The following is a 270,876-nucleotide window of genomic DNA, read 5'->3' as shown; positions in this document are numbered from 1 at the left end:
CCGGTATTACCTGGGGAGTCAGCTAGAGAGGTTTTGTCCAGGGGGATGCTAAACGTTAGGGAAGATTGGTCTTCTGGCTAAGGCAGTGGACTGGATCTCAATTTTCTGCCTCTATCACCGGCTCCTTGTGTAACTTTGGACAAGTCAGTTAAGGCCAGATTTTTGAAGGTATCTAGGTGCCTAAAGATGCAGATAAGTGCCTAGTGGGATCTTCAAAGGACCTCCCATGGGAATTAAGCATCTAGAAACTTTAGAATCCTGCTATGCATCTCTTTGCTTCATTAACCTCCTAAATACCTTTAAAAATGGGGCCTTTAGTGTCTCTGGCCCAGATCCACATAGGTATTTAGGCTCCTAACTCCTATTGATTACTGTGGAAGTTAGAATCCTAAATACCTTTACGGATCTGGGCCTCAGTTACTCATCTATCAAATACAGATAAAACCACTTCCTTCACCTGTCTTGTCTACTTAGATTATAAAGCTCTTCAGGGCAGGGGCTGTCTCATGCTATGTATGTGACAGCAGTTAGCATAGCAGGGCCCTGCTCACTAGGTTCTTCTGCAATAGAAATGACAACTAATAATAAATGCTCTTATCTTAACATAACACTGTTGTGGGAATTATCTGCACTCAAAGGCCCAGCCCTGAGTTTGAGCTCTTCAAGCTGCTTCTGAATTCACCTTGTGGGTTGTAGCTGACAATTGAATATGTTTGAATTAATAATTGCATTTAACTATTGTAACATATGCAGTTTTTGCGGGTTCACTCCTAAGGCACTACACAAAGGCACTCAAATACTACAGTATCAGGGGTAGCCGTGTTAGTCTGTATCCACAAAAACAACAAAGAGTCCAGTGGCACCTTAAAGACTAATGAATGTATTCGGGCATAAGATCAGTTTATTTATGCCTGTAATTTTCACTCTATGCATCTGAAGAAGTGAGTTTTTTTACCCACGAATGCTTATGCCCCAATAAATCTGTTAGTCTTTGAGGTGCCACCGAACTCCTTGTTGTTACTGTGGATATTACAATAATGAGTGTGGTAAAATAACCTATCCAGAACAGAATTCTCCAATTTGGTTCAGCCACTGCCCAAACCACACAGTTCCTGGGCTTTATCAGGAAACAGCTCTGTCCCTCTTCCCAAAGTGTACACTACCAGTTACGGGGTTTATTATCTGATGACATGCACAGGGGAGTTTAATGCCTTACAGCAGAGATATGAGGAGAAGGCCCCTGCCCTGTAGAACTTGTGTAACACCCACTACCTTGGCTGACTCCCCAAGGACTGATCAGAGTCCTCTAAAACTTAAAGCAGGAGTCTCCACACACTGAGCTAAAGAACCAGCAAATTACACTTGTAATCTAATCCAATCTGGTATCTGCCTGGTGAAAGCAGGAAAACCAGACTGAATCCTGAAGCCCAGCATGGCTGTTTTCTGCGGAGACCAATGTCCCAGTGGCTGGGTAGCACTCAGCTGCTTGCTCCTTCCTTGTCAGCAGTCACAGACTTTGTGTGTCTCTGGACATGCCACAGACTGATCCTTCTGTTTGTTTAGTCAGCGAATCTGTTTTTATTTCAGCGTTAACTCAGGCTTTGTTGCCTTATGGAAAAACAAAAAAAACTGGTTGAGAATCTGCTTCCATCAGCCTCTCTGGACAAACACTGGGGCTTTTGGTTTGAGTTCCACCAGAAAAACAGAAAGCCATTGAAAACATTGGCAGCTCCGGGAAGCATTTGGCTGTCACCCCGCGTTCCCTTTTTATCCTCTGTCTGCAGGAATAAAAGGGAGCCAGGGTTCCGGCACTCAAGCTTAGCAATGCGATTGTGCTATTTTGTGCTTAGGTAGCAAGAGTCCACAGATAATGATCAGCTGCTTCACACCAGTCAGTGTCAGCCTGATCTCCCAGTGTCAGCGCTCAGGGCAGTTGTTTTAGTGTGGTCTGAGACACTTGGAATGGAATCTGGCTTTGTAATCAGTAGTGAAATGGGCATTGGCGAGGGCTGCTGGCGCCCAGCAACAGAGAACTAAATCCTGCCTGTTAAAGCTAGGAGAGATTAAAAGAGAGCGAAGGAACAGAATTATCTATTATTATTGTTGTTGTATTTATTATTTGTACTACAGTAGCACCTTGGTGCCCCAGTCATTCTGCAGACACAGAACGATCTAGCATTGCGTGTACAAAAAACTAGCTCAGAACTGGTTCAGTAACTTTTCCTTTGGAAGGAGAATTGGTTCCATCTCCAGTGAAAATGCAGCCTAGCCCTGTTAGAGCAAAACCCCTTTTATCACAGAACTGCCTCACTCTGTGCAACCTGCACTTCATGCTGCATCAGAAACAATGTGGGGCTTTCATTCCGCTTCCCTGTCAATGGAGGTCACTAGATTCTCAGGTCACTACAAAGGCTTCCCCTTGCCATTCTGGTGGAATGGCATTGTTAGGTCTTGTTGCTTACCTGCCTTGCTTTCTTCACACACACAAGAATGGGGAGTTGCAAGGTTTCTTTTTCTAGGGTTGTAGAAAGTGAGTTTAAACTAAAAATGCAGAAGATACAATTATTTCTTTAATGGAGGAACTGTCAAATCTTGGGGGCTAGCCAGCAGCTAGCAAAGACTCCATTAATAGGGCTTCATGATATTTCTCTTTTAAACTGATGGGCGTGAAAGTATACAGTAAATTCCCTCTGCGCTGATCATGGTTTTTAATAAGCTCTTGTACATCTGGCTATCAGTCTTGGGTTTTATACAATGCTCATCACCATGGTATACGAGCATTTCATTCTGTACCCACCCCAATACATGTCTTTGCCATACCCAAATGCCCTGATGTGGGTATCTCCATTAAATGCAGGGGACCTTTACGTTTTGCCATTAGTACTGAAAATGCTGGATCTAAGCCAAGGAAAAGCCCCATTATGGCTAAAGGGCTCAGGTCAGATTCACCAGAAGGCTCCGCCATCTCAGCAGAAAAGAAATGAAAGAAAAAGGAGTTAGACACAGATTGTCCAGAGTTAATCTGAGTCCCCTGGAGTTCCCAGTCAACACAGGGGGGGCCATCAAACAGCTATGATCCTGTGAGCTGTTCCAGCAGGCTTTCCACCCATGCAGTTTCACCAGAGCATCCTGTCTATGTAAGCACGAATCCTTTTACAAACCTCTCCCTGGAGAGAAGTGAAAGGCGAGGGATCAAAGTTCTCTATATAGAGAACCGCACAAGAAGCAGCAGGGTGAGTTTCCCATACACTTCCTTGTCAACGCACATCATCCCTGCCCTGGAGAGAGCACCTCTAAAGGCAAGGTCCATGGTTCATTATTGATTCCGTGGCCTGTCTGCTGGGAGTGACAGCCAGATGGACAGTTTGTGCCAATGGTGCTGGTTGTTTTTTGGAATGGGAGGACAGCCTACCAGGAACTGGACTGAGACCCTCCCAAGCCAAACCATGTAGGTCATTCGGCAGACAGGAGCAACACTCAGCCACTGACAACCAGAGCTGCAGATCAGAACCAGTGAACAACCATCCAGCCCCCCCTGCACTGAGAATGGTTGTTCCTAAACCATAAAGACCAAAACTGATTCTCAGTGGCCCTCTCCCTGAACTTGGGGCAGGTATAGAGTAGCAAGCTATCACCTTTGCACTCCCTGTATTCTGAGGCTGGTGAGGACCCGTTGTAAGTTACAGCAGCCTCAAGGCCACTCCGAATTTCATTCCCATAGCTCACTATGACTCTAGGAAATGGTGCATTCCAGTCAGACTCTGGACTTGCTGGGCAGCCGGGAGCAGTCCTTATGCTGTGCTTGCAGTCCCTCTGCACAGAGGAATTAATAGAATGCCATTCCTGGCCCCTTTTATTTTTCCAGATCAGTGCACTGAGGCCTTAGTGTAACTGAGAATCAGGCCCTAAGAAGGAATGCAAAGGAGGGACTTACGAATCCTCCAGTTTCCTCAGTGGGTGTCTTGGAACCTTCACTCTCTGACACGCCAGGGGAGGACCCGTATCCCCACATCAGGATGTGCCAGAGACCCCATATTTAAATCGGCTCAGAGAAGGAATGAGTTTGCCATCTGCTGACTCCTCACAGCCAGCCCAAGCAGTAGCAGTAGCAGACTTTGTAACACACACAATCCCCCTTCTGACATCATCAGAGCAAGGGGACTTTCTCTTGGTGCCCTGTAGCTTCGGGTTGATGAAGCACTTGGTTACAGAAGGGGGACCTAGGGCCAGATTCATCCCCGATGTAATTCCACTGAAGCCAGCTGAACTGAGCTCTGTGTCTTCAACATTGTACAAGATCTTGCAACATTCACGGCTCACTTCCCCCAAAGGACGCAGGATGGGTCTCTACCTGAGTGGGCACAACTTCCCATGGACTGAAGTAGGTAGGGCAGAGGAGTGCATTGGCCAAGTTTCCTAGGTCAGCAGAACCCCTAAAGCCAGCCCTGGAGATAAGTGTGTATTTTTGACAATGATCCCCTGGCATCTTTCAGTCTGTTCCTATGTACCAGAAGCCATTACATCCCTGAAACTTCCTGCAAGGGCTATAGCAGGGGTGGCCAAACTGTAGGCTCGTGAGCCACAAGCCCCCTCACCCCATTCACCGCCTACCATACTGGGGGGAAGGCCTCGGGACCTTTGCCTTGCAATGGGGTGGTGGGGGCAGGGGCTTCTGTCCAGCAGGAAGGAGGGTTGTTATGGCTTCAGTCCTGTGGAATGCAACTGCTGGGGGCCTCATCTGGAGTGGGGCTGAAGCCCCAAGCCCAGGCTCCCAGCAGCTGTGCCCCAGCTCTCAAACTTCTGAAGATTGTCATATGTGGCTTGGGGGGCCACCCCTGGGCTATGGCATCAGAACTATTCTGGGAATCCAAAGGGGACTGGGACAATGGTTGCAAAGAGCACCCATCTGCCATAAGGGTGATCCCCTGCGGTTAGTCACTCTCAGGGTTGGCACTGATGTTGGTTTCACAGATGAACTCCGAATGAACTCTAAATAATCTAGTGCCATAAAATAGGCTGCCCAGAACAATTTCCTGGTTCACTGCATCAAGAGAGACTAAGGCATTGTCCAGATTCTTCAATGCAGAATAACTACGATGTGAGCAATTGAAATTCAAAGCAAATGCGAGGAGATTAGAGATAGATTTATTCCTCAGGCCTCTTCAGAATTATTGTTGTTTTTACATACTTACAGCCCCTTCCACTCCCAAAGCTCTCCACAAATGTTAGTGATGCATTGGATTACTCCACCCACCACTGAAATGCCACCCCCTCCAGGGTGGAACACAGCAGCTGGTTAACAGCCCACAGCAACACAGCACAGCAGTTTATGGCAGGAGGTGACCCCTGTTATTTTTGGATAACAGTAGTGAGGGCAGCATGTACTACTTTCCTCTGCATAGTGCTTGAACTGTGAAAAGGCTTCGGTTATGGTCCCCCCGCACTCTCTTTCTTCAACTCCACCACCTCTTTTCCAGCCAGTGGTCTTCCCCCAAAGCCAAGCACTGGTGGTGAGAAATAAGGTTCTGACACAATCACATATCCCCCCAATTGAAGCAGAGCCCCAGGGTGCTTTAGGGCTCAGTTTGTCTCTTCCCCTTATCCAGGTTTTCTCCCATCCCCTCTGGCTGATCTTGGTGAATTATTTTCACATCCTTGATTCTGGCCTTCACTTCCTCCCCAGTTCGGGGAGCCTCTACACTCAAGATGCCATCATGGGACAGTGTGGCTTTAACTCGCAGGGGATCAACATCCAGTGGAAGGATGTATGTCCTGGTGAATTCCCGGGAGATGAAGCCATGGCGGTCAGCTTTCTGGGAGTGCTGAGCTGTCACCTCCAGCAGGTTGTCCACTGTGCGGACGGAGATCTCGTCAGGCAGGAAGTGGCAGACATCCAGAAATACCTGGAATTTGTGCTCATTGAGGTTGATCTCGGAGATCCCCCGGTCCAGCTGCTTGTTGATCCGGGGTCTGATGTAGTACCCATGATACAAGGTGGGGGCTAAAATCTCTGCAGGGGACACACCTGAAACAGACAGAATGAGGAGCTTTGCATCCTGGGATGGAGGAGAGCAACAATGAGACTAAGAGAGGCAAAGGGAAATGTTAGTCTGGGACTTGGCAGGCAGCTTTGTGGGTCTGTGCAAACCCACCACTTCTGTTGTACAATAGGAACTGAGTCACCAGCTTGGCCCACTCATGTGTCACTGAAATGCTGCATGCAGCCCACTAAGTGCCACCCCATGCCACACACCAGCTGCACCCATCAGCTCTGCCAGAGGCTGACAACCATCTGGGGGTTTAAGCTAGGAGCGAGGGAGAGTAGGTGATGGGCGGCATGGGTGCTGTGAGGAGGGGAGCCCACAGCCAGAGCTGGATGTGGAAAACACTGAATGCAGAGAATCTGGCATGAAGAACTAAAGCCTTTTGGGTGACTGACATCAGGCTTTTCTTGGGGCTTTTGCCTTTTCACACTGTTGTGCTAGCACTTTGAGCCTGGTGAATGGTTCTGCTGCCTCCTGCATTCTTTCCCCTCTGGCTGCTGCGGCTCTGGCTTTGTCCAGAACCCACCAGCTCAGCTTTTCCCTGCGCTGACTGGGGATGCAAAATCTCCCACCACCAGCAGCTCTTTTCAAAAGCTCCTTAATCCAACTCCTGCCAGTCAGATTCCACCACAGCTTGTCCCGGGCAGTGGGCTAGGAGAGCTTCCCCTGCTGCTAAGGTCTGCAACACCCGCTGCACCAGGTGACGGGCAGAGAGCTTGCTGGCTAAACAGTCTTTCAGCTAATTAAGGAGAGAACCAGTTTTTCCTAACAATTTTCAGGCGACACTTTCCAATAAAAGAGCAGGACCCTTCTGTGGTATCTACACAGTGTCTTCATGACCTCTTTGGCATGGGCTGTGCCACGTGGATCGGCTGTTGATGGCAGCAGGGGCCCCACCTGCAGTCTGGATCAAAGGGCAGTATTTTGCTCCCCATGCGCTGTGTATGTATGAATAATGGAAAGGGAGGGAGGGGCAAGGAAAGCAGGAATGAAACATGCAGCCAGGGAGGGAAGGAACTAGAAGGAGAAAGATCAAGAGCATGATGGCTCCTAATCATTCTGGAGGCTTCTCCTGGGCCCCCCATCAGCTTTCTTGATGATTCCAATCCCCCCACTGCAGTTGCTTACGTGTCTGTGCAGGGGTGCTGGAACAAATTGTATAGTGGGGGTGCTGAGAGCCACTGAACCAAACTGTAAATCCTGTATATCAGGGGTCAGCAACCTTTCCGAAGTGCTCTGCCGAGTCTTCATTCATTCACTCTAATTTAAGGTTCCATGTGCCGGTCACACATTTTAACGTTTTTAGAAGGTCTCTTTCTATAAGTCTATAATATAGAACTAAACTATTGTTGTATGTAAAGTAAATAACTTTTTTAAAATGTTTAAGAAGCTTCATTTAAAATTGAATCAAAACGCAGAGCCCCCCGGACCGGTGGCCAGGACCCAGGCAGTGTGAGTGCCACTGAAAATCAGCTCACGTGCCGCCTTCCACACACGTGCCATAGGTTGCCTACCCCTACTGGATATAATGGAAACCACTTCAAGCCAGGGGGTGCAGCAACACCCCCAGCACCCATAGTTCCAGCATCTATGTGTCTGCAGGAGGTGATGTCCCAGGGGATGCACTCCAGACAGTCTCCTGCACTAGGAGAGAGCAAAAGTGAAGCCAGACGGGAGCCTGGCCTCTTTCTTACCTTCCCCAAAGTTCTGGTCATAGATCTTGCTGGGGTTGGCGAACTCGTACTCCGTGCTCATGGGATAGGCATGGGAGACCGTCCGCTCAGCCATGGTGTGTCGGGGAAGGGACCTTCAGCGTGCTCACTGCCTCTCAGAGTGAGAAGGCTGCAGATCGCAAAGTTTTAATCGGGTGAATTCCATAGGGAGGTGTGTGTGATAAAGATACAGACCAAAATAGACACACAGGCCCAGGGACGTTTAGCCAGGAGGATGAGGGAAAGCGCCTCATCGCATTCCTGCTAGGGATCTAGCCACAGTTTGCAGACAGGGAGGGGCTGCAGCTATTGGGTGGCTAAGTTTAAGGCTCCCGAAAACAAAACATGCTGTCATGATGGATGGCAAGCCAGAGGGCTAGGTTTCCCTGCTCCAGGGTACTGGGTGTGCTGGGGCAGTGAAGTGGAAAGGGAGAGGCTGCAGGACTAGAAGTGGGAGGCATAGGCTGAAGCAGGCTCAAGGGAAGGTGAAAGCATGGAGGCACAGCTAGGCAGAGTTACATGGGGTTTTCACTAAGGGGAGGGCATGTACAAGGTGCTGAATGCAGGGCTGGGTGCTAGCAGCTCCTGAGCTCTGATCCCATCTCTGACCAATGATGTGTTCTGTGGGCTTTCCCCTCATTGCGCTGTACCCTTCTGATCTGCAAAATGGGGTTAATTACACCCACTTGCCTACCCCTCCACCCTGTAAGGATTCATTAGCTAATGCTGGGAGAGGCTTTACATAATGTTACATTTTTGTCCAGTACCCTCACATACCACACATCTCTAGACTGGAATCCAAACAAGCTGCTGTGTTCTTACTGGCTAGAAGTTTAAATAAAAAGTGATATATTGTTGCAACAAATGTTCTAGCCTCCACCTGGGATTGATTAGCCTGGAGTTCAGAACTGTGCTGGGACACAGGGCATTCTGTGGGAAGTGCCAAGGCCATTTTGCAATTCACTTCCTCATGAATCATTCTCTGTTTAACAAAATCTAAGGGAGCCAGATTTCCAGAGCCACCAACCAGGATTGATTCTTCATCACTCAGCAGGTGTAAAGTTCTGTGTGCATGTGCTAAATAGTCTGAACACTTCCCCCAACTCCCCCACTCCCGCTCACTTGAAAATAAGCCTCTAAAAATGAATGGGCTAAAATGATCCCTGGCCTTACTTGACTGTCAGGGTTTCAGCAGCACCGCGATGGATGCACTGGAAATGTCTACAACAGATAGGCCTTAGTTATTTAGGGGCTGGATTTGTCCCAGGTCAGTTTTTAAAGTCCTGAATGGGTGGGTCCCCACATAAGATCCTTGTGCTCTGAAACCAGAGCTGCCTCGAAGGCTCCAGGTCTCCAAAGTGCAGAGCAGCAGGTGCACCAGTGTCAAGTCTTTCTTGTTTACATGATATGCAATCCAAGGAGACACCTCCAGCCTGGGTTGTTGCTGCCCCCTTTACCTGCTGTCCCTCTTGCCAAGAGCTGTAGGATTGACTGCAACCCGGCACAGTTGTAGCTAGACCCTGGAGCTGTGAGGGAAACTTCTCCCCCCTGTGGTTCAGCACCGAGCACAGGAAATAGCACTGGATGGGGGCATGGTCTCCACTCACTTATAAGAGAGCAAGTGTGAACTAGCTGTTACCTAAAGTAAATGGAATTTATGTCAGTTTCTGTATGTAAGCGCAGAATCGGAGTTCATAGGCAGGGCTGCCTGCTCCCTATTAATATGATTATCTAGGAGCCCCAGTCATTGGCCAAGACCCCACTGTGTCAGACACTGTACAAACACAGAACAAAACCACAGTCCCCACCCCAAAGAGTTGACAAGATACCTAGGGCTCAACCTGTCCATTCCTACATGCGATGTGTTAGAGAGCGTCCAGCTCACCCAGCAGAACCCTTTCAGTTGTAACAGAAGGACGCTCTTCCCTTGGGATTTACTGAGGGAGAGCCAAGTGTCTCTGTGGAGACGTCTGGTGGCCAACCCATCAGAGCACAAGTGTGCAGACCAGAGGCAGGGCACTGTCAGGAGGAAGTTCCCAGTAGTGCCTTGGGGGAAGTGCCAGCATGCATACATTAACCACGCCCATTGAAAGAAGGGAAAGAGGAAGGAACTAGTGTGGCACCCAAACAGAAACGATAGACACCAGAAATACAGCATTGATGTCACGCTCGGCAGCAGCTGGCGAGATGAAGGCGGCTGCACTCGTCCCATCACTGCATGTTCCTTGATTAGTCTTAACGATCAGACTCACTCAGTGTTAAATTTAACCCAGTGGCTTATATGAGTCACTTTTTATTCCTAGCAGCGCTATGAATACAAATGGGGCTCAGCTCAGGGGTGGGCAGGGGTAATGCACCAGGAAACTTGGATGCAAACCTGGGTGAGATACCAGCAGAAACACATGCTTAGGACAAGGTAACTGGTGATTTGCTCAGGACTGGCACATCAAGGGCTTCTGCCGGTCAGGATTGAGGGGCAGCAGCAGATCCATAGGGAGGCGGAGGCAGTGGCAGGGCTCGATTCTCACTCTTGTCGCTCGCTGTGATGTTCCCGCTCTGGAAAGTCCCCTTCCACCTTCTCTTCACTTGTGAACTAAGCAGGATCAGAGCACACCTCTGCGCAGGAGAAAGGCTCCTGCGTCAGCCCAGGCTCAGGCAGCATTTCTCCTTGTTCCTTTGGGACGCAGTGCTGAGCACAGTGGCTCTGCTGGCTGGATGGCACACAGCTGTGCCATAGCCGGGTCTCGCTGTGGGAGTTTCTTTAGGTGCTGCACATTAATTCCCAACATCCATCCCGAGGAGCTGCATGCACACCATGGAGTCACTAACACAAAGGAGGAAGAGAGGGAACAGCAGGGCCCTTGGATGTGGCATTGGTCTTCCCTCCACTGTGCTCTTGACAGCTGTTGCTGGCTAAAACTCATGAGATTCCATCTGCCCTGAGGAAGGAGAGAGATTGCTGGAGCCTGTCTGTGAAGATGGCTTGTCACTATTAGGAAGAATAACGTGCTCCCCTACAGCACCTTTCATCCAATAAGCGGCAGATTGTCAGCTCTTTGGAGCCGATAGATAGATCGATAGAAGCATAGCTTGTGTGTCTGGGGAGCATGGTGGTGCATTAATAGCATTTTAAAGTCTCTCACAATATAGGTGGTTCCATTTATCTATGTCAGTCTGAACTCACACCCAGACTGTGCTGAGCTCTCACCTTTCTCTAAATCTCCATTCATGTGGCTTTAGCACTGGGGAAAAGACAAAGGTGCTGGACTGACATACATGGAGGGGGCTGAGATGCTCTGTTCACCCTTAGAACAGGCACAGAGCAGCAGCTGTTGAAGTTTCACACATACACTTTGGGGCACACACACTGCCCCTCCACCCCATGGGTGTCTTGCCTGTGTCTCACAGGTGCCCCACCCCAGCCTATGGGGTGAGAGAGAGAAAGGAAGAGGCTGAGAGAATGATCAACGTTTTAGATTCAAACCTTACTTTTATTCCTGGTTTGCAAAATAGAGACAGAACTAAAAATTGGATAGCCATTAATACACGAGAGGTAACAAATTTGTGCTGGCTGGTGGGAGGGTCAGGTTGGGGCAGACAGACCCGCACCAATTGGGAGTGAGAGGGGTCAAGATGGACAGACCCACATCAGCTGGGAGGGAGGCGGGGTCAAGATGGACAGACCCACACCAGCTGGGAGGGAGGGGGGGCAAGATGGACAGACCCACACCAGCTGGGAGGGAGGAGGGGCAAGATGGACAGACCCACACCAGCTGGGAGGGAGAGAGGTTCAGGACAGACAGACATGCACCAGGTGGCATGGGAGGGGGTCAGGATGGGAAGACCTGTACAGTCTGGAGGAGTCAGGACAGACAGATCCACACCAGCTGTGTGGGAGGTTAGGACGGACAGAGTGACCTAGCAGCATTTTTCTGGCTGTAAGTCCTGTGACTAAAGCAGGCCTGCAGCTGCTCTTCTGTAAGGATCGGCAGAGCCATCTCTAGGCTCATATGTAGCTTCAGGAACCAGCTTCCAAACACGATGAAGACAACGGGCCCTTGTCACTTTCTGTGTGAGCCAAAGATAGGAGCTGCATTGATCCTCCTGGCATCTGAAGCAGCTGGGAACATCAGCCAAGCTTGGGGACTCAACAGATAAACAGTGCGTGGGGGTGCGGGGCTGGGCAGCTCTGATTCTTGCTGACCCACTAGACTTTTTTTTCCCCTCCTCCTTAGCAGAGCTTTCAAATCCCCTAGATAATTGACTGGCCGCTGCTGAATGGAGCAGACGGAGAGCTGGGATAATAAAACTCCTGACATCACCCTTCCAGAGAGTTCAGTGGTGGGGGGCGAGGCCTGGACGGCAGTGGGTATAAAAAGCCGTGGCACACCAGTCCTTGAAGAACTCTGCTGCACATAAATTCTTACTCTTCTCCCAGATAAACACAGATGGATATCGCCATTCACCATCCCTTGATCCGCAGACCCCTGTTTTCCTTATTGACACCAACACGAATCTTTGACCAGAGCTTCGGAGAGCATCTCTCAGAGTCTGAGCTGTTCCCTACTTCGGGCGCTCTCAACCCTTTCCTGATGAGATTCCCCTTCCTAAGGACACCCAGCTGGCTAGAGACGGGATTCTCAGAGGTAACTTTTCTCTCTTCAGATGCTTTGTTGTTTGCTGCGCATGCCTCTGGCTGGGTCTGGAGCCGAGAGCCCAGCCTGACTCCCCAGGGAACCCCTGGGAAGCTGCTCATAGATTGCTATTAGAAAAAAACTTTGGGGAGGAGCACCTGAAGGTGCCATCCTTGTGTCCCTGCTCGCTGCTCCCTATGTCAGGCAGGATTCAGTCCTGCAGGCGCTGTCTGGCATTATACCAGTGCAGAACCCTTTGTGAAATAATAATACTTATCATGCCACAGTTGCATCTGTGAATCAAGCACCTCAAAATGCTTCACTAATGTCAATTAATTAAGCATCACATTCCCCTTGTGAGGTAGGTAAGTGTTATGATAGCCATCAGACAAAGGGCAAAGTGATTTGCCTGAAATTTCACAGCAGTCAGCAGCAGTACAGAGAACAGAACACAGGAGCCCTGAACTCCCAATTCACTGACCTGTTACACCACACTCCCTCTGGGAGAAAGGAATAGAACCCCAGAGTTGTGACTCCCCATCCCCTTCTGTTCCATCTTGATCACACTTCCTCTTTCCTTCCACAGTTTTCAGCCATTGCTACACGGCACAATTCCTTAGGTGCAGCTCCTATTTCTCTGCTTGGGTTTCACTTCTGTTGAATCACACAGGAGAAGCAGAGATTTCTCTCTTACAGATATTGAGGGTCTCCAGGCATCCTCTTGATTCATGAATTTCCCTGGCCTGATTGCCAACCTGGACTAGATGCGCCTGCTTACCCCACTGCCTCATTCTTGGGCCCTGTTTCACTCTTGTGTTTTAATGCTGGCCAGGGCTGCCCGGGGAGGGAGAGAGGGGGAGTGGGGCAATTTGCCCCAGGCCCCACAGGGGCCCCCACAAGAATATAGTAATCGATAGCATTGCAACTTTTTTTTAAGGAAGGGGCCCCCAAAATTGCTTTGCCCCAGGCCCCCTTAATCATCTGGGTGGCCCTGATGCTGCCTAGGAAGATGAGATCTGCACCCGCTCTGTAACCAGACAAATGCTGCTCTGTGAAGTGCCCAGCAGGAGGTGCTAATGCGTCAATACTCCTTTTTTACGCCTGAATGCAGCACCTGAGTTTCACTGGCACAGGGAGTGCAGGTGCTGAGCTCACTTCCATACCTGTATCCCTCTCCCCTGAGAGTTTAGTGCCTGACTTTCAGGCTTAGGAGTGACATGATACCATATAGCAGTGCCTGTGATTTTACTTTCCTCACACAGGCTAGGAGACCTGTGGGTTGGCAGGCATTTGAGAAGCGTCTGAATTGTGAACAATCAGACTGGGAATGACATTGGCCAAGCCATAGAGTCTTCTGCTCTGCAAAGTGACTGTAAGCTGTCATGATGGGCTGGCTCCTTGTCCTTCATCTTTCAATATCTATGGAGAAAAATTGCCAAGTGTATAAGGAAAAATGTGTTCATTGTAACTGCTGGCCCAGCAAAGTCTGAGATCTGAGAGTCATGCTGGGCTCATGTATAATCCTCAGTCATAAAGATTCTGTGGGCCAAACTCTGCCTTGTGAAACGGAAGGCCTTGCAACTGAGACTTAGCTCAGATAATTCCAGTGATACTGCAGGAACCCTGTGTTTGTACAGCACCTAGGACACTAGAATCCTAGTTCATGACTGAGACTGCTACATGCTAGGGCACTAGAAATAAATAGTAACAGACTCTCTGGCTCCCTTTTCCAGGGGTGTGCTGACCTTGTAGTGCTAACAGGTGTTAAAGGCAGGATAGTCCTAAAAACTGTTCCTAAGACAATCAGCTCAGATGCGGATGCATGTGGGGCAGATGTGCTGGATAACAAGGGCCAAGTTGCACACTTTGCAGAGTAGAACTGCATTTTAAGAAAGGTGCAAAAGGAACCCCCCATATCTCCACTTTTTAAATAATTCCCTTGTGCCTGGAGGATCATCTTCCTCTCAGTCTCAAGGTTGAGCTAGAAAACAGTCCTCCCACGCTTCCCTGCTCCACTGCGTCTTTGGCTTGCGTGTTTCTAATGAGCCCGAATGTGAAGAATGCCTTCATCCAGGAACAGGTGCTGTAGGGAAAACCTTAGTAAAGAACAATTCTCCGTAGCCTCTTAGGAGATGAGTGTGGCTCCAGCACCCCAGAATATGTCACTGTTGGCCCAATCTGCTGCAAGAACAGTGTCAGTGGATGGCTGGTTGCACCTAGCACCACTCGGACAGTAGTAATGCAGAGATCCCAGTGGGACTTTAGAAACAAGTTTGCCCCATTTGTATAGAGTTCAGGCATCATATCCCCCTGGGGCAAATGCCCTCTTACTTGGCACCTGGTATCTTACACAGGCCAATAATTAGAGGGAAAGTTCTTGGAGGAATCAAACCAATGGGATTAATCGGCTTTGCCTTCATTGCAAACGACGGTGGCACAATCCCTGCCGTTGTCTGACTAGGACCTGGAGAGACTTCTGGGAAGTCTATTGAGAATGGGGTCTGGCTAGCTCCAGCAGCACAGTGGGCATATCTACTGCTGATTTCCCCTCTCTGACCATTTGCTTCCTGCCCCTGAGGTCAGATAAATCCCTGCACGGATACACACCAGGGGAGACAGTGTGTGCTTCCTTACTCAGGCGCTGCTGGCCACCGGTACAGGCTGGGGGAGCCCAAGTTGGACCCTTGCTTAAAAGCCCCATATGGGGAGGCTTAAAAGCCCCATATGGGGAGGCTCAAAATCCCTGGGTGGTCAGAACACGCCGACCTACACCTCTCCAACTCCAGAACCCCCCTGCACTGAAGGCTGCGGCAGAGCCTGGGCATAACAGCTCCTTTTGCCAGGGGTATTGTGTAGTAGAGGCAGCTTCTGCCTATCTTACATTACAACCCCTTTGCGGCAGCTTAGCTGATGCAAAGGAGCCACGAAGAATGATAAACCACCAGACCCTTAGTTCCCACCAGCACTTGGCATCTTCCTCTCTGATTGTCTTAGCTCAGAGAAGTGCTTGGAGTTCCTCCAGCAGAACACGGAGGAGAACTATGCATAGAATCTCAGTAGTTAATCTGTAAGAGAAGAGCCAGGGAAATTCTTCCCACAAAAGTGCCTATTCCCTGACCCTCAATATCCCCTCTACCCTTCCCCCCATTCCATCTTCTATGGGTTCCCCCTGTCATTTGTTAAGCACTAGTTCCCTTAGTTCTCAAGCCTTTGTCCAAGTCTCCTTCCTCCCAGGGAATTTCACAGACAAATCACTAAAGAAGCTGGCAGAGCCCCAAGTTCACATTGCCTGGGGCCCGCACAAACATCCCGCCTCCACATAGCAATTCCTCTGTAAACCTCCTTCAGCTCCAGCTCTGAATTGCTGCATGACAAGTGCCCATTCATCCCTCCAGGCCTTACAGTTAGGAGTGGGAGGCAAAAAAACAGCGGCTTTGATAGCAATGCCCTAGCTGAAACACACTGGAGAGTTAGTAAACAACAGGCCTGATTCTTCTCTCAGCCTGGTGTAAAGCAGGACTCCCACTGCTGAAGTTACATGGCTGTGAGTGGCAGAACAGGCCCTGGGTGTCTGAAGTTTTCAAGGGCATTGAGAGCAGTAGGCTGTGAGGGAAGAAAAATGTAGGGACAGTCTGAAGAACTAGTGACTAACAGAGTCTTAAAGGGACACTGCCCTCTTGAAAGTCCCATTGCTGTCTGGAAAGTTTGTGCCTATTGTGCCATTGAAGACATAGGTCATCTTCCGACTTAATTGGACTTTGCATCAGACCCAGGGGTACAACTAACATCTAGGATTACTCTAACTGAAAGATATTGGGGGAAATACTTTTTTTTCTCTTCATTTTCTTGACTTAGTGGCTCAGACCTAGTTACCTGTTGAACCAATTTCTCTGTGTTGCTTGGCACCAACGTGTAGAGAGCTCAGTGTAATTAGGTTCAGCACTCTGGATGGAACTAAATGTTAGGAAGGGAAATCCAAACAATTGAGGAAGCAAAGAGACCCCCAAGTCAAAAGTGAGGAAACTGAACTGCTTAGAGTCATCATGAAGGCTATTTAAGCATCTCATAACAGTCTCAGAAGGCAGGTACATCCCTCAGCAAAAGAAAAATGTATTAAGCAGGAAGGCAAGAAGGAAAACAGTTTCGCTAAATGGCATGGTCCAAGAGATTATTCAAGTCAAACAGGTACACTTCAGAAATGGGACATCAACCCTAGAGCCTCCAATAGAATGCAGCACTTATAATTAGTCAAGACTCTGACTATATAGGGAGAAATGTGAACTGATTATAGACAAGGTGGAGTCAAGTGCACAGTCATTTTCTCCAGTGCTGACAAGACCCCTGTGAATATCCATAAGGGGACAGAAAGCCCCAAATAAAAGAAATTACAAGCAAATAATAAGAAGAACTGGTCACATGCAATTAAAAAAACTAGGCAGAGAGAGACAATTTGGCATGAGTGGGATCCAAACCTGAAACAAAGGAGCAAGTTAGACAGACTGCTGCGGCCTTAGTCAGCCCTTGAGGGGCAGGGCATGTTGGCCTCCCAATTTAGGGCTTGGTCCTACATCATTAAAATTCATAGGTGCTTTTCTGTTGACCTGCTTGGATGCAGGGTGACACCCCCAGCCAGCAGGGGAGCTGCTCTTCTCTAACCAGCCCCTTGGTTTGCAGATGCGACTGGAGAAGGACAAGTTTTCCGTAAATGTTGATGTGAAGCATTTCTCTCCCGAGGAACTAAAAGTCAAGGTGTTGGGGGATGTGATCGAGGTCCATGGAAAACACGAGGAGCGCCAGGTATATCTACTCTGTGATAAAGTGTGAACTGCCCCTGCGCCTGTTAAACAAGGATCTAACGAGATGGCAAAACCATCTTGTTGCCTTCTACCCTGAAATAATTTCTGTTCATTTTCATTAATCATTTGACCCTGGGCAGTAGAGGGGCAGAGGTTATTGCTGTGGAAAAACGTTAATAAAATGAGCATTTTTGAGCCTCTCTCTTGTTGGGAAGGGGCCAGGAGCACAGCGATGGGAAAGCCCAAGTCTGGAGATTATTGAACTAATTAACATTGAGTCAGTTAACAATTAATAGAACTTTAATAATTAAACCACAGGATGTATCAGACTCTAACTGTACTGTTAATATTCACAGTATGTTACTCTGGCAAAGCCCCATAACAGCAGCTTGTACACTCAACTGAAAGAGTTGAATTTTGCTCTTGGTTACCCGAATGCAGGTCCTGGCCCTTAATACCCATGTGACAGCGGGGAGGAGGCTGAAGTCGAAACTTCCCAAGAGCAAAGGAGCAATAGAATGCTGTAGTGGAAATCAGACAGTTAGGAACCTGCACTGTAAAGTGCCAGTGTAGCCAAGCCCTGAGATCCTGGGGAATGGCTGAGGGGTGGTACTGACCACTGCTCTGCCTGGAATGTTTTAGGAGACTACAGTAGAACTCCGACTAATAAGGGCAATCTGATTAAATGAGAATAGGAAGCACAAGCCCCACCATGAAATGAAGCTTGTAGGGTTCTCCAGCCTGCTACCATCTGAAGCCTGGATAGCACAGTGCTGTGTCTGAATTCAGTTTAACTCTGCTGCTTTGCCAAGGTGTCTCCAGACAGGGATGCTCCAAACTTTCTGAAACATTTTCCTTTTGGGCGGGAGCTTCTCAAAATTGACCTCAGCTCAGGGGGAAGTTGTTAGTTGGAATCAAGCTGGCACATGAAACCAGGGCTGTTCTTTCCCTTCCCTTTCTATAAGGATGAGCATGGCTTCATTGCCAGGGAGTTCAACAGGAAATACAGGATCCCAGCAGATGTGGATCCTCTGTCCATCACCTCATCCCTGTCTTCGGATGGAGTCCTGACAGTGAATGGACCAAGAAAACAAACCGATGTTCCCGAGCGCACCATTCCCATCACCCGCGAGGAGAAATCTGCCATCGCAGGGGCCCAGAGGAAGTAGGAAGCTGTTTGAAACCGACTTTTCCATTAAGGAAAACCTTTCCATTGGATGCAAGCAGCGTAGGCTGTACTGACTGGCCATACTTATTTATTTATGCTAAGGAAAGAGAACAAGCTCATTTGCTAACAAATAAAACATAAATAAGCATCTTGTGGTTTTGTCTTTGAATATTAGGGTCTCAGATGTGGTGTCACTGCTAGTATAGAAAAGCTTGGTAAGATTGTGCCTCTGGGATATATGCATGTAATCACTTATTATTTGTACTGTGGTAATGTCTAGAACCCCCAGTCATGCACTAGAATCCCACTGTTCTAGATGTTGTACAGTCATAGAACCAAAAAGATGGTCCCTGCCCCAAACAGCTTACAATCTAAGATACTATTTGTGTCCAGTCCGTCGGAAGAAGCATACATAGTCTGATTTAGACAGACTGCCCCATAGCCCATGGTGTCCCCCATAACCAAGCCAGCACTAAATGTCTTCATATACCTCTGGTGCCAAATCCTGAAGATTTTATTTGATGTTTGCTCAGCCCTTACTTAGTGTTTGCCACACTCTTGACTTGAGTGGGAGTTTTGACTGAGTAAGGACTGCAGGATTTGATCCCTGCGTAATAAACCTGGAGAGCTGAAAATGGCAAGATGTTGTCTTAGATGCTCACAAATATGACTGGCACAGTGGTATTGGTTGGGGCACTGGACACAGATCTGCATTATACACAACTGCATCAGCTCCCTGCTCTAGGCCAGGCCCAAGGGATTGCTGTGCCTACTGAGACGAAAATGAATCCTCCTTCTATTGAGCATGGAGATCAGGAACCAGCCGCAAAAGCAAAGTCTCTCTCCGGGCTCCTCAGTAGCTTCTCTAGTTTGTGTTGGTCACAAGCTAGGAGATTGAACCTCTGCTGTTATCCCCAGGCTCCCATTCTCTCTCTCTCTGAGGCACATAGGTAGTGAGACGTTGAGAAGAGAGCTGCCTCCAGAGGACTTGGCAAGCCGCAAGTTTTAGAGAGGGCAGGAGTTTAGTTTGAAGTTAAATATACTCCATTAGCATTGACCCTTTCCTGCAGGCTGACAATGGAAGAATGGGAGGCTCAAGGAGCTGGTGGAGCATTTGGGGGCTCAGAGGACATCAGGCTTCATGACACCAAAGTCTCACCCAGCCTGAGGCACTAAGGAACACTTTGCAACGCTGGTTTCGCTTTATATGCAGACATTTTCTGCTAACCCCTGGCTGCATGATCCATTTTTCCTCAATATTTCTGTCTGGATCAAGACTCTACAAATCCCAGATTCCTGCTGAATGTGTCTCACAAGCATCAGAAAAGTTGCTCTGGGGGAAATTAATTTAATTGGTTCGAAAACTCCAGGATGGCCTAAACACACTCTAGTTACGGGCATTAGATGACACTTAAGGGAGGTTTTGGAGCATGAGCTTTCGTGGGTGAATATCCACTTTGTCAGATGCTTCTTAAGGGAGGAAAATTGTATCTGAAATCTCTAGAATAGCCCATGTTGTGAGGAAATGTCCAAAAGCTGCAACTAATTCAGAGCAGACACAGGTTATGGTTGCAAAGCTGCTGTAAACACAGTTACAGCAACAGCTCTCACAGTACAAATCACATCACGCTGAAACTATGCAGCCAGTGCCCTTCAAACAATAAATAGCAGCTGATGTATAAAATGCTCAGCTGATGGTAGAGTGATACAAAATGCTGCAGAGTTTTACTCAATTGTCACCAGCAGCTCAACCCTGAGGGATGCTGACAAAGGGAAAACAGTGGTAGCATTGATCTGGTTTAGTCTGTAACTCTAGCACAGAAAGGAGTGGAGAGAATTGCCATGTGCAGATCTGTCATGTGATGTATGAGTGGTGACATATCTATTACAGCCTAAACTTAATTTTCTCAGATAGTTCATTATCTTCATCTCACTAGACACACAAAACATTTCAGAGAGTGACAGATTTTTATGCCAAATGTGCCATTCCCTAGGGCCTTAAAATGACAGAAATAAAATTAAAATTAAATTAATCAGATTTTATGGAAAAATAACTGGTCACACTTAAGCAGCCACTTGCTGATGGAAACTTGGTTACATCTTTAAAACACTCTTGTGTCTATTTGTCTTGGTACATGCCACGTGAAGCCACACTCAGTCAGCAAAAGGAAATGTCAGAGTCCTCTGTACAAGGTAAAAGTTAAAATGTCAGAAGGCAGAAATAATATATGGAACAACAAACAATAGGGCATAAGCCTCAGGAAGCATTTACTTGTCACTCTGATGCCCTGTATTTTAATATAAGAAATGTTTTACGACTTGAAGGATGGCCTCTTAGCAGCAGACAGGTTGGAGTCATTCTAACCACATGGCTGATCTCTGGTTAACAGCCTCTCTCTGCTCCTATTGCTTCTGTGTTCCCTCCTGTTCTTTCCCCAGCATTTCACAAATGAGGGGAGTTCTGCCTTGAGGAGGTCCGTAATCTATCATGTAGCAGGACTGTGCAGTCGGTTTGAATGGAGGGGGTTTCAGCTCAGGTTGGTGTCCAGGAAACCAATGAGGTTCTCGTTTAAATCCTGAGAGCAGCAAAGAGAAAACTGATGAGCTAACGGCAAAGCAATGAGAAAGCTATTGTCAGGCAAATAGATGAGACAACGGGAAGAACAAACCCAGGGGTAGACCCAACCTCTACCAGCCTACAGGGAAGTTGAACATGGGTTGAAGAGATACTATGCACTCTCAGCCAGTTGGCATTGTCCAGGGTTTTATCATCAAGCCTGGACATGTTACTTTATTAGCAGAACACATTGGAAAGATCCTGTCTAAGGTGGTAGGGTCCCATAGCACAGGATTTTGAAAGCACCTAAGTGCTATCCCATCCTAGGTCAGGAAAGCCAAACAATCCACTCAACAGTTCTAGAAACATTGCCAGATTTACAGCTGCATTACGGAGCTTTTACATCTTACTCTGAAGAAACAGGTATTGGCTATGGACAAAGATGAGATACAAGACTAGACAGAGCTATGGTCTGGTTTGGTGGGGCAGGAGGTTAGGTACTGAAATGGAAAGGCCAGGTGTGCTTTGAGACAGATAGGAGTCAGAGATTCCAGACTAGATGGAGTAGTAGTTTGGCCCATAATGTCAGTGTTTTTATCCATGCTTTAAACTGATGATACTGTAAGCGTGTTCTGCTTTAAAATGTTATACCCATATGAATATTCATGTCCCTTCTACAATGTCACACGTAAGGTGAGAGATTAGCAAAATGAACCTAGCTGGAGTGAAATGTCTTCGTAGCCGTCAAACACAACCAGAAAATGAGATAGATTAGATAGAGGGATGAGCTGTTTTCTGCAAAGTAGATATTGGAAGGGTCTAAAACTGACGAGGCAGAGAGCCAGGAGCAACAAATACGGATTTTGTTAGCCTCTCAGTCTGAAAAATATAAACAGAACACCTGAAATACAAACACCATAGACCCTGTGGGACTGGAAATACGAGCTCCTATTTAGATCTAGGGGCATGACTCAGTAGGGAACGGACAAGCTGGAACTCTTTTTTCTTCTCTGAGCATATGATTGTCATGTTAAAAACTTCTTTTCAGCTACCGCACAGATCAAACTGACTACACTTCAGTTCCATGCACCTACTTCTTGAGCCGTGATGCTTTTCCTTGTTGTAATCTGACGAATAAACGGATTCAAAGTAGTGAGCATACTGAAAGGAAAAGCCCACGTTTAGTGCAGCAAAATATAAGTAAACAAACATATAATAAAAAAATACTGCGTACCTGTTAAAGGAATAGCCTGCTCACCAAAGCATCTGAAATCATAATCCCTCTTTACACTCTGGGTAAGGCCACTGCAGAACTGACATGCCTATAGTTTGTGTCACGTGAAACCTGATAACATTAATGGCAAGGAGCCCAGTGATACAGTGAGGGGAAGAACCATGAGTCCAAAGGAGAAACAGCTCTGGCTTGAGAAACACTGCTGAGTTACGAGTGGCTTGTACCATGGCACAAACTGACTTCAATGGCTTTGCTGGGGAGTAACTGAGGGTCAGAATTTGCACAATAACTTGTGGCTTATAGAGTCTGCCCTTGAGTCATTAGCAGGGGGCAGAATATTAACAGCAAAGGAAAGAACACCAGGAACCAGGTGAAAGTAAAGTGAATGGAGCTGAGAATGGCCAAAGGATTGAGGGCTGAGTGAGACTGGGCCTTTTTAGTGATGGATTAGAGGTTGGGTGTTGGAAAGCAAAAGGAAATTTCTCAAGTCCTTGCTCCTGCTAATAGGGTAAGGGTGGGGCATACAGTGAATGAAAGAGGCTGTAGGGCTGGGGCTTTTGACCATATCTGCTATTTCACTTTTAGAGGCCAATAGAAAGGACTGGAGGAACAGAAAGTTTGTACCTGGGAAGGAAGAGGTTTGGGCTGTGCAACTTTCCGGATATCATACCGCTCCTGGTTCCAATTCCCCATAAGGGTTTTGTTGGAGTAAGCATCCTCATTGGTGGTGCATCTCCAGCCATATTGGCTAAACTTGGAAGTGCTGTTCCAGTCCGTCCACACTTCTGCATGTCCGGTGGCATGTATCAAGGAACCATGGTGAGGGTTATAGAAACAAGATAGGGACATGACCTAGGAATAGAAACCCAAAAACACATTGGAGATGTCTCTGATCTCTGAAAAGACAAAATAGTGCTCTGGAAAGATATTTCCCACCACCCTGGCAGCTGGGCATGCAGCTCCCAATCCTTCACTTAGCAGAGTACCATTTAATTTTATCAATGCAAAAGTTTAGTTTAAATTTGTGTGTGTGTAATTTATCTTTCCTTACTTAGATAATAACACTTTTTTTTCCAACTTCAACAAGCTTCAAAAACTACACTAGACCCTTCAGAATAATATTATCCTCGTTTTCCCCAAGGCCACAGGGAGCTGTCTGAGCTGGGATTAGAATTTGTGAATTGCAAACTCCATGTCACCTGCTCAGACCATACCTCCTATTTGAAGTCTTTTACTGTTATTATTTGAGTGATTCTTAACAGAGTTTCCTTCCACTGGCTGGAAGGACAGCTAATGACTGGAGGATAGCTAATGTGATGCCAATTTTAAAAAAGGGCTCCAGAGTGACCCTGGCAATTACAGGCCGGTAAGCCTGACTTCAGTACTGGGCAAACTGGTTGAAACTATGGTAAAGAACAAAATTGTCAGACACATAGACGAACATAATTTGTTGGGGAATAGTCAACATGGTTTTTGTAAAAGGAAATCATGTCTCACCAATCTACTAGAATTATTTGAGGGGGTCAACAAGCATGTGAACAAGGGGGATCCAGGGGATATAGTGTATTTAGATTTTCAGAACGCCTTTGACAAGGTCCCTACCAAAGGCTCTTAAGCAAAGTAAGCAGTCATGGGATAAGAGGGAAGGTTCTCTCATGGATTGGTAGCTGGTTAAAAGATAGGAAACAAAGGGTAGGAATAAATGGTTAGTTTTCAGAATGGAGAGAGGTAAATAGTGGTGTCCCCTAGGGGCCTGTAGTGGGCCCAGTCCTATTTAACTTATTCATAAATGATCTGGAAAAAGGGGTAAACAGTGAGGTGGCAAAATTTGCAGATGATCCGAAACTACTCAAGATAGTTAAGTCTGAAGCAGACTGCGAAGAGCTACAAAAGGACTCTTAAAACTGGGTGACTGGGCAAGAAAATGGCAGATGACATTCAATGCTGATAAATGCAAAGTAATGCACATTGGAAAACATAATCCCAACTATACATATACAATGATGGGGTCTAAATTTGCTGTTACCACTCAAGAAAGAGAACTTGGAGTCGTTGTGGTTAGTTCTCTGAAAACATCCATTCAATGTGCAGCGCCAGTCAAAAAGCTAACAGAATGTTGGGAATCACTAAGAAAGAGATAAATAATAAGACAGAAAATATCATTTTGCCTCTATATAAATCCATGGTATGCCCACATCTTGAATACTGCGTGCAGATGTGGTCACCTCATCTCAACAAAGATATATTGGAATTGGAAAAGGTTCAGAAAAGGGCAACAAAAATGATTAGGGGTATGGAATTGGTGCTGTATGAGAAGAGATTAATAAGACTTGGAGTTTTCAGTTTGGAAAAGAGACGATTAAGAGGGGGATATGATAGAGGTCTATAAAATCATGACTGGTGTGGAGAAAATAAATAAGGAAGTGTTATTTACTCCTTCTCATAACACAAGAAATAGGGGCCACCAAATGAAATTCATAGGTAGCAGGTTTAAAACAAAACAAAAGGAAGTATTTCTCTACACAACACACAGTCAACTTGTGGAACTCATTGCCAGAGGATATTTTGAAGCCAAATCTATAGCAGGATTCAAAAAAGAACTAGATAAATTCATTGAGGATAGGTCCATCAATGGCTATTAGCCAGGATGGGCAGGGATGGTGTCTCTAGCCTCTGTTTGCCAGAAGCTGGGAATGGGCAATAGAAGATGGATCACTTGATGATTACCTGTTCTGTTCATTCCCTCTGGGGCACCTGGCATTGGCCACTGTCAGAAGACAGGATACTGGACAAGATGGATCTTTGGTCTGACCTAGTATGACCATACTTATGAATAGTAGCTGGAAGGCTACACAGAACAGAATGGCAGACAGTAACTGTGTTGCTGTCATAAAATCAATTATTGTTATACTGTGTAATCCACACAGAAAGCTTTAAGTACTATCATATATGGCTAGACCCTTTTCCCCCTGGATGGAATTATAGTTATAATTATAATTATTATAGGTACAGTCTGCTGGAATCTACCAAGGCTCTGCCCGTACAGTTCAGGAAGAGGTCTCCAGATATTTTATGATGATAGTGAATAAGAGTGGGGATTGAGAGTGGATCCTAACTCAGGAAGCTGAATTCCAACACTGGAGAATTCTAGTCTTTGTAATTAGTGAGTAACAGTGTCCTCAGAACTGCAAAATACACAGATGGTGTCCACATTGTTCTGAGCAGGAATGTTGGGACATGGCGGATGATTTCAAACATCCCAATGTTTGCATCTGGAGTTTTGGTTTGGGCCCTTTTGTAAAGAAAAGAGGTTTTGGAAATAGAAAATAAATCATTATTATTACAATTTATTTGTAAGATGTTGACAATGGACTCAGCTCCACACAAGATACAAAGGAAGACACAGTCCAATAGCTGGACAGTTCATGAACACAACAGGAGGCCCAAAGGGTGGTGCTAACCTTGGCCCTGATTCTGCAGTGATCTTCACCTGTGTGCTTAAGATCCCCCCTACCCCCCCACCACAGACACACACAGATTGGGGGCTGGACTTTTCAGAGATGGGTTAGTATTTGAGGTTCTTGGAAGAAGAAAGCTTTGAGAAGGAATTTGAAGAATGTGTGGATGGTGAATGGAAAACGGAAATGAATCTAGAAAAGTCTATGAACAGAATCAAGTAGCCTAATGTTTTCAAAAGAACAATATAAAGGATCAGGATCCAAGGGAGACATGGATACTAGCCGTGTACAAAAAATACCTCAGACTCCGTGGACTCTGATGGGCCCAGTGACATAAGACTCTGCTCCATGGCACACAACTGTTCTGGAATCATAAACCCTGTGTCCCACTCTTAACTGTGCAGTTCATCCAAGGGTCTCAGACAAAATCTCAGCACACTGATGTGGACATGAGTGCAGCAACCTTACTGGGCTGGTGTAGCTGATGTTAAACACTCCAAAGGCTGTGCCAATGGAGCAGGAGCAGGGACCAGGAGCTGCAGCAGGCAGACAGAAAAACTGATCTGATCTTGTTTATGAGCTCGTGTCCTTATCATCAGCTAGCGCTGATGTCACCAGTTACTGGGAATCTGTGAAGTGAGACACTTGTAACACTTTTTGTTTTCTGAAAAATTTTGTGAGCAGATGTTGCCAGAGCAATGCATCTGAACACTTAGCAATGACTAAAAATTAAACAGGTGCATAAAAGCTACCCACACGGGCAGCCAGATCAGCTATTATTGCTTAGCTCAGTAGCTACCTCCAAGTTCCAGAATACTACCCAATACTCATTACAAGGCCTCATGTATGGTGATTATCCTCAAAATGTATCACTTGAGTTAGATAACTAACTCCCCCTCAGCATGGACCTGATCCAAAGAGCAATGAAATCAGTTAAAAGACTTCCACTGATTTCAGAGGGCATTGGATTAGGCCCTATATGAAGAAAAACTCTATTAACCTAAGGCCAAACGGGCCTGTGATTTCTGTATTACAGAACAGCAAAGAGCCCTGTGGCACCTTACAGACTTATAAGGTGCCACAGGACTCTTTGCTGCTTTTACAGATCCAGACTAACACGGCTACCCCTCTGATACTGTATTACAGAATGATTATCACACTGAAAAGTTAGAGTCTGTACAGTGCTTTGAGGCTGAAATGTGCCACCTCAGGGCTAAGAACTATTGTTTAACCAAACCCAAAACACAAGTTAGTGTAACGTTCAGGTTACAACTTGAAATGTTGAACATTCTGGAAATGCAAACCATAAATTGCCATGCTTTATGGGATACGTTTAATGGCACTGTGATGAGGCGGACGGGTCCTGCATTGGGAATGAGAGGGCTAATCCTTCCCTCCTTGCAGAGAAAGCCCCACACCTGAGCCGCTGCTGGGCATGCTCAGGTATAAAAGCTGATAGAGCTGTTCACCCAGGGCTGATTGTGGACAAGGAAGGATGCTTGGCACAGGCTCCATCCCAGAAGTCATTGCAGCTTTTACCTGCAAGAACTCAAGAGCCCAAAACCAGGACCAGAGGCCAGCTGCTACCAGAACCCCAGAAGTGTGTGGTGCTGAGGAGCCTGGAGACCCTGATATTACATGGACTGCTGCAGCAGAAAAGCTGGTAGGAAGTGCCCTGGGGGTGGGTGAAAGAGTGGTACCTCCCACCCTAATGAGGGCTGTGTGTTTTGGTGAGATTCCCTGCTGACCTGTAGTGAGATGTGCTGCCTGCGGTTAGGGCCCTGGGTTGGGGCCTGATGGAGTTGGGTAAGCCTGGGCTGCCACCCTTGTGGGATGACCTCCAGGCCACCCTACCCTACTGTCCTGGGGGCCCACTGAAGTGCCTCTAGCTGGTAGGCCATGCTGTCTCACTAGGGAAGAGACTTGGGGGTACTCTGGACATTGGGCCACACTGCTCTAGGGGTACACTGAATAAACTCTGGCTGCTAGGCTGTGTGACCCCACCTGTGAAGAAGCAGTGGATGAGCCTGGATCATTGGGCCACACTGTATGGCCTACTGGAGAGGGTGCAGAAAATGGAGCGAAGCATAGATAGAGGGGTAGGTGGTAACCCCACCTGATGCAGGGGGTTGATAGGGTACAAACCCCACCAGAAACAGTAACACAGAGCTACACAACGAACCTGGGAAACAGGGCCAGGAAATATTTTCTATGTGCAACATAGCCAAATTAGCATTAAAATGGGAGAGGAACTATAGCACAACTGGATTTGTTTAGAGCTGTAATCTTAACAACATTACTTTAAGGGAGAGTTCTGTGCTGACTTTCCTTTTTGTTAAGAAAACAAATGAATGAAACAAAACAGAGTGTTTTCTTTCTTCTACTGCCCACTAAGTAGCCCCAAGCACCTGAGTCCCTGCGACCTGCAAGGTGAGCTCTGCCTGGGCAGGAACGACTGCTCTCCTGGCACAGAGCTCCTACCCAGCAAGCTGGGAAGCTCTGCAGGCATCAGGCATGTTGAGTTTAGCACCGAACTTCAATGCTGCCCGCATTAGCTACTGGGTCACGGCCGCGCACAAGGCCCCAGCCTGCCCATTGCACCCAAGATCCTTGCACTTGTGCTAAAGCCCCTCCCACATCTCGGACCAGTCCCCCCTGGCATGGGGGGGGCCGCTCCCATTTGCAACCTAGGCCACTGAGCTCGGTCTCCCCGCTTTGCAGCCAGGCCCCACCGCCTGTGCCCAACCCCACGACCTTGGGCTACAGGCCCCGCCCACGCGCAGCCAGGCCCCGCCTCCTACCCCAACCCCGCCCACCCGCACTCCAGGCCCCGCCTCTGAGCTCACCCTGACCCGCCCGTCAGTCAGACCACGCCCCTTACCCCCAGGCCCGCCCTGTCGCGGGGGCGATGAAGTCACTGGCGGGACGTTACGCGCCGCCCGGGAAGAGGAGCCTCCGGTTCGCTGCGCGGACTCGCCGGCTGGTCCCGACTTGCCGCTTAGCGAGGCGGAGCCGAACCTGTTCCCATGGCAGCCGGGAAACGCGTCTGACGTCACGAGCGGCGCGCCGGAAGTGAGGCAATCACACCGCGAGGTGACAGAGCAAGGGAGCGACGGCCTGGGCATTGGTGGGTAGGGGGGTGCGGTCCCCTTGAGAGGCCCCGGGACGAGGCCCTGGGCTGTGGTGGGCCGGGATCGTCTCCCCTCCCAGCGGGGGGCGGGTGGTGCTGTCTGCCGTCCCAGTGCTGCGGTGCAGATGGGGAGAGGTGTACGGTCTGTTTCCCACGCGGGAGGGTGGGGATGAAGCGGGGAGGCCCTTTTCCCCCAAAGAGGGAGGCAAGTGAACTGTTCACGTGGGTCCTCAACCCCCACACTTTGGCAGCCCCTTGTAATGCATGAGGCTACCAGGCCTCTTGTTAGAGGCTGAAACTGTGACAGCACAAGGGGGCCCTGACCTATCTTTATACTTTTTAGGATTTTGATACCATGAGACCCACCCGCCGACTCCTTCTAGTTGGGGAAGGAAACTTTTCCTTCTCTGCCTCCTTGTGTGATGCAAGCAATGGTGAGACTTGTATCATTGCTACTTGCTATGAGAGCGAAGAGAGAGTTTCCAGACAGGCACTTGCTAAAACAAACATACAGCATCTGAGAGGGAAAGGTAAAGAAATCCCAAAGGAAATCACTTTGCCATATTGTGCTGAATGCTAAGTATCCCCCACAGCTGTCTGGGTGAGTAACTGAGGGAGTGGATTAAAATTATAAGGGGAAAAATATAGTGAAATTCTTCCAGACAGTGAGATTTATCAGGCTGTGGAATTGTTTCACAGGAAATGCATTTTAACAGCTATTGAAACAAGATCCCTGTATTGAACAATATTATTGGTCATAACAATGATAAAGGGCCTTTGGGGAAAGAACAAAGTTAACTAAAATAGGAGATGGTTTTGTAGGAGCAATTAAGGCACTTCAAATATTCCTCCAAATATCAATTTCAGACCAGAGAACATTTCCCTAGAAGAAATGACGGAGATTCTAGAGAAATTCCCTCACAGGAGTGAAGAACCCTCCAAATACTCATACCTTCAAATCTAATCAGAATCACACTAAAGAAAACAAAAACCACCAGCAGCAGAAATAAAAGGGGGTTAACTTCCTAACATCACCTCCAGTAGGGGTAAGGAAAGAAGAAAGGAAATGCCATATGATATTTAAAACTGGATTGTGCAAAGCACTAGAAAATATGATGGGGGAACAATCTTGCATTGGCCTCCATGGGATGAACTAGATGGGACTATATATCTATATAATACCTATGATTTTGAAACGAGAACTTGCTTTTCCTTTTCACTTACCATCTTTATGACTAACAGTAGAAGCTGTTTGACAGATTGAAAGCTCCATTAAAATAACCCAGCTCTACTCTCTCCTTTCTACCTACTTATATATATATTCTAGGCTTTTCAATGAAGATTCTATCATGTTAAATCCCCTGCTCTCGTGCTTTCCTTTACTTTTGCAGGGGTTGAAGTTGGCTTTTGTGTGGACTGTACCAAACTGAAGGATTACTTTTTGCCAGCAAAGAGAAATTTTGATTGCATTTATTTCAATTTCCCTCACTATGGGAGGAAAGCTGGGGTGACAAAGAATAGAGAGCTTCTTATGAAGTTTTTCTGTAGGTGAGTAAAGTGAAACTAAGTAGCACAGACTTAACTCTTACCATGTGGTCTGCTGAGACACTTTCTAGAAGCTGCGTTTTGGTTCCTGAAACTACTGCCTTAAATTCAAAGCAATTTTCCGAGACTTTAAAAAACATTCTTTAGAAAGGGCCCTTTCCCTCCATGTACTTTACCGTCACTGTTCTGTTTCTGAGTGTCCTGCAAGAGTATTACTGGCTGGTTCTTGTTCTAGCTGTGCAGACGTGCTTACAGAGAAGGGAGAGGTCCATGTGGCTCTTTGCAAAGGGCAGGGAGGGACGCCTGCTGACCAGCCAATGAGAGAGTGGCACAACAGCTGGCAAGTTGTGGCTTTAGCAGCGGGCGCAGGATTTATCTTGAGTGACGTTCATCCCTTCAACTTAGAGGATGTTCATGGATATAAGTGCACTGGCTACAGGTAACCTATAGATGCTGCAAAAAGAAGTCACTGATATTCATGCTGCTCCTTAGGTATTTCCGTAGTGCCCAACACCATAGTCCAGAGCATTGTCTTGTGGAGGAAACCCATCTCTAATTTTCTTCTTTCTATAAAAATACAATATACTTCTCTTCCATCTCTTAGTAGGGTGGATAAGAAACAGTGAAATTCTTGCCTTTTGAGAGAGTATCTGCCAGAAAAAATGCTATCTTAAATCTCAGGATTAGCATTTCTGTTTCCAAATGAAATGAGTAATATTAAGGGGTTGGGGAGAGCCAAATCCTATGATTGGTCTATTTGCTTAGACAAAGGTTGCACGCTAGATCTTCTGCAATTTAGACAACATTATGCTGACTCAGTCTTATCAGTTTACTAGTTATTCAATGTCACTTTACATTTGTGTGTTTAATATTGGTCAAATATCAGTTACTTTACCAGATGGTGCATTTGTGTGTGTGCCTTGCCAGGAGTCAGGATAAATCCTTCTCTGTAGAAGGTGCATTAAACCACATCTTCACTCGGGGCTTGCCATTTCCACATCCCAGGCCTGTGATCTGCCAAACTGAACTGGAGGGCAAGAGACTTTCCTTCCAGGTTCCAGAAATATTTGTGGATAAAATTAACAGGTAAGTGTTCAAGTCCAATATCTGGTTTGATTGTAGATTTGTTCACCAGGCTGCATTTGGGCTATTCTGAACAAAACCAGACCGTGCTTGAGTCTATTGCTAACTTAATCCACAATCTTGCATGAATGATCAGTTTGCGTCTCTGAGACAGGTAATCATTAAATGTTCCAAATTCCATTTCCTTTGAGAGAGAGAGAGCAAATTTGACACCAACATAAAAATGATCATATTTATGGTCCACTTAGCATAAGGCTTCAGAAGAGAGAAGATGTTACTGTTCATATTTACAGCAGTAGAAGAGGGAAGCTATAATTTATACATTGTGCAGTGATTTGGGAGCAGTCCTGTGTAGGTGGCTTAGTCTGTACTAATATTGCTAAGGCTAATTAGGAATAAAAACTTAGTTTTTAATCTGTCTCTAAACTGGTTCATATTCTGGAATATATCCAGAGCTAACATACTTTTGATTGGCTTTCTTAAATAAGCTTGTAATTCTAATAGTGAATGGAAGTCAGCTGATAATTGCTAGGAAAGTCCTCCCCTTTCCACCAGCTGAAGTGCAGCTAATCCTCAATTGCAACTCTTAACACACATCCTTATGTCCTGCAGATGTCTTGGTAATAAGTATGCCACCATGACTAAAGATTTTTCCCTGTCCACGTGGCTATTGAAAACAAACTTAACACTAAGATCACTTTGGAGAAGTCATTATATTTGTCTTTAATTATAAACAGAGGAAAATGTGTTTACAAGCCTAAGTACAATGATTTTTATAATCTGTTTTTGTTTTTAATAGGCGTTTCCTAGATACCAATTCAGATCATCCTGTAAGAACTATAAATGAAAAGCTCATTGCTCAACTCAGCCAAACCTTCCCATTACAAAGGGTTGACCACTCCCTGTCTCTCCTGCACCAAGGCTGCCTAAGTGCTGTTCCTCAGTCAAACGCCTTTTGGATCATTCCCAACACAGAGGAAAACCCAAACTCTGATCCTATAGGTAAGGGAACAGCAAGAGGTTTCTTATTTCCTGGCGTTAATTTCTGCAGGGACATAGACCAAGATGACAGAATGAAGGCTCAGGAAGGAGACCAGCTTTCAGAACATTATCGTAGATCTTCCCTTCTGGTTCATGTTCAGGATGTGATACGAAGGCTGAACTTTCTCCCTGGGACTCTGCACGTTCTCAGTGGGCCTGTCTTCAGGAAGTGTCTGATCTCTCCGCGCACACTGCCTGTTTTTCATGAGACTCTTTTTATGTGTGCAGTTGATAAGGGTACAGAGGGCAGATGTATCCAGATGCTTATGGATAATATTAAATACACTTTAAGTTCTCTGCTCCCATCTCTTTCATGTTTTACATTGAACTCCACAGTAGAAGAACCAAAAAGCTCTGAAACAGTTGAGCTAAATGATTCAGTCAGGCCTGACCCTCAGCTGGATAAAACTCAATATTTCATCTGTGTGAAAACTGACACTTCAGACTCCAAAGCCAGTGTCTCTTGCATAGGAGCCATATCAGCAGCTCCCTGTGGGCCAATAAATCGTGAACTGGGCATTGTGTGTGCATCAGTGAATCTTGACCTGGTAGCCATGCAAATTTGTGGAATTTCTGACTGGCGAATGCTATGGACCGTAGATGAGCGTTTTCTGAATCAGTTTATTGGAGGAGAGTTAGGACCTTTCAAGAGCTTTTCACTCTATCCACCTTCCTATGTGCATGATGTCAGCTTCTGGGTTCCTGAGTGTGAACAGTTTGATGAAGTTGCATTTCACACTATTGCCAGGTGTGTGTCACAGGAAACTGTTGTGTCCATTCAACTCCTTGACAGCTTTCAGCATCCACAAACTGGACAAATCAGCCTCTGCTACAGACTAACCTTCCAGTCCTGTGACAAGGCTCTTACTCGCCAGCAGGTGGCAGAGATGCAGTTGCAGTTTAGAAAGGAGATACAGCAATGTTTGCACATAACTCTTAGGTAAATTATTGTATGCTATTTCTGGACCTTCATCAACAGCACCACTTTGCTGTGAGAAGCCTGGACTTCATGTTGTGTGGTCCCTAACACTGTGTGTTACTATTCTGTTTAGCTAAATTCTGCCTCTTATAAAGGGTGTGCAGATTAATTAAAAATGTTACATACCTGCCTTTAATTCTGCTCTTAAAAATAAATTCCAGCTGCCTTCCCCTTGTCTGACTGCATATGACTGTTGAAATGCCAGTTCTCCATGGGTGTTTTTCTTTATCAGGTTTCTAGAAAAAGGTGGCGTTAGAAGTGATTCTGCTCATTTGTGCCAGAGGTAGGTTTATGGTAATGTTCTGGACAAGTCTGCCAAATGTTGCTTGATTACATTCGGCCAGAAGCACTTATTGATGGCCACTCTGATTAGGTATGCTTGAAATAGGAAAACTTCAACAGTTGCCCATTACTTGTTTAAAATGTCTGAGCATTTTTGGGTCCAGCTATGGAGGCTTAAGTGGTCTTACTACAAAAAGTCAACACATGTCTGAACTCAAGAATTCCTCAGAATTGTGGCATCTCTTTCTCTGGCATGGATAGAGCAGAAGTTGATTAATCTATGGCAGTGGTAGGTACATAAAGGTTTGAAGTTGGCTCTTTTGAGTCTCTAATAGGTGCAGCTGTTGCAGGGAGGAGCTGGAACTATGATAAGTGGTGTGATCCTACTTTTTTTGACAGTTTTGTTTACAGTTTAGGAATTGATAATGGGTTGAAGGCAAGACTGGGAGTGCTCAGGAGAATAACAAACCATGCTGTGTATGGATGGTATAGGTAGCACTCATAACATCATACTGTGGTGCATAGCATAATCATAATAAAGGACAGTGTTCTTATTAAACAACTGTAACTGGTTTTGGATTGTCCTAGAATTTTTCAATTTCATAAGAGGGGGTGGCCTACTTAAGAGGCATTCTACCTACACCCCTAAGCTGGGGGAGACTTAGTTCCATGCTTAATGGGATGCACTTCTTTGCACCCAATCCCTGGCAGACTGTTGTTCACTTAGGAGCACATGCTGCTGTGCACCCCTCTGCACCATTAGACTCATTGCAGACAAGTGGTCTTTTTACACCCCCTTACACTGTTAGACTTGCACACACTCCATTGCACAGTGCGGCATCTTTTATACCCTACTTGCATGATGAGAATTGCACAGTGGGGTGCTCTCCTATGCAATCCTCTCCCATTGCAAGGAGAGACTTGCACAACAGCTTGCTCTCCTATGTACCTCCTTGAAGGGTGAGACTTGCATGCTTAATGCACAGTGGAGTGCTCTCCTATGCACCCCCTTGCACCTAGGCAATGGTGCACATTTCACACAGCTGTGCATTCTCCTGTGCACTCCCCTTGCACGGAGAGAAATGGTGCACATTGCACACAGCTGTGTGCTCGCCTGTGCACCCCCCTTGCACGGAGAGAAATGGTGCACATTGCACACAGCTGTGCACTCTCCCCTGCACTCCCGCTTGCACAATGAGACTTGCATGCTCGGTGCCTAGGGGGGCGCTCTCCTATGCACCCCCCTTGCACGGTGAGAATTGCACGTTCAGTGTACAGCGGGGCGCTCTCCCCTGCAGGGAGCGGACCGGAGCCCGGCCCAGGTGAGCACGGAGCGTCTCGGGGCCCGGCTGGGAGCAGCTGCCGGTGCCCGCACTAAGTATGGCGGCCGCCGGCCTCAGCCCGTGCGCCTCCCGCGAGCAGCAGGAGGAGCCCGGCGCGCTGCTGCCCGAGCTCGGCATGGCGGCCAAAGGGACCCGGCAGCGGCCGAGGGGAGGCGGCGGGGACCCGGGCCGGCAGCGAGAGGAGGGCCCGGGGCCGGGGCCGGAGGAGGCCAAGGCGGAGTAGGTGGCAGGCGGGCGGCGCGCTGGTGGGCTTGTCCCCGCGGGTGCAAGGGGGCAGGCGCCGGGCCGGGAGCCCAGCCGCCCTCCCTGGGCAGGGGAACCCGGCCCGGGAATCCAGCACCTGAGGCTGGTGCAGAGTGGACACCTTACCACCTGGCGAGTGAGCTGCTTGTAGACGGCACGCGCCAGCCTGATAAAGAAATCATGAAGGGATCCCTGCAATGGTGGTGTAGCCCTGCTGGTCGCAGGATATGAGGGAGACAGGTTGGGGGAGGTAATAAATTCTGTTGGATCCAAATATTACCACACCCGCCTTGTCTCCCTATGAATGGACCTGTCAGTTTCCAAAGCCTTGTGGGGTGGCCCAGGGTAGCCTGGGACTGTTAGACATTAGCAAGGGCTTTGCTCGGTGAATGCACCAGGGCTCAGTTTCTGCAAGCAGAGCCTGGCATCAAGCTAGACTTGTTGAACATTGCAGGATGGTTCCACCAGAATCTAGCTCTAGCCACCTCTTATACCAGAGGGACCCAATGGGTAGAAGTTGATCTGGCATGCATTTGTTTGGACTATCTTTTACATAAAGGTGCTGAGATGCCACAATGGTGGGTGCGGTACAAGGACCCCAATAGCAGAGATTTGCTGACATCAAAACTAGGTTTGATCTGTAGTAAATATAACAGTAATAAAAACAAACAAACAAAAAACAGCAGAGCCTTTGGCCATGTACATTTCCTCAGTATAGTTAGAAATGTAGCTGTATCACTTGGTGCCAAGGTGCCATCCAACCTCACAGCCTAAGCAGGGCTGGGTCTGGTAAGTGCTAGGATGGGAATTCGAGGGTTGGAAGGACTGTCCAGTGATTAGGGCACTAGCCGGGGACTTTGGAGCCCTGGGTGCAAGTCCCTGCTCTGCCACAGACTTCCTTGGGTAAGTTGCTTTGTTCCTTTGTGCCTCACCTTCATGTCTGTAAAATGGTGGTGAGACCACTCTCCTGTTGTGAGGATAAATGTATTAAAGATTGTGAGTTGTTCAGATATAACAGTGGTGGGACCACGTAAATACATTAAAGACATTTTCCTCACTCTATTTTAAGGGTCACTGGTTGTGTGAGGGTCAGTTAAATCAAGTAACTGCCTAAGAAGTGGCATTGATTAGATGTGTAAATGGATAAACCAACTTGAATTTAAATGTAATGAACAGGATGCCTGTCATGCCCTGAGCAGAAGAATCTGAATGGAGGATGCAAAGAGCTGTAGCCTTTTTTGATTCAGAGTGTGTTTTAAGGATACTGAAGAGGGAGTACAGACATATTCATTGCTTCCTTGAATGTCTTAACTCTTTCTGTGTGGATTTCCCAGTCTCTTGAGTTCTTTGCCCTGTGTCATCTTGCTGCTCTTTATTCTGTTACCTTATATCATCCACTCCAGTAAATCCTTGTGACACTAGTTCTTTGCTCTTGATTAGGCCATCCGGGAACAAGGCAGGTCAGGTCTGGGCACCTGAAGGATCCACAGCTTTCAAGTGTCTAATCTCAGCTCGGTTCTGCGCTGCCCTCTTGAGTAACATCTCAGATTGTGATGAGACTTTTAACTACTGGGAACCGGTGAGTGGCTTCTCCTGCTTAGTAGAGTAATTTGAGGCTTTGTAATTGGTCTGCTCAGATTCTTGATACGGATTTGCCTAGAGCTGTCTCATGCTGATCTGTGCCCTCAACATATCAATCTTCTTATGCTATTGTTTGCTAATGGCTAAAGCAAAAACGTGTCCTCTTTTTAACCTGTATTTTTTTTTAAATGGGATTTGTAGATGCACTACCTCATCTATGGGAAAGGGTTCCAGACATGGGAATACTCTCCAGTCTATGCCATTCGCTCCTATGCTTACCTGTGGCTTCATGCCTTGCCAGCCTTATTCCATGTTAGAGTTCTACGGACAAATAAGGTAAATCATTTGTGTGGAAGTTTTGCTTATGAGAAACCATCTGGCTTTTTGTCTGTATCAAAGAAAGCAACTGTTTGACACAAAGGACATTGGGATTCTTATTTAACGTGCTTGTGCATGCACATGGGTGTCTAAGTGAGTGCAGAAGGAATATGGTTAGTAGGGTTTGTGAACCAAAGGCAGGCTAGAAACTGTTTGAAAGGTGCCTCTTGAAAGTAGCCATGTATTCAGGCCAGGACACAGACTTTGACATAATGACTGAGCTTTTCAAAGCAGTCTGAAGCAGGGGTTCTCAAACTGGGGGTTGAGACCCCTGAAGGGGATGTGAGGTTATTGCATGGGGAGTTGTGAGTTGTCAGCCTCCCCCCCCCGCAAACCCCGCTTTCCCTCCAGCATTTATAATGGTGTTAAATATATTAAAAAGTGTTTTTAATTTATGGGGGAGGGGGTCGCACTCAGAGACTTGCTATGTGAAATGGGTCACCAGTACAAAATTTTGAGATCCCACTGGTCTAAGAGAATAATGGTCTCAAACCTGCTGTTAAGCTTCTTAGAAGATATATAGCTGATTTCACTTGTATGCTCTGGAAATTTCATCCGGTATTGCCTTTGCAATGTTTTTTTAATGGTTTCATTTTTAAGATCAAAATGTAAATGTCAGTTTACTGCACTTCCTGCATAACACATTATAAGCTGCAGAGACGAGAAAGTGAAAAAGAAGCATTTTAAAAAAAACATGTTGCTTGGGTACATATTTGCCACACTATGTATAGTGCCACCCCTTAGTACCGAGATGCTCCTGTGTGCATGTGTGATTGCTGGCTAGGTAGAGCAGATGGATATTTGGGATAATTTCCCTTTGTAATGTTGCAGTTAACGCTTTGGTCCTCAAGACTTGAAAGAGGAAAGGGCAGGCTAGCTCAGGGTCCTGTTCCATGGAGTCATTTCTTTCTCACCGTTTTGCCATAAAGGACTTAGTGTCAAAGGGCCAGATCCTGTGCCTTTCAAATCAGTGGAACTTTGCCATTGATATCAGTGGGTGTGGGATCGGGCACCACATTGAGTGGACTTTGGCTCCGTCATTTAACAAGTAGATCTTGTGACGTTTTCACCATGGCAGTAGTTATTCCATCTTGTATTAGCCTTTCACATTTTTGCTCCACAGTTTACCAGCAGGCACTTCAATTCCATTTATAAATTCCATTTCTGACTCTGAATGTTTCTCCTAGGTTCTCGTCTTTTATTTCCTGCGATGTCTCTTGGCCTTCTTGAGTTGCATTTGTGAGCTTTACTTTTATAAGTGAGTAGACAAAGCTATTTGCTCAGTGAATAGCCTAATGTGAACAACAAGGTTGGTTATTGCCACTGACAATGAGGGCTGAAAATATACCCACAAACCCATATAAAAATGTCTTACGTGAATATAGTGCATCACATTGAAATCTGTCAAAATACGTATCCAGCAAAGATTCCTAGGGAAACATTGGTTAGAATCCTGCCACTGTGGCCAAATTCTGCTCTGAAGTCCACTGAGTAAGTCTTAACTCTGGCGTTTGGCACAGCTTTCCCACTGACATCAGCAGAGTTGTCAGAGCTGAGTTGTACTGGGTGTGTCAAAGAGGGGAAACAGCAGACTTCATTTTATGTAGGTGATTTCAGCTGTGATGCACTGGAAAGCTTCAAAATTCAGTATCACTCCCAAGTTCTTTGGCTCTGTTTATCCCAGCTGAGGGGTAACTCCAGTGGAGTTTACAGCTCCATAAAGCAGTAGCCTGATCATGCAATTAGCTGGTCCAAGTGGGAAGTCTTAGCCTGCCACTTCTTTTCGAGCCATCGTTGTCCCACTTTGCATCTCCAATGGCAGCAGCCATGAGATGGCATTGATCCTGATTCTGGGAAGCAGTCTGCAGCGTTTGGTATGGTGCTACTGGTGACCAGCTACTGTGACTGGTAAAACAGAGGTCTGGTGTACTATGGAATAGCAATTACTGGCGTATCTGCTCCAATGCAAACTCTTAGTGCAGATACTATGTACGCTGGTGAAGCACACGTGGAGACAGAATACTGAACTCAGTGGGCCACAGGTCTGACCAAGTCTGGCAATTCCTGTCTTTCTATGATTCCCCCAAGTGCAAACCATCTCTACAGTAGGGGTTTGCACTGGCGTAGCTATGCAGAGGGCTGAAATCCAAGTGTAGATGGGTTCAGAGTATCCATTCTTCTTCCATCCATTTGTCTCCAGGGGCTGAGGAGTGAGAGCCCGCCAGCTTGGGGTTCCCAAGAGGCGCGAGAGCTGCTTTCAGCTCTGCATGCAGTAGCTATTGATTGGTGCAGTGTTTTTTCTTTTGTGCCCTGATGTTTCCATGGCGCTATGTCTGATTTTCTCTCTGCTTCCCTAGGGCCGTGTGTAAGAGGTTTGGGCTGCATGTGAGCCGGCTGATGTTGGCCTTCTTAGTTCTCAGCACTGGGATGTTTTGCTCCGCTGCAGGTAGGCTTGCTCAGCAGCAGTTGTTAGAGTGACCCACTCTCAGGAATGCCTTGGTGGGTTCGGAGGGGAAAAGCTCCAGTGCGTTTTTTTAAAGCATTACCTTAAAATGTTCCCATAACTACTCAGTGCCCAGTGCTTGACATGGATAATCCATCGCTCTCCTGCTTCAGACATTTCTAAAGGAAAATCTGGCCAGAGACCAACTGTTATGCCAGATGTGTCTCACTTCTTTCCTTTATCTTCCTTCTCCCTGGCGGTATTTGTTTCTGCTGCAGTCCCCCGTCTCAGAGAGCCATATCTTTCAAACCTCTTTGCTCTCAAACTGAATCTAGTCATTCTGAGACTACTTTCTTTAAGTGTTTTTGACATTTCCACACAGGCCTGTGGCCCAGTTTTAACCAGGGGGAGAAAAGGTGTTATCTTGCGGTAGGCTGGCATTATAATGTGCCTTAATGTACCCCTGCCATTTAAATGGTCTCTGCCAAGGCAGCCATTGCAACCCAGGTTTGTAAAACACTTGGAGTGGGTATTGTGTGCAGGTGAAGGGACATTTTCTGCAAAGGTGGCAGTTGGAAGTAATTTCGAGCCATGACTGCTTGCACTTGGTGCTGACATGACCTAAGAAGGAGGGGAGGTGTCATAGCCAGATGATGTCTGAGATCTATTCTGCACTGCCTTTGTTTACAATGACAGCTGGAAAGCTCTTTCCAGCACTATTCATGTTTTGTTCCCTGTTTATTTCCCCGTAATCCCACTTGGTTTCTCGAGGACCGTGCCCAGTCCATCCCAATCTCCGTTTGCCCTGTGAGCAAGTTCATATCGTCTTTCCGATTAAAAAAGGACACAGATACTAGAGCAAGTGTTATGGGTAATCATATATCTGCAAATACTGGCCGTTTGGGTGGGCTGCCACTGTGGAATGTGGCAGGTTATGAGCAAATGGACCTTTAGTACTTGGATATTTCTGGTCTTAATCTTGGCAGAATACAGTGAGAAGGCTCTTAACTGGAGGAAATGGTGTGAAATCCTGGCTTTGTTGAAATCTGTGGGAATTTTGCCATTGGCTTCAGTGTGGCCAGGATTTAATTCCCAGTGTTTATAGCAGACTATGCTCTGCCTGTTACAGAGCCTTAAATAGACCCTATGCAGTATTTTACCTATGTGAAAGTTTAGCTGACCTCTTCCTTTCTTTGCTTTGTAGCCTTCCTCCCCAGCAGTTTCTGTATGTACACCACAGTGGTTGCCATGACGGGCTGGTATATGGATAAGACCTCAATAGCCGTGCTGGGCGTGGCAGCTGGAGCCATCGTGGGCTGGCCTTTCAGTGCAGCTCTTGGGTAAGGAGAGGAAAGCTCAGAGACCTGACAGAGGTTCTGTGCTTTTCAAGGCCGAGTGCTCAACTGTCTGGCTGGGAGGCTGTGGCACCATTAGGAAAACCCTGCCTCCGTTTGGTACATATTACCCAGAGTCTAGATGGTGTTTGTATAACCTGCATGCTCTCAGTGTAGTGCTGGGCTGGTAACTGGGCAAATACAGAGGTTAATGTGCTTGCTATGGACTGGGCTTATGCTGCTGGGGTTTTTAGCTTAGGCAATCAAGGATTGTGCTTTAATATCCAGAGATCGCAGATTTGATCCCTGCTGCTGACAATCCATGCCGAGATGTCTTGTTAGATTTGCTGAAATATTTCCCTTGGAAAAAGGAACAGTTTGATGAAGGACTGGCAGGGAGTCGGTTCCTGGCTTGAGACTAATGAGAGAGAGTCCGTTGTTCCCTCTCTCCCCCCCATTAACTGTCTTCCTGAACCTGGGGGGAGAAGGCAACAAGGATTCTCAAGGTGATTGATAGATTGAAAAAGGTTCTTGATGCAGATGTTGTCTTTTGCAGGCTACCTATTGCCGTTGACTTGCTGATAATAAAGCGGAGGTGGAAGAGCTTCGTGAACTGGTGTCTGGTGGCCCTGATCCTATTTTTGGTAAGTTCCTGTAATAAAGCCCAATGGAAGAGCTAGGCTGGGCTTGTAACAGAGTCAGGGGTCATTTTCAGGGAGAGCCCTTTCAGAGGACTTGCCCATTGTCTGCTGAGATTCTTATTAACAAGAATCTCCCTGCGCTCAATAGCCGCCCCCTCTGCTCCTAAGAACATCTCTGTTCCTGGCTCACTCCCCTCATTCTTACAGGTGATTTCAAAGGCTGAGAAGTTATGTAGCTTCCATGCAATGATCCCCTCACCCTGCCTCTCCTGCAAAGGACTGACTTCCATTTTCTGCTCCCAGAGGGCTTTTAGTCTCTGCTTGTTGTTCCTCCAGGCTCTAGCTGAATCAGTCTTAATCAGAACTTGAAATCAGTCTCTAGTATCTGTACAGAGGGTGCAGAGCAGGGGTATCCTGCCAGGTATGGTACTTGTTACCTGATTCCCAGAGGGATGGACAAAACACGTATCCCACTGCCCAAAGCAGCACATGCCAGTGCTGGCTGCTGCTGCTGAGTGCTCTGCCCCAGAGGCTGATTTGGTTAATGAGACGCTGCTCAAAGCCTTTGCGGTTCACTGTCCAGTCTCAGAGGGGCAAGAGACTAGCAGGGGCATAGGAACCAAACTCCCCTTTTGCACTCAGCATCTCCAATTCATTGCTGCATGTTGAATGAATTATGGTGTGGACTCAAAACCCTTTATACTCCTGGAAGAAGCTGCATCACCGAATAGCTGCACCTATCTTGCAGGGGCCCTGTCAGTTAGAGCCAGGCATCATGTACCTATCATTTATGCAGCATGGGGGCTGGAAGTCTGTTTATACCCTGGCACAAATATGGAAATTTGGCAGTGACACTACACACTGGACAGCCCCTCACTGATTTGGAATTTCTGGTCAAAGCTGCCAGCGCTACATGAATTTTAAATGCTTTGTTCCAGGTTCCCCTTGTGATTGTTGACAGCTATTACTATGGGAAGCTGGTAATCACTCCTCTCAACATTGTTTTATACAATGTCTTCACACCTCACGGACCCGATCTTTACGGTGAGTGTGTTATACCAAAATATCGGGGTGTGCTGTGAGGGCTCATTTGATGCTGTTAAGCAAGCTCCCCAGTGAGGCAGTTCCTGTCTGTTGCCACTGGATGTCTCTCTTTAGTCAGGAATACCACCCGCATTTTTACATTTCCTGTTTGTTTTGCTCAATTCTAAGCTAAGTTGCTTTGAATGAGTTTCTAGCTTTGAAGTTCTGGTGCACCGCAAAAACATCACGGGATGTCTCAGCAGCCTACGCTTCACAGCTGAGAACTCTTAGCAGCAAACCTGTTTGAGATCCAATGTGACTACATTGCATTTCATTTGTGCCCAATTTTGCAAATTTCAGATTCTCCCCAAGGTACAGTTATGTTTTCCTCCGCATGTTTTATGAGCGTTATTGAAAGTGGTTGTTTGTACCAAACAGCTACATGACTCATCATCTGTCTGAGTAATGTTGGTTACACTCTTAAACCAAAGCAAGAGAGTCTGTTTGTCAGCTTTAATCCTGTTTGAGGCTGTTCCGGTCTCACCCAGACAGGGTGCGGAGTCAGGCATGTAACTGAGAGCACAGAGTCCTTTCACTTCTCATCAGTTCTTCACAGACTCTGCTTCCACATTGTGTCTTGGGGATCTCCTTGCTTCTATGACAATATATGATCTGAGCTTTGCTGGCATGCAGCAGAAGAGAGGTTACCAGAGGGCATTTGCAGGAATCTGGAGAAAGACAAAAGTTAGTTAATTCTGCATGCTGCTGTTCATTATGACAATCTTTCTGGAGTTAGGATGGGCTTTGGCTTTATATGAGTTACTCATTGGTACTTTAAGAATCCAGATCAGAAAGCTGAGGCACAGAATAGGGAAAGCAGTTTGCCCAAGATCGCAAAGGAAGTCAGTGGCAGAGACAGGATTAGAATTTGGTTCAGGTGATAAAAATTCACAAGGTATCAAAGCAAATTTTTTCACACCAGGTGCGATTAGTCTGTGGAACTGAATGACCCAGGAGGTTCTTAAGGCCTGTATCTTAGCACAATTCAAAAAGGTGTTGGACATCAAGAACATCCCAAGTTGTCATAATTAATGATAACACAAAAATTGGAAGAGTAATAAAACTTTCTGCTTCAGATTTTAGGCCGATCTCTGTTTGAGACCTGACTGGGGCCTGGGGCAGAGTACCCCACACTTGCCTACCAGGAGGTTCTTACACCTTCCTCTGAAGCATCTAGTGCTAATCACTGTCAGAGACAAGATACTAGGCTAGATGGATGTGGGATTTGATCCAGTCTGGCTCCCAGCTGACCTCGTGCTATTAGAAATGAATGGAGAGCTTTTTGTGATGAAGTTAAGATCAGTTCAAATGAGGGATCATTAAAGAGACTGCTTACAGGGCTGCAGTTAAATAACCTGACTAGGGGAGACTGTGAAGTGTCTGAGGAAGCAGCGAGATCTCTTTGTTGCTCTTGTCATACAGATCCCACTGCACATCTGATATTACTTGGGTCAGACTGCGGCAGTGAATTGTTTCTAATGCCATATTTGCCTCTGGCAACTTCTGACGATTCCCGGGAGTATCACTCAGATAGAAGGGCATTTCTGGGTGTGGCAGCACGGTGATTGGTTTCTTGTGGTACAACAGGGCGAGTGTTGCCCTTGCCAGGGACCTTGGTCTCTGCAATAACGATCTGAAATGTATTGCAGTGACTCCTGTGTAATGGAAACTTCAGACACTTTTTCTGATGGGGTTTGGTTTGGCCTGGGCTCATCCCGACCTTTCTATGCTGGTGTGAGCTATTTCTGGTGTTCTCTGGGAACCAATCCATTCTAAAGTATTTGTGCACAGTGACACTCATATAACATCTTCATATAAATAAAAGAACCTCAGTGAAATGTCTGCTTAATGCTGTGTGTTTAGAAAGCTTTATAATGTTTATTTATAAGGAAAAGTCACACCACACCGGTAGATGAAAAGGCAGGCAAGTTCTGTTGGCTTTGGAATGCTGTCCCAGCTTTCATGGAAACGGGATAAAAATATACTGCGAGCTGATGAAGCACCAGGTTGCACCATCTTTAGTGCCGGGATTAAAGCACTGTTCTTGGCCTATCATTCCCTGCACTCCCTTTGCTGACATCATTGGAGTCTGTCCTGAGGTGGCTGGGCCTTTAAAGGCATATCTACACTGCAATTAAACATCCATGGCTGGCCTGTATCAGCTGCTTTGGGCTCACAGGGCTTGGGCTGTAAAATAACAGTGTAGATGTTTGGGCTTGGGCTGGAGCCTGGGTTCTGGTAATCTTCCTCCTTGCAGGGTCCCAGAGCTTGGCCTCTAGCTGGAGCCTAGTGTCTATGCTGCAATTGTATACCCCCTTCAGCCTGAGTCAGCTGACATGGGCCAGCCACTGGTGTTTAATTGCAGTGGAGACATACCCTATGAGGGGTCTAGGTTCAGTTTTCTCAGACTCTGGTTTCCTCCCAGATTGTGTGATCACAGGCTACATCCCTTTAGTACATAGTACCCGAGGGAGGGGCTGTTACTCTTTGGGTGGGGACAGATGACAAGGAACAGTGGCATCACCATTCTCGTCCCCTTAACCCGACTTCTGTTCTACTTGAATTCTCATGCCGCATCCATAAATGTGGTATCTGGACATGGTGGTGTCTCTTTCTTGCTTACAAGCTGGGATCCTGCAGGCAAGAAGAGCATTTTCTTTCCTTTTTCTAGATATTACTTTCCCCCGATGTAGGCACTCACTGTAGTGAATATTCCACTGTCAGTTATCAGATTCCTGTGTCCGTGGGGAAAGTGGCTCATATGCAGATATCATGGATCCATATTTTTAAGTCTCTAAAAAGATGAGCAGTTGGAGAAAATCGTTAAAATAGCTGAGCAATAATGAGAACAATGAGAGTTATTCCTTCGTGAACCTGGCCCTGTGGATTGGTCTGCTGAGCCCATCCCATTTATGTGTGGAGTGTTGGTTGTAACTTGTAATACGGTTACCTTTGGAAGCATTTGGGGCCTTCACTGGAGTTACATCTGTTTGTACAGCACCTAGCACAATGGGATTGTGGTCCTTGGCTAGGACTCCTCGGTGCTACTGGAGTACAAATAAATAAGAAGAAGAACCACCTATTTTATCTGGCTTGTTGAGTTTAAAGTTTGTAATGGCCCCTGAAGTAGAACAGAAGGCTGAATATTTTCTGGCTCTGGGATGCTTAGTAATCACTTGTGGAGTTCTCCTTATATGCAGCCTGCTACATCAGTGGGCCCTACTGTAAATACTGCATTGTTCTCTTTCCACTCGTTGCAGTTGCTTTGCTCTCTTAATCCACCACTGATAAACTGGACGTGGCACAATGAGTCCATATGATTTGCATGGTTCTGTTTTGCTTGAATGACTTGGGAGATCCCTTCCAGTCCTTTGTCTTATGAATGTCACACTGGGGAAGCTTATTCCCATTGTTCTGTGAAAGTATAGTTCCCCCATCCCTGAAAAACACCAACAGAGGGAGGATTTCTCCTTGTGCGTGGTGGTCTTTTCATTGCTGTCGTGTCTCAAGTCACCTTGTGCCTTTGTGAATGACAAAAATAAAGGCATGTTGCACTGGGAGGCAGAGAGACTCAATGTCTCTGAAGCATGAGTCAACACAGCGACCATGCCTCAAGCTTGTATTTTCTACATAAAATCTTGCGTCAGCGGGTCACTTAACTAGCCCGTGTGATGCATTATTCCTGCCTGATTTGGCTTTTTTTCCTGAGCCACAGCAGTAAATGTGCCCTTGGACAAGGAGAAAAGGCTCCAGCTCTTAGTCTTTAAGAAGCAGTTCAGTCATGCTGCAGCAAACTTAGGGAAAGGGCCTCTGCATCAAAGCACTGCTTCAGGCCATTTGTCTTCTGCGTTGTCATTGGAGTCTGTCATGAGGTGGCTGTGCCTTTCTGAGAGGAGTCTATGCTCAGCTCTCATCTGACCCTGGTTTTCCCCCAGATCCTGTGACTGTGGGGCAAGGCCTGGTGGGAAGGGAAAAACAGGATGTAATAGGCAGGTCCTGTCCTCCTCAGGGAGAGACCTGAGTAAACCGAGCATCTCTCATTTGGAAATAGTTGCAGGTGGCTGTTAAGTTTTTTCAGGCAATGGCCCAGGGAAGGCTAACAACTGCCTGAACCCCTGTGACCTCGAGGAAGAAATTGTGAACCCTGAGTGTGAGGTCTAACATTGCCCTGGCCCTGGCTGTGAACACCTAAAAGATGGTTCATAGGTTCTGGTACAGATGGATAAATTAAGCTAGAGGGGAAGGCATCGACAGGTGGATTGGGTTTCCTCAGAGATAGCATGTGTGCTAAAGAGGGTTATTAAAGCAGATCCCAGGAGGGGAGACTGCCGCAATGTTGGCCAATGATATGCTAGGCCACTGGAGAGGCACACAACTCCGTTGCAGAGAAGAGGTGTGTTTCGAGAGGGGCTTTCCTCCCACCCTGCTTGCCCATGCCCCTGGCGCTCCATCCAGCGCTGAAGTAACAGCCTGTCACAACTCCTTCCACATCAGCATTGCTACTGCAGTACAGAATTCAGTAGCCGACGGACTGGGAAGAAACCGAACCCTTGTTTACATACGGAGTTCTCCCCCAGGGAGTCCATTCACCACTCTGAGTATACTGAATATTTCTTCTTCCCACGTTTTCTAAATTTCCTCCTGAAATCTGAGAGTTTCCTTTTAAGATTCCCTCTCACAAGGTGTAATCATTTCAGTTAATAATTAATACCTAGCTCCTATATATCTCTCTTCATCAGTAGATCGTAAAGAGCTTTACAAAGAAAGTAAGTTGTTATCCCCATTTTACCTCTGGGGAAACTGAGGCACATTGCAGTGTGTTATCTGAATGTTAACTAACATGCTTCAGCTATAATCACAGTTCAGAGCAGTAGGACATAAGCAACACAGCTGAAGTCATGTTCTTATACTGAGATTGGAAGCTCTTTGTAGCAGGGATTGTCTTTTTGTTCTGTGTCTGTAAAGCTCCTAGCACAATGAGATCCTGGCCTTATGACTGGGGCTCCTAGAAGCTACAGTAATACAAATAATATTGTTTAAATTTAATTCCCCTCCGTGTTATAGGCTTTTCTCTTACGTACATACCTCTCAAATGTCCCTGATTTCCAAGGGGAGAGGGGGCACTCATTTTAGTCTGAAAGTTACCTACATTCTGCACACATTTGGTTTCCCTTTCACTTTGGTTATTCAAAATTATAGACATCAGAAATAAAGAATCATAAAATAAAGATCATGGAAAGGGTTATTTACACTGGAGGAAGAAATCCCACAGCCATTGCAAATTTGCTGCATGGATAAGTATTGTTCGTTCATCCTTTTGGGTCTTGGTCACATTCTGTGTCCCATGTTTGGGCTTTGGCAGCAGGCTGAGAATTATACTCACCTGAGACTTTGAAGGTGGTGATGTGAGTGGGTGGGGACTGAAGGTGAACTTCTTATAAACTTTCCCATTTAAAAAAAACAACAACAGAACGTTAATTTCATTTTGCTTCCAGTGCTGCCGTGCTAATGGATGCAGGATTCCCAAATAAACGTGAGTTGCTTGGGCTTTGCCTTGGTAACTCCTGCTCCTTGTTTCTGACATTATGAGTTCAGCTTCTAATCGTATTTACTTGTACAAGCTGCAGAGGTGTCAGGTTTTCCTTGCTGCTTTTCAGTTGTCTGATTAATTTCAACACAGACCCTTTTTAAGTGGCTCTGATTGCAGGAAATTGCTACGGCATGTGACACATGTCACAACAGTGCATTGATTAAAGCCCCCGCGTGTCATTTACTGACTGATTGCACTAATCATACCAAGAAGGTGGCAAACGTGCAGAGAGGAACTGGCATGCCCCACTGTTCAGGATTTTTAACATCTTGAATTAAGAGTACAAACGAATGACAGTCGGACTGGAATTTCTGTCAATTTGCATCCTTCGAAGCTTGCAACAACCAGTAGGAGGGGTTGAACTGTTTACTGAACAAATGTTTTTGTGTCCTATTCTTAAAGCTAAACTGTAGGAGAAACACACTGGGAAACTTTAGAGACTGAAGATGTATGTAGCTAGCAGATAGACTCACTTTACAGCAGGTGTCCCGGGTGGATAAAGTGTGAATGCAAGCTCTTTTCTCTTGTTTGTTTGAAATAAGTTTTATAGCTCTGTCAGCCTGTGAGACAGCATTGTTCCAGACAGTAACAGTCTCTTAACATCCAGGGCATATGTGGCTGCTTCTCACTTGAGAAGCTTTTCTGCTGCAATGGGTGCAGGTTTGGAGAAGCAGAATCTCTTGACCTCAGTTTTAGTTGCCATTATCAAATAGGTTTTCAGAATGGGATGGTGGCTGTCCTGCATCATGGCTGCACTGCTGTTCATTTGCAATTTGAGAGGCGCCCATTCTTTCAGGGCTGATCGTTAGAATGTCCCATAGATTCATAAACAGCAGGCAGTGGGTATAACATTGAGGCTTAACCATTAATAAGGGGAGAGGAAGAGACAATATGTGGTGTATGTGCTTTTGGTTAATCCCTAAAGGTAAAAGCAATGAAGTTACTTGCATGGAGACAGTGATGTAATAGTTGGCACTCAAGTACCTTCAAATCACTATTGACTAATCCCCTGGCATCATTAACCCATTTTATAGCTGTGGAAAGAAAGATGGAGGTGACTTAGAAAGTCACACAGTAAATCAGTGGCAAAGCCAGGATTAGAACCCAGGAGCTGCTCAAATCGGATTCGTGCTCATTCCTCTAGGCCACACTGCTTCTCTTACTGTAAGATGCTCTTCACTGCATTCTTTGGTTTCAGCTCCATGGGGTATGGAGAGAATCGATGTTTGAAGCTGCTGATCCCCAATCATGGTCAGGCAGAGAGAGAATGGGGCTGCCATACATCTAGTCCTTTTAATCATTCATGCTAATTATCTTTTGTTTCTCTCCCCTCCTCCCCCACAGGTACTGAGCCCTGGTCCTTCTATTTTATTAATGGTTTCCTGAACTTCAATGTGGCGTTTGCTTTGGCCCTGCTTGCCCTGCCGCTGACCTCCCTCATGGAATGTCTGCTACAGAAATTTCATGGTGAGTGCTGTGGTCTTTGAGAGCTGAGCTCCAACAGCCTGTGTCTCCCTGATCCTTGAAAATTAGGAGAGAGCTTATTTGCTGTCTATGCAGCTTTTCTTTCGTGGAAGCAAAATCAGGGTCAGGGAACTTTTTACAAAAACACAGCCTGGTTCCAGGAGCTCATTATTTGCACTGCACTATTTATCCTACAATGGATGCAGGCTGGAGACAGAGATAGCAGATTACACCTGAGCTCACATTAGCATCTGGCAAGGGACGGAACACCATCGACTCTTTAAGGATAATTCTTTCATTCCCCGCCCCTCCCTCTCCTCTGAAGAGAATTGTGCTGTCAAGGCTGAAGTACGCCGAGTAAGTATGACAAATTGTACAACCGCACGCTCTTCAGCCTCAGATGCTATAGAAATAACCCTGACAGAAATTTTAGGGGGGAAAAAATACTCGTCGTTATCTCCATCTTATCTTCAACTGAAAGTGTCAGCCCTCAGTTCTCTACACTTTTTTACTGTTATTTTAAATGCAACTGCCAGGACATTTCAGAAGAGAGCTTTGAGACAACAGGATTGGTTTTTTTTTTTTATCTAGTTTGGATTTTTCGGGTTGTTATTTCTTAATAAACTATTCTAATCACCCCTTTCCCTTGGTGCTGCCCACATGGAGCGTGATCTTGCAAGAAGTTGAGTAGTGAGCACTTGTATCAATTGTTGAAGACACTTGACACTTTGCAGGATTGAGCCCACGTTGGGCAGATTTCTGAAAAGCTACTTCCTGAATTAGGAAGTCTCTTGCACTTTAATGTACTATTTCACAGCTGTGCCATTGAAATGGATAGTTTTTCCTTGAAATACTTGAATATTTACCTTCATAAGGAAACAAATGAGGCTTAAATTCTCAGTCCTATTACATAACTCTGCTCTAAGGGCTAGTAGGGGGGGGCATAAATTTTATTGTAGCCCAAAATATGGCATGTCAAGTGCTGCTGCTAGAAAATTATACAATTAAATATCATTTTGGTAGATTTTAGATTCATAAATGTTAAGACCAGAAAGGGACCATTATGGTAATTTAGTCTGACATCTGACTTCCAAAGTGATCACTTAGTCCTTCATAAATTACACTGTGAAAAAAACAAAACATTGTCCAGTTCATACTGAGTTTCTCTTAAATCAAAGGATGTCAGTTTAATTCATGCAGTTTGGCAAGATGCTCTTCTTAAATACCAGGGCAGTGGGGGAATGGAAGAAGAAAAAACCCAATGGTTGTGTCTTCCCCTGGCCGCTGCTAACACATTTTCCCCAAAGATGGACACATGGTAAATTTTAGGGGCAGATGGCAGCATCGTAATCAGCATCTCCTGTTAGGATTCTGATTATGTATGGAATTGTGTTAAGAAATGGCATTGTAATATATCTTCCTGAAAGCGTACACTAGAGGGTGCTGCTTGTGCCTGTTCCTTGAATGTGGCTGACAGACTGTCAGAAACCAGTGAAAGCTCAGTTGGAGATCCTATAAATGCAGGTTTCCTGCTGCTCACCTAACACTTGTGTACCTAACAGCAGAAGCCATTCTTCTGAGTGCTTTGTTCTTATTGTCTGTGAAATGCCTCTATGCTTATTTGTTTAACACTACAGCTTTTGGAGGGGTGGGGTGAGAGGATTTCAAGTTGCACTGAGCACCCTCGTCAGACTAAAATTCAGGGTAATTATTGTTATTTTTGAATTTCTTCCTGCTTTACACACACACAAGTTGCTTGAGAGATCTTACATGCACTGTTATTTTTATAATGAAGCAACAAGGGTTTTGGAAATACCAGTACGTAAGCAACCACTTCAATTAGGAATATAAGCTTCATAGGACTCTCTCTCTGATTCCTTGATGTGCTAGCATAGTACAACAAAACAAATATCAGGAATTTTTGATTTCCTGTTCAAAAGCTTCAGGTCATGATGGATTTATCTTTTTCTCCTGGGATTAGTTATAGGCTTGTTATCCAGATCCTGCTTCTCCTTCTTTTGGGCTCTGGCTTCCCTGCGTTCTGGGACCTTTAGGGCATCTGAAGCCTACAGAAATCCACTAAGTAAGCTTTACTCCTGACTGATTCCTTGCTATTTTGTCTGTAGTATGGAGAGTGGAAGTGCTGCTTGGGACTGAACAGTGAAACATTCCATTTGAGAGAGAGAGAGAGAGAGAACTGAGGGAAAGCCCTTGTCTTTATTTCACTAGTCTTATGAGCCTTGATTGACTGGTTTATGTTTCTTTCAGTCCAGAATCTGGGTCGCCCATATTGGCTTACGCTAGCTCCTATGTACATCTGGATCCTGATTTTCTTCAGCCAACCCCACAAAGAGGAGAGGTTTCTGTTTCCCATATATCCTCTCATCTGTCTCTGTGGAGCTGTGGCTCTCTCTTCCCTACAGGTGGGTTTCAGTGGGAAGTGCTGCTTTTTATAACCTGGTACCTAAAGGGGATTTAATTACCAGTTTACTTCTATATCATTGCTCCCGAAGGCTTGGGAACATCTGCAGAACATCTGCTGCTGCAACATAATCTGCAGTAATCTGCATAGTTCTGCAGTGTCCGTTGTGTAACTCCAAGAGTGTGATGTGCAGTCAGCTGTTTCTGATTGTTAGCTAGCGGGGTTTGAGTTTTCAGAATGTGGCACATAGATTGATCATAAAGCCCTGGGATTGAAAAAACACAACTGTTCTAAAGTTAAAATGTGTATGGGTTTGCTGCTTTTACAAAGTAGCTGGCTAAACATAATCCTCCAGTTTTGGTTGATTGAGAACATGTGCAGAATCATTCGATCCCCATAAAGCAGTGATGCAGGAGCAAAATTGGGGAGATTTCCCTCCCCAAATGGCATAAATATATGAATAGAATGTGCTAATGATGTAAAAATCTTGGATTAGCCTGAGCAGTAGGCTAAGGATGTCAAGTGCTACCACCAAATATTAATATGCATGACGTTTCCTGGGTGTTTTGCGTTAGCACTGAAACATCTCAACTGCCCTTCATTAGAAATTCTCTCATATGGTGTGAGAACAACCCTGGCCCAATCTGGAATAGTCAGTGGCCCAAATATTTGGAAAGATTCATCATTTGATGCAATCCCAGACAAGCGGCTTGCTGTTCAGGCAGGTGCCCAAGTATTGTGTGCCCAAGTATTCCAGAAACCTGGAAATGGAACTTCTTTAAAGAAGGAGCCAGTCCAGATAGAGAAAGGAGAAACCCAGGGTCTGGGAGAAGGCCTGGTGACAGGCACCCACAGAGAGCAGTAGTAGAAATATCAGCTGGTACTGGTTTTGGGGAATTGCCAGGCAGGAGGCCTGGTTTGGAGAGGGCTGTGATGCCCAGTAAGGAAGAACTCCTGGGAAAGAGGGTTGAAAAGTGTTTGTGATGAGTTCAATTGAACAGTTCTTTAAATAAATCAGATTCCCAAGAAGGGGATGTGGTTGAAGCAAGTGAATCTCTAGGCATTTTTCTGAGGAGCCAAGTTTGAGAAACTGAGACAGCAGACACATTCACTGACTGTGGAAGCTACATCTGTTACAGAGGATTTATTAGACTTTTTTTTTTAAATTTAGTTTCCAAAGAATTTAAGTTGTTAGTGTCCCTTTAAATTAATCACATCTTGCATTCTGTTCTCCCCATTGCAGGTGGCTCTCTCCCCATGGGCATTGGGCTGGATCTCTGTTCAGCTGCGTCATAGGTTTAATGATGTTAATACTTTTTTGTCCCCTCAGAAATGTTACCACTTCGCATTCCAGCGTTACCGCTTGGAGCACTACACAGTCTCCTCCAACTGGCTGGCTCTGGGGACAGTTTTTCTCTTTGGACTCTTGTCACTCTCGCGCTCCGTGGCTTTATTCAAAGGTTGGTGTTGTAGGATGGTCCTCTTCTTAAACCCAGGCAGTTGCAAGACAGTCCAGAGGGGACTTCACAAAGAATTAGGGCTTATTTTGCACATAAAAGTTGTTCTACTTTAACCATACAATATAGTAATAGAGGTGCAATAACCCTCCACCTCAGGGGATAAGCTGTACTAGTATAAGGCACCGTTATTCCAGTGTAACAATTTCCTCACTAGGGCTTGTATGGGTATATCAGAAAAAAAGAATCACACCCTAACCAACATAGTTATACCAGTATCCTATCTGTGTGTAGACCAGCTTACACATCTGGGGCCGTACTCTGGAGAGCACTTCAGCATGTAAAGCTTGTACTTAGGTATGTGATTAAGTGCTTTCATGCATGGAGATGGATTTAAGCATGTACTTAATGTTAAGTATGCATGTATCTGCTTTCTGGAACTGGGGCCAGGAGTGGTCCTATTAACTTCACTGGAGCTTCTCACCTAAATAAAGTAAAGCCTGGGCATATGTATTTGCAGGATTGAAGCCATATACAGTAGTGAGAAGAGAGTAGTGATAAAAGTGCTGTGTTATAGCAAGGTACTTAAATGGATTTGGATCCTAACTACATTTTAGTGTAGATTAGATTATTTAGTTATGAAGCTATCAATTAAGAAGGCCCTGAAAGCATTTGAGGCTTTGTATGAATATTTATCTATAGTGTTATTTTTATATTTCTTTATTTTACTACATGCCCATCCTTTGCTCTGGGTGCACATGCAATATTTCAGTTAGTCATCCAGCAATCACTTGATGTTCATTAAGCCAAGGTTAGCAAACCTTGGCTTGTGATTGATATGAACTTTTATACTTTAGCAAAGCCCTTGTAGAATCTCCCTTTTTGTGTTCTCAGTTAAGCTAAACTCCTTGAACAGTGGAAACGTATGCCATGGGGAGAGGCCTAAAATAAAATCAACGTGTTATTGAACAACAAGGGCAGGAATGTTCATGATTTTGACAGCTTTTTGTGGACAATATGGCAGAAATTGAAGCTGGCCTTGCTGTAATATCGCAAGTGGGTTGGCATTAGTCTTAATGGAATATGATACCATTGGGACGGATGCTCTCTAGATACCAGAGTTAGGTAGCTGGGTATGTACTCCAAACCCTCCCAGCATTTTGATGAGAGGCTTAAATATAAACAAGTCAAGCCATGAGAATACCACCCGCCTTTTCACTCTTTGTTCGCAATCTTCCTCCTTTGTAGGCTACCATGGGCCTCTGGACCTGTATCCAGAATTTCGTAGGATTGCCACTGATCCGACTATTCACACAGTGCCAGAGGGGAGGCCAGTTAATGTCTGTGTGGGGAAGGAGTGGTACCGATTTCCGAGCAGCTTTCTCCTGCCAGATAAGTAAGTTGCTCATCATAAAGGACCTGATTCAGCAAGATACTTGAGCAGCTGCCCGGCTTGACGCTAGTGCCACTGATGTCAACTCGTGTGCCTGAAGTTAGGCCCCTTGCTGAACTGGGACCATAGTGAGAGCAAGATGTGCATATCATGGCGATAATTTCAGAAACAAAGCCTGCCCTTCCGAGTGACGTTTCGTGACAGACAGATTTATCAGCCCTACCCGACTGATGGCTCTTCTCTCCAGGTCTTTTAGCCACTGAATCCACTCTATGCAAATTCTCCATCTCGGCTTGTTTGTCTGCTTGGTTATGTTTAGGGGCGAGGCTGTTGGTGACTCACCTGTTGTTGTGTTCAAGGTTCCCTAGAAACATAGGAACTCAGGTTAGACTGCAGACGGCATTCCTTTAAACTTTATGGAGACCCAATGGCAACAATTATCATAGTGAAATAAAATTTCAAGTCCACAGGGTACATCTACAGTCTCAATTTGTTATCCAAAGCATCAGATGTAGTTAATGCACAAGTTCAGGGCTGCGTGGAAATATCATAAAACCATTAGTTTTAAGAATATGCTTCTCAAGATGCAGTTTGTAGGATAGTTTTGACAAGAATTCATCTCACAAGCTGTCCATAATGCCGAGCCCTCAGACTTATGCCACGTGTACCAGCAATCTGACTCATCTGTTTACTTTTCAGATGTTCAAAATATTTTAATTTAATTAATTCGTTGAGCCATGTGCACGGATTTTGACAATTCAGATTCTTACAGTGGTCCTGTCAAGGTGGTTTTCTTCATTCTGAAATGATGTACTTTCAGTTACTCTAGTTCACAGCCATTCTGTTTGGGAGCTTGAAACTGAATTATATTTTACTTTTTAAAGTGGTGTTTCAGCCCCCAGGCACACGGGTTTGTTGTTGTAGGGTTGCTGATGAGCAATGGGCAGCTGTTGCTTCCTTAAGAAGCAAAGCTTTTGCTTTGGAAAAAATCTTTGGACATCTGTAAAGGTAGAAGGGGATTTTTTCCCATTATGATGAGCCTCTGACTAAGAAATGGGCAGGATTATATATGCTACTTAAAAGGATGTCAGGCAGAGCCAACTGATTTCATTTCCTGACACTGGCAGTTGGCTTTCTGCATCCATCTTAGGGGTATATCTTCAAAACAGCATAGGACAGGGGTCGGCAATCTTTCCGAAGTGGTGTGCCAAGTCTTCATTCAGTCACTCTAATTTAAGGTTTTGCGTGCCAGTAATACATTTTAACATTCTTGGAAGGTCTCTTTCTATAAGTCTATAATATATAACTAAACTATTGTTGTATGTAAAGTAAATTAGGTTTTTAAAATGTTTAAGAAGCTTCATTTAAAATTAAATAAAATGCAGAGTCCTCCGGACCAGTGGCCAGGACCCAGACAGTGTGAGTGCCAGTGAAAATCAGCTTGCGTGCTGCCTTCGGCACCCGTGCCATAGGTTGCCTACCCCTGACATAGGGTGTTAGCCACCAGAACCCTGTGTACTTGTTTGGGAATGTGTCCCAAAAATCCCCTCTACTCTTGCCAAACAGTTTTAGATGATGTCCTTTAATTTTAGGTGGAAAGGGTAAAAAACAAAAACAAAACAGCCCTCCCTCCGTCCAACCTGCAGAACTGCAAGATAGTACAGTCTGTTTGAAAAGATCGTGTTCATGGGCAAACGTCTCACTACTTTGCCGGTCTTGCAGACAGCAGTTGATGATTTCCCAGTGAAGCAGTTGCAATGGATGAGTACTGGGATTAGTCCTTGAAGGCCTGAAATACAAGCTATTAGGGGACAAGTGGCTGCAGAATCCTGCATTCCTTAAAACTGCTGGAGTGTTTATTCAATTTATTCAAGAGTGTGCTGAACAAAGCTGTTCCTTTCACCAACTGAAGTGCCTTACTCCTGGCTGGCATGGGTTCTCGTCTAGCAGATGTGGCCAAAGTTATTTGACTTGCAAATATTAAATTACGTTCAAAAGTTAAATGTGGATGGAAAAGGCCTGATGCCAATTTCAGTCCATTGTTTCTGAACGTAGTTTAGCTCCTGGACAGTAGTCCTCCAGGACTCCTTGAGTGGTCACCACAATCAAAATGCATTTCACTGACAGTGTTCTGGCCCATGCCTGCCATGTCTTTTAACTGTTTTTATCATTAATGAAGTTTGCCAGGATTAATGGGGAACAGAAGGCTGGACATAGGACGTGGGTGGGTTTGTGTTCCCCTTTGTGTGTTGTGTATCTTTCATGAGCCACAGTAATTTATGGGAGTTCCGCTTGTGTTTCCACTGATGGCTCAGTTATGGTTCACTTGTTTAAGTTTATGAGTGCATCTTGTAAGTGAAATTTACAAGAGTGAGGGTATATTCTCTTTGTATTCCCATTGACCTCAGTAGTTCTTACCCATGTGCTTAAGTCTTTCTGCGAACAGGGTCATCTTGCCTAGGTGCAACTGAATTTGGTGGGTGGGGCGCTGGCTCTGTGTATACGTCTAACCCATTGCTGCTTTTCTAGCAGGACTGTTTGCGCTGTAGACTGGAAAGCCTCTAGTTACGCTTTTTGCTTTCTCGTTACAGAATTCTGGTGTTTCCCAGAGTTTCATTTCAGATTTTCCTCTCTCTGTGTTTCCTGCAGTTGGCAGCTCCAGTTCATCCCATCAGAGTTCAGGGGCCAGTTACCGAAACCATTTGCCAAGGGACCAATGGCCACACGGAGCATTCCTGCAGACATGAATGACCAAAACAGGGAAGAGCCATCCAGATATGTAAGGGCTACAAATGTCGTCTTTTTCTTTCAGCATTGTTAGCAGCAGTAGTAGTGCTGTAGTCGCCCAGGAATCCTAATCGTGGGCCAGGACCCCATTGTGCTGGGGCTGTATAAACCCACAACAAAAACGTGTTTGCATGGCTGTGTCCCAAAACAAAATCTGTTTGTTTAGATGTCTGAATTCTACTTGTAAATCATCTCTATTTTGTTTTCATTTGAAGTGATTATTTAAAAAACAAACAAACAGAAAATTCCCAGTAGTTATAATTTCTATTGAACTGTTACACTCTCTGATCCCAGATAACAGTTCAGATTAATCCAGTACTTTCAAATTCTTCTTCCCCCTCCCCACCCGACCAATGAAATGTATTATTCATTGAGCAGTGATTAGGTGACATTTTCCTTTGCACTTTGGGACCTTTCTGTTAAAACAAAGTAAATAAAATCGTCCAAGAGGTTTGTAACAGAAGAAATAGGAGTTTAGTCCAGAGCGTCACCTGAAACAGTTGGGATCCTGTCACCACTGATTTTAAAAGGAATTTGTTAAGATAACCTGCATCAGTATGGTGTGTTTGTTCCTTTTCCAGGTTGTCTCGTGTTACTTAACCAAAAATACCACTTGCCAGCTGGCCTGTTGTAGAATTCTTTAGCAGGTTAAGTCAAAGTACAGAAGCAATTTTCTGAGGACCCAGCCTTTTCCCCATTTTTTCCCTCTCATGGCTTCTTTGGAGGCACAGCTTAGAGTGTTTAAGTGACATAGATACAGGTACTAGCTGTCTCTGTCTTAGGGTTCCATAGTATCTGAAGGATAATCTGCATGTTTTATTTGCAGTTATGTTTTGCTTTGGGCTGGAGATTTTAGTTTGTGTGTTTGCAAGCAGCTGGCTGTAGTGACCATATATATTGGTGCAGTTGGGAGGCTGCTCAGATGACCTTTTAATCTCCTTTTAGTTGAAATGTTATCTAGAAAGGAGTGCCAAGCTAAATATGTTTTTTATTCCTTTTTTCGGAGATCAGAATAATTCTGAGTGTAGATAAATACAGTTCTGTCTCACCTGACCATTATGAGTGGGAATGCCTAGAGTATTGCATTATGAATGTTTGCCCATCCATCTTATCCCTCATTACTGAAGTATCTGAGTGACTTGTGATTGTTAATGTATTTATCCTCGCAACACCTCTGCGAGGTAGGGAAATGCTACTTGCCTGATTTTAGAAACAAGGAACTGAAGCACAGAGAGGCTAAATGACTTGTCAAGTTTGTGACAGAGTCAAGAATTGAACCTGGGTCCCAGGTGACTGCTCTAACCATGGAACCATCCTTCCTCTTGTCGAAAGGGGTGAATAAGATGAAGCAGATGATGCCTTTCGTCTGCCATTCTCAGCACTTTGAAGGGTGCCCACTGTGCGATCCGTGACTCTGTGGGAAGCACTCAGACTAGCAGACCGGATGTAAACCACATACCTCCGTTTAAGTCAATGCACACATGCTCATTTACAGCAGCAGAGGATCTTGGCTCACTATGGCAGCCTGGTAGAGTCTGCAGATTGGATCTGATAGGACAACATTAGAGGAAATTGTATAGGTAACAAAGCAAGAATCAATCTGCAGGATTCAGGCTCTGTTATTTTAAGGTCTATTACGTGGTTACTGGAAATGGGAAGGAGGTGGATTCCCACCTGAGAGGAACTGTCTACTGCAATGCATTTAATTTACAAAATCTTTAACTCTGGCATATTTTTAGCGCAGACAGCTGGCTGGTGCACAGCCTGTGACTAATGAAACAAAACACATTTTTGTTTCGTGGTTGTCTCTTAATGTCACCCTACAATTTTGTTATTTCTGATGCAAGGAAGAAGGACTGGGATATGTTTATTCAATGCAGCCACTTTGAGAAATACAGAAATTAGCTACTTGATGTAAATTTTAAGTGGGGTTTTAAAACTAACCTTTGATTCTGAACTGCTAATAATACCAGGAGAACTGGGATGTCTGTAGAACTGAATGAGCTGCCTGTAGATGTGGCATGCCCAGATTCTAAAGACAGTCAGCAAGCAAACATTGGAAAGAGCAGCCAGAATTGTGCATGGCAAGTAAATCTAAGAGATATGAGCCTATTGATAAATTGTAGGAGAGAGCGCATGTCTCATGAAGAGCTTATCCAAGCTATGGACAAGAAAGAATTTAGTGCAGTTAGAGTGATTAGATTATTCATTCTCCAGTGGAAGTTCCTGCTGCTGAATTGCATGGAAATCACAAGGCATGTCATAGGTTTCTGTTAAGGTGACTGGGAGAAGAGGGATTTAACCATCTTGTTTTTCAAAATACCCAGGCATTGAGGATCTGATTCTGCTTCCTTTACTCTTGTTGTGTAGCACTTACTCATGCAAGTTGTCCTGTGGGATCCTAAATGCATTTCTTTCTGAAACTGTGTTAAGGTGAAGCTGATTGATACCATCTTTTACAAGGAGGCGTTGGCAGGTACCATAGACAGGGTCTAAAAGTTGAACTTCTGTTTGAAGTTCCTGACCTTGGAGAAGACTTCTTTATATTTTGTTTTTGCTTTCCCCACTGAGTGCCTGGCCATCTTTAGAAAAGGATCAAGGACCCAAAGGCTAAGCTCGCCTCATGTTAGAGCTGTTGACTTGAGCTGTTTGGATAAGGTGTCTCTGCGTTCTGCAGGACGGATTTTAACTCAGCTCTGCCTATGGTAGAGCAAGAGAGCTCCTGCGTTGTGCTGTGTGGTCAGACCATCGTCCGCTCTGTTTCATCCGTTAGCCAGTGAGGACTGTGCAATTGGAGCATTATTACAAAAGTTTGGTGTCTTCCACCTGTTTAGCAGGAAGTGGTAAAACCCAGTTCTTTTGTATCTCTTTACAGAGCAGCTGTACCTGATTAAAAAAGACTCAGGGGAATGGGCAAGGTCGTATGGTTAAAATTGCTTCCGCTCTTTTCACTGAGAGTGAAATTCTTCTCTGTGGAAAGGGCCTGTTTAAAGCCTATGCACCACTTAAATTCCATTTAAGCCCCCAAAATAGGGTGCATAGACCTTGTGCTGTCCCTCTGCCCACAGGTGAATTTTACCCTTAGCTTTCGCTTAACCTATCAGAATAAAGTAAAAGCCACTCGAGATTGTAGAGGGGAAATATGTTGTGTGTCTCTGAGAAATCTTTTGAACTGGAAGCATCAGTCCTATTGAGGGAGCATTCAGGAAAAGAAGGAAGTATTATATCTTGATGTTTTCGGATTGTTTTATGCAGCAGTTTGTTTCTCTCAAAGGGACTCTGTATAGCTCTAAAAACAAAATATCTAACAAGCAAAAATCTCTATGGGCCTAGAATTCTCCCCTCTGACAATGCAAGAAGTTGATTCAATATTCTTCTTAGCTGAGTTTCTTGCAGTGTAATTTCAGTTAGTGTGCAAGAGCAATGCCACTGAGCCATCTGGTCTCCTCTTAATTATATTATTTTCAACATAAATTTAACGCAAACCGCAGTGTTTCTCCAGAAAAGTGACTCTAAAACGTTCAAGAAAGTTTGCAAGAGACACTTGTGATGCAGCACACTGCAGAAAGCCCAAAAAGAGGTTCGAGGACTAAAACTGAAAAAGAAACCCAGCCTTCCAAGGCAATGTATACCTGTTCTCTGCTGCCTCTAATGAAGTTTATTCAGGAAGGTTAATTAATGGGTAGCTGCTGTTGGAAACACAGCCTAGCGCATTTTGCCTTTGATTTGATTAATGAAAAATTAACCTCCTTAATAAGACAAACTCCCATAGTGACTGGTGGTATTTGCTCCATTCCTAAAACAGCTGATGATTCTTATGTCAGTTTTGTCCTTTTTGTGTTTCCCTGAGCTGACAAGACTCCTGCACTCTGTTAGTTTGGTTGGTTATTGAGCAGTGATAGTTCAGATTGTGTTCAGCTGCTTTTAATTGGAAGAGAAATTGTTGCTAAAGAGATGTCACTCAGCAACACCCTTAGTACCACATACAGACCTCCATCTGTAAGGTGGCAGGAACTGAGATTGAAAGGGGCCCAGATCTACCAGAATTTTGCTGCTATTGCCCCCTGACTCCTATTAAGGCCCGTGCTCAGCAAAGAACGTCCTTTAAACATTGATCTTCCTGAGTCTCTCCGGGCTGTTCTTCTCCAACTCATTCTTTCCTTCCCCAACTCTTTCAAATAGATTCAGCCTCCCTCAGAGAAATGCCTTCTTCTGCTGACTAACTCCTTGATCTGTCCCTTCCAGGCCACCCCTCCGTGGTGTCTCAGGCAGGTTGCTGTAATAAGCCCCTCTCAGATCACTGTGTCAGGATCCCCAGGGGGCCATCATCCCACAGGTATCTGTGCTTAGGGAATCCTGCCATCGAGTCCTCTTCATGTTCCGTGGGACAGACGTGAGGTTACAGGGTAGAATCTAGGCAGAGCTGCTGGGAGTTAAACAGGGAGCTGGATCTTATGCCACCAATTGGGCAGTGTTTTCCCTCAGTTGCCAGTAATAGGTGCCTGGCGCCTTTCTGCACTGGATAATAAATCAGAACGGTTGTGGCTTGGATACTGTGTTTTGTAAAGGTCTTTATCGAATTGTACAGAAAGATAAACACGATAGGACTTTGACCTAGCACAAAATGCCCCGAGAAGTCACTTTGTACTCCATAGTGCATTCTTTACATTTCGGTGGTAGGTGCCCTTATTTGTCGTGGTAGGGACAGGGAGCGAGAGGGACTGCTTTATTCTCCTGTTCATCTAGCTGTGGGATTTTGCGCACAGGCTTAGACATTAGCGAGGCGTTCAGGAGGAATCAGCTGCCATTTTCAATTGCTCATCAATTTCATTGTTCTGTGCTGATGTAATCGTGCCCAGATTAAATGGAGCGACATAGCAGCCTTTTAATATTTTTATCCCATCAGGTGCATGGATGAAAGCAGTAAATCACAACGGAGCTGTTGCTGTCATTGTTTGAAAGTTCACATTTTTACCCGAGTACCTTTCTTGTCTCTTTCCCCTTCCCCTCATGCTTCACCGCAGTAAAAATGCCCAGCTGTCTAGTGAGAAGGGTACTATGCACTGCAAATTTTTTATTGAGCAGAACAGCATTCTGATTCTGATTCTGCTCAGTTTGAGGAAGTCTCTGGCAATTTACATATTTAGATATAAACTATATTTAAGCCCCCTGCTGTCTCCTTTCCAATCAAAGCAGCCAAACTATTGCAGAATACTACTACTGATTTTATGTCTATAGCATCTTTTATCAAGAATCTCAAAGCACTCGATACATTTTAATTAATGAAGTCTGACAGCCCTTCCAAGAGATAGTTGGGTATTGCTAACTCCATTTGACAGAGGGGGAGAACAGGGAGGTTGGATGACATGCCAGAGGTCACAGAACCAGGAACAGAACCCAGGAGTCCTGATTTTCAGTGCTCTGTATTCAATACTAGGAGTAGAATTTTAAAAATTGCCTAAGTTCCATTTTCAAAAGTGATTTGAGCAATTGCAAACTTGAGTCCCATTGCCTTTCAATGACATTCAGGCTCCTAAGTCACTTTTGAGAATGTGACTTACATTTTTGATCCTTTAGGCACTTTTGAAAATTCTAGCCTAGATCAGCTTCCCTCTCAGAGTTGGAAATGGAACCCATCGGTTCTTATTAGTGGTCCCTCGCACTAACTGCTTGACCGCTCCCCGTCCCTTTGCTTAGTTTTTTACACAGCATAAGTAATCTTTGAACTACCTCCTATAGAACATATCTCGTGAGTTAGGGTTATTTATTAAATAAAGTTTGTCATAGTGCTAAAGAACTTTCATAGCTGATAGCTCATCTTTGCATTAGCCAGCCTTTCTCTGCCTGCAGCCTCTAGAGTGTGCCTGTAGGAGATGCCGCAAGAGGGAATAGCAGCATGGAAAAGACTCAGTGGTGTAATGAACAGCACAGCCTGTCCGTATCAGGGAGTGATCTTCCCAGCAGGAAGGGGATCTTTATATAACCAACGCCCCCTGAGGACACTGTTGCAGTTCATTTACTGGGAGGTCACAAATGTAATTCAGTTTTGTTGTGTTGCTTCCTTGTATACAATTTCATAATTCATCTGAGTGTTGCCAAACTTTTCTGTAAGGGCAAAGCAGCTGCTTGCATCATTGACTGCTGATAAAGGCATGAATGCAACACTATTGTGTCCATGTGATCCTGGAAGTGCAGTGTGATGTCCACTCCAAGCAATGTGGTGAAGAGGATCAGCAGCGAGGCAGGGTGGTGTTAATAATACATTAACCCCATCAGGTTGTAGCACAGTCATGCCAGGCTGTGAGCATCTTTCCAGAGATACTTCTTATTTCCTGTGAATTCACTTAAGCTCCAGCCAAATGTACCAGTAGATTAGCGCCGATGTCTGGCTGTTTGAAACGGTTAACGGATTACTGTGTACATGTGAGATGGATTGGGCAGCCGTGGTCTTATTGCATAAAATCAGATATGTTGCAGATATGATAGTAACTGCAACATACATACTTATGGGAGGCCAGACGAGAGAGCATGAAATGGAGATGTCAGCCTGACATTTTGTGCTAGTAAAGAGCCACAGCAAATGGAAGCATAAAAAACCCATGAGTCTCTCTCTTAAAAATGTGATTTCAAAAAACAGTAGATATTGGATTCTTTTTATTTACTTTACACATTTTGAGCCTTTAGAGTACACTCAGGTCATTTCCAAGCTTCTCTTTGTAACCGTGAGACCTAGAAACATTTTTTTTTTAAATGAAGGCCGAGATTCTCACAATCATCTGACTCCAGCATCTGGAACTTGAATATTGTACCAAATACAGCAGTTCTCATGGTAAAATCATGAGAATTAGTGAGACTGGAAACCCCAAGAATCTGAGAGCTGGTGCCAAGTTAGAACAGTGAGTGGAACTGAATATCAAATAACTCCCAAAATCGAGCCCAGAAAATGCACAAATATTAAAGTTGAGAAATCAGAAGTTAGGAAATTCCCAGAGTTGAGGTTGCTCCCACTGTGCTAGCTAAGCTACATAGCACATCCTGCATATTGCATGGTAAACAATGAACAGTAACATAGTGATTTTTGTGATTAGTGAATTATATTGACTGTGCAATATAGCTGAGTTAGTGTTGTGCGAGCATTTGAACTCTAGAATTCCGTTTCTTATACATTGCGGAAGGGGGCAATACACCTTTAAATCACTAAGCAGTGAGGAGTTGGGTTGCGATGCCAGCCCATGACGTGCTTCCTTCTGCAGGAGGAGCATCCCGTTTGCACAGATAGATTTGAGGCTCTCGCCCTGTTTGTAGGCAAGCAGGGAAGAGTGGCTGCTCAGTTGCATTTCATCTTGTTTGAGGACTATATTACCCTGAGGAGACACAGCGACCATCCCCACTGACTGTCACAGCTGGGAGGTGGAGTGTGCGATGACGGCGAAATGGCTTTGGAAGAGCTGCCTCAGTGACAGATCCTCCTGATCTGCCGAAGGTGGGGGTCAGACTCTGGCTTGCTCGGGCAATTACCTGCTGGTGAACCTCAGCCTCCCCTAACTGCTAGCCATGGTAGGATCTGAGCACTTCACAGCCACGAATAGATTGTATCCTCGTGTGCGGTAGGGAGGTGCTGTCCCCATTTTACAGAGGGGAAACGGAGGCTTAGAGAGAGGCAGTGATTTGTGTAGGGTTACATGGGGAGTCTATAACTGAGCTGGCAAATGAACTGCAGTCCCCAGAGTCTCTGAGCCTTAGTCACTAGATGCTCTGTCTCCCTTGACTGTTCCATGACCACTTCAGCTTCCCTGGGCCTTCCTGCAAACAGTGGAGCTGCCAAGAGCCTCATTCTGCCTCCTTCCGAACCAGCCTGGTCTGCTCCATCACGGCCCATGGACCCCACAGTAATTTCTTAGGTAACTCACCTTTGCCAGTTCAGCAACACCTGCTTAGCCACCCAGAATGGAGTATTTCCAGTTCCCTCGCTCACTGGTCAGGCTGAGCTTGCCAGAGGGGAGAGGCCTAAAGGGCTGGTCTTTGCAGTCGCAGTGCAGAGTTCAGTCCCTGCCTGTTTTAACATTTACACAGCTCCACTGGCTTTGGAGCTGGCTCCAGTCAATGATGAGATGTGGTGTTTAACAGCCCCCAGAGAAATTAAGGAAGAGGCTTTGTTCAGATACTTTGTGATGGAATCCCTCTCCCGTCAGCCCAAGAACAGACTGTGTTTAGTTTGGCTACAGTTGTTGCTGCCTTTAGTTTCTCTCTCTCTCCCATTGCCTTTCCCCTCGCTTTCCCTTGCGTCATTATGACTCCACTACTAATCTGAAAAGGCGATGTATGTTGAGGTGGGGTTTTAGACCCTGAATAATCACATCGCTTGACCTAGGGCAAGCCCTGTGTGTGCCCAGAGACAGCGAGGCTTTCCTAACACCTTGGCTTTGTGTTGAAGTCCTTGTTCCCTTCTGGCTCGTTCTTTGTGTGCGTTCACCGGTTGAGAGTAGGTTTGAGGGCGAGAATCTTGTTTCTTGAGAGCAGGCACAAGTGATGTTTTCTGGATGAAGATGAGTTGTCGTACATGTGGCACTGTGATGAGTGTTGTGCTCACATGCAAACTGATCCAAAGCCCATTGAAGCCATTGGAAAGATTTTCATTGGGTGTTGAATCAAGACTTTGTTGGCTTCACTTAGATTGTAAGTTCTTCACGCATTGATTGTTTCTCTGGTCTCCTGAAAAACACTTCTCTCCCTGTGCGCTCATGTGAGCTGTATTTCTGATTGCTCCGTGCACTTGTTTGAGCTGTATTGCTGAATGCTTGCTTCACTCTGCGTTATGGTACTAAGTGAGCTGAGGGAGGTCATCCTTGAAATTGCTCACACAGGGTATGTGAGAAGCAGCCCCCGGCAACAGCAGTAGTAGTAATATCTTACATTTCTATAGAACAGGGGTAGGCAACCTATGGCACACGTGCCGAAGGCGGCACGCGAGCTGATTTTCAATGGCACTCACACTGCCTGGGTCCTGGCCACCACTCTGGGGGGCTCTGCATTTTAATTAATTTTTAAATGAAACTTCTTAAACATTTAAAAAACCTTATTTACTTTACATACAACAATAGTTAAGTTATATATTAAAGATTTATAAAAAGAGACCTTCTAAAAATGTTAATGTATTACTGGCACGCAAAACCTTTAATTAGAGTGAATAAATGAAGACTCAGCACACCACTTCTGAAAGGTTGCCGACCCCTGCTATAGAACCTTTCACTTCAATAGATCCAAAACACTTCACCAAGTTTTCTAACTGTGTTTGAAAGAGCATTTACCCCACCACTGACATGCAGCCAGCTCTGGGGTTAAACATGGTAGTGATTCAGCAGTGCATGAGAATGTGTACACACTGGTTTAGGATAGGAAGTGAAGAATGCACCTCACTACATAAAAAACAAGACTTCCTTTCTCCCTGCAGATTGACATTTCCAAATGCCATTACCTGGTGGATTTAGATAGAGTGATTGAAACATCAAGAGAGCCGAGATACTCCGCCAACAAAGAAGAATGGGTCAGCATTGCCTACAAACCATTCCTGGATACTTCCAGGTAAGTGTTTTCACAAGTTTGGGAAGGAAGAACAGGGGTAGAAAGGTGCATGAGCTAATTCTGTTTGAATTTCTGCATATGAAAGAAGCGATCCATGTACTGGTAGGAGAAATGCAATGGTAGGAGTTACCTTTCCCAAGAAGATCATTTCAAGTTATCTTTCCACGCATGGGGACAGGCATTTACATGGGGATATCTGCGTGGTATTAATGCAGCTTTGGTGCTCGTGGCCAATATTGCTTTATAGGGTGAAATACCTCAATAGTTTAAAATTATTTAAAAAATGAAAGCTCAGCGTCCACCTTTGGCTGAAATGTATTTTTCTTTTTTATTTGAACAAGAATTGTTAGAAAGCTGTTGGGAGGAGAAGAAATGAAAGTGAAATCAGCATCCTCCAGGCTACTCTGGGGTGGGAAGTGTTTGGTTATATTAGGTTGAAAGTCAACGTGCTGTCCCTGTGGGGCAGCAGCTCCCTGTTCTAAATGATTCTTGAATGCTTATTTATAAAGGTATTGTAAGGCAGCTGTCATGCGATGGGAAGAGGGATTTGCTGGAAAGATTCATTCAAAAGCAGCAACACAGAATCCAGTGCCGCCTTATTTTCACATGCTGGCCCATGGTTCTCTACTAAGGACAGGTTTGGTGCACAAGACAAATGATCAGCTAAAGTTTTCCAAACTAACACAGTCGGGTGATGGGAAGCTGCAATAAAGCGCTTTTCCCAATGGATCTAGTGTTTTTAAATTAAATTAACAAGGTAACAAAAAAAAAATCTTCCACTCGGCCTTAGGTTAGGCATAGTCCCTCTTCCCTGAGGTACCGTCCCTTCCTCTGGGACCATTGCAGGAGACCCTCTCTTCCTGCAGCTTCGCTCTGCAGTGCCACTTCTAGTGCCGACCTCATTGGACTTCCCTGCACCCTGTATAGCCCAGGTGCAGCCCCACTACCTTAGCTGGGAGCTCCTGCTTTGGCATAGGGGATCTGGGCCTATGTTAATCCTGAGAGCCAGCCACCATGTGACACCAGGGGACAAGTAGCAAACAGACATATGGCATGGCAGCCCAGAAGCTAGGTATCACATCAGTCAGCTGTTCAGGGTTTTAAACTAGATGGGATGACTGAGAGTTCACCTTGCCCTAGTAGGCTCACTTGGACAGTTTCAACATCAGTCACTGTTGATTGGCAAATGATGGCTTTCATCCAGCTTGCAGTGAGAGGCCATGCTATGCTGTTTCCATTGGGAGAGGTGGCATAGTACAGGAACGGCAGCATCGCAGCAGCAGACAGAGACTTCTTGTGACATAGCCAGAAGAAGGGGGGGACTCATGAAAGCTGTGGAGCACGGTAACCGCGGTGTCACGGTCTCTTTAGCAATCAATCAGGTAAAACTGCAGAATAATAAAGAATAGACAGACCCCTCTTGAGGCAGGTAAAACAATAGTGTCTCTTTTCTCTTTGGCACTTCGACACCTGCTTCAGCCTGGACCCTACGCTCTCTGGTTGAGAAGTTACTGAGCATTTAGAACAAAGGCCAGATTGTCAATGGCTTCCTTCACCCCATAACAAAGGACCCCATTGCTCTTTGTTGAGCTCTTTTCACCTGGGAGGGGACTGCAGTGGTGCCAGGGATTCGTGCAGCACATACTGACAGGGTATCAGAAATAATCAGCCAGTGGGAGTCTTGGCCCCATGTGTGTCTCTGGACAGCCTCCCTTCTCTTGCTTGCACTTCTGCTGCATTGAAATTCTCTGTGCTGTTCCCTATCAGTGTCTCACAGCTTGAGCAGAAAGAAGGTGCGGTGCCTTTGTGTGTGCAGAAGGCCAGGTTGCCATAGCAGCAGGTCTGATTTGCATGCCTGCTGTGCACCTTGATGGCTCACATGGTTCAGGATGTGCTGTGCCAGGCAGTCCTCCCACCAATTAAGTGGACTTTAGAGTGTCGGAGTCTGTGTGGCTGGAGTGCGTGGTGCATATAAAGGATGGAATGGGCAGCAGAGGGGGTCTCGTTCAGCAGGGTGTGGGCGGAGCTGCCAGCAGTTCCAGCACCCCTCCCCACAGCGAGCCTGGCGTTCATTATTGATTGCATTCTTTTCCCAGGAGTTTTGAAGTACTTCATACACTGTTCTGAGCACCATAGAGGCTCCTGATTCAGACCCTACAGCAAAACCCCAAAGTCTTAATCTGATGGAACCAGGCTAAACTGTGCCCTGAACCAGGGCCTGCCTGACCAGGGAAATGTTAGACTGAAGTATGAATTCTGCAAAGCTGACTCAAGTGATTGTAGCACAGAGAGATGAAGGCTTATTAGCTCTAAATCTGCTCCATTCCCGTTATTTACTTGTATCACTTGAGCACCTAGAAGCTCCAGCCAAAATCAGGGCCCTGCTGCGCTGTCCAGGCACTAGTGCACTGGCAGGAAAAGGCTTTGAAAATGCCTTTTCTAAAGCTCTTGGTTTTGTCCTGCTGGCTTGTAAAGTTTTTACATCTTAACCTCCTAGTCATAAGCCTGTCAGAGAGGAAGAATGGTCCAAGTGCTAGGCATTGCGAGAGCTGGTTTCAAGTCCCTACTCTGTCAGAGACTTCTTGTGTTACTTGGGGGAAGTCACTTAACCCTGTGCCTCAGTTTCCCATTAGTACAATGGAGAGAATAGCACTGCCCTGTGTCACGGGGGTGTGGTGAGGATAAATATGGTACCAATTGTGATATGCTTAAACACTGCAGTGAGGGGGACCAGACATGTGCCTTAGATAGAAGTACTGTTTGACTCACACTATAGGCATTCATTATAATATCACTGGAGTGGCTAGGAAGCACCATGCTTTTGCTCTTGGCTCTCCAGTTGGACACTAGTTCATTTCAGGACTGGAGCTGGGTTCTTACCAGCTGGCTGGTGAGCTAATTGCTAATATAGGCTGCAGATCTATTTGTTGAGGGTTGAACGTCTCCAAGAGATGGAGTCCATTCCACCTTGCAAATCCAGGTGTGGCCCCTACATTCCACTGCCTAGAGTCGAGACTGGAGCATCCACTTTACACTTACCCCTTTGCAAAGAGGGCACTCCTGGTGGGTCCTATTCCCTGCGACTCCGTGGCTACGTTGCCTGCTGTTTAAGTAGGTCTTTCCTTTGCTCGCCCCCACTGGTCTTGGACATAATTTGCCTAGTCTTGCTGAACACCAAGCCTCCTGGGGAGCAGATCTGGCCAGTAAAGTGAGTATCTCATTTCGCTTATTCTCTGTGCCAGCTGTGAATGTCGCTGTAGGCACCAGAGCGGTGTAAAAAAGGACTATTCCAGGGATGCAGTGCATGTTTTCTAACCAGTCCTGTGAATTAGTGCTGATGGGAGTGATGCGAGAGATCACACAGGTCTGCTATCTTGGGTGCCAGCATCCTCCCTGGTGGTGAGAAGCTGTGGCAATTGCTCCTGAAGGCACAGAATTTTTTTGTTTATTTGTTTGAATATCCAACCCCTGTTGTCCCTGCTGCAGTTGAGAGGGTAATTATCAGGACTGGGAACGTCGCCACACAGGAGGAACAGTGACGTGCGGGTTATAGGAGCTGCAGCAGATTAGGTGAATGCCCCTGCAGAAAGCTTAAATAGAATCTATTGCAACCTCCCTCCTGGCACTCTGCCCTGAAGGCACTTGGAACTGTTGGAAGGCACAGGCTCCCCAGAGTAGGAACAGTGCAGGCAGCTGGCTGATGAATCTGTTTTGGTGACATGAGCTATGTGTGTGTGCCATGCTTAGCGTCCTCTTGTCTAGCATGTCACTAAAGGGCGGTGTTCTCCTGTCGGGCTGGGTTTAAAAACATCGGGCTATAAAATGATCACCTCAGGCAGGACTATTGATAGTTATGGGCTGTTTCCAGAGAGGAGCTGCCTACATTTCACCTGCAAACTCTACATGTGTAACATCTTGCACAACTGAGTGCAGCACAGGGAAGTCTGTGCAGAAAAGCTCATGTGTGCATATATGCACAGATGACTGTGCATGGGATCAGGGAAGGTGTTTCAGGAGCCTCCTTTATAAACCCAAATGGCTCATTTCTGAGCATTTTCCCTGTCCTCAGCCCGATGCAATGACGTGTGTATCAAATCCGGCACCTGTTCCACACAAACAATGCTGAAGCAGCCCTTGCTAAACATGAAGTAAGTGTAAAAGGCATGATTAAAATGCAGCTTTAAAAAAAAAAAGGCATCACCTCGAGCTGAGTTGTGAGTGAAGCAGCAGTCAGCTCAGATTACAGGTTTGCAGCACAGGGCCATGGAGCGAGGCACATTAAAAACCCTTCCAACTCCAGCTCTTATTCTTGGGAAATAAATGACCCCAGCAGCTCAATTCTTGCTTGCTGAACTGCAGGCTTCTGGGACTCCCTGCGATTCTCACATTGACGTCAGCAAGTGCAAATGTAAATCTCAGCTCCCTCTGATAAATGGTGTTGCTAATTGAATTAGAGAGCACTCCGAGCCACCAACTAATTATGCTACTCAGGCAGCTGCTTTGTCCAGGTCCATTTAATTCTGTATTGGCTGAGTGCTGCCTTTCTGGCATAGAAAAGAGGAAATATATTAAAGCTCCCAATTGAGGAGCATATATTTTCTGGCTCTTTAGGCTGAGCCATTTGCTAGCCCCAGGCACTCCTGCTCTTGCCCTTATGTTTTCCATTGTAAAATAGTCTGAATGCAAGATGAGTGATCCAGTCACCTTGTGCTGAAATATTATATTAAAATATATTAAAATATTAGATCCCTTGTTTGATAGGTAAGAGACTCCCCTATACCATTTAATGCTGCTTTTCTCAATATCAAGTATGAGGCTTTTTAAAAAAAAGTTATTTCCTTTTTTGAGTTCAAGGTCAATGTGGAATTTTCTACACCTCAAAGAAATGCAAATGTTAATAAGTTTGCAGTAAGGCACAGACAGCTTCGGTCATGGCTATGCGTCTGCTCCTGGACTCCCTGTGTACAGAGAGAACCAGAATATCCCAACCCCTGTATCTGTGGCAGAGTTCCATCATTGCTTCCTTTCTCCCTCTCTGCCTCTTGTCCCTTCTTCCTACTGGGGCTAACTTCAGAAACTCCATCTTTGGCAGGCATTTGACCTTCAGTTGAGCTGAGAAATTCAGGCTGCCAGATGTGTTAGCAAAAAAGCCTTTTCTTTCCTAAAGTATTTAATCTCCTCTCTCAAAACAAGACAAATCTCTGAAGGACGGATGGGAGCGCACACGTAGCCATTCACACTTTGGGCCCACATCCAATGGCCATTGAAGTCAGTGGAAGCTTTTCGTTGACTTCTGCAAGCATCGGATTAGACTCATAGACTCTAGGACTGGAAGGGACCTCAAGAGGTCATCGAGTCCAGTCCCCTGCCCTCATGGCAGGACCAAATACTGTCTAGACCATCCCTAATAGACATTTATCTAACCTACTCTTAAATATCTCCAGAGATGGAGATTTCACAACCTCCCTAGGCAATTTATTCCAGTGTTTAACTACCCTGACAGTTAGGAACTTTTTCCTAATGTCCAACCTAAATCTCCCTTGCTGCAGTTTAAGCCCATTGCTTCTTGTTCTATCATTGGAGGCTAAAGTGAACAAGTTTTCTCCTTCCTCCTGATGACACCCTTTTAGATACCTGAAAACTGCTATCAGGTCCCCTCTCAGTCTTCTCTTTTCCAAACTAAACAAACCCAATTCCTTCAGCCTTCCTTCATAGGTCATGTTCTCAAGACCTTTAATCATTCTTGTTGCTCTTCTCTGGACCCTCTCCAATTTCTCCACATCTTTCTTGAAATGCGGTGCCCAGAACTGGACACAATACTCCAGTTGAGGCCTAACCAGCGCAGAGTAAAGCGGAAGAATGACCTCTCTTGTCTTGTTTACAACACACCTATTAATGCATCCCAGAATCAAGTTTGCTTTTTTTGCAACAGTATCACACTGTTCACTCATATTAAGCTTGTGGTCTACTATGACCCCTAGATCTCTTTCTGCCATACTCCTTCCTAGACAGTCTCTTCCCATTCTGTATGTGTGAAACTGATTGTTCCTTCCTAGGTGGAGCACTTTGCATTTATCTTTATTGAACTTCATCCTGTTTACCTCAGACCATTTCTCCAATTTGTCCAGATCATTTTGAATTTTGACCCTGTTCTCCAAAGCAGTTGTAATCCCTCCCAGTTTGGTATCGTCCGCAAACTTAATAAGCGTACTTTCTATGCCAACATCTAAATTGTTGATGAAGATATTGGATAGAACCGGTCCCAAAACAGACCCCTGCGGAACCCCACTTGCTATACCTTTCCAGCAGGATTGGGAGCCATTAACAACTACTCTCTGAGTACGGTTATCCAGCCAGTTATGCACCCACCTTATAGTAGCCCCATCTAAATTGTACTTTCCTAGTTTATCTATAAGAATATCATGCGAGACTATATCAAATGCCTTACTAAAGTCTAGGTATATCACATCCACCGCTTCTCCCTTATCCAGAAGGCTCATTATCCTATCAAAGAACGCTATCAGATTAGTTTGACACGATTTGTTCTTTACAAATCCATGCTGGCTATTCCCTATCACCTTACCACCTTCCAAGTGTTTGCAGATGATTTCTTTGATTACCTGCTCCATTATCTTCCCTGGCACAGAAGTTAAACTAACTGGTCTGTAGTTTCCTGGGTTGTTTTTATTTCCCTTTTTATAGATGGGCACTATATTTGCTCCCTTCCAGTCTTCTGGAATCTCCCCCGTCTCCCATGATTTCCCAAAGATAATAGCTAGAGGCTCAGATACCTCTTCTATTAACTCCTTGAGTATTCTAGGATGCATTTCATCAGGCCCTGGTGACTTGCAGGCATCTAACTTTTCTAAGTGATTTTTTACTTGCTCTTTTCTTATTTTCTCTTCTAAACCTACCCTCTTCCCGTAAGCATTCACTATACTAGACATTCCTTCAGACTTCTCAGTGAAGACTGAAACAAAGAAGTCATTAAGCATCTCTGCCATTTCCAAGTCTCCCGTTACTGTTTCTCCCTCCTCATTGAGCAGTGGGCCTACCCTGTCCTTAGTCTTCCTCTTGCTTCTAATGTATTGATAAAAAGTCTTCTTGTTTCCCTTTATTCCCATAGCTAGTTTGAGTTCATTTTGTGCCTTTGCTTTTCTAATCTTGCCTCTGCATTCCTGTGTTATTTGCCTATATTCATCCTTCGTGATCTGACCTAGTTTCCATTTTTTATATGACACCTTTTTATTTTGTAGGTCACGCAAGATCTCAAGGGTAAGCCAAGGTGGTCTTTTGCCACATTTTCTATCTTTCCTAACCATCGGAATAACTTGCTTTTGGGCCCTTAATAGCGTCCCTTTGAAAAACTGCCAACTTTCCTGAGTTGTTTTTCCCCTCAGTCTTAATTCCCATGGGACCTTACCTATCAGCTCTCTGAGCTTACCAAAATCTGCCTTCCTGAAATCCATTGTCTCTATTCTGCTGTACTCCCTTCTACCCTTCCTTAGAATTGCAAATTCTATGATTTTATGATCACTTTCACCCAAGTTTCCTTCTACTTTCAAATTCTCAACAAGTTCCTCCCTATTTGTTAAAATCAAGTCTAGAACAGTTTCCCCCCTAGTAGCTTTTTCAACTTTCTGAAATAAAAAGTTGTCTGCAATGCAGTCCAGGAACTTATTGGATAGTCTGTGCCCCGCGGTGTTATTTTCCCAACATATATCTGGATAGTCAAAGTCCCCCATCACCACCAAATCTTGGGCTTTGGATGATTTTGTTAGTTGTTTGAAAAAAACCTCATCCACCTCTTCCGCCTGATTAGGTGGCTTGTAGTAGACTCCGAGCACGACATCACCTGTGTTTTTTACCCCTTTTAGCCTAACCCAGAGACTCTCCACACTTCCGTCTCCTATGTCCATCTCCACCTCAGTCCAAGTGTGTACATTTTTAATATATAAGGCAACACCTCCTCCCTTTTTCCCCAGTCGATCCTTCCTGAGCAAACTATATCCATCCACACCAACATTCCAGTCGTGTGTATTATCCCACCAAGTTTCAGTAATGCCAATAATGTTATAGTTGTATTTATTTATTAGCACTTCCAGTTCTTCCTGCTTATTACCCATACTTCTTGCATTTGTATATAGGCATTTAAGATACTGGTTTGATCCTGCCTCCCAGCTTCGCCCTGACCCTCCTTCCTCTCTGCCATTATAGCCCGTGCTCCCTCCTGTTTCCAACCTATCTCCCAGGTTTTGTTCCCCACTTACCTGTGGGCTTTGCTCACCTGTCCCCCTCGAAACTAGTTTAACCCTTTATCCTCTACTGTAGAGTAACAATTCATGGGTTTATCTAGCTAGTGGCCTGCTGAATAGGAGCTCTGTGCTGATCAAGGCCACACCCACAAACTCCAGGTGGACAAATAAAGAGAAGTAAGTAAATATATATGTGTAACCCTTCTGCCCCTCTGAGTTGGCAGCAACAAGGGCCGGGTTCAGTATCCAGGGGTTCCTTTTCAGTAACACAATGCATAACCGGCTCGAGCCCCTACCCAGTGACCTGGGACACTCACATACCACATCCCCCTGGGCGCCTCTAGGAGGCAATACTTCCCCTCTCGCAAGCACGGAGTCTGAGTGTAGCAAAATCTTTTTAATAAAAGAAGGAATCAGTGCGGCATCCCATTGGAGAACCACCACAAACAGGGTTATAACACAAACCATAATCAAAAACCCACCTCCAAGTACGTTTGGCACTGTCCTTTTTCCCCTTAGGGTTTTAAGTCCAATCACCCCAAAGTCCAACAACCCAAAAGTCTCTGTTCAATGCCACCCCAGAGTTTGAGAGTTTATCTGTAGAGGTCCCTCCCCGCAGCCTGGGTAGAAAGGGGCACCTTACGTGGTCCGGGGCCAACTGCCCTGCCTCTCCGTGGGTTCTGCTTCCGCCTTCTCCATGAACTGCTCCGCTTCACCAGCCGCTCCACACTGCTCCTCCAGCCGTCCTCAGAAACTGCTCCGCTCCACCAGCTGCTCTGCTCCATGAGCTGCTCCAGTTCTCCCTGCAAACTGCTCGGGTCTGCTCACTCTGCAGGCCACTCCACCTGTCCCACAGCCACGCCACTCTGCCAGCTGCTCTGCTGCCACCAGCTGTCCCGTGATCCACTCCAGCTGTCCCCACAACTGCTCCATTCTGCCAGCTGCTCTGTTCCACAGTATATCTTCAGGCTCCCCCACTAGTTAGCACAGTACTCAGTGCTCTCAGCTCAGTAATTTCAGCTCTTTAGTGATTTCAACTCTTAGTGATCTCAGCTCTTAGTAGGGGAGCCCCAGTGCTAGTGCACCATTAGCCCAAAGTGAGTTCAGCTCAGTAACCTGTATTTAGATTCTTGAGGGAATAAAAAAAATCAACTCTGACATTCCGACAGAGGAGGGGCTAGAACTGGTGCTTCTGGCTCCACAAGGAGACTGCACCACCAGGCACAGATACCTGTCCCCAGCCTCTCTCAATTCTCTGGGTTTTGGAACCCATGTCCCTTGTCTAGCAAGTACCACCCAACTGAGGGTGAGTCGTTTGTCACCAAGCAGTCCCACAGCTCGGCAGTCTGGGATAGGGAGGCATGCCTATGCAAATACACTCTCTGAAATTCTTTCCACCAGATGTCAGGGTAGAGCTTATCCTAACTCTGCTTACATATGAAAATGATATAGATTCAGTTGCATCCATTTCCCCTCACCCTTCATTTGTCACCTGTTGTCTTAGAAGCTCTGGGTTCAGCGACAGATGGTAAAGATGATTGAACCCTATCTAAATAAAGTTTCTAATGGAACTGCACCAGCAGTGAATTATAACTTCTGCTTTCTTTGTTGTAGACAAAGCCTCTGAGACTTTCCTTCATGCGTGTGGCTGTTTAGCACAGAGCAGCCTTGTGCTTCAGTGTCCTATTGTACAAAGTGCCCTTCAGCTCGAAACTGGTTGTGGCTTAATGAGCATGAAAGCTCAGCTTGTAATTGAGGGCCAGATACATTGGTGCCGCCACCTGCCGTGCAAAAGTAAGTGGTCTGAAGAGACAGGCCTGGTTGGAGAAAGCCTCTTTAGAACCCAACTGTGCTTTCTTGGTGTCAGAGCTGTTCTTTTTTCTAGAGTTCTTCATTTAGTTGTTGGCTGGATTACTGTGAATCCAGTCAGTGTGAATTCTCTCCTTTCCACTTTCTTAATTCTGTTCATAAGATCCTGCAACGGCCCTGCAGATCCAACAGTCTCCATTAGCAAACATGTATTAGAACCCCTCGTTTCTGGTGGGCACAAACACCACCTTGATCTAAAGATCCTAGAGGCCTGATGTCAAATTCACTCTGCAGAGAGAGTTGAATTCCACATTCAGTTATGGTCCATGCAGTTGGGGGCGGGGTGTGTGACATTCCCCTCTGGTGTTTTCCGAACTGGTGATCTGCTAGGTCACTCCAATCCTTGACTCTGGGACCCAGCTCTGCTGTGAGAACCCCCACTCTTGGGCTGTTCATGCACAGCCTCTGGCATGTAAGCTGCTCCTTGGATTGTGCAACCGAATGACACTAGCCAATATCCCCAGTCCCAGATACAACCCTAGGAGGCTCCATCTTGCAGTGTCCAGTTATGTCTGCTGGATGCTGCAAGCTTATGTGAGTTTGTCAATTTAACAATGAAATGGATATGTACCAGGCATGTTCTCCCAAGGGGGGGGGTCTCTGACATGCTTCAAACCAAACGCACTGCTTCAGGTAGAATAAACAAACAGATTTATTAACTATAAAGATAGATTTTAAGTGATTATAAGTCAAAGCACAAGAAGTCAGATTTGGTGACATGAAATAAAATCAAAATGCATTTTAAGCTGATCTTAACACTTTCAGTGACCTTACAAACTTAGATGCGTCTCACCACAGGCTGACTGGTTGCCCTTCAGCCAGGCTCTTCCCTTTGATCAGCGCTCCAGTCACTTGGCGTGGCATCTGTAGATGTAAGTGGAAGAGAGAGAGCAACCATGGCAAACTCTCTTCCTTTTATCATGTCCTTTTTCCATTCTTGGCTTTGTCCCTTCTCCCCGCCCCTTCAGAGTCAGGTGAGCATTACCTCAAAGCAGTCCCATACTGACCAAACGAAGGGAGGTGACTCACTTGAACAGATCCTTTTGTTGCTGCCTATGCCACCGTCCTTTGTTCCTGTGAGGCTGGGCTGGGTTTGTCTCATACCTGCCCTGATGACGTGTGAACTGTCTGTCTCCTCTTGGAGAGTTTTTGCCTGGGCTTATTTTAAGCTATGAGGATACATTTTCAGCCTCATAACTATATTCATTAAATTATAACCCATAATATTACTATAACATCACTATAACAACAATGCTTTCAGTGCATCCTGAGCCTTCCGAACATGACAGACTTTGCGTTAGATACCACATAATCATTTTACAAGGATGAACATGGGAGTGCTGGGTGTTCCCCTGAGGTACAGAGTGTCATAGGGGGACATAGACCCCCCCCCACACACACACACAATGAGAGCTTTGCATGGAGATCAAGAGTAGAATGTGGCCTTTATTCTAGAACTAAATTGACCATTTTTTATGTTTGGCACTTTTTTGTTGCATCCAGCATTACCCAGTGGAAAGAGCTGCTTGACATTCTGCCCTTGGTTTCTCTTCCTCTCCCAGCGTCTGTTCTTCTCTGTCTTCCTCTCTGTCATCTCCATCTCCATCTCCTTCCCTGCAACAATTCCTAGTTATTGCTCACATTTGAAATGCTCTAGGCACTGAGATCCCAAGGAAATTGAATACGTGTGGAAGTTCACATCTCTCTAAGCTGGTGTTTCGGTCAGCAGACTCAGAAAGACAGCACTGCAGTGGTTTACACTTGGGTCCCATTTGGAAGGTTTTTGCCACCCTTTTTTAGGCCCAGCAGTGTACTTTTGTTTTCAAATGAAAACCTTGGATTGTGTAGTTTCTGAATATTATGCCATGAGGGTCATTTAAACACATTTTGTGGGTTGTATTTGGTCCCTGGGCCATGAGTTTGACATCTCTGTAATTTAGACAGGTATATGGTGGCAGGGGTAGAAGGAAGAATAGTTCTTGTCAACAGCTGTAGGGGATAGGAATGAAGGACATGCTAGTGGTCTTTCTGCATGACTCTGAGACATACAGAATAGGGAAAACAGAGAAAAAACAGGTTAAAGAATGTTTAGGTAAATGCAATATATTAAAATTGGCAGGGCCTGATGAAGTGCACCCTAGGGTACTTAAGGAACTATCTGAAGGAATCTTGGAACAGTTAGCAGTTATCTTTGAGAACTCATGGAGAATGGGTAAGGTCACAGAGGACAGGTGAAGAGAAAATAAAGTCTCTGTCTTTAAAAAGGGGAACAAAGAGTACTCAGGGAATTTTATAGACTGGTCAGCCTAACTTCGGTACCTGGAAAGATACTGGAACAAATTATGGAAGATATGTATATACACACAGAGAACATGAAACAATGGGTGTTACCATACACGCTACGAGAGTGATCAGTTAAGGTGAGCTATTATCAGCGGGAGAGAAAAAGAACTGTTCATAGTGGTAATGAAAATGGCCCATTTCCAGCAATTGACAAGGAGATGTAAGGAACTGTAGGGGAGGCAGGGGAATAAGCATGGGGAAATAGTTTTACTTTGTGTAACTATTTCCCCATGCTTATTTCCCCCATCCCCCCACCCCAGTTCCTTATATCTCCTTGTCAGTTGCTGGAAATGGGCCATTTTCATTACCCCTACAAACAGTTCTTTTTCTCTCCCGCTGATAATAGCTCACCTTAACTGATCACTCTCGTAGCGTGTATGGTAACACCTATTGTTTCATGTTCTCTGTGTATATATACACATCTTCCTACTGTATTTTCCACTACATGCATCCGATGAAGTGGGCTGTAGCCCACGAAAGCTTATGCTCAAATAAATTGTTTAGTCCCTAAGGTGTCAAAAGTACTCCTGTTCTTCTTTGACAGGTTTACTGGCCTTGTAGATGCTGGGACGCAGTAAACAGGATAGCTCTTGCTTTTAGTGAGGCTTTTGACACAATTTCACATAACATGCTCATATGCAAACTAGAGAAATGTGGTCCAGATGAAATGACCATAAGGTTGGTGCACAGTTTGTTGAAAGACAGTCCTCAAAGCGTGGTTTGCTGCACACTGAGAGGGCATATCTACAGGGGTCAGTCCTGGCTCCGGTCCTATTAAATATTTTCACTAGTGTCTTGGATAATGGAGTAGAGAGTACATTTATAAAATTTGCAGATGGACACCAAGCTGGGAGGGGTTGGAAGCACTTTGGAGGACAGGATTAGAATTCAAAACAACCCTGACAAATTGGAGAATTGGTCTGAAATCAACAAGATGAAATTCAATAAAGACAAGTGCAAAGTACTTCAGTTAGGAATGAAAAATCAGATGCACAACTACAAAATTGGAACTAACTGGCTAGGTGGTAGTACTGCTGAAAAGGATCTGGGGATTACAGTGGACCACGAATTGAATCTGAGTCCAAAATGTGGTGCAGTTGTGAAAAAGGCGAACATTCTAAAGCATATTAACAGGAGTGCCATAGATAAAACATGGGAGGTAATTATCCCCACTCTACTTGGTCCTGGTGAGGCCTCAGCTGGAGTGCTGGGTCCAGTTGTGAGTGCCACCGTTGAGGAAAGATGTGGACAAATTGGAGAGAATCCAGAGGAGAGCAACGGAAATGTTAAAAGGTTTAGAGAACCTGACCTATGAGGAAAGGTTAAACAAAGTTGGCGTGTTAAGAAAAGAAGGTGTGTGTGTGGCGGGGCGGGGGAGGGCTGTTAAGTCTTCAGCTATGTTAAAGGGCTGTTCTAAAAAGGGGATGGTGATGAATTGTTCTCCATGGCCATTGAAGGTAGGATGAGAAGTAATGGGCAAGGGAGATTTAGGTTAGATATTAGGAAAATCTTTCTAAGTGCAGTTAAGCTCTGGAATAGGCTTCCAGGGGTGGTTGTGGAATCCTCATTGGAGGTTTCTAAGAACAGATTGGACAAAATATTTGTGAGATTTGGTCTAGGTTTACTTGTCTTGTCCCAGTGCAGGAGGCTGGACTTGGCGACCTCTTGGGGTCCCTTCCCACCCTACATTTTTATGATTCTATGCTGGTGCTAACTTGGGGATTTCAGCTACTGAGTGTTGCTGCTTCAGAAATCAGACTCTGTCACCAGCTGCTTGGCAAAATGGGCTCCCATTGTGTCGACGTGGCTCTGAGTCAGAGGAAGAGACTCTGTTGTTGAGCTGCTGTCAACATGACATGAGTATGGAGGGGACTGCATGAATTAAGGCTGTTCCTGTGCTGCAGACTGTGTGCAAAGGAGTGCAGTCAGGGGTGCCCCCTGCCTTTCTATCCCCTAGCCCAGTTTTATATGGGAAATTAAAGAAACAATCTCACTTTAACACATGCTGCTCTCCCCTACCCCGACCAAGCCCAGAGCTTGGGGGATTGTGCTGGTCTCTGCTATTTCCTAGCTCAGCGGGCCAATTTCCTCACTCTCATTTTTCATGCTCCTGTTTTTTAACAAGCATCCAAAACAGCTTGAAATTGCTTTTTTCTTGAGTGAAATGAAGTGAAACTAAAGCCGTTCAACAGTGCGCTCCAAGCTTCAGGATAGTGGGATCTCAGTGCTTGTGCCTGCCAAACCTTGTGTTACTGTTGGCTCGGGTCGCGGAAGGTGGCCAGCCGCGGTGGGGAGATGCTAGTGCAAAGCGCAGCAATGACATGGTGTTTGTTGGTTAGCTCCAACATGCGGAGAAGGAAATGCAAGAACTGCTTTGTGAGGAAGTTGCCTTTGCCTCCAGCCATTCTTGCTTAAGGGGGGTGGCGGGAGAGAGGGAAGTGTCTTCAATTTCCAAGCACAGAGAAATGACAGCTGGAAAGAATGCTCCTTGTTCAAAACGTGAAAATTACCATCTTCCTCCTAGTTATTTGCTACTAAGCGATTGTGCTTGGAACACATTCCCATTCCAGCAGCTCAGGATCTCATGAGAAATGAGGATTTCCAATGGTTCTTTTATTTTGGGAACATGCAGGGTGCTTTATAGTTTACAAAGGGCCCAAATGTTATTGCAGAAAATGAATGGAACTTTTGGTTCTCACCCTTCTGAAATGAACTAAATGTCATTTTACATCCCCAAGGGCAGTCTTTGTGCTTGGCTAAAAGCAGACAAGAGGAATGGTGGGTGTTGAGGATGTGTGGCCCTTTCGTTAAGGCAAAACTGGGTTCAATCTGCTGCTCTGCCTCTGAGAGTTTGGGCAGATCGCTTGGTGCCTCAGTTTCCCATCTGGAGATAATGACACTTCCCTTTCCCCTACCCTTCATCTATTTAGATTGTAAACTTTTCAGGCAGGGACTGTCTCTTACTCAGTGTTTGTACAGTACCAAGCAAAATGAGGCCTGATCTTGATTGGGGCCTGTTATTTATTTATTTAATACAAATAATAAATGATGCCTTTCCTTGTGGGAAACCTGTATTCCAAGTTGCAAGAGATCACGAGTTTGGTGGTCTCCCTTAGATCCCAAGTAGTGTGACACACTGAATTTTCCAAGTGCCTTTGGAGTCCACGTGGAGCCTGTGTTCACAATGGCAGTTCCTGTCATTGTTTTTCAGCTGCATCTCTGATTTAGAAATACGTTTCATGCTGCTTATAAACAAAAGCAAACCCACCAGCCACCTTTTCCTTAAATAGAGTGAATTGAATACTGCACAGGCAGCACCAGTAAGTTCCATTTGATTCCACAATCTCTGCTGTGTTATCAGCAAGCTACTCAAATTATAGAACATCTCAGGAGTGTCCAGAAACACACATTGGATCTATGTGCTGTCCCTGGCTTCTCAGCATGTTATAAATCACAGATTTGACCGTTACTGCTGCTTATCCAGCCTTTTGCTACTTGGCAGGCATTTGCATTGATGGCATTAGTTATACATCTATCAAGGCTGATGGTTTCCCAGCAATGTAATCTGAAAGAGATAAGTCTTAAAATTAGCTTTGGTATTTAGAATGAAACACCCTTGCCCCAGCACCAATTTCTAGAAATTGCTAAAGATTGCATAGCTTTTCAGTGGAATTTTCGGCTCTGATGATGAAGGAAATTATCTTATTTTTGCACTCCTTATTTAAACAAGGATTTAAGTTAAGTTATCTGCTCAGCAGAAGAATCTTGCACTTAAAATGTACCAACTTAGCAGTGCTACAACAATTAGCAGCCAAACAAAAGGATACTAATTTGATACAGCCATCAAGCCTGTCTCACACAAGTGCTCTATTGGTCCAGTTGTAGCAAAGTGCTGCTGCTAAGCTAGTTCCCAACCTAAAAGGATTGGGATAAACATCCCTCTGAAGATTGACAGCCTGCAGCAAGTCACCTGGCAGGACACAAGATGGTTCAGCCCATCTCTGATTTGAGGTGCTGCAGCAGAAGAACGATATGCTGAAACCCTAGAGCCAAAATGGGGTTCTTCCCATCTCTGCTGTAGGGATTCTTTTGGGGGAGAGGGTGGGGAAGAGTATGCTTCCTAAAATGAGTAGACATTAGGAAAACGGAAAAGCCAAGTGCAGAGCAACTAACTTATTGCCTCTTAGCATCTCCCTTGCTGCTCTTCCAGGGCGGGGAGTTTTGGAATAACTGCCCTGTGCAACCTCATCATGGTTGACTGTCTGCCTTTTGTCTCATAACATCTAGGAGTAACCATCTTTTCATAATCACTGCCAATACAGTGGGGAAAGAGTTCTGAACTAGTAGGGCTGATTGCTCTAAAGCCGGTAATCCTGATACAAAACAGCTTTGGTTTGACTGATGAAGAAAAGGCAGAATGGAGCCTGGTGTGTCTGTGTCATTTCTGCTCCCCCACCTTACTGACACGAGGCCGTAGTCCCAGGCCTTGTACTAGGCATCAGTTGTTCTTTTGTGGTACTTCAAAACAAGTCTTCTAAATGATCACTTTAAAACCAGTCTGTTTTCCCTTTTGCTTTCAGGTCTTCAAAGCTGCTGCGTGCTTTCTATGTCCCTTTCCTGTCTGAGCTGCATACGTCATATGCAAACTACACCATCCTTAAACCCCGGAAGTCAAAGCAAGCCAGGAAAAAAACAGGAGGTTAGCAACACACCTGCGGACCAAAAAGGATCAACCAGTGTTGTCAGCCAGCTGCTTAAACCTTCCTAGAAAAAAAAATGCTTGTTAAGATTCACTAATAAAGGTTTCCCACCCAGTGATTTCATTCTGCAAGCCTCCAGCTGTAAAGAGTATATCATCTGCTCTCAGTTCTGTTAGTCGCTGCTCTGCCTGTGCAGCTCATTTCCAGAACGTATTGGTAAGAAACAGTTTGAAAATTCAGCAGCTGCCTACGAATATATTATCCCCGTTGCTCCCTGCATTATTATTTATTAGACTAGAGAAGAGCAAAACTAAATAACAAGAAATGACTATGTTAGACTGTGCTCCAGGATACTGCCTGGCACCAGGAAAATTCAGAGCCCCTCTCTCAGTATTCCTCATCTGCTAAATAGCTGCTTGCCTACTCCTAGGAAACATTATTTGCAGATAACAGCATTTGAAAGAAACCCAAAAAACCAGCAGTACAGCAGAGACAATGACTCTCTGAAATGCTGAGAATATCAGCAAACAAGACAGTCCATACCATAGAGAAAAATCCCTGGGATGACCCTGTCCAGGAGATACTTTCCAAGGAGAAACATGCACTTTCAAACAAACTGTGATTTTTGTTAGTTATCTGTTTTAATGGCATGTTATTTCATTTGCCTTGAGTTCTGTAAAGACAGGGGCTTCATTTAATCTTGTGTGTGTGTGTGTGTTATAACCTTATTCCCAGATTTGGACCTTAGCGTCCAAAATATGGGGGTTAGCATGAAAACCTCCAAGCTTAGTTACCAGCTTGGACCTGGTACCGGCTGCCACCACCCAAAAAATTAGAGTGTTTTGGGGCACTCTGGTCCCACTGAAAAACCTTCCCTGGGGACCCCAAGACCCAAATCCCTTGAGTCTCACAACAAAGGGAAATAATCCTGATTCCCTTCCCCCCTCCAGGTGCTCCTGGAGAGATACACAGACACAAGCTCTGTGAAACTACGCAGAGTGATTCCCCCTCTCCGTTCCCAATCCTGGAACAAAAGCCCTTTCCTCTTCACCCAGAGGAAATGCAAAATCCGGCTAGCAATCCAACACACAGCTCTCCCCTTGATTTCTTCCTCCCACCAATTCCCTGGTGAGTACAGACTTAATTTCCCTGAAGTAAAGAAAAACTCCAACAGGTCTTAAAAGAAAGCTTTATATAAAAAAGAAAGAAAAAATACAAATGTTCTCTCTGTATTAAGATGATACAACACAGGGTCAATTGCTTAAAAGAATATTGAATAAACAGCCTTATTCAAAAAGAATACAAATCAAAGCACTCCAGCACTTATATTCATGCAAATACCAAAGAAAAGAAACCATAGAACTTACTATCTGATCTCTTTGTCCTTACACTTAGAAACAGAACTACTTCTCCAAAGCTCAGAGGAAGCAGGCAGACAGACAAAAGACTCAGACACACAATTTCCTCCACCCAAAGTTGAAAAAATCCGGTTTCCTGATTGGTTCTCTGGTCAGGTGTTTCAGGTGAAAGAGACATTAACCCTTAGCTATCTGTTTATGACACGCCCCCCAAATTGCAGACAGTGGGGAAGCTCACTGGCGGCAATTTCCTTCTAGAACTTGAAAATAAACAGATTAATACAACACATGCACCTTTACATATACTACTAAGTATATAACTAACAGACTTTTACATGTTAAGAACACTTTTTAACTACTGGATTCTGGGAAACTCTCACGGGAGAGTGCATCAGCAACTTTGTTAGAAGCTCCTGTGATGTGTTGAATTTCAAAATCAAAAGCTTGGAGAGCTAAACTCCAACGAAGAAGTTTCTTGTTGTTCCCCTTGGCAGTATGAAGCCACTTTAGTGCAGCATGGTCAGTTTGTAGTTGGAACCGCCGTCCCCAAACATATGGGCGTAGCTTTTCCAGGGCGTACACAATGGCATAGCATTCCTTTTCACTGACTGACCAGTGACTTTCCCTCTCAGACAGTTTCTTGCTGAGAAACACGACAGGATGGAAGTTGTGATCTGTTGCTTCCTGCATGAGCACTGCTCCTATACCATGCTCAGATGCATCTGTGGTTACTAGGAATGGTTTGTCAAAATCCGGGGCCCTGAGTACAGGGTCAGACATGAGCGTTGCCTTAAGCTGGGTAAAGGCTTTTTGACACTCATTAGTCCACTTAACGGCATTTGGCTGGGTCTTTTTGGTTAGGTTGGTCAATGGGGCAGCGATTTGGCTGTAGTGTGGTACAAATCGCCTGTAGTATCCGGCCAAGCCTAAGAAGGATTGGACCTGTTTCTTTGACCTTGGGACAGGCCACTTTTGGATAGCATCCACTTTGGCCTGTAGGGGGTTTATGGTTCCTCGACCCACCTGGTGCCCCAGGTAAGTCACTCTGTTTTGGCCTATTTGACACTTTTTGGCCTTAACAGTTAGTCCTGCCTGCCTGATGCGCTCAAAGACCTTTTCCAGGTGGAGTAGGTGTTCGGGCCAGGAGTCTGAAAAAATGGCCACATCATCGAGGTAGGCAACTGCAAATTCTCCCAGTCCAGCTAGTAGACCGTCTACCAGCCTCTGGAAGGTGGCGGGTGCATTTCGAAGGCCGAAAGGAAGGACATTGAATTCATACACCCCCGCATGGGTGACGAATGCTGACCTCTCCTTGGCAGGTTCATCTAGCGGTACTTGCCAGTACCCCTTGGTTAAGTCTATTGTAGAGATGAACTGGGCACGTCCCAACTTCTCCAATAGCTCATCGGTACGTGGCATTGGATAGTTGTCCGGACGAGTTACAGCATTTAGCTTACGGTAGTCCACACAAAAGCGTATTTCCCCATCTGGTTTGGGTACCAGAACCACTGGAGATGCCCATGCACTGGTAGATGGGCGGATTATACCCATCTGTAGCATGTTCTGGATCTCCCGTTTTATAGCAGCTTGGGCATGAGGAGACACCCGGTAGGGTGGGGTTCTGATTGGGTGAGCATTACCTGTATCAATGGAGTGGTATGCCCGTTCAGTCCGTCCTGGGGTGGCTGAGAACAATGGGGCGAAGCTAGTGCACAGCTCCTTGATTTGTTGCCGCTGCAGACGTTCCAGGGTGGTTGAGAGGTTCACCTCTTCCACGCCACCGTCTTTTTTCCCGTCGTAGTAGACACCGTCAGGCCACTCAGCATCATCTCCCTGGACTGTAAACTGACAAACCTGTAAGTCTCTGGAATAGAAAGGCTTGAGAGAATTAACATGGTACACTTTAGGCTTTAGTGAGGAATTGGGAAATGCTATGAGGTAGTTCACAGCTCCCAGGCGCTCTTGGACCGTGAATGGCCCTTCCCATGATGCTTCCATCTTATGGGCCTGTTGCGCCTTCAAGACCATAACCTGGTCTCCTACCTTGAAGGAACGTTCTCTGGCATGTCTGTCATACCAGGCCTTTTGCTGTTCTTGAGCATCCTTTAGGTTCTGTCTAGCAAGGGCTAAAGAGTGTCGGAGGGTGCTTTGTAGGTTGCTTACAAAGTCCAGAATGTTAGTTCCTGGAGAAGGCGTAAACCCCTCCCATTGCTGCTTCACCAACTGTAATGGCCCCTTAACCTCGTGACCATACACAAGTTCAAATGGTGAAAACCCTAAACTGGGATGTGGTACAGCCCTGTAGGCAAACAGCAACTGCTGCAACACTAGGTCCCAATTATTGGAGAATTCGTTGATGAATTTTCGTATCATGGCCCCCAAAGTTCCATTGAACCTTTCCACCAGGCCATTGGTTTGATGGTGGTACGGGGTGGCAACCAAGTGATTCACCCCATGAGTTTCCCACAGTTTTTCCATGGTCCCTGCCAGGAAATTAGACCCTGAATCGGTAAGGATGTCGGAGGGCCAACCTACCCTGGCAAAGATGTCTGTTAGGGCCAGGCACACAGTGTTAGCCCTGGTGTTGCCTAGAGCTACTGCTTCTGGCCATCGGGTAGCAAAGTCCACTAAAGTCAGTACATACTGCTTTCCTCTGGGCGTCTTTTTTGGGAAAGGGCCCAGAATATCCACAGCTACTCGCTGAAATGGGACCTCAATTATGGGGAGTGGCTGGAGAGGGGCCTTGACCTGGTCTTGAGGCTTACCCACTCTTTGGCATACCTCACAAGACCGGACATACTTGGCAACATCCTTGCCCATCCCTTCCCAGTGGAAGGACTTCCCCAACCGGTCCTTGGTTCTGTTCACCCCAGCATGGCCACTGGGATGATCATGGGCTAAGCTTAAGAGCTTCTCCCGGTACTTAGTTGGAACCACCAACTGTTTTTGCGGCTGCCATTCTTCCCGGTGTCCACCAGAAAGAATTTCCTTGTATAAAAGTCCTTGGTCTATAACAAACCGGGATCGATTAGAAGAGCTGAGAGGCGGTGGGGTGCTCCGTGCCGCCGCCCACGCTTTCTGAAGGCTGTCATCTGCTTCCTGCTCGGCCTGGAACTGTTCCCTTGAGGCTGGGGTCACCAGTTCTTCCTCAGACTGTGGACTTGGGCTTGGTCCCTCTGGAAGCGATGTAGGTGATGGGGTTGTTTCCGTTGCTGGTGAACCGCTCTTCGCTGGTGCACCTGAGGGTATTTCAGGCTCTGGCTGAGCCTTTTGGGTATGGCTGTCTTTTGCTTCTGCCAGTTCTGGCTTGCTGGCGCCCTCTGGCGTTGAGTTTGAAGATGTGGTTGCACTTGCTGGTGCTGGTTGCTGTTCCAGTTCCGGGCCTGGGACTGGAGATGCTGTGGCTGTTTCAGTGGTAGGCATGGAATCCGGGTCCACTGCCTCTGTCTGGGTCTGTGGTAACACAGACGGGGCTTCTGTGGACGGCTCAGGAACAGGAATGGGTCTGGAAGCTTGCCTGGTTTGGCTACGGGTAACCATTCCCACTCTCTTGGCCCGCCTCACCTGGTTGGCCAAGTCTTCCCCCAGTAGCATGGGGATAGGATAATTGTCATAGACTGCAAAAGTCCACATTCCTGACCAGCCTTTGTACTGGACAGGCAGTTGAGCTGTAGGCAAGTCTACAGCTTGTGACATGAAGGGGTAAATTGTAACTTTGGCCTTTGGGTTGATGAATTTGGGGTTAACGAAGGATTGGTGGATAGCTGACACTTGTGCCCCCGTGTCTCTCCACGCAGTAACCTTCTTTCCGCCCACTCTCAAATTTTCCCTTCGCTCCAAGGGTATTTGAGAGGCATCTGGGCCTGGGGATCTTTGGGGTGATGGTGGTGTAATGAATTGCACTCGCATGGTGTTCTTGGGACAGTTGGCCTTGATATGTCCCAGTTCATTACACTTAAAGCATCTTCCATCTGATGGGTCACTGGGCCGAGGTGAGTTACTGGAGACTGGTGAGGTTGAAGGGTAGGGTATCTGTGGCTTTACTTGGGTGGTATGTGGGGTCTTTGGCTGTCCTCGGTTGTAGGGTTTATGGTCTGTGTGCCCCCTGGGGTAATCGTTCCCCTTGACAGTAGCTTTCTTGCTTTCTGCCAGTTCCATCCATTTGGCTCCAATCTCCCCCGCCTCAGTGATATTTTTGGGATTTCTATCTTGTATGTACCGTGTGATGTCTTCAGGAACACCGTCCAAGAACTGCTCCATTTGTATGAGGAGGTTCAGTTCTTCCAAGGTTTGAATGTTGTTTCCTGTTAACCAGGCCTCATAGTTTTTTGCAATGTAGTAGGCGTGTTTGGGAAATGACACCTCTGGTTTCCACTTTTGGGTTCTGAAGCGCCGACGGGCATGATCTGGGGTTATCCCCATCCTGTATCTGGCCTTGGTTTGAAAAAGTTTATAGTCATTCATTTGCGGCTTGGGCATTTCAGCTGCCACCTCTGCTAAAGGTTCACTGAGGTGTGGCCTTAATTCTACCATGTACTGGTCTTTGGGGATGCTGTACCCAAGACAGGCTCTTTCAAAATTTTCCAAGAAGGCCTCGGTGTCATCACCTGCCTTGTAGGTGGGAAATTTCCTGTGCTGTGGAGCAATAATGGGCGATGGGTTGTTAGGATTGGCTGGAGTCTGTTGCTTAGCCTTTTCTAATTCCATGGCCTGTTGGTGGGCTTCCCTCTGGAGTTCTATCTGTCTTCTGTGGGCTGCCTCTTCTTCTTCGTGCTTTCTTCTGTGGGCCAACTCATCTTCTGCTTGTTTCCTTCGGTAGGCCACCTCTTCTTCTTCTAGTTTTCTTTTGTGTGCTGCTTCTTGGGCTGCCTGTTTGATGCTTTCTTCCTTTTCTTTCAGCTCCATCTCTTTTTGTTTTATTTCTAGTTGTCGCCTGTGTTCAGCTTCTTTGATTTGGTCTTCGGCCTCCATTTTTGCCTTAGAAGTCATGATTCCTGTTTTCTTGTGTTGGGGTGCCCTCCGGTGTTTATCTTCTGCACTGCAGGCTCTGTTCCCTCCTGGAGTCTGCCTAGCAACAGTGCTTTTTTCCTTTTCTCTCTCTAGCTAATGTTCAATTAAGGGAAACCAGAAAAACCACTTTATTTGCATGCATATAAGTGCTGGTACTTGCCTCCTAATGGGAGGGCTATTGCATGACAAAAGACCCTTAACAGTTTCTTGCTTAACATGCAAGGCACACACTGCCAGAGAGAGCAGAAAAAGAAATTCTCTCTGGTTCCCTTTTAAAACCAAACTGTTTCTCTCTGCTAAAAAGCCCTTAGCAGAGAAAAGAAAAATATAATATTCCTACTGGCTTCTGGATTCTGTCTAGATCCCGCCACTGCCACTCATGTTATAACCTTATTCCCAGATTTGGACTTTAGCGTCCAAAATATGGGGGTTAGCATGAAAACCTCCAAGCTTAGTTACCAGCTTGGACCTGGTACCGGCTGCCACCACCCAAAAAATTAGAGTGTTTTGGGGCACTTTGGTCCCACTGAAAAACCTTCCCTGGGGACCCCAAGACCCAAATCCCTTGAGTCTCACAACAAAGGGAAATAATCCTGATTCCCTTCCCCCCTCCAGGTGCTCCTGGAGAGATACACAGACACAAGCTCTGTGAAACTTCGCAGAGTGATTCCCCCTCTCCGTTCCCAATCCTGGAACAAAAGCCCTTTCCTCTTCACCCAGAGGAAATGCAAAATCCGGCTAGCAATCCAACACACAGCTCTCCCCTTGATTTCTTCCTCCCACCAATTCCCTGGTGAGTACAGACTTAATTTCCCTGAAGTAAAGAAAAACTCCAACAGGTCTTAAAAGAAAGCTTTATATAAAAAAGAAAGAAAAATACATACAAATGGTCTCTCTGTATTAAGGCGACAAAATACAGGGTTAATTGCTTAAAAGAATATTGAATAAACAGCCTTATTCAAAAAGAATACAAATCAAAGCACTCCAGCACTTATATTCATGCAAATACCAAAGAAAAGAAACCATAGAACTTACTATCTGATCTCTTTGTCCTTACACTTAGAAACAGAAGACTAGAAAACAGAACTACTTCTCCAAAGCTCAGAGGAAGCAGGCAGACAGACAAAAGACTCAGACACACAATTCCCTCCACCCAAAGTTGAAAAAATCCGGTTTCCTGATTGGTTCTCTGGTCAGGTGTTTCAGGTGAAAGAGACATTAACCCTTAGCTATCTGTTTATGACAGTGTGTGTGTGTGTGTGTGTGTGTGTGTGTGTGTGTGTGTGTGTTTTTAAAAAAACATTTAATGTCCTTTGAATTCTTGTCTCCAATGCGTAGAATGCCTGGAAACCGCCTATAGGTAAAAAGGGGGTAATTATTGTGATTCAGTTTCTCAAATTACAAGTTCTCTTTTGTCAGAGACCCTCCAGAATGATGATACAGTATTGAACTATACCGGAGTTTTTACAGTCATATACTATATTATGAACCAGATTAAAAACGATGTTTACATCAGTCTCGTAGAAACCTGTGCAGGGGCCTGAGAGAGGGAATGTGGGTGAACTTTCAGTGCAAAGGACAGACAGCACAAGTTCTGTGCCCAACCTAAGCCCTATTCCAAGGGCTTTAAATGGAACTTAGTGGGACGTAAGCTTGGCCCCCTGCACATAGATGGCCATTTTGCATTGGCCTGCTAAACCCAGGGTTGTGAGTTCGATCCTTGAGGGGGCCATTTAGAAATCTGGGGCAAAAATCTGCCTGGGGATTGGTCCTGCTTTGAGCGGGGGATTGGACTAGATGACTTCCTGAGGTCCCTTCCAACCCTGATATTCTGTGCTTCTATGATTTCATCCTGTGTGAATAGCACACACACCAGAGAGAGCAGATGAGATGTGGCTGTATGAGAGAGTGGCGCAGAGAATGGTCTCTGAATAGGTTTGCCCATGTGTGGGGATGCCGTGCTGAAGTTGGGGGGCTGCAGTTGTTGAACAGTAAGTGTATGTAACAGAAAGCATACGCCAGTGGCTGTGTAGGGCAGGTGGATCGTTCAGCCCGTTTGCAGGTTAATAGCTGAGCAAGCTGCTGTAGCAAGGTCAAAAGGGCAGAGAGTGCAGCAGTGTGGCTCTGATTTAACATTACACTATTGGGGCAGAGCCGGAGAAGCCAGGAAAGGAAATAGTGCAACCCTGAGAGAACCGTGCATGGCTTTAATCTGGAAAATTACATTTGAAATGTAGTAGAGGACATTGCACTTCCCTTTGTCCGCCGAGTCCCATGCACTCACTAGGGGTGAGTATTGATGAAATGCTTAGGTCACCACTGGGCTACATTTCTTCCTGCACAGTTGCAGGGTTGGCTGGTTGCTTTCCCGGCTATTTTATTTAACTCTTTGTTTGAAAAAAGGTAACTCTGCAGCAGGGACCAGAGGAGAAGGAGAGGTAACAATATGTATGTGGTGCTCGGCATGTTCTGAGAAACAGGCCCTTTCAAGATGTGTCAGATTGGTCACCCAAAATCAATAGTCACTTGTGAAACTCTTGGCCTGATGGGGGTGATTCTTGGGCTCCAGGACTGTGGGAACTAGTAAGTGGCCTCCTTCTGATATGTAATGACATCAAGGAGTCTTTCTGTAAATCTGTCTAGTTATTGCTGTGGATGTGTAGGTTTCCATGTGGTTAGCGAGTGGGAAAGCAGGTTGGCCAATCAGTTCAGAGCCTTAATGCTGTCATTAAGGTCTGAATGCCGCAATGACTCCCTTGTTGACTCTGTAAATGCTGTTTCTCTGCTTTGCTGTAATTTCATGCCTGAGGAGCTTGTTACTTTAGGTAAAAGTCACCCTGCAAGCTGGTGGTACAGAACCTCCCTCCACCCACCTTTGGCTTAGCATTCAGCACACTAGGGCCTGGTCATTTCCGGGGGTAGGGTGGGGTGGGGGGAAATCGATCTAAGATATGCAACTTCAGATACGAGAATAGCGTAGCTGAAGTCGACATATCTTAGATCGACTTAGAATCACTTACTTCGCATCCTCGTGGCGCGGGATCAACAGCGGCCGCTTCCCTGTTGACTCTGCTTCTGCCTCTCACCATGAGGGAGTTCCGGAGTCAACGGCAGAGTGATTGGGGATCGATCCGGCGGGTAGTGCAGACGTACCGTTAGACAAACCGGTTCTCTAGATCTTGTTTCTTTAGTCAGGTTGACAATGTACCCCTTGTGATCAACAGCAAGGCATATGGAGAGTCTGTCACTTGGCTGGGGAAAAGATGGCATGTGGGACTCCAGACTGAAGTTGAAATGCAGGTGGAGGTTGCTGTGAAATGACATCGAGTATTTTGATTTTATTTTGCATTTTGTTATTTTTTAAATTAACTTCACTACATTGAAGGCAAATGTTAGACTGTACAAAGCATGACAGGTAAAAAGCCCCTGCATGCCTTTTTCTTGCCTGGATGATTGATACATTTGAGGTTGAAATTCTCCTCTGTGCAGAGCAGCAGCACAATGCCTGTGCATAATTTAAATCCTGTTTTGAAGGCTTACATGGGACATACGTGGCATCGGGATTTGGGCTTGCCCTCTGTAGAGGGGTGCTTTTTGCCCTGTGCAAATAGTCTCTCTCCCTACAGAGTCTTCCGAATAACAACACTGGAAGTTCCCTGTTAAAAATCCCAGTCTTTACAGTAAACTCATGTCTTAAACATTTTAGGTAAATCTGCCTGATAGACAAAACTGCAATGTTGCAGGTCAACACTGAATGTCTGCTTAACACTCCTATTTGTTTCTTTTTAATGGTTTCCCCACCCAAAATGTTAACATTCCTTTAGTAAGGCTCTGTTGTGTCATGTCAGTGAATCTAAACCAAAACTGCCCTCCTATCTGCTTCCCCCCAGTGTTTCCATCTATAAATGGAAACAAGGAACACAGTTAGACAAAGTCTATTGCGTACCTCTCTTTGGTGCTGTCTCACTGTCCCAGCCTTTACTGTCATGTTTACTGTGAAAAGATAGTCCAGGAAACATCTGTTTTCAATGATTGTGGCTACTCCACCCTTTCTTCCACTGTTTTAATTCTTTTTTATGGACCCTGACAGCTTGACATTCAATAGGAGTGATCAGCATCTCCAAGAAAAGGGCAGCAACCACCCTGTTGCTGTATGAAGAACTGTACTTGGGTCATGTTAACAGATGTTTATTTCCCATCTGCTGGAAGGGGAAGCCATGCACACTCACAGGTGGTGGTATCATACTTGCTTTACAGTAGCACCGAGAGGCTGTAGTCAAGATAGAGGCCCCATTGTATTGGTTGGTCCCATGTCCTGAAGTATTTACAACCTGAACAGACAAAGGAAACATTATCCCCATTTCATAGGGAAAGCACAGTGAGATCAAGGACTGGCCCATGGTCATATAGGGAGTCAGTGGGAAAGATGGGAATCAAATCCACATCTCCTAGTTCAGTGGCTTAACCCCCAAACCATCCTTTCTTGGACTGGGGAGAGCACAGCAGCCCTATAGCTGCTTTCTGCACCTACAGCCCAGAAAGCAGAGTCTAGGAAACCTCTGGTCTCCCTCACTTCCTTTCCTGCTGGAGCAGTGTTCTTACATCCACCTAGCACAGCAGTCTCCCGAAGCTCCTTTGCAGCTGTACTGCAGTGCAGAGGCATTTGGAAAGCCCACACGAGGCCATCTGCTCTTAGTGGTGCTTTCATCATGGGGAATACAGAGCAACAGGTGAACTTTCTGATAGGAAAATATTAGGGCTCCCTTCTTCTGTTAATAATTCATAAGTCAGAGCTGTTGGGCTTTGCACGGTGCTGACATTTAAACAAATAACAATCAATAATGAGAAGATTACTTCTAAATAAATGCATTCAGTGGAACGAGCTGCCCGAGGAAGCCGCCCTGCACAATTTGTGTCTTCTTGTGTAATGGGGTGTTGGGATGGGAGGGAAAGAGCACTACTGACCACTAGGATTTCGTAACACCCTTCTGCTTTCTCGAGATACATTATCTTGCTTTTGAAATGTGGATTTCCAGAGATTTTAAAAAATGATGGCTTTCCCTTTGTAAAAGGTTTCCTTGTTTGCTTGGTACTTACACAATTTTTTTTTTCCTTTGACCCTAATAAAATGAAACTTGGTGATCTAGTTGTGGGCTGGACAGTTTTCATATGGTTAATTTATGACCCATTTTAAAAATAGTAAGGTCTTGTGATTTGCAAGCCTTAGGAATGAAGGTTTAAACCTGCAAATTGCTAAACTGCTTCCATCTGATTCCCAAGTCTTTATCAAGTCATTGTAAGTTCAGCAACTCACAGGCAAGAACCAGGACTCGAGGGGTGGCACAAGGCCAGACCTATTGCCTCACAGGTTAATGCTCTCTCCTGCCATGCAGACAATCTGAGTTTGACTCCCTGGTCCGTTTCCAGTCTCAGGATGAGGAAGGGATACATCATAGATTTTATGGATGGAGAAAGAACTCATTGGAATCTGGCTTGCGAGACTGAGGTTCTCAGCTGCATTCTGACTGGCTGGTTTGGACACAAGATGTCACAGTAATGAGTCAACTACCAATAGTGCATGGCTTCACCCCCATAAAATCCCGTTGTGTCTTCATTGTCTATTTGGGGTGGTAGTGAGTGGGCGAAAGACAGGGCACCTGGTGAGGTTGAGAGATGATGAGGTCATCATGGCTGGTGGTGGGGGACATGCAGGGGTGAAGGAGAAGCAATACTTTACTGTTGCTCCTTTATTTGAAAGGTCAAGCTGCTCATTCACAGCAATGGTTTGTGACTCTATTCACCATTTGTAAATGTGCTGGAAGAGCTGGGTATTGGAGGGAGAAGAAGTGGGTGCAAAAGGAATCTCTGGGTGCCCTGCAGTTAAAAGACTCACTCATCCATTGGTGTTTTTAGCTTTGTGTTTCCCAACACGCCCAAGGCATGTGCCAACAGCTCTCTAGCTGTAGCTTAATTCTGTATTAGATCATCCAGTTTTCCTTTGTTTGCCAGGATATGGAGCATTGACTAGGGGAATGCTGGGGAAGAGAGATATACAGGTTCCAGAATACACTGATGGGAAATAATTGGTTCTGCAAAGCAAGTTTTTCTCCTTGTGCCCTAAGGCGAGAGTTTAGGTGCATTTCAGTTCAGGTCCTTTGTTTCACGTGTGCTACCAGTACTCAAATTTAACATATTCCCAGAGCCAGATCAATGGACATGTTGATCAGACTGAAAATGAATGAGGCTTTTGCAATTCCCTTCAATAAACTGTAGGACTATCTCTGTGATCCAAGGTTAGTGTGAATCAGTAATGTTTGCATTTCATTAATGTGATATGTTTCCCTTAATAATTATTTGCTGCTTTTCAAAGAAGGGGGATCGTGCGGACCTGCAGTGGGATGACTATAATTTCTCTTTACTAATGAGGATTTCTGTCTGTCAGAGTTCTTCTTTTCATTTATTGAGAAGAATTTGTGAATTAATTCAAAGCTCATAAAAGTCAGAGGCTGGATTAGTGGAGTGTTGTGGGTCGGGGATGAGGTGCAGGGGTACTCAGGAATGGAGTAACAGTGCTGAAGTTCAGAACTGAATGTGTTGTCAGAGCTGTGGAAAGCCTCAGGACTGCAGCAGGTCAGAATTCAGGAGTAATTGGCAAAGCTGTAGGACTGAATGTTCCAGGACAGGACTGAGGTGCATTGGCAGCTGTTTTGATTTGTACAGAACTCATTTAAAAGCTGATTTCATTGTTCGGTAGGAATTTTGAATACACAATGCGTGAAATGCCTTCACTGAGGGCATTTTATGACCAACATTATAGAAAAGTCCAGTAAAAATGTAGAAAAATGAGTTTATTTCCAATATGGACTGTGCCAAGGTACAAATATACATGCCACTTCTTAGCGCAGCTGATGGTCCTGCTCTGCTCTCTACATGAGATAAGGACTCCTGGGCCAGCAGTTCTAAATGGACACACTCTTGATACCATTCCAATGGGGAGAGGAGATCAGTTCCTTTGTGATTGCTGCTCACCTTAGAGAATGTGCTAGGACTGGGAGTCTGAGATAGATGCTCCAAAAACAGACAGTCCAAGTACTGGATTCCACGTCATGCCAAGCAAAATGCAGGAGATAGGTCGCTTGTTCAGTTAGTTACTGTAGAAGGGATCAGCACCTCTGTGAAAAGTAGCTGTGGTAGTGAGTCTCGAGCTCCCGTTTGTGGAGGAGACAGCTGTGAATTTCATTCCCCTTCAGCATCTGAGCATCATCCCAGCCCCACTGAGATTCAGTGCATGTCCCCGTGAGTAACGTCACGTCACTATTTGCTTGCATGGAGAGGCACTAATGGGTGCCAGCTGTCTCCTTCACAAACTCCAGCTGTGTCTGCGGAGCAGCAGAAAAGGTCAGCCTGGATGGGAGAGAGGAAACAGCACAACAAGGACCCGGGCTGATGTGTCCCCTCTGCTTCCCCCTCCCCCAGTCCTCTCCAGCCACCGATCGCTTGCGAGAGCAACTATGACTCAGACCTGCAGTTGTCGACCCGCTGGATCAACAGGGTGTTTCAGGGCAGGGCTGAGATGCATTGGCGGCTGTGGTAGAGCGGCAGCATGGTTGGAGACTGAGAAGTGCGGACTGCTGGGTTCTAATCCCAGATCTGAGGGGCAGCATGGTCTCATGGCTAGCGATGGGGCTGGGACTCCTGGATTCTGTTCCAGCTCTGTCAATGCTGATTTGTTACTTAGGTTCATGAAGCACGTTGGAGAGGTTAAGTCTAAAAAGGATTTAAAAAGCCGACTCCTAATGTCCCCTGGAAGAACGTGACAAATTCCTTGTTTCTTCAGAGTGTAAATCAGAGGCTAATTTTGATTTTTTTTTTCTGTTTTTAATAGTCCCCTTGTTCTTGGCATAGGCACAATGCTCATCTTGCCTGGGGTGAGCAGTGGGGCGCCTGTGGCCCCCTTTCTTGCATTGTATATGTATGAGGAGCCCCTGTGGGGTGTCTTCAGCATGAGTCATCCTGTGGAGAACTGGGCAGTGACGAGAGCCAGTTCCATCTGGGTAATGAAGGGGGGTCCCACACCAACGCTGTGCTGTCTTAGAACACCCTATCCAGAGGCTGCCACATGTAGGATTACTAGAAAGCAAGTGTGAAAAATTGGGACAGGCAGTGAGGGGTAATAGGATCCTATATTAGAAAAAGACCCCCAAATCAGGACTGTTCCTATAAAATCAGGACATCTGGTCACCGTAGCCCCATGCAGTGTACCCCAGCCAGGAGCACCTTTCCCACACAGCACCTGAATCTGAAAGAACCAGCAGAGCCATTGAGTGCCACAGGAAATGGATTCCACTGCGAAGTGCTGAGGCATTGGAAAGTGTGGGCTCAGCCTGGAAGACAATCGGCCTAGACCCTGTGGAGAGATCCCTACAATTGAGTTCCTCTGAGCAGCTGTCACCATCGTTGTCCTGCAGCCTCTGGGCAACGCAATGAGCATGAGGTGAAGCCCTCTCTTACCTGGGAAGAAGGCAGGTGTGTGTGTGTGTGTGTGTGTGCGCGCGCTAAGTCCTTGATGAAGCAGCACTGAACCATCTGCTACACTGCTGGAAAATCTCAGCCTGGCCCAGCCCTGAGCAGCTGCTCACTGACTGGTTTAATTCTGTGGCTGAAAACAGTTGTTGAACATGGAGCAGAGTCTCTGCTCAGGCCACTGACGTTCCTGTTCCCTTCCCATCTAATCAGTTGCACTCCTCAGTTACGTTACATATACTTGGTGACGAAGGCTGTATCTTCCATGCCTGCATATATCCTGTTGTTCACAAAGCATGTTCCTGAGGAGGCAGTGTAGACTAATGGATAGGGTACTGCACTGGAACTCAGGAGATCTGGATTCTAATTTTGGCTCTGCTGTGATCTTGGGCAAGTCATCCCTCTGTGTGCTTCTGATTCCCCTCTTGCCCCATGTCTGTTCAGAACACAAATGCTTCAGGATTGGGATTATTTCTCACGCTGTGTTTATACAGTGCCTAGCACGGGGGAGCCTGATCTCAGATAGGCTTGGTAATACAGATAAATAGTAATAAGTGCTGTAGGTCAGGAGCAGGGAAGGCTTAGCATAGCCAAAAGATGTGCCTGGCTATCTCTGGATGTTCTCATGGGGGTTCTTATTTCAGTTCTCAGGAGTAGCGGGCCAGCATGATAGGCATATTTACCTGGCTTACCGGAGGAGCCCTTCAGATTAGTTTTCAAACTCCAGTTTGCTAAAATGTCTCTGTCCTGAATACCCCACTCAGGATAGATGGCACCTTGAGTGTCCTCCTGGCAAGGAACCAGAGTGCAGCTCGGGTGAGTCCCTTTTCTAATTCATGACTTCTCAGGAACCCGTTCTGGGGACTGGCTGCTTTATGCAATACTGTATGAATCATGCAATAAACAAGTCCAAGCCCTATTATTAGACTTCGGAAACTGCTGCCTTAGAGACAGTTTTGCTTATAAGTATCAGTGATTATCTCTCTGGCTCTTCACTAGGGATGCTGTCTTGAAAAAAAAAAATCTTTGCCTCTTGGGATTTGATGTGCCCCTACTGCTGCCGCTTCCCCACCTGAGCTCATGCTCCTAGATTACAGCCTCCCAGTTGCTGGCTGTGCTAATCAGCCGTTCGCTGCGACTTTAGCAGCGTCGTGGGTCTCTGATATTTCAGACGGAGAGAGAAAACGGAAGCAATAAACAACTCAAGCCGAGCCCTTGCCATGTACACTACAGTGTGTCAATATCCAATCCAGCTGCCCATCAAGAGAGAGGATGGTCTTGTGGCTAAAACGGATCTTCTCTGCTTTGCCCCAGCTCCTTGTATGACCTTGACCAAGTCACTTAGTCTCTCTGTGGCTCAGATCCCTGTCTGTAAAATGGAGATAATGGTTCTTCCTTTCTCCCACCTGTTGTCTATCTTGTCCACTTTAGGCCTGATCAATGGAAATATTGACATCAATGAGTGTTGTGAGCTCTTCAAGGCAGGGACTGTCTCTTACTATGTGTATATACGCAGCATCCGGCACAATGGAGCCCCAATCATGTTTGGCACCCTTAAGTGCTACCCTAATACAGATAATATTCCTTACAGGACAAATCAATACCCAGCCCAGCTCCCCGCATCACCCTCCTGTCTGTGCTGTCACTATCTCAGCTTGCCACATTGGTTTGACCCAAGTGCTTTTAAGCCCTGTGGTGTCCTGGTTTTAGATTCTCTTGCAATGATGATCCTGCCTTTTCTGCATTGAGTGTTTGCTCCGGGGACTTGGACAAAGCTTTTCCTCGGTGTCCAGGACTCTTGTCATCTAAACCAGAACAGATCTAAACTCTTAACAAGAGACACAATCCAGGCAGCCTGCACAGATCCCAGTCTAATCCAGATAGGCGGAGAGCAGATGGGAATCCAAAGAAGGGGATACAGTCAGAATTAAAAAAACACACACACACACACAGTGGTTGATTTGTGGCTTGCGTCTGAGATCAAGTGTCAAGAGAAGCTGCTGAGCACTTTGCACTTCCTCCCCGAACCATAGCAGTGCAGCCCTGCGACTACCTCTCCATTCCTCCAAAGTAGGCCCCACTCTCCACAGACCTGCACATTAGATTCATACGGTTGGCGCTTCATTAGTGACTGCTCAGGTTGCTGTTGTCAGACCCTGTGGCCTTGTCTGCAACATTCTCAGCCGCAGTTGATCATTGGTTCTGCTCCACCTGTGGTAGCAACTGTGGAAGCTTAGGGGAAACCGAGCCTGGGCCTTGCCATTGCAGTATTTGAGCCAGCACGGGCGTCAATTCATGTTGATACCCCCTCTCCCCCTGCTCTCTATACCTTGCAGTGCTACTGGTGAAGATTGGGGCTATGAAGCTGTTTAGTGTGGACACAGTCTAAGATGAGCTGCTGGTGTCATGAGTGCCAGTGACTGGCAGCTTATTTGTCGATCAGAAGCAGCCGTTGCTGCAGGGCGAGATGGGAGTGGAGGCCGCCGTGTCTGTGGCTCCTCTTTCCCAAATGACAGCATGTGCTCCTTTCCAGCTGGCTGTCCTGCATAGGGAAATTGTTATAGAGCAGATGAGCAGCAAGCAAAGGATCCAACGTCCAGGAATGTAACCCTGAGCAGAGTAGAGGGGCCTGGCACGGCACCTGGTGTCAGGGATGAGCACAGACCTGACAACCTCATCCAGCGATTCCAGGATACCAGAGAAAGCCAAGGGGCTGCAAGCCCTGCTGGGGCCCCTTTTTATTCTGCTTTTCCTGCTGCCGCCTCTTCTTCAGAAGGTGCCACATGTTCAGGCAGCCACCCGCCACCACCAGCGAGCAGGTCCTGCACAGCTGAGAGAGCAGTGGGGAATCTCCTCACCGAGGAGATGGAGCCCGGAGCTGTTCAGCAGAAGCGAGTGCCACTGAGGTGACTTGGAGGGATTTCTTCATAACTCACAGGCCGAACTCTCTTCTTTTTCTCAGGTATCAGGGCTTAGGGTGGGAGTGTGGGGGGGGATGGGAGATGGAGGTGGACGTGTGTGAGGGTAGGGAGAGGGAGTATAGGGGCGAAACTGAAGGTGAGGTTTGAGGGTTGTACCCCACAAACTCCACATGAATTTTGCACCACCAGCCTTGGTTGCTAGCAATGGCCAGCAGCTCTTCCTTGTTCTCCACACCTCCACCCACAGCAATCAGAGCACAGTTAATGGATTGGGGGTGGAAGGTGAAGGGTTAATGTTTTAGCTGCCTTTGCTGTCCCTCCACCCAGAATCTGTCCCATTGCCAAAGCCCTGCCATGAGCCTTGCTGATTTTTTTTTGTTTCAAAACTAGAAATGGCTAAAAGGAGCTGCTCTTTTTTTTCTTCTCCCAACAATATATAAAATGCTGTATGCAAATGAGTGATGAGGCCTCACCCCCAGGGGGAGGAGCAGGCTAGGTAGATTGGGCAGGCAGTTTGAGAAGAGATGCTCTGGAGACAGTTCGTCCAGCCCCCACTTGAGGGCACCCTGCTCTAAGAGAAGTAGGCGAGGGACAGGACCTTTGTGGCCTCTCACCTGGGGAGGGGTGGGTTCGATTCCTGCCCTGCTGTGGGGATTCTCTGGCTGTGCTGGAAGCCGGGACAGGGGGGCTGGCATTTCAGTAGCCGGGATTATAACTTTGCAGTTGTGTCTCTGGGATAATGTCCTCATTTGCCCCTGGCTGGGATCCCACAGGACATGGGGAGCTCCATTGCTGCCCTCCAGCAGCAGAAAAACAGCCTGGCACCTGGCGTTTCTCTCCTGAGCAGAAGGTGCAATGGCTGAAGAACATCCAGCCCCTTGACTTCCTTCCTGTTACTGACTCTCCCCCGCGACTCCCAGCAGTGGGGCAGGGATGAGGTTTTGCCATCAGGCGCTGTGCATCCGGTGGCTGTAAAATGAGCCTGACCCAAAGGAGACACTCTAGGGTGATGCAAGATGCTCAAAGGGGCCGAGCCTGCAACCTAGCCCTGTGCTCAGGAGACCCAGGCATCCAAGAGGATGCATGCCAGGGCGGTGCAGCACAGGGGCATAGGAAAGGTGTTTTTGTGCCAATTGAACCTCCACCTTCACCTGATCTGGGAAGCCGAAGGGGGTGCTGATTGCTCTGTGAGTGGGGTGGTTCATCCCTGTTGCTGTAGTAACCAGAGTTTCTTTTGTCTGTGTCCATCACTCTGACTCAATCAAGTGCAAAGAGGGCAGAATTCACTGCAGTTTCTGGTGAGTAGGGTAGCTGCTCTCAGACTGGCTAGATGCCCACCTGGATAAATCCCACGCCGAGGGTCAGTGCCTTGGCTCCTCACAATTAGTTGCAACTCAGGTTCTTTTCTGTGGTTGCTGTAAATGTCCTTTCCTCAGGAGGTACCAATCTGGGAGAGGCTTCTAGGAGCAAGTTAATCTTGCTGAGTTCCCGATCCCTAGATTTGTCACAGTGTGCATGTGTCTCTCTGAGAACAGGACCCAGCTGGAATGAGCTGCACAAGTTCATTCAGTCCCATTGCGGTTCATCAGTTCCCCTCATTTATCAAAGGAATGAGCAGAGCGTACCAGGCCTGAGTGGCAGGGGTGAGTAAGCAACACACGGCTTGCTCTGCCTTTTGGTCTGAACCCAGCCTGCAATGCGATGCGCTCCAGGCTAGCCTGCTGCTAGCTTTGAGTCTCCCGTCTCCTATTCCGTTGGCTTGGGAGAGCACGCTGGCTTCCTGAAGTCCTGGAAATCAGTGTGGAACCTTTTGTTTTGTGTCGAATTCCTGTGCAGGTTGGATGGCAGCCCAGCTGGGAGAGAGCCCCCTGTGGAGCTGAGGCACTGGTATTGTGCTCTGCAGAGTTCCTCAGACAAAAGAAAGACTTTGAAACCTGCTAACCGTTGATAGTAAAATGAAAATCTTAACCAGGGCCATTTGCCTCCCAGCAGAGCAAGCAACCCTGTTTTTAGAGCAAACTGGGAGGCTTTGCTCTCTAATGGGGATTATCCTTGGATCTCATTTACTCCAGCACTGGGAGATTATCATCAGATAATCAGTAACAGGAAGGAAAATAATTATTAATTGCTTGACTTCAGTTAGCCTGCCTTCTCCCTGCCTTGCAAAATCTACTGCCCTGTTTATCACTTTTCTGGCAGCCAAAGATAAGTAGTTATTCCCATTTGGGCAGGGGCTGAGACATTCCTAAAATGCACTTGTCTTTCTGCTGCAAACTTCCCAGCAACAACAGGACCATGGACTAGAGGGGAAATTCCCATCCCTGGAATTAGTCAAACTTGTCTTTTGGGAATGTCCTGTCAGGAACAATCCTGGAATGGCCTTGAGTGGCCTGTAGGGAACAGTCATGCCCTGGACAGGGAAGAGCTGGAGGATCCCTGTGCTCTTTAATCTACTCCCATTTCAAAGTGGGACAGATTAAAGTGTATTTCAGAACTTTTAGTGTGCAGCAGCAGGATCTACACAGACATTTAGTGCACGGCAGAGTAGCGTGGGGAAGATGTACAAGCTGTAAGAGTTGATCCAGTTTCTAAATTCCATGTTTCTTGAACTGGCATGGGAGACGGATGTGAGACAGAGGTTGCGCGCTGTACAACTTGGATATCTTTGACATCATAAAAATGCCAAATGAGCCCCTGGAATTGTAGCTCAAGAGGGATTACACAGCTTTGCAGTAATGTGTTTTCTCCTAAGCACACGCACAGAGAGAGAAAAGACGGCAGGGCACTGGGGGGTGCTGTATTTCCCATGGATTCAAGGTTATTTGTATGGCATCTTAAATGTCAATTGCTGCGTTAACGATTTACAGGGATAGCTGCGTGCCTACGTCAGAGCCTCTGTTGTGAGAAGGCAGCCTCCGCTGCTGCTAGGGTTGGCTCATTTCCCCAAATGCCCTTGCTTCATCTCTTTGCTTCGCGTGGTGGTTGCAGTGTCAGATAGGCTGCAGCTCCGATTGCATTTCAGTCCAGCTGACTTGGGACAGCTGGTGAGTGTCAAAGCAAGAGGTTCACTAGACTAGGCAGAGGCAACGGACAAGTTTCTGTGGAACTTGAAACAAGCAAATGACTCCACTGAGATCCTGGTGTGACTTTGCACCTGGCCCTGATGCCCAGAGTAACTTCTCTGTTCATTCTCCTTCAGTTACTTTGAATGAAGATGCTTGAACGTTAACTACTGATGCGTGACAGCATGTTCAGTCCTAAGAAACTTAGTCTGCTGCAGACATACACTGAACAGCTCAGCCTCTCATATGTACATCAAGAGAAGAAACAAATGAGAGAGGAAAGATGGTCCAGTGGTCAGGGATCTGGTCAATTTCCTGATCTGCTACGAGCTTCCTATGTGACCTTAGGCAAGTAGCTTAGTCTCCCTGAGACTCAGTTCCCCATCCGTACAATGGGGATAATAGGAAGATCCTGCCTTCCGTGGGTGCTGTGAGGATAAATACGTTAAAGTTTGGGAGATGCTCAGGTACTGTGGTAATGGGGGGACATATCCTGTCGGTTTCCAACATGTCTCCAGCTTGCATGCATTTCCTAACATCTGAATGCAGACAGGCTTAGGGGTGCTTTTATCTGTGAACTGAGCTTTTTTTCCATAGTGGTCTTTTGATACCAGTTTCCAAAGATATTCTTTGCTTACTGATTCTAATCTCAGTGTTCTTACTAAGCTGCGGGCACAATCCTCTATGCCAGAAAAGCCCCAAAAGCAAGGGGAGTGTGCTGGCTTCTTCCAATCAACCCGTCAATATTTGCTCTTCCAGGCAAGCTGTTAAAAATGCTGTTGCTCTCTTGTTTTGATGTTTGTTTCTCCTCTGCTGCTGGAACGTTGCCCCAGAGCCTCTCAGGGTTGGCAGCTCTTGTTTATGAAGCAACTGTGCCGCAGACATTCACCGAAGGCTGAATGTGTGGGCTGCCTCTAATGATCTCCAGGTCACATTTTGCTTTGTGTTTGGTGCATGAGAGGACATCCATCCTATGTTTCATATGCTCCAAGGGAGGCTGCCATTGAGGAAGGATAGCAAAATAGAGAGAGCTTATTAAGTCTAGGGTGATATTCTGGCTCCACTGAAGTCCCGCACAAAACTCTGATTGGGACTTCAATAGGGCCAGGATTTCACCCTGAATGTTCATAGGGACAGAGGCAGCTAGGACAGCTAGACGAGGCAGAAGTGGAGATGTTAGCCTGTAAAAATGAAACAGCTGATAACAGCTCCACAGACAGACATGGAGTGGAGGTGAAGATAGCTTTGTGAAAAAAGCCACAGTAAAATCCAAAGTGTCAAGTGAAAGACACTGATTTGAGCACTGCTCACTAGAGTTGTCATATTGTCATGATGTGAGCTTTTCCTTGCAGTGAAGAGGCACCCTGAGGCAGATGTCAGTACTGTGTCGTGGGTGCTCAGTTCAACTATAGAATTGGGCCCTTGCATGTCAAACTATACACATGGGGAGGCCTCTGCGGTGGAGCTGGGGAATCCTGACCTATCCATTCCCTTGCATTATTGGATCTAAATCCAGGAGAATGATGAGTTTCTCTTGGTGTTACTAGTCATCCTCCTTTCTGATAAAAGTGAATTGCTAGCACCTGTTCACTGCGGTGTTAGGGATGGAAGGTGGGATTCCAAAAGTGTCTGATTGATAAGGCAACACATGATCTTTGTGTAGGTGGTGCATGCTAGAACATTTTAGAGTCCTGGTCTCATAATGTTGGGCAAACTGTTCACAAACTTGTCTTTGCTTCTGGCTGAACTATTGTGAATTCTTTTTGTGCACCTTCTGCTTTGCCAGCAGCTACTGCACCGCGCTTTCTGATGGCAGAGAGATGAAAACCAGGGAGCTAGAGATGGCAGTCATAGGAGTTGCGGGAGAATCTGGTGCTTGGGATGGGCACTGGCACAGCAGTCACCAATCACTGGGTCCCACACAGCAGGAATGTATCTGGGCACGGTTCACCTGAGAGATGAGTGAATGGCAGCTCTAATGTTGATGTAGCAAGTCTGTCTTGCTCTCTTGCCTCTCTTAGGGAGGAGTGATTAGATTGTGGGGAGAGTTAGAGAAAAGGGATGGGTGAAAAATGGAAGCTGCAGTAAATCAGGACAAACATACAAGATGGCAGGGCAGCTCAGCCTTCATGCCAGCCACTACAGGTTGGTCAGGTGGTCAAACAGGACAAAATTTCCTGCCATTTCCATCATGCGACTGTTGTCATGGTAGTGACAACACGGCTTCACTGCCCACGTTAGGCATCTGCAGCACCTTGTCTCCATCTCTCTCCAGCAGCAGAGATTGCTATAACATTGGGACATGAGTCCTCACAGCCTTTAGGTTGCTAGTTTCAATTCCGCGTTGCAGCCTTGCGTTTCCATCAAGAATCATGAAGACAGCTCTGCCATAGATCAATGGGGATTAAACTGGCAACACTTTCCCTTCTTAAGTACAATGGAAGAATTGTAGCAAAATGTTGATTTATAGCCTCAGCATTGCTTTGTATTCGTGGGATGGAGGGACGTGTAATATGAGATGACATATAGCATGCGTGGGTGAGAAGTCCTTATTTACAGCTGCATGCTATAGGTATATAATTCTCCAACTGCAACCTGTTCTGGTCAGGGCACTGACATTTTCAGAAGCAAACAAGAGAAATGTGGTCTAGATGAAATTATAAGGTGGGTGCACAACTGATTGAAAGATCGTTATTAATGGTTCGCTGTCAAACTGGGAGGGCATATCTAGTGGGGTATAGCAGGGGTCAGTGCTTCCTGGGTCCAGTCCCAAAGAGTATTTTCATTAATGACTTGGATAATGGAGTGGAGAATAAACTTATAAAATTTGTGGATGATAGCAAGCTGGGGTGGGTTGCAAGCACTTTGGAGGACAGGATTAGAATTCAAAAAGACCTTGAAAAATGAGAGAATTGGTCTGAAATCAGTACGAGGAAATTCAGCAAATACAAGTGCAAAGTACTTCACTTAGGAAGGAAAAATCAATGCACAACTACAAAATGAGGAATAACTGGCTAGGTGGTAGTACTGCGGAAAAGGATCTGGGGGTTATAGTGGATCACAAATTGAATATCAGTCAACAATGTGATGCAGTTACAAAAAAGGTCGGTGTCATTCTGGGGTGTATTAACAGGAGTATTCTATTTAAGACACAGGAAGTAATTGGCCTGCTCTACCTGGGAATGGGTGAGGCCTCAGCTGGAGTACTGGGTCCCGTTGTGAGCACCACAGTTGAGAAAAGATGTGGACAAATTGTAGAGAGTCCAGGGGAGAGCAGCAAAAACGTTAAAAGGTTTAGGGAACCTGACCTATGAGTAAAAGTTAAAAAACTAGGGCATGTTGAGTCTTGAGAAAACAAGGATGCGAAGGGATCTGCTGACAGTCTTCAAATACAGTAAGGGCTGTTATAAAGAGGATAGTGATCAATTGTCCTCCAGTGTCCACTGAAGGTAGAACAAGAAGTAATGGGCTTAATCTGCATCAAGGGAGATTTAGGTTAGATATTAGGAAAAACTTGGCAACCCTGAAGGCCTTTAAGCTCAGGACTAGGCTTCCGAGGGAGGTTTTTAAGAACAGGTTGGACAAACACCGGTCAGGGATGGTCTAAGGTTTACTTGGTCCAGTCTCAGAGCAGGGGCCTAGACTTGGTTTCTTGAAGTTCTTTCCAACCCTACATTTCTCTGATTCTATATTTCTCTCCTAAGCCCTGTGCCACAGTGCAGGCGTTAGAAGCCAGTTATTAGAAATATTTGTGCGTGATGCTCTCGCTCTCATCTTGCAGAAGAGAATGATTGCTGGCAGATTGTGCTTAGAGGCTTTCACTTGACCCCAGACCTTCTCAGAATATAAAGTAAGCAGACACACAAGCTTCAATAAAAGGAGTTGATCATTTGTGCAACCAACATGCAACCGTGTAAAAATCACAGCAGGGAAGACTCCCCGCCTTTCCTTACAACACAAACCATATTGGTAATTGTCAAAGGGACCTTACACACATGTTCCCTGAACAATTTGGCTAGTGAGGAGTTCTGCCATTCCCATCTAGACTGCTGTGTAGCTGGAGTTGGTACTGTGCAGTAACCTCAAGGTTTCTCAAACAGGGGTCGCCATTTGTGTAGGGAAAGCCCCTGGCGGGCTGGGTCGGTGTGTTTACCTGTCCCGTCTGCAGGTCCGGCCGATTGCGGCTCCCACTGGCTGCAGTTCACTGTTCCGGGCCAATGGGAGCTGCTGGAAGCAGTGCGGGCTGAGGGACGTACTGGCCGCTGCTTCCAGCAGCTCCCATTGGCCTGGAGCAGCAATCTGCGGCCAGTGGGAACCGCGGTTGGCTGGACCTGCGGACGGGGCGGGTAAACACACCAACCCGGCCCGCCAGGGGCTTTCCATACACAAGCGGCAACCCCTGTTTGAGAAACCCTGCGTTACCTCTTAATTGCAGAAAGCTAGGTTAGTATGATTCTCCACAGTGAAAGTCTGAGTTTGCATTGCCTGATTACCTCCATAAGATGATTTGGAAGCAATGCTAGTGAACTTGGTCAGTTGCTTTTGGAAAGCCCAGATAAAGTATGTTTACTGGTTCCCCTTTATTGGCTATTCTGCTGACACTCGGGGAATTTTAATATTTTGGAGAGGCATAGCTTTATGTTACAGAACCCATGCATGCTGGTTTATCTTTATCACATCATGATTTAGCTGCTTCATCATTCTGTTTTCAATTATTGTTTCAGTAAATATTCCCATCACTGAAGCAAGTCTCTTGTAATTCCCAGGTTTTTCCCAAGATTATTTTTTTTTTAAAGAGAGGTACAAAATCTGCTACTATGCAGTTGTCTGCTATAGACATTGGTTGGCTTTCTTGTCCTTGATTCTGTTTCATTAACAAGAAATTTAAAAGATCTTTGCCATGTGGGGAAGTTCTTTGGTCCCCATGTCTGTGTCATCTGAGGTTGGTTTGTCAAAGTAAAATATTTGGCTTTCATAAGAAGCTTTTCTTCTCCTGCCAACTAGTGCCCTTAACTGCACTCTATATCAAGCCAAGTGAAATCCATCTCCATGCCCTTGGATTTGAAGCCAAAAAAATTCACCTTGCAAGATGCAGATTTCCCTCCCTGATGAGTGAACAGTTTGAGGGCCTGTTTACTCTGGGAAGTTTAGCCACTGGGGTTGCTACGCTGATGGAGCTGTACTGGTGCAGGCCTTTAGTGTGGAGTGTGCAGCACTAGTGTGAATGGTGGTTTGTATTAGGGTAGCTTACCTTGGTTTAAAACCCCAGGGCAGACAAGGCTGAAAAGGGCTTGGTGACTGAGCATTGCTCTGGCTTCCTTTTAGACAGAAGTTCTATAAATCCACTACTTTATAGTGCTTTGTGTTAGGCTGTCATCTCTAGTGTGGAATTCTTATGGCTGGATTGGAGGCCCTGAAGTGTGTAACAGACAGTAAACCACTTTGAGCCCTACCATGAGGAAAGTGACTTTCACTCCTACAATCGTTGGTTCTGTTCATGTGCATTTACACTGCTCATCCTGCCTCCTGTCCAGAGTCACTGAGTTCCTGCTTTTTAAGGATAGAAGCAGCAAGTTAGGGTATTTTCTCTTGTGACTGAACATGATGGGGTAATCTATGCAGCTGTAGCCTTGCTAATCTATGCAACTGGGGTGGGAGGAGGGAATGAGTCTGTGTGTACTATCCTATTCTGATACCCAGGATCTACTAAATGGCTGCTTTCTGAATGGTTAAGTTGTGTTCCTTACTATTGTCAGCTGAGTGCAGAGTTTAAACAAGGTGGTGCTGGTATCTTGCGGGGTTGACAGCTGCTTGAGTTCGGGTAGTTTTCATGCTAGACATTTTAAAGTACTCATTCATTCTTCATTGTGATAGACACCCGTGAGGAATGGGAGATCTAGAGAAAGATCCCTTAAAGTTCTCCATGTTCAGTGATGTTTTCTCTTATGCTTGATGGGAGGGTTGGAGTCTTAGGCCCTGATTCCAGAAAGCCCCATAAGCACGTGCTTACATCCCATTGACTTCAGTGGGACTTAAACACCTGCTTAAGTGCTGTCCTGGATGGGGGGCAGAATGCCCTGTGGTCCATCTGAATATAATCTCTGACTTGAACTGTGTAAGGGAGGCAGTTGGGAACCATCAGCTCTTCCAGTCTCTCCCATTTCTCATGATGCAGGTGACTGCAGGTGCCAAGTGGAGAGCATCTCTGGCTGTTTATTAAGAGATGACCAGCTTGGGGTGCCCAGCATGGCTTTTGTGTAGCTCCGTTGAGTTTTTGTTACTGTTGAGATGGGAAGAGTCCAAAGTCCTGGCTCCATGAAATGGCCGGATGAAGGTCAAATAAGTAAGGGTGTTGCTCTATTTTGGGGCATTATGCAGAACACATTGCCTTGACATTTGACCGCCTTAGTCAGATGGAGGGTTTGCTGCATTTTTGTCTTCCTGTGATGGAGGATTTCATTCTTGTTGGCTGTAGGCTTGAGCTGAAAATAGGCAGCATGTTTCCTTCACATTATTCTCCCTTCATGGCTGTGCTAGACACCTTGCGGTTGGCAGGGCCATTTCATGGCTGTTGGTGGAGACAATGTTACTATAATACTCTGAATGTGTATGGTACATCCACTACTCCTAGACATTTTTGGAATGCTTAAGTCTTGTCTGTGTGCAAACTCCCGACTACTCAGCTCACCTATTGCTTAGGTCTTGTCTACAGGGGAAAGATTTTCGAATATAACCAAAGGTGTGATTTTAAACAGAGTTATACTGATATAGATCCTCTTGGGCGACCATTCTTGCAGTATCAGAGTGCCTTTTTTGGTGTAGCTTATAGAATCATAGGATTGTAGGGCTGGAAGCGACCTCGAGAGGTCATCTAGTCCACCACCCTGTGTGGAGGCAGGACCAAGTATATTCAGATAGACCGTCACTGACAGGTGTTAGTCTAACCTATTCTTAAAAACCTCCAATGACAGGGATTCCACAACCTCCCTTGGAAACCTGTTCCAATACTTAACTATCCTTATATGGGGGGCGTTTTTCCTAGTATCTAAGCTAAATATCTCCTACTGCACATAAAGCCCATTACTTCCTCTCCATGTCCACTGAAGGAAGGATAACAGTTGATCACAGTTCCCCTTATGACAGCTCTTAACGTGGTTGAAGACTTGTCAGGTCCCTGCTCAGTGCTCTTTTCTTAGGACTAAACATGGCTGGATTTTTTCACCTTTCCTCATAGGTTAGTTTTTCTAAATCATTTCTCATTCTGTCACTTGGGAAGGAGTTTATGCTAAACTGAGGAAAGATACTCTTACATTGTGTTAAGAGCTTCCACATGGGTAGGTTATACTGACAATATTGTCTCCTATGGACAAGCCCTTATGCTCCTACTGGGGTCTGGAAGCTCATCTTGTTGACTTTCAGACATGCTTTCCTGGGTAAAGCATTCTTGCAACAAGGTGTAAATCAACATTGGGAGGATTCATCCCCTTTGCTCCAGTTGGTACATTCTTGGTCTGTTAATATTTTGCTTTAGCTTACTTGGTTCCTGTTTCTTTCCTTCTCTCTTTTGTGTTTTATTCTGTCTGCAGTTTTATTGTTTTGGGAAGAAGACAAAGGTCTTGTAAATTCTTACTCTCCACTAGCTGAGCCAAAAATACAAGCAGTGCTGATCAGAGGGGTGGATTAGGAGAGAATGAAACCTGAGAAAGACTTGAGGAAAATCCTGGAAGACATCAAAACTGCTGGGAGAATCATGAACCTTCTCAAATCCTGTTTTTATACCCTTGGGTGAGGAATTAAAGGCCCCAAACGGTTTATAGTGGTTTAACATTACAATAATGCAATTGGGGAACATGTTTAAATGAGGCTGACAGAGTATTTAGGGCTCAGATTTGACTGACTTGAAAATTGTTATAATTGGATGAGATAAGCTCTAGTTAAGCCACAGGGCAGAGTGCAATAGCCATAGTTTGTCCAGCAGTTCAACACAGCTTTTCTGTTCTCACTCAACTTGCTTTCCCTTAGCTGCTTTACTGCAAATGCCTGTTCCCAGGGCTGTGCACCATTGCTAGTGCTCCATGAGCTAGGAAGTAAAACCAAAAAGCCAGGTTTGCTCTTGCTCTCATGGTGACAGGAGCAGATTAGTTTGCTTGGAAGGAGAGTTATTCTCAAACTTTGCAAGGACTGCAGGGTAGGGTGGCACTCCAGAAAAGCTGTGGCACCTTTCTGTTTAACTTGGCGTCTTTGTGGACACCTTATCCTTGGCTGACACCTTTTTACAAACTCTAGATTTAATTGATGTATAACTATATAATGAGTAATCATGACTACATATAAATACTAGTGGATTTGCATATGTATAGATCATATAGCTATCATTGATTATACTATTTGTACTGTTTATTATAAACATACTGTGCAATATAATTCCATGAGTCCTGACTGATGATCGGTGCCCTTAGGCTGTGGAGTTCTGTCCATGATTATTACAATAGCAACTACAGGTCACAGTTGGGGCCACTTTGTGCTAGGTGCTGTACAGACACATATCAAGAGCCAGTCTCTGCTTTTTTAACCTAAGTTGGAGATGACTGATTGTGCTGAGAGCAGGAGCCAGTTTGCTGGAGCTGCAGATCTTCTAACCCTGGTGTCTTCCTTATGAAATGGGAAGGAACGGGCTTGTGGTTTTCGCAGCTGCCCGGGAGTCTAGAGATGGAGGATCTAATGCTGGCTCTGCCACAGACTTGCTGTGTGATCTTTGGGAACTCCCGTACAATGAGGTTGGTGCCTCCCTCACAGGCAGGGCGAAGGGGTCACTAGCATTTGCAAAGCTCTTGACACTTGTTGGATGGAAGGCACCAGGGAAGTGCAGAGAAGTATAATTCTAGTGCTGGTTCCTTGCAGGAACTGTTTTCCAGCCTGCTGCCTCGAGAGGAGGCATCTGCTATTTCAACATCAGCAGGAAACTGTGGCTCAGATGGGTCCAAATTACAGTAAACGGCACATGGCCTCGTGTGCATGAGATGTGCCTCTCTTAGTGCTGGCATGTACGCGTCGAGAGCCGCTGGCATCTCCTGGCTCTGGGAACCTGGCCAGCAATGCACTTTGTACAAGCTACAACACAGGAGACGTGCAGATTAACAGCTTTCAGTGAGGTGCGTCCTTCAGCAGTTATCTCACTGCAGGTGTCTAGAGATATTTAACACCCTCCTTATTGGTAGAGGGGAATAAAGAGGGTAATGAGACAATCCAAAGAGGAGTGTCGGGGGTGGGGTGGCGTGGGGAGGGGAGGGAGGATAAGTGAGGTGAAAGCGAAGGCTCTAGTGTGGCAGAGTTCAGGGCTTTATATGCATCTTCCTCAATTCTAACTGCTTTATTTTTTTTTCCCTTGTGTAGCGCACGGGGGTTTATGATTTAGGATTTCTCCTCTAACACCCAAACAGATTTAATACTTTTGCTTCTGCTTGTGATTCCCAAACAATAATTGGTGCAAATCCCTTTGTTGCCTTCATTCTGGAGCACTGTAATTATATCTAGCCCTTTTCAGCTGTAGAGCTCAAACCACTTTACAAAGGAAGTCAGTGTCATTATCTTCGTGGGGAAACTGAGGGACAGGGAGGGCAAGTGACTTGCTCAACGTCACCCAGCAGGCCAGTGACAGAACCAGAAAGAGACCTCAGGTATCCGGAGTCCCAGCCCAGTGCTTTGTTCACTAGGCAACACTGCCTCCCATGTAATGTGGTGGCATGTTTTGCAAGGAACCAACCATATCGATATTTAGTGCTGCTTGGGTGGGAGGTGAACTGTAGCGTATGGGTGTTTAGTTGCCACCGACAAAAGGGCAGATCATGTCTGTGTAGCGCTGGCCATAGCTGAGGGGCCTGACTTCCCAAGAAATCCCCAGCTGCTCTGGAGTGCTGTTGTGTATATTTAAGCCATTGGAGTTCCATACAGGGCTCTGGTTTTTTGTACCTCTTCCTAGATTTGGCTGTCACATCTGCGTCTTTAAAGGCTTTTGGGAATGAGAAGCCCGTTAGCTCTGTGGCCTTATTTCCTAGATACAAAATGTGAGGTGAGGACTGATGCTGGCAAACTTGGTACCAGTGTCAGTGAAGAAGATTACTGAGCTCATGGAAGGATTGGAGCTGCAACAAACGTGATGCTTAGGTGCATGTTTAGTTAGGGATGTCACCCTTTACTGCCCTGTTAAAGCTTTATAGGTATTTGTACAACACCTAGTAGCACAGTGGGACCTTGATCCTGTTTGTGGACTCAAGATACTTCTGCTATATAAACATCAAGCAATAATACTAACACTGCTCCTCTGTGAGTCACACTTAGCCCAGTCCTGCAGTGCTATTGCCAACACCCGTTTGATATCATACAACACGATCATCAGACCATAAGACACCAGATGGAACCTTCATAGAGATGCAAGTCGAGGGGTTCTCTTCAATCCTGTCATCTTTGTGCCAGGAAAGTGGGAAATCATCAGCTCTTTGACAGTTTTATAAAATGTTTGGCTTCTTCCTTCCCGCAGTTGGAGGCTTGGAGACCTTGAGCAAACAGCCTCCAAGAACAGGCCAGCTGTTTATTCCTACTTGGAAGACGTTACTTTCCAAGTGATGAATAGGAGCCAGACTTCTAAAGATCCATTGATCGTGCTGCCTTATCACCGTACAGATATTGGGTTGCCTCACCGTTCCCTTGTCAGGGGAGTCCTTTCACGGAAGCATCATTTAAAAGCATTGCTCAGATTGGGCTGCAGGGACGGAAGCATGCTGGTTTTTACTGGCTTTGTAATTATAATCTCAAGAAGCTGCAGTTGGGCACTGTTGTTTTCAGACCCTACGCTGCCTTGCTGAGTGCCGGTCATTCTGAATTTAACATTTCCGCAGTGGATGTTGAGTTGGTCTGATGGCTCGTGGTTCCTGGAGAACTGAAGAGTCGTCTACATGTTGTTCATGATCTCCATTCAAGCCTCATATTCTAATGTCAGCCAAAAAGGCCTCTGGGACTCTGTACAGGGAATGTGCCTTTGTCTGATAAGACACAGGAAAATGTAAGAGGGAGCTGCTTTGCTTATTGGAAAGCAGCCCTGCCAGATCTTTCATAGGCTGATTATTTTGGTAAACAAAAACCATTGCATCATTCCAGCTCAGGACCAGGCTGCATTGCGCTGTTGGGAGGAATGTAACAAAACTTCTGTGAGGCCATGGAGTTGGTTTTGGCTCAGTAGCCACCCCTGAGTTTATCAGTGATAAGGACTGTTGTTTTGTTTTAAATTCCATCAGAGGGCAAAACGCACAAATGCTGTAAATGCTTTAGATGTTCTGATTCCAGGCTCTGCTCTAAGCAGGCAGAAAAAGAACCCATGTTACTATCGGGGGAGATACGGCTGCCTCAGTATTTGTCACTGTCCCCAGCTTTCACAGTGATGTTCTGGAGGGATAAACTGCAGGCTGTTTGGGGCAGGGACTCCGTGTTCTGCAGTTGTGCACAGCGGGGTTCTGGACCAGCTTTTTGTAGAGTTAAAGGTGACAGGTGTAAAAGTCAGGCAAATAAGGTAAGAATGCATGCCCTGTGCATGTCACCCTCGCTACAGAACAACTAGCGACTGCAGGGGTGATGTTGAGACATCATTTTCTAAGGAATTCTGAATGCATTCCTGGGGAGTGTCAGATCTGGCCAGCCGAAACTTGGCTTCCACACTGTACTATTTCCTAACACGTACGTGGGCAGAGCTCACTGAAGTCAATGGGTGGCTTTTCATTGGCTTCAGCAGGCATCAGACCAGGCCCTTCCTGCATTCTATCTTAGGGTTACTTCTAAGGGTCCCTGGTGGGGAGGCAGAATTTATGGCTCATACGAAGAGTGAAAAAGAAGAATATTTTACTGTTATTACAATAACGTCTAGAGGCCTATGGTGCCAAGCATTGTGCAAACACTTAGGCCCTGTCTTTGCTAGGAAAGAAGGTGGATTTTTTCCATGTGTTAAAATTGTAGTGTGGACAAGGTGGTTTGTAGTTTTTACACACTAATACGTCAAAGTGAACATGAAACTCCCTCCTAGTGTTTCATGAGGCTTGTTAATGTGTGAAAATGACAGCTGCTTGTCTACTTTGTAGTGTGGACACACCCATAGTTTGAGAGACTTCCTGCCCCGAAGAGCTCATTGTCTAAATGGAAAAGGCAGACAAATGATGGGGAGGGGAAAGAGTGGTACAGAGAGGGGAAGTAACTTGGCCAAGGTCATATAGCAGGTCAGCGTCAGAGCCAGGACTGGATTCCCAGGTCTTAGGACTCCCAGTCCGGTGTTCTAACCACTAGACCCTGGCACTTCAAGTTAAATTAAGTCCAATACCTGGCTAGTTTGCCTATGATGATGCAAGTGTCATCTTGTTTTGTATCATTTGTTTTTGTGTGAAAGCTGTCTTGGAAAAATGTTCTCAGATCCACAGAATTAGAAAAGACAGCATGTACATGAAAAAGGGACAAATATTTATCTAAATTCCTGCCATAGGCTTTTCCCCCTCAAAAATCTTTTGTTAGAACTAAATATACACATTTGAAAAGTTACCAGGTATCAGCTGACACCATTAGTGTGATTTTTTTTTTTGCTTGAATTTTCCAGTTCTTGCCTTATGTTAATGAGCAGCAAAGATTGGATCTTTTTATATTCACCCCACAGATCCCATCCTACCAGAGATGGAAACTCTCCAAGTTCTCATCTAAAGACATGGCAACCATTTTGAAAGAGTTCCAATCCAGAGTTTGTGTTTTTTCCGAAGGACAGTGGGTGAAATCCTAGCCCCATTGAAGTCAGATGGAGTTTTGTCAATGACGTCAGTGAAGCCAGAATTTCCTCACAAAGGATATGGATTTTTGTTCTGAAATCTAAGGAAGTTTCTTTAAGTTGCTTTGGCCATTTGACTTAACTACAAATTCCTAATAAGTAGTAACTGAAGATGGTGTTGGCATAAGGCACTGAAAGGGGAATATGACAAATGTGTTTATTGTAGTGGTTGCTTTCACTGTATTTGTTTGATTTTTATACTGTGGGGATGTCATACAGAGTTCAAGCATTGACGAATTCTGTGCTCTTCAAGCAGAATATGTTTCATGGACTCATTATGGCAACATTTCTTGTAAACGTTTTATAAGGGAATTTTCCACGACTGGGAAACTATGCTTCCTCACATCTTGGAGTGAAGAGAGCAGAGGGTCCATCCTTCCAGAGCTACAAGAAGGTTTGGAAATGTGTCTTACAATGATGGTTTGTCTACACTGGAGCTGGGAGCGAGCCTCCCTAGCTGGGTAGACAGACTCACGCTAGCAGAGCTTGAGCTAGTGCACTAAAGATAGCATTGTGGATATTGCGGCTCGGGCTGAACTCAGGCTCTGGAGCCTAGGGGCTGGGTGAACTTGAAAGCCCTGGCTTCTATGCAAACTGGAATATCCACATTGCTATTTTTAGCTTGCTAGCTCGAGCCCTGCAAGCAGGAACCTGTCTATCCAGCCTTGGAGACTTGCAGACCCTGAGGGACTTGTGGAGTTCATTCTGTTTGGCTTAATCTTCTCTTTGATAAGAGGTGGCTGGATCACAGTGTAGAAGCACCTGCAGAGGAGGATGATTTCTGACACTAGAGGTTAAATCTAGCAGACAAAGACACACAACGAGAGCCAACGGCTAGAAGTTAAACGTAGAAAAATTCAAACTGAAAACAATTTGCAGAATGTTAACTGGGAGCTTCCTCAGGAGTGGTGAATTCCCCATCACTAGGAGTCTTTAAGTAAAGTTGGACGTCTTCCTGAAAGATACGCTGTTGTTCAGTCAAAAGTGATTGGGCTAGATGGTAGAATTGCTGGGTGACATTCTTTAGCTGTCTTTTGCAGAAGGTCAGACAACATGATTACAATGATCTCCTTTGGCCTTCATAACTATGCAGTTCTATCAGTGTGTTTGAGAGTAGGCGTGGTCATGATATCTCTTCGTGCTTCTTTTTTCTCCGTTAGAGCTTCAATTAAACCAACTTCAGAGACAGCGGTCCTGGTTTTAATCCTAGAAGCAAACATTCTCCAGGGCCAAGACTTTGTCTCTCTCTCTCTGTCTCTCCTCTCCCCCTCCATGTGGCTTTATTGTGCCTCTTGTACGTTGAACTAAGTTATGAAGCTGGCTCAGGTGTTGTTCTCTCAGGGATGGAATTACAACGCCAGATATGCAGCGAAGGGAATGAGCTTAACTGCACAGAACAGATGATGCCATGGTGGTGTCGTGCGCAGTCTGGCATGTTGAGGTGACAGGTGAAACTAGTTAATATCCAGCTGCCGGGAGTCCTTGTCAGAATTATTGCCTATTATACGTCTATTGGTCCTGGCTCTGCTTGCATCATGCTGGGGCCATAATGTTCCCTGAAAACCTCCAAGTGATACCACAAAGATGAGCTGCTCTGGCAGAATGGAGCCAGTTCTGTCTGCTGTCTCAGCGCACCTGGGTGCTATGGCAAGAGCTGTGCTTTAGTTTGTACTGGAGCATGAGACCAGGAGTGAGCTGATACCATTGCAGTAAAATGACTCCATCTCACAGCCCTGGTGGCTGTGCTGAGTATTACCCAGGGAGTGCGAGCAGGATGGCACAAAAAAGGGGCTTGGACAAAGCACTAAAAATAGGAAGTGTCTGTTTCTTGTGACAATAGCCATCTTGTAGCCCTCCATGCTGCTAGTCTCTGATAGGGCTAGCGATAGCAGAAAGCTCCTGTCATCGGGGTATATTGGGCCCCATCCAACTCCAAGGACTTGCATGGGCTGCATGGCTCCCTTCAGGCCTTTACGCAGCATTACTGCCTGGGAAGCTGTAGGCCAGGCTGGGTTTCATGAGCTAGGAAACCCAACCCGCCCTGTTTGTTCTCCTGTTGCTCCTTAATGGGAGGTGATCTGTGATATACAGAGCTATCAAATGCTGCATCACACATCTGGCATTGCCCCGTGGGGGAGGCCAAGGCAGGGCCACATGGGCCACAGAGGTACATGGCGGGGAGTAGACGTAACATTTTCAATGAGAAGCTGCTCCCCAGATCCTAGGTCTTGGCTGCCTCTCTCTGCTTTCCAAAGGCTGCTTCTGGGGTTAGCCCCATGACACCTGTGGCTCCACTGTAGCTCTTCAAACCTTGTTTCTTGAGGTCTGATTTCAACTAAGTTTGTGTGGCCCTGACTGAATAGAGAATGGCTTCTCTGGAGTGTCTTTCTTTCCTTCCTCATTCAGTCCGTGGAGACTTCACACAACAAGCTGTACGAATGTCGCTGAAGTGTACAAGGGGGGCAGACCTCAACTGTGTGTCAGATGGAGGTATTAATCCAGGACTGTGCTGCACATTGTGTGTCGGGTCTGACCCATGGTCTGGCCCATTAGTCATTCCTGCTCCACTTTGGCTTGACAGAGTTGTGATTAACCCAGAACTTCAACTGGGCTTTCGATCCCCTGGCTCTGTCACTGGCCAGGAGCTGGTCTCCTCCCACACTTCCTGCAATACCAGCAAGAAGCCCTTTATAGCAAGGGGTGGGACCTACTTCTCTTCAGTCTATTGTAGATACTTTTGTGTCCCCCATGGCCACAACATCTGAGCATGTGTTTATCCTCATAACACCTGTGTGTGGTAGGGCAGTGCTATTATCCCCAGTGGGAAACTGAAGCACAGAGAGGCTGAGTGACTTGCGGTGGGTGAGTGAAGGATTCAACCTGAGTCTCCCCAGTCCCAGCCAGCATCCTAACCACTGGACCATCTTTCCTCCCCATCAGTTTATTTATTCTGAGATTTCCCCAGAGGAGAAGCACTTGTGTCAGGCAGCTACATTTTTCCCTTCCACAGGGTCCTAACAAACAAATGCTGGATTCAGGTAGTCCCACCAATCACCAGGCTTTGCCGGATGGAATTGCAACATCACTATAAAGGCTGGTGATGCCAGAACACAGATTGTGTCTTCCCCTCACCTTAAATCAGCATCTCCCTTTGGACAGGGTGAGGGCATGTGTGTCCTGTTCTATAAGGAAGCCCTGAGAAATGTGTCGCTGTGCTGGATTAAGCTAGGCTGGGGCAGTGGGGAATGGGTGGGTATCTGCTAAGCATCATCCCAGTGTAACTTGTCCCATCTGTTTGAAGGAGGTTAGGGAAAAAAACTGCTGCCTGGAGGTAGGCTGATTAGTTGTGACGTAATCCTTATGTTCACTCTTTAGTTAGAGACCATCAGTTTGTTCTTAGTTCAATTTTTAAATCCCATGAAGATGGTTTTTGTTACCAAAAAACCCCCAATGATTTTACTTTGTGTATTTTTGTACTGTAAGATTTTTATTTTGCTGGGGGCTTTTATCCCCCTTTGCTGCGGAGTCTGTGGTGATGCCTCTGAATCCATCTGCCAAAGCAAATCCCTCCCAATAAGCACTTTAGCCGCACCTGCCTTGTGGCTGAGACGGAAAAAAATGAGAGAGGCACCATTGAAAGCAAAATAAATTCAGCAGCCTCTCCTGGCTCTAAATCCACTGGGTATTTGAACTGAACATTGGCTGCTTCAGGTCAGATGCTACTGGCGCTGGCTGCCTCTAATCTTGAGAGATGTTTTCACTGTTTTTCTTTGTGTTTAGAGACAGGCTTGTGTTGGTTTTCTGGATGGGTTCATCCCTTCGGTGCTCTGTACATATACCGGCATCCTGGGAAATGCCATTGTTTTGATATTAAGGTGAGGTAAACACTAAGAACTTGGCTGAAGTCAGGCATAATAGAGGATTGTCAAAGTCAGGCTGAACCCAGCAAAACCCAATCTTGTGCTTTGGATAGTTATTGGGAGCCTTTGAGTCTTCCATTCAAACAATGTGTGAGGCTGGCAGGAGCGATGCCAAGTGCAGAGTTTGGCAAGGCTGTGCCGACCATTCACTGCGTAATTGTGAAAGCCTAAACTTTGGAGGAGTGCCCTGGGAACTGGCCACTCTGCACAGAGAAGGTGATTGTGCCATAATGAAGCTGAGCAACTTCTTGTGTAAGTTGTGATTGCTTTTCCTGCACAGCTGGTGTGTATTGGGTAGTTTCGATGCTTAGATCATTCCTGCCTCACTAAAGGACACATAGGGTCCCATAGACAAAACATGCATTTGATTTAAGCGAGCGGTTCTCAAACTGTGGGTTGGAACCCCAAATTTGAATGGGCTGGGGTTAGACTTGCTGGGGCCCAGAGCTGAAGCCCAAGCCCCACTGCCTGGTGCTGAAGCGAAAGCCTGAGGGCTTCAGCCTAGGTGGTGGGGCACAGGTTACAGGCCCCCTGCCTGGGCTTTGGCTTTGTACCCCCCTGCTAGGGGACTCGGGCTTTGGCCCCCACACCTTGGGTAGTGGGACTCGGGAGACTGGGTATGGTTTAGGCTTCAGTCTGTCTCCTGGGGTCATGTAGTAATTTTTGATGTCAGAAGGGGGTCATGGTACAAAGAAGTTTGAGAACCCCTGATTTAGACTATTGCATTAGCCTGCAGAAGCCTGTTGCACTTGGCCTCCAAAGTATTCCAAATGACTGTATTAAAGCAAACACAATTGTTCCTATCAGCAGTATAACACAGCGGCTATCTGTTTTCCTATGTGGATACCTAAACAGCTCTAACCACCCCATTATATAAGCACCTGTTGGAAGGTTAAATTAGTTCTGTGCCTGATTAATCATTCCTGGAATCTCTGGTGCTGACTGAGCATTGATTGCTCTGGGCTGGACTGTATTGTACCCCCCACCCCAGAATTGTCTGCTAGTTTTCAGTGAGAGCCGAGTTCTAGACAGGGTCCTGCTGGCGAAAGGAAGCAGGGAGAGGCTCTGAGGTGGAGTTCCAATCCCAGGGGCCAGGGAGCTACAAGGGGGGCCAGGGGCTGGAGCTGAGGGGTCATCTTATTGGACAGGCGGGGGTGCAGGGAGAGGCATTGGGGCTGCCCCCCAGGCACCATGGTGTCATATGGCCAAGTGCCTCCATGTTGTCAGAGCACTTGTGCAAGTGGAGTTGAGAGCTTGGGGAGACATCTTCAGGACGGGGAGTTTAGCAGGTGAAACACATAGTAGATGTGCGTGCATGCAGGAAGTGCAGAATAGTGCTGCCCATGGGATAGAGAGCAGATGTGGCTAGTTGACCTCCCTTGGGCTTGCCTGCCTGAGGACTGCAGGAGACACTGAGAAGGTGCTTTGTGGACCAAAGGATTTTATAACCTGCTGATGGGCTGCGTGGGGGCCCCCCGAGTGCCCTTGGTGTCTCGCTGGGCAGATGCATTGGCCAGGAGGTAAGGGCTGGACCTTTTGGCAGGGGGAAGTTGCGTTTGTGCGGATCTGTAACTCACACGTGCTGCGTGAATTTGGATCATTCTTGGAAAGGATGATTCATTGCTGCTCTGGGAAACATCCTGCCCCTGTCCCATGCGAGAAGGCAGCCTGCCTCCTCCACGCAGGCCATTCTCTTGAGCTAGGCAGCAGCCTGTGGCATGTGTAGGGGGCACGTCACAGCAAACCCAGCACATGGCCGTGCTGATAATGCCAACATAGGGTTCAGCAATAACTTGGAGCAGTGCTGCAGCAGTGCTGTTTCGTATTTACTACACTCGTGTGCCAGGCACCTGACAGAACATAGAAAAACAGTCCCTGCCTCCAGGAGCTTCCAGTCTGTAACGCTTTGCTCTCTGTTGCCTCATTCCCCAAAACCAGTAATCTAGTGTTCTAGTACCATCACCCTGAAGCAGATGATTTGATTTCAGGGGTGAGGATCCTGCCAACTAGGGATGGATTGGAAGGAAAGCCACTAAATATAGTAGAATAACTGGGTAAGGTGAAATGAGTACATTTGTTCTCTTTATGCCTTTATGATCCAGTAGGTGTGAGCCATTCAGACAGCCTTCAGAGACTACAGGAGGGCTCTGACTTGTAAATTAGTTTTTTTTTCCCTCCAAAGATCTTACTATAAACAATGCAGACCATGCAGTATGAAGAGCACTATAAAAAGGTTTCCAGGCACTGATATTCATTTTTTTCCCCACCTTCTGATTTTTTCCATGCTTATTTTTAGACAATTTACAGTTAATTCGGTAGGACCAAAAATCAGTTTCATGGTTTCCAAGAAATTGTATAAAAATCAGCCCCTTTAAAGCTGTTATTTCTGGAGATGAGCTCCCAGGAAGCTTCTATAAGTCACACCTGTGCCCTTGCCTACTTATTTAGAGCAGTGAAAAAAGAGTACATGTGTAGAGTATTTTTGCATTATTCAAAGACAGTCTCAAACTCATGCTTCGATGGTGACGTTTTACCTGCCGTAAGCCGAAAGCCTGTCGTTTCAACCTGCGTTTCTATTCTTTTCAGAGGGGGTGTGTTTTGCTCAAAGTCATGACAATAAAACAAATAGGAAGCAAGTCACCAAAGGCTCTTAGAACTTGAGAAATGCTCACGTAAGAGGCAAACTGATCTCTTCTGCTTTAGAAGCCTGTTGTGTGTGTTCTTCTGTTGGTGTTCTTAGAAAGCTAAGGTTTGCCAAAATTCCTGTCTCTGCTGTATAAACGGCTGCATAGATTCTGTCATCCTTTTGGTGCAGGGAGCATCTTGCAAGCCAGCCTGTCGTCATTCCTCTACAGTTAGCAGACATTCCCCTGGGAAACTGACCCATGTATAAAATTTGCAAAGGGATGGTGCTGAATCAGACTGCTGGCTGCTAATCAAAAATGTGATTCTATTAAATACATGTTACTAAAACAAGGTGAAGAGCTTTGGATGCTGGGACGTTCTTGGAGGCAGAGGATGAAAAGTGCTCTGGTTAGACCAGAAATTTAAATAGTCAAAGTGACGTGATTGTGAAGTGAGCTCAGGGTTGTTGTTTGTTTAAGAGAAGTTTGTCATAATGTTGACTATTTAGCAACCTGAGGCATTTGGAAAAAATTGTTCTGCCTGCTGGATCCCATGGCTCATTACTTGCCCTTGCTAATTAGAGGTTTTTTGGGAAAACTGTAATTGAGTCCTTGAATCTTGCTTGGGTGCTTGGCATTTTCCCTCTCAGGCAGCATTCTAAGCAGAAAAGGACAAAAACCTCCTGTCCCTTTGAGTCTCCTTAGGATCTCTCTAAATTCAGCTCCTTCGAGGTATAATCTGAGCCAGGGTTCTCCTCAGGTTGGCCACCTTTTAACACAGGAAGTGACTCCAGGACCATCTCCTATCTCATTAGCACAGCCCACCTGATAGGAGACTGTGGCCACGTCTACACTACAGAATAAAATCGAAATTATTAAAACCGGTTTTATAAAACAGGTTTTATAAAATCGATTTTATGCGTCCACACTGGGGCACATTACTTCGGTGGTGTGCGTCCATGGTCCCAGGTTACCATCGATTTCTGGAGCGGTGCACTCTGGGTAGCTACATTAAAGGAATGAGACCAATAACTTCGATTTCCGTCCACACTAACCCTAAATCAATATAGTAATATCGATTTTAGGGTTACTCCTCTCGTTGGGGAGGAGTACAGAAATCGATTTTAAGAGCCCTTAAAATCGATTTAAAGTGCCTTGTAGTGTGGACGGGTACAGAGTTAAATCGATTTAACGCTGTAGTGTGGACCAGGCCTGTGCTGAAGCTGGGTAGTTCTCTAGCCATCCTCTTGCTGCACGGGTATGAATTGAACAGACCTCATCCCTCCCTCCACGGGAAGCTCAGCATAATTATCCCTATTTTACAGTGCAGAGAGGGGAAATGTCTGAGCCACGATCATACAGTGAGTGAGTCATTGGGCAGAGCTTGGAAGAGAACCCAGGAGTCCTGACTCCCACTCCTCTCCCAGAGTGTCTAGCCTACCCCTGCTAACTCTTTTGTGAGCTAATAGAACCCGGAAGTCCTGGCTCCCAATCCCCTACTCTCACCACTAGCCAACACTTCCCTCTAAAGGACTGTTTCTATGCGGTGGAACCCTCAAGGCAAGCGGAAAAGAGGCTGTCCAAGAAACACCTGGCGACGTGACCTTCAGGCTGATAGCAAAAAAATGGGCTATACCTGGAACCAGCTAGAATGAATGGCCCAGGATAGAGGACTCTGGAGATCTGTTGTTGGCGGCCCATACCCCAATTGGGGTGATGGGCATGAGTGAGAGTGAGTGAGTGGTACCCTTTCCCCAGAGGCTTGCAAGGCATTGACTGGGTCTCTGCAGCCACACACGGACTGATCACTGCTCACTGTTCTCAGAGACCCCCTGCTGTCCCCCCCGTCCGTTAGTGTCTGCGGTGGGGAGTCCTGGGCAGGGCAGCCGGGTGGGGTTACAGGGAGCCTGTTTGTTGAATTGCAAAGTAACCGTCACATGATTTTATCAAAACACTGTTCCCTTGACAACAGCTGATGTCAGCCTTGTATTTGCAAGGAGCCAGCAGCTGTGGCCCCCCTCTGCCCCCAGTACTGGGGCCAGAGCTGGGGAAAGCAAGAGCAATATGAACAGCCCGGTTTATCAGATCCTGCTGGGGCTGGGTGAGGTTCTGCCCCACTCTGCTGGAAGGGCACAAAAAAGCAGCAAGAGCCTGGTGGGTGCTGCCTGAGCACAGAGCGGGCAATGCAGGAGGCTGTTCTCTGCCTGCTGGCAGTAAGACTTCCCTCTAAATGGTCTCCTCCCCTTGTGTAGCTCTAGGGAGAGGTGGATCCCCTCTTCCTTTTAGCCCTCACTCCTCTCCCAGGTTAGGAGGACGGTTTGTCTGATTCCCACCCGAAGTCCCTGGGACCAAAGGTTTGAACTCCAAGCTGTGTCAAATCTTTGCAGGAGGATAGATTAAGTCCCTTGCTGTTATTGGCCTTGAGTCTGTCATCAGAGGAGACCGTATAAACAAATGAAGGGTCTGTCTGCTCTGTTCACCGAGACACCAGACGCATCCTCTGGTTGTGGAACAGAGTGTATCCAGGGTCCTGGTGGAAAGGCACAAAGTGGAGCCTGGCTTTAGCGTGAGAGGGGCGATTGTGTGGGTGCATTGAGGCTGAAAGGACTGCCAGGGAGAGTCAGGGCTGATGGTCATCAGGGTACAATTTACTGTTGTGAGTTCAGTTTGTGCTCCCAGAAGGGTTTGCTGCAGGCATGTTTTTATAAACCTCAAAAGAAAGAGGTGCCCTGGATCGTTTGCCTTGATGCTCAAAGGCCAGTGCCACCCTAATCTTCTCAGCATTACCAGAGGTTCAGGAACGTGCAGTGCCATTTGTATGGCTCTCTGCGTGGCATCTTCTGCAGCCTTTGGGGTTGGGGGCGCACACAGCCCTGCACAAGCAGCCGTGCTTCTTGTTGAGCTTCTCACATATGGAAGTGATCTCTGGGCCCTAGCATGACTGCCCCAAGCCCTGGGAAGCCCCAGCAGCTATCCCACCTGGCCCTGGCCTGGGGTGCAGCTCCTGGTTCCTCCTCCAGATGGAAGCTGTGAATGGAGTTGGAAAGGGTTAAAACCTTCACGTTCTTTCCTCCTTTCTGTGCTAAATTACCTTAAACTTTCCGCAAGTGGCGACTGCTTAGACAGATGTGTTGACATGGCAACAGGCAGCTCCAAGGAAACGCTCATCAAGTCGGGAGCCAGAGGCTGCGGTGCAATCATGACAAGGCACCTTGAGCGGGCAGAGAGGCTGCCGCTGCCCTGTCTGTGCCCTACATTGTGGCAGGGGTTTGATTAGCGAGAATAATTCATACGTCTTTCTAACAACCTATGATGCAGCCGCAGTAACGTAAATGGCACAGATGGAGCCAGGGCCTTAATTTGCTGCATTACTAATGTTGCCCTGTTCCTGCCCCAAGGAACTATTTCCAAGGAGCAGGGCTAAAGTCACATTCCCTGGATGGCCATTAAGCCAGGGCCTTGCTGTCTTCACACCAGATGGACCAACATAGCACATCAGTGTGCAACAAGCATGAAGCCAGATGCCCTGGGGGTTAGGAATAGGGGTGGAGCATTCGTGCAGATCCATCCCAACTGCCTGGACCACATTCTCAGAAAGTTAGGGGCTGGTCCCTGCATGCCCCCAGAACCTCCCCTAATACAATGGGGCCATTGGCTCGAGCAACAGCATGGTCTAGTGGATGGCATACGGGGAGCCCCTCAATTCTATTCCCAACTCTTAAGCAAGTCATGTCCTCTCTCTGCCTCTGTTTACCCTCCCACTCTGTCTTGTCTATCTAAACTTGAAGATCTGCAGGTCAGGGACTTTCTCTCTTGTTGCTACTGTAATACATACAGTAATAAGCCCTGAGCCTCTGCAGAGGGGTGCATGACATGGGAGAGAGGTGCAGACTCTACATGGGAGAATTTTGGCACCTTTGCTATTTCAAGAACAAAGTTATTTGCAGGACAGAAGCAGCAGGCACTTTCCTACTTGTATTTGACTAGTATTGTGCATCTGTCCCTAATAAGCCAGTGTAATGCTAACAGATTGTCAGCAGGCAAGAGTGAACCTGGGACCTCTGAAGCTTAGTTTATGAGCTTCACACTGCATGAGCTGAAAGCCACATCTCTTAGCCAAGGCTGTAGTCAACTCCTTAATCTCTAGTTGGGCTAGGTGTGACTAAAGGGGGACAGTGCCACACAAAGCAGGCTGGGTTACAGCAGCACTGAACTCCCTCCAAGCCCTGTATATATAGATCTTGGACTGGTTAATTCAAGCACCCCAGTGCCAATAGGGCAGCATTATTAGCTCTCTTTTATAAAGGACTGAGCTGACATGGCCATTGCTGCAGTTAGAGTTGCTCTGGGCAGTGGGATTTGAGTTGTAGTGTGCCTGGCTCTTAGACCCCTGTTCAGTCCCTTGGACCATACCACTATAGTACCCTGTAGCCCCTGGGATCTCTTTTAGAGACATACTGGATCCATCAGGGAAGAGGGCACCATGCCCTAAGGAATCCAGGGAAGGATTTATGCGGTGCCAGTCTCACAGCCCTGTCTGTTCAGCACCACTTCATGGCATGCAGCACATCATTCCACCTAACACAGCAATGGGAAAATAAGATTGGTCAGGTAGACACAGCCAGTCACTGGGATGAGAACAGGCTGTCCTGGAACAAGAAAGCAGCTGCTCAATTAGCCCTGACCAGGCTGAATCATGGTTCTGTGCCACAGGTCTCTGCTGCAGGGTTCAGATACTGCTCTGTCATTTTGCTCTTTTGGCAGCTGCATACTGGGGTGCATGGTTAGTGGTGTAGGACTGCTGTTTTTCCCATGCTGACCTACCCTTCTCCCCACCCTCAGTTGTAGAGAAAGCCACACCATTTCACTGGAGCTTTGCTACTTCCAAAGCATATTTTCTGTATAAGCCGACACCTGGGTATCCCAGAATGCTTTGCTGCAAGATGTGTTCAGCTGGGCGCTGTTAAAAGGCTAATACAGACTCAGGTGGTTTCAATGAACGGTATTATTTACCCTATTGACGTCAATGGTAGCACATTCTTAGTTTTCCTTCTCCATGGCAGCCTCTAGATACAATCAGCGAAGCATTTACTAGCTACCTAACTGGGCCTAACCTTTTCAGAACTCAGCATTTAATTCTCAGATAAGTAAATGTCCATTTTTGATTATTTTGGGAACAAACCTCCCATTAGTCTTTCACAATGTGCCTCATTTTGCTCCTTCACAAACCAACACCACATGGATTCTTATCAAAACACTGTAGTCTTTATTTGCTGTTAAATCAGTTCAACAGGGACTGTTACATAAAACCATATTATGACATTTTCTTTACACAAAATTCCCCCATTAAATTACATTTTGGTACAAAGATTTCTTATTCAACCACCATATTTAAATAGCTTTCTAACTCTAAGTGACAGCAATACAGGAGACACATTTGTCACATTAGGGTATTGTATTGACTCGTCTTGCTCAAGACCCACAGAAAACTCAAAAATTAGGAGACACCCACATTTCAAAATGAAGATAAGATCTGCTACAGGAATTGCTGGCTTTCCTGAATAGTTTTCCACAGAGCAAGCTCCTCCCAGAACTAAAGGAAACTGTCTGTATCCTATACGGTGCAATTTCACTGTCTCTTTATTGCAGACAAGGCTCCAGTTGGGCCTGCTAGACAACCTACCACGTTCTTTGAGGCGATTGTCACAAGCTCCGGAATCTCAACTTTCATTTAAAAATAAATAAATAAAAGGGTAGGGGGTGTCCAGCCCCAGCTATTTTGGTTAGAAAAAAGCCTTGAAGATGTGACCCGAGAAAGGCAGCATGAGGCCCATGTCGTGCAGACCTGCACAATGGACTGTGAGCGACCCCCTTGTGTCAATTCAGTGAGTGTGTGGGGCATGGGCAGTATCGCCATGTTTCTCTCTTCGCACTCTGACCTTTGGAAATAGCAGGCCGGAGGGGAGGAGCAGAGCCAACCCACAGAGTCTAACGGACACCCCTCCTTCAACCAGCTGCAGCATGCTCCTGTGGGTGGGTGCCAAGATGCAGTCTACCAGGCTCCAGCTATTGCTGCTTCTCCCTTTGCAGACATCGCTGCTTTGGTTACACTCGGTTCACACTTTTCTGCAAAATCAGGCGGGCTAGAAACACACGGGTGTATTTAAGGAGAGTTTGGATTCTGATGTCATTGCATGACAGAGAAGAGCCCCGGGCGCAAGCCTGTGCCTTAATCCTGCCCTGCCCAAGAACATATCTGAACACCTATGAGTGGGAGCCACGCCTGGCAGGGCGTGCATGATTATATTCTGCCCCTCTTACCTCAAAGAGCAGAACTTGGGCAAGTATCACTGCTCTGTCTCCCCACCAGCTTGAGCCCTGACTGTACCCGAAAAGGTACAGGTGAACATCTTCCCCTCTCCCAGTGCCCTGAGATTTGGGAGTTCACCAGCTTGTCTGCTGTTTTACAAATGGCCTTGCCTTTGTTTGGTTAAACATGGCCCTACATAAAGCACATGGAGGCACTCAGCAGAACTATGCATTACTAATTTCATCCAGCAGCACCACTAATACAGCTGAGGGGCAAAGACGACACAGAGTAAAGTTTTCGGAACACACTTGTGCCACCTTGTTCATTTGGAGTTTTGGCTTGAAGGTGGTGTTACAGCCGCTGGTGTATTTTTTGACCGTAACATGACAGGAGGGAGGCATGCTCCATTGGTTTGGGCTAATGTTCTCAGCAAAGACTGAAGTTACTATTGAATAACAGCAACTGCAGCATCACAATTTTAGCTTTCCTCTGCAGCCCAAGCCTGTGCTATACCATGTGATGCTGCTCTGCTGAGCACTCGGCTTCCCCTGGGCACACAGAGGGACAAGCTTTTGCCAGAAAGTTTTTGCAAAGCTATTGCTGAGCAGGTTTTTATTTCCCGCTTTGCGGAGTTTGCCCTTTGGGGCTGTCGAAGTCACTAGTTAGTCCCTGAGGGCTCTTTGCCTTGTGACTTTCTCACTGTTCTGTCTTCCCCATGGCTTCCCTGCTACTCCCCCAGCCATAAGCACAGCCACCCTCTGCTCTCTCCCCCCACTTACTTCACTGTATTCCAGATAAGGGCTCTAGGGGGAATCATTTCCCAAGTTTATCTTGAATAGTTGAGGATTCAGCTGCCTTGGGAACTGTCTAGTCACAGAGAAAATTGGCAATTTTGAGTTGGTGAATGACAGGGACTGACTGGAGGCTCAGAGTCAGTCACTTTGATTTAGGGTGAGACCAATTAGTTGGTCAAATTAGATTATATAAAAACCCAATCAGCAAAATTGACACCTCCCCTCTGCAGCCTGTGCATATAGGGTGGTGATAGTCATGTGTTAAGCTGCATGGTTTGTGCACCTGCCCCAGCCTCAGCAGCATGCTGCTCAATTAGCCATGGGCTAGGGGCCTAATGAAAAAGCAAGTGCCATAGGCCCGAGGCCCAGAATGGGAACCGCTCTGCTCTACAGCAGTGACAGATTTAAAGTCTACACCTTGACCTAAAGCTGCAGTTTATACCATTGAAAGGGGAAAGCTTGGCCTGCTATTTAATGGGATCCACAGCCCTTGTGTCTAGCCCTGGAATGTTCTGAGACTGATGGAAAAGTTGTCTGGAAAGGCTACATTAGACCATTGTTGAAGTGGTGTGAGTGTTACTCAGGCCTCTGATTTGCATCATAATAACTACGGCACCTGCTCTAGAGATGGAGAGAGGAGCTGTTCCTGTGTGGTGTATTGGCACACATGATGGTTTGGGGGCAGTCTCACATGACTTAGTCATTCTAGCTGCCTCCATCTCAGCCCCATTAACCCTTCGTACACCACCTCATGCTGTGCGTACTGTTTACAGCTGTGAATGCAAGAGGTTGGGGGGAAAAGGCTTCAGAATGTAGCCACCCCCTGCCACACACCAGTGAATGAGGAAGTGAGGGCATCACCACATGTTTTTTTAGGATGAGTATTTACAAATAGGAATATATTAAAGAGGGACTGAAAAGTAAATCTGAGAATTTCTGTTGCAAATTATGTCTCGTCTAGGGAACTAAGCTGTCCATAACCAGACCTTCATTTTCCTGTAGCCTGATTTGCTCTGAACTCTTTGGCTAACACTTCCACTCACATTTCAGGCAGAGGGCAACCCAGGCAACAGTGGCAAACAGCATTTAACCAGATTTTGGTGCTTTCACATTGGGTGAGGTGTTGGGTTTGAAAGAGGCTGAAGCAAGAGCTGGTTTTGGGGATGCAGCTGTCAGATCTATACTGCCAGTGTATCAAGGGCTACCTTGATTTATCCCACACAAAGGCTACCTTGTGTGGGATAAAGATTTACCAAAAACCAGCCATCACGCCCTTCACTGTTCTAACCACTGCCTTGTAACTTCTATCAGTAGGACTACAACAAGGGTATCTAGCAGCTAGATATAGCAATTATAAACTTCACAGTCCAGTGTGCACCCATACTTAGCTGTGGAGCTCTGTTCCTTGTGATCACACCACAAGCAAGAGAATCAGGGCCCTGTTACACCTGTGCACCAACCATTGCAGCTAATGCCACAACACAGGTAGACCTGTTCAGCCCTTAGAGGAGCAGTCAGTTCTGAGTGTGGCAAGGCGGAAAGACTTCTCAAGGTTAGTTTGTGCTCCCCTAATAATTCTTCTTCAATGTACCTAGGACATTAATAGCCCCAACAGGGTTCTTACAAAATATGATGCTAATTCTACCTAAGGTTTATAATAGAATCTCTCTGCGGTTGTAGGAGAATTAGCAGCAGATAAAATATATCTTAGCCTAGTAGGTCTCAATGTTTTCCCTTATATGACCCTCCTTCTAGCCAGCTGGAATCCAAGGCAGACTTTTGTTCTATCTAGGACTATAGGAAGGCAGGTTAGTCACAGCTCCCTAGTTGAGAATCTATGATTAAAGCCCAGTAGATACAAAACTTGTATCCACAGCTGATGGCCAAACATGGTCCATGGGTATCTGCAGATTTGCCGGGCTCTACCTATGATGTTGTTTGTATATTTTCCCTTAGACTTTCTCTCTATGAAGAGCCATTCCTCTGAGTCTTTTGTTTTTTATAGAGCTTTCCCTGTTTGAGTATCTAAATTTCCTCTTATCATACAGCTTCTCCTAAGTTTTCACTAGGCTGCCATGATTCATTTTTATAGTCCCCGCCCCTATCAGGGCAAACCCATGTGCTGTCCAGGTGTAGCCTATAAAAGCAGCAACATCTGACCTCTCTCAGCCCTAGTGAATTGATGGGGGCGGGGGAGGGTAGCTTCTCGAGATTAATCCAACTATAAGGCAAGGTAAAGTTTTAAGAAAAACTTTCTAGATGAATTATACTAAGCCATAGCTCTCTCTGTCACACAAGATTAGAGCTAAAGGTTCTGAGAAAGTAATGAGCAGGATCCAAACAAAACTCCATATTTATTTCTTAGTGTCTTCTCTTCACTTTTAGAAAGAAAAAGAATGGCTATCCCAGCCACAGTCTCCAACTTCAGGTAAATCAAACTTATTTTGTGAGAAAAAAAACAATGAGTATGGATTTCAATTTAATACTCAACTTTAGACAGAACAGCTGGATGCTGCTTCTGGTTCTGCAAACAGAGCCCAGGAATTGTTTCTGACTGGCTCCTTTTGCCATTAGCTATTAACTTGTGGCTTTTGGCTGTTTTTCTTTTAATGACTGTAAGTGACCATGGTGCTAGTGAAAGGTGTAGGAGTAATACTCCTGCAGGGTGCAGGTATAGTCAGGGCACCTGAAACTCTCTACTACAAGGAGAGAAATTGTCCTTTGCATGCAGTCTTCCAAATTGGGTTGAGAAATGCAGACTCACAAATAAGTGCAGGTTACAACTGAGCTAACCTGATTTGACAGGTCAATGCATGCTTTTGTACTGGTTTAACTATATTGGCTTAGAACAGTTAAATCTGCAGCCTCTTTGAGTGGGTGTTATCCTGATAAGGGTGTTATTTGTATAATTTACTCTTAAAATGTAGCTCATTTTCATACATTTATAACCACCTTCCATACCAATATCATCTCTTCCTTGCTACAAGACTGCATGGCTTTAACTATCTGTTTCTAAACCTATATAGGTAACAGATAAAGCTTTCCAGGGAAACATCACCCTAACCACTACTTCCTCTACCTATAATAACTGTTGAGTGGAGCTAGGCAGAATTTTCCAACCAGAAAGCTTTCCTGCAAAAAAAAGAGGGGTGGGGGGTTTCTATGTTTTTTTCCTCACAGGAAAATGTCATTTGATAATTTTTTGCAATCAAAGTTAACAACTTTGAGCTTTAGTTCTTCTACTCTCCCCTCTTCTTGTGCCACCAAATGCAGAAGAATGAATGCATTCTGCTCTGACTTTTCTAAATGTTCTCAACTTTGGAAGCTTGGCAAAGCTAAAGGGTTTCATTTTTCCTTTTGCCACTTCCAACCTGTAGATTTTTCTAAAGTTGAGGTTTTAGTGAAGAAATGAAAATATGGCCCTGGACACGACTCCTTTAATGGCGTTCCGTGGAAAAAGGGGAAAACAATTATGAAATTCTGAAAATTCACAGTTCTGCAAAACAAGAATTGTTCTAGTGTTCTGCAAAACAGAAATAACTTCTAATTTTGATGTGAAATTGTTTTTCCACCTCAAGCTGCTTTAACACTGAATCCTTCTCCTGATCAAAATCAAATGACTCCTTCTACAATGGGTTTGAGAGGGGAGTGGTTCAGCAGGTGACCTGTGACAGTTGGATTCTATCAATGTTAACAGCAAACCTCTATGGCCACACCTGATCTCTTCTTGTGCTCAACACTAAGAAAGATTTTTTTAATCAGGGAAGTATAGGAACTAGCATTATGTAACCTACACTAAACTGCTGCTTTCAAGTCATTTGGATTGGTTGGTTGATGTTCCCTGAATAGCTTAGGATTTACCTATGCTTTTAGTCTCTGTTCTAAGAAACGGGTTTTGAAGAACTACTTTCCTTACTCAGTTATCTATGTAGTCTGTTGGTGTTCCAGATGCATTAAGCAAACATTGCCTGTGCTGTGAATGGGTGATATTGAGATCAGGGCCATGCTAAATGGTTGCATGTAATACAGAAATGGAGCTATTGTGTGAGGCTATTAATACATTTTTTTCCTTCACATTTGTCTTCTGAGATCAATTATATGAAATAAAGGGAGTTTTGTTTTGTACCATCTTGAAAAAGACAGTCCAGAGAACCCAACACTGGTAATAGAAACAAGCTTATTTTTCATTTGTATCTTGGTGTCTCAGCTGCAGCCTGCCATTAGAATAACTTAAGGGTAATGCTACCACAGTGCTTGCTAAGCTTATAGTGTAGAACAATTTTCGATTCCATTTTAGCTTACTAAAGATTTAAAAATGAAATGTACATACTCTTTATTTTGTATTAATACACTGTAATTGCTTTACAGAGTCCATTATACCAGTTGCATGTAATTACTACAGATGCACTTGCCCAACTGGAGCTCACAAAACTAGTGCATTTATCTCAAAGCAAAGACTAAACCCTCTAACTCTTTAAAAAAATACATTAAAGAACGTACCACACACACATATTGCACTTTTCTCCATATGAAATTTTTACCCCATATACATCTCACCAAAGTCTCTTCAAAGGAACCTGTAATACAAGATACTAAAGGTAATACTTCACTATACAGTAGTATACACAATCCTCTGTTAGGCACAACAGACTTGAACAAAAGCAGCCACTTCAGAGTAGCATGAATACAACGAGTGGTGCCCACAAAATAGTCTAGTGTGGCATTAGAAATGTTTGTCTATAGAAAATGACATGAAATGTTAAACTGGCTGTTAGTTGAGGGAGATCTAAGCTACTTTGTGTTCATAACATTCAAAACTCTTTAGCTCCCTAGATACCTGCATTCCAAAACTCAGCAGTTTAAACTAGTTGGGACCCTCTGGTAAAGAAATAACTAAAATGATGGAGAGATCAAACCACAACAGTAATTCTGCTCTGTGCCCCTGAATCCTGCTCCATGTCAGCTTACTATGTATGGGGTGGTAGGGTTTGTTGTGGAAATAGTTAAGAAAAGGGGCAGGCCATGTTTTGTAACAACTCCCTGTGCAGAACTGGGCTTCTGAATTGATTGTTCATGCTATGGAGACATTTCTATATCCATAGTTTGCTTCTCTTTCACGCAGCTCTCTGGGTATTCAGCCTGGCCTCGTATGTGCACAAATGTTTGCTTAATATTTTACGTGGCCCCTTGCTGCCCACTCTCGCTGCATGTGGTCACCTGCCCTGGTGAGATGCTTAGACTCCACTGGGCTGGCCCTTTGTTCCCCTGCAGTGTTTGTTGTTGCCAGTTGCTTGCTCTCTACAAGTCACTTAAAACCTAGGGGCTGTGTGAAGATTTTTACCCCTTCACACAGGCGTGTCCATGGATGAGGATGGAATGCCATTTATAAAGGTTTCTATGCAGATGGCATTAAGTCACCTTAAAACAGTCTTTAGGTCGGTGGTTCTCAACCTCCCCCAGATCAGGAGTCCATGTTACAACAGCAAAGCATTAGTGGACCTCTTTGCCATCTAGCATAAAGAAAGGGGTAAGTGGGCACAACCTTTAAGATGAGATTCCATGCTTCAGCTTACATGGGATTTCAAATTGCCCCCCAGCAATGGCTTTGGAATCAACGTATAGTCAATACAAAGCCTTGATTGAACAAATCTGACTGCACAACAAGTGGATTAGTGACCAATATTACAGAATGTGCTGTATAAACACCACAGGTCAGTCAGATTTTAGCATGCTAGGAAATAAGGCAATTGCTGGCAGCAGTGCTGAACTTTTTCCTGTTTAAAGCTGACTAATATATAGTCACTAGATTTTTTTTTACCTTTGCCACGTAAATACTGTATTATTGCTCTGTGTGCTGACTGCTTATTTCTCTGAAGGAAAAAAATGGTTCTGCAGTCTGATCTTTGATAACTCTTCTGTTTATGACATGACATTAGTTGGTCAGAAAATCTGATTATAAACTGACTGGGCTTTTCTCAGTGTATCAGGAATTCTCTCTTCTGCTACCACCAATTCAGTCCAATGCCTTAGTGCTTTATATAGTGACTGTAGAATTTGCCTGTGGGTCAGTATAAAGTAACAGCCCAGATTGGTGGGGTTGGGAACTTGCAACAAAACTTTGGTTTGAGAGCAAAGTGTCAGGAGCAAGGTTAGTGACTGTGTAGTGATAGATACAGATGGAGCTATTAGTGTATATTGCCTCTTTCCTCACTTTGAACTTAATGAAAAGGGAAAACCTCCCAGACATCAAAGGCTGTTTTTCATAAGCAGTACCTGCTTTTCTGCTGTTCTTTGTGCTTTAAAGAACCTGCATTGTGCTTAGTGTGTTCATCTGCTCACAAAGGACTAAACTCTCCAACTATGGGGCACTAGGTTCTCCTTTAATAATGTCTCTCAGTATTTCAAACACTTGAGACAACCCACATTACAGTGATTACCCCTGTCCTTTCTATGGATCCAAAGCCCAGCTGCTGCCTGACATTTTGTGAACTGCAAGGGTTTGGGGACTCAAGTGCTTGCTCAAAGTGAGTATCTGTTGAAACGGTTAATATAGCAACAGTTCTTGACACTAAATATTGCTGTAATACTTTGAACATTTCACACAGAGATGAGCAATCAAGACACTAAGGAAGTTGCATTGTATTCCACATGGTGGAACACATGCTCTGAAGTGACTTTGGCTTTAGCATGGATATAAATGGGGTACTGTCTACTTTCTTCAGGAAAAAAAGCATATAATCTGATAAAGAACCCAAAAAGGCACAGCACTATCACTTCACATGGGGTTTTTAAGCTCATTTTGTTTTGTCCTTAAGTTCTAAAACCCAAATTGTCCAAATATACAAAGCTTAATAAACCACCAGCAACGCATACTGTAAATTCAAAATAGTTATTTTTAAAAAGCAACAGAGGACAGATGTATCCTCTCCAGTGACCACAGCTGCTCCAAGGCAGAGGCCTCCACAAGAGACTGTCCACAAAAAGGGCTGATTTCTAATGCTACCCTGGCTGACCTTTTCGACAATGTCATTTGCTGCAGTTGCAGACCACCTCTTGGTACTTTCACATCTCTGTTAACTGATCCTTTACCTTTGGAGTATTCTGTACCCCATTCAGAGGCCTCTAAAAACACTGCAGTGCCCCATATCAGACCTAGCTCTCTTTTGACTAGGTCAGTGTATCATTTTGTCAAAGTTCCAGAAACTTCCCAGGATGGGCAGTTAGAAGTTTTTTGGCAAGTTTGGGGAAATGCTGTTGCTAGCAGGAGGATGTGTGGAGTCTTTTGGAGAAACACCTGATGTCCTCTGAGACTTACTGTGGACTAATGCAACATCAGTAGCTTAGAATCAACATTTCAATGCCAAAGTGCAACTTTCCTTTAAATCCACCATGCACTAAAGTTTCATGAGTTCTTGATTTGCCTTCAGGTTACCCAAGTCTGAGTCAGGATGAAAAATATATTGCTTTTATTGCCAAGAAGTACAATGTATCACTCATTTAATCTCCTTTCTTTTGCAGATCTTTAGCAGGTTTCATCTGGTACTGGATGGATGCTAGCAGAGTATCCAGTTTTTGGAAGGGACCCTTTTCTTTCTTTAAAACTACATCTGTAATCTCCTTCTCTGCAAACTGGTTCTTTGTTTGACCAAATTGCAGTATCCATCTCCAGCCCCTGCCATGGGGTTTGTGGCATAGCACTGACAGGATGAACCAATGGCTATGTAGCTTTTAGCCATCCCTGGCTAGTACCAGTCAGGTGGCTTTTACATCCCTCAGTAGGTCAAGGGTTGGAAAATAAGCCATGAATGTTAGGGTTGGAACAAAAATGAAAATTCAGATGCTTTTCCTTCACTTCACCTGTCTTCCATTCTTAAGTGAACACTGCAGGGTGGCTAATTCACCAAGACATAGCCACTATGTTGTGGGTCAACAGTCTCCATCATTTCACAATCAAAAAGTCCTGGCAACTCTGAAAGGGCTAATGCCTCATAGTTGGACTGAGACTCATGAGGTGCTGAGCTCCTCTGGTTGTCTGGTGATGCTACATTGCTTTGCTGGGCTGGGTTCATGGAATACTGGCACTGGTTTGGGTAGTCTGGCTCAGAAGAAGTGACCACTGGCAATTCACAAGTCTGATAAGAATATTGTAAGGGTGGCAGCGGTGGTGGCTGCTGTTGCACATGAATCTGCAATGGCAGCCCAGGTGAGCTGTGGATCTGTGATGGTGGCAAAGACTCCAGCTGTAGTTTCTGATACTGGCTAAGGAAAGGGTCATATTGCATTTGTTCTGAGGAAGGCTCCATTACAGGGCTCAAGGGCTGTGCCAGGCTGAACTGTGTCAGCGGCTGCTGCTGCTCCTCCTGGCCTGGAAGTGGCAGTTGACTTGACCTTGGGTATGAGTTTTCGGCTATATGCATCTGGTTAAAATAAGCCTGCAGCTGGGACTGCTTCTGGAGGAAGAGTCTCTTCTGATGCAGCCTGAATCAAGGACATCAATAGGAATTATTTTCAGTCTTTGAAATATTAATACTTAGTGAGATTTGTCTGCTAATCACTAACAACAATGGCAGAAGAGAGTGGTGAAACGTACATTGGGTTCCTTTGAGAAAGCCAATCTCTAACTGCTAGTTGGGTTTCATTTACAACTGAACCTTGTTAATTGTCACTTGGCTAATCTGCACACTCAACATGTCTCTCCCTGCTTCTTACCAAAGGTGCAAAAGCAGAGACAATGCAGTAAAGTCTCTCATGGCTAACGTTACAGGACATATTCTAGTAGACTATGAAGTATTATTCTAACCAATTAAAACTAGACTATGCTTGGCAAATAAATGAACCTTATGCACTATAATGTAGCAGGAATAATTTATTGAAAAAGCCACACTTCACCCCCACAAAAATGCTAAGGGTGCTGGATCATAAAAAAAATTCTTATTAACTAATCAACATCCCAACTTCAACCAAAACTGTAGATAGAAGAGGCGGTACAAGACTGTTCCCAGCTCACCTAGTTTAGATAGTTCACATTTTCTTACACACAACCATCTTTTCTTTAAGATGTGAAAAAGCACATGAAGTTGCTTTGGTCAGCAAGAGAACATTCTGGATGGTTGTCAGCCTTAGCCCTCAAGCAAGAGTCAGTGTTACCTCTCAATTCTACAGCCACTCTTGATGCTCACTCCAGATATAAAGGGACAACGAGAAAGCAAGTGAAGATTTCAAGTCCCTCTACCAGTGTTTGTGGATTACAGACACATGGATTATGTGGATATGTCTCCCTACATCAATTCCCTGCCATTGCAGGGGCCTTGGACATTGGTGCACCTTTGTCCTGCCTGTTCTCTGCCTCTGGCACTCAAGAGTTGAGTCTCCTGACTGCTGTTCTACTTTTGTCTAATTCTGGCTGTAAGGTCAGACCCCTTCTGACCTTCAACTCTGTGGCTCTTTCACACAGAAACCAGAGCCAGTTTTTAGCTGACTGTTATACAGGCCTTTGTATACCCTCGCTCTTCTTGCTTTTGTATCAGTTTTCTCTAACTGCTGTTCAGCCTAGCAATTTAACTACACAGAGAAAACAGTGAAACCCGTTACAAAAAGAGAAAAAAGGGAGGATGGAAGAGACAAAGATCTCTTCCAATCAAAACTCCGTTGTTGCTGTAGACATAACAACAAGCAAGACAGTTTTAGAGAAGACTCATTTTGAATCGATTGTCCCTTCTGATGTCTGTAAAAGTCTGGCTTACAGGAATTCCTCATGTTCTTTGTGGTAAAATTATCTGGTCACGGACAAAAAGCAGGAAATACCCAAATGACTGCAGGGATTCTGAGGCACCACATCATTCATGTTCTGAGTTACCATAAATATTGCAATACATGATACAGAAACTTTCATTGGAAACCAGAGTACAGAAGTATAGGAACACTGTCCCCAACTTCCAGAACCTCTGCACACTAAAGAAAGCTAAGGACACACCACTATCTGCTGAATCAAACTTTTATGGTACTTTATCATCACTAAAGTAGTCAGGCAGTGGTGGCTGTTGAGACCCAGCTCCCTGTCAGTCTTGCTCTCCTCCACTGCACAGAGGAAGTAAACAGGGCTACACCATAGGGCTGGACTCAGGAGGGAAGCAGAAGACTGCACCCTGTGAGTATCATTTCTGCCCCCACCTCCCTGGACAGAGCCCTGGCTGATCTTGCCAGCCTATCAGCCTGGCTTCATAAGCAAAAAATTCCCAGATCCTGAAAAGCCAAAATTTGGGTGAAATTAGAAAAACCTGAAGGGCCTTAGTACTGTGTATGTAGAGATTTTTAGATGACAGTTTGCCTGTCCCAAGAATGTCTCTCTTCCCCTATTCCTCCTGGGAGGAAGTTACATGCAAATTACTCATCTACACAGACTATGAACCATAAGAGAGGCCATACTGGGTCAGACCAAAGGTCCATCTAGCTCAGTATCCTGTCTTCTGACAGTGGCCAATGCCAGGTGCTTCTCACCTGTGCTCTTGTAACTGCTGTTCCAGGCTTCGAGGCAGTTCTTTGCAGTACAGCTGACAAGTATTCTGGGCTTTTGACAGCAGGCTGGGTTTCTGCAACAGTACCAAAAGATGATGGATTTAAAATGTGAAATGAAATGCACTGTTTTAAATGGATGAGAGTCCAGGAGAGACTGAACTGTCCCAGAAAGGCTCAGCTGGGGAAGTGCTTGTTTATCCTAACACAAGGTGAGGGTTTTTAAGAGATTGGGGGCAGCATTTTCAAAAGTGGAGGTGCAAGTTTTGGATGTCCAACTTTAATTTATCTAGCACCAGCACCACCAGTTACTGGTAGTGCCTAGAGGCCCCAGTCAGGGATCAGGATCCTATTGTGCTAGGCACATGTAACTAAAATATAGTATTTGCCCCAAACAGCTTTCAGACTAAGTAATCACCCTCAAGTATAACTGAAGCTAGTGGTAGTTGGAGGTACTCTGCATTCTGAAAAACCAAGCCCAATCTCACTCAAGTTGGATACCCAAAATAATCTGAACCACTCAGAGCTCAAGCACACTTGAAAATGTTGGTCTGTTTCTCCATTATAGATATGATTATGTACTAACTGGTGACTGTAATTGATTTCAAACATTCTCGGAGGTTAGACTTCTGTGGGAATTTTTAGTATACAAGCTGGAAGAATCTGCAGAGTTTGTGTTCTTAAAAGAAAACCAGTAAAAATAAAAAGAAATGTTACTCTGAGATGGAAAAGGAGAGAGGCTCCTCAGATCACTCCCCAAACCAGATCTTGGGACATATCCTTGAAAGGAATGCAACTGTGAGGATTTACCAAGAACTGTCACTGAACTCCTGTTACCCTCATTTGCCTCTAATTAGCACATAAGTAGAAAACCAGAAGCAGTAGCTGCAGCAACCAAAGGAGACTCTATTACACAAGGTGTAACTTGAATTTGTTGTTTTACTAGTTATCCACCATTTTTCTCATTGAAAATAACTGGCTACATTGGTGCATACTATCAATGGCTGGCTTGACATTGTGGAGGAAGGCACCATACCTGCAGTCTGTGTTGCAAGTACTGTGTTTCTAAGCTCTGCCGTCTCGATAACAACTGTGGGTGCACACCATTAGGGAAGGCAGATAGAATCTCCTGCTGCTGAGAAGCTTCCTCCTGGGAAGAGAAGGTAAGAGCACAGTTTAATTCCTCCAGACAGAAGCTACATTTTCTGCTTAAACTCTTTAGGGAGCTGCTTACACTCTAGTGCCACTTGATCTGCAGGGCTCATTGCTCATTTAGGATTGTTTAGAATTTAGATATGATTGTTTAGAATTCTCCTCTATGCCACATAATAGAAAAGGAACACAATTGACTAACCTGGAGAAATACAAGGTATTTTCTGACTCATCTGCTCTCTGATCCCAGTGGCACCAGGAGAAAGTGATCCTGACCCTGTGAATATGTCTGCCTCTTTTCAGTTTTAAAACCAAAGACAAAAGGCTTTTGATACGAATTTTAAAAAACGATACACACAGTGGGTGTCTCCAAAAGGCACGATAGCTGCTTATGTGGCTGGAGAGAGAACAGTTCATTGGTTGGTACCACAACTGAGCTCGGACATATCAGACTTAATGACACATTCTTCTGAATGGATTGTGACTTTCTGGTTTCCAGAGAATGAGGAATGGCATCTAAATCTCAGCAAATTGTGAGAAAGCGCTGGGATTATCAGTGCTTCAGATTTAGTCTCTAGAACATTTTGCAAGGGGTACAAGAGGTTCTATTGACCATCCATGCAGATTATTCCCCTGAGGAGGTGGGCCCAAAGAGAAAAGATAGAAAGCACTTATTTACATTTGCTGCCTCCTGTTTTATTACAAACAGGCAAATAAAGGAAAATGGAAGCAACTAGCTGGACTTTTGTCTGGCAAAAGAAGGCCAAAGCTGACCAAGTGATATACCACCAACCACTTTTAAAATGACAGGCGGAGGTCAGTTCTGTTACAGCACAGTAACTCCACTGTGGCAGAACAGAATGTAGTTCTATATGCATCTAAACCACAGGTCCTTTAGACAAACTAACAATCTGTTAGATCTGAAGATCCCAGAATACCATCTCACTGGTTCCACAAGTCTGGCAAACACCAACTCACAGGAGCTCAGTAACTACTTTACCCTCCATTATGCAAGTGAGGGGGACAGAAGCAAATTTAAGCTCTAAATTAACGTCTCTTCTAGGTCTCCCAGTGCATCTCCTCTCCTCTTTATCTGTCTCTTTGAGGAAGGGGCTTGTTTGTGCCTGTGGCTTGTACTGCACCAAACACATTATCAGTGCTTAACACACACCTGAGGGGGGCTGTTCACGAGATTCTGCAAGTGGGGAGCAGTCGATGTTAGGTTGGGCTCTTCTTCTGATCCCATCTGTTCATATAGGAGCTGGACTTTATTCAACTCCAGGATTCCTTTGGTTCGTGCCAGATTCTGAAGGTGCTGTCTAAATGCTACAATTCCTGGACAAATGTCAAATAGAACAATATCAGCAAAACTATTGCTATTCGGTCAGCACAGCCAGCTGAACTCTGCAAGGCCCAGCTGAGCCATATTTCGCCACTAAAGCTTGGGTTAAAGCACACATGGTACTAAATTTGTGTCTAACTTCTCATGACAACAGTGAAACAGTTACCTTGTGTGAGGGATGTGTCAGATGCCCTGCGCCCCTCTCGGAAACTGACGGGGGAGCGGTTGTGGGCCTCTCGTTTCTGGGAGGTCAGTGCCTGCATGGCTGGATTGGCAGGTCTCAGGCCTATGAAAGGGGGTGTCACTCTGGGTGCTGACTGGTTGGCCAGCATCATTTCTTTCAGTGTAGGAGTGTCCTCAAGGAAGTTAAGATCCCTCTGAAAAGATCCCATATCATATTCTGAGTCAATGCTGCCCAAAGATGGATTCTCATCCAAGGAGTAGACTTTCCCTGTGAGAAATAACAAGTACTAGATTAAATGAAAAGTGCAGTATTTTAGCAAAGCAAAGCACCACAGGTTTGAGCCATTTCTGCTAGCACGGTCTCCAGTGACTGGCATGGAGGAAGTGTAAGAAAAAATGCAAGCTTTATAAACACACTAATACTTCCAGCACTGCAATGGGGTCACACCCCTGGTTTTAATACTAAGCTGAAGGATAAAATAAGTTAAATGGCTTGCTAGCAGGGATACTGCGCTCCCAAAGCGCTTTTTCAAACACTCACTTCATTCACCACTGGGTGAAACTACACAACTATTGGAGACATGAAGATGTGCATTCCACATCCAAATGAAACTGCAATAGGAATTCAGGGAGGCAGAATGGAATTACCCAAACTGGAACCTAGCAGGGTGAGTGGGAACCAACACTTGCAGAAGTGTGATGGAATCTTGAATGGTTAGATGTGGTTATGAACTTGGCTCTATAATTCCTAAAAGACAACAGCTGAGGGCTTTAGCCTTGCACTAAGACCTCTGAGTACTGACTCTGGTAGAATGCCATTAAGTCACCAATCTTGTTTCCTTCACCACACTCATTTTCTTGAGGAATTTCCCATTCAAGTACTGTCTAGATTCTGTTCAACTTGGGGGAGCTGACAAGATCATACCCCAACTTGGCATTGCTGCATCCCCACATTGGCATGGGGCTGCCAGAGAAACTAGTGTTTTTCTAGGAACAAACATCACCTGGAAATTAAATATGTTGGGATTGTTAATTATGCCAAAACTGTAACTTTTAAATTGCGTGCCACCCTCTACCCTTTCTACATTGCCATTAGATTGGATACAGTGGTGCTTGCATAGGCCAGCTGTGAATTTGCTCTCCTGTCTTCATATCTGCCTCAAATAAATTAATAATGATCAAGAAAAGCAGCTTTTTATTTATTAAGACACAAACCAAGCTAGTGTTCATCCAGCATGTAACAAGCGGGGCTCTTGGAGCCTTAAACTTATGCAGAGACCTCTACAATTTATGTACCTGTACCTGGCATCATGACAAGCTGGTTGGTCACTTCCGCCAGAGTGTGACGTCTTTTCCCACAGCGGGTTGCTTGGAGGGCTGCAAATGCCTGTGCGGGATCGTCTTCTGATTCGCCTTCTGTCTCTATCCCCTCATCAATAGAGGTTTCCATCATGCTAGTAGGCAGTGACTGGCATCCTTTCCTAATCACCATAGGGGGCAGAGGATCGAGCAAGCAGCCGTTTACCTAAATGCCACAGGGAAAGGAAGACAGACCGCATTCAATTACTAGCATAGAGGCTCCTTGAAGAGTAAAATCTCTGCCCTATATTGTGGGGGACAGACGGAGACTGATTCAAGGCAGCTTGGATATTCAGTGTCATCTGCGAAGTCCTCTGATTTAAATCAGAGACCAGTTCAGAGTTCCAAAGTGCGGTTCCAGAAGAGTGGAATCACTGGTCACCTTATTTTTTAGTGAACTTGAGAGATTCCAACAGTAAGTCTTAGTTTCCGTAACACTTATTCTTCTCAGTGTCTCATAAAATCTGCTTCAGGCGTAGCCACAAAATATTTACGTTTATGAAACGTTAATTTTGTTCTCTTCAGTCTGTCCATTGTTTAATTGAGTCTGGTAAACAAGCATTCGTAAGACCAAGTTTGCCCTATTTAATTTCTGCACCATCTCTATAAAAGGGCCAAACAATAAGTGTATTTCACAAAGGATCAGCCAACATGCCCTTCCTTGGTTCATGCTTAGAATTGGTCATTTGCATTAAAGCTCCATTCCTCCTATCTCGTGTCTGCTCAGTCCAGCTGATGTGGGGGTGTCTGGGACTTGCATGGGAAAATGAACATCATCAGTTTGTTCAGATACTTTTACATTTTGATTCCTTAATAGTGAATTGGACAAAGATGGAGCCTGTGTTGATACCGTACTATGGCCAGTACTTCATGCAGTATTAAAAATAGTTCTGTCTCTAAAGTACCCTAGAAGCCATAAGCAGCTTCCTTTTGTAAGACTGGCCTGGGCTGCTACTTTTTTCTTCTGCCAAGATCAGGGTGGATAAAAATCATTTAAAAAAAAAAAACCAAAATCCCCCTCCATTGTACTTTACATGGACTTCTAAAATAAATTTGTTTTTCAAAATAAGCCCACTTAATTTCAATATTAATGTAACTTCATGACAACCTATGTTAAGGACTAAATTTACAATAATTAAAATTTAAATTTAAAAAATTCAACAGTTCACATTTGCTGCTGGAGTTTTAAAGAAAGTCAAACCACTAAACTGATGGAAGTCACTGGCTAAGCACCTGGAACCAGAGTTTGTTGAAGTGCTAAATCGGCTTTTGACAGAAGTAGCTTCTTCTGCAGGTACATAGAAAATATTGTTTCATTTGTTTATTCAAGTAGTTCAAGTTCAATTACCAGCTCGTTCAAAACGGAGAGAGTTGAAAAAGCAAGGAAGTGTGTTCTCTCAATCTACGAATAAAAATGGAGAGTGAGGATGAGATCTATTAGAACTCAAAATCTTGATGGACATGGTGATCTGAAATGTTTAGTTCAATTCATTAACTACAGACACTTCCTTTAACCAATCAGTATGTTTTAAATGCAATTTTGATAGTTATTTTTTATGTATCCAGCACAAGTAAGATTTTTAACTCATGATTCTAAATTTCTTTTCTGTGCACTTTTAAATTAATTCCAATTTCCATACAAATACTGCTTGGCACAACTAATGAATAAAAAATTAGATATCTAGTAAATAAAATGTTTATTTTTCTAAGATAATAAAGTAGAATTAACATTCAAGAAAGATTTGGAGAAAGCCCAGAGGAGAGTAACAAAAATGATTAAAGGTCTAGAAAACATGAGCTATGAGGAAAGACTGAAAAAAATTGGGTTTGTTTAGTGGGGAAGAAGAGAAAACTGAGGAGGAACATAAGTTTTCAGATACATAAGATGGTTACAATGAGGGGGGACAAAAACTGTTCTCCTTAACCGCTGAGGATAGGACAAGAAGCAATGGGCTTAAATGGCAGTAAGGGAGGTTTGGGCTGGATATTAAGAAAAACTTCCCAACTGTCAGAGTTGTTAAGAACGGGAAAAAATTGCCTAGGGAAGAGTGGAATCTCTTTCAGTGGAGGCTAGGGAATAGTTGTCAAGTGTAGTGCAGGAACCCATCCATGGTCTAGCTCAGTAGGGATGTCTGGACAAAAGATGAAAGAATAAAGAGGCATCCTTGGGTTTGACATTTCATGGATTTAATAACATTTCCTCATTCTTGGTTTAAGGTGGTTTTAGGAGAAAGAGTTCAATCCTCTATTCCTGTCTAACACTGAATATTTAATATTATGCTTTTGCCTTTTATTTTATACAGTGCTGTGAATCTTCTCCAAACCCTTCAGAAGGAGCTTTCCAACCATGGGAGTCTGTGAGGTACTTTGCTCCTGAATTTTCCTCTTCTGCATTTTCATTTCAAGTTCCTCCAACCAGATAATTACCTCCCTGCTCTTCACTAATCCCCAGACATTTAAGCAATTGCAATTTTACAAAATGGTGTAGAGTTCTCTACAGAGTTTAATTTTATCAGATTAACTTCATAATTAGTTAACTGCTGAGCTGTTTGGGGTTGGTCCAATTGCCCACACATCTCTGTGGACTTTGCTTTCTCACTACCTAGTCTGGGAATGTAATGTCTATACCTGGATAAGGGTTAGTGGGGAGCACCCCGTAAGCCAGATGATCACTAGACCTAGGAAAATGGCAAGCATTCACCTATGCCCAGATGGAGGATCCACGAAGCCCTCCAGATGAGAAATGACTGCCTGGTTGTCTAGAAGATTTGTATGTTTCTAAGAGAGTTAGTTCATTTCCATGCTTTCTGGATGCATGGGAAAGGAGACTTCGGGGTAAAATTTGAAATTCTCTAGTTTATCCAGTCCTGCTTGGGTAGAAGCTGAGTCACGTTTTGGGGTGATACCCATGGACAGCTGGAGTTGTCTGTTCACCTCCACGCTGCACAATGCTAAATATTTCTAGGGATAAACTTAGAAGGGGAAGAATGCATTCAGGCTTTACCTAGAGTACGTTTGGATTCAGTTTTATTCTGGACACTTCCAAATATCTTATGAAATTTCATTCTTAAACTTCCCCCTGTTCTTAAACTCTTGAGTTTCCTGCATAACGTTTCCAACCTGTTTTAAAACCTACTTGAGCAAGCAGCTTGGTGCCCAAAACAGCTTTTCTCAATCTTTGGAATCCCTGTACTCTCCTTCACACCATTCCTGCAAGCCACCAAGTTGTAAGCACCTTCTTTCTGATCATGGACAAGGCAAGAACCTCTGAAGTCCATCTGTGCTGCTCCTTAGTCATGTAGGGGTCACTGGGTGATACGAGGTGCTCCTACTGACCCAAGGAATGAAACTGGGACTATTTTCTGGCATGGCCGTGCATAGCATTAACTACAAGGGCCATCGTCACAAGACACTCTGATTTCATGGATTGCTAGTGTCTCTCCCCAGTCCTGACTGAAGAGTCTAATGGGTGACTGCATTACAAGAAGGGGCTTTTGTATGCACTTCCTGCTGGTGTAATTTAATACTGAACCAATGTAATTTTGTGACAGTAACAGAACAGTTCAGTGGTCAATGAGATGCCAACACCACACAGCAGAAGCATTGCTTCTGTTCAACAGGAAAAATTTCAATGTCCCCAACTATAGTCAGTTTTACAATAAGATGGGGAAGGTCATCCCTGTTGACTGAGGTCTTCCTTGCAATGCTATAAACTTGAATGAAAGTTTTGCACATGGTCCTGAGCTAAGCAGCATTAGCACAGTCCAGATGTTCCCACAACACTCTTGAATTCCGTTGGCCATGCTCTATAACTAGCATAACTTCCCAGTTATTAAACACAAGAGAAAAGTTAACAAATGACCAATCTTTGTGTGTCTTCTCCCTGAGTTTAACCACTAGTAGTGGGGCCTCTGAGGAGTCAGATAGCAATGTCAAATGCAGGAATGCAACTGATTCCTGCCACTGTTTTTGCAGTGGTAGAGGATGCATGACAGATAAATCAGCTTCCTCTTCACAAGGGAGCCTGAAAACAGAAAAGCATTAGTGACACCTGAGGCCTTGCTAGAAGCATTGCTAACACAACCTCCAGCAGTCAAATCTGCACTAAAGGCAAAACGCTGGGCCCTACATCCCTTTCTTGACAGACAAAGTGTGTGGCTTTCAGTTGAGTTAGCTGATCAAAACGGAAAAGCTCTCAATGCTTATGTAAGATCCAGGCTAACAACCCTGAAGCATGTTAGCTAGCTTCTTGTAGCCTATGCTACCTCTCTAGCTACAACATGGCCCACTAAATGTCTTCAGCCCAGGGTGGATTGATTTAAATCAGCTAGTTAAATCATCAAGAGACAAGTCTCAATTTAAATCACCGATTTTAATAAACTTAACCATTTGTACTTCAGGTATTTTTAAATAGAGGCACATTCTCACTGATTGATAACCATTAAAACATGTTGATTTACAACTAAATAGAACCTTTACACTAGATTTGGTACATTTTTTGCTATCTAAGAGTACATTATAACTACATTTATTTAAGCAATTATATAGCTTATTATTTTCATTCTTATCAACTGTACATTTAGGTACGTTTGAAAATGGTGAATGATTTATTGCTTATTTACTAGATAATTATCTTTTTGCTCATGATTTGTGTCAAGCTGCATTAGGATGGGAACTGAAATTTAATTAAACACACAAGCAGCATATAAATTTTATGGTGATTAAACAAAACTACCTCAAATGTTCTGGATACTTAAACTTCTCTTATCAAAATATGTTTCATATATACAACTAAACAATTTGTTAAACAGAGATTAACTGTAGTGAGTGAATTAAACTGATTATTTCAGGTCAGCCTGGGCAAGTTTTCAAATGCCTAAGTGAAAGTGACTGAAACTTAATTTGCCCACTTGCCTAAGTCTCCTGAAAATGAGACGGTCTCTTAAATTATTTAGCGTGAGCTATTGTGCCATATTTATAAAGCTTGATCTCAAATTAAGACACCCCCCCCCTTATTCTTTCCTTATAAAGAAAAACAGCCTTTAGCTCACAGTTTTTGATAGAAGCTCATGGATTCAGCATTTTTTATTTAAACCTTTAAAGAGATTATAATAAGTTTAGGCCTTAGCATATTTTGTATTAAAATCAGATTTAATTTTAATCAGGTTTAAAAAAAATTTCAACAAATCCAAATTTTATTAAAAATCGATTGTTCTCCACCCTGTTTCAGGTGGATAACATCTTAAAGAAGAATAAGAGGGCTTTTCAATTACATTATACTAACTTGACTGAGCTAACAAGTGAAAACTCCATCTTATTTGCTGTCAAGCAGTGCCTATTTGTTGTCTCTCCCCGCCCCCAATGTGTTTAATAAATAAGGATTTAATGTTTGTTATGCTGTCATCAGGAAAGAAGAAAACCAGGGATACACCAGTACCTAACTGGTGAGTGCAAATCATTGGGAAGGCTCTGGCAACTTATTTGTTAACACAGAGCTATAGATGAGATTTGATGTAACAAGTCAGATACAGAAGGAGAATAAGTTTCAGAGAGCTTTTCCTGAATTTAGCTGGTTTCCATACCATGAGAAGCAGCATTGTAAAATGGCATAGTGAGCTTCACATTCCTCTCAGTGACTGACAAACTTAGTCTGTTTGCAAAGAAAATGATGGCCTGCAAACCCAGTCTGGGATCTGAGTTAAGCTGTGTTTTCCCCTAGCTAATGTATCATCAAAAGTAAATATTCTGCAATGGACGCTTACTTAACAAATCTGCTACCAGTGCACAACCCAGGAGAGAAACCAGTTTGCCTTCTGTTAGTTATGCTTCAGCAGCAGCAACAAAAACAGAGCAAATTTATTTTAGTAAAGTCAGCTGATATGACTCAGAATAAAGGGAGCAGATCTGTTGAATAGGGAAGTTCAATATTTACCAAGTAACTTTCGATAGATTCAGAAATGTATGAAGTGATATAGTCAGAAAAAAAATAGTAGCTAAACTTCCCTTGTTATAAGAGTGCTTATAAAACAAGACTCGAATACTGGAAATGGCTTTCTGTGCCCTTCTTGAACACTTCAAGCTTTTCCACATGGGACAAAAACAGAGCCATCAAAGTAAGATAATGCAACCTCCTTCCCCCCACCCCCCAAAAAAAAAAAAAAAAAGTTGGAGCTCTAGATTCAGATTCTACTAGAGAAATGAGTTAGGGCCCAGTGTTCACTACACCAAGTAGTTTTGGCTCCTGTTCATATATGGGATTCTGTTCCTCCATTTTTAATGTGCATTGGCAGACCAGAGGTGCTGCAGATCAGAACTAGCAAAGGGGCACGAGTGGAGTAACAGAGTTGAGATGCATGGGCACAGCTATAATGGGGAAGTTTACACTGCAGTTTCAGTCTCTGTTTTGCCAACTAATGGTATTAGTCAAACCTTCATCAATATTAAATTAATGCACAAACAAAATCTAATGAACTGGCAGCCCCGATTCAGGGTTCTCCAGCTAGAATTCTAACATGAAAAAAGGCTATTTGAGTCTCCTGTATGATGATTTTTTAAAAATGTTTTTGGGGAAAATGTGTTGCAGAACAGCTAATCTACAACAAAGTGTCCATTAGTATTTTGAAAACCAACATGTTTGCAAACAGCCTGTGTGATGTAGATCTAGGGAAATACTTCCTCTATTCTTATGAGATGAAGACCTGCCCAGATTGTGTTTGTAGTAGAATATGTTGGTATTTACAAAAAACAGCTTTGGATCTGTTGCCTGATATTTTGACAATTTTTTTTCTTTCCATAGTGTGGGTCACATTTTAGGAGTATCTCAGACACCTCCCTTCCTATATGTGATTCCATGGACCATCTCTATATAAATTTTTATGCTACCACCCATCACTGTAGTGGATTGTTTGTAGTCTCTGGCACTTCCCCCTTTTCAAGGTAAAAATTCTGCTTCTCCCACTTGAAAAAACTTAATATCCCTGTAGCAATAATAGTTTCTTACATAGCAAGTATTTAACATATTCATCTTGTAGTGCAATTTAGCAGCTGAAATGGATGAGGACAGCCAACACCACATGGCCAGTCATTTCTTTGCAGACCACCAGTGGCATGTGGACTGCAATATCTAGCCATTGTAATATTCTCAAGGTCAGTGTGATCTGACTCCATAGTATAAAGTATTGTGTGCTGGTCTATTCTGTTCAAGCTGCATTTATTAAAAAAAACCTGAAGGGTGATACACAAGAGTTTCATTTTCCAAGGCTGCTGCTTTTAAGTCTTGTGATCTGACGGCCACTTGCTTTAAAGTGAATCAACAGTTTTTACCCTAAGAAAGGGCTCCCACCCAGAGCTATTCAAATCAGTGATGTGAAAAAGGTCCAAAGTACAACTGTCAGCCTCTAACCATCAACAACTAAGAAATCCTTCAGAGTGGCAAGCAGGGACTAAAACGATGATTTGATTCCACCCGAACATAATACACCAAGATTAAAATTATAATGTGGTAACAAACATGAGAATGCCCATGGTAGTGTGTGAATAAACTCATTTGTGAACAATCTGGTCTGATGTCAAACACGAGTTTTCTCCATGCTGCTAGTTCACATCTCTCTCTGCCTCCCTAGAAAGTATTGCTACAGACACATAGTTTGATGGCAAAATACATCAAACTTGCTGTTGCTCCCTTGAGGGAGTTTAGCTGTGGAGTTGTCAAACCCTATTAGCAGAGTTCAGTTAAGCCTTAACTGTGGAGGGCAAGGCAGCCTACACAATCCTCCAGTCTGATTGCAGGAAACAAAACCCATTGAATGGGACTGCAGTTTAACATGGTCTCTAGAGCAGATTTTACATACAATTCTAGTTACAGAAATGGCCTTGCTGAGAGGATCAGCTGTAATCCTGTTGAGACACAGCAGTTTGCTAATACTTTGTCAGAATGAATGTCCCTATTGGCTATTTACTGTTCAAAATATCGACTACAGTAAAAAATTAATACTCTATTTAAACAAATGCCTGTCTGCCAATTTTCCTGTATTTCATAAGGCAGGGAGAAGAGTGAAATTCTAATAGCTTTAGCTGGTAATACAAATTTATGGTTAAGGCTCCATTATAACCTTTTCTCAAATGTCTACACTTCTGGGAAAAAAACCTCACTTTCAGCTGAAAGTTTCCAATGTTGGACTCAGCACAAAAGTGGGTTTTTGGGAAGTTTGAGCAGTATCCAATTGCCCATTGTTACACTTTGTGAAGCTGGAGAGAAATATACATTATGTATAAGTCAACTGCACAAGCAAAACGCGTGCCTGAGCAACTGTCTTCAGGGCAATTTTTACATTGGTGGAGGAGGAAAAAAAATCTATGGAGTTTGGTTTGTTTAAAAAAAGCATGGCAGCTGAGTGGCCTTTGAATGTTAGACTAAAAGCCATAGGAGCCAGCTTAAAGGACACAGGACAGGTAAAACTGTCAAAGGGGCATGATCAATTCCTGTATCTTGTTTCTAGAAGTGGTCACGTTTGTCACCTACATATAGGTGGTGGAGGTAGGTAATATCTGATAAAGGAATTCATCGTGCACTCTGACTGCCTTATCTGTCTTCCCCAAATCACCCATACAAAGATAGGATGAATAAGTTGCTTTTAAATACTGCAGAGGCAAACAGGGAGGGAAGATCTAAAAAGTTGGAGAGGGCAGAGAGGATTATCCCACTTAAGACTACGCAGCTTTCAGTAAGCCCTGCTGGTATGAATCAGAGTTGATCCAATGAAGTCAGTGGAGTGACAACACTTTCTAAAAGCTGAGAATCTGCCAAACCTCCCACCTCACCCCTCCACTTAGGGGTTCTGTACTAGAAAACAGACATACCCTTAATGTCAAAGTGGGCTGGTCTTTCAATTAACTAATGAAAAGATGCAGATCATTCCAGTATCAAATGCTACTTTCAGGCAATAATTTAACAGTACAGCCCCCAAAACTTTAGCGACATTGAAAGATAAGTAATTTATAAGATATACCTTTGGGGTATCGACTCTCTCTTCCTCCATGAATGCTGACTCAACGTGGCAGCTGGATGGGGGAAAGGAGAAGGCTTCTGGAGCTGGTGGGAGGCCCGGAGACCTCAGCAGCCTTACATTCTGTGAACGCAGGTTCACTGGGGGCACTGCAGCTTGTGTCTGAGATGTAACAAAACCAAACCATCTTAGGGCAAAAAGGGAATCATGAACAATGAAAACACACAGATAAGTGCAAATACAAAACCTGATATCAGGGCTCCCCTGAGGAGTGCAGATTTTTCTGCTTATCACTGCATGATAAGGAGGGAGCCTTGGTACCAGTCAGGCTTTTGTCATGTTGGATAAAGGGAGAGACGTGCTTGAGCTAAATTCCTTCAAGGTCATTGGCATAAAAGTGTCAACATTAAAAACACAGTCCCACTCAAAGGTAGTGGGTGATATTTACTGCCTAGTTCTTCATCCAGAAACATAGCCTTACAGGCTTAGACTTCAGAGTTCATTTAGTAAATAGAAACATTTACATTTCTGAACAAATAGCGTATCGTCAAAGATGGCAGAAGAAAATTGCTTAGAAGCTGCAGATGCTCCAAACTGCTCATGCTTTCCATGTTCCACAAATCCCTTACATGGTTCCTTTCCTCTGTCATAAACTGATCAATGTTTGAAAGTCTCATTTAAAAATCTTTATGTAAGAAATCTCTGGGTTAAAATGAGGCAAATGGGTTTTTTTTAAGCGGCTTGTGACTGTCTAAAGATGATCCCACCTGGTGACCTCTATGGAACAAGACACAAAGGACTGGGAAGGGTTCAGATGTGAAGTCAGGCACCTTTAGAGGGGACTTATCTCCTGGAAAACACAGTATTGAAAGCAAAGGGGCACCAAACTCCAGGCAAATGTGGTGAAATCAGGAAACTGCCAATAGACTGGAACAAATTATCATCATAGTCACAGGCCTGATTATGTGCTTCCATGTGTAACACAGGCACAGAATTACACCTTCATGGACTGAGCAACTAAAAGTGTTTACAAAAACATTAATCAGACTCAGAGATAATAGGGATCCCAAGTATAAACAAGGCTCTAGTATCTTCTATATTTTACCATCAATGTGTTGATAGGGTAGTCAAAAAGCTAGAAAGCCTGCATAGCCTTTTCTACCCCAGGGCTCCCCTATCTACAGCAGAACAAGTGAAAGCATTGGTGGGAATATTAATGAAATTCTATAGCATAGGCACAGCGAGCATCAATCATTTGTGTCCCTGAGATTCCCCTCAACAGCCTGAATGACTTTCAAACCATCAGGTGATTTACCAAGGTGTCCATTTGAGATAGCGGTGTCTGATCTGTCTTTTCAGAGTGCATGCAGATTCTGCCTTCCACTTCAGGAGAATGCAAAACAAACAAAATGTCTTACAATTAGCCCACAGAGCACCATCACTCCTCTGATTCCTCCTGGAAAAGAGTAATCCAGGAAGCCTGGTAGCCACTAGATACAGACACATCTAGACACAGCAGCACTCAGCGTACAGAAGGGACCAGCAACTTGACACAATATACATATTCAATACCATTAAAACTTGACTGTATGAGGGAACGTCTTCACTACCGGCCATATCGGTGGGTAGCAATTGATTTCTCGGGGATCGATATATCGCATCTCATCTAGACACGATATATTGATCCCCGAACGTGCTTCTGTCGACTCCAGAACTCCACCAACGCAAGCGGCAGTAGGGGAGTCGACAGGGGGAGCTGCGGACGTTGATCCTGCGCCGTGAGGACAGTAGGTAACTCCATCTAAGATACTTCGACTTCAGCTATGCTATTCACATATCTTAGATCAATCCCCTCCCCTAGCGTAGACCAGCCCTGAGTCATCTTAGGCCAATTATTTTAATAGGGCCACGTCTCTCATGTTTCCAGCTAGGCATTAATGGAAATTATAAGCCAGGCAATATTTTTGCCCTTTAATGAAACAATAGGAGAGCATGTGAAGGGAACTCTAAGGGAATTATTGGAACAAAACATGATAAACTGTACATGACCTTTCTGTTTGGAGGAAGTAACTAGGGAATAAAGTGACAAATGGCAAGAGTGCCCCAGAGCCCATAGTGAATCCATCAGTTTTGGAAGAATAACTGAAGACGACACTGAGTAGACAGCCCCCTGGAATGTAGAGGCCAGTGTCTGAGCAGTGAGCACCCAGATCCTGTTCTTGATTCACATCAATTAGTTAATAGGCGTACTGGGTCTACTCACACAGAGGTGCTGGAAAACTTCAAAGGAGTCATTTACAGTACTCAGCCACCTGTGCTACAGGATTGCTAGCAAATCTAAACTCCTGACAACATGTGTCTCAGAAGATCCTCATGCTGGTCTCAGCAGAAACCACATTGTATTTAGTGACAGGTATACACACCCTTGAGGCACTAGGTAGATGAAGACAATGATATCCCTCACTTAGATATCACAATGGATAGGTACCTTCGATAACGAGATCAGACAGAACAGCCCCAGAGATTTGTCTTTGGTATGACCTCGCTTCTTCTCCAGACTTCAGTGCAAATAGAATGCATACCTCAAGAACAGCAGTGGGGAAAGTTGGGGTTAATTTTCAAAGGGGCCCGAGAGACTGTGTGAGTAAGAGCACCGAACAGAATATGCTGACCATCAGCCCCCATCCTAACACAAACTCTTTACACTCATCTCTAAATAATCCCCTGTAAGAAGTTCAGCTGCTCATTTGCAGATTACATTCAAGGTGCTTGGAGCACCGAGGAGTCTGCAGCATGGCTGAGCTGATGGAGAAAGACAAACATCAATTATGGACAGCAAAGAATGCCAAATCCTCGGAAAAGCAGAAACATTCCATTGAAGTAGTGCAGCAGCACGCTTTTCATTGTTATGCCCCCAAAAGCTGCCCCAGGAATGCTGAGGGTGAAACAGAACTACTCAAGCAATGAACTGGGGGTTAAGGATGAAACTCCCTGTGCCCATTAACTCTGAGGACAAATGAAATCATCTTTGGTAGCTTCAGCCCCAGAGTACAAAGTCAGGCCATGTCCAATTTGCTGCTGTGCTAAGCCAACAGCCTCTGCTTTGTTCACCTGAGGGAGAGGCAAGATCCTTCATCAAGAAGGACAACTTAGTGTGTGCGTACAGGCCACGAAGTTGGGGTAATTTATTGCTGGAAGTAGTTCTGATCCTGTCTGGCCTCCCAGTGACCACATGCCCTCTCCAAGCACAGTGACCCTAGTGCTCACAAAATAAAACAGGAAAATTAGCCAGCCATTTAGGAATTAGCCAGTTTCCAGGGGTTCTCATCCGATTGCTTACATAGACATACAGACAATTGGTACCTAGGGTCTCTCATGATTTGACAAGACCCACAACTCTCAACAGGATGAGTCACAAACAACTGTCTTGTCATATGATGGTTCTGAAGAGAACAAATGCAAAGCACTCTGCCCAGAGCAACTCAGAAAAGCTTGGGATTCTGAAGACACAGAAAAGCGAAGGATCCTCTGACACAGAGCTACCTAGAAACAAGAGCTTTCTGAAACAAGAACATTTTGTGCAGTGATCAGTCCCATCTCTGCCTGGAATTAGGAGTTACCTTGGCGACTGTTTGTTCAGCAATGGTGCTTGGCCGACGCTGACGAGCATCGAGTCTCTGCTCCACAGGGAAGCTACTCCTATGTGACTTGAGTCTCTCCACTAACAGGTAATAGATAGCAGCAAAGTGGTTATAACTCTTGTTCTGCAGAGACTGAAAAGAGAAACAAGTGTCTAAATGCAGCCAAACCTCCATTCTCGAAAACCACAAAATAAGGAGGTAGGAGAAAAATCTCACTTTTATCAAAAACAAAACCAAATGCTTAAAGGGTAAGGGGGTCTCAAGCAAGTGTCAATCTGGAAACCAATCAGCTGAGAGAAAGTTTCAAGCCAGAATGGCAAAGAAGAGTATGTCAGCCTCCTGAGGCTCAATGGTTCTGTGAAGTTAAAAAGACCCAGGTAGCTGCAGCTGCATGTGGAAGCCTGCTTCCAGAGTTCTTATCGGCAGTGACAGTTGGTGTCTGTAACCCAAATGCCTTTCTGAGCCCTCCGAGAGAGAGCAAGTGCCATGACCTCACTTATAAGGGGGTAGGCTAGTCCAAATCCTCACCAGCACTAGGGAATTGATGCCTGAAGTGCCTGTGCACACACTCAGCCCTTTCTGGCAAGCAGTGTTCATAGTGCAGCCTCCACACTTCCTAAAAATACCAGCCATTCTAAGGAAATGATCATGCTGAGTCCTGAGGGAGTTTTTTGAGCATTTATTTCTGATAAAAGGCACGATTTGGAATCCAAGAAAGACAGTCAATGCTTGCTGCTCTTATGCTTCCTTTTACTCTCCTCTGAATTTCACATCCCCACCCCTTCAGAAGCGTAAATCCCAAGTATGTTGCTTCTGATTCTGCCCCCCCTCCATATGCCAAATGATGCTTTCCCCAATACCACCCTATGAATCTAATGGAGCAGAAACCAACACAGTTCCTTGGCTTTGTTTTTCTGCCTAAGAATCACCTTTACTGTCCACACAGAGCCCATGGGGGGAGGCAGGGAGAAGGAGTCTGTAAGTGGCAAGCTTCTGCGTCCCAACAAGGGATCTTACAGGGCTATCACTTTACAAGCTCTGCAGCCTCAGAAAGTCCCACATGAATTGACAGGCCCTTCAGTTTGCTCTGTGATCCATTATAACAAATTGCAACTCCAAATGTTTGCAAGTGCACTCAAATAAAAATACCAGCCAATACCTAATAAAAGAACCACTCCAGTTCTGGAGACCCTGGGATCCATGGAGTGAATTCATTAACCTTTCCTCTGTGGAGCCAGGGGTTCATTCCAATTATGATCCCCAGCACAAATGAAAGTTAATTAGCTGATTTCTTCCCAGGTCCCACTTTTTACATAAGCCCACACATTTTGCTATGACTGGCAGTATCTGCACAAGAGAAGCCCAGCTCACTGATAAGCTCATCACATTCAGGAGCTTCCAGTTATCAGAGACATCCTCAGTCCTCTGATCTCTTTTATTAATCGGTTACAAAGAATCAGGGCCAAAGTTGGCTAGAGCAGTTGTGAACGGCAGGATTCTTAAATCTTCCAGAAGCGGAACATATTTTCTGCAATTTGCCTTCCCTTGAAGGGTCTGTGCAACTGATAATACAGCAGCAGCTTGATTTTGTTGCAAGAGTAACAAAAAGAAAGTTATGAGAGAGACTCGTGTAAAATCTAGATTTAATAAAGCAGGACAGTAAACGGGCTCATTCTGAGGTTACAGCTCTGTGGAAGGTCTGTTTTACCTCAATAGTTTTCTGTTGGTCTATTCCAAGGCTGTGCATCAGCCGCAAAACCTGCTCATTATACTCTCCAATGGAAGGCTCGTTCTCCTGTCCTTGTGGATAGAGAATGGGTCTCTGCACAGGAACTTCTATTAGCATCCATTTATGCTCCTTAATCTGAGCAATTGTCAATCTCTTGGATGGGTCTAGGACCAGCATTCTCCTGATCAGGTGCTCACACTCTGTTGGAATAAAGAGAAAGTAAAAAAGGGAACATACTACAGACTCCGAGCAAATAGGCTACAGTGCACACACTGTATTCATCTGAACCTGCTGATGAAGAGCAACAACAACAGGAAACTGTCTTAGTTCTCTCTCATTTTTGTTCTAAATACATTTCCTGAAAGTTAAAATAATCTTTTGAGCTAAAGACTTCAATTCACACCAAGAAAAAAAATCAACTTATTTAAAAAATGTGCTGTTTGGGGAGCGGTGTCATTAATTCTAAGCATCTCCCAAAAACCAACAATAATGTTATTTAAAGCACAAGAAGCCACTTGATATGTGTCCCTTTAATTTAGACTAGACTATTGGCAGCTTCTTCCCAGCCTACAGGCCAGTACCCACATCATCGATTTTAGGGTTATGCTATCAAACATTTCCTCATTGTCTGATCAAGAGTGACAGAGCAAGACTCAACAACTGGATCAATCAAACTAGGAAAAGGTCTGATAGTCTTACAACAACAAACAACAGCAGCAGCAACATGTGGGTGTGCCACAGATATAAGACTGAGACACCCATATGAGTCGGTTATGTGGTTTGTTGGGGTTTGTTTGTTTGCTTTTGTTTAAAAGAAGTCAAAGAAAACAGGAAACCCCAATCTGCAATACACTAAAATTATGGTGATTTTGTTTTCTCTGCATTTGCTTTCCAAACTAAAATGAATTGTTTGTATTGTTGTCTTGGACAATGAAAACTACTTGCTGTTTGAATCTGTGAATTTTTTTCTGTTTCTAATCAGAGGTAGGAAGTGGGACACTTCATCTACACTCATTCATTGCTCATTAATGACTCAGTTGTCTTGTCCACCATCTGCAGTTTAAAAGTATAATTGAATGGAGATTAAAATCCCCAAAGCATAAGGACAAATATATTACCTTCTGACATGAAATAGGGGATCCTGAACCTTCCTTCCAGAACCCGCTGTCTCAGAATAGGGAGTGTAGGTCCATCGAAAGGTAACGCTCCACAGACTAGAACATAAAGAACTACACCCATGCTCTGCAAAACAGAGAACATTCCTGCTTTTACCTTTCAGATGCACACAAGTACTGTACTCTTTGCTCTGAGACTTGCTAGTGAAACCCCAGGCTGTCACTGACAAAATTAATGTTGTTTCTACATCCTGCAGAAACAGAGTTAAAGAAAAAGGAGTCATATACCTGAAAACCCCTAAACCTTAAGAACCCTCAGCTGACCCAAAATGGCTAAGTTTGCAGTGCCTTTTGCTGATCAGCAGGGTAAAGCTGCTGTGTGTAATGGACTAAAGACTCCGGCTGCTAGTGCAAAGCTCCATACAGGTCACTGAATGATACATGAAAAATGAGCCGCTACTTCAAGTGAGATTTAAATACACTCTTTACTACATCCGAATATGTTCAAACAAAAAACCCACCCCAAATTCCAGTTGTTCAGAACAGAGAAACCTCAACCTCTCCTGTTCACTGGCTTGCAAAGTTTTAAGGGAAAAAAACCACCAATGTTTGTATGGACTGTGATTCTGCGCTGGTGTGTACAAAGCCCATTGAGGGATTGCATAAGATGTGCAAAGAGATACACACAACCAGAACAGCAGCATTAAGCCAATCGTCAGATTCATTTCTGAAACTGTGTGTTAATTGGCAATGCAAGTGGAAACAGTCTTGCTAAATTTGCCAAAGAAGATAGTGCCATATGGAATTAAATGACCATACCAGATCCTGGGGACATGAGTCTGTATGGATAGACACGGCACTAGGTGCCTCAATGGAAGGGAAAAGCATTCCAAACATGCACCAAAACTGGGCCAGCATACTGAGATTTTAAAACTAAAAATATTAAAAATCAATGTCTTTATTTATCTGCCAAAACCTGAGTTGAGGATTAGGTCTTCCTCCTGCCAACTCAGCTTTTTAGAAACCATTTCTGTTAGCTGCTTTAGCAGTTGTCAACTGTAGCACAAGAAAGACAGTATCCTGAACTCAGGTCTTGGCAGGTACGTGAAGGAGGAAACTGCTTTTCAGATGTTTTATTTTAAAATGTAAATACTTGTGTTTTTGGTTTACAAGAAGATTTTGTTAATGAGCCGAGATCTTAAACGGTTTAAAAAATATTTACCAAAGCTCTGCAATTCACTTTTCACATTCAAACACCACTCACATTATTCTGAAACTTGTGCATGGTTGGAGAGTAATGGGTTCATTTGGCAGTTACAGGATAATAGGCTCAGCAAAGATGTAACTTTTACTCATTACAAAGGAGAGCTTATGAGGACAGTGTTTATTTACTAAAACAACATGGATCTCTTTAGATGAGCAAGGTGAACGTCTGTGCACTGCCCTGTTTGTGAACTGAGCTCTCACTCAGAAATTAATCTGCCTCTCTCACATGTACGTAGTACTAGCACTGTGCTTCTGGCGCCAAAGCACAGACTGCCGAATTGCACTGTATCTCTGGGTACGTCAGGATATGGACACATCATCATCAAGACCAGAAGACTAAAATTAGATTAAAAACAAATTAAGAATGAAAAGTCTCACGTTTGACAGTGCATGTTTCTCCTTCTTTTACTTCATGCAATTTCGATTGTGCTCTCTGTCCTCTTCCATTAGAGTAGCAAGTAGGGAAACACACACACTGATTCAACAATATGCATCTGCCTGCAGCAGAATGCCATGGGGGACATAGCTTCTCTCTCTCAACTCAGAGAGAGGGCAGCTGACAGCTCCCTCCCCTTTGTATGAGTGACTCAGACTCATCAACAGTTTACATCTTGAACTCCTGCCGAAGAAGGAAGCAGTGCAGTGAAGCAGGGTCATTCATGCAAAGAACCTGTTCAGAAAAAACGGTTACCCACCTCTCATAAGTGTTGTTCTTTGAGATGTGTTGCTCATGTCCATTCCAATTAGGTGTGCGCGTGCAGGATGCACGATTGTCGGAAGGGTTTTTTCTCTAGCGGTACCTGTTGGGTTGGCTGTGGAGCCCACTGGAGTGGCGCCTTTATGGAGGTGTATATAGGTCCCTGCCGACCCGCTGCCTGCTCAGTTCCTTCTTGCCAGAATACTCCTACAGAGGGGAGGGCGGGCAGGATTTGGAATAGACATGACCACCACATCTTGAAGAATAACAGTTACAAGAGATAGGTAACCATTTTTTCTTCAAGTGCTTGCTCATGTCCATTCCAATTAGGTGACTCCCAAACCATATTCTTGGAGGAGGGTTTGGAGTTCATCTGGTTGCAGATTGTAGCACTGCCCTGCCAAACACTGTGTCATCTCTGGACTGTTGCGAAATTGCATAATGTGAGGTGAAGGTGTGGCTAGAGGACCATGTGGATGCCCTGCATATATCCTGAATGGGCACTTGAGCTAGGAAAGTGGCAGATGATGCTTGAGCTCATGTAGAGTGCGCCATCAATGTCAGGGCCAGAAACAAATCGTAGCAAGTCTTGATGCATGATGTGATTTAGGATGATGTGTGTTAGGAGGAGATGGAGAGAGTCCTTTTATCCTCTCTGCGACAGTGAAAAAGAGCTGTGGGGACTTCCGAAATGGCTTTGTGCGCTTGATATAGAAAGCCAGAGCACGTCTCACGACCAAGGAATGAAGCGTGCAATCTCTGTTATTGGCATGTGGCTTGGGAACAACACAGGTAGGAAAATGTCCTGATTTATATGGAATTGAGAGACTACCACAGGGAGAAACGCAGGCTGTGGGCATAGTTGCACTACGTCTTTATAAAAGACAGTGTAAGGGAGCTCAGATGTCAGCGCCTTGCGACCGAACAGATCCAGCTTCCTGGCCTCCTTGGTCTTTGGAGTAGGACCCAGCTGTCCTTGCTCCTCCCTGTGATTGGCGGTGTCCACCACTAATGTGCCCAGCTGGGGATGGGTGAAGAGGTGCTCATACCCCTTCTGTGGAACAAAATATTGGCGTTCTACCCCTTTAACTGTTGGTGGGATAGAGGCTGGATTCTGCCAGAGCACCTTAGTTGTATTTACAATGGTCTTAATAAGAGGAAGGGCCACCCTAGAGGGTCCCTCAGGAGCCAGGATATCAACCATTGAGTCTCAAACCTCTGTGACCTCCTCAGCCTGTAGATTCAAGTTTTGCGCCACACACGAAGGTGGTCTTGATGGACCCTGGTGTCCACTGCTGGCAGAGAGGTAGTCGTCCCTGCCATCGCCTCATCGGATGAGGTGGAGGAAGACGTCCGAGGAGGGATTGGATCCTCTTGCCCTTCCGGTTCCCTGATGGTCACCAGGGCAGTTTCAGGTGCATCAGCTATAGGTGTCCTTCCTTGCACTGGGGGTGGGGTGACAACAGCTCCCATCTCAGGGTCGGATTGCCCCAAATCTTCCTCTAGGGACGCATCCCTCATACTTGGATCCCTTGAGACCAATGGGGCCCCGCGGTGTCCCAAGGCCACCAAAGTCGCCCTTGAGCCCGGCCCTTAGGCCTGATGATAGGCCCCTGGGGTCCAGAAGGGCCACTGCACTGACCTCTCCCACTGGGGAGGCCATGACTCTGATGGCACTGGGTGGGGGTGCATAGCTTCTTCAGTGGTGCTGAGAACAGTGCCAGGATCTAGAGCAGTACCAGCTCCGCCTGGAGGTGTAGGATTCCACCTCCAACTCAGAGCAGAACCCAGCAGTGCCAGAGATCGGTGCCGTGGTGAGGATGAGCAATGACTCATCATCTTGGGCTTGCCCCTATGTCTGATGGGGGGACGGAGCAGTCACTGATGCTGCCATCAGTGCCATCATTGTTAGAACCATCAACGTCAGCGCCAGGGCATCTACCAGCAGGCATAGGGATTGAGCCATCATGGCGATCAGATCCCGTGCTGCTTCCAGGGTGTCAGGAAGATTGAGGTCTTCGCCCTCCAAATCCTCCAGCACTGAAGAGTTCACTCGCACCTGACTCGACGGCTCCCGTCATGGCCAGAGTCAACGGCTGCGGGACTTGCAGGCCAGGTTTGGGGTATCCCAACGCAGGACGCACCCCACTGGTGTGCCATGCTGGCAAGCGGCCCCCGTCCACCTTCTTATTCTTATGTGGCACTCGCGATTGTGAATGGTGTTGCAATGTGGAGCTGGGCCTCGGGGCTGGGAAGCAGTGCCAATGTTCCTTACAAGAGTCCTTCCTCGGTGCCGAGGGTTCCTGTACCAATGCCGGTGCAGCACACCGAGGCTGCCGGTGCTGGCTCCGGCTGTGGGTGAAGTGCAGATTTCATTAGGAGGAGTTTCAGGAGAGTCTCTCTCCTTCTTTGTCCTGGGCTTAAAGCCCCTGTAAATCTTGCACCTATCTGCCTAATGACCCTCCCCAAGGCACTTGAGGCAGGAGTTGTGCGGATCGCCCTATGGCATAGACTTCAGACACTTCTCACAGGGCTTAAAGCCCTGGGACCGAGGCATGCCGTGGTCAGGGGGAAAGGGAATCTGGGAAAATCCCCCAGCTAAGTACTATACAACTAATTAACACTAATGGGTAACTATTTACAACAACTATTCAAAGAAAGACTGCTAAGTAGGCACTAGTAATACGCGAGACTGAGCTGCTCCAACAACCGTCACTGGCGGTAAGAAAGAACAGAGCAGGCGGCGGGTCAGCAGGGACTCCACAGCTGACCCGACAGCTATTGCTAGAGGAAAAGCCTTCTGACAATCGTGCATGTGGCGCGCACACACCTAACTGGAATGGACATGAGCAAGCACCTGAAGAACCTCACATTCCGCAAAGAACAGCGACAGCTTTTTGGATTAGCTAAATTATTTCGTGCAGTGACTTCATGTGCACCTACTATGTAACCTTAATGACAACCTGGCATTCAAAGTGACTTTACAAACCAAGATCCTAGGCTTCAAAACTACTGGGCCTTAAGATCATTGTGTGACTTGGTCTAGAAAAATAAAGCCAGAGGTGAACAGCCTATCTTGTGGTCTAAATGAAATTCAGAGGTGATTACAATGTTCATTTCTAAAAGGTGATTTTAATCTAGTAAATAAAATAATGATACCCAGATATCCAGTTGGGGTCCTTCATACTGCTGCCCTTCAAAGACTTCTGGGGCTGCATATGGGGGGCTTCCACACCAGGTGGTGAGAGGCTCACCACTTTTATAGAAATTTCCAAACCCAAAATCTGTAGGGAAAGAAAAAAAATTCTTTTAACACATCTACATTTTTAAACCTACATCCACCAATGATCCGGTGCTGATATGCACTGACTGGGTCTAAAGGCCCACTTTCAGTCAAAGCTGTGTATTTCCTGCAGAAACAAGAGAGGTTTACGCTATTTTTCACTCACAGTGCAGACTGCTAACTCTTAATGGTAACTGCACAACTAGCCCCCATCCCAACCAGCACAACTTACTGGTTAATTTCTACCACTGGGGTAAATCTGCGATTATAACAATGTCCTCCTCTAATTAAGTGAGAGAGTGGCAACCAGGCTGTGTGCTGAGCCTATGTACTCACGTGTAAATGTCTGAGATTTAATACTGAACCTGAGAGCTCTTCGGCTTTCTTTGGGCTCAGAGAAGAAAAGTGATTTGACCAAGAGCACACAGCTTTTCAGTGGTAGAGAACCTAACACACAGAACCTGAGTCTTGTGAATCCCAGTCCAATGACCTATCCATTGGGAAATGTGGCCTCTTCAAGGAAGCAGCATCAAAACTGACTTAATATAAACATAAAAACAGCCATACTGGGTCAGACCAAAGGTCCATCTAGCCCAGTAGCCTGTGTTCCTACAGTGGCCAATAAAGTGCTAATAGATGCTTAAAGTAAACAAACTGGAAAAAAAAGAGAAAATATGTTTGCTCCACTCTTTCTCAGTTCCAGTCATCACCGCAGTTACATGTAACAGTAGGTACAAAAGCATTCAGTGTAAGTTTTAAGCTGATGTCCCTTTCAGGCTTTGACTACTGATTTGGACTTTGACAATGTCTCTGGAAAGGTTGCTTTTGAATAGCTATTAACTTTGACTTTAAGAGAGCAGTTATGTGCCATCAACTTGTCTGTGTATCTACAGTGGACATCAGGGTCCTCAGCTAATGAATGACTAATTCAGGAGAGCAGCGACAAAGTACACCGATCCTCAAGGTGCCACCAGATAAAGAAATAAAACAAAATGTGGGGAATGTTGTGTCCATTGCAGCCTTCTGGCTCTCTTCTGCCTTCCACACACACTTCCTAGTCAACGTCTTCAATGCTCAGCACAACTCTGATCTGCGCCTCTGCTATTACTTCTAGCCATCCTTCTTTCTCCCTTTACCTTGTCCATACTTCACTGACTTCTTCCATATGCCTTTGTAACACCCCCTAGTCCTACTCCTGGCACACTTGTTTCAAGTTCCTCCTCCGAACCCCTTCCTTCAACAAAGCCACTCAGTGCTAACCAATCAAGTGGTGTTAACTATTTATTATTACATTTTAAAAAATAAACCTCCACTGCAATGTACCAGCTCCTCTCTTGTGAAATTGACTCCACTAAATCAGTGGAGGTTTTGCCATTGACTTCAGTGGGGCCAGGATTTCTTCCTTGTTTTGTGAGAGAGACTTTTTTCATATACCAATTTGAAGTGTTAGGTCCTTGGATCATGGACCATTTTGTATGGAGTAAATCACTGTTGGCACTCAAAGAGGAAGAAAAAACTCCAAGGGGAAAGGGGGAGCAGTAAAGGGAGTGGGATAGAAATATTTTTTGTTTAAAAATCTTCAAGAGTTAGACAAACCCTAACTTTAGTGTTAACTAATGGGCTGTACTTCTGTAGGAAACTAAAGTCTGGTTGTGACATTACCCCGGATACAGTCTGGACTGATGAACAGCTGTATTCCCTCAGTTCTCCAGTCTGGGGTGCCTTTTACGCTGCTTTGCTGTGAGAGCTACCACTCCTCGTCTGCTGGCACACAGCCTCTAGCACAGGGGTCAGCAACCTTTCAGAAGTGCTGTGCCGAGTCTTCATTCACTCACTCTAATTTAAGGTTTTGCGTGCCAGTCATACATTTTAACGTTCTTAGAAGGTCTCTTTCTATAAGTCTATAATATATAACTAAACTATTGTTGTATGTAAAGTAAATAAGGGTTTAAAAATGTTTAAGAAGCTTCTTTTAAAATTAAATAAAATGCAAAGCCTCCCAGACCAGTGGGCAGGACCCAGGCAGTGGAGTGCCACTGAAAATCAGCTAGCGTGCTGCTTTCGGCACCCGTGCCATAGGTTGCCTACCCCTGCTTTAGCAGGTAAGTTACTCCCAGTTATATTGTCTAAGTGTTACAGCTAGCCACTCATGAAATTACACTCCAGAGCAACACCAGAATATTCCCAGTCCCAGATTTTCCCCAGAAATGTACATCTTGTACTGCCCAGTTGTCTCCTGGACAATACAAGCTCATATTAAGCCCATCATTTTATTAATAGAAAATGATATGCACAAATCCTATTATCCCAAATGGAGTTTCTCCAACACTTCAATCCAAACACACTGTTTGAGATAAATCAGTAAAACAGGTTTATTAACTACAGAAATATAGATTTTAAGTGATTACCACTAATGAGGCATAAAAGTCAGAATTAGTTACAAGAAAATAAAAGTAAAATGCAACTAATGCCTAACTTAACAAGATAAGTGAATTCAAAGCAAAGTCTCTCTCAACACATTTCAGCAATCTTACTGGCTGAATTTCTCTCTCTTCTTTAAGAAGCATCTCCAGCTGCGAGTTAAAGGAGACAAAGTTTGTGTGGATAGGAACCCCAAGCTGTGTCTTTGTCAAGATGTAGATTTTTCGCTCACACCCTCTTTCCTGCCAAAGAACGGCCACTTAACCAGGTGACATCCATTTGATTTTGCTGACACCTGGCTGAGGCATTACCTAGTCTTTTCTCTCTGGAGAACTGATTTGTGACTGCTCCCCAGACTTGGAACATATCTTAATAGTATCATATAGTAGAAAAACTTATAACTTTACATACAGTGTTGCCACACACATTTTACCAGGACAATAATGATCAGCAAAGTATGAGTTTTCAAATGATACCCCATAAGGCATATTTTGTACAAAATTTAACATAGTCCTATAAAAAGGGTGATATACAGACCCACACAGGTCTACGTTAGAAAAATAGGTTAATTTATCTGCATCAGTCGGGTGTGAAAAAACCACCCCCTGGAGCAGCATTGTTAAGCTGACTTAAGTCCCCATATAGACAGCACTAAGGTGATGGAAATTTTTTTCCAATCAACCTAGTTACTGCCTCTTGGGGATGTGGATTATGTACACCAACAGGGGAACACCCTTCCCCTCTCGCCGCCGCCCCATTGGTATAGGTAGTATCTACACTTAAGTGCTACAGCAGCACAGACGTGCCGCTGTATCATTTTAAGGATAGACAATACTCTGAGACATGTAACAATAGCAGGTCACAAGCAATCTAAGGCTCACAATCCAATGTACTGTGCAGAACTTCATATAGGCTCAGCATTAGTCTAACTTGGTGTTAGCCATTGTTTAGCTGCTCCCTGAAGTAGTAATCCTGGTAACTTTTCCAGAGAATAACAAACCATACAATATAAGATTTCAGCTTGTATTTTTTCAGGTGATAAAAGTTCACCCTCCTCAGTAGCTGAGCTTTTAATGTGTAACTGCACACTAGTGTGTTGGGGAATTCTGTGAAAGTCAACAGTGTTGATTTACAGTAATCAGGCTGTTGATTTAGTCCTATCAACCTCTGAATACCTCAGAGGCATGTGAATACCATGTGGCAGTGATCAGCAGATAGCTTCACTGATAAACACTGTGGTTAGTAGACATTGTACAGGCACCACTGATACCACTTCATTTTGCTGTATTTGCATATGTTATATTTTGTTTGGGAAAGGACTCGGCTCTCGCCTCATATGACCTGTGCTACAAAACCATATAAAGACCCTGCAATTCACAAGCACAGCAACACAGCGTTACTGTTAACTATATGAAGACACAAGCTAATCCCACAGTCAGAGGAATTGACAATTTTAAGTAAAACTAACCTTGCTCTGGAATGGCACATATGTCGAGTTGGAATTGCAAGTTTTATTTTCAGTGTAGAGTAAAGGTATGTGCATTTCTCTAACATAAGGCTACAAGATTGTCCTAGGGTATGTCTACACTTCAGCTGGGAGTCAGCCTCCCACCCTGGATAGACAGACCAGCAGGAGCAAGGCGTGAACTAGAGTGCTAAAAATAGCACTGTGGACATACCCTTAGAGCTCATTTAATTTTCTCTAACTTTATGTACTGTAATGCGTCAAATCAAGTGTGATGAAATTCAGCAGAACCAAGCACTGAAACAATCAAATCTGAGTCAGTGGGTCACCCAGAATTTCCACAAGATTCCTGTAATATCAGGGTGGTGGCAAGCTTTTTCACAGTGTAGATTACATCTTAATAGAAAGACTGTCTCCTGGATACCCCACTCCCGTTCATGATAGCATAGCACCATTAGTAGCTACAACAACTGCTTATGTGTAAAGTACCATCTGCAAAATAGTCAATATATTTTTTACTGGTTATTACTTAAATATAGCAGCTGGGAACAAAGAAAGCCAATGCCACGTGGCCAGTCAGCTCTCTTTAGAGCACAATATTGAAATCATTGCAGCAGGAAACATGGTTTAAGGTGATGCAAACATTAAGTCAATATTCACCCAGTATGACTATTCAAGGGGAATTCCTCCCATAAACTGGCCTTTTAGTATGACTGGTTTTGGTCCACGTGAGCAATTGAAGTGTGCAGTTCAGTCACATTACAAAGGCAATTCATGCCATTTCCTCCTCGCCTTATCCCTGTCCTCCTTCCACTCACCCACTGTTATCTTGGGTTTGGTACTGGACACAAAGGAAGTAAATGTCTACACTAACTTACTTAGACTAGTTCTGAACTGACTTCACTCCTTGTTCCATGAAGTTTAATAATACTTTGCACCTTTATAGTGTAACTCCTTCCATCCAAGAATCTCAGAGCATTTATTATTCAGCTTGTCTTACCTTATAGGGGGTGTTTTGATGAGAAATATCCCTATTTTACAGATGAGGAATCTGAGGCATAGATTAACTAATCTGCCCAAGATCCCACACTGAGTTAGTAATCATGATTAAATGGCTGATCATCTTCTAAGCATAAAACAGAAATCAGTGTCTCTCTCCTTAGAACCTTTGTCTGGACATTACCAAGCACTGAAACCCAGTGGTATTCCTGAAATGATGCTTTGCTCCACCCTCTCTAACACTTACACACTATTTCATTAAATGGATTGTGGGCAACTTTTCTGTCACCTCCAATTCACATGATATGCTCAGGGAACACCACACTCAGATGACTCCAACACATCAGGACTCAAGGGGAACTGCCAAGTCCAGTTTCCGTTTCTAAAGAATAGCCGTGTGTGTTTTTGCTTGACTGGAACCATATGGTCCCCACCTATTTCTTTATCGTCTCATGCACTGCTCACAAATTGATTTTCTTAATATAAGCCATCTATCCTGTTCAAGATACACCACAGAACTTGCCATCATGAGAGAAGTACAAGACTAAAGGTAATCATTTTGTGGCATTTTTATTAATAACCAAACACTACCAATAACCATCACAACACTGGAATTCTGTTTGCTTTGATATTGCAGTGTCATCCTCAACCCATCTCAAGTTAACCGTACCCAATATTCCTACCAATAACAAAACAGACACTAGTCGTATCCCAGGGTTCTCTTGTTGGGAAACAAGAGTAAGAGATGTCAATGGATGGGCTGCCTTTGTGCATTTTTCCACAATGTGTTTATGAATTGAATACTCTCCCTCACCTGATCTAGAAGGCTACTACCGCCTTCTTCATCACTCTCCTCCAGACCCACCACTGTCAAAATGTCTACAAGAATATAGCCAGTTAAAATTGGTTAAGTCAAAGGGGTATTTGAAGATAATGGATTTTTATTGTGTGGGGGTGTTGGTGGTAAAATGTATATTCTGTATTTTATAGTGCTCCTCTATATTTCATATACTACTTGTCTTTTCAGATAGTTAGCTCTTCACAAGAGGGGTTATGTCTTCACATGAGTTTGAACAGCCCTAGCACATTGATGGTGCTACCAGTATTCAGATACTAGCACACTTTCATTTTTGTAGACGAAAACAATAATCTGCTCTTCCTTCAAAACCTGTGTATATGAACACTATGTCGGTTCCCTTCAATTGGTATTTAATTATTGGATTAGGTATACAGCATGAGCCATCTTTATTATAAATCAAATAGACCATCTCAGAAACCTGAAATGTAGCATAGGGTGGATTAGCCATTGCTTGGCATCTTTGAATGAAGATTACATCTGTTTCTAGAAGATAAGATGTAGCTGAACTACAAATTATTAGGTTTATGCAGGAATTAGTGGTAACATCCTATAGCATCTGTCACAGGGGCAGGCAAACTTTTTGGGCTGAAGACCACATCGGGTTTCCAAAATTTTATGAAGGGCCGGTTAGGGGAGGCTGTGCCACGCCCAACAGCCACGCGTGGCCCAGCCTCTTCCCTCTATCAGACTCCCCTTGCTTCTTGCCCCTTGACAGCCCCTTGGGACTCCTGCCTCATCCAACCACCCCTGTTGCCTGTCCCCTGACGGGAACTTCCCAAGACCCCTGCCCCATCCACCCCTCCCCCTCCCCGACTGCCCTTGCCCCAACTGTCCCATCCAACCCTTCCTCTCATTCCTGACTGCCACCCCGGGACCCCTGCCCCCATTCAATCCCCATTCTCTGCCCTCTGACCAACCTGACCCCTGACCACTACCCCGAACTCCCCTTCCCTCTATCCAACACCCCCCCCGCTCCCTGCCCCCTTAGCGCGTTGGCTGGAGCACCGGTGGCTGGCGGTGCTACAGCCGCCCCATCCAAAGCACCAAGACAGGCAATCACATCGCCCGACTTGAGCCAGCCACGCCACGGCACAGCACAGAGCTTCGGGTTGGGCTTGGCTCTACAGCTGCGCTGCCCAGCAAGAGCTCGCCGCCCCATTGCCCAGAGCATTACACTGGTGGCAAGTGAACTGGGACTGCGGGGGAGAGGGAACAGTAGGGGAGGGGCCAGGGGCTAGTCTCCCGGGGCCAGGGGCTCAGGGACTGAGCAGGAGGGTCCCGCACGCTGGAAGTAGCCCACGGGCCGTAGCTTGCATGAAAGAAGTCAGATTAGATCATCACAATAGCCCCTTCTGGCTTTAAAATCCATGCATCCATCTGTTCGTCATTACATATCAATCGTCTTCTCTGTGTAAGTCTTTTGCACAGAATAGTTAAATTGAAAAATGTGCAGAAAACAGGAAATTTCTGTATTATTTTTATGAAGTGTCTGTGTGACTTAGTTTCTGCACTCACTACTATTTTATTGCTGCCCCTTTGGTAGTAAGGGATTAATTTCTTTCCAAAGAAGGGGGAATATGCAATGAATCGACTGGGTGCAGGTCCTGTAGACATGTCTAGGTTGGTATGATTGGACTATCAAGAATTCTCAACGTATGAAGAGAGCGAGCTTGGGAGACAGAATGGAGACCCATGACTGAACCATTAATCTTTGAAGACTGCATAACTTAACTGCCAGCCAAAGGGACCTGCTAGATGTGGATGGACAATTACTTGCCTGATCACAACCCCTTCCCAAGGGAGGAAGGCATCCATGAGAATGCAGTGTGACTGATGAACTAAAATGGCAGGATAGGGCAGTAAGAATCCTGCTCTTCCAGCAAATGGAGTAATTCACTCTGGGACCACTGGGCAGGGACAGGGAGGTTTGCTACAAGAAAGCACTGCCTGACTGTCTTCCAGGGCAAAGAGGGGTACATCTACACAGCAAAAAAGACCAGTGGCAGTGAGTCTCAGAGCCTGGGTCAACTGATTTGAGCTAGTGGAGCCTGCACGGCTAGACTAAAAATAGCACGGTAGATGTTTGGGCTTGGGCTGGAGCCTGAACAGGAGAGAAACTCAGAGCCTGTGCTCCCCAGTCTCTCCCTCTTTGCTGGGTTCGAAGGTTCGTCTCCAGCCCGAGCAGCCATGTCTGCTATTTTTAGCACATAGTTGACTCAGGCTATGGGGCTCACTGCCAATGTTTTATTTGTTTTCTGCTGTGTAGATGTACCCAGAGGGGCCCACCTAAGTAAGCAAGGAGGACCTGGCAAGTTAGGGCAGGACATGCATTTAGGTTTTGCCTCACCACTGTCCCTAAATACGGTATTCCGGTTTACAAATACGGTCTTGTTTTGAAAAGGCTGTTCTGTATTACTGCAAATATCTGTTGGTTGCCTTGCTCCTAAGAGGGGAAGTCTCCAGTGGGTCCAAGCTCATGTGGACTAGTTCAAGGAATCACACTGAGAAACAGAGATGCTGAAGCCAAAAATCCAATCTTGGAAACATGGGGCTCCCCTCCTTGGGAAGAGTGGAGGCCTAGGGCCTATCACATACACTTCCAGAAAGACCATATAAAAGGTAGAGGCATAGCATATCTTGTGGAGCCATGACATCACATTTTGAAAACAGGCAAAAAGGCAGACAAGCTATCTAGACAGGCACCCAAGCAGAATCTTTTCCATGACCCTGTGGTACATCATTGTTAGCTCGAGAGGCAAGCGATCAATATCAATCCAGCTCCGTATCTGAGTGCAACTCTCAGAATATAAAGTTCGTGCCACATTTCCCTTTCTCCCTCCCTGAGACCCAATAATTGCAAAATAAGTTGTGAAAAATACTTAATAGTATAAATTAAAAAAAAAAAAAAACCACCCAGTCACTGTTTCTCACCTGCCTTATTCCTATCATAGCCAGACTTGTGTTGTGAAATTTTTAATTCACTTTGACAGTTTTTCTTCACACATTATTGGCTTAGCAACCTTGACAATACTTCAGGAAACGTGAGGCAATTTCTTTCCTCAGAAGCATTTTGCCATCTATGTAGGTATTAAGTTTGAACTCTCCCCTCAGTTATCTTGAATTTGTCAGATCAGTTAAGACCTCCAAGAGTCTTTTAGCGCTGCAGATAGACACCAGGGTTTTGCCAAGAATTGCAGTGTTGTTCAGGTGCTATTATTAAGAGTTTTCCATATCTGACCACACGTACTTTCAAAGGGGTAAAATAACAGTGACTTGTCTTGCAGAAAAATGTACAAGGCGCTGTTACAATTCCCAAAGAAAGCAAAAATTAGGCCTGGTCTGCACTTAAAAATTAGATCAACCGAGCTATGTCACGCAGGGCTATGAAAACATTCAAGCCCTGCGTGCCATAGTTAGGTCAGCCTAAGCCCCAGTATATGTTGACGACCTAACTGTGTCTGTCTACTGCCTCTGAGAGAGATGGATTAACAATTTTATTAAAGCTAATGTTAAACAGAAATTATGTAATACATCAGATGAGAAAAGAGTGTCTGTACATCTGGGTGTAGTGCTTAGATTATCCACCAATACAGTTTGTTTTTAAAAGTCATATGATACATAAAGTACATAATCAGCAATAATCCAAATTTAGGTGAATAAATTTAAGAATACAGTTTGGATATTAGCATCCAGGTACTCAGGTGCATCGCTCATGAGAAGTTGTACAGAGATTTAGTTGTAGAAAGCAAAATATATCAATGAATGGAGACTGTCCCTCGGTAACTGAGAATTAGATTGTATTTCCTAAATGGAAAACCTACCCTATCAGGGAAGTCTTTCAGTTACTTTCCTTGCTGCGCTTCTCATCAGCACTCCAGCTCATCCCTCCTGGTATTGTCCATGTCCGGTGATGTGTTCTATGTAGATGTCCCTCGACTGACGACATCTGACACCATGAGTTGCCGCATCAGACGAGCATAGCATTGACTGATTCCGCATTCCCGCAACACTCGCTCGTTACTGGTGTCCCATATACAAAAGGCATAGACGATCAGCGCGTCTCTGAACCTGGTAACCCCAAGCTCTAAAGGTGTTGGCCAGAGGGGTGTATGTCTCCACCTTTCAAGCTCAGGCATCGTGGAAGGCTGGGGTCCTGTTCTCAAAGGGCACTGTGGCGTCCACCATGATGATCTTCTTCCAGTCCTTGCTGGAGGTGAAGATGTCCAGTCGCAGTTGTCTGTCCACTCTGGGAATGGTGGAATTCACAGCAACCTTCCCTATGGGTGCTGGGATGGCTTTGACCAGGCGATCTTGGATGCTGTTGCATTGCAGCTGCCAGGCTCTGGAATGGGGTATGCAGCTACACAGGACGTGGTATAGTGTCTCGTGGGCATAGCCACCCTTCCTACATTGCTTGTCCCAATTCCCGTGGCAGATGGCTCCGTTCAGAGGAACACAATTGAGCTGGGCCCCATGGATGAATCTCCTGTTGGCAAATCGGCTCAAGCTGCCCCCAGGGAGGAAGTGGTTGCTGGTGTCCCACTTTGCAAGTCACCTTGAACACCCTGCCCTGGTCCAGCTTGTGCTTCAGGTTTTCCACATACTGGCAGCAGATGGCATCCTTCAGGATCCTCTCCAGCATGGCTCTAGTTTTTGGAGTGAGGATAAGAACACTGATGAAAAATCTCCTCCTGCTGATGTAGGAAGTGTCTGCACTACTGCAGCTGTGCTGCTGTAGCACGGGTAGTGTAGGCAGAGCTTTAGGTTGAAGTTTTTTAAAATTCTTTTTAACTAATTTAGACTATGTTCTGATGTACTACCTGTTTCCACTCTGGGTACTTACTAGAATATGTTGCTGTATTCATATCATTTTAAGCTCTAAGTTTTATAAAAGCTGACAGAATACCCCCAGACAGCATTGTCTTGAAAAAATTAAACTAGTTGTTTATAACAATACAGAAGGCCATATAAAATGGGTAGGCAACCTATGGCATGTGTGCCAAAGGCAGCATGCGAGCTGATTTTCAGTGGCACTCACACTGCCCAGGTCCTGGCCACCGGTCTGGGGGGCTTTGCATTTTAATTTTAATTTAAATGAAGCTTCTTAAACATTTTAAAAACATTATTTACTTTACATACAACAATAGTTTAGTTATATATTATAGACTTATAGAAAGAGATCTTCTAAAAAACATTAAAATGCGTCTCTGGCACACAAAACCTTAAATTAGAGTGAATAAATGAAGACTCAGCACAGCACTTCGGAAAGGTTGCTGACCCCTGATATAAAACATTCTCTTGTATGCAGTGCTAATATTTCAGTAAGCATCTTAATGAATCCAGGAAGGGATCCAGATAAGGCCAGAGCTCAAGACCATTAAAATAGAGGTTACTCAACTGTAACTTGGGTTTTCTGAACAAAAGAAGAGAGAGGGCCTTTACATTGGATTGGTCAGGTGTAAAAAATGTGTCTTTTTCTAGGATATGAAGGATTCTTGCGATTCTCCTCTCTCAGAACTCTGTAAAATATTTACATTATATAACCAAATACTTCACTGTTTTTATGTAATAGTCACTAAATCTACACCAAGAGCAAAGTAGGTTTTATAACTAGACAGCACGGCCCTTGCAAGGCTTTAACCTCCTGCTCCCCATTTGGTCGGTGGCACGGCACATCCAAAATTTATACTACCCTGGATGCTAAGACAGACAGTGACCAAGTGGTGTGGATAGCAGTACCTCTTTTCCACAACAGAGGAACAGGGATCTGGGAAGATGTTTATGTCCTGGACAGAGCCACTGTATAGATTCCCCAAGAATGTCCCTTTCGATTAACGGTGGAAAAATCTCAATCTTATTTTCTGGAGAACGGAACTAGACAGGGTTGTCCACTATCTTGCTGACCCCAAACACTAGCTGTTTTTCAAGGTTTCTGTCTGAACAACACTGAGTACAGAGTTGCCATATATGCAGATTACATATTGTTTTTTATCTCCAATCCTACAACCTCAATTCCATCCCCTTCAGTTCCTGAGGAGCATCTCTCTCTCTTGGATTTTCAAGTAAATGTTGAAAAATGGCATGCACTGGCAATAGGGTACAGCCCAAATCGAACACCTACTAACTCAGATTGGATTTCTTCATATAACGCAAATCTCAGATAGTTAGGGATATATATTCCAGCAAATTGCTCAGATTTTACAAATCCAACACATTCCACTGTTGCACAAGATAAATTACCTGTTTGGATAAGTATCCAGAGTTCAATGTCACCTGTTAGACCATATCTTCGTAATAAAAAACTACCCTTTTCTTATTTTCTCTAGGTTTCTATAATTGTCTTCTAATTTTTAAAAAATAAACCCCACATATTAATATCATTGTTAAAAATGTATTTGGATCAAAAAAAAAAAGCAACCACTCAGATTTAGACAGAGCATTGTATATGGCCTCACATTTAAGGTATACCATGTGGGCTGTTTGATTTATTTATTTTTAGTTTGATTGGTTTGCTTTGATAAGAGCATTAGAGTGATGGGTACTCAAGTAAATACAAAACAAACAAAAGGTTTTTTCTTCATTTCTATGTTTTTGTGTTTTGTAATTGCTGTTCCATTATAATCACACTTCATCCTGGATCAGAGATGATCCCTTTAATATAACATGAATTTTGTTAATATTTCTTGTTCCAGATCTAGCAATCAGATTTAAAGAATATTAGTGTTATTCAAGAGAAAGCCCTCCATAGAGCACATACCATCCTGAGAATCTTAGGAGGGCTGCAATTGGACTTGCTATAAGGGCTGAGATTATACAGTGGAGTGATCTTTATCTTCTTAACCTTTGCCTGCATCTGTGCTTCAGATATACGATCATTCACAGTTTTGTTTTCAGTTGTATAAACTGTATGTTCCTGCAGCCTGCAAATGTTGGTCTGAACGATCTTGGCATTTTGCTTCTTTTCCTTGTTACCCCTTTAAAATAATAAACTACTTTAACTAAAAAAAAAAACTTGCATCAAAGAGGTGTAATTTTTGTCTTTACATAATTTAAATGAGCCTCTGTTATAAAAAGGAAACAATGGAATAAGGTTTTAAACCAATTTTCAAGCTGAAAAATGGAAGCTACTTCCCAGAAGTAAGAGAACCTCTGCAATTTTTGCTGTGCATCCAACACTCTGAGGTGGGTTTTAATTCACAGATGTAAAAATCCTCCTGCTGAAGAGCAAATAGCTTCAGGGTTAAATTCATCCACTTTTTAAAAATTACCAACAGAATTCCACCTGCCTGGCTTCATGGAGGCACACGGCTCTTTAGTTATGATGGTAATACGAGTGAAGGAGATAATTGTGAGAGAGGTGCTGATAAAGAAAAGGTATGAGTGCGGTAGAAACAAACCTGACCCACTTCATGAACTGAATACTGATCAGCTATTCTGACGTCAATGCATATTTTACTGTCCACCAGCAAGACAAGCCAGCTGCGCACTCTACTTCAAAATAATAGTCACTCCTACCTGATTTGGTTCAACCACAATTGCGATCAAGTTCATGTGATCTCTGCAGACTCTCAGTCTATAAGAGATCCTAATCCAAGCTCTCATGGGCTGGAAGTATTCAGAGAGCTTCTCATCGTTTCATCCTAGATTGAAGCTATGCTTATTTTCCGCATACCTTTACAGAGCGCACAGATTTTAATTGGCGGAGCCATAGTGCAGAAGCAGTCAATAATCCCTTCAAAATCAAGTAAACTCAAAGAATAAAAATAGTTTGACTTTTTCCTGAGGCAAACAGTTTCTGATCAGAACAAACGGGATTGTCTGGTTAGCACTAAAAAATAATGCAGGGTAAAATCTGAAGGAGAATGCATTAGTGTAATAGCCCTAACCCCATCCCTCCCCAAGCAGACATTTCATCTGGGCAGTATAGAAGGCCCTTTGTTTTCAATTTTTATCAGAAAATTGCCAGGTTCCGTAAAAGTGATTTGGTTTTTACCAATTTTCACCCAAATTTTTGATCACTGAAGTACATGAAAATACTGATTATGTTAAGGAAATCCAAAGTATTAGGTAGGTGCATTTATGTTAATAATAAATTAGTGTAAGCGTAAATACAAGGCTCTGTGTTAAAGTAAGGCAACATACACAATGTAAATAAGACACAGGTGTGCATGTGTATGTACTGTTAATGTACAGTTCAAGAAATGAACCACAGCATTAAAACTTTTTACTTTCAATACTTACTTTTCTCTATTTGTTGCTTTTTTCCGTTCTCCCGTCCCCCAATATTAACCCAGATGCTTACTCAGAAAACTGATAACTTTTTACACCAATTTCCACCCATTTTAATTTTTTTTTTGTAATGAACATATGATAAATTCCTTGGTAATTTTAAACAAAATAAAATAAAGCGGAGGGCCTTGTCAATATATGTATGTTTGTTATTTAGGATGCATTTTGAGTTTGGATTTATATATAAAAAAATCTGGAAGATAATCCCCTAGAACAATCAGATCAGGATTTGTTGCTCCCTAGGATCAACATTTACTTACCTTACATAAAGAACCCTGTTGAGAAAAGCTCCTTGGACCTCTCTCCATTGTTTTTTTAAGCAATTTTAAATAAAAACCCTGTAACTTGCAGTACCGCCTCGGGGGGGGGGGGGAGAGAAGAAAAGGGAGGAGAAGCCTAAGCAGCAAGGATGACAATCTCAATACTTCAGCATACATTCTTGGGACAGGTTTTTTGGGTTTCAGTGTCTTCATCATTGAGCTGAACCACACAGGGCAATTTTATTCCTATTTCTATATTTGACTAAGAAGTGTTCGGCCACTAAAAAGAAAAAGCTTCAGAATAAGAGCCCCAAGAGCCAGAAGCAGATTTGCCAGCAAATTAAGTAGTGAGATGAACCAGCAAGTTACTGTGAAGAACGCAGCTGGGCAGTTGACTCTTTGTTCTTGCATGGCAGAACTGGATGTGTGGTTGGATTTCCCAGATGACTGAACTGACTAGCAGAGGGAGGGCCCAAAGAATTCATACAAAAAGCCCAATGCCATTACAACAATAGAAACGCTCTTGGGGTTAGATATCAGCTGGGTCTGGTTTTCCTCTGACTTTGCAGAACTGTCTCTCAAAATAATCAATTGCTTTAATTTGCTATTTAAAAAAAAATACACAGTATTTTCATGACCGAGAGGACTAAGCTATGGGAGTTGGGCCCCTGGCTGCCTTTTGCTCTCTCTCAATTTGATGACTGGAGGCAGTGAAGAACACAACAACTTGCATCCATCTGAGCACAAGTGACCCACTGGGGAAGGGGAGAAAAGACAAGGACCTCTGTGACAACACATCACCACGCAGTCTGGGGTGAAACACTGGGTGAAATTCACTGCTCATCACTTTGTGGAATTAATGAAAGAGGTGACTGGGCACCAATCACCATAATGTTTCTGACAGCTATGACTGTCTTCTGATTAGCCATCACTAGAGCCACTGCTGGACAAAGGGACCGCCCCGGATATGACAAAGCTGTTCACAAGAATCACAGTATATGAGAAGTGTGAAGCGTGGGACTACTAGCTAACATGGATACTTATCCACAGGCCAGCACAGTAATGAGCATTTTGACAATACAGTGATAGGACTACAGAAGACCTGAAAAGAGAGAGAAAGAGCCTGACATAAGCAGTAAATGGAATTGGCTAATAACGTAATAATTTCACCTTGCTTTTATTTATTTTTGAATCCTGGAGAATGCATGCTGTGAAATTCCCTATGCTAGAACAGCTCATGTCTCTAACCTTTTCTTGGCTAACAGGGCTCCTGGGATGCCTCTGAAATAGTGTTTTTGTGAACCTTTGTTGTGCTTGTGCTGGAATGTTCAGGGAGGCAGGGAAATTCCTTCTCTGCACCTCTAAGGTCTTTTATGAAAAGGAGACCTTCTCTGAATACAGCACAACCATCAAGGCAGCTCAGACCCCTGAGGAGGAAATCTGAAAAACAATTCTGGTTGAACATGGCAAACGACAGCACAAAAAAATGCCATAAAGAAAATAAAATGAAGGGAGGGGGTGGGGAAGAAGAGATGAACAGAAGAAGAGGAAATGAAAGACCATACAAACAGGCCAAGAATGTTCATTAATTCGGTACAGTTACTGATAGTAGATAGGTCCACATACACTGCAATTCTGAGCTGCAAAATTTGCCCAAGTACTGCTCCAGAATTTCAACTTTCATTCTAAAAAATAGTAATAATTGTAACAGTCATAAGTCATTAAATCTTATGGTGCAAAGAAAACCTTAGAAAACATGAACAGATTGCCAACCAATGGTTAAGGCTACAACTATGTCACGGAGGTAAATCTGTGACTTCCACTGACCTCTGTGACATTTTCTGCCCTGAGGCTAGAGCTCCCAGCCAGTGCCACCCTCACAGCTCCCAATCTTGTGGAGGGACCCTGCATGCTCAGCCACGGCGGGCGGCCGGCAAGACACAGCAGCCAGCAGGCACTCCCCACAGCTGCCCAGTTGCAGCTGCAGGACCCTGCAGCTACCAGCTGCCCGGGGCAAATGCACCCTGCAGCAGGGGAATCCCAGAGCTCCCACGCACTGCATCAGTGGGGGACCCGGAAGCCCCAGCAGCAGTGGGGGTTGAACCCACCTACCCCTTTTGTCAGGGATATTTTTGGTGAAAGTCAGGAAAAGGTCATCAGCTGCCATGAATTTTTGTTTATTTTCTGTGACCTATCCACGACTTTTATTAAAAATATCCATGACAAAAACTTAGCCTTACCAATGGTCAATGCAAGTTCAGATGACACAATGATAAACAAAAAAAATCCCAAAATACTCCAGGTGTCCTATCAGTGCTAGTACCAATAAAGCTGCTCAAGTCGTAGAATGACGTTTAGAGAACTGCCTACAGCTCTCAGTATGAATTCAGGTATCTTGTTCTCTCAGAGCTATTGGTGACAAATGCTAATTGCTCAATTAATTTTAATGGGGTGCTAATTCTGAAACTGAATGATACAAATTCATTCTGAACATTATTTACTATTTCACTTTGAAGCCTTTATTATAACATCCAGCTCATGCACTTGGTCCACATTCTCAAATGGCCTTCCATGCCAAAAGCCCCATTTGTCCCTTACTCCAAAACTCCCAACTTTCACACAAAGTTACTGCAAAATCCTCCTGTTTCCTGACAACTTCACCAACAGATATGCATTTGCAATATAAAATCCTGAAATTTATAAAATAAAATGAAGTTTAATATCAAATGAAATGACATGGGGACTATTGCAATAACTGTGCTATTCATTTTCATATTACATGAAATAAAAGCCTTCCATTTTTAGTTTACCTGAAGCTGCTGCAGACGTTCTAGTGTGACAATAGAGTGCTGCAGGAATTAGGAGTGCGGAGTGTACTGCCGCACCCTCTGGCTTGAAGTGATTTCCATTATATCCAGGGTTTAGAGTTTGGTTCAATGGATCTCAGCTCCCCCAGTATAAAAATAGTTGCAGCACCGATGGCTACAAGGATGCATAAGTGTGGCCATGAAGTACACAGGACTTGACATCAAGAACCAGCTATTAATTGTCCATTTGCTCCCTTGTTTTATAGCGTTACCGTTTTTGACCTGAGCACCTAGCCAAAGATTTGGGGTCTTGCAGATTCCAGTTAAGAGAAGAAATTGATGGAGTCAGGTACCTTTGTTGTAAACTTGTTTATTTACAAAAATGTACAAAATCCTTTTTTTCCCTGAACACAGCACGAACCAAACAGGAGACTGTTTCCTTCCTCACACTCCCAAATCTCTCTCAGCTAGCATCAGACCCAGAAGCCTCCAGGCTTCTCTCAGGACCACACACCAAAACTTATCCAGTTTACATCTGGAGTTTCCTTCTCTGTTTCTACGTACCTCTCTGCTTCTTGTCTCCCATCCCCAAACACTTCCTATTCAAACAATACCCAGTGAAGCCCTCCGCCTACATAATTCAAATTCACGAGTGGCCTTGAATCTGCCTTTGTTTTAGGTAGAGACAGCTAGTATTGCATAAAGGAGCTTAACTGTTCCTACTATTTTAAACGAAGGGTGGTTGTTACACCCCCCAAGTTTCATGGAGGTTTAACCCAAAATATAACAATAAGAATCCTTCCATTCTTTCTTCAACCAAAAATGTCCTCCAGTATGTCTAAAACCAGCAATTAGAAATAGTCTAATGTTCTACCAGCGATATGGATCAGGCAAGCAGGCGCTGCAGGCACCACACATTGAAATTAAATACACCTCCCTTTTCATTGCCTTTTTTTTCTGGCGCCAGTTTTAAAACAAAAATCTGTTGAGTGTCACCTTTAACACATTTCTACAGCCTTGTCCTTATGGAAAATATCAGAGATCAAGATGCATCCTGTATCATGGCAATGGCTTTTAAGCCACTGCAGGAAAGCTAGGTAGGAAGTCTAACAATAAGATGATGTGATAGGGATTTGTATCTTAAGAGAGTATCTCTACAGCTTTGTCAGCCAACTGAAAGTTTATTTGCACTTTCTTGTCAGAACTGGCAAGTTTACTTCACTGCAAACCAGCTTCTTACTGCAGAGACTCCTTTTCCCCTACCTCCCCGTCCCTCGGCTACTGCTAATGACAAAAGTTCAACAGTTCTCCAAGGCAGGGTGTCACCCAACCCTTCCCTATGCTAGAGTGTCAGGGCTAAAATCAGTCTGGAAGGGTTCTTGGCATTGTAATCAAGTAACAAGCAACAAAATTATCCCATTGCATAGAACATCTGCTGTGTCTAAATTTATTAAAATGAAATCATGCATGGTTAAAAAAATCAATAGGCTTCCATTTTGAGCTTTTTTATGTTGAAAGAAGTTATTTGATTAATTCTGTTTTAACCTGCACATCTGGCAGTGTTAATGAAGTGTCATGACACTATAAAAAAATCAACCATTCTCCCGACCCCCACCCCCCAAAAAACACCACACCACAACTCTATAAATTAGTTCCATTTTCCTGAGGACAAAAAGGAACTAAACTAGGAGTTATTTTTAGTTGGTGTTTCTTGCCGTCATCACAAATTACCCACAAATGTAAAATATTGTCCCCATTTGCCTTTTTACTTCTTACTGTTACTGGAATCTCTTGAGCAACAGCAACTCATTTGTTGGAGCAGACCAGGTGCTTCCATGGGTACAAATAAGGTCTTATTTAGAATCAACTGTATTCTGAGTACCTGCTATTTTGATGTTCATGTTGTTGTCGAGCAGGAGATTTTCAGCCTTGAGGTCACGGTGCACAATCTTTCGGCTATGACAATATTCCACCGCAGAGAGGATTTGCCAGAATTTGCGCCTGGCCTCGGGCTCACTCAGACGGCCATGGTTGGCAAGATAATCTATGAAAATAATACATGTTTCAAGGGAAATGTGATAACCCTGCGATTAAAATAATTTCTTTCAAACATTTATGACGCAGAAACAAGAGAAGGATTTTGGCCAATTTCAGACACCAACAGTTATTCACCCAAGCCCCTCTGCAAAATGGCTTCAGAGCCAGAAAAAAAACACGTGCAACATGGCTCAATATTCCCTTCCTTCAGTGATGCATGCTTTGGTTTGATATTCCCTTGTCATAAAACAGGAACTATTTCCATGGAAACAGGACAGCTGCAATAAATTGGCTTTTGCTATGATAATGTTTCAGCTTTGTTTCAAGGTTTAGTCACCTGAAGATGACATTTACACTCCATTCTTTCTCTCTCCATATATGTCTACACTGTGCAGTAGCACCATGGCATAGACCCTTCCTACACTGACGGAAGGGTTTTCCCCCACCAATGTAGCAATCCATCTTTCCAAGACGAGGGAGCTAGATCGATGGAAGAATTCTTCCAACAAACTACCCGAATCTACCTCAGGGATAAGGTCGATCCAACTATGAGGCTCAGGCACAACATTTTTCATATCCCTGAGTGACATAGGTAGGTCAATCTACTTTTTAAGTGTAGGAATTCAAACAGGAGGGGCCAGTGAACATGACATGATTCATTATTTGCTGGATTGAACCAGTTTAAAAAAATGCAAGGTGATTTATAGCTAAATGGTTAGTAGCAAGCCAAAAATAATCAACACCAATAAATTCTGAGGTTGTATTCTACGAATATGCCTGACTCAATACATTGGACAAGTCACTACAGCTCAGAGGAGATATAAAATCTCTCTCATTAATAAAGCTTATTTCTTACAACTATTTTAAAAAGTTTTTGTGTTTCATCAGATGCAGTGAAATTTTATACTATGTAACTACATAGATAATTCTAATCTTATGACTGTTCAGACAGAAGACATCTGATATTCATATATACTCCAGTCAGGAGACTGTACAAGAATTATACTAAAAATGTCTACTTTGTTCCTTTTATATGGAACACGAACCATTCAATGCATTTCCCTCTCCCCAATCAATTTGAGAAACAATCATCCCAGTAACACATTAGTACATATGTTCTATGAGAAGAGAAAAGAAATCCAAAGAGAATGCAGGGGACAGTAATTAGTGCAACAGAATGTCTAATAGCTGCCACAGTGAAATATTTGCTTACTGTGATATATTTTAGATCTCAGCTGTTAGTCTAAAAGTAGTTTCTGTTAAAAAGAGAAAGAGGGAACAGAATGATTGTTAATTTTGCCTTGACTAAGGTTTGGTCCCTGGTTGTCACATCTCTGGAGTAACCTGCAGGTTTTCCATTCATTGGACATTTTCAATTTCTGTCTAAAAGAAAGTAAACTAAGGAACTCGGATTAATACTGCGGTGCAGGTTAGAGCCAGTCCCACTTTCATTTAATTTTACATAGCTGACAACATAATTAGCACCAGGCAAGGCTGCTGAATGATGGCACAATACCTAATGTAATATTAATATGGTTCACGTAAAATTACTTTATTATCTTTCCCATTATCATAGAAGACTGACTTTAGCAGTATGTCACATGCATACTTCCTCTTATGCAGACCTGCTGCATCCTAACTTTGAAACAGGAGATCCAGATTTCTCATACTACTGCATTTGCTTCAGCATTAATTTTTAAAATGCCAACAAATTTTTATTCAGAGTACACATTAATATTAGCTAAAAAGTTTAGTTCAACAACTTTCAATAATTCAGGCTGTGTGGAGAGCATAGTGTGTGTACATGTGTGCACACATGCCCTTGTGTACATTAGTTTTAAAGCGTTATACTGTAAAATTTACTCCCTTCAGAGAAAAAACAGCTCTTATTGGCCAGAGGGATGGGAGCAGTCCAGGGCAAAATGCATTCTGGCTGGGAGCATCAGCAATGTTCTATCATGTGACATCAAGTGTAAACAAACCTTCAGAGCGTGCATGCATGTTGAAAACGTCCTCTCCAAACATACTTTGAATTGTCTAGCTGAACAAGTGAGAAACATTTTTGTAGGAAACCATCATTTGGAGTTACCTGCCAAAGGACAGATTGTCCATGGCCCTTGCACAGATTTCATTAGTTGACCAGGGCTCAAGAACCTCACCCAGCCGCAAGATTGTGTGAGGCATCCCTCTGCCTTTGCTGGTGCATATGATACCCAGGCCACATGGGCGGCCTCCTTTTTTTCTTCTGTTAAGAAAAGCTGATTCACTGACATCTGGTCTACACTAGAAAATGAAGTCAATTTAGCTATATCTCTTGGGGTGTGTAAAATCCACACACCTTAGCGGCATTGTTAAGATGATCGACGGGTACGTCTACACTTAAAACGCTACAGTGGTGCATCTGCACTGTTACAGCTATGCCACTACAGTGCTTCAGTATACACACTACCTATGCCAGGGGTTCTCAAACTGTGGGTCAGAAACCCAAAATGGGTCGCAGTCCCATTTTTATGGGGTCTCCAAAGCTGGTGTTGGCCCTGGGCTCCAGCAAGTCTGAAGCCCAATCCCCACCGCCCAGGGCTAAGGTTACATGCTGCCAGCCCAGAGCAGAAGCCCTTTGGCTTCAGCTTTGGACTCTCGCCCGTAGTGCTGGGCTTGGTCTTTAGTCCCCCCCCTCCTGGGGTCATGTTGTCATTTTTGTTGTCAGAGGGGGGTCATGGTGCAATGACGTTTGAGAATGCTGACCTATGCTAACAGGAGGGCTTCTCCAATTGGCACAGATAATCTAGCTCCCCGAGAGGCAGTAGCTAGGTCAACAGAATTCTTTTAGCAGCATCTCTCAGGGGTGAGGATTTTTCACAACCCTGAGAGATGTACTTACACCAAAGTAAATTTCTAGTGTAGACCAGGCCTACGTCCCAGAGTAGAAAATGCTAGGTCAATGAAAGAATTCTTCCATTGACCTAGCAACTGTCTCTCGGGGAGATGGATTACCTACGCCGACAGGAGAAACTCTCACATCAGCATAGATCGGGTCTATACTGAAGTGTTGCTGTAGTGCAGCTGTAGCACTTTAAGTGCAGACATACCTAGAAAAACTAAGCAATTACAAACCATGATAGCACTGCTTCCCCCACCCCTGCCAGAAGGACAGAAGGAAATGAAAACCAACAGAGCAGGCATTGAAGCAGGAGCTCCACCAGCTTTTTTGGCGCCCTAGGCAGCGAAAGGTCCCAGCCTCGAAATACTGCCGACGACTAGGGTGGCTGAAGAGCTGGTCGCCACGGTCGTCGCCACCCAAATGTTAATGGGCTGCACCGGCCCTGCATTGAAGACACTGGATACAATCCCCACTTGCTGCGCCATCAGCGGTTAAGACAAATTGAAAGGCAATTGGGACTACTCCCCTGTTTACTACTCTCTGCACCCTCCACAAGTGGTCTATATCCATGATGATAAATAATGACTCAAATAGGTTTAGAGAAAACTTGCCTATTCTCTACTATTTAATCCAAGCAGAAATCAGAGGACTTTGGAAGCTTATGGCATAGGTGCTTTGATCCTGAAAGTGGGGCTACACAAAGGCCACCTGAAGCAGTTGTATAGGGACTACTCCATCAAGATGCAAATCATTCCAAAGTGATTGGAGAAGTAGAAATATGCCGCAGGGAGGTGGCCAGCCACAAAGAGGGGAGCAAGGCTAAATGCCACAACCTGGCTTTCAGTCCCAAAAGGTGAGAGCAGTTATGCCTCTTTGAATGGTCTATATCCATGATGATAAATAATGACTCAAATAGGTTTAGAGAAAACTTGACTATTCTCTACTATTTAATCCAAGCAGAAATCAGAGGAGACCAAACAATACAATCTCATGTTCCTAAAGTAAGTTATAGCTTGGGATTTTAATACCATCATAGGCTGTTTTATATATCTGCATTCCTGCCCCTCATTTTCATTGCTACTCATCAATAGAGGATAAATTATGGCTTATTAGTTGCCATAATGAAATATAAAGTTTCTAAAATCTGGAGGATGGCGGAGACAGTCTGCTGCTATTTGGCTGTGATCCCTGTAATGTGTCCGGAGGGGAAATTTAGCAGGAAAAAACCCAAATACAAAAAAGCTTTTACATCCTGCAAGTTGCATAAGGCGCTTAAAAGACACAGACGCTCTCCCCCCCAACATTAATAAACATTTCCCTCTGGCAATATTTCAGCCATACAGAATTTGTAAAAGAACAAATTTAATTTACAAACCATCAATAATAGTTAAGCTGCTTCTTTATGATGCGACATGGATAAGTGCAACATAGCTGGCAAAAGACCATCATCACACACATAAGACATATTCATGGCCAAATTCTGTTCTTCAATTACACAACTTGTAAAGCCACAGAAACATCACTTATTTCAGTCGTACTGCTCTGGCCTTACATCGTCAGGGATGTTGGATTTGGCCCTTAATGAGTAAGGAAGCATTCGGCAGCAAAACTAGGGAGGAACTGCAGTCAGGTGACCTAGGAGAACTATGTTAGGGTGGTAATTTAGAAAACAGTCAATTAGGAGGAAGGAACTGCCAAACTGGGAGTGAACCAGCCAGTCAATATGGCAGGCAGGAGAAATGTTTAGTATCACTGAGCATACACCCACTGGTTCCGTTGAAAGTCCATACTTCCTTCCTTAAATCTGATTTAATAAGCGTTCCTTGTCCTGTTTAAAAAGTTTCCCCTCTTGTTTCACCTCACATGATAAATGGCCATATTCCTTTCCCTCAGATCCTAACTTCAGGTCCAAGAGTTCATCATCTTATGGCTTTTATCAGAAACCTACTGCCATTCTCACAGATTACACAGGTTCATTGCTAGCTAGTCCTTCCTATGTCAAATTTAAAAACAAAAGCTAAAATTCCAAGGGACAATCAGGATTCCAGCAGCAAGAGTCACCTTGACCACCACACAGCCTGAGACTGCTGACTGATAACTCAGTTTGATCCCACGCTTATGCCAACGGTGCAAGTAACATAACTGAAGGAGTCTGGCACCAGCAGGCTAGGAAAATGGATTTCATGGTTAGCTCATTTGCCAAAGTCCAATAAAAGCTGCCTCAAGGAACCACCCAAAGGACCAGCATACATCAATTTCCTCATGCACAATGGTCTTTGGCTGAAGGTCAAGGGCAGCTGTAGTGAAAAACTTGGGAAATGGTCATTTAGAGAATGGGGTTTGCATATTTGAGATCTGCTGATGAACAGTACTAAGTATTATTTAGCTTGCCTTGATATTTGTAGTTAAAGCAGGAATAAAATCCCTGTTACACATGTTGATTGATTGATTTTTAGTCCTGAAATTTTACATATTAAGCCTTTCAAGGCTCTTATTTCTTCACTGCATTGGACAGTCAAGGCAGAGGCATCAAATGATTTTTCATCAGCTCTCCAACTCCCATCTTCTCCCTAACCCCACACATCCCTATCTATCCCACCATTCCTCAGTGCCTCCCCAGCCGGCTAATCTGCCCCTCCAGCTCAGCAGGCTCTCTGTGCAGATAGAGGCATTTGATGGCTGTGTGGACTAGCTTATTCTAATCATAAGGGACGAGGAGGGAGGAAGAGTCTCAAGAAAATATTTGCTAAGGCCACATTTTAAAATTCTTCCTCGAACAAATAAATCTTTTCAGGAGGAAAAAAAAATAAAAAATTGTAATGACTTAGGAAGGGTTAGTGTGAAAAAATTGTAGACTGAATTCACTCCAAGTGTTTAACTAAGGGATTTTAGTTCTAGTCTAATTGCAAATCTTAATGCAATTTAAATATGAAACCACTTCCAACACCTTCATATTTATTACTGAAGACGGTCTCGGGGAACAGGATTAATCATTTACAGAACTGCACCTGACACAACCATCTTTGTCTGAATTCAGCTAACAGGTCAAATTTGCTTTTTTAAAATGCAAACAAACAAAGATGATGTAATGGGGTACTGGGCCCTGCTTCTGTATGTTTGAAATAATCTGTCTGAAACATCTCGGATTAATGGTTTTATGTATGAATTTCAGTCAGTGCTTATGTCATTCTGATGGGTCAAACAGGGTTGTCCTAGGCGTTGTAATGCCAAAAAGCAATAGGTCTAGGGAATCTCTGGGTACACTGGATAATTGTACTGGATTAGTTAGACAACATTTGATTTTAAAGGTAGCCCATGGGGAAAAAAATTAGGCTTATGCCTTTGAGGTGGGGTTATGATGTACAGAGAAAGCCTAAAGGGTATTTTTTGTGAAACCAAAACACATTCTTTTTGCCTGCTTATTTTTTACATTAGAAATTCATGTCTCAGCTGCCCCAGAAGACTCTAGGGGTATATCTACACAGTTGGGAGTGAACCTCCCAATGCCAGCATACAGACTCGTGCTAGCAAGGATCAAACTAGCATGCTAAAAATAGCAGTGTGGACACTGTGGCTCAGGTAGCAGCTTGGGCTCTCAAGCCCACCCAACCCCTAGGTCTGCGCTCAGGTGCTTAGTCTGAATCTCTGTGGGAGCTGCAACATCCACATTGCTATTTCTAGCATGCTAGCTCGAGCTCTGCTAGTATATCTGTCTATTCATGCTGGGAAGCATGCACTCCACTCCGGTGTAGACATATCCATAATGTACAATTTTATGAGTTTAGTTATTAAATTAGGCCTTAATAAAACAATTTTTAAATAAAAATATGGCCTTTGTTAAAGGTATACCCCCCCGAGCCCTTCAATTAACATGTTAGCCCTCCATAAAGCATGCTCTGGGACCCTAAAGGATACTTCTGTGAAATTAGGGAAGACTAAACTTGGCACATCTGCCTGGTTATTTCTAAGATAAAAACAAGCAAGGAAAGAAACTTGCTCTAGAAATTAAACTCTTCAGAGATTTTTTGTATATCTTTTAAAGAAGCAAAAAATGTGCATATACACCTCTACCCCGATATAATGCAACCCGATATAACACGGGTTCGCGTACAACGTGGTAAAGGTGGGCGGGAGGGCAAGTAGGGTGAGGAGGCAAATGAGGAGGTGAGCAGCAGGCAGGAGGGAGTGAGGATGCAGGCGGGCATGAAGATGCCGAGGAGAGCAGCAGTCAGGCACACGGGGGGAGGCGCGCTGGACAGATGGTGAGACTAGCAGGGAGGTGAGCGGTGAGTAGGCTGTTGGGGTGAGGAGGCGAGTGGCAGCTGGGTGGGCAGGAGCACTGGGCGGCCGATGAGACTAGCAGGGAGGCTGATTTGTTTTAGGCCCCGCACCCCTCCAGGGATGGCTCCGACACGCTGCTCTGAGTGGCATGTTAAGAGTGCAAGGCTAGGGCCAAGGGGTTGGATAAGAGGCAGAGGGTCTTGGGGGGCAGTCAAGGGACAAGGAACAATGGGGGGGAAGGAGGGGTTGGATGGGTCCGGAGTTCTGAGGGGTCAGTCAGGGGGCGGTAAGTAGGTGGGGGTCAGATAGGGGGCAGGGCCAGGCTGTTTGGAGAGGCACAGCCTTCCCTATTCAATATAATGCGGTTTCACCTATAATGCGGTAAGATTTTTTTGCTCCCGAGGAGTGTGTTATATTAGGGTAGAGGTGTACCCTATTTAAATAAAATATCCTTTGTAGGTCTCCTTTAAAAGTGAGTTCAGGTAACAAGAATCTCCTTGGTATCAGGCTGGAGCTCCTTTTTGAATATTGAGGGTTTTTTTTGTTTTTCAAACAAAAACAAACAAACGAACAATCTCCTCTCCCCCAGCCAACGGGGGTAGGAGAATTAAAAGTAGAAAATCTGAATCAATATTAGATAGCTATAGAGATAAAAAGGAAAAAAAACCCTCTACAATAAATAGATGAATAGCATTTCATGTACTATAATCCGCTGTAGAAACACTTCTGGATACTGACTACATTTATACTGGGTGACTCAGGAGGGGAAAGATGATCTTGTGGCTAAAGCATAAGACAGGGTGTGTCAGGATGGCAGAGTTTGTTCCAGCTCATGAAGAATTACTCTGTGTACTAGGGTAAATTGCTACCTCCCCCCCAAGAAGTGATGCAAATTTTGGATGGCTACATTGAGATACCATGAGCCTGATTTCCAGAGGTGCTGGACAGCTGAAATCAAGCTATAAAGTGCTCTACATTTTAGAAGAGCTGTACAAATATTCACTAATTAAGCCTCACGGTGGCTCAATTAGATATATGCACTCTGGGATAAGTTGTGATAAGCTCTTTTGTGAGCACACAAGGAAAAGGAAGGTGCTCTCCCTCACCCTTATAGCAGCTTATCACAAACTGGCCTTATAAATATTATTTCTCCTATTTTACAAACGTACAGACAGACACAGAGGTAAAGTTATGTGCACATGACAACCTACAACTCAAAGAGTTTTTGACTCTCACTCAGATGCTCAATCTATAAGACTACAACTGCTTCCTCCATCAGCAGAAAAATTGCTCTCTGGAGGCCTGATCTACATTAGAAAATTAAGTGAGCTTAACTATGTCACTTGGGTCTCTGAACAATGTAGTTAAGCCCATTTATCCCCCAGTGCAGACAGCGCTAGATTGACAGAAGACTTCTTCCATCAACCCAGCTATCACCACTCGAGGAGACAGATTACTCAGGAGAACTTCTCCCCCTGGTGTAGGCGAACTTCTCCCCCTGGTGTAGGCAAGTGTCTATGCTGAAGTGGCGCAGGCGCTGCTGTGCCGCTACTGCATTTTAAGTGTAGACAAGCTCTAAATCTTCCATATATAAAAAGTCTCCATCTGCAGCCATATCATATTATGGGATCTGATCATACCTCACAAGGTTAACCAAATTAGGCCTGGTCAATACTTGAATGGAAAATCAAGGAGAACACTGTTTGTGGAGAGTGGTGTTGCTGATTGCATTTTTTCTGAGTTTCAATACTGAACTAATGCACTGGCATTGTTGCTGGAGATAACATCTTTTAGGCAAGATGTAAAACAGATTTCCTCACCAGGCCTGGTCATCAGGAACCCTTTGATGTTTTTCAAGTACCCTGGGCAAACACATTTGGATAGTGGTGCTCTGCTTTCCCAAATACTCACAGTTTCAAGCATACAGGATTCCTCTGTATCACATTCTTATCTGAGCAATGAAAAAATGCAGATAAATGATTACAGTGCTACACCCCAACTGTGGTCATTTACTCAGTTTATTGCATCAATGTAATAATAGTTAGAGTGCAATAGTCTCCCTTCCATCATTCTTTACACAGAAAATTAAACCCAGAGAGCTCTCTTGCTCTCTCCACACACACACGCCTCCTAATGACGACTGAAATTCTTCCACCATACAATATTTAGCTCACTTGATCATTTTGCTATCTCAATGAACTCTTTACAGTAATCAATATATTGGGAATGCTATACCTTCCTCTGTCCATACTGCAGTGATACCATTCGCACTGTGAAAGACATGGCTGCATTAGCATGCTGCATTTTTGTTATAAACAAACCCTGACTTTAAAGGTATTTATGAATAATCAGTCAGGAAATGCCAAATTCAGGCTGAAATCTGATGCAAGATTTTTGCCCCATACATTTAAAAACATTGAAAAAATATCCTTGGCTGCTCTGGGACAATGAGTGTGGAAAGCAAATGGAAAAGTAGTCATTTTTTCTACTATAATTCAATAAAATTACTCTCATTTAAAGACTGACCTTTGTCAAGAGATCTAGTCACACCTGTGTAAAAGAAATCTAAAATGAAAATTAACAGCACCAAAGATATTGATCTTCAAAAGTGCTCACTAAGAACCTGATCAAAAGGCTGTCAAAATCAATGAGAGTCTTTCCACTGATGTCAGTGGGCTTCAGATCAGGTTTCAGGAGCACAGGGCAAACTTCATTCATCTTTTCATCTGGATTTAATGGATAAATTGTGCCTCCTAATCACATCTTCCCCAACCCATAATCTACTCTCTAGAAGTCTTTTGTAATAGGAATGCCATTACCCTGCTGGAGAAGCAACTACTTCCGTCACCTCCTGGATCACCTAGGCTCAATCACTGCACAGCTTCTGCACTGTGGATAAGATGGAAGAATATGCCCACTAGAGAGCTCAATAGCCACTTGCATTCCAAACAATCTCATTACAAAATCTTTTCAAAATAAATGGGTATTTCCGTATATTAAATACAGGGCTTCAGGAAGAACATCATGAAATATTAAGCTCCTTTCTAATCATAGGACCTTTAAATATATGAATCAGGAAAAAGTCAGCATGACGTGCTAGTCTCTGGAGGGCTTACTGACCTTGTGCTATCTAGTGGACTGAGTTAAGTGGCAGCTGGGAACTCAAATGCACAAGGACATGGCAGTGAAGTTTTGGCTCTGTCCTGCTGGCTAGAGAAACAAGCTCTTTATCCCACAAAGGATGAAAATTACTTTCATCCCAACTCATTCCTACTGGAATTTTGTTAAAGATTCCAGTGCTAAAGCTAGCATTAAAGATATATTTACCTTTACACCCCAATCTGGCCCAATACATACATTATATACATATATATATTTATTTAACATATGATAGAAACCAGTTGGTCCGTTTATACTGATGGATGTTTCCTTCCATCTCCAAGGAGCGTAAAGTACCACAGCTTATCACGGTTTAAATTCTCAGTGTTTGTGGAGATGCTGGGTGTGATAAGTAATTTTCAAGTAGGACTATTCAGGATTTGAGGGATACCAGCAACTGGGGTCATGGTGACCATTTCAAGACAGCTGAAACTCACCACAAACGTTTTCCTGCAACAGCTGGAACCTGCTGTGAAGAGATTTGGATGGACTGTCTGGAAGATAATTTAAACTGTGGCTTCTCTCTAGAACGAGCTGATGACTTGTTTATTAGGAAAACTGTAAGGTACAGGGTCAAAACACTGAAGTTCACTGACGCACACTGGGTAAAGCAAACCAAACTGTCAAGTTGCCAGGTCTAGGAAAGCAAGTATGTTCCATCTTGACAAAGGGCAATTCCTTCCATTTGTATTTCAATTACTCATTCTACACCTCTTCATGGCAGGCATTGCGGCTTTCTTTGAGTTTGGAAAGAGCTAGAGGCTCTACTACAATCTTCCAAATAATAATAAGTACCATCACTGGAAAATTAGTAACCGGTATATAAAAAAAAAACTTTGATTAAACTTTTCTTCCAGAACCAGTGTCAACTCCCTTACTCTAAGAACATATTAATACCGTGCATATAGTGTACTGTATAAACCAAAACTGCAGAAAAGGACCTGGGGATTACAGTGGATGAGAAACTGGATATGAGTCAGCAATATGCCCTTGTTGCCAAGAAGGCTAATAGAGCATTGCGAGCAGATTGAGGGAAGTGATTATTCCCCTCTATTTGGCACTGGTGAGGCCATGTCTGGAGTACTGCATCCAGTTTTGGGCCCCCCACTACAGAAAGGATGTGGACATGTTGGAGAGAGTCCAGCGGAGGGCAATGAAAATGATCAGGGAGCTGGGGCACATGACTTACAAGGAAAGGCTGATAGAACTGGGCTTGTTTAGTCTGCAGAAGAGAAGAATGAGGGGGGATTTGGTAGCAGCCTTCAACTACATGAAAGGGGGCTTCAAAGAGGATGGAGCTCGGCTGTTCTCTGGTGGCAGATGACAGAACAAGGAGCAATGGTCTCAAGTTGCAGTGGGGGAGATCCAGGTTGGATATTAGGAAACACTATTTCACTAGGAGGGTGGTGAAGCACTGGAATGTTACCTAGGGAGGTGGTGCAATCTCCATCCTAGAGGCTTTTAAGGCCCAGCTTGACAAAGCCCTGGCTGGGATCATTTAGTTGGGGTTGGTCCTACTCTGAGCAGGGAGTTGGACTAGATAAGGTTTCTTGAGGACCTCCTGAGGTCTCTTCCAACCCTAATCTTCTATGATTCTATGAAAACTCAGCATTCTATCCACTCAGTGTATTTCTATAGCTGTCAAAGACATCTGTCTCCACAAGGTATAAAGTCTTCATACAGTGCACGTTTTCTAGTATGGATTATTGTTTCCACAGTATTTAGAATAGCTCAGAGTTGCAGAGTTCCGTTAAAGATACCCAGGGACTCTAACCACAAAAAATGTTCTTACAAGGAACTTAACCTAGACTGTGTCATTACACAGCTTGAAAAGAACAAAGAAAGATAGATTCATAATACTTAACGGAAGACAGTCACATTTTTGATGAACGCCTCACTGGGCTCTCTGGAAAATTGATTTACAGAAACCAGCTGTGAAAAGACCATGGTGTGACAGGTGCTTTACAAATCAGGGGAACAAACAGACCTTGCTCACCGTCAACAGTCTAACATATTAAATATAAGAAAGAGGGAATTACTCAGTGTCCCAAGCAATTCAGTAGGAAAAGACAGAGATCAGAGAACAGTGCAGAAGGCTGAGAGGTTTTTCTGGGTAGGAATACTAGATTTTAAAAGACAGTCAGATTTAAATCATCCTACAGGTTAACATTAAAAGCATATCAGAGGCCCTTCTCTTCCTATGGTCTCAGTAAGTTTGGTTACTACTCCACTCAGGTAATAGTATTATATTGGCATCTTCTTCTCCCCTTATCTCAACAATTTGTGACCTTGTAAAGTGGAGACATAGCCCACGTCCAGACTAACCCGCGGCATCGGCAGGTTAAAATCGATTGCTCGGGGATCGATATATCGCGTCTAGTCTGGACGCGATGTATCGATCCCCGAGCGCGCTTACATCGATTCTGGAACTCCATCAACGCGAACGGAGTTCCGGAATCGACACGGAGAGCCGCGGACATCGATGCCGCGCCGTCCAGACGGGTGAGTACCTCGATTTTAGAAATTCGATTTCAGCTACGTTATTCCCGTAGCTGAAGTTGCGTATCTAAAATCGATTTTAATACCTAGTCTGGACGTGGCCATAGGGAACTTCACTTCTGTCCTGTAAGTACACCACACCCTGCTGAGATACTGCAATAATGGGCAGCAGCAGTATACAACAGCCTAGAGATCTATACACTGTTATTTTAAACTTTTATCTTGGACAAATTTCACCCCCCACTTCACATCATTTGATTATTTGAAGTGTTGTTATTGCTGTGTTGGTCCCAAGATATTAGAGAAACAAGGTAGGTGAGGTAATATCTTTTATTAGACCAAATTCTGTTGGCAGAAGAGACAAGCTTTCAAGCTACACAGAGCTTTCTTAAGGTCTTCATTTGGTTAGGTTTTTGTTGTTGTTTCACTGTTTCTTTGTGTAGTTCAGTAAAAACTGGAAGCTACCTTAGATTTGATAAAAACAATAGCTGGAATAAATAGGCCTTTCACTTAGAACTGAGGCGGCTTCCTGTCCTGTTTCAGCAGCACATTCCTTATTTGGATGAGTAAAATAATGGCAGGGTTTGGAAAAGAGTAAGATTTATTTCAAAGCATGTGATCTAATAGAACCAAAGTCAGGAGAAGCCAGTAGTTAATGTTTTGTTTCATTTATCACGCTAGCCTTCATATCGGTTTTCTTGTATGCACATGTGAGGGAGCCAGGTAGATTTGAGAAAGTGTCTGGTAGTGAAGTAATCTCTTGTTCATTTTCTGCCTTCTTATGTTTATACGGAACAGGTACGATTTAAGAATTCAGGAGACATTTCTAAGATTCTAGATTCTATGATTTTTCTCTAGCTAAATCTGCAGACCGCCTACTTACACCCAGATCAGAACACTGTGTACAAAGATTTATATGATAAAGAGTAAGACCCACTGATATATCACTGATATATTTCATCTTTGCTACATACAGAAGACTGGCCATGACTCTAACTGCAGAGAGCCTAAGAAATACTGTATGTGAAGAAATGAACAGAAGTCAGCTATTTATGTTAATTTGTTCATGTTACAGTCCCTCATCAGAAGTTTACTATTATTCAAATTCTTCCTTGTGACACTAGAAATCCATTGTACACTTATGTCAGGTCAAAATATATTGAAGAAATGTCTCTATGTATTTTAGGAAGATCCAATTTTGGATTAAAAGGTAAGAATAATGAATTTATAGTATGAATGAGCTCATCACCTTTGACTTAGTTCTTTATAGTTTACTTATATTCTCCATCCTTTAAAATATTCTAGATGACAATGTCTGCTCTCTGTTTCTGTATAAGCAGATGCTCAAGGGCTCTCATATCTGCACATTACTGTCTAGTCATCGGCAAGCTAAAGGGATCGTACACAACAGGCTCTCTCATTCCCAGCAAACCTCAATTTCAGGACAATACAAGTTTACCTGGGTTTCCCTGGTGAGTAACACAAGATCAGGAACAGAATTTAGGTCAGTCTGATTTAGTTGTGCATAAATTGCCAGGTTTTTCTAATAATCTAAAATAGGAGTGCTCAGAAAAATAAAGGTCACTGGGCTACTGATGTCACAGTCTCTTCTCTTTTATTTGCATATTCACAACTCAAGAGTATTTCACTAATCATATTTTAGAAATTTAGTTTCTGCTTCTACTCCTAGTTTTTTACTGCTTCGTTTGGGGAAATATTTTCCATATGTTTATTAGTCTGTCCAAATTCAGTAGTATGTTACTCAGTTAAAAAGTGCAGGTACCCGGTCATGTCACACGAGTATTTCAGAGCCAAGGAGTCACTTTAGAGAAATATAAACACTGACTGCATGGATGCAATAGGTGTTTTTTTAGCTTGTTTGTTTTTGTTTTGGCAAGAGTACAGGTGAGAGATGTTGGATCAACAGCCCTTGGGGACAGAATAATGTAATTTACCACAGAACAGCCATAAGGACCGCCATACTGGGTCAGACCAAAGGTCCATCTAGCCCAGTATCCTGTCTTCTGACAGTGGCCAATGCCAGGTGCCCCAGAGGGAATGAAGAGAACAGGTAATTATCAAGAGATTCATCCCGTCACCCATTCCCAGCTTCTGGCAAACAGAGGCTAAGGACAATCCCTGCCTATCCTGGCTAACAGCCACTGATGGACATATCCTCCATGAATTTATCTAGTTCTTTTTTGAACCTTGTTATAGTCTTGGCCTTCACAACATCCCCTGGCAAAGAGTTCCACAGGTTGAATGTGCATTGTATGAAAGAAATATTTCCTTTGGTTTGTTTTAAACCTGCTGCCTATGAATTTCATTTGATGGTCCCTAGTTCGTGTGTTACAAGAAGGAGTAAATAACACTTCCTTATTTACTTTCTCCACATCAGTCATGATTGCATAGATCTCTATCATATTCCCCCTTAGTCGTCTCTTTTCCAAGCTGAAAAGTCCCAGTCTTATTAATCTCTCCTCATAAGGCAGCCATTCCATACCCCTAATCATTTTTGTTGCTGTTTTCGGAAGCTTTTCCAAAGTCTTTTTTGAGATGAGGCAAGCACATCTGCACTCAGTATTCAAGATGTGGGTGTACCCTGGATTTATATAGAGGCAATATGACATTTTCTGTCTTATTATCTATGCCTTTCTTAATGATTCCCAACATTATTAGCTTTTTTGACTGGCGCTGCACACTGAGAGGATGTTTTCAGAGAACTATCCACAATGACTCCAACATCTCTTTCTTGAATGGTAACAGCTAATTTAGACCCCATCATTTTATATGTATAGTTGGGATTATGTTTTCCAATGTGCATTACTTTGCATTTATCAACACTGAATTTCATCTGCCATTTTGTTGCCCTGTCACCCAGTTTTTTAGAGATCCTTCTGTAGCTCTTCGCAGTTTGCTTGGGACTTAACTACCTTGAGTAGTTTTGTATCTTCTGCAAATTTTGCCACCTCATTGTTTACCCTTTTTTCCAGATCATTTATAAATATGTTGAATAGGACTGGGCCCACTATAGACCCTTAGGGGACACCACTAGTTACCTCTCTCCATTCTGAAAACTGACCATTTATTCTTACCCTTTGTTTCCTATCTTTTAACCAGCTACCAATGAGAGAACCTTTCCTCTTATCCCATGACAGCTTACTTTGCTTAAGATCCTTTGGTGAAGGACCTTGTCAAAGGCGTTCTGAAAAACTAAATACACTATATCCCCTAGACCCCCCTTGTTCACATGCTTGTTGACCCCCTCAAAGAATTCTAGTAGATTGGCGAGACATGATTTCCCTTTACAAAAACCATGTTGACTATTCCACAACAAATTATGTTCATCCATGCATCTGACAATTTTGTTCTTTATGATAGTTTCAACCAGCTTGCCCGGTTTTGAAGTCAGGCTTACCAGCCGGTAATTGCCAGGGTTTTCTCCAGAGCCCTTTTTAAAAACTGGCATCACATGCGCTATTCTCTAGTCATTTGGTACAGAAGCTGATTTAAATGATAGGTTACAGATGACAGTTAGTACTCTAGCAATTTCACATTTAAGTTCCTTCAGAACTCTCGGGTGAATACCATTGGTCCTGGTGACTTATTACTGTTTAGTTTATCAATTTGTTCCAAAACCTTCTCTGATGACACCTCAATCTGGAACAGTTCCTCAGATTTGTCACCTAAAAAGAATGGCTCAGGTTTGGATATTTCCCTCACATCCTGAACCGTGAAGACTGGTGCAAAGAATTAATTTAGTTTCTCCGCAATGGCCTTATTGTCCTTGAGTGCTGCTTAGGCATTTTGATCGTCCAGTGGCCCCAATGGTTTTTTAGCAGGATTCCTGCTTCTGACGTACTTAAAATTTTTGTTGCTATTACTTTTTGAGTCTTCGGGCTAGCTGTTCTTAAAATTCTTTTCTGGTCTTCCCAATTATATTTTTAAACTTCATTTGCCAGAGTTTATGCACCTTTCTGTTTTCCTCATAGTATAAATGAGGCTACCAAAGAACATATCACTGTGCTTTAACAAAAACCTGGAGGGACCCCCTACTAGGGGCAAGCCCACAATGTGAACACCTGTCTTTCTGACTATAGCTACACAATAGAATTCTGCTGGCATAGCTACATCGGACAGGACTGTGAAAGAATGTGATCCTAACCGATATAAGCTGTGCCAGCAGAAGCCCCTAGTGTAGATGCAGCTAATCCAGCAAAATTGTGCTTTTACTGGTTGTGACATTATATGACTGAAACATGACCATGTAGATCATTGTTGCTACCACTGATATATAATTGCAACAAATTTTATACATGTCAAGTACAGTCTCAATAGAAAAGTTATGATTTGCTGGATATGATTATGCTATTTGTATGCATGTATCATTTTTGTTATCTGAAGTTATGAATATAAACTATGTACCTGTATTTCAAATGTTTGCTCATGTGTTAATACCCACAAGGTATTTAGGCTGCACACTTCGTGAAGGGACTATTCAAGTTCAATGGCCCATCAAGGTACAGTTAACTCACAATGGACCATGGAAGACGCCCATCCACACCTGATGGACTTTCATGTGAACATTCTAACTAGAACATTCTAACTTTGCTATGACTAAGCGAAGCAGGCATAGACATGTGACTTGCCCATGTGACTCCAAAATCCATCTTTTTACCTGTATTTTTCCATAAGCTGCGTGGAGGGCTTTGTTTGAAAACAATGGGTTCCTTCCACTTGGCAGAAGCTATAAAAGGCCCTGGAAACATCTCCATTTTGCCTTTTTTGTGCTCCAACCTCTGGACTATGGACTTATGCTAATGGGAGCATTCTAACCAAAGAACTGAGGACCTTCCAATAATTTAAAAGCAACCAGAGACTTAACATGCCAGCAGTTTATTCCATCACTGCTACAAGCCTGAACCAAGACGTTTGCAATTATTGTATGTATTTGATTCCTTCAGCCAATTTTAACACTCACCTTTCTTTCTTTTATAAATAAACCTTTAGATATTAGATAGTAAAGGCAACAGCATGATTATTGGGTAAGATCTGAGTTATATATCGACCTGGGTATGTGGCTGGTCCTTTGGGATCAGAATAACCTTTTGGTTGATGAAACTGGTGTAAATAACTACTCATCATTAAGTCTGATGTTTTCGGTGGTGATACAAGGAGACTGCTTTTCTGACTTCTTATCAGTGTGGTGAAACAAATTTATTTGTGTCTCTGGTTTAGTATATCTTATGGGAGAATAACCACCAGCTTTGGAGGGGAGAGAAGCATCTGCCCTATTTTTCAGCAGTTTGTCCTGAATTTGGTATTCTCAGTTGTGACCCACTAAGGCACAATGACACTGGTATAGCTTGTTTTGCTTGTGGGGGTGGTGTTTACTAAACTGGTACAAAGCACAGCCTTGCCAGTATAGCTGCATCCATACTAGGAGAACACCACCAGTACAAGAATACCTGCATGGGAATACTGGTAAAACTCTCCTTGTGTAGAGACTGCCTTAGGCACAGGTCTGACAAGGTGTGTGTGTGTGTGTGTGTGTGTGTGTGTGTGTGTGTGTGTGTGTGTGTGTGTAAGTCCCCCCCCCATTTGTGTGCGCTCTTCAGCTGGGATATTCAAAGGAGACTAAGGAAGTATAGTATAGCGCCTAACTCTCAAGGCACTACCATTCATAGGCACCTTTGAAAATCCCAGCCCTTAGAAATATTTCTATGAGATATTTTCCTTTGTCATTTCTTAATTTATTATAAAGGGGTAATATACTGGTATAAGGCAAGAAGATCTACTAGCATAAAAGACAGGTAGAAGGGCTCAGGGTTTGAATGACCTTAATTTGCTGATACTTTAGGATAAATTAATAAAATGGTATAGTAACTATAATGCTATTGCTATTTGTTTGAGAAAAAAGCCCTACAAAAAATCTAGCTGCTGACTGTCATCCTTGCCCTCAGAAACTCTCACACACAATCTGTTCTACTAAACCTTGGCCAAAAGCATCACGTTCCTGTCAACAGTGATTCATGCAGTAGGATTTATGCGCCAACTTGGACATAAATCACAGAATTAGCCAGTCTCAATATCCTACGAGATTCGGTCACATTTGCGGCCCCTGAACTATGCAATGAACCTTTTAGTAGTGGGAGAATACCTAAGACAGACCACAACCATCAAGACTGGTTGAGCTACATTAGCAGTAGTGCAGCCAATCACATAACAGTGACCTCAGAAACATTCCTCAACCCCACCCCCTGCTCAATGGTTAGCTTATTTTTAGGTTGAATAATCAGCTTTAGCTTCAAGAGTCTGAATTCTTGAAATACAAAAACAGAACAATTGGTCATTGATGAACAGAACTAGTGAATCAGTCCCAATAAAACAGCTTCACTGTAATTAATAGTTGATGGGAAAATATCTGCATTCCTAGAAACTTCAGTTTCAGGCACAGGATTTGGTGGAGGGTTGGAAAGAGGCAGCTGTAAAAATACCTCAAATATGCAGCAGAAGTGGTCACTGAAAACCCACTTTGTAGGTTTGTAAAACATTAAACATACTTGAAGCCTTTTCCCTACTCATAAATCATTTATTTTTTTAAAGACTCTCTCAAGTCTGTTTATCTCTTACCAGCGTATAAAAAGTACCACCACTTAAACTGACTAGATTTTGCTCTGGAAGGAACTCCTCCAGCGGAGACCATAACAGGCAGAAGCTGTATTCACAACTGCCGCTAAGTGTGCAAAATTCTGGATGTCTGTGGTGAAGAGTCGGGAGACTCACTTCAGGCCAAAGATAAGTTCAGATCATCCTCTCCATGAGCTAATGTATAATACTGTGCAATATGTTTTGAGCTGAGCTGCCAAGCATCTCAATGAGATGCACCCAATGGATGCGAGAATTCGCAATACTGATAAACAATGAACAAGGGAATGCTTACTAGCTGCCAGCTCCTGACAAGTTAAAGCATTTTCTTTACAGTTTATACTACCTCATTCAGGAGTTGGAATTAAAGGATCTTCAACAAAATCTGATTTGTAAAACAAAGTAATCAAAAGTTATTTTGTTACTAATTCTGCAGTACAAAGTTTTGAAGGAATCTGTTCTTGTCCGAAAGACCCACTCAGTCTCTGCTTTGGTGCAGTCAAGTTGTGAGAAGCAGAGAGCATGAACAAAAAAGACAAGTCAGATTAAGAAAAATGGGACCCCAAAAGGATAATGTTTATATGTCCACAAACTGGTGGACATGGCTAAGTGCTAGAAACCTGCAAGATTCTGAACACCAAAAGAGCACTCCACTATGTGCTAGTGTGTAATCCAAGAGCATGAAAAAGGCAGGATTTATTTCACATGCTATTAGTGTAGAAGAAGGGAATTTAATACAAGCCAATAAAGCATTTGGTAGAAAGAAGGAAAAGCTTTCACCTGAAAAGATCTGATTTGATTTTCTCTGATGATTTGTGTGTAAACAGCTTTGTTTTTTTCCTCTTTTGCTCTTATATAAGAGTTCTTCTGCACACGACACCCTGGCACTGACACATGCAGTCTAATGATAAGGATTTAAAAGCTGAAAAGAGAATACAGCCCAGACAACTGGAATGGACTTGGTAAATTTTAGCAAGTTCAGGCTCAGCCAAACCAGAAACTGCTAAGCACAAGAGAAGGTAAAATAATTCAGCCTCTGACTCCTCCATTCTCTAATCATCAAGGTTCTCAACATCATAGCTGAACTTTATTCTAATTGCTTCTGGGTGAAATTTTTTCTTGGTGCTGTCAACTGACAAAAGTTCTGCTTCAGTGAAGCTGCCCTCACCATCCCCAACTGCATTATCATGACTCAAAGAGAATGTAAAGACTGCAAATGCCTAGGTGTTGAATAAGGTATGATGTTAACAACAAAGCAAAAATACCGTTGTTAGGAAATATTCTATTCAGAATATCTACAATGACAGCTCAACCAATGAACCATAACGAGCAAGGAACTTTCTAGATCTGAAGTTAGTTTTAATGTTTTTTCTTCACCTTTGATCTCATTTCTGTTCTATTCCTTAGTGGTCTTAAACACTATGGTAATCTTCCTCTCTTTGTTCCTTCAATTATGAATCTGTTCTGAGGTAGTGCCTAGGAGCCACAGTCATGGGCCAAAACAACATGGTGCTAGGTGCTGTACAAACACAGAAAAAAGTTTTTGGTACTAGCTTTTTTTTGGTCATTAGTAAATAAACCACTCTGTTACATAGCAACTTATCAGTATAGTGGATTTTTTGGTGTCTGGCAACCTACAGAACTAACAGCAGGGAACCTTTTTCTCCCTCTGAAACCTCAACATGTTTCTATGACAAAAAAGAGTAGTCACCAAAACTACAACAAAAATATTCAGAGTTAGAGAAAAAAACATTTCCATATAGAAATTCCAATCACCACAGAAAAATTCCATCACCAAATAGAAGGCCTCAATAACTTCTAAGGCATAATTACTCAAAAAAGTTGAGCTAAGGAAACAAAACTTGATAAAAGTAAACAATATTAAACCTTCAATAATGCATCTAAAGGCATAATTCTATTACTTACACAATAAGCCCTGGTCCACGGTACAGCATTAGATTGACACAAGGCAACTTAAAGTGATCTAACTCTGTAAGCATCAACAATAAAATGTTGTTCCCACCAATGTAACTCACCCACTATACCGACTTAATAACTCCACCTCTGTGAGAGGCGTAGCCCTTACGTCGACATAGTTAGGTCAACGCAGAATCAGTGCAGATAGTGTTGCTTACATTGACTGTTGCTGACTTTCAGAAACCATCCCACAATGTCCCACATTGACAGTTAAATCAGTACAAGTGCTTCTGGTGAGGATGTGCACCGCTAACACAAGCAATGTAATTACTATGATGGCCGACTGTCGACCTAACTTAGGTTGACATAATTTTGTAGCATAGACATACTCTAAGAAAAAACAGCGACAGACAATTCACAAGTTAGGTTATGGAGAATCAGATAAATTGAGTGTTAAAGGCCTCTAACTCATTGACAAATTCTTTAATGTATATCTAGATGACCAAAAAAGCCTATGTTTCACTGTAATAAAAATACAGATCATCTTTGTAGAGTCACAATTTTGCAGGAAATATGACAGACATTAAAACGCAGACAATCATCACCATGGAAAAAACAGCCCATCAATTTCTTTCTATACGCTTAGGTAGCCTTGGCCACACGAGGAAACAGATATTCTTTGCTCTGTGCTCATTTCTAAAGATCACCACCTCTTTTTTTTCCCCTTACACATACATAACTCTCTCTTGACCAGTAAATAGGTCTTCTTGACCAGTAAATGGGTCTATGGAAATGGCAATAATAGAAAATGGTTAAGCTGCTGCAACTGCGGGCACAACAGCAGAATCTTTCGTGAATCAATAGTGAATATTTTTGATTAAAAGTTCAAAACTAATGGGAGAAACAAACAAAAATACCAAATCCCTAAAGTATATAACTTTAATTCTAATCCCAGAATCACTGCAAAGACTTTTTTCAGAGAAATCTCAGGGTTAGAACTAAAAATTGTACGTGAACCTGAGCTATCTGCACAACACACTTTCTCCAATACAGAAGATGCACAGGGAGATTGTGAGGGAAACAGAAAAATGCAAGGAAACACTTACTCTCAACGTCCCCTTAGATGTCATAGGAATTCCACGGAAAATATATGTCTATCTAGTTTCTTATAATAATAATGTCCATCAGCATATGATCTCAATGCTTCCAAGAGATATTCTAATTAAGCTCTATTCTTGGTTGTTTGGGCTACATGGCCTTCTTAAACTGAATGCATTTTTAATTCCAAAATTTGAATCCATAAATCCTGGGACATGCTGGGTATAGAGGCAGACTTCTAAATCCAAAGAAACTCCTGACAGTAAACCAACTAAGGCCTGAATTTCACCTGAAATGTTCCAAAACACCTACATTTCCTTGTGTCCAAGAAAGAAAGAAAAATCACCAAAACAATGAAACAAATAATTTAATTACCTACAAGTCTAAAAGCAGGATTCAGGAAGCATGGTAGGAGAGGATTTAGAGATGGCTGGGGTTTCACACACAGCCTTCTTGGCCCTCACAATGTCACCTGAGGGCAGAGTAAAGGGGCTGCCTGCTGAGCAGGCTCCAGGCAGTGTCAAGGTTTTTTTAAGAATGTTACTCAGTTAACTACCTGGAATATATTTACAACAAAAAAAGTTGAGTCAATGTGTGTTTTATTCCCCTAGGATAAAGTAGATAAACAGCTCCAATACACTTCAGAACTAAGAACATAAATAAGAGGTCATTCTAACAGCAGAGACCTTCCGAGCTCTCTCTAGTCAGATGCACTTACAAAAATACTCTAGGACAAGATGAATTAGTTGCTTAAATACCATAGTTATTGACACTTCAAAAGGACAGAGAAAGAGGCATACATAAATATAAAATGATCTTCTGCCTATCTAAACTAACATTTGGGAATATTAAGATGATATTCTTTTTTTAAATCTATTACCAAGAATGATCTGTTTATAAAGATAAAATTGTAAACTTGTGATAAATAAAGATTTTAACTTGAGAAAATGATCAAACTTTATACAATAATAATAAAAGAACCCAATGCTGAATTCTTCTTACAACACCACGAGACCTGTTTTTTAGACCTGCTAACTGTCAGACACACACAGCACTTACTGTAATTTCTACGAGGAGTAAGGAGTTGAATAATTTCACTCCCAATGCATGCAGTTCTATGAATTTTCTTTCTGCATAGTCAAGATTATAGGAAGATTACAGGAATGATAATTGCAGAAGATTTCCATTAGCAAAACACAATCTAGCTATGCAGAGAGTCCAGGCTTATTGAAACAAACAGCATTTAAGGCATCATTCAACCCCCAATTAAGTCAATGTACAGTGAGTGTCTCATTGATGTCAGTGGAGATGAATCAGGCCCTTAACACGAATGACATGAATTACTTGTTCCAAAATTCTGTATATGCATGCTAACAGCAAGTCTGTCACTAGCACCACTATCTGTTTTATAGATTAATCAAATATAGCTAATTTTGAATAAAAATTCCTTATGAAATCACGAAGTGTAGGTAGCCGGTTTGTGTAGCAGGAATGATCACATCTCAACTGCACAACAGCTCTGTGGTGCTGTGTAAGATTTGGGGGGAAGGGGCACAGGGATTGTTTAGAATGTTAGAGGAGCAGAATCTCTCCTCCTTTACTGGATATTCCCAGAAACATTTCTGAGGTTAGAGAATCCTATAGGAAATAGGCCTGTGTTGATGAACAGTGTTTGTAAATGGGATAACATTCTTTATAAACTTAAGGAAACTGCACAATGAATATTATGTCAGATTCCCCTTTCCTGATTCTCAACATTTAGGAACAACTAACCAGTCTCTGGGCTAGACCAACACATTCCTGCCAGAGTGACTCACTGCACACATGGGAGTCAAGAGAAGGCAGCTTTCTGCCATTCTTTGAGAGGTAACACACTGTACTATAAGTAAGTATAATGTGCGAATATAGCTTAGAAGTGATGCATTTAAAGATCTAATTGATGTTATGTTCCGAATGTTTCCTCTCTAACTTCATTTGGTAGTAAAAACCTAGTTTAAAAAAAAAAGAGGGACTGCTATAATTAATTTATTATGGAAATAGAGTCAGTCTGTTGCTACTGGAGTGAACTTTACCTCTGCCTTCTTCACAGAGGCAGGTAGCATTGATGCAACAGCCTACTTGCTGAAGGCTGAGATCTCAAATCTGTACAGAACAAGTCTCACAGGGGACTTGTGTACACAGAGAGGTCACTGAGGACAATGACCCAAAGATAACTGGCTGGTATGGTCTCATGTGTCTGCCACTCTTTCAGAGCTCTGACAATTATTTAATATATAGTGTAGTAATACTCAGAGCCACAGTCTGGATGAGAACCCTAATGTAGTAGGCACAGATTACCTACCATCCATTCTAAGGTTTTCTGTGGTGCCCACAAACACAGTAACTACATGCTATGACAGCACAGAAGAAAGGATCCTGGGAATCATTTATGCAATTGCAGGATTGCAATAAGGAGTTAGCTTCAGGACTCTGAGCTCTCCCTTTTTTCCCCATCTTGCAACCTGAGGACTGAACAAAAGCTTTAAGGCAAATGTTTTAAAGTTTCTGAAACACACTGAAGAGTGACAGTCTGACAAATTGCTCAATAAACCCAGTGGCTACAGATTCCAAGATTCAGCAAACTCCTTCTCTGCCCTCCTGATCTCTTCCTTCTGAAGCTTCAGAAATATTGAGCCTCATTCTTCATTGCCTTGCAGCTTGTGTAGTCATTTGCTCCAGTGCAAAGTAGGTGTAAAATGCTACCAGGTCAGAATGGTACCATTTTACATCCAGTTTGCATAGGTGCAAGTGATGAAAAGTTGCAGAGCTTGTCTACACTTGAAACACTGCAGTGGCACACTCACTACAGTGACTGGAGGGTTTCTCCAGTTGGTATAATTAATCCACCTTCCCAAGAGGCATTAGCTAGGTCAATGGAATAATTCTCCCATCAACCTAGTACTGTGTACACAGGGGTTAGGTTAACTTAACTCATCGCTCAGGGGTACGGATCTTTCACACTCCGAATGACATAGCTGCGTCAACTTAACTTTTGAGTGTAGACCTGGCCTCAGATGGCTAATAATCACACTAACAGGCTTTTCTAGTAAGCAGGTTAGGGTAGTGGTAAGAACTGGGAACTAAAGCCAATCGACAAGCATAGAATCCCCTATCACAGGTGTAGGCAACCTATGGCATGAGTGCTGAAGGCGGCACACAAGCTGATTTTCAGTGGCACTCAGACTGCCCGGGTCCTGGCCACCAGGCCAGGGGACTCTGCATTTTAATTTAATTTTAAATGAAGCTTCTTAAAAATTTTAAAAGCCTTATTTACTTTACATACAACAATAGTTTAGTTATATATTATACTTACAGAAAGACCTTCTAAAAATGTTAAAATGTATTACTGGCATGTGAAACCTTACATTAGAGTGAATAAATGAAGATTTGGCACACCACTTCTGAAAGGCTGCTGATCCCTGCCCTATCATATTAGTGCTGAATGATACTAAGTACCGCTGAATACAATCTACTAGGGTTAAGCATGAGACCTGAATTTCCTGGGTGGTGTAATAGTGCATGGTCATCCAGCAGGATGTATAACCAGAACCAGTAAAACAATAGGATCAATTACACAATGCAGTTTGGGGACCTTAACTCATGACCTCTGCCAGAAGGGAAGAGATGTTTATTAATCTGTAATTTTCATGATAAATAAAAAGCAGGCAAAATATAAAATCCTACTCCACAATTCTAACAGAGGACAAATTAAATGTTTAGTTAAAAAACAGACTAATAGTAATATTGTCTTCTTACACAGAACCTGCAGCACATCGTGCTGTTCCAAGTTCTATGCTTTGCTGGTAAACGTCAGTCTTCACCTGGTGCCCCATTCATCATCTTCATTATTTCAGCTCTGAGCCTTCCACGCAGCTTTACCAACATACTTACATCCTGACCTGCAGCCCTCCCTGCCTCTTGCTATTCCAGAGGAGGCCCTTTCTATGGCAGGGCCCATTAGCCATGCCAAACATATACTGGTTTTGTGATATGAACCAATATCTAGTAGGGACTGTGGTGGAGCTCACAGAACATTTTCAGCTGTACCCTAAAAAGGATGTGAACTCCATCCCTAGAATATACTGGCACATCATCCCAGATTGCCAAACAATATTTGGAAAAAAAAAGTTTTATAAGAAGATTTAGAAATCCTTATCTAAGGTGCATCTAATTCCATTCCCATGTACTCAGAAATCCTGCTTTAAACATTCACTTTATGCTTTGCCATCCTAAATCTCCCCCATCCTGTTCATTAGGCACTAACTCAATCTCACACCAATTAGAGGAAGACAAAGTGCACAGACTGATATATACAACATGGTTATATTTCAACAACAATCACTGCTTAAGAAAAGCCACTTTTCCAAATCACAAACAAAAAATAGTAGTTCTGTCTTTTCCAGCAGGCTGACCTCTCCATCCAGGTATCTTCTCCCATTCCAACAGATCAGCACTCTAAATGCTGATCATATCCCGTCACAATCAAGACCATACACCATCCTGCTATTGTGGAAGCACAGCCAAATAGAAAAGGTCTCATTCTCACCCTATTCCCTTTCTGAACCCATTAACTCTTGCCTCTACAAAGTTGCTAGTTGCTAATGTAACTAAGTCTATACTCAAATATACCCTAAACTGTTGGGAAATATATAGAAGCCCAAAAGAAAAGGATGCCAAAATCTGCAAGGTTAAATTCTAACTGTGCTAAACCTTTTAAGACCTCTGGGAGCACTATTTCAATAGATATATTTAAAGGTGACTGGAAACAGACAAGCTGAGTGACAGCATCATCTTGTTTGCACAGGAATAGCCCCTGCTCTTTCTAATACCTGCAGACTGGCAAATCTAAACCCTCTTTACACTGAAACATTGATATCCCAGAGTAGCCTATTTGGACTGACTACTCTGAAGACCTTTAAAAGGCCAGAACCAGGCACAGCTGTGTTACATTACCACCCAAGACTGCCAGAAGAGCCCTAAAGACCCAATATGTGATGAGGGCTCTGCTTACTCTATTGTCAGGCATCTGGCATTTTAGGACAGCCCAAATCTTCATCAATTAGAAAGGATTTAACAAGCCCGAGGCCTGGTCTACACTGAAAAGTTAGGTCAACCCAGCTATGTCATTCAGAGGTGTGCAAAATCCACAAACAGTTAAGTCAATCTAACCCCAGGTATACATAACACTTGGGTATAGTATAGTATAGTATAGTATAGAATCTACACTGAAGCAGCACAGCACTGCCGCTGGAGCATTTAAAGTGTAGACTAGTCTTAAGTCATCCCCACTGCATCTGTGAGGCAACAGGCCAACCACCACTATACAGGAATATTGAATGTAAACCTTTATTCTCTTCTAGGCTACAGATATCAGGTTTTGGGGCTGAGACCTTCATGTGCTATGGGCAGCCACTTATTCAATATTCTTGTGCTGTTAGCAGCCAAATGTCCAGAAGTTCTATGGATTGAAGGTGGCCCATCTTCAGTTTCCAGTGCCAGCCACCTAAAATGCCACCACTGAAAATGAGAAAATCAACATTTTCAGGAAAAAACCACAAGCACATACTTGGCTTGCAAATAGAGAGTACATCAACATGCAAAGATATGGAAACAAAAACCCTCAGTAATTTAATTACTAGCCTGGAATCTGCTGACTGCCTGTTAATTGTTTGAGCTCTCAAACTGCTAAGAGACCACCCTATGATTCCTGATTTTTTTTCACCCCATATGAGGACATTCAGAACCACAGCAAATATATCCAGAAATATGAGTGTCTTTAGGAAACCCTTTCTTTTTCACAATCCTATAATAACTTAAAAATGAAGCTCCCAATCCTCTCCCTTTGGTCATGTTCATAGACAACTAGAGATCTGTGTTAGACACTGAATTGATCTCCCTTTGAAATATTTCCAAATGTTCAGAAGATGAGAAAAAGCTTCCTTCACATCTTGTTATCCTAATGAAATGATGGAGATTCTTTATTACTACCATTGTGGAAAGAACACCTTTCTGGAATGTCCTGCCAGGCAAAGGCCAGATACCTGTGTGAGAACTGTTCAGGAGGCTCCATACTCCAAAATTCTACTTCACAGGTCTCACTCAGTTTTAGTTGCTGCAAAGCGAATTCTGTTCATTGAAAGATTCTGATATGACAGAACTGTTTTCTGATCCCAACAGTGAAAACTGGCAAGGCCAGAACAGCAAAGAGCCTGTGGGGCCAGAGGAAACACTGCCTTCTACATAACCACACGTCATGACACAGCCTCTCAGCATATGATTCTTTCAATAGCAAAACCCTCAGACTGGAAAGATAACAGAAAAATAGAAACTACAGGATGAAAGCATAAGGCCAATCTCTATCCAAAGTCTTCTTCCTAGCTATATAAAGGGAGCAATAATTGGTAATGGGGAAAATGATAGCAGATGCCCCAGAGATACCTTGTGAAATACCAGCTATTCCCTCACGATAAAGAGGGCAGTACAAGGTCATTTCTTTTGGGAGGAATGCTTCTTTTCTCAGGTAACTTCAGAGAGCAAACCTTTGACTCTTGTTGCATAAAGCCCAGGCTCGTTATCTATTATGCTTGCAAATCTGATGGAAAGAGGACACCACTCCTTTGTTTACCCTTTCTTCCCTTCTATATAGCCAGAACTACTAAGTCCCAGAATCTAAAAATTACCCTGCCCTCTGCTTCTGGAACTGTAGTGCACACAAAAATAATTTCTGGGCCAATGGTTTTCACTAACTACTAGTTTTAAAATGATCAAAAAGGAAAGGAAAGTCTGCACATTCCTTCTGCTAAGATGTCATCATTTGGAGACTATACAACCTGGGACTCAGATACATCGAGGTGACTTCTTTATTCAGCCTTTCCTCATGGGTACAGTCTTCAGAGACCAACGGAAGCAAAACAATTCTTTTTAAAATATCACAACAAGCAAAATGCCAAATTTCATTTGAATTTATTATGAAAATCTTGTCCCCACTTAAATTTCAGTGCTCAAAGACAAAACTGAAACCAGGTCAGGTTCATGTTAGCTAAACTTACCAGAATTTGTTGTACAGTGACTCCAAGCAGCTATGAATAAACACTCCCCATAGGAGCCACGTTAAAAAAGTAAGTCTGATGACTGAAAAAGGCTAGAAACAAGAGCTTACCTGAACTATTTATTTAGCTTACCTGAAATATGGTTTGGGCCATTACTCATTCTGACACAAGAACATTTAGCATGTTATGTAGTAAGCGTAAACCCAGGTCCTGATCTCCATTACACTGGTGTAAATCTGATAACTTCATCTTCAACAGAGTTGCACCATTGTAAATGAGATCAGATTCTGGCCCATGCTAAAGGCTAACGCAATCAGGAGAATCTCAAGTAGGAGTAGAAAAGTTATTATAACTATGTATTCGGCACTGGTTCAACTGTTGCTGAAATATTATGTCCAGTTCTGGTGCCCACAGTTCAAAAAGGATGCTGACAAACTGGAGCAGGTTCAGAGAAGAGTCACAAAAATGATTAAAGGATTAGAAAACATGCCTTATAGTAACAGACTCCAGGAGCTCAAGCTATTTAACTTAACAAAAAGAAAGTTAAGGGGTGCCTTGGTTACAGTCTAGAAATACCCAACTGGGGAACAATTATTTAGTAACAGTCTCTTCAATCTGGCAAAGAAAGGTAGAACAAGATCCAATGGCTCAAAGCTGAAATTAAACAAATTCAGACTAGAAATAAGGCATAAATGTTTAACAGTGAGGGTCATTAACCACAGGAACAATTTACCATGGGCCATGGTGGATTCTTCATCACTGTAATTTTTTAAATCAAGATCGGATGTTTTTCTAAAAAAAAAAGAGTGGCTCTAGGAATTATTTTGTATTATACAGGAGGTCAGATTAGATGATCACAACAGTCCCTCCAACCTTGGAATCTATGAATCTACATTGCTTTTTAATATACAATCAACTCTGCTGGAAGGACACCACATTTCCTGAACAGAATTTTGTTACATTCTGTTAAACGTTACATTAAGCATTACATTTTTAAGAAACATTTTTGTATTTCAATTAATAAAATGAGGAAAATAGTTTCAACTAGTGTCACAGCTTTTCCTTGGCAGAGAAATGACAAAGTGTGCCCTACAGTATAAATGTCCCCGAGGCTTCAATTTACATAAGAACGGCCATACTGGGTCAGACCAATGGTCCATCTAGCCTAATATCCTGTCTTCCAAAAGTGGACAGTGCCCGATGCTTCAAAGGGCATGAACAGAACAGACCAGTTATCAAGTGATCCATCCCCAGTTGTCCAGTCCCAGCTTCTGGCAGTTGAGACACCCAGAACATGGGGATGCATCCCTGACCACCTTGGCTAACAGCCACTGAAGGACTGATCCTCCATCAACTTATTTAATTCTTTTTGAACCCAGCTGTCTTCTGGCCTTCACAACATCCCCTGGCAATGAGTTCCACAGGTCAGCTGTGTGTTTTTATTTTATAAAAACTGATCTAGTAAGATGAAATAACCTGCAAAAGTAAATCATTTAATATTTTATTATAATATTCTCTTGCTTACCGAAAATTTCTCCGTTTTTGGCATATTCTGTCACAAGGTACAACATGCTTTTGGTTTCCATCACCTGTTGGAGAAATTGCACATTAGTTTAGTTGGAGAAGGGTAAAAACTACATAAATATAGCTATTCCAGCCCTTCTCCCCCAGAGGAAGTCACTTAAGGTCTCAAGTCTTCAAACACGTACAAAGATGCTTAAATTTAGTCACGTGACTGACTTCAACAGGGCTACTGTGTGCTGATGGTTAGCCAAATGCTTAAGTATTTTGCTAAAATTGGAGGCTAAAAGACAACTTAGATTTGATTCTTAGTCCCAAATAATAGCTATGAGAAGCTGACAACTCCAAATGCTAACTGAGTGAACAGACTTGGCCTGAAAGTGGTTTGCACTTGAGCCAACATGTCTGAGTGACTGTTCTGCTTAACTCCTCTTCTGACTTGCTGGAAAATGATTAGTGTCTGTGGACAGGAAAGAAGCCTGGAGCCCTTGCTGCCCTCAGTCGTCATGGTGGAAAAAACAATGGATTGCACGTTTGGGAAAGACTGGCTAATTCGATAAATCACGAGATTCCATGGATACCATAATGCAACTGTGTGCAGTACAGAAATAGAAACATCACATCTCCAGTTTCACCTTTCTGGAAATTTTACAAACAACTTAAAACTTCTTTCCTCAGACATCTATAGCCCTGATCCTGTTTGAGTGACCTTTTCCATAAGTTTCAGAGTGGTAGACGTGTTAGTCTGTATCAGCAAAAAGAACGAGTACTTGTAGCACCTTAGAGACTCTACGGTGCCACAAGTACTCCTCGTTCTTTTCCACAAGAATAGCCTGTTCTCAATTCGGAAATACTGGACAAAAATATGCATCTCTAAATTTGACAAAAATTTCTGCGCTGTCCCAAACAAGGGCATTTCACCTAAGACTTCAGGACACAAACTTGCCAAGAAATCTACCCCTAAAAGGAAATCTTCCTTGATTCCATTGCAGTTTTTCTTCCTATGCATCACCCTAGCTTAATCTTTTAAATGCTCCCTCAGTAGCTCATTACACAAGTAGCAGGACCAAAAAACAGATTGAAAAACTGTATTTTAAAATAAAAATAGTCATTTAGGATTTTTTTCTCCAGCAGGTTATAACAATTTGAGTGTCAGTCACATTTTGGACCTCAACTATTTCAACAAACCTGAGCACTGTAATTTGTTAAAGACAGACCAACCTGAGTAAGTTGTGGGCACAGCCTCCTTTAATCAAGATTTTCCAGCTTTTTATTTATTCACAATATGGAAACTATTGCAACAGTTTCTAGTAAATTATTTTTGGAGAAATATTTTTCTTCTTAGGTTTTAAAATATATTTTAACATGTTGTAGCCATGTTGATCCCAGGATATTCAAGAGACAAGGTGGATGAAGTAAAATCTTTTAATGAACCAACATCTTTTGATGAAAGACAAACTCTCAATCTACACAGAGCTAAAGAACAAACAGCTGAAGACATGCTCTGTGCAGCTCAAAAGCTTGTCTCTTTTTACCAACAGAAATTGGTCCAGTAAAAGATATTACCTCACTCACTTCGTATCTCACATCTTTAACAGAAAATTATAAAACCCACGTGAATTACCCAAAAGATTTGATATAGCTCTAGAAATAGAACATAATGGCTGATCTTCAGAAAGTCCAACCATATCTGGGTCCTTATTTAATTCTATAAAGGTCCAGAGTGCATTTTGCCTGCAATTTCCTTTTTTGAAAAAAACAATAGTATGGAAAGGTTGGTTGGTTTTTAACCCAACACCTGGAGGAGGCAGGACACGTCAATACTATATTTTCTACACTAGAAAGCCATGAATTTGGTCCTCATTATGCCCAGTCCCCTCAACCCCTCAGGGAGTTCTGAGACTCATATTGTGGGCATACTACCATAATGGGCACATTATATGTAGATAGATTAGAAAGACTCAATATTTTTGACATGCTAATGTTACTTTTATCTACTTACCTATCTATCAAATGTATTTCTAATGTGCCAATGACAATAATATCTAGGAGGCAAACATACAATTTAAAGTTGTCCTTGCTTCCCTCCAGTCCCTAATTACACTGCTTTCCACTCCTCCCTCTCCCTCGGTTTTCTTTTCTGTCATTCATTTAGGAGATTGTGGTGAATCTTACTTACGCTAGCTACTAATTTTATCCCCTAACATTTGCCTCTATTCTATGAATCACAAGTTGATTTTAAAGGAAGTGCCAGACTATTTCCCATAAAATGAAATTAAAGCTAAACAAGCCCTTTGTTTTTATTCAGTGGAATAATTCTGTCATCAAAGGATTGATCCTTAATGTGAGCAATCCCATTGCCTTCACAGGGCTGCAGGATCAGGCCCTCAGTTTGAATGCCAAGAGGTTTTTTTTTTTTGTTTTATTTTTTGGTGCCTGCAATTTGAGTTAAACATATTTCTTGCATGATATTTCAAATAAGAAATCAGTTGAGGCACCATTCATGAAATAAATTGTCCTAATTTTACTAAAAAGATTGCTGACAGGGAAGTTAGGCCCAAAATGTAGATTCTGTAACATACAAGGATGTAGACTCAGATCAAAATCTTACCCTGAAATGCCAGTAACCCAAAATGCCATGGCATCATGTTTGTATGAATAACAGAAAATGAAAGATACTAGAAACAAACATGAAACTGACTAATCTATTTTTACCAACCAATTTAAGTGAAATGCAAAAGAATACACTATAAATAGTGAAAGGTAAAACAGATTTTTTAACAAGTCTTTCAGGTCTAGAGTTCGATCATCCAGGTTCCTCAAGCCTTGAGTGGGAGGTGAAAAACTTAGAAGAAGCTAGAGCTAAAAGCTATAGAAAGACTACAGAACCTGGTATAGGTTCAATAATTTCAGACATTTTCTAATAGTTGGAGTGATTGTATTTGGCCATTAATGTTTCAAAGTTTGCAGGTCTGAACTGTAAGGTCACTGAGGAGTAAGTTTTACGACCAAAAAGATCCAATCTCTTCTAGTCCTTGTTATATGGAGCGGATCTGGAGTGGTGTTGCCTGCCCCCGTTCATTCATGGTCTCGACCACTAGAGAGTTTGGCACTGGGTGTGAAAATAAAAATTCCATTTTCTTGGAAGGGACATATATTTTTTTAATCTGCTCTTTTGCAAGTGAGCAGAATTGTTGCTGGGGTTTGCCATATAGTCTTGGCTGGGTCCATGAGAGCCTCATTTATTGGGGGAGTAATCTTGGAAGAGGTTGAAGTTTGGAGGATGTCCAACAACTTATGTTGGGACTTTGCAACTTCTTCCAGCGGTATACCCAGCGAGTCTGCAATCCTCTGAAACAGTTCTTTGAACTGTTTCAAGTCATCCCCATCATAGGTGGTGGGGGCACAACAGTTTCATCCAGAGAGAAGAATAAAAAACTGGCAGATGCAGTGATTTCTTGATCCAAAGTCTCCTCCAGTTTCTAGATTGCCTCTTCCAGGGATTCAGCTGGTCAAGGTACTGAAGGCGATGGAGAATGCCTTGACCTCTCCCTGTGTGGACTGGGAGGCTTAGGGTAGTGTTGGCAGTAGGCTGCCCCTGGGTCCCAGTAAGGCCACTGTGGTAGGAATGACAATGGTGGCAGCATCCAGGAGTGTCTGTACCATCCTTGAGTTTCAGTTCTTGGGTGGTACTGATATTATTCTTGTGGACCCAGTCTGGTGGCCGTCTATATAGGCGAAGAGCAATGGGAAGAGTAGATTTTCCCTTCCTCATCATCATCCTTGTCACTGGATAAAGGAAGAGCTGATCTGGTTTGGGTAACAAGTTGGCATGGTACCAAGCATACTGAAATAATGTCGGTACTGAGGAGTGGAGACTGCGGTGCTGACGAGACTGAAAGGTCTTTATGCTGGAGAAACTGCTGCAGTATGGAGAGTATCAGTTCTGAGCAGGGTGCTGTCAGTGGTATTGATGCCTTTATCATGGATGTCAGTGCCGAGAGTTGTTCTCTGTGGAGGCAGGAGGTGATGCCATAGATTGTAGTGCTGCCAAGCTGCTCAGCACCACTGCCGCATGTTTCAGCGGCTCTGGCATACCGAGGCAGAGATTGTAGGTTTCCCTTTTGTGCATTTGTCTGAAACCACCTGCTTAGGGTCTTTGAGGCAGCGGGACCATCCAGTACCATGCAAGCCAGAGGTAGATGGTCTTGATGCGGTCAGTACCAAAGGGGTCTAATGTGTCAGGGAACTACAGGTCGTATAAGGTAACTGTCCTGTCGCCTTCAAATCTGTGTCCATATGATGTAACGGATAAGCACTGTCTCACCTAGAAGGTGGGATTGAGAAGTCCTGGCAGCCACTAAATAAAATGACTATAACACTGCTCTATCAAATTTGGTGTAGCTGATGTAGACTGACCAATTATGAAGAAAAATGATGGTGTCTTCTGAGATAATCTTCGCTTCTTGCTGGATGAGTACACAGAAGTTCGTTGCCAAAGGTAGGTGAGTGTCCTCTGTCTGGACTGTCTTTGGTATCTAGAGAGCTTGAGGTTTGGGGCTGAGGTGTAGAGGCAAACAGGTCATCATCCTCCCTAACTTGAGCAGAGAAACACCATCTTAGACCTAGGATGAAGGAACATCGTACCTACAGAGTAGGGGAGTGCATCCAAGAGAGAAGAGACTCCTAAAAATATTTAGGCATTGTAGTGGACAAATAACCCAACCTGAGTGCCTACTGTGACAATATGGCAAAAAAGGCCTAATGTGAACCTTAGGTGTATAAATAGAAGAGTAGTGAGGTGATTTTACCTCGGTATATGGCACTGATGAGACAGATACTGGAATACTGCATCCAGTTCCGGTAGCCTCATTTTAAAAGTGAGGCTGAAAAGTTTGACAAGGTGTGGAAACGAGCCAGAAATTTCTCCCAGAGGCAGTGCTGATCTTTGCGCCAACTTTGGTATTGTGAGTTTGGAGATGCGGATCAGTGCCAAGTGTAGTGTTATCAGTGCTGAGCATCACTTGCCTCTGCCGAATGAACCAGCTTAGCACTCTGTGCTGAGAGGAGAGAGAGGGTTTGAGTCTCTCCTGGTGGGACAAAGGGGATCAGTACAGGCAGCAGTGTCTATCCAGGTGTTCAGATCTCGCTTGCCTGGGTAAGAACGCAGTACTGGTTCTCAGTGCCAGGGTGGGAAGTTCGCACCAAGACAGTCTTCGCTGGTTCCTGATCCTTGCCTGATGTGCTATGGATTTTTGCCAGTAGCAAACTTGGATGTTGCCTGACATCTCCCAGGGGCATTAGCTAACTGAAACTTAGAGACCAAATCAATCTTGGACATCAAACCTTGCTCTTCGGGCTCTGAAGTCCTTCTCATTGATTGATTGAGTCTGAGAGTCTCTGGACTTAGTTGTTGGGATGGAAAAGGAATGTCTTACAGAGCAGCATTCTAACACATGGCTCTCCCCGAGACGACAAACACAGCAGCTGTGGCCATCTATGAGTGGAATAAGTGTCACAGGACTGCCACAATTTGAAGCCTGAGGGTTTTCAATCTGCCAGTTTAGGTCTGAATACTGGGTAAAAATACAGAAGAAAAAATTTAAATTTAAATTTAAATTGGGGGTGAGAGCAGGGTGGTGTGTGTTGTTAATATAGAAACATTTTAAAAGGAGGAAATTGAAAGTAATTAATTTACAAGAGAAAATTCTACTAAAAGGAAGGGGGTGGATGCCACTTGTTTTATCTTGCTGCCATGGACAGTAAGAGCAACTGAGAGTTGCAGCCACTCTGCTCTTTCAGGCTGAGGGCACGCACTACAGCAGGCACAGGATGCCTGTGGCCCAATGACCACCACTAGCGAAACATTCTGCTCTCATGCACAAGGCCCAGGAGGGTACCTAGACTGGGACTGACATGGACAAATACTGAAAGAAGAAATTTAACCTACCATAGGGCACCAACGGTACCTGAACAGCTCAGTTCAACTGTTAAACTGCCATACTTGCAGGCTCAGACATTGGCATAATGTAATCACACACACACACACACACTATATGCTAGTTCTGTATATAGACAAAGCATTTGTATTGAAAATGCCAGGCTTAAAAAAACCAGAAGTTACCAGATACTGGCCCAAAAACTGAAAACTACATTGTGCTTTTACAATCTGACCTGTGTGAAGGGCAGTGTTTAACTACAAAGCCTGAGGAGCAGTGGAGGGAAGGAATCATGCCTCCAAGTGGGGAACTGTCATGACAACAGCACACCAAAATGCTCTGTAGCATATTTTTCTTTTTGAATGTATCCTCATAATTCCCCCTCGCTCTGACCCGCCCCTTGAACTTTCACCCATGCACACACGTAAGTGTAGAAATATTATATTCTTGAGAGCCAGAGGACCAAATATACTAAACGACGACCTGTAAGAAAGATGCCCCCCTCAACTGTACACACTATTCAGAGGCAATGCCAGGTGAGAAGCCAACCCCTCCAAACATGGGAAGAAGAGGGTGCTGAGATTCCTACCACAATGTGTTATCCCTAGACCCTATTTGGGAGATCCAGATTCCAAATTCAGCTTCTAGCTGGTAGGTATCTGAAAAGATTGAGGACCCATTCTCTTGCTATTCTCCCTCCCATCCCAGAGCTTCCTCTAGCTTTTGGGTTGCTGTGGAGCGGATGGGTTGTGTAGAATTTCTCGACTACTCTACTTCTGCCTTAGCCTCCACTTTTGAGTTCACTTCCCTTGTTAATAGTTCCAGTACTGCCCCTACTCAGAGCAGAGAACATCTGAATGTAAATAAGACAAGCTGACATTATAAGTCCCTAGTCATTTCATACAGATTTGATTCAGCATCAGTGGGAAGTGTGTGTGGCATGCCTGATTAAATCAGAAGGACTAACTGTTGAATGCCTTGAAATTCTTTACACAATATATTGGGTTTTGATGCAAGCCTCAGTATGCAGCAGACCTGATACACAACACCGTCCTGACACTGGAAAAGACTCATCAACATCTCTACACTTCAGACTTCAAGAAAGAAGTGTGTGCAATGAAGAACAAACCAAGAAACGTCTGAAACTGAACTCCTTCTACCTCACCTTTTTGTGCCAAAGTCTGTTGAATTATCAAGACACAATAAGACAAGGAAAGGGCAGTTTCACCTTGAACTATGAATTTACCCAGCTGTATTGCAAACCCCATACATCCACTGCAACTAGTCAGCAGATACAAATCTGTTCATAATTACACAAAGAGGGTTTACAGACAACTTCTATAGGTGGATCTGCAGCATCATGGCCTACTGTGTGCATAGAGATTTCTTCGTGACTTAGGAAAAATAAAGATCCAAATCATCATTTGCCCTGCACCTTGTGTACTTGCTTACACACACACACACACACACACACACACACACACACACACACACACACACACACACACACAACAGGAAAGGCAGTATTTTGCCCTGATGTAAATGAACTGGGACCTGGATTTTTAGGGGAACTGGGCAGTTCAAAGGATTGGGTTTAAGAATCTTCCACTTGCAGGTGGCTGACTTGAACTGAAAGTTACCACTTATTGGCAGGTTGGTAACTTCCCTGAAAGGAGACTGGTGGGTTCAGTCCAGATCCCAGTGGACAAGTCTTTCTAAGATTACCAACAAGGGTGCCAAATGTTATGGCAGTGGGTTGTCTCAGCAGAAAAAACAAGAAAAACCAATGGCCACTCCCACTCTCAGTTCAGGCACATAGGCAAAGTAATGTGAAGGAAACTTGCACAGTGGCTGCTCATACTGTACTTGCTCTGTGCATAAAATAGGAGGTTCAGTCTCCCGGTATCTCTAGCACCTCTCACCAGCACTAAATCACCCAGTTGTTTACAAAATTAGATCTCGGGCACCTCTGGAGTTATTCTGTGAGAGGCAGACATGAATGCTAACCACAGAATGAATTAGGCCAATATGCTGCTGTGCACGCACGAAGATTAAAAACACACCCAAAACAACTCAACCACATAAAAGCTGAATGTATACTATGAACCAGCAGCCCATAAAATGTCACTGATGTAGAGGACTAGACATCCATAAACATTTGACACAAAAAAACATAGGGGGAGGGGAGAAGCAAGAGGATTGTAACTGTACCTGGTAGAGTTTTATTATGTGTGGGTGATCAAGCATTTTCATTATCTGCACTTCTCGATAGATCTTTTCCAGGTTCACTGCATCCAGCTGAGATTTGTCAATTATTTTTATTGCCACCTGTAGCCAAGGAACAAAATTTTTTTCTTTAAATCAATTTTCCAGTCTTGTCTACCCTTGCTTGTTAACAGGACACCAAATTTCTATGACTCTGGGTCATTTTTTTATTTCAAAAATATACTTGCTATATCTTAGAATTTGATAATTCACTTATTTTTTTATAAGGCACATAAGATATCATGCTGTTGATCTAGGAACTCATCTACTGACCAAAACCTCCTTAGCATTGTCAATGGGTGCAGGCAGTACCAGCAAGAGCTTAGACAGAGGAGAAGAGACCTCAAGTGCTGCTTACTTTGTGCATGTGAGCAAGTGGACTGAAGTAATAAATGGAGAAACTGCAGCCTGATGACTAGGAACCCGAAGCAATATTGAGGGATGAAACAGCTTGACTGAGACTTCTTGCAGCAGCACCATGTCACTGTTTGGGACAATGCAATGATAAATTCTCAAACTAAAACTAGTCAGTATTTTTTCATTTGCAAAATACACTAGTAAAACCTTCAAATACAGCTTGCTTTGCTACCCCAGAGCCCGACCCTGCAAATACTTATGTGCATGGAATTAAGCATGTGCATAAGTTGTTCCAGGCAGCCAGGATTTCACCCACAAATTTTAAATCGAGTTTTGAACTCAAGTTCTTGACTCAGCACATGCAATCAAAACATACTTAGCTAATGCAATTCAGATTGTTAAGGATTTTTATTTCACTGTGCTTAAGGTTCTAGATATAAGGATGTCTGTGATTAACCTGTTGAGAAAGTGTAAAATCTCTGCAGGGAAAGTCATGTCAGTTACACAGAGCAAACAGAGTCCATGTTATTTAGAAGCTAGTTTGAGGTCCTACTGACCTCATTCCCAGTCAATACTGGAGAACTGAGTTACACAGAACTATACTTAAGGGATTCCCAATTTCACCAAAAAAGGAAACAAAATGTTATGCGCTACAAAGAATGCAAGAGAAAATACTGAGAATATTAAACAGATCAACAGTATGTCTCATCTTGAATAGCATGTTAAAAGTGCGGAGATAGGCAACAAAAATCAGAGCCATTGAAAGACTTCCATAGGAAAAGAAAGAATACAGGAAAGTTTATAAAAGACTAGTACAGGAAAGGTACATCAGTCCTAATATTCAGTATCTTCAACAGGACTGGACCCAAACTACCTGAGATGTTACAACTCCCCTATAACTACGACCTACAACTATAGATGCATTTCCCAGGAACCACAACTTTTTTAACTATAGGGAATGGCTGACAAGCACAAGAGATACATAGGTCCTCAAAGATATGCAGACACCTAACTTGGATTGATTTAAATACATAGGAAGTGGATCTTACTACCTGAATAAGAATGATCAACAGCATCACTGCATTAAGAACTAATTACTAAACTCAGTTGACTTGGTTTTCCTCTCAATAAACCTCTTCATATACAGATACCTACCCACCCCACCACTTAAACAAAAACATAAATAATTATATAATACTTAGTCCTGCCATGAGTGCAGGGGACTGGACTTGATGACCTCTAGAGGTCCCTTCCAGTCCTAAGATTCTATGAATGAATTAAGTGATTTATCCTACTGAGTGGGAAGGGGGAGACAGAGACACATTTTTAAAAACCTGGAATGTGCTCAGCTGTCACAGTGATGGGGATCATATAAGTAGCCACATAGAAAGCAACAGGGTAAAACAAACACCTGAATTGTATTTCTCATAGTACAAGTACAGCATCCAATTAAATTCATAAATTTAATAAATAGGATAATTTGAACCCAAGAACTTAATATAATTTTAAAAAGAGCCTTTACATGAATGAGGATATCAATAGTTGCTAGATAGGATCAAAGATATACTAGCAATATCAATACATGCTCTAGCATGTCGTACTAACTAGCCACTGTTGGAGACATGATACTCCCTGAATCCCTCCTCTGTTATCTCACCTTGATAGCCTTTTACAACTCTATCCTGCTCTAGTATCTGCACTTTTATCTTGGTGCATTACCTCACTAACAAAGCCAGCCTTGACTGCCTGTTTGTCCATTCTTCCAGATTAATCTTCATGCATAGAAGACTCATCCTGAACTATTCCATAATGCCTCTAACATGTGTGCCTTCACATCCCTCCTCAAGACCCATTTCTACTGTGATGTGTATGGAAAACAATCACAAAGGCTGTCTTTTTGATTTGTTCATAAAGCGCTTAGCACAAGGGGATCCTGGTCCATGACTGGGGCTCCAACTTTCTACTGTAATACAAATAATAAATACTACTACCACTACCATCTGACGATGGCTAGGAAGATGGTTAGTGGGGATCTCTATTTGATTGATTTGTAACTCAATTAAAAACAACCCTAAAGGATACAGAACTATCTAAATACATACATAACTAGTCTATGTAACCACTTTTCAATTTACCTTCATTCTCCTCCTTCTGATGACTTTACACCCATTTGCTGTGACTGGTCTTAAATTAGGCACTAATTTAATCTCCTTGCCTTCAATCAAAGTAGATAGATGAAAGGAAAATGTATGCATTTCACTTGATTAGAACTACCCAAATACCCAGAGTTAACCACGCATGTAAGTCTTTGCCAGATAAGGGCCTAAGTTATTGTCTGTATTTCTTCTTGAGGAGACTAAGGGTGGATATGATAGAGGTATATAAAATCATGAGTGGTGTGGAGAAAGTGAATAAGGAAAAGTTATTTACTTGTTCCCATAAAGTAAGAACTAGGGGCCACCAAATGAAATTAACAAGCAGCAGGTTTACAACAAATAAAAGGAAGTTGTTCTTCACACAGCACACAGTCAACCTGTGGAACTCCTTGCCTGAGGAGGTTGTGAAGGCTAGGCTATATCAGGGTTTAAAAAGAGAACTAGATAAATTAATGGAGGTTAAGTCCATTAATGGCTATTAGCCAAGATAGGTAAGGAATGGTGTTCCTAGCCTCTGTTTCTCAGAGAATGGAGATGGATGGGATGAGAGAGATCACTTGAGCGTTACCTGTTAGGTTCACTCCCTCTGAAGCACCTGGCATTGGCCACGTCAGTAGACAGGATACTGGGCTGGATGGACCTTTGGTCTGACCTAGTATGGCCATTCTTATTGTTCATACACTCTGTAGTTCACTTCTTGGTCACATATAAAAGCAGAGTGGTAAGCAAATTCCTTTTTTTGGTATGAACATACATGATGTAGGAATAAACAAGAATTCAGTCTGCTAAAAAAAATTAAGACTCCCCCTCCACAATTTCTCTTTACTGCCAATAAAACTGATTTGTGAACAAGTTTATGCAGGCACAATTTCGTCAACCTATAAAACAAGTTTCCTAGAAAATTATAACAACCAAAAACAGACACCAAAAATAGAAACAAAAATGCTTACACACACCTTAGAAAATATTTGCTTTAAAAAGTTATTCCTTATATCAAATTTCCCCACTTTCTCTCATTTACTTTATAGTAGCTCACCGAAAAAGCAATATCAAGCAGACACTGGAATTGGCCTATTATATTTTCTTAACTTAACAGGGCAGGTGTGCTCTGGGTGGAGCCCTGTTTCGAGCACCACTCAGCTTCCTCTATCAGTAAAAAGAACGGAAACCATTACTTCTCCCTTAAAAAGTTATTCAAAATTTCTAGGGTGATCCTTACCCCAGACTGATATTTCACTTTATCCAGATCCGGTCAGAGTAACAGATCGCCTAATTTAGGTAAGCCAAGAGGATTTATATTAGTTTATTAGAGAAGTAGAATCTAAGTGTACTCACTCACCAGACAAGCCTAATTCAAGAAACCAATCACCTTCTCTCAACGGTTTGTATGATCAATTTTTAATTTTCCCATTACTTACATTAATAGCCTAATCTCTTCAGACCTCCCCTGTACATCGTGTCTTACACAGGAGCAGTCTTGCCTCTTACTTCATTTATCCACACTAACCCCTTGCTCTAACTCTGTTCCTTAGCAGATGCACAGATTGCAGAAGCTTTATCCACACAGGAATTCCTGAGCACTTTCCATTTCCTCTGTTCTTTCCTTTCGTTGTTCTCGCCCATTTACTTTTGCCTTACACTTGAACCACTGCACACTTTTACCTCATTCTCTTCCTCTATCCCTTTATGAGGCTCCCTTTATAATAACTAAAATAACTTTCTCTTGTTGCTTGCCTGCATCTTCTGTGTGAAAAGACTAATGCAGAGAGGCTGGCAGGACCGAAGTTGTGTAGGGATTCAAAGAGGAGAGCGCTTATGTCTGATATGAAAGGTGAGGGAAGGCCAGTAAAGGGTGCTCTAGTGGAGCACAGTCAGAGTGATGGAGCACACTAAGCTCAGGTCTACACTAGCCGGGAGGGTCGATCTAAGATACACAATTTCAGCTACATGAATAGCATAGCTGAAGTCAGCATATCTTAGGTCGACTTGCCTGGCCATGAGGACAGTGGCGAGCTGATCGCTGCCGCTCCACCGACTTCGCTTCCACTTCTCCTGAGCTGGAGTTCCGGAGTGGACGGAGACCGCAATCAGGGATCAATCTTATTGCGTCTACACTAGATGTGATAAATTGACTCCCGATAGATCGATCACTACCTGCCGTTCCAGCAGGTAGTGAAGACCTGCCTTTAGTATCCGTGACAGCGTTCTGGACAACCTGAAATAAGGAAGCAGCAAAACTCTGCCTTCCTAGGCTCTTCCTTCATCTTTTTCAGTTCATCCCAAATGCGGTCACTCTTTAATATACACTTTTGTATTTTGGATTGCTATTCCTCCCCTCCCCCAGGAAAAAAAATCTAGTATTTATATGGCTTGCAATTACAAGTTCTTGCAGTGAAGCGTGTAAGTTCCTTGAATTGAAAAAGTGAACTTAAAGTATACAAGCTCTGCTGGTTTTTCCAATAGAGTTTGGCATTTCCACAATTTGCTCCTGTATTTGAATACAGACTCTCTACAGAGATTATAAAACACTAAAGGAACATAAATATTTCAATGAAGAATGTTTCTTCTTTCAAGCCTGTCTATAAAACTTTCCTATGTTGACAACTTTCTCCGCGTATGTTAGGCAGTTACCAGCTCACAATGTTAACAAAAGTGCATGCCCAAAACAAAGTTTTTAAAAGATACAATTCAGCTGAGTTGTCTTGCAAACCATAAAGGACCTAATTCCTTAGTCAGACCTAGTGAAAGAAAGAAAGAAAGAACAAATGAGTTGTGAGAGGGTAGAAAGGGTCTCCATTTACCTGTAATCTCACTAGTTAATCTATACCAGATGCTTCTGTTATTTCAAGAGTAAATGTATAATTATAGTTTTGCCATATTGCTGACTGAAGTTTTTTTAAAAAGTACTTAAAATTGAAAAGGCTTCTTTCACATTTACGTAGCAAATTCCCTTCTGGTATTTGAACCAACTAAAAAATAAAAATAATCTCTGATCTGGGACCAACCATGTGGAGTTTCATCCCCAATAGAGAATCTTCAGAAAACTGAGCATGTAAAAAGCGAGTTGTAGAATTGAATCCTGCTGTAACATTTATTATAGTTTAATGTTAAATTAATGTGCTCTCTTTGTGGCTTTCTGCCACTTCCTCCTTTTCCAAATGTTCCCCATTGAGAAGACATGCTACAGATGTTTAAAAATCTCCTAACAATACAATCTGTCTACATTTAGAAGATGGTGAGAAGACTGAAAATAATTCCTTCATTTGAAGGTCAGGAAGCCATACAGCTCCAAAAAATTCAGTCCTCAAGTCAAACGTTTCAGTGCAAATCCCAAGAAAATCTGTTCTAATGGCTTCCAAATAACATTAGTCTTCTCATACTAAAAATCAGTCTCAGAGTCTAAAGAAAAATGCATTGGCATTAGAGACCAGTATGCCACACAATCTCATCAAAGAGAGTCTATTGTACTAGAGTTCTACATTTCCCACACTATCAAATAGCTGTTTATTGCAAAAATTCTATCACTATAACTTAACATTATTGCTCTAATAACTCTGCACTTACAGCTATGTAACTTGCAAATACTTGTGTCACATTTAGTTTTCATGTAGTGTATTCAGGTACAGTAGTGTGTCAAAGAACCTGACAAGCCAACACTTCCTGTGAAGTCTGACAAGGTGTTTATAAAAGTCTTATCGCATTAAGAGCAAGAATGTTCTTTTAATGTCATCAAGCCTTGAACTTACATAAGTGAACTTGTTTTCATATCTCCATATGACACGATCCAAACAAGTTCCAAAAAAATCAGTTTTGGTCACTTAAAATGTAATACTTGGTAGCCTTACAACTTTCCTTGGTTAGATCTAAATTTACAAAGGCGTAACTTTGTGTTTAAAAATGCAATTATGCTCTTTACAATTAGACCAATCGGCAAGTTACTCAGCTGTATTAGGTGAACTCTGGTATAAAGCTGAATGGGCAGTCCGCAAAACAGACAGATGCCGAATTAGCATCCAAACCCTCCTCTGTCCAATGGTTTAGTTATTATTACTAACCAAAAAAAAAAAAAAAGAATGAACTTCACTTTTTAGTTTTCCTCTTACCACTGGTTGTCCCCAGGGGTTCCCTTCAAGGCCTCCTCTGCTCTAATGCTCTCTCTTTCCAGAGAATTCTTTAGTATTTTCCTTTTCATTCTAGATGGAGTTAAAAAGCTGCCCCCACAAAGTGAACTAAGCAAACTTCAGTGCTTTATACAGTGTTCTATCACCTGCGATGAGGGTAGGTCAACAGATGAACTCTGCCAACCTGTTAAAAATCCATAAACACATTCTTGATTCAGTCAAATCTTTAAAAAAATCAAGGTTTTCAGTAAACAGATCACTCAACATGACAGTTGCTACACTGCCTCTTGATCTAAACTGTAATTATACAAGTGTCAATTTTTTATTTAGCTACATGCTAGTTGGTTTTTTTGAATTTCTGAAATAATCCCATGTGTGGTGCTGACCACGAGTAGCTGACCACGAGTAGCTACGTATTGGAAACACAAAAAGCGTTTATATCAAATAATGTAGACCAATAAATATTAAAGGCTTTGTATTGCTAGTTCATCCAGACACTTTATCAAAACATTAATGATAATGAACTGAATAAAATGTAGTGTGTACTCTCTTGCTATAGCTAAGCGCGAACAGGTTTTCTGAAACAAAGATGCAGTAAGGGATGGTGCTAATTACAGAAATATTTTGTTGTCTATTCTCTAATACAGGTTGAAGTTTTATATCAGAAATGACATTGTAATATATGCGTCAATATTTTCTTAATCTGAAACAGAGTATTACAGACATCTGGCTTCTCTGTTTCAAATGTTTAAAGGTAGATTAGATACCTGAGCCTTTTTTAATACTGAATTTTTTTGCCCTTTGTTCGATCTGAAGGTTTAGAGAAAAATCACTAAGGAATACTATGCAATTACACATAAATGTGAAGTTGAACTTAGCACTGAGCTCTTTTTCACCAGCAATCTTAACAGTGTCTTGATTAAAACAAAACATGGGTCAAAACCTATTTAGTTCAAATTGGAGATGCTGCTTCTGGCTGCAGCAAAGTTTTTAATTTTACATTTTTGCACCAAAACTGTTGAACTACGAAATCTCTCTCAGTGAAACTGATTATACAGCTCAGGAGCAATCACTAACATTTTCCAGAAATGTCATAACATAGCACTAATCTTTCCAGTATACTGCATAAAAGTTTACCTGGTACATGACTGAATTCGCATTTCTCTAGCATGGTCAACCTCTATCTATGGCAACACATGCCACCACCCACAGCACACATCAAATTAAGGACAATTATGCAAGTCACATGATTCTAGCATACTCCTACAGTTAGGTTGCAAATCACTGTGTATTCTTCCCACTACGACACACAACTTTCATGATTAAGAGTAATAAATGCTTTAAATCAGCTTAAAGGTGACCTGAAAAGGGAGTAAAAAATGGTCTACACCTCCCTACCCCCACTGCTTTTAAGATGCATAAAAGCCTAAAACCCATTTGAAATCTTGCTTCAAAATATCAAGAATAGTCAGTCTTTCCTTCCTTGTTTTTTGCTAGAGGTCTAGAGAATTGGAGGGGTAGCCTTCTCTGCCTTCAGCTGAAAGGGCAAGGAACTGAAACTGCCAGGCATCTAAATGTAAACAGATATCAAATGAAAAAAAGTTAATCTGACTAATAATCCTTACCTTCAATTTTTCAAGATTAATTGAATTTTTATTTAGTTTTGATTCTACTGTTACAGTCCCCCAGTAAAAGACGACTTAAACTTCTAATGTAAGAGAAATGCTGAATATCTTCAGACCTATAAGAGACACAGCAAAAAAGGCACAAATCCAGATTTTCTCCTTTGCAGCTGCCATTTAGGTTACACAGGTCAACCTAAAATCTTAGGCCCTGCCTAGGTTAGAGATATTTGCACGAATGCAGTTACCCTGATACAAGCTCCCTACGTAGACTCACTTCAATAGTGTAAAACATGGCTTACTCTGGTCTGGAATACGTCCTGCTGGTGCAAGCCCCACAGAAACAGTCGAGTGCTTCTACATCATGGATTTGCTCCAAAGTAGCTAATCAATATTAGCTTCCCTTAAACCCGTTTGCGCTAAACCAATTGATGGGTCACAACAAGGGGGGGGGGGGGCTGTTGTTTTTTAAACCAGTGCACTTATGAGTATGTATCATGCATACACACACTTGATCAGCCGACTGTTCATCTAGTTCAACATTCTGCCTCCCAGAAAAGCCACTTTGGAGGAAAATACAACCATATGTAATGGACAATTAGGCAATAACATGCCTATAGGAGAAGGTTTTCCAAGTTCAAGCAGCTGGTGGCTGACATACATCCTGAACCATGTGGAGTGATTAGTAAAAAGTGTTTACGATAGTTCATGGAGCGATAGCTTATATCAATATGCAGATGACTAATCATTTGAGTTTTAGGTTTAATGCCCTATATCTTATAGGAAAGAGTGCCACAGGTTGGTTATGTATTTGAGTATTTCCTTTATCAGAAAGTTTATTACTTTTATAATTCCAGAGGGTGTCCCTCTTATATTAGGAGATAGTAAGCAGCAGATTCAGTATGATGTTCTCTACCATTCATATTTATACCTCATGTCACTACTTATCTCCTAAAACTAAGCAGTCCTAATCTTTCTGAGCTTCCCTTATGACTCTTCTAATGCTTCTAATTATTTTTGTTGCCATCTCCTATTTTTCCTACATCTTCCTAAACATAACTTCTTCTCCTGTGTCCATATTCATGAACAAACTGAATTCTCTGATCATAGGATATTTCTGTGATACAACAAACATGTGCTGTGTGCAAGAACCTATCAAAAATGCAGCTGCCTCCTCTGAAGCATCTAGTACTGACTGATCTTAAAAGCAGGTTACAGAACTACACCAACCATGGGTGAGAATACATTGCAGTTCTTACATTTATATTAACTTTCACATTTCTTCACTTCAGTGCTCAAATGCAACTTTAATGTTGCAGTTACAGGATTTCACACTCACCTTCTGGGCTATATTTTCTTCTTATGCACACATTCTGTTTCAGTTTGATTTCCCCTTCAAATATATTAGATTAATTTCATGACAAGGAACTTTAAGGTCTGCATCATTTCAATACAATTCCACTATGTAACTAAGCAGAGCTGGTGGAACTCACACTGGTCTGAGTTTGAACCATTTACAGTAATAGTACTTGGTCAGAACTTCTCTTTACCATTACTGAAAGTTAATAGGGTCCCTCTCCCTTGCAACTCAGCTAGCTGCTGCTACTGCCTGACCCAACAATGAAGTTCTACCTATGTTTATAAATTTCTTGTTGAGGAAATAACTGATCATGCAAAACAAACAAACAAACAAAAGTGCACAACAAGGTTTAACCATAATACTTTGGAAAGGGAAACCCTGCTAGAAAACTTACGGGAAAAATATGATATAGGTTTCCTTTTAGCTTAATTTTAAAATAAACCATGTGAAACAACTGTCAGTCATAGTAAGTTCACTCTGCCATTCACATTCCTGGAATTATTTCCATCTTGGCAGTAGTAATTCACAATGTGAATAAAAAACAACTTCCAGACTGAGCACAGCATACATGACCCTAACCAAGAAGAAAGCCTATTCAATCAAATAGAAACTTATTTATATTGACATTTAGTAAAGTTTTTAGAACGTACTTCTATTAATTTCAGCCACTTTTGAAGCTGACAACTTGTACAAAATACAATATTGCCAAGCTGTTTAAACTCAAAGTGTAGATTATTTTAAATTTTCACAAAACTCAGATCTAACTTTTACATTACAATAAAAAGTTTAGATTGCCACTGCAATGCCATTGAGACATGGTGCCTGAAGACCAGTAAGCAAACAGCTTTACCTACTGCCTGGTGAGTGAAACATTAACACTATAATTGAACACTACTTAAAATTCTAATTTCCAAACTTGGGTATTTAGTAGTAGCAAGGAAAGGGTTTAAAATTATTTGAGTAAGTTCCTTAATATGCAATTTGAGAAGTGAGGCCATAACTTGATCAAATTTCCTTTAATACTTTGGATTTTCATAGAGTCACAGAAATGTAGGGAAGGAAGAGACCTCAAGAGGTCAGTAACATTGTACACACAACTTTGAAGAGTGACCACTACTATGTGAGCTGCAACAACATTCAATGTAAAATTGTAGCTAAAGTTAACAATTACAGTTTTGCCTCCTGCCTATTGATACTTGTATCACTTAAGATCACTATAACTGAAACATTACAGTTTTCCATTTCTTTACTTTGTGCTTTTGACATCATTTTGTTCAATCAGTTTCCTTGTCCGTATGGATCATTCACATAGCACCACAGAAAAAGGGTTTTTTTAAAATAGGAAATATGATATCATCATAAAAATTGGCAAGAAACTGAAATCCAGTTATAGTAACTGAAAGTACTTATGTCTTAAAAGTTAAGCCATGATGTCCACAAGTGCTGCTTCCAAATATTTCATATTTTAAAAATATGTTTAATTACATTTTGACTCAAGTCGACTATAGCTGTTTAATTACAGATGATGCATAACATAATTATGGTTTTCTGAGACTGGTATTTAATTGATAACTTGGGTAACTTGCATTTCTGAAAAGATGATTGTTTTTAATTTAGTACCCAGACAAGCTGATTCAAGGGAATGGGATAGGAGGAAATCATTCTTCTTCAAACTGAAGTACTAAAGCTGGCCCCACATCTGGAGATACTAAATAGATGGCAAACCTAACAGCAGAACGCAGAACAATGTAACCTTTAGGAGTCAAACCTGCCGTGCTTACTTTGTGCCCGGGCTTGCTAGGGCAGAGTCCTAGCACCTCTAGGGTTGGCAGTTCACAGCCCAGGCAACTCAGGGCTTACTTACCCCATCAGTTATGAAAGTTTAAAAAATGGCCTGAGCCAGGGCACCTAAGGGTTGGCGCCCCAGCCCCTCGCTCATTACGAATTAAGCACTGCCAACCTGTTCTGTGCTCGGCAATGACCAAGTTACCAGCTGCCTGCTGGCCGATCCTCATGAAGGGGCTATCCTAACAGCGGCTTCACGGCTAGTGTCGGGACTGATCTCAGCGCTGCTGCACACGGATCTCTGCGGCCCAAACACACCGTCACCAGCACAAGTTGGCCCGGTTAAAACGTGGCCTCATCCACACCTTGTCGTGCGGGCAAGGGCATGGGCAAGGCGTGTCCCCCGCCCCGCCCCGCGAGGCTCCCCTCCGGCTTGGCCCCGGGGCGGGCTGGCCGGCCGGCTCCTTCCCCACAGCGCTCCGCTGCTCTGCAGAGCCCCCCGCCGCCGCAGCAGGGCCCGGGGCCCGGCTCCATCCCCGGCGGCGCTGCAGGGACAAAGGCGGCTGCGGGCCGGGCCCGTGCGAACGGGGGCACACCGAGACCCCCCCCACCGGCGCGCCGGGTGCGCCCCATGCGGCGCAGAGCTCCCGGGGGTCGGAACCAGCCGCCCGCGGGGCCCCCTGGGGCCGGTAGTGGTGGCGGCGGAGGGGAAGGGTCCGGCCCCCGGGGGGCAAGGCAGGCCCGGTTCCCCCCCCGGCCCGGCCGCCTCACCTCGCTGCGCGTGATCCGGTGCCGCCCCAGCTTCACCACGGCGAAGTTGCCCTTGCCCAGCGTGCCCTCGATGTCGTAGAACCCGACGCGGACGGGCCCGGGCCCGCGGGGCAGCAGCGGGGGGAGCCGCCGGGGCTCCGCCATGACCATGCTGGGCTCGGGGGGCGGCAGCGGCGGCTCGCTCCGTCTGTGGCCGCGCGGCGCCCTGCAGCCGCGCCGCCCCGCCCCCCGCGCGTCACCGCCCGCGTCAGCGGAGGAGGAGTCTCGCCATGGCAACCGTAGCCACCGGGTGAGCAACGGCCACCTGGGGCTGTTCCCTGCGGGGCGCCTCCTCCCCCCGCCCCCCGGCAGCGCGGCCCCCTCACAGCCTCCCCGGCACAGCGCCTGCTCCCCGCCGGCCTGGTGGTCGGAGAGCGCGGGCGGGCGTTGAGGGAGCGCTGCGGGCACGGCCCCCCCCCCAGCCTGAGTCTCCCTCAGCCCCCCGTCCCCGAGTCCTGCTTCACCCTGACTGTGCCTGGCCTGTCGCCACCCCCACTGCTGCTGTGCCCCCCACTGCACAGCACGGCCCTGGGGTCCCAGTGCCCCCCCCCGCCACTGCACAGCACGGCCCTGGGTTCCCAGTGCTCCCCCCCCCCCGCCACTTCACAGCACGGCCCTGGGTTCCCAGTGCTCCCTCCCCCGCCACTGCACAGCACGGCCCTGGGTTCCCAGTGCTCCCTCCCCCGCCACTGCACAGCACGGCCCTGGGTTCCCAGCGCCTCCCCTGTCACTGCACAGCACGGCCCTGGATTCCCAGCGCCTCCCCTGTCACTGCACAGCACGGCCCTGGATTCCCAGCGCCTCCCCTGTCACTGCACAGCACGGCCCTGGATTCCCAGCAACCCCCTCTCTCTCTCTCTCTCTCTCTCTCTCACTCACTCACACACTGCACCGCATGCTTCTGGGGCCCTACTGCCCCACACACACTGCACAGCACCCTCTAGGCTCCCCGTACCCCCCCCCACACACTGCACAGCACTGCCTTAGGTTCCCAGCAATCCCGCCACACACTGCACAGCATGCTTCTGGGCCCTTAGTACCTCACCCCACTGCACAGCACTCTCCTGGGCTCCCAAGCCCAGCTGGCCCCAGCCCCCTTAAGTTTCCCTCCATGGCTATTGCCCATCTCTGCCCACGGAAGGCCACACCCACTCCTGTCCCTGCCCTGGTCCCCGTACCCCCTTTCTCCGGGCCACAGAACAAGCTGGGCACCCAGTCCTGCCCTGCTGCTTGGACCAAGCAGTCAAGGGTTCCCTCCCTCCACCACACTACAGGGCCTGTAAACACCTTAGCTAGTGCTCAAAGCCACCCAGAATTCCCCCTGGAGGGGGTCCCCTCACTCCAGACAGATGGGGCCAGGAGCTCTGAAGGCTGATACAGGCGCTAGCAGTAGCAGGGATGTCCACCTCCTCTGCCAGGTGCCTCACCCTGCAGACACGCTCTCTTAATTATTTGTATTGGGATATCACTCATGGGCTCTACTGCACTAGGCACTGTACAAACCTGTAACAGATGACATCCCTGACAGCGAATTACCGATACTCAAGTTTCACTCAGATTTTCATTTTTAATAATAAATCCACCTAAGTTGTTTTACCCCTTATGCTTCAATTTTTTTAAACCTCTGTTCATTTCAAATGCATGCTCTTCTATCCCTCTCCCTCTCCTCAAACTTTGCCCACTATCTAACCTTTCACTTTGCCCTTTCCCAGTTCACTCACTCCCTACCTAGCTAGCTTCAATCTCTCTTTGCCTGACCTGTCACTCCCCTCTCACAATCAACTCCACCACCTCTTTCTGGACAGCCAATCCCTTTCTGAAAACAGTAGGAGTCTAGAACACCTGATGGCAGAGAGGCTCCTTGGCCTCTGAAAGTATATGCTGCTACTACTTCTAGTTAACAGGAGGTTTGGCCTTCTACAGTTTGCCACTGAGGGGACCATTGCTGGGGTTCTCGCCCCCACTAAGCACATTAGGAGGCGAGCAATTTAAGGCCTGACACAATGCCTGACCCTAAAAGAGGATTGCATGTATTGTCTACTTAAATTAGTCAGAGTTCCACCCTCTGAGATAGCTAATGTATACAACAGCATGCTAATAATAGTTCTGCTTGGGTATAATATGCTGTTACACAGACCTTTTACTCTTTGAGTTTAGCTTTTCATTATCTTTTTTGCACTACGATGACACTTGAATTAATCTATTCAATTAATGTTGTTATGCTGCCAAAACCCAGTAAATTAGAGATTAAAATAATCTAACTGGAGGCTCATGTGAAATATTGCCTAATAGTTGCTCTAAATCAGGGAATTTGCATTGGTATATTTTATATATTTTTGATAGCAAAAGAATCGATCTGCCTTCTTCCTACTTCTATCAATGCTAACCCTTACTGTATCTCTCTGAAACAAATTATTCAGCAAGTTAAACTTTATGTTTACAACAGAAAGCCTCATTTGCACAGCCCTTCTTGTACAGCACAGGATAACGTCAATTTTGGTTCAAATGTACAGGCTAAAATAAAACTTCAAAATAACATTCATGGAAAAAAGGCAACCAAGAGAACAGCCTTTCTGCAGATGGTTTTGCTACCCATGATTCACTTCTTGTTGGGCTTCAAACAAGGTGATCCAAATACTTTACACAAACACTTTTTCAGCGACCTGTGCAATCTCAAACAAAATGCTTAGGAACTATTGAAAGACAATTTCAGCAACTGTCCAAAAGTTTCAAATGTGGAGCACATGTGCCCTCTAGTGGACTATTGTCCTATGTATATTATAACTAAGGGCTACCAAATTCAAGGTCAATTTTGGTCAATTTCATGATTTCAGCTATTTAAACCTGAAATGTCAAGGTGTTGTAATTGTAGGGCTCTGACCCAAAAAGGACTTAGGGGTGGGGGGGCATCACAAGGTTATTGCAGAGGGGATTGTGATACTGTTACCCTTACTTCTGCACCGCTGTTGGCGGCGGCGCTGCCTTCAGAGGTGGGCAGCTGGACAACAGTGGCTGCACGCTGAGTGTCCAGCTCTGAAGATAGAGCCACCGCCAGCAGCAGCTCAGAGGTAAGGATGGTACAGTATGGTATTGCCACCATTATGTCTGCTCTGTTGCCTGCAGAGCTGGGCCCTCATGCAGCAGCTGCCCCTCTTTAGCCACCCAGCTTTGAAGGCAGCAGCACAGAAGTAAGGGTGGCATGGTATGGTATTGCCACCCTTACTTCTGTGCTGCTGCAGGCGGGGCACTGCCTTTAGAGCTGGGCGCCCAACCAACAGCCACCATTCTCTGGCTGCTCAGCTCTGAAGTCAGTGCAGAAGTAAAGGTCACAATACTGCAACCTTCCTAAAATAACTTTGTGACCCCCTGCAACTCCCTTTTGGGTCAGGACCCCCAATTTGAGAAACACTGGTTTCCCTGTGATCTCTGTATAGTATAGGGTGAAAACACACAAAAGACCAGATTTCACAGTCCATATTGTGTTTTTCTTGACCATGAATTTGGTAGGACACTAATTATAACACATAGGGTGATTCATTAAATTTAAAGTGTCAAAGGAGATCTGACAGTTGTCTGTGCAAAAAGATAAAATTAGGTGCAGAAGTCTGTCCAAAGAGATAATGCACTTGTTAGGCTCAATAGTCCACTAATCCCCCACTCTCCATTTAATAGCTATTAACAGATTCAAGCAAGAAGACAATGAAGAAACTAAAAGCACCTACCTGTGAAGATAAAGTCAGAAGACAGGCACCTCTCCTGTGCTTTGCAGAGCTGGTTGAATCCCTATCTGAGGCAGGGCAGAGCAAGATTGTTTAGTGACTGTCCAAACAGACTGCATCCTGTAAAAGGTGAAAGCTCCATTGCTGTGGTCTTAGCAGGGTAACATTAGAACTGTTCTATCCCCATATTTCAGGGCTTGATACTGGTGCCCCAATGAACTCTTTACCTTCATTACTGAACTCCTCTCCTAGAAATCAGATTATGGATGTTTCAAGGACTGATAGGCCGTCTGGGATAGGCTCCCCTAACTGATCATCATACCAGAGCATTCACTTACTAGGTCACATGTGAGTGTTTCTGGGAAAGCTCTGTTGAGTACAGTAGTGCACTATATAGTCACAGCCGTGCCCTACAGAGAAAAGTTAGTTCATTGCCACCAGTTTTCGTTGTGGACTTCCTCCAGTAGAAGCAATGCAGAACCATTTGGGAATTCTAAGGTCCACTCTCGCAGACTGAAGAAAACAAGTTATTTGTGGTCTCAAATCTGCCAAAAATTGCAATAGTTTATGGTACATTGAGTCCCAGTGGTGAAATAACAACAAGCTGAAATATTAATATTTAAAGTGGAGGATTAGATAGGGACCTGCAGTTCCTTTGTTCTAATCCTAATTCACCCAGTGAGTTGTATAGCCCTAGATTTTTTCCCCCCCTAATATTCAGCCTTATCAAAGCAATGTACTAGGCTCTGGAACAGTCTCTTCCCAAAAGCAATGGAAGTGCAATTTCATGATGCTTAAAACAAGACTGAAATAAAGCTTTAGAAAATGTGCTGTATGAAACAATCTTGCATTGACTCCTAGGAGAGGGACTGGATGATTCCCATCCAGCTTCTATAATCTAATAGTTCTTAACTTGGCTATTCTGTGCATGTGAAATGGTTTGGAGCAGATTTTATTTACACAACATTTGTCTACTTTCATTAATCAGATGTGTGAAGATGAGAAGGTTTTTCTGATTCATTTTCACGTTCATTGGTGCCTGCCCTTTTTCAAAGGCCCAAAGGTGACCTCAAACTCTCCTGACTGCAAGAAAGCACATGTTTTAATTATAAGCTTTTCCCTCTGTCCTAGAAGCAGCAGCTATGCTGCTCTACTCTGCACTGGTTAGTCCTCAGCTGGAGTATTGCGTCCAGTTCTGGGCACCGCATTTCAAGAAAGATGTGGAGAAATTGGAGAGGGTCCAGAGAAGAGCAACAAGAATGATTAAAGGTCTTGAGAACATGACCTATGAAGGAAGGCTGAAAGAATTGGGTTTATTTAGTTTGGAAAAGAGAAGACTTGAGAGAGGACATGATAACAGTTTTCAGGTATCTACAAGGGTGTCATCAGGAGGAGGGAGAAAACTTGTTCACCTTAGCCTCCAATGATAGAACAAGAAGCAATGGGCTTAAACTGCAGCAAGGGAGATTTAGATTGGACATTAGGAAAAAGTTCCTAATTGTCAGGGTAGTTCAACACTGGAATAAATGGCCTAAGGAGGTTGTGGAATCTCCATCTCTGGAGATATTTAAGAGTAGGTTAGATAAATGTCTATTAGGGATGGTCTAGACAGTATTTGGTCCTGCCATGAGGGCAGGAGAGTGGACTCGATGACCTCTCGAGGACCCTTTCAGTCCTAGAGTCTATGAATCTATGAGGTGAGTGCATGTATATCACATCTGTTAAAAAGTTTCCTTGATGATGTTTATCTCTGATACAAGCACCTTTCCAGTTTCAAAGCAGCCTCAAACTTGAAGGAATAGGGAACACTGGGTATTTCAGCACTTAAACATTTAATTTGTTCATGCAACAATGGCATGAAAGACCTCCACAGATGAAGTGCTAGATAGGAGTTGACAAATTCAAGGAGACTTGTTCTTGTCAGTAACTGTCATCGTTATATTCAACATTTTGATTTCCACATGAGGAAAGAACACAGATAAAGTATTATTCAGTCCCATTACAGATAAAGAAGTGAACCTTGAGCACTTTAATAGGCAAAACTTTTCCAAATTAGTTTACTAAAATTAACCATTTACAACCATATTTCAGCACCTAAATACCTGGCCTGACCTTCAGAGGTGCTGAACACGCATAGCAATCTTTCACTGACTTCAATCAGAGCTTCAGATGCGGGGCACTCATTTAGTTACCAAAATACGGATGTAAGAGGTTATACACGTAAGTCTGAATATTTCGCTTGAGCTTTTTGCTCTCGTTTCTTGTTTTTCCACGGACTCAAAGATGCTTATGGCCTGCCTAAAAACAGACAACAAGAAGATTTGAAGGATAAAAATGAATACCCATACACAGCTGCTTACTAAAATGCACTAATGAATGTAATGAATCCCAGGAAGTTAGCCAGCACCAGTCAGTGGATACCCCTTTTCTAGTGCCAATCAGCAGCTATTGCCTAGCATCATCCCCACTGGTAACCAGCTGGCAGGTTCTCATTTCCTTGGTAGGCAGTGGCCCTTTTCTGGCAAGGACAGCTCTCAGGGGCTTGAACTTGCACCACTAAAGTCAGTGACAGGCCACCGAATCCTGTTTGGTAGCCACTCTCCCAGACTGCCAAGTATCCAAGACAGGCCCTCTGTCTCTATCAACCCAACCTGTAATACTTATGAAGAGACAGAAACAGCTATAGCAACTTACAAATATTTTAATGTTTGCAATGAATATGATGGGTGGCATACAGCTCCAGAACTGGCTCCCTGAATGTTTATATTGGCAGATTCAACTCACAGCAACGTCCTGCACTCACTTCTGTTGTTGTTTCACTCCCATATAAACACCTTCTGCCAAAGCCTTTGATGCATCTTTGCTTCCTGGTGGCTTCTGCAAACTGGTTTTGCTTCAATCTCATGATTTTTTTTTTTAAGTGCAACAGAAAAAATAAAAGTTGCATTAACTCTGGCAGTAGCTACTGACATTTCTGATGCTTCAGCCAGTCTTGTTTGGCTGCAGAATGTAGCCAATGAATTATTTAGATTTCCTCTTATAGCCAGAGAGACTCACCCGTGGAGCAGTATATGCCCGTATCTACCTCTCTTCCTGACTTGTTTCACTCACGGTGTCACTCTCCCTCCCCTGCCTGATTTCTAGTTGGGAGAGAAAACAGGTGGATCAATTACCTGAAGACTAGAAGCTCCTTAGAGGCTTCTTAAGGGAAGCAGAGTTTAAGGCAGGCGTGGTTTTCCCAATTATGTGAAATTATTTGGAAGTGTTTTGGCTTTCGTGATCACACAATGGCCTCTGTGCTGCTCTATCCTACTTGTTTTGTACAGTTCTGTATTATAGTCAATATGCCTTTAGATAAAGCTCTTCCAAGCCAGGAAACTGGCATTTGACTGGCACATTGCATCTACTGCAGAGCATGGTGTACACATATAAAAAACGTTTTTTTTTTAATTACTGAATCTCACCAGACCAATGGAAGCCTCTCCCTGGGACACTGGTGCAGACTCTTAATTAGGAAAGCTCCTCTGAGAAATCAACAACAGTTGCAGGGAAACCCTTGGCAAGTACAGACTATTAAATAGCTCTTACCTAAGAGACACTGAAAAGGGCAGGCTGGAACTCTATTTTAGACTAGAGCGTAACTACATCCACTGGCCAGCACTTTGTGGATTATGGTGAGTGGTACTTCCTGTCTGCTCTATAGTCCAGATTTTTCTGTGTTTAGAAGTCAGGAACTTGATTAAGCAAAGCTCCTCTGGCAGAGAGCAGGACACTGATGCAGACTTTACACTGAAATCTATGGATGGCAAGTGCTGTATGAGAGCTAGGTGATATTATTACCACCAGTATAGAATGGCAGGCCTTGGCTTTAATGGCATTTACCATTTTTTTAAATTCAATTTTCAAAAGGACGAACAAGAGCCAAGTAAATAAGCAGCATCGCTTCCTGTACCAGCAAAATTGCTCAACCAAACCACATATTCAGTCAAATACTCTTCCGAATCCTTATGTAAGAGCTTATCTTCAATAAGCTTCCACGATGTTCCAAAGGTCTGTGTGGACAAGAGAATTAAAATATTAAGTAATTATCTGGCCCCCATTACCATCGTTTCTGAGCATCTCATAATCTTTAATGTATTTATCCTCACAACACCCCTGTGAGGTAGGGCAGTGCTATTATCCCCATTATACATATGGGGAATGGAGAGAGACAGAAGCTGAGTAACATGCTCAAGGTCAGACTGTGGCAGAGTACAGAACTGAACCCAGGTGTCTCAAGTCCCAGGATAGTGTCTTAAACACTGGACCATTCCTCCTCTCCTCTAAAATAGACACCAAGTATCTTGCACTCTGCTATTCAACACTCCCAGTACACTGTCAGATGATACGTGCAACTCCAGAATCAGACTGAAAGTAGTATAAGTGTAGACAATACAAAATGCTGTGGGATCTCTCAGGAACTGGACACATTCAACATGAGAACATAAAAACAAGCATGTTAACCTTCCATGACGGGATATCAGAGCATGCAGGAACAGATAGATCACAACTGTCTAATCCCAGACTGGTGCAGTCAGCTCTCTGGATAAACTTGGAAAAGAATGGACATAATAGTTCCCAGCAGGCTGCTATACATTTCAGAATCCAACCCAATGAACATATTCACAGCAGAAGTGTTATTGGCAGGACGAAACAGGTACAAGAATTCTGTAAAGAAGGTCTCAGAAGACACATTGCTATTTGTCAAGACCACACCACCTCCTTCCACAACCACAGAATTTACCTCAAAATCCACCCCTTGCTGCAAAATTGTGAGCCACAACTCAAACATACACTTAAAAAAGAACGTCTCACGCTCTTAGGGAAGTGTCCAAAACTTTCCAAATGTTAACCAAATGCAAACCAATGCAAGGTTATCTGCCTGAATTTGCAGACAGCCTGAAGCAAAAGCTTAGGAGTGAACTGTCCCTCAATTCACTTCAACGGGGTGTTAAACTTGTATGTTAATGATGCAAATTTCAGAGTCCACATTAATATATTTCACAGATGAGCCTCATTTTTGCATCCAGTTAGCGCGTTTATCTCACAAACGCAAGCTTCCTCCCACACCTTCCTAAATGCCTATGCAGCTGCAATAACCTCCAGCTTCCCCCTGTCAGCTCAAAAAGATTAGCCAGGCATTTAAAACAAATACAAAAACCAAAACCCCCACCACACATTCTGTATCATATAGACCACGAAATAAATGGCATCTAATATTCAAAAGCTAAGGGAAACCTGCCATGAGTGTATTCATTTTTGTACCTAGTTAAATATGAATCTCCATTTTTACACTTATCTGAAGCTGACACCAGACTCCAGTCTGCTGCACTGAACAGTGTAGAAACCTTGCCACATATTTATATCAAGCTTCCCCTGGAGCACACGAAGCCGTGATTACCATAATCCAAAAATTCAAAGGACTGTATACAAACAAGCAAAACACAGGCATTAGAAAGCTCTAATGATCATCAAGTTAATAGTAAACCCCAAGTCATCAGTGCTGCTCTCTCCTGAGTTCAGATTCTGATTCCACTCCTCCCCGCCATCTCTTGCTCAGCATCCCAGAACAGATACAGCTAGGCTTGCTGTATGGGATGGTTTAGCATGGTAAAGCTTCGTTGGGATACATTAGCTTGTGTTTGGAAAATGCCTCTCTCTTGGCTTACCAAAGGTGGGTGAGGTAATATCTTTTATTGGGACAATATCTGCTGGTGAGAGAGACAAGCTTTGAGCCACACAGCTCACACTTGCGTAGCAGAACTTGCATCAGGACTGAAACTAGCTTATTGCCATTATGGAGTAAGTCAGATTTAACTGTGTCAATTGTCAGATACACAGGAAACGAGAATACTTCCTTGGTCACTTTTTGATTTATAGCTTCCTCATTACAATCCCTCAAATGCCCTTTCGATGCATGACAAGGGGCTTTTCGGCAGTATTAAAGTACAAAGTCACAGGCAGCCAGTTCTCAAAGAATACTCGCCCACTGGCAGATCCACAGTTTGCACATTGTCCATCTTGGTTTTGGTTTTTTCTAGGAAAGACTTTGTGGTGTTCAAACTCATTTCAGGTGGCTCAAGGCAATATCTGACATTCTCTCAGGGAGAAGAGAGACTAAATGGGCTAAAATGCTGGAGAGAAGGGGCAAGAAAGACGCCTACCTTCATTTCCAATATATAATCCCGATTCTTTGATCGGAGGGCTGTCTTAAATCTCGTACTGTGCTTCAAAAGGCTTTAACAACATGGCAGTTGTTAACTAAGACAGATTCAGTTCATCTCACAGCCCATGTCTTAGGCTTCACATGATAACAAAAGCCTCACACTTATGTATCAACAGTTCAAAAAATTAATTGTAATCTTAATGCATTCACTAGTCGCTAACGCAGGAACTTAATTCAGCCACAGAGCTGTCGGTACATCCCTTACAATCACGCTGTTGCTCCAATCTAAATACTTGTGGGTTCTTGGGGAATTTAGATACAAACTCCAGCGGAGGGTCACTTGCGTAGACGTTTGGCAGGTTCCCTCATAGCATCTCCATCGCTTGGGTGTACTCTGCACTTCTCCTAGCTGCTTAGAAACTTTAGTAAATGTGCTACAAATAAAGAGAAACAGACAGTGAGAAGGATAAGAAGCTGAGTGTGGAAACACCTTTCCCATCAATCCAGGATTCAAACAACCAGTGAATTTGTTCCCGTTAGTGAAAGGCATTGTCTCAGCTCACTCACGTGCTCTCAGCTTTCAGTATCAGACTGGCTAATTCTGGTTTCACCTGAGTTCATATTTAGTTATATACCAATATGCAGCATTAGCATAACTAGAAAGAGATCTTGGGTCAGATTCTCAGTTACATTACAGCCAAGAAACGCACTTATGTCCACTTTAAGGCTCCTTTATACAGCCATGGTTGTGTAAGTGGGCTTCAGTATAAATGAGAATCCAGTCTTCAATCTCTGATGGGAGAAACTATCACTGACCACCTATCAATGAACATGTAAAAGATGCATTCTACAGTAAGTTGCAAAAGGTATTCAACTAGCTCCATGCTTATGTTGTCATTCTGGTTATGGGTGATACCAATGCCCAAGCGGGTAATGACAACTTGGAATACAAGCATGTGCAAATACAGCACTGAGGGGCAGATGGACAATGGTGAAAGATTTACTTAGCTGTGTAATATGTACAACCTGTGCACCCGGGATTCACTTTTCCCTCATTACAGGAAACACAAACTAACATGGAAGTCAAATGATTGAATTACTGAGAAGCAACTGAAACACATTGGTGCTGGATACACAAAACAAGTGCTGATAGAGGAAGCAACTACTATCTTGTCACTAGAACAGAATAAAGCTAAAAAGACACGCTAATAAGAAAAGAAATGGAATTTGATGTGAAGAAACTGTCTGAACTGGGAATTAGGAGAGACTTGAAAATCCAGCTCTCCAACAGATTCCAAGAATGGTGAGTAATGAATGATGATCAACAGGAACAATGGGCTTGCTTCAGAGATGTATACTGGGAAACTGCCATAACGTCACTTAGACCAAGAGGATCAATGGAGGAAAGAAGAGCAGATACAGCCACTCGTGAAAATTGAATGAAAAAAGTAAAGGCTTCAAAAAAAGAGGCAAGGACAGATGACATGACAAAAAGAACACAGGCTGCAATGGGGATCTGTAGAGAAAGATCAAGAAGTAAAGAAAATTGTAGTGGAAAGGTAAGAGAATGGCTTGACAAAAAAAACGAGAGAAGCATCTGTGAGAGACCACTTAGAAACCATTTCAGGTGTGCAAGCAGTGATCATCCTGGTTCCAGAGTCACAATGGGTCACAAGAGCCAAAGATGGAAGATTGTTAACAACGGAAGCAAAACAAATGGAATGATGGCGAGAACATTTTAATGAAATACTCAACCAACCACAGCGAATCACTCCAATCAATGCATGTGGAGAAGAAAGTGAAGAATTAAATCTCTCTGCTAGAAATTTCAGAAGCAGAAAGAGAGGAAGCAATTAAGCAGCTTAAAAATTGCAAAACTCCTGGTCAAGATAAGATCACTGTTGACATGTTTCAAGTGGGGAGGAAGTGGTACTACATGAATTACATAAACTTTTAAAAACTATGTAAGAGAAATAATTCTGCCCAGAGAAATGGAAGTAAGATGTGATCTGTCAATTACCAAAGCAGGAAACCAACAACTTGTGAGGAATAACACAGCTTTGAGTACACAGAAGAGTGATGTCTAGTGTACTACTGAATGGAATCAAACTGGTCACAGATGAAAAACTGCATGCTAAGCAAACAGGCTTTAGACCAAAAAGACCACAAAGGCTTTAGACCACATCTTTACTTTGAGATGAATGATTAAGAAATGGCTTAGTCTTAAACTTAATCCATTTCATCAAAGCTTTCACTGCATTCAGAATCACTATGGAAGATCTTGTGACAATATGAGCCTCCCAGATAGTATGACTGGCTAAGATGCTGTATATGAAGGTTCAAAATGCTGTGTAAGGACAGGAAGTGGAGAGATGGATTCGTTTGATACCACCACTGGGGTGCGTAGATTACGCATGTGAAAAGCAAAAAAGGAAGACATAATACAGGAATTGTATGGAATAGAGAAAAACTTGCAACATCTCAACTTTCCATATGACATTGTTGCTGGACACAAATGAAGAGGCTATGAAAAAGACTACTACCAATGTCAAACATGAGGCTGCCAAAGCAGAATTAAGAATCAGCCAAAAGAAAATGGAAGTCATTACCACTGAAAGAGAAGTCAGCAATGATGATACATAAATGATTGATAGTGAAGAATATGGCATGATTAATGGGTCTTTACATCTTGGAAGCACAACCAGTACTGATGGTCTGTTCCATAAGGAGTTGGAAGCAGGAACCGGAAAGGCAAATGAAGCTTTTTGAGGCTGGCAAACATCTGGGGGGAAAAAGGGAGATTCCCACAAGAACCAAGAAAAAGCAATGCAATCCCATTGTGATACCCACATTGTTATATGCTTCTAAAACTTGGCAGATGCTAGAAACTCATAACAGAGAACTTAATGCACAGCATCAGAAATGCCCACAAAGAATTTTTGGAGTCCGCTAGGGGGATAAAGTAACCAACATGGATGTGTTACAAAGGACTGACCAGCAGACTGTAGAGAGAATGATTTGAGAAAGAAGGCTGAAGTGGTTTGGACATGTCCAGATGTCAAAAAACTGTATTCCTAGACAAGCCCTTGATTCGATACCACTTGGTGGAAAACAGAAAAGAGATGGACAGCAAATGACATAAGAAAATCATGCAAAAAGATGCCACTGTCATGGAGCCAGACTATACTGGAGCAAGAAACATGCCATTACACAGATGGAGGTGGAAAGACTGGATTGTCTCAGTGTCACGAAGCATAAGAGCATCTAATAAAATAATAGATGCCATATGTACAAATAACTTCAAAATGGAAGTGCCTATGTCATGGCTGCACCTCTCTTTTCTTGATCACATGAAATTCTGTTGGATCAAATGGCTACTTGTGGATATTAAATGTTAAGTTTACACTCTAAATTAAAGTCAAAGATCATAAAATTGTGACAACAGATCCTTCATTATGTCTAGGTAGGAGGCAGAGGACAAATTCAGAATCAGTAGATATTCTAACCAGAAGAGAGATGTTGGTGGAACAACTTCACCATGAGGACAGCATATGATTGAAGATGTGAGAGTAAGGAAACTTTGTACTAATAATCAGTATAGAAAGGGAAAGGAAAAGGAATACAACCGGTACAAAGCAGACTTGGAGGAATTCAGAAATCCATTAACTAAGATGTGATGAGAGGAAGTATTAAAATTCACAGTGTGGAAAAAGACTGGGAAATCTTAATGCCCCAAATTAAGGTACAGAAGCTACAATTCTTCCAACCCCCTTCAAAAAATGCAGGGAAACAAGCAGCATCCAATGTGGTTTCATGAAAAGCATCTCAAAAACAAAGTTTAAAAAAAGTAGGCCAACATCATTCCCTCTCAGAGGCAAATCCATGATCTATGCACTACCCTATCCTGACATTACTTCTAACCGAGAGTTGGGGTAGCTGACGTCCCTGCAACACTTCAAAATGATATTTTTAATCCTGTAACATTCACTCACCTTTTTTAGTAATCCCATCCATGCTGAGATTAGCAACATGTCATCATTATGCAGTGAGAAGAGATATTTTATCAATCTTCATACAGTACAGCTCACGAGCATGAGAGGGGGAAAAAAAATCTACAATCCATCAGTCAGTAACTGGCTATTTACTCTGTAATAAAGTAACCAGTGTTTAATTTGCCACTGAGGCATATTAGCATAACTGGATAGCAAAACCAACACAGAAGCCCATCAGATTGCAGCAACTTCTGAGGCTATTTAAAAATGCTTTGCAATGGCCCTTTCCCTCCTACACAACACTGAGAAGATGCTGCTTATGTCACTGCTTCGTCATTCTCTTGCTAGGAGAATAAGTGAGGCAAAACAATCAGACATACACCACCAACACAACTGCTGAGATTTCTGAAATCGTTTGTCTATTTGGTTCTTTTAATAAAAATTATTAAATAAATAAATGAGATCATTTAAAATCTCTGAGAAACTGCATCGCTAGTGGGACTAAGAAGGAGGGAAAGGACTATGAGCTACATTGCCAATCCCTAATGAAATGCCTGACTGGCAACACTACAAACCAGCTGGTGAGGGAATCCATGCAACTAAAACATGGTTTGAGATGGAAACAAATGACCAACCTGTCACCATTCTCCGGTGCAGCTAGGAGAAAGCAAGGATGACCGGCGTACGACTTAAAAACATCCATGTGGATGAGGTCCATCAACAAAATGAAAGAATTTGGAAGTTGGACTGATTTTTAGTTGCAAAGATGTAGAAATATTTTCATGTCTGGAGCTCAGGAAATATTGTAGTTCCAAAGAAAAAAAGGACCAAGACCAAGACAGATCATTCCCAGTATTGAACAGCGGTTTGAAGCAAGGCAAGCTAAATACAATCTGTTGTGTTTAACTGTTTAAAATAAGATAACCTTTAAAAAAATGAATGAGCACAGAGATGATCTGAAACCACTATGCACTGCGACACACACCATTTTTGCATTCACTGTTAATATGATGTGTGGGGGACTACTTGTGTTTTTATATGCTATGTCACCCACATCCAAGTGTTTCTAGTTTCCTTAATATCCATATATTTCGTTTTCCACCCAGGCCGACTCCTTGCTTTGTCCTGTCTGATCATTGCACAGCTCATAGATCTCATTGGTCACAAAGCCACTTTCAGTACTAGTCAATGCCACAAAACCGCTCTCTGAAGTATTCACAGCCACGTTGTCATAATCTCCGGAGAAGTTGTCAGACGTGTGGTCTCCGGAAGGGGTGCGGAAGGAAGAATTCTTAATATCTGGCCTGGTCCCAGCCAAATCTGCCTCCATTTGTTTTTTAATTACATTGTAAATCTCCAGATTGGAACTGTTCTTCCTGTGGGGGGAGATCCAGGCATCTTGCTCCTTTGGACTCGTCTCCATGTGCTCTCGTTTCCTTAAGTGAGGAAGAGGAGACACTGAATTCCTGTCTGTTCTTTTTCATAAGCACAGTCCAACATTGCATCTCTCTAACAAGATGCCTAATGACAACATTTCTGGAAAATGGCCATTAATAGCCTGGATTCAGAAATATGTACTTTAATTATTATCCGTAGTTGGACACATGACTGCAACAACATTACTGGCATTGTCATGCCATACCATTTCACTATTGTACTACGCTTGTGCGATATACTAATCCTGACTTCAAATAAAGGGAGCAACAGAAAACGAGATCTCTGAGCAATCAGCTTCCAGCCCTCATAAATGGTATCCTATTCTGGATCCACACCTGTCCTGCCAACAGGCAGGAGGACTGCTGCCCATATTAGCCCATATGGTGCCCATAGGTATTACAGCAACTGGGTGCTGGCCAGGGTGCTGAAGTGTTTGTGCTGTAATTATTCATCCTCTCATTCCTACAAACAAACAAAATAAATAAATGTAGGAAGTCTCTAGTGGTCTGACCTGGCAATTGGCCTGAGTGCCATGTATTCCTCCTCCAGAGCGTTTAAACCATCTCAGACTGGTATAACAGCAGCTCCATTCATGTTTATTGAGCCATTTAAGAGCCATGAATAATAGGAGCTATACAAACAAACTACTGCTCCCTCCTCTGTCTCCCTTTCCCGCTCCCGACTTTCCTCCTTCTATCATGCTGTCCTCACACTTGGAACAATCTCCCAGTTAGTGTTTGGCAAGCACTCTCCTTCTACTCCTCCCTTCTGCTTTTGCTCCAAAGCCAACATCTTTTCACTGTGTCAGTAGACAGATATTTGAAACAGGGTCTTTTTGGGTGAATTGACTTTATTGCTGGTGAAATGTCAGAGTTCCAGCTGCACCATCGGCTGTGCTAGTGCATGTTTTGCCCACACTTGCATCTTGACAACTTCCATCAACCCTGACTTGCAAGGATCATCTCCGGGGCTCTGGTCTCCATGGTTCATTCACTCCTTAGCATCCGCTGAAAGTGCCAACATGAGTAACTAATTTTATTGTCATCTCACCTGTCCACTAGGAAGATGGCATTTACACAGGCCAACAAACACGCAGATGTTAACTTTCATTCACTACCAGCTTGGCCCTACATTCAAAGTAGTGAACTAAAGACCCCTACTTCTAAACAAAGAATAGCTTGGCATCAACTCTTGGGAGGGCAAAGGCTGAGTCAATACAATTACAGCAAAAATTATACTATTACATACAGTAGGCCTCTTGTGTCACCAGTTATTACTTCATTACTAGAGTACCTGTTCTCATCTCATTCAAGAATGCAGCTGAGAAAACAGCAGGAGTCTTCTTTGGAGTCCTGAAACTAGTTTCTAAAAATGTTTTAATTTAAACACAGTCCTAATCGTGATTTAAAGGTAAGCAATGCTGATGGTAAGGTCAGACTGTTTGCATGTATGGGAAAGTGAGAAGCAGAGCTGGGAAAACAAAAGGTTAGAAGGACAAAACGTTAGAAAACTTGACCCAACACTATTTGGTACTTTTGGAGGGGAGTTCCCAATCTGTCAGTTTTGCATTACATCTTCTTTTCCCTTTAATAGATCTAACACTTCAAATCAATCACCTTATTTTACCATTATTGTATATGTCACACAATTAATAAAATAGCATAACATGGTTTAATAAAAAACCTACTCTACACAAAGTCTGTCTCCTTCAATATGCACATACTGCTTTTTAGAAATGTACTAGACAGGACATATATACTCCAATTCTTTCTAGTGCATTTTATGGGGTTCAGTTGAAAATTCTGAAACTAATTAATCCCGGAGCTAAAGGATTCTTCAGCGTGATGAGATACAAAAGTTCACTCTTAGTATAATCATGCCACTTGCCTCTTTGCAAAAAGCCAAAAACAGAAGATGGCTGTAATGACCATCAGGAGAAGGAGCAGAGGGATGCTGGGAATTAAGATGTAGACAAGACTCAAAACAGGTTCTGGGGGAGAAAAATATGAAATTCCAACTTTTATCCATTTTAAAATTTATTTTGCATGCACAAATTATTCCTGTGAAAGGTAGTACTGCCAAATAATAATAATAGAAGGTTTTCTTCAGTCCTATTTGTAATGTATTAGCAGCTACCCCACTCTCAATGCCAACACTTCAAATACAGAATAATCCTCTAGCTCGGCAGATCAGATCAAACTCTGCTCTTGAGTCTCCTAGTTTGGGGGTCTATATATAGTAACTCTAATTTTCCCATCTTCCACGGATGGTGGAATATAGGAATTCCCTGACTAGATCAAACTAGCGGATACTGGACTAGAAGGACCAATCTCCAATCATGGCCAGTATAATAAATCCCTCAGGATGAGGATGTGGGATAACCTGCATTTCAATAGGAGCTGTCTGACAAAATATAAAAATGGCAGAATCGATGCCAAAAAAAGTCACTTTCCTAATGTTTATTTGACATTTTCTCAATCTATTCATGTGAAAGTAATAAAGGAATAAGCTACTGAGATGTGTTATCTTTTGAAATGCTTATAAACAACCATCATAAGGATTTTGGAGTGGGAATTATTCAATGACTGAGTGGTACATTTCTTCCTCCCTAACTTCATTAGATTTCTCTCCTCACACAGATAAAGGCATGGGGACTATGCAAGTCCCTTTATCTATACAAGGAAAGAAGTCAGTGTTGTAACAACAAGTTAATGTCTTTGGCATTTCAAATGTGCACCATCGAAATGCAAGGCCACTAATTTGAGGTAGTGTTTTCATATCTAACTTAGTTGGTACAACTTTGGCATAAATCATTTGATAGCCAAAACAACCAATTTAGTTTTGTAATTGTAAAGATTCAGAGCAAAAGTATCCAACATGAGTACCCACATTTAGGCTTCTAAATTCATAGACAGACACCAAGAACAAGATTTGTCTACACAGCAAGAGCTTTGCCTACCTGTGAAGGCTTGAACGCAGCCACTGCAAGTAACAATAGCAGTGAAGACAGTGCAGCATGGGCTTCAGTGCCAAGTACATACCCAGGGTCCATGAGGTGCTTGTATGACCTCCGCTGAAGCTCACTCTGCGCTGTCTGCACTGCTACTGTTACCCACGCTAGCTGGATTCAAGCTAGCTCCAGTCAGCTAGTTTATGCATGTTTTTGCTGTGTAGGCATACCATAAGAGGCTCAATATTCAGAGGTGCTGAGCATCTGCAACCACACTGAGGCCAGTGGAAGCAGGTGTGCATAACTGCAGAGGGTAATGGCTAGCTGCTGTACATGCACTCAAGTATCAGAGGGGTAGCTGTGTTAGCTGGATCTGTAAAAGCAGCAAAGAATCCTGTGGCACCTTATAGACTAACAGATGTTTTGGAACATGAGCTTTCGTGGGTGAATACCCATTTCCTCAGATGCATCTGAGGAAGTGGGTATTCACCCACGAAAGCTCATGCTCCAAAACGTCTGTTAGTCTATAAGGTGCCACAGGATTCTTCGCTGCTTGTACATGCACTGTACCTCTGGGTTCTTTAAGGGTTTCATTGGCATCTTCCTTAATGCGTTCTTCGGGGAATGCTGGCTTCAAGGACCCTGTGACAACATCTGGGGGGAAAAGTGACTGGTTAATATTGAAGATACAGGTTAAATATTGAATGAACTCCAGAAAGTAATTAAAAACGAGACAAAAATAAGTGATTTAGGACACTGCCAGGTACACTGAGTGTTTTGATCTCATTCTTTTTTGCTCAGAGCTCCGCAGCATAGCGGTGGACTCCAGATTGGGCAACAACACCATGTCAGACCTAGTTGCTGGACCTTGGGTTTGAGATAAACAGAAAGGAATGCTAACTGAGGGGCAACTTCTTTGGTCAATTTTAATTACTTCAGCTAAGGGTAAAGATCCCCTAGGAATATTTTTACCAAAAATTACCATATCAGCAAATCAAACACTTGTCTTTAACTCACCCACTTGTGAGTTCTCTTCTGAAGCAGCAGTTGGTTTTTCTAAAAGGAAGAGGCACATACTAAATTTCCTTATGCATTTGACAACGTCAAATAAATACAGTGAGAGAAGCTGGCATTGGCCCTCACAACAGCATCCTCCCTCTCCCCTTTAGGGCCCATTTCAGATTCTGAACTTTTTAAAAAGACTTTTAAAAACAAGAGCTTCCAAGCCAGTCGGTTCATACATTCTGCAAAGTACCTAGCCAGGGACATTCAGTTCAGCAGCCCAGATCCTCAAAGGTATTAGGTTCCTAACTTCCACTGTTTTCAGTGGAAATTAGGAGCCTAAATACTTTGGAGGATCTGGGAAGTGTCCCATCTCTCCACAGGACTTTTATCCATTTAAATGCATATCTGCCTTCTACCAATTGTTTCCCAGCAGAGGTGCTACATGGTTTGCCTCTAACTAGCCAGATGTGTGATACTTGACTAGCAGTGTGACATCTGACTAGTAATACATCCCCTGTGGATTAGAGTACAATCATTTTTACATGATACAGAGTAACTCATTACCAAGAGAATATTTGCAAATGAAGTTATTTTTCATGTTGCATCTGTCATCATTCCACTGAAACATATAGGAACCTCCAACACCTGCCGGGGCAGAGGGCTGGTGGTACATCACAACGCAGATCTCTCTCCCGCAGGAAGGCTCATCTGTATACCAATTCCTAGAAAAATAAACCAACCACCACATCAGGCAATTCATTTCCCCTGATATTGCAGAAGCTCAGATCTGGAATACAGCACAGGATTCCAAACATTAGTGATAGCAGAACTAATGCTGAACACGATTCAACCTGTACCGTCTCATCAGCTGGATGCACATAGTGCTCCCACTAATTCAGTTATCAGTAGCTTATTTTCACATTTTTGTTTAAATTTTCAGAAGATGGGGGTCTCGTGGAGAAACTCTTGACAATAAATGTAAGTAGTAAAAAAAGTGGTCTGAATCCCATTTAGAGCAAAATGAAAAGAAGTTTGATCTCAACCTAGTTTCTAAGTCTTTCGTGCACATTACAAATAGTATTTCCTATTCGGAAAACTCACAGGACTGGAAGATAAGGAATTCCATATTCAGGCTGTCAAAGGACTTTAAGGAAATTAGGTATCCAATTCCCATTGGATTTAAATGAGGGTTGAGTACCTCACCCCCTTCATCTCCTTAGAGGTGAACTCTGACTTACTTTACTTATTTTCAGGTTAAAAATGACCAATGTTCGCTGGTCTCAAACTCCAATGCCTGCAACCATTAATCCATTTTATAAGATAATGAAAAATACTTAAAGGAAATCTGTTTTGCTCTAGGCTGAAGTGTACTAAAATGAAAGGAGCTGCCTTACAGGTGATGCTTTTTCCAGTAATAGCAAAACACTAACACTGGAAAATGCACGGACCTTTCTAAGAAGAATATAGGAAATATTCCCTTACTATTTAGCACTCTGTCATATATCAATTACTGTACAGACATGTTAGGAATCAGACTCAGATGACTATTACTTTTAAGAATACACGGCCTGATTTCTAAGAGTGCTAGCATCCAACTGCTCCCAATTAGGTTGGAGTCTGGAAATCTGGCCCTTAGAATATAAATAATTCTAGCTATACAAGAATATTTCAAAAGGGAAACTATCAGATAAATGTCCAACAAATCTTGTAATCATTACAAGATATTCTTTTTATATACATTTATACTGCATGCGATTTTGCTCTTTGGATTGTGAGTCTCTTTGTAAAGAAAACAGCTCAGATCCAATAAAAATGGTAAATTTACATGGGATGTATTTTTTTTCCTCTTTTAAAATAGTATTACTCATTAGTATCTTTGGCCAGATCCTTTGGTACAAACTGGCATGACTCCCTCAATGGAAGTCAACTGAGCAATGCACATTTTTAACAGCAGGGAATCTGGCCCTATACCTCCATAACCAACATTCCCAGGGACCACAGGGAAAAATATTACGCTATTGAACTTGTGTCCTAGCAAACAGCACTAAAAGCAGATGCATCTCATCCAGAATTACTTATGGCTGAGCATTTTATTAGTGTTCCACGACCCTAACTGTCCTTAGAACATAAAGAGAGAACCACTTCTTGGAGATTTGTTATAGGTTCTTATCTGAGCTACCAATCTGCAGAGAGTCCCAAAGAGTGTGATCTCAAATCCTGATTTGCTTTCCCTTCCCTAAGCGATAAGGATGCATGTCAAACTGAGAAAAGCTGAGAGATTCAGAAGTGAGGTTCAGACTTCACTTTTAAATTGTGCCATTGTGACATGGGGGGAGCAAAAGCTCAAGCAATGGGGCAGAGGTCACCAGCTTGTCTTGGATAATTCCAGAGAAAGGAAATGTCATATTAAGCAAGTTTTCCATTATACCAGACGACACTTTTCGACTTCACGAGTAACTAATATTTTTCCCAGCACGTCCGTAACAGGTTATATGTAACTCACTGTAGAATAAGTAAGCACATCAGATAACCTACTTCTCAAAGCATTTAACAGACTACATTTCAAAGTGCATTTTCCTGATGCTAAGTGCTGATACATAGTTTTCTTTTTAGGGTCTAAATTCAGATCAGAAGATGGCACAGAATTCGCCCCTTTAGTAGCTCCCTCAAACACTGCCCAGACCTTATGGCCTATATGCTGTCCCTTGACCAGTAGTTCCTCACAGGTGTTTGCATGTAATGGTTGATTTTCCTAGCATCTGGTTTCAGTGTAACATAAACTGTGAGTATCTTTCTCCACTATTCACCTCACTTCTTCCATCTCAAAGGAGCTATACAATGCACTCCTCCCTGCTAGCTGGAAAAGATCAACATCTGCTTTTCCTCCACTCTGTAAACAAACTCACCATAAGAAGTACGGAAGGAAGAGCAATACCTTTTCCTTACTGTGGCTTCCAAAGCATAGCTCTTACAGAAACAGATTATTTCAGTGCATAACTCTTAGTAGCAAGAGCTCAAATTAAGACATTGCCACATATATTTAAGTGTTGTCATAAAGCATTTAATTACACTTGGGCTACTGAATGAAATAGATGGGTTCAATCACAGTAAATGCTGCAATATGTGCAGGATAATTAGTGAATGGCATCCATGCTTTGATTTTTTTAAAATCATTTTAATTAAAGGTTCAATAGGAACTGCACCCTTGGCAAAACTAGAACCAGCAAATTCATTGCAATGTTGGCATGTTGTTGCAAACACTATCATTAATCTGGCAGCATTTGGAGTATATGTTACTCTATTTCTACCTCAGGCAAACACAAAGTTCATAAGGATGAGTTCTCATTTAAGATTATTTGCTGTTCACCTAGAAAACTGTGACTTAAGATCAGAATCAAAAGAGGACTAAGCAAGACTTGAGCTTACACACATTTTTGGTTCAATCGTGTTTGGAAGATGTTAATGTATCAAAACCACCTCCTGCAAAACTCATCCTCCTTGGAAATCTCCTCTCCATAATCTTATAAGGGAATAATTACAGTGAGCATGATGGTTCCACTTCCCATGAGACAAGAGATCTATCAGGTAGTGCAAAGAGTCTCACTACCTTTGTTCAAGATAAACGCAATGCAATTCTCAAGCTCTATCCTCCCTCAAAAGATAAGAGTTATTCCTGCTGCAGTCAACGAGAGTAAGTCCTATCATTGAGGAGGAAAAAAGGAGTCCTGAAGTTTAGGGAATTTCATTTTAAAACATCAGTTTACCCTCTATTGTATACATTTTAGCCAGGACTTTAAGACTATAGATTTCTAACATTTTTATATTCAGGTACCTACCGAAATTTGGATGTACTGCCATCAGACCATGAATACAGGCCCTGACATTCTGTGCTATTGTCCACGTCTTCCTCTTTTCTCCTAAGTCCTATCCAAAAATCTCCATCTGAAGCCAAGAGACTCTCAATCAATTTTTCAATCAGTCTCTGTTCTGATTCTGATTCAATACTGACTAAATGTCCACCATCTATTCTGCATGCCTGGTGTGCTTCTTCAAAGCTGATTCTGCGCAAAGCATCATGAAAATAAATGATTTTGTAGCACGGTCGCTGAGTTCCACCCCGGCAAACTGTCTGTCCTACAGAAACAGAAATAAGCCAGTTACAGATACTGCATGCATTAGCTGCTGATGACTAGTACAAAGAGTAAGCAAATATCGTTAATACTTGTTGAATTTTGCATTGTGTGGCAGTTTATACAAACAACTCCAAATAGGCAAAAGAAATAAATACCAACTTTTATATGACTGAGGAATTATTGAGCACTGTCTACCTTTTCTAGTTCAGACTGACCTCTGCAGCACTATTTTCTCAGTCCCTGGGATCCAGAGCCCCACCAAGAGTTCTCTGCAATGAAGAAACCTCAGCAATTCCTTGCAGAGGGGGAGAAGATTCCCACACTAGAATGTTGTGCCAGAGAACCAACGGATATGTCCAACATTGTAAGAGAGAGAGATGCTGCACTAGGATACAACCATGCTCTTTTGTAATAATTTAACTGGCTAGAAACTCACTCAGATCCAGAGATGTACTTACAGGTCCAGAAATAAAAATTATTTACCACTTGGGAGGTGCATAATAGCTTCATGGAACTTACTGCAGTTAATCAGGATATGCTTTCCAAAGCATAATGTTCCAGACTTCTAAAGAAGTAAACAATGACTGTTTTCAGTCATGAGCCAAGCTCTCTCATATGCATGTAACAGCCTGGCTTATTTTGAGCACAAAACAAAGTAAGTGAAGATCAAAGAATAGACACACTTACTATAAAAAATATGGACTGGAATGTTTTATAACCAAACATTCCCAATATTTAAATTGTTCATACAAATAGCTTTGAAAATAAATATTTATCATGTAAGAACAAATATGCAACATACATTTAGTTTAGCAACTTGTAAATCTACAGGAGAAAAAAACACTTAACAGCTATTATGTAGTCATAAATAAGTATGATTTAAGGACAGAATGTTCAAAACTTCTGCATTGTAAATCAACGCTATTAAAAAACGTGTGGTGGTATATACTTATCCTTTTGTGTTTCTACACCTTTTTCCAAGGCCACTGGTGCAACAGGAATTTAAATCTGTTCTGTTTTGGAGATTTAAATCCACTCACTTGCATATTTGGAATTACAGTGACTGCTAAAATTTGTCAAAGAAATTAAAACAAGAGATGCAGTAAAAACATCATTTGAAATGTGTCTTTAGGTAAACTCTGAATTTTCTGTTAATAGTTTTACAGACAGGCAGCGCTGGTGAAAAAGAAGCAATACTCTACCAGCCCTGAGGACCAGGTCCGCTGCTGTGGAGTGTGGTAAAAGCAAAAAGGAGCTGCAGAGGGAGAGCTTCAGTTATGAACTCCAAGGTTCCTTTTCGATATGCCAAGCAAGTATTTTCACAAACCGGCAGTACATCTGTGTCTTATCAACGAAACTTGCCTTTTCTTTTAGCTAAGGAAAAATTTAATGTAGTTGCTCACTTTCCAGGCGCCACTGCAAGTAACTGTCCAAATAGTGATATCACCGTAGGGTATGTTATTGATTAGGCAACAGGAAACAACTGCATGCATAGTTCTAGCCAATGTGGAACAAGACTCTGTTTTTCTGTCCCCCCACTCCCCAAAAACTTATTCACAAAGGTGATAAAAATTCCCCACCTTTTCACAGCAAAGCCTACTGACTTCAATAGGCACAGGGCCAAAGCATGCATCTCATGGGACTGCTACTAGGCCAGTCTCCACACCAGCAGCTGTGTTCTGTCCCTATTTCCAGGCTGCATACAGGAGGAGATCAGACATCTCTCAGCTTTGGTACACTGAGCTCACTGCACATATCAGGGATTCCTGCAGCATCCCTTCATTTCCCCTCACAAGCTCCCTATATGTCATTCTATACCCATCCACTCTGGGGTTTCTTGCACTTTTCTCTAAAACATCAGCTTTGATCTAGTATGGCAATTCCTGTACACACATATAATGCAATATAGACACATATCAATAAAGACCAAAAATTTACTAGGTCCCATCCCAAGATAACATGCTATTTTCATTGCTTACACATTCTGGAAAGTCTGAAAATTATCCATCTTCCTGTCATAGAATCACAGGACTGGAAGGGACCTCAAGAGGTCCTCTAGTCCAGTCCCCTGCACTCATGGCAGGACTAAGTATTATGTTCTATCCCAAAAGGGGAATTTGCAACATAGAAATAAGAAAAACCACTGTCTTTAAAAAATTAATCTGGGGACAACAAACATAACTGGGGAGAGTGGGTCTGCTGCATTTAAAATCCTCCAGGGAGAGGAGGAACAGCAAGATACCCAGGAGACTGGAGGGGGGAACACCCTAATAACTGAGGATAATGACTGCGGGTAACAGTGCCCAGGGGCAGGAATCACTGTCTAGTCCCAGACCCAGGCTGGCTGTACCTCTGGAGCAGAGAACCTCGCAGGGACCACACCGTGCTCTGGATGTTAGCTGCAAAGCAGCCAAAGGCATTTCCCTTCCCACTTGGCTTAAACGAGGAAAATCGCTGGCTCTATGCTCTCCCGCCCCAGCCGTGCCGCTGTTGCAGCAGCGAGGGCACAGAGCCCTGGACCGCTCAGCCCCAGACCTGCAGGGCAATGGGCAACATTTGGGCTCTCAGCCCCGCACCCGGTGGGAAGCGAGCCCCGGCCACGCTCACTGCCCTAGACTCGGAACTGGCTAACTTTCCTTGGAAAAATCCCAGTACCGGGGCTCCTCGGTACCTCTCCTCTGGGGCTCCCTGCACCCCCTCCCCAGTACCTCTCCTCTGGGGCTCCCTGCTCCCCTCTCACCCGTACCCCGGGGCTCCCTGCACGCCCTCCCCGGTACCTCTCCTCTGGGGCTCCCTGCACCCCTCTCACCCGTACCCCGGGGCTCCCTGCACCCCCTCCCCGGTACCTCTCCTCTGGGGCTCCCTGCTCCCCGGTACCTCTCCTCTGGGGCTCCCTGCTCCCCTCTCACCCGTACCCCGGGGCTCCCTGCACACCCTCCCCGGTACCTCTCCTCTGGGGCTCCCTGCACCCCTCTCACCCGTACCCCGGGGCTGCCTGCACCCCCTCCCCGGTACCTCTCCTCTGGGGCTCCCTGCACCCCTCTCACCCATACCCTGGGGCTCCCTGCTCCCCCTCCCCGGTACCTCTCCTCTGGGGCTCCCTGCACCCCTCTCACCCGTACCCTGGGGCTCCCTGCACCCCCTCCCCGGTACCTCTCCTCTGGGGCTCCCTGCTCCCCTCTCACCCGTACCCCGGGGCTGCCTGCACCCCCTCCCCGGTACCTCTCCTCTGGGGCTCCCTGCTCCCCCTCCCCGGTACCTCTCCTCTGGGGCTCCCTGCTCCCCTCTCACCCGTATCCCGGGGCTCCCTACACCCCCTCCCCGGTACCTCTCCTCTGGGGCTCCCTACACCCCCTCCCCGGTACCTCTCCTCTGGGGCTCCCTGCTCCCCTCTCACCCGTATCCCGGGGCTCCCTCCACCCCCTCCCCGGTACCTCTCCTCTGGGGCTCCCTGCTCCCCTCTCACCCATACCCCGGGGCTCCCTACACCCCCTCCCCGGTACCTCTCCTCTGGGGCTCCCTGCACCCCTCTCACCCGTACCCTGGGGCTCCCTGCTCCCCCTCCCCGGTACCTCTCCTCTGGGGCTCCCTGCTCCCCTCTCACCCGTATCCCGGGGCTCCCTGCTCCCCTCTCACCCGTACCCCGGGGCTCCCTGCTCCCCCTCCCCAGTACCTCTCCTCTGGGGCTCCCTGCTCCCCCTCCCCGGTACCTCTCCTCTGGGGCTCTCTGCTCCCCTCTCACCCGTACCCTGGGGCTCCCTGCACACCCTCCCCGGTACCTCTCCTCTGGGGCTCCCTGCACCCCTCTCACCCGTACCCCGGGGCTCCCTGCTCCCCCTCCCCGGTACCTCTCCTCTGGGGCTCCCTGCACCCCTCTCACCCGTACCCCGGGGCTCCCTGCTCCCCCTCCCCGGTACCTCTCCTCTGGGGCTCCCTGCACCCCTCGCACCCGTACCCCGGGGCTCCCTGCTCCCCCTCCCCGGTACCTCTCCTCTGGGGCTCCCTGCACCCCCTCCCCGGTACCTCTCCTCTGGGGCTCCCTGCTCCCCTCTCACCCGTACCCCGGGGCTCCCTGCTCCCCTCTCACCCGTACCCCGGGGCTCCCTGCTCCCCCTCCCCGGTACCTCTCCTCTGGGGCTCCCTGCTCCCCTCTCACCCGTACCCCAGGGCTCCCTGCTCCCCCTCCCCGGTACCTCTCCTCTGGGGCTCCCTGCTCCCCTCTCACCTGTACCCCGGGGCTCCCTGCACCCCCTCCCCGGTACCTCTCCTCTGGGGCTCCCTGCACCCCTCTCACCCGTACCCCGGGGCTCCCTGCACCCCCTCCCCGGTACCTCTCCTCTGGGGCTCCCTGCACCCCTCTCACCTGTACCCCGGGGCTCCCTGCACCCCCTCCCCGGTACCTCTCCTCTGGGGCTCCCTGCTCCCCTCTCACCCGTACCCCGGGGCTCCCTGCTCCCCCTCCCCGGTACCTCTCCTCTGGGGCTCCCTGCACCCCTCTCACCCGTACCCCGGGGCTCCCTGCTCCCCCTCCCCGGTACCTCTCCTCTGGGGCTCCCTGCACCCCTCGCACCCGTACCCCGGGGCTCCCTGCTCCCCCTCCCCGGTACCTCTCCTCTGGGGCTCCCTGCACCCCTCTCACCCGTACCCCGGGGATCCCTGCACCCCCTCCCCGGTACCTCTCCTCTGGGGCTCCCTGCTCCCCTCTCACCCGTACCCCGGGGCTCCCTGCTCCCCCTCCCCGGTACCTCTCCTCTGGGGCTCCCTGCTCCCCTCTCGCCCGTATCCCGGGGCTCCCTGCACCCCCTCCCCGGTACCTCTCCTCTGGGGCTCCCTGCACCCCCTCCCCGGTACCTCTCCTCTGGGGCTCCCTGCTCCCCTCTCACCCATATCCCGGTGCTCCCTACACCCCCTCCCCAGTACCTCTCCTCTGGGGCTCCCTGCACCCCCTCCCCGGTACCTCTCCTCTGGGGCTCCCTACACCCCCTCCCCGGTACCTCTCCTCCGGGGCTCCCTGCACCCCCTCCCCGGTACCTCTCCTCTGGGGCTCCCTACACCCCCTCCCCGGTACCTCTCCTCTGGGGCTCCCTGCTCCCCTCTCACCCGTACCCCGGTGCTCCCTGCACGCCCTCCCCGGTACCTCTCCTCTGGGGCTTCCTGCACCCCTCTCACCCGTACCCCGGGGCTGCCTGCACCCCCTCCCCGGTACCTCTCCTCTGGGGCTCCCTGCTCCCCTCTCACCCATACCCCGGGGCTCCCTACACCCCCTCCCCGGTACCTCTCCTCTGGGGCTCCCTGCTCCCCTCTCACCCGTACCCCGGTGCTCCCTGCACGCCCTCCCCGGTACCTCTCCTCTGGGGCTTCCTGCACCCCTCTCACCCGTACCCCGGGGCTGCCTGCACCCCCTCCCCGGTACCTCTCCTCTGGGGCTCCCTGCTCCCCTCTCACCCATACCCCGGGGCTCCCTACACCCCCTCCCCGGTACCTCTCCTCTGGGGCTCCCTGCTCCCCTCTCACCCGTACCCCGGGGCTCCCCGCTCCCCCCTCACCCAGCCCGAGGGCTCCTTGCCCCGCCCGGCCCCGCTCACCGCTCAGCAGCCGGGACGCTCCCGCGCAGCCCAGCACCGCGGCGCACATGGCCGCGGCCGCCAGCGCCTGCCCCAGTCCCATGGCCGCGGGCGCCGGGCTCCAGGAGCCGCATCTCCAGCTTGAGCCGAGTGGTCGCTCGGGGACCGGGCTGGGCTGGAGGGAGGGAGAGGGCGGAGCCGGCCCCGCCTGCCCGGCCATGGACCGGCCAAGGGGGGCGGGCCTGGCCCGCCCCCAACCCCTGAGGACAAGGAGGCAGGGCTAGCCCGGCTTCGCTGCGCAGCCCTCGGTCCTGCACCCCCAGCTTCTCTACACACCCCACCCCTTTACACCCCTGCAACCTCCACCCTGCCCCAACACACTATACACCCCACCTTGCCCCCAACCCTCAGCCCAGTATTCACACTCCATACTCCCCCCAACGTCCTCTACACAGCATGCCTCCTCCCCACATACTCCAACCCTGCCCCCTGCACCCCTCAGTCCTCTATACCCCCTCACCTCCTCTGTGCAACCCAGACTCTCTCATATCTCAACTCCAAGCCACAGCCTTCTCAAAACACCCTCTTCTCCCCAAACACCCTACACTCACCTCCTACACCAGTCCTCTCCCCCACAAGTCTGCCAGAGGGGGGATACGGCTCTAATTATGCCAACACAAAATGCTACATTTCTACTGCAGACTCAAGGATTTGCATGGTTGCTGCTGAAAGAGCTGGGACAAGGGGAAGTGTGCCCATACCTCCAGGAGCTAGAGCAACATCCCCTCAGGCTGCACAAACTAGGGACAGAGAGCCTCTGCCCACAACCCCTGAAAGCTATGGACAGAATCTCCCATCAGAGGTGTTAAGGACTCTGTAGTCTGGGCACTGTTAAGCATCTGCTTTGGGCCTAGCAGTACAGAAAGTAAATATGTATGGATTTTGAGTCAAACACTGACTTTAACGGGATAAATGCTGAGTCTGCATTTTCCTCACTGTCTGTTATTTCCTGACTGGGAAGTTCGTGTGCATCTGTTTCCAGACCCACTGACTCTTCAGCTGAGGTTCAAATGCTCCATGCCTAAGATGGTTTCCAGGTGCAGACAGGGACAGAGAACTACAAAAAATAAAATGTAGGAAAACTCCAGAGCACTATTGTCTGAATGGCACTGAGATACAAAGTTGTGTTGTTGTTTTTTAAATTGAGAATTGACACATTTTAATAAAGAAAATTAAAACTCAGGCTTATTCTTTTAGGCCCAGCTGGAGAAACTTTTCAATGAAACGATTATCCAAAAAAAACCAATAAATATTAAAATTTAAAAAAGGCCTTTTAGTAAAACTTGCAAGTTTTATACTCCACATCACCAGCAGTCAGGAAATGCAGAAGTTAGGGTTCCCACTACATTATCTCTGCTGCCTTGTGTAGTTGCCTCTGCTGCCTCCTGTATAGTTATGTCATGTCATAAAATTACACAAGTTGTGAAACGCAGCAGCATTAATGCTCTTCTAGGAACTGTATCGTTTGTCATTCCTGACCCTTGGTTAATAAGGCCCTGATCTAGCAAACATTCAAACATCTACCTACCTACCTACATTCTCATAAGCAATTTTATGGCTTTAATTATTACATTAACACATTTTTAAAACATTTAATTTACTGGGTTTTTAGAAGAAAGCTCCTTAAATCCTTTTAATTTTTAAGATTCTTCAAAATTCTTAAAGCAAGGTATGTCATTAAGGCAGCATAAGCATCTAACCACTTCAAATTCTCTTAAACTACTCTAAATATCTAGAAAAGCAGACAGTATAAGTTGCCAGTAGCTTGGGGGTCTATTTCTGAAATTGGACACATGCCATCCAAAGCTTCACTTCCCTGAAGTTCCATTAGAACATCTGCTCTTTGAAACACTTTTTGACGCACAAAAGGAAATCCTGTTTTGGAAGATTGCTTGTTTCATGAATAATGAGGTGACCAAAATAATTATTGTGCTTCTACAAAGTATATTAAAAAAACTCTTCATTGCAGCTGTTGGATATTTTCACACTATAGGTAAAATAATTTCCAATTGCTCTAGAGTGTACAGACAAGGAGTTTCTTAATGGGTTCAAAGAAAAAATGTTATAACTACCAGCATGCCTTCCTTGAAGGAAGCATCAGCATTTACAAGCTATTTTGTTGAATTACTGCAAGTGACTGGATATTTTGCCAATCACCATCGGCCCCTCCCAAATCAGATGCATGACCAGAGATCACATTACAGCTTCTGTAGCAGAAATTATAATTAAAATTCTGCTGATTTTGACCAAAAAAAGGCCACTGGGGGATGCAGCCCTGATTATTTTTTTTGAACAAGCATGAAGTACAAATATTTAAACATCTCATATAATTTGTCTTGCAACAGATTTTAGAGTCTTAAGTATTTTTTAAAACGTGTTAGACAATCCTGTTAACTAATTATGCAGTCCTTGTGACAGTGTTAGCTCTGTGCACCTTCTCCTTACCCAGTATCTACTTAAACAACGTATCGTTTAACATAACAATTTTTTATTTTTCTTTATAGTTTAAGTGAATTTAGTGCTGATGAAATTTGCCAGACCTATTCAGTTTCCAAATCCATCGGAGTTCAGAAGAGTTATAGCATTTAGAATCTGGCTAGCAAAGCTCTGAATAATTAAAATCCCTTGGATAAATGTGACCCACAAACCTCTCAGTGTCAACTGGTAAGGAGGTTACAAGAAAATCCTGATTCAGGTATACCAACAAATGTCAGGTAAGGTGTTAGAGGAAAGCTGGTGCAACACTGGTTATGAATATCATCATAAAATGTATGCACTGCTACTATGGAAGGACTTATATATTACTGGAAATATGTTCTTACAGTTTGTACCAAGGTGCTAATCAGCAGAGGTGAAAACTGGTTTTCTATCCACCCAGAGATATTTATCCTTTTATCTGCTAAAATGTACACTGAGTATTGTCCAGTTCACAATCAGCAGCAGGTACAAAACACAGATGAAGGATGAGATTCAACAGGAAGAGAAGAACAGCAGAGGGAAAATAGCATTATCAGGGGGTGCACTTCAACAGGTTTACAGCACTATACCTGGGGGTACAAGGAAAGCACCCTGTTATCTTGCACCCAGGAAGTAAACAGATGGCACATTTACATTCATGAAAAACCAGTGAAAATTCATCATAACCAGACTTGGCTCGAAACTCTGCAAAAGGCTTTGTGAGAGATGAGATTGCTTTACACAGGAGGTTAGCTTGTCTCTAGAAAATGTGTATTGATTTGTTTGATATTTAACCATTTTTTCCACCACTAATGTTACTCACTACTCACTTGAATCTCTGCATGTCTGTTTTGTTAATAAACGTATTCTTGTTTTCACTACAAATATATCCGAGTACTGTGTGTTCTACAAAGATATCATCCTGGTGTGTATACTGTTCATTTCAGAACAGCTGAGCTGGTAATTCTTTGAGAGCTCAGTATAGAAAAGGCTGGGTATGACACTTCAAAGGAGCTTGGAGACTGAGGTACACTTACTGTTAACATGGAGGGAAAGGTAAAGGGTTGGCATAACCCACAGGAGACTGTTCGGGTAGGCAAGAGGCTGGTGCTGTCAGGGAGCTGACACCCAGTTAAACACAAGGAAGTGCTGAGCACCCCAAGAATTTTACTCACCAAATGACCCAACACTATCTCTAAAATATCTTAGCCTCTGTCAGATCCTTTTCATTTCTTTCTAGTGAGATTTTTGTTATAGGTGTGTCTTATCATTTTCAGTTCACATCAATTCTAGTGGATTCAGGTTTTATACCATATACATTACTGCAGCATCTGAGTGTCATCGTCTTCCTTATTTTGTTATTTGACTGTGATTTTAGGGCTAATACTCCATACTTCAGCAAAACGAGCCACAGGATTTTTCATGACCAGGCATTGCTGGGCCTTATTTTTTAATGGCACATCCAAAAGATGGCACCTCT

The 270,876-nt window shown here is 44.1% G+C and overlaps 7 protein-coding genes across 34 annotated transcripts; 3 read left to right on the top strand and 4 right to left on the bottom strand.

Annotated features, from left to right (window-relative positions):
* Positions 1-5,129: 5,129 nt before the first annotated feature.
* HSPB2 (heat shock protein family B (small) member 2) lies at positions 5,130-7,906 on the bottom strand. Its single transcript, XM_030538375.1, has 2 exons — positions 7,739-7,906; positions 5,130-6,025 (listed from the first exon to the last, which is right to left on the bottom strand). Exons 1-2 carry the CDS (start codon positions 7,830-7,832, stop codon positions 5,574-5,576), a joined length of 546 nt encoding a protein of 181 aa, XP_030394235.1. The 5' UTR covers positions 7,833-7,906; the 3' UTR covers positions 5,130-5,573.
* A 4,043-nt stretch (positions 7,907-11,949) lies between these two features.
* CRYAB (crystallin alpha B) lies at positions 11,950-18,502 on the top strand. The gene is made up of 3 exons (XM_030538081.1): positions 11,950-12,402; positions 17,065-17,187; positions 18,152-18,502. Exons 1-3 carry the CDS (start codon positions 12,205-12,207, stop codon positions 18,353-18,355), a joined length of 525 nt encoding a protein of 174 aa, XP_030393941.1. The 5' UTR covers positions 11,950-12,204; the 3' UTR covers positions 18,356-18,502.
* A 1,876-nt stretch (positions 18,503-20,378) lies between these two features.
* C19H11orf1 (chromosome 19 C11orf1 homolog) lies at positions 20,379-28,571 on the bottom strand. 2 transcript variants are annotated; one of them, XM_030538082.1, is made up of 4 exons: positions 28,485-28,571; positions 22,770-22,997; positions 22,006-22,072; positions 20,379-20,930 (listed from the first exon to the last, which is right to left on the bottom strand). In XM_030538082.1, the coding sequence occupies exons 2-4, from the start codon at positions 22,992-22,994 to the stop codon at positions 20,758-20,760; spliced, it is 465 nt and encodes a 154-aa protein (XP_030393942.1). In that variant the 5' UTR covers positions 22,995-22,997; positions 28,485-28,571; the 3' UTR covers positions 20,379-20,757. The 2 variants fall into 2 exon arrangements, with proteins under 2 accessions (XP_030393942.1, XP_030393943.1); XM_030538083.1 differs by lacking the exon at positions 28,485-28,571 and adding an exon at positions 28,012-28,032.
* A 39-nt stretch (positions 28,572-28,610) lies between these two features.
* FDXACB1 (ferredoxin-fold anticodon binding domain containing 1) lies at positions 28,611-33,552 on the top strand. Of its 8 annotated transcripts, none has more exons than XM_030538073.1 (6): positions 28,611-28,696; positions 29,077-29,263; positions 30,125-30,281; positions 30,514-30,717; positions 31,206-31,364; positions 32,161-33,552. In XM_030538073.1, exons 2-6 carry the CDS (start codon positions 29,089-29,091, stop codon positions 33,344-33,346), a joined length of 1,881 nt encoding a protein of 626 aa, XP_030393933.1. In that variant the 5' UTR covers positions 28,611-28,696; positions 29,077-29,088; the 3' UTR covers positions 33,347-33,552. The 8 variants fall into 8 exon arrangements, with proteins under 8 accessions (XP_030393933.1, XP_030393931.1, XP_030393932.1 ...); XM_030538071.1 differs by having other exon boundaries at positions 28,638-28,730; XM_030538072.1 differs by lacking the exon at positions 28,611-28,696 and adding an exon at positions 28,737-28,875.
* Positions 33,553-35,298: 1,746 nt separating this feature from the next.
* ALG9 (ALG9 alpha-1,2-mannosyltransferase) lies at positions 35,299-85,269 on the top strand. Of its 3 annotated transcripts, XM_030538078.1 has the most exons (16): positions 35,299-35,499; positions 36,690-36,828; positions 37,032-37,166; positions 38,396-38,466; positions 39,566-39,654; positions 40,856-40,991; positions 41,542-41,629; positions 42,565-42,670; positions 49,644-49,766; positions 51,745-51,846; positions 52,032-52,186; positions 53,516-53,645; positions 54,891-55,038; positions 57,685-57,814; positions 67,274-67,404; positions 84,452-85,269. In XM_030538078.1, the coding sequence occupies exons 1-16, from the start codon at positions 35,477-35,479 to the stop codon at positions 84,573-84,575; spliced, it is 1,830 nt and encodes a 609-aa protein (XP_030393938.1). In that variant the 5' UTR covers positions 35,299-35,476; the 3' UTR covers positions 84,576-85,269. The 3 variants fall into 3 exon arrangements, with proteins under 3 accessions (XP_030393938.1, XP_030393939.1, XP_030393940.1); XM_030538079.1 differs by lacking the exon at positions 51,745-51,846 and having other exon boundaries at positions 35,300-35,499; XM_030538080.1 differs by lacking the exon at positions 37,032-37,166 and having other exon boundaries at positions 35,301-35,499.
* A 44,816-nt stretch (positions 85,270-130,085) lies between these two features.
* Positions 130,086-242,264, bottom strand: SIK2 (salt inducible kinase 2). 15 transcript variants are annotated; one of them, XM_030538237.1, is made up of 18 exons: positions 241,597-242,264; positions 233,923-234,038; positions 230,862-230,914; positions 228,156-228,235; positions 225,610-225,726; positions 217,464-217,527; positions 186,213-186,374; positions 167,107-167,231; positions 161,988-162,111; positions 160,849-161,069; positions 159,120-159,272; positions 155,503-155,661; positions 146,432-146,660; positions 145,119-145,403; positions 144,782-144,945; positions 143,495-143,608; positions 142,444-142,535; positions 130,086-140,424 (listed from the first exon to the last, which is right to left on the bottom strand). In XM_030538237.1, the coding sequence occupies exons 3-18, from the start codon at positions 230,887-230,889 to the stop codon at positions 139,839-139,841; spliced, it is 2,703 nt and encodes a 900-aa protein (XP_030394097.1). In that variant the 5' UTR covers positions 230,890-230,914; positions 233,923-234,038; positions 241,597-242,264; the 3' UTR covers positions 130,086-139,838. The 15 variants fall into 15 exon arrangements, with proteins under 15 accessions (XP_030394097.1, XP_030394099.1, XP_030394098.1 ...); XM_030538239.1 differs by lacking the exon at positions 241,597-242,264 and adding an exon at positions 237,836-237,888; XM_030538238.1 differs by lacking the exon at positions 233,923-234,038.
* Positions 242,265-243,239: 975 nt separating this feature from the next.
* LAYN (layilin) lies at positions 243,240-266,982 on the bottom strand. 4 transcript variants are annotated; one of them, XM_030538456.1, is made up of 9 exons: positions 266,901-266,982; positions 261,019-261,316; positions 257,747-257,904; positions 257,195-257,233; positions 256,748-256,831; positions 255,115-255,217; positions 252,426-253,226; positions 251,791-251,910; positions 243,240-248,232 (listed from the first exon to the last, which is right to left on the bottom strand). In XM_030538456.1, exons 1-7 carry the CDS (start codon positions 266,980-266,982, stop codon positions 252,866-252,868), a joined length of 1,125 nt encoding a protein of 374 aa, XP_030394316.1. In that variant the 3' UTR covers positions 243,240-248,232; positions 251,791-251,910; positions 252,426-252,865. The 4 variants fall into 4 exon arrangements, with proteins under 4 accessions (XP_030394316.1, XP_030394315.1, XP_030394317.1 ...); XM_030538455.1 differs by having other exon boundaries at positions 251,791-253,226; XM_030538457.1 differs by lacking the exon at positions 251,791-251,910.
* Positions 266,983-270,876: the final 3,894 nt, after the last annotated feature.

The sequence above is a fragment of the Gopherus evgoodei genome, chromosome 19, assembly GCF_007399415.2.
Source record: "Gopherus evgoodei ecotype Sinaloan lineage chromosome 19, rGopEvg1_v1.p, whole genome shotgun sequence".
NCBI lineage: Eukaryota > Metazoa > Chordata > Testudines > Testudinidae > Gopherus > Gopherus evgoodei.
This window is presented reverse-complemented; position numbering and strand designations above follow the sequence as displayed.

Excerpts from the sequence above, each read along its gene's own strand:
- FDXACB1 (XM_030538070.1), top strand. The coding sequence starts at position 28,903 with ATGAAGCGGGGAGGCCCTTTTCCCCCAAAGAGGGAG. Across the intron at positions 30,282-30,513 it reads CTTATGAAGTTTTTCTGTAG|CTGTGCAGACGTGCTTACAG; the intron begins GTGAGTAAAGTG and ends TTCTTGTTCTAG. Across the intron at positions 31,365-32,160 it reads TTTGTGGATAAAATTAACAG|GCGTTTCCTAGATACCAATT; the intron begins GTAAGTGTTCAA and ends TGTTTTTAATAG.
- ALG9 (XM_030538078.1), top strand. The coding sequence starts at position 35,477 with ATGAGGGAGACAGGTTGGGGGAG. Across the intron at positions 36,829-37,031 it reads CTTTTAACTACTGGGAACCG|ATGCACTACCTCATCTATGG; the intron begins GTGAGTGGCTTC and ends TGGGATTTGTAG. Across the intron at positions 51,847-52,031 it reads AGCCTACAGAAATCCACTAA|TCCAGAATCTGGGTCGCCCA; the intron begins GTAAGCTTTACT and ends TGTTTCTTTCAG.
- HSPB2 (XM_030538375.1), bottom strand. The coding sequence starts at position 7,832 with ATGGCTGAGCGGACGGTCTCCCATGCCTATCCCATGAGCACGGAGTAC. Across the intron at positions 6,026-7,738 it reads TGACCAGAACTTTGGGGAAG|GTGTGTCCCCTGCAGAGATT; the intron begins GTAAGAAAGAGG and ends TGTCTGTTTCAG.
- C19H11orf1 (XM_030538082.1), bottom strand. The coding sequence starts at position 22,994 with ATGTCCCTATCTTGTTTCTATAACCCTCACCATGGTTCCTTGATACAT. Across the intron at positions 22,073-22,769 it reads CCAAACCTCTTCCTTCCCAG|TATGCTCACTACTTTGAATC; the intron begins GTACAAACTTTC and ends TTTTCCTTTCAG. Across the intron at positions 20,931-22,005 it reads AAAGCATCACGGCTCAAGAA|GATTTAAACGAGAACCTCAT; the intron begins GTAGGTGCATGG and ends TGCTGCTCTCAG.
- LAYN (XM_030538455.1), bottom strand. The coding sequence starts at position 266,982 with ATGGGACTGGGGCAGGCGCTGGCGGCCGCGGCCATGTGCGCCGCGGTG. Across the intron at positions 257,234-257,746 it reads CATTTGCAAATATTCTCTTG|AAAAACCAACTGCTGCTTCA; the intron begins GTAATGAGTTAC and ends TCTTCCTTTTAG. Across the intron at positions 253,227-255,114 it reads TTTTGGCTTTTTGCAAAGAG|GAAACGAGAGCACATGGAGA; the intron begins GCAAGTGGCATG and ends TCCTCACTTAAG.
- CRYAB (XM_030538081.1), top strand. The coding sequence starts at position 12,205 with ATGGATATCGCCATTCACCATCCCTTGATCCGCAGACCCCTGTTTTCC. Across the intron at positions 12,403-17,064 it reads TAGAGACGGGATTCTCAGAG|ATGCGACTGGAGAAGGACAA; the intron begins GTAACTTTTCTC and ends CTTGGTTTGCAG. Across the intron at positions 17,188-18,151 it reads GAAAACACGAGGAGCGCCAG|GATGAGCATGGCTTCATTGC; the intron begins GTATATCTACTC and ends CCTTTCTATAAG.
- SIK2 (XM_030538234.1), bottom strand. The coding sequence starts at position 237,985 with ATGGTCATGGCGGAGCCCCGGCGGCTCCCCCCGCTGCTGCCCCGCGGG. Across the intron at positions 186,375-217,463 it reads CAAAAACGGAGAAATTTTCG|ATTATCTTGCCAACCATGGC; the intron begins GTAAGCAAGAGA and ends TTATTTTCATAG. Across the intron at positions 143,609-144,781 it reads TCGTGAACAGCCCCCCTCAG|GAGGAAGCTTCTCAGCAGCA; the intron begins GTGTGTGTTAAG and ends TTCTCTTCCCAG.